We start from the raw sequence: 275625 nt of genomic DNA on the forward strand, positions 1-275625 counted from the left end.
TTTCACTGGATGATTTTCCTAACTCAGGAGTCTTTTGGTAGCCATATTAAAAGTTCAAAAGTAAAATAAGAAAACAATTCATTCTTAGAAAATAGTTTCAGGTCCTGAATTGTCTGATTTTAATATTTCAGCTGATTGGGTGGCAAGAAGAGATGAGCCTGGACCCTGAGGAGTTCAATGTGTACAGGGCGAGATGCCTTAACAGAAAGAAGTTGGCACCTGGAGGAGTGGTTTTAAAATGTCCACTTGGGGGCGCTGTGGTCTTCTGCAGGAGCAGAACCGAGGTCCATTTCTCTGGTTAGGTACGTTACTGAGTATGAAATTTCACAGACACTCAGGTTCCAATGAGCCACTGTGGTGATAAGATACCCTTAGAGACTGGCTGGCTTCCTCTTCATCCAGTCAGCCCTATTGTTCTGCTTTCTCCTGCCTCTGCTCATTACCTTCATAGTTCTTGCTGCATTATATTTCAACTGCCGACTCTTCCGACTCCTCCTCTTGGCTGTGTCTCTGTACCAGCCACATCAACACAGTGCCTGGCACACAGATGCATTGCTGTGTGTGTTGCTGAGCCTGTGTAGGGCTCAAAACGGTCCCTGTGAGCTAAGAAGGGAGAGCAATTGAATCTTTTCCGGAATGGGACTTAGATCAAGCATGTTGAAATCATTCTGGCTGCAGCCCAGGGGAGTCTGGGCAGGTATGACTTGAACAACTGCTAATTGTACCTGTTCCTATTTGCATATTAGCCACAAGAAGAAAAAGATAGAAAAGGATATTGTTCTTGGAACTCAATTAGATGTGCCTTATTTCATTTGTCAGTAACTCTTGTTCCTTTTGGAAAATTTCCAAACCAGAAGCATCTTGGGAGTCCTGGTAATGGACACAAAATTAGGACAATAGAAAAGCCACCCATTCTTACAGAAGAACATGATACCATGAATGACTGGGGTTTAAAATTTCAGCACATCTTGAGACAATATTTCATCAATATTTTAGAGTCCCAACAGAGCCTGCCAAGACTTGGTTGGTAGGTTGAGAAGCCAAGGGTAGGCTGCAAAGTCTGTGCTGGTGCCTTTCTCAAAGGTGGGTGACAGGGAGACAACCATAGGGTGAGTCCAAGCAGGCATAGCTGGACTTAATCACTCAGAGTTAAGCCTTGGTCCCGAGTGAGGAGCAGGAGTGAGAGAAGCAACATAAAAGGAAGCAGAGAGAGGTGGAGGGAGATCTAGGCAGAGACTCCACAAGGGGCAGAGCACAGTGGAAGAGGTTTCAGGCCAGAGTGCAGAGAAATTAACCTGGACTAGAGGCTGGGAAAGCAGGAAAGAGCTGGCAACATAAAGTTCTGATGAACTAAGAGGCAGATATGCAGCTGAGCCCAAGTGATACCCACCCAGCTTCCCTCTGGAAATATTAGTTTCAATCTCCCCTAAGATAAGGTGGCAAAATAACACAACATGTGAAGTTGCTCTGTGAGAGAGGGCATGCCAACCGTTGGCCTCCATACTGTTACCCTGCCGAAAAGCAGGCTCATCATTGTGAGATTTTGAGAAGAAGTTGGGATTTTGGGGGGGAAATTTCTATATTTTAAAAACATGAGCACTCTGGTTCCAGGAAAGATAAGAGTAAGCACAGTTCACACATCTTCCAGCTGATGATAGCTCCAGGAGAGACTACATAGACCAGCTATTTGAAGACAATGGAAGGAAAAGAGCAGCAAGCAGATTGGGGAAGAAGACCAGAAAAGGAGGGACATCAAGCCAGTAGTGAGTTTATATTTCGCCTGCTCTGGTGTCCTCCTGGTTTGAACATAGCAGAGCAGGAGACTGCAAGTGGGCTCCAGGGAGAAGTCCCTGAATTTTGGTTCAAGAAGTGAAATTTGGGACTACTAATGCCCAGAGAGAGAGCATGAATGCTCCTGATTTTCTTCCTTTCTTAGCTTTCTCTACTCTCTAGATAGAGCACATCTGTGGTGGCAGCAGTCAGTAATGGAACTGGCAGAACCAAAATTCTGAGGAAGGGCAAATCTGCTATTTGGTCAGAAGGATTGCCATCTTAAGAGGCAATGCTTTTTTTCCTCTATGTTCTCCTACCACTGAGACCTGAACATGGCCCCAAATATGGCAATATGAAGCAGACCAGAGTAACCAGAACCCCAAGTTCCTAAGGGAAGTACTCGAAAGGGAAAAAACACAAAGAACACAAAGCACTGGAGAGGTTAAAGAGGAGGAAAGGGACCTCCATGTGTTTATGAACTCCAAGGTTTCCTATTGTCGCTACTCCACTGCAGCCAGACATGTTTAGATCTGGTCCTAACTAGCATACCAAAGACTTTGAGAACTGAAGTAATGGAGAGATCACCATCCAGTTCCCAGCCTGGCCAATGAGTGATTGATGAAGCCTGAAATGGAGCCAACAGGGAGTATAAACTCTTTGAAAACAACTGACATTGTCATCAGAGCCCGTAAGGTTGGGTTGGTCCTTGATGCCAGGACCTGACCAGGTGCATAACCTGCTAAAATAAAAATAACATTTTTTTTTAACAAGATTTAAACAAGCTACAGTCTCAATATAATTTTCACATTGTCCAGAATATAAAATCAAAATTACTGAGCATACAAAAAAAAAACCATGAACATTTAAATTGTCCTTGGAAAAGACAGTCAACAGATGCCAGTGATGAAATTTCACAGATGTTAAAATTATCAAAGTCCTTAAAGCAGCTATGATAAAAGGGCTCAAATGAGCAATTGCAACCATTCTTGAAACAAAGTTTAAAATAGAAAATCTCAGCAAAGACATGAGAGATAAAAGTAGAAATCTGAGAATTTAGAAATACAAAGCCAAACAAAGGAAGTCACTGGATGGACTCATTAGCAGAATTGAAACGACAGAGGGAAGAGTCAGTGAATTTGAAGATAAATAGAAATTATCCAATATAAACCATAGAGAGGAAGAAAAGGATATAAAAAATGAACACAGCCTCTCTGACATATGGGAAGAAAAAAAAGGAGGGGATGTCTAACATTTGTGTCATCAGATCCCAGAGAAAGAGAAATAGACACACACACACACACACACACACACACACACACACACACACACACATATACTTGTATGTGCGTATATATACTTATATATGTACATATTTGCTTGTATATACATGTATGTATGTATATAAGTGTATGTGTTTAAGACCTAAACAGACCACAAACAGAGCAAAAGAAATCTATACCCAGACACACCACAATCAAACCACTGAACACTAAAGACAAAGGAAAATCTTGAAAATAGAGAAAAATGGCATTGTTTTTAGTGGGAAAATGGTTTGAGTGACTCTAGATTTCTCATTGGAAACCACGGAGGTCATAGAAAGCAATACAGTATTTTTAAAAGAGCTAAAGGGAAAAAAAAGTTAGTCTAGAATTCTAAATTTGGCAAAAATATCTTTCAGGAATGAAGGGAAAATAAAGACATTCTCTGGTGAAGGAAAACTAAGAAAATTCACAGGAGCCAACCTGTTCTAAAGGGATTAATCATATTCCTCAGACAGAAAGGTATGTCTGGGCTCCGTCCCACAGCTGAACTGGTGGCCCTCGGCATCAAGAATGGACCACTCATGTATCTCAGGCTACTATTTTAAATTTGCAAGGTAAATGCAGAGATTTGGGATGAGCAAAGTGACCTTCAGAAGCCAATTTTGGAAACATTCCAGCAGGAGTGAAGAGTGGCAGCTCAACTTCCTGACTGGGGAGACTAGTGTCTCTAAAACGAGTGCTTATTAGAAAACGTCCCGTGGTGTTCAGGCCCCATAGGTACTCTTAAAAACTGTGAAGACAAAATGGTAGTAGTGTGGCCCAGGCTCCCACCCTGAGGAAGGAGTCACCAGAAGCTCTAGACACTGGGCCAGAATCTGGGGATGGGCAGAGCAGATGGAATACTCTGCCGACAGAGGTGGTATTTTCAGGGGGCTTCCTGGCATTAATGAGACAGCCATGGAGGGAACATGGTGGACACTGAGTAGCCACGCAGGTGACAAAACTCAGTGATTATCATAATCATCAGGGGAAAACTGGGGTATTTCTTCAGTAAAGAATTTGGATGAAGAAGTAGTTTGGGGGCCATTCTTATGACTCAGTGTCTCTCTGTAAACTGTCACAATGAGGAGACTATGAGCCATAGTTGTTAGAAGTATGATCTACAAATATTGTAAGAAGTTTGGAGAAGAGGAAGAACCATACTTGCGACCCCAAACTCTGGACACGACCATCTTCATTCTCATATCGTCCCATGAATAGATAAATAATGTGAACAGAGGACTTTACACTTTACATGGGTGTTCTGGAACAATCCGGTTCCAGTGTATGGAAACCAGTCCCAAAATACAGTGAGACTAAAGAAAGAGGCAGATCCAGGACTGCACTGGTGCAATTTATTGGAGACCCACTGACAAAAGCATGATCATAGGCCACAGGAAGAAGAGTGGATCTCCATAGTTTGGGTCACAAGGAGGGGTATATATATATATATATCCTTCCCAGGAGGCTCTATCAGATCCCCTCAAAGGCTCCAGAAGTATCACTCATGCTGATTCAGCAGTTTCTGTGCAGGCGCAGTTTCCAAACAAGTCTCCAGCTCTCCTCCAAGGCTCCAGCTCTCCTCCAAGGCTCCAGCTCTCCTCCAAGGCTCCAGCTCTCCTCCAAGGCTCCGCATCTCCTCATTGAGGTCTGGAACCACAAGCTGCTTAAATCCTGGCACTGCCACTTGTGGGCAGTGTATGGATCCATCAGTCATTTAGCTTCTTGAAGTTCTGGTTTCCTCTTGGAGAAGCAGGATCATGATCACCTTGGAAGATTGGGACAGTTTCCTGAGCTGATGCCCATGAGTTTCTTTGTCCAGCGTCCAGTACCTAAGAGGAGGCCAGGGATTGTTCTCTCCTTCCCTTTTCCATATTAGGAAAATTTCCAAGGGACTTTGAAGAGGGCAGAGGTGATTACTGGGCATTCTATCAGTGCTCTTGACAGCTGTCTTTGAGCTACTTACACTAGGTAAGCCCTAGAAAATGGATAGTAATGCAAACAGAAACATAAAGAAAAACTGTCCCCTAAAGACATAAATAATGTCTGTTCTGGGTAACATTCCAAACATGGCATTTTATTGACCTATCGTCATGAACCCGTTTTTTTGTTTGTTTGTTTGTTTTTTGAAGGGCATTCCGTATGCACCTTTTCTTTCTTTTTAAAATATGGTTTTAGTTGTAGATTGTCACAATGTCTTTATTTTCATATGGTGCTGAGGATTGAACACAGGGCCTCACGCGTGTGAGGCCAGTGCTCTACCACTGAGCTACAACCCCAGCCCATCTGTTTTGAGTATATTAGCAAATCATTTCCCCATCCTGACTACCTGTGTGTGTCTGTCCTTGAGTTTTCCTTTTGAAATGGTGGTGACATCTTACTAGTTCCTTTATTAATGGAAGCTTTGACATGTGTGGATTTTAAATTTATATGAGCCATGACTTTACCTTTGAAAATGTAGCACCTACTTCCTTAATGATTCACAAATCAGTAATTCAGATAAGACCTTCTTCATCCCTTCTCCACTGATTTTATATTAAATTCCAAGTTCCTCATCATGCCCTCCATAAAACACGAACAATACACATCCACACTCGTGTGTGTACCCACACAGGGTCATGCTGCCATCCCCATACCTACCCAGTACCCTCTACATGCCCACAAAATAGTGATCTTTGCTGGAGAGGGTTGCTAAAAACACAGGCACATCTGAATATTTTCGACTGAATGGGAATTGGATACCTAACCTATGAGGTGATTGGAAACCAAATGGCAGGGACTAAATAAATGAAGTAGTAACCTTAGCAGGGAATGATATAGAGTGCTATCTATTTGGAGTCTACACTGAATCCTAACTTCAGTTCAAGTTTAAAAATTGCACTGCCTTGAGCTTTTAGGGTCCCTCTTTGAGGACTTGCTTGCCATTCTCTTTTCCACCCTTAAGGAAGGTGCACTGAGTATCCACAGTGATGGTGATCTGGGTTGAGTCCCTCTGGGACCTGTTCTATATTTGCCAATATTGTTTTCAATGTCTGTTCCTTTTTGTGCTGCCATGTTCTATGTCAGACCTAGAGCCATAGCTGGTTGACCATCTGAGATTGTTGGAGCCTCGGCTGGGAGGCATGGAAGGTCTGTCTGCACGGTGGGTGGTAGTTATTAGATCATCTCTGGTGTCCCTGTGTACTTACTTGTTCCCTTTACTGATCCCTATAGAGGACCAACAGACAGATTGACTTCTGCTCTGGATAACTACCAGAGTCCTCCCAATATGCTTACTAACTGAAAAACAGCAGAACTCTTGGGAAAGCAATCACAGGCTCTTCTCTACTCCAGCAAAAACGCTGGGTCCTGTGGCATTGACCACTTGGGAGCTTCCCAGGAACTGGCTCAGGCTTTCTAAATCAGAATATACAGTTTAACAAGAGTCCTCTGGTGAATCTTGTGTACTTTCAGAGTTTCAGAAATGCTAAGAGTGACAGAGGAATATTAATCCCTCAAGTCTGTGACTCTAGTTGGTAGGTGTACTGATCATGTTCACCTCTCAGAGCTAGCTTTCTCATCCATAAAGGAAGGACAGTAATCTCTGTGCCACAGGCCACGGAATGATCAAATACTTGTGCCGGCCAAAATCCATAACATATTTAAAGAGAGAACCCTAAAGAAAACTTATAAGGGGGGGGCAGTAGGATTGGCAATAGAGATCAGGAGTCAGGGTTTTCAGGGCTGGGCTCTAGACCAGAGAAGGATAACACCCAACAGAATAAGATGGGCTATGCAGAGAATACAGCACAGGGGTGTGAGGGAGGGGCAGCCACTTCTGATTGGGCAGTCAGGGAAAGCCTCTCCAGGGAGGGGCATTGAATCAGCCATTTGATATCTGGCCTGGGTGTGTTTGGGCAGAGAGAGGAGCTGGTGCAAAGACCCATGGATAGAAAAGTGAGGATCACAGAAAGAAGGCCCATGTGTCATTTGCTGGTAGGATAATGGAATGCTGTAGGATCAAAGAAACCATGATACTCACCAAAGAGTCCATCTGATCACAATATTTCCCAGCCACTACCATTGAGCAGGCCAGTGGGTCTGTGAACAGCAGGAAGCCCAGGCACGGTTCTGCATGCTCCTCTCTTTCTGTGTGTTAAAGCTGAAAGCCACACACTGGAATGGTGGAGTCTCCATCAGCCAGCATCTCCAAGTACTTAAAGGAGTGTTCCCCATGAACCTGTGTTAGACTGAAAGAGAACTAACTAAGCGTTTGTGTCAAACCAGTAAGATTTTTGGAGGGCGTCCCAGAATCCCCAGAGGAGAGAACAGGGAGCTGTTTTAAAAAGCCCTCCTGGTGATTCTAGGGCACACTGAAGTCTGAGAACTGCTGTGTAGGGTGGGAGTTCTGTGCAGGAGGGCTGTCCACCTCCTGAGCTAGACAAATCAACCTTGTACCTAACAGGGGAAGAGTGGAACTTTGTAAAGTGTGTACATAGAACTTGGAGAAGGTCAGACAACTGCATTCTAACTTGCTTGAAGGGTAGAGAAAGAATGGGTGGTTTATCTGCTCAGCAGGGGCAGGCAAGGCTTTGAGGCCTGATGACCTGGTGTTGGGTCTTCCCACTTTGCCAAGTGAGAATTTAGAAAGAGCTACCATATGCAGCTATAATTCTCATAGCTAATTCAGGCAGGAATGGATACTAAAACCATTGTGTGAGAATTTGTTAGGGAGCAGGAGAGTCATATCTTCCTACAGAATGTTAATTTACAAAAGGCGGGGGCTAGCATCTTTGCAGTGGAGAGAATTGTGAGCCCCCACTTTAAGTTCATCATGAAATATAAGGTTCACTACCTCAAAACGGGACAAAGTGATACTAGTGTCTCCTAATGTGTGACACATTGGAAGGCACACATATTATTTCTGTGCTGTTCCTGCCACAAATGCAAAACCTGAATCATGAAGGTGATAAAATATTGTGTTTTTGAAAATGGCAATGATGTGAAAGAAAGGTTGAAACATTCTGGATTAAAGGAGGATAAAGAAACAACTAACACAACTCAGATCTGAATTGGATACTGAGCTGGAAAAGATGCTTTAAAAGATAATGTTGGGACAGTCAGAGAAATTTGAATATAGAGCACATATTTTAAAATATTACATCAATATGAAATTTCAATAATTTATACTGTGGATATATGAGAGCCTGGCCTCTTTCCTAGGAGATGTGTGCTAATGAATTAACATAAAGGAACTTCATGTCCACAAGTCACTTTCAAGTGTTTTTGGGAAAAAGAAAAAAAATATCAAAAAGAAGTTGCAAAAAAAAATAAATGTTAATCTTCAAAAGTTGGAAGCACCCTAATAGAGGTTTCACAGTCTACAAAGTGCATTCTTTCTGTCGTGTGGGTGTGGCCGGAGGATGTCTCAGGTGGTTCTGTTTCTTTCCTGTTCTCTGCTGAATTTCTTTGTGTGGGTCCCAAGCAACCCCCCTGCCCAGAGAGTTCAATCAGGGGACGCTGTGGCTCCAGGGGGAAATTGTCAAAGAGACTGTTGCCAGGACCCAAAAATAAAGATGTCAAATTCTTGGTTTCTGGTTATGATGAAAGAAAAACCTAAGTGTATGTTTGGAGTAAGACCAAACAATCTGGAAGGGAAACTTGCTGAGCCAGTTCTTTTCTTTGCTTATTTGACCCTGCTAATCCCACTTGCCAATCACCTAGGACAAGAACTGGATAAATGTTCTTCAAGTAGACAAGGGAAGGAGGAGTTTGGAGAAGGATTCCACTTACATCAGATGTAAGAGCCCTTCACCTATCCCTGTCCATGAGCTGAGTCCAAGGTTATAGGAGAAGCCCCGGACGAGTCTGAGGATCCAAGGACAGATGAGCTAGTTTTGCAGGGAGCCTGGGAAAGTGAGGATGTTCTAGAACCCTTCCTCCATGGGTGACTCTCAACCATCACGGGGCAGCGACCACATTGGGCAATGAGAAAGTTAGAAATGGCAGCAGGTAGGCCTCAACAGGGAAGTACCAGAAGATCTCAAAGTACCTGGCCCCAGATCCGTGTGGGAGTCACTTAGATACATTGCCTAGGAGCAGGTAGGCAGGCAGGTATGTCCCAAGGGGCCTTGCAAACAGTACAAAGGAAATAACACAGCCTCCCCCACAGCTCTAGCAAGTGCCTCCACCCAGATATGATACTACCCGGGGAAAAGTTGGTGGAGAGGAAAAGTCTATCTGAATTATCTGAACTGATTGCAAGGCTCATATTAGGGATTGAATGAATTGAGGTGGTGTGTCTGGGGTGAGGGTTGTAATTTTAAAATCATGGGAGAATATATTTCCTGTAGCCAGTAGAGGGCACTTGGAGACAGCAGAAAACTTGAAGGAATTGGCTCTAATGATTGAAGCACAAGATCAGGTATGTGGGGTTTGCTTTCCTAAGAAGAGATCCAGGGCAGGAGCTGAACCTCCCAACCCCTCTACACCACCACCTGCAAGGAAACAGTTTGTCATGGGTGCATGGTGGAAGGAAATGCTAATGGTGGAGCCTCAGCCCCTCACATTCCGGATCCTTTCTAGAGTGTCAGTGGGTTCTGGAGGCTGCAGTTGCCTGGGGGTAGGTGGGCAATGCCAGACCCGCAGGGACTCCCTAGGTTGCAGGTCTTCCCACCTGATTCAGGGTTCTTCCCACTCTTCCCACTCAGTCATATCTCAGTTCCATGCTCCTCTGGGGATCCAGAGAGAGCCTCCCTGTGTGTGGGCAGTTGAAGTGGTCATGGGGACATTTGAATGAGTCCCTCTGCTTTGGGGGCAGGAAGTTGGGAGGCCTGGTTGATGTCCCCCAGGTGAAATGCATGTCTGGCCATGAAGACCACTTACCCACAGGTGTGGATGTAAGGGAAGAAACATCACAGATTGAGGAAACCCCTTGCACACCCTCCTGCCATACCCAGGATCAAAGGAAAGCATCTTAAAAAATAGTTTACAAAATGCTCTGTGTTATTAGGGGATTTCCCACCTTTTGAAATTAGCCCACCTAATTAATGCATCTTTCTTTTACACCCCCCCCCATACATTTGCAAGTAAGTTACAGGCTTTATGACCCTTTTCCTCCTTAACATTTAAATTTTTTTGTATTTGTAGATGGATAGAATGCCTTTATGTTATTTATTTTTATGTGATGCTGAGGATTGAACCCAGTGCCTCATGCATCCTAGGCAGGCAGTCTACCATGGAGCTACAGCCCCAGCCCTCGCCTTATCATTTAGCCTGTATTTTCCAAGCCCCATAAAGCCCAGCACAGTGATTAAATCCAAGACTAAAATGTTTGTTGAATAGTATTAAGCTTACACCATGCTAGGCTAATCTTGCCTTGAAGCCCCAAAGAACTTAAACCAGTGAGGGAAATCTGGACCTGTAGCTTAGATCAGCAACTTGGGGACCAGCAGCTCAGCAAAGCATAGCAGATGAGACAAATCCAGGAAAAGGAAGCAAGAGAAGAACCTGGGACATGAAAGGCAAGGCAGAATCTATCAAGGTTTCCATGGAAGCCATTGGAAGAGGAGATTTCTGAACTAAAGCCAAAGGTTTAGGGACCTCTTTTTAGAAGAGAAAGAACAGAAAAGAGATGTGTTGTTCTTCCACACCCCAAAATATATAAGCCCACAGTCCTCCTAGGGGCCTCTATTACCTGTGACACTAAAGCCTTGAATAGCTACAGCCATATCCAACCCCTGCCTCTCCTGGGTGCCTGACCCCCAACAGTGGTGTCTCCTGCCACCCTCAGGCCCCCGAAAAAGCAACTGTATTGTATTCTCAGCTGTTCTGGTGTTCTGCAGAAACTGGAACTGACCAGCCAAAGCAGGTAAAGTTGCAGGGCTTAGGAACCAGGTAAGTAGGCCTCCTAGCCCATCAGCTGTGGTCTAGCTCCTGGTCCCTGTCAGTGGCTGTGCTGTCAAGGATGGAATCCCCACCCACCATAATTGTCCCAGGGATGAAGAGGGAGGGCTCAGCCAGATATCAACAGCCAGCCAAGCCTCTGGGATTTTACAGACATATAGAGTGCCACTTCTCAACTCTCAGTGATAACTGGTTGGTCATATTTTGCATTTTTATCAATTCATCATGAGTCAATATTTTTATAAAATACCATAACACCAAAGTAAGAGAAAAAATAAAATGCAAAGCAAAGGAAACTAAAATATAATATCAAATTTTAATTGGATTCAACAGACATTAAATTGCATTTTAAAATATAGGAACAAACATAGGGAAAACTAAAAGCATTATGAAGACAGTACCCATTAATCATTGAAAATGTGCCTAGGGCATTTAGTATGGAGACTCATTGTTAAATTCAACTTTCATAGTTCTGCAGCTATAACTAACCAAATAGGAAAAAGATAGGTAAGTGGTGATTTTCTGTACTAAATACTTAGACCTGCTTTTGAATGAATACTGTTTTATCAATATTATGGTTTATAATATAATAAATGAGTATGTTTCTTTTAATTTTTTTTTCAGCTAGCTCAGGTTGATAACTGACCCATTTACAAGGGATAATGTATAAGCTTCTCAGCTCTCTTTAATTAACACTTCAGATTGAAGCTGATATATCTCATTTCTTGACAAAAAATTTCCAATGGGGTTTTTTTTCCAGCCTGTAATTCAGGCTGAAGAATACACAATGCAAATTTTTATGCCTCCAAGTTAGATGATAATGTTAAGCTTTAAATTTTGAAAGGCTTGAATAAAAAATAACTTCATGGTAAAAGAAATAAATTAGAAAATTAAATATACACTTTCAGTTGCTCAGATTTTTAGGCATTTTTGGCTAAAGATTGCCAAACAAACCTTAAAGCATCACTTGTTGTAATGTGGTCATTAGTTAGTGGCTCATGCCACCTGCAACTCAACCCAAGTGTTCCATGACACTTGAACGAACCCACAAGCTTGGTCATGTGCTTGGACTTCATGACAATGTTAATTGTCCAAAATGCATCTAACCATTTACTCTCAATTTTTATTCTTATCTCATTGTGGACAGTTTGCAGACTGACATGAGCCCTCAGACCATTCTTTAGGTAGTGCTGGTGTGGGGAGTTCTATGGTATAAAGCACCTTTTTGTTAAATATAATGAATTTCTGGTTAAATGATGAAGCTTTTGAACATAATTTGTTATTTTTGCTTCTAGAAAAATACCCTGATGGCACAGAGCAGTGGGGAGAAGTTGATGCCTTGGGATGGGCCCTTCTTCTCTTACTTAACCTCAAAACAAACATCATCAGTGAACATTTCCGCTTGATGATACAGCCACCCCTCATGCAAGGAAACATAAATGCATGGTTTTCTTCAAACAGAAGTGCAGGATCTATAGGAGATGTCCAGGCCATATCTTGTCCTTCTTGACCCTGACTTGATGAACTACAATGTGTTAACTGTGGAATTGTTTAAGTAGGGGATGGAAGATTGAAAAAGCAAAAGGGAAAATTGATAAAGCAATAGTACTCATAACCATGGGAATCAGAGCCCTCAATTCTGTAAATCTGGGGGAGCAAAGGAAATATGTGGCATTGTTTAGACAAAAAAATCAATCTAATTATTAAGTTACTGTCTCTTAGCTCTGAATTCACCATTATATACCCTGCTGAGGCTTCTGTGTCAGGTGCTGCAGATAGGGAGACCCCTGAGGGCAGGAGGAGAAGCAGGAGACCTGTTTCTTCCTGCCTGTGAGCTGTCTCCCTCAGCAGGGCTTCTCCACCCTGGCAACAACATTGCTCTCCCTCATCCTAGACCTGCCTCACCACAACACTCCTTCCTCCTACTCAGGGAGGGAAGTGGAGAAGCACCCTCCACTCAGAGCTCTGGGTTCACCTGCTCAGGACTCACTCCTCCAGCCTTCTCAGTTTATTTTATTCTAACCTGTTTCCTTTGCTCCCCAAGTCTTACAGAAGTGGGGGCTCTGATTCCTGTGGTTATCAGCACTATGTTTTCCCAACGTTCCCTTTTGCTTTTTCAATCTTCCATCCCCTGCTTAAGCAATTCCCCATATTCTCTCTGTTGAAAAAAAGCCAGTTCTTCCTACTGGTTGATGATTGTGACTCATTCCTCCATCACCTAGTTCAACTTTGTCCTCCGTTGGTCGGAATTCTTTGTAAGAGTAATGAAAATTTTCATTTTAGCAAGATCCCAACCATATGTGGCCAGGCCTATTAGATGGGCTCCTCAGGGACGCAAATACAGTGAAAAAAGGAAATCCTGATGATAAACCATGGCCCTGAGGCCTGTTTAGAAACAAGGACCCTAGCACATTGGTATAATTTCGCATATAAACTCTAGAGTAGAGGCAGTTATATCAATTGCGGGGCTAGCACAATAATCCAGGAGACGGATAGTTGGTGGCTCTGTTCCAGGTGGTGGTGGAGAAAGAGGTGAACAGAGGGTTAATTCTAAATGCATTTTGAAGCCAATCTGACAAAGAGGTTTGCTGAGGATTAGATGGAAGGTGAGAGGAGTCAAAGATCGTCCCAGGGCTTTTGACCTAAGCAGCTGGAAGGATGGAGTTGCCATCAGTTGAGTTGGGGAAGGTATTAGGTGGCTAAAGTTTCAGGAGAAATCCATGAGTTGAAGTATGCACAGTTGACTTTGAAATGTCAGTAGGTGTCCAAGTGCAAATGATTCCAAATCTTTGCTCTTTGACTTCATCACTTTCCACTAGAATGAGGAAGCCTGATGTCAGTCCCTTTCAGCTCTCATTTCAGCATCTCTGGTGCACAGCACAGTGCCTTGACCACAAACATCTCAGTAAATAGCATTTGAGTGATTGGATGAAAAAAAAATTGTATACTGCAGAGGTTCCAATTGAGGCCAAAGTTTGTCTTATTCAAGTTGCAACTCTACATCTTGTTTTCTAGTCAGGAAGAGAATAACCATTTGGTTCTGTAAACTGCAGCTTCTAGTGTTCACTGGAAACCCATCTTACTAGCTCATCAATTGTAAGTTGAGGTCCTTCTTTCCCGAAGTAGAGAGAAACCTCTCAGAGAGAGACACAGGAGTTTTCTGTCCTTCTTTTATAAGTGTGGCCCATCCTGGATTCTGTTGGAGAGTTATTCAGTCAGAAGAAAAGGCTTTGATAACATCTGGGCTCTAGGAGGGGCCAAGGAACTGAGATGGATCAGGAGATGCCTCCTCCTTGCTTCTTTTTTTGTGTGTGGCTATGCTGTTTGTGTTGTGCCCCCATCTCCTAGGCAACCTGAAGAACATTCTAGAACAAGTTCTCTGGGAGCTTTCCTCTCTGCTCAAGTTCAAATCCAAGTAATTAAAGACTTTCTGTTGGACACTTGTCAGGGGACCCCAGCCAGGTGCCTCCTTTGCCTGGTGTCCAGCACAGAATAGGAGGAGCCCTCCTGGACACTCTGTACTTTCACCTTGATTCAGCTAGCTCGGCCTTTTGCACCAGTGTGACTCAATAATGAGCTGCCTATCCAGGACCTGACCTCTGGTGTCACCTTCTTCATGGAGGTTTCCTTAACTAAAGATTGCCAAACAAACCTTAAAGCATCACTTGTTGTAATGTGATCTTTAGTTAGTGGCTCATGCCACCTGCAACTCAACCCAGGTGTTCCATGACACTTGAGCTGACCCACATGCTTGGACATGTGCTTGGACTTGATGATAATGTTAATTGTCCAAAATGCATCTGACCATTTACTCTCAATTTCCATTCTTATCTCGTTGTGGACAGTTTGTAGACTGATGTGAGCCATCAGACCATTCTTCAGGTAGTGCTGGTGTGGGGACTTCTATGGCATAAAGCACCTTTTTGTTAAATATAATGAATTTCTGGTTAAATGATGAAGCTTTTGAACATAATTTGTTATTTTTGCTTCTAGAAAAATCCCCCTGATGGCACAGAGCAGTGGGGAGAAGTTGATGCCTTGGGATGGGCCCTTCTTCTCTTACTTAACCTCAAAACAAACATCATCAGTGAACATTTCCGCTTGATAATACAGCCACCCCTCATGCAAGGAAACATAAATGCATGGTTTTCTTCAAACAGAAGTGCAGGATCTATAGGAGATGTCCAGGCCATATCTTGTCCTTCTTGACCCTGACTTGATGAACTACAATGTGTTAACTGTGGAATTGTTTAAGTAGGGGATGGAAGATTGAAAAAGCAAAAGGGAAAATTGATAAAGCAATAGTACTCATAACCATGGGAATCAGAGCCCTCAATTCTGTAAATCTGGGGGAGCAAAGGAAATATGTGGCATTGTTTAGACAAAAAAATCAATCTAATTATTAAGTTACTGTCTCTTAGCTCTGAATTCACCATTATATACCCTGCTGAGGCTCCTGTGTCAGGTGCTGCAGATAGGGAGACCCCTGAGGGCAGGAGGAGAAGCAGGAGACATGTTTCTTCCTGCCTGTGAGCTGTCTCCCTCAGCAGGGCTTCTCCACCCTGGCAACAACATTGCTCTCCCTCATCCTAGACCTGCCTCACCACAACACTCCTTCCTCCTGCTCAGGGAGGGAAGTGGAGAAGCACCCTCCCCTCAGAGCTCTGGGTTCACCTGCTCAGGACCCCCTTCTCTGGCCTTCTCAGTTTATTTTATTCTAACCTGTTTCCTTTGCTCCCCAAGTCTTACAGAAGTGGGGGCTCTGATTCCTGTGGTTATCAGCACTATGTTTTCCCAACGTTCCTTTTGCTTTTTCAATCTTCCATCCCCTTCTTAAGCAATTCCCCATATTCTCTCTGTTGAAAAAAAGTCAGTCCTTCCTAGTGGTTGATAATTGTGATTCAATCCTCCAGCACCTAGTTCAACTTTGTCCTCCATTGGTCGGAATTCTTTGTGAGAGAAATGAAAATTTTCATTTTAGCAAGATCCAAACCATATGTGGCCAGGCCTATTAGATGGGCTTTTGAGGGACGCAAATACAGTGAAGGAAGGAAATCTTGATGATAAACCATGGCCCCGAGGCCTGTTTGAAAACAAGGACCCTAGCACATTGCTATGATTATGCATGTAAACTCTAGAGTAGAGGCAGTCACATCAATACGGGGGCTAGCACAATAATCCAGGAGACGGATAGTTGGTGGCTCTGTTCCAGGTGGTGGTGGAGAAAGAGGTGAACAGAGGGTTAATTCTAAATGCATTTTGAAGCCAATCTGACAAAGAGGTTTGCTGAGGATTAGATGGAAGGTGAGAGGAGTCAAAGATCGTCCCAGGGCTTTTGACCTAAGCAGCTGGAAGGATGGAGTTGCCATCAGTTGAGTTGGGGAAGGTATTAGGTGGATAAAGTTTCAGGAGAAATCCATGAGTTGAAATATGCACAGTTGACTTTAAAATGTCACTAGGTGTCCAAGTGGAAATCATTCCAAGTCTTTGCTCTTTGTCTTGATTTATCACTTCCCCCTAGAATGAGGAAGCCTGATGTCAGTCCCTTTTAGCTCTCATTTCAGCATCTCTGGTGCGCATCACAGTGCCTGGACCACAATCATCTCAGTAAATAGCATTTGAGTGAATGGATGAAAAAAAAATTGTATACTGCAGAGGTTCCAATTGAGGCCAAAGTTTGTCTTATTCAAGCTCCAACTCCACACTTGTTTTCCAGTCAGGAAGAGAATAACCATTTGGTTCTGTAAACTGCAGCTTCTAGTGTTCACTGGAAACCCATCTTACTAGCTCATCACTTGTAAGTTGAGGTCCTTCTTTCCCGAAGTAGAGAGAAACCTCTGAGAGAGACACAGGAGTTTTCTGTCCTTCTTTTATAAATATGGCCCAGCCTGGATTCTGCTGGAGACTTATTCAGTCAGAAGACAGGGCTTTGACAACATCTCAGCTCTAGGAGGGGCCGAGGGAATGAGGTGGAGCAGGAGATGCCTCCTCCTTGCTTCTTACTTTGTGTGTGGATGTGCTGTTTGTGTTGTGCCCCCATCTCCTAGGCAACCTGAAGAACATTCTAGAACAAGTTCTCTGGGAGCTTCCCTCTCTGCTCAAGTTCAAATCCAAGTAATTACAGACTGTCTGTTGGACACTTGTCAGGGGACCACAGCCAGGTGCCTCCTTTGCCTGGTGTCCAGCACAGAATAGGAGGAGCCCTTCTGGACACTCTGTACTTTCACCTTAATTCAGCCAGCTCAGCCTTTTGCACCAGTGTGACTCTATAATGAGCTGCCTATCTAGCACCTGACCTCTGGTGTCACCTTCTTCATGGAGGTTTCCTTAACTCCCCATTTGAGTTTATGACCTGGGCAGTGCTAGGGGAATTGTGAGTTCTGGGTCATTCTGAAAGCAAATGACAGAATCTGTTACCTGTGGGTTGCACTGAGAGAGAGAGAAGCCCATAAAACTTTCAGGATTCCAGACAACACTTGATAGACCAGCCTTTTGACTTGAATTACTTCAATGAAGGCATATATGTCACTTTCTTTCTAGCTTACACATGTTCATAGTGGAATTTTTCAAAGTGATTAACCAAATAAACTCTAACAGAATGTCATTCAATTCTTCCAGAGGACTCTAGATGAATCTAGAAAAGACATTGAGCTGATCTTGCCTCCCCACTCCCCTACCCCAGTCTCTGAAGGTGAGCCTGAGTTTGTAGAATGACCCATCTCAGTTGCCCCTAGAATGGGAAGCTTTCTACTCAGGGCCCTGGGAACAAGGGTCTGTGGTCACCATATGCCCCAGATAGTTACCCTTTACTCTTCCTGGATCTCCCAGATCCACATGCTGCAAAGCTCTGTGTGATAAAGGGACAGACCCTGAAAAAGATGAATTGACCCAGTGCTGTCATCCTTGTTACATTTCTGAGTCACCACCTCTGAAGGAAGGACATTCATCTTTGTGATTCACGATTTTCATCTGCAGAGACTCCAACACTCCCCACAAAAACACAAGGCAGGAAGGAGCCAAGGTTCTTGGTGGTGTCTCCCATTTCTTGGCTAATTTCTGACAGCTGTGGTCAAGAGACTTGATTTGGCCTGACTTTTCTTTTTCATTTGTCAACTTCCAAGGAGTCATAGGTAAAGTTGACAATTGTTTAGCATTTAGATTTATTTATGGTTTGATTTTTTTAAGCAATTAAGTTACCGGATTAAGTTTGTGCAAAAATGAAGATGCTTATCTATGTAGTATCTAGTTAAATTCAAAGGCACAGAGACAAGAGTTTAAAGGACATCTATTTTGAATGCCTGGAAACTTGGCTTGAATGGTGACTCATGTAGGATTTTATGGGAAGCTTTTCAGCTGAGCTCTCAGGTTCTGAACCTCCACCCTCCACCTTGTGACAGGGCAGACAGTAAGTAGTAAGTTGCCTTCCCTGAGTGTCCAGGGCCACACAGAATGATACTTTTTCATCTTGAAAACTGCTGCTGCTGGTCATAGAGAGAGAGGGCCCTTCCACTGCCTTGTGGATTTTCATTTTTCTTTCTTTCTTTCTTTAGATACCAGGGATGGAACTCAGGGGCACTCAACCACTGAACCACACCCTCAGCTCTTTTTTGTGTTTTATTTAGAGACAGGGTCTCACTGAGTTGCTTAGTGCCTGGCTTTTGCTGAGGCTGGGCTTGAACTTGAGATTCTCCTGCCTCAGCCTCCTGAGCCACTGGGATTACAGGTGTGCGCTACTGTGCTTGGCGTACTCATTTTTCTGACACCTAATTACCAGTTCTGCCTTGACTGGGCATATCAGAAATCCTAGGGGCGTATATATTTTTAGAAAGTTTATTCAATATGCATGTGTTTTTTATAATTAAAAACTATAGAAAACTAAATTTTCTGAAATAATAAAATTAATAAATTGAAACAAATTCTAGGGTACAGATGATAAAAGGAAAAATTATTAGATAGTATTTGGATTCTAAAAAACAAATTGACAATCTTTTTTAATGAAAGTAATGACCCTATAAGCCAAACAGAATACAAACAACCCCAAATGTAAATATATGGACAGTCAAGAATATTTGTGGATATGGCTTCTGGGTCTTCTTAGAGTTAGGAGGAGGCAGGGTCAGAGGTTTTTTCATTTTTTTACACAAAGACACACAACATATACATTTATGTATGGTGAGTAAATTATTGACTTATTTATTCACTTCAAAAACATATAGATGTATCACACTGACATTAATGGGAGAAACTGAATTATCTGAATTAGCTTAAGAGATGAGAGGAGTATAACAAATTAGAACAATTAAAGAGAAAAAGAGGTGATGAGAGCTATTTGCTCCTTCTACCAAAATGAAGGAGGAGTGAGATTTTCTAATATTTCTTAAAGACCACAAATAGGGTTGGTGGAAGCATCAAGGGGGCTTATCAGGCCTGTTAATGTGACATGTGACATGGAGCTGAGGTCCCTTAGGAAAACATGTTGTTGGGGACGAAACCTGAAGTTCCCTGCTTGGGTCTCAGCTCTGGCTGCTGCAGACAGCCCTCCCACGGCTCCCACCCTGCACCTCAGTGTCTCCCCATCACTGTTGTTTTCTTCCCTTGTGGGTTTGCACCCGGGCCCTCACCCCCAGTTACTCCTGAGCTTCCTACTGGCCAGGGCTCCTTTGCCTGGGGCAGGGACTTGTTTCTACTCGGGGCCTGCCCACATAGATACTTGAGAATTTTTTTGACTATCATCTCATGCCAGTGAGTAGGAGGTGGAAAATAGGTGCCAGCATTTATTCTCCAATTTGTTTGGGGCATGGTTTAATTTTCATCCAAGTTGCACTACTGGATTTTGGACTAAAACACCTCTCAGAGTGGTGCCCCCGCAACCCAGTTAGCCGTGACAGCCCAAACACACATCTCCCTCCCTCTGATCAGCTAGCCCAGGCCTACTCATTCCACCTTGCCCTCGTGATACCTTCCTCTGTCTGCCTTCCCCAAAATGAGCACTTGATTCTCGCCTCATTTCAAAGTGGATTCTGCCCCAGTGGCACCCAGTTGTGATGCTGGCGGGAGGAAAGGAGGGGTCCTGCCACTATGGGTTGTGGTCAGCCCTGTGGGCCTGGCACATCATCCTGCAGTGATATGACTTTCACAAAGCCCTTGGTTTCACTGGGCAAGTTCCATGTTGTTACTGACTTGTCATGTGCCCATCTGAAAGGGGGACATCAAACCTAGGAGGTAGACTGCTCTTGTCCCCCTCGTCTGGCAAGAGGTGCAGATCCTGTGCTTTGTGATTCACCTCCTGCTTTATCTGAACTCACAGATATCTCAAGGAAAGACCCCGCTTCACTCTATTCCACTGCCAGCCAGGACCTTCCTGGATTAGTCCAGCAGTCAGGACTCTGGTCACTGTAAATTGCCTTGCATCCCCTCCCCCATGGCTCCCCAATGAGATCAAATTTTTTTTTCTGAAATACAGACCTCACACTTTCCCTTTGAAAAACCCTGCAGTGGCTTTACATTGTCCTGTGATAAAAATTCTGTAGAGAGGCTCCCCAGGCCTTGAACCCCCAGACACCTCTCCCTGGCTTTCCTGTTTCCCTTGCACCCCAGGAGGGCAGGTGACCTGACTCATTGGGCATAGAGCCTGGTGATGATAATGAATGCCGTTTAGGTGTGAGTTCATTAGTACTAGAGGCTACATAAGTGTGTCACGTGGCTACTTGATGACCTAGACAGGGTACGTTTAATTTCTTTTTCTAGGATTTAGACCATAATGTTAATGTATTAGTTATTATGGAGGTTTGGGGCTGTTCCTTTATCTTCTTTTTTTGTTTTGTTTGGGGGCATTGGAAGTGAGTTTACTTGGTAGTGCTCTCTGGGTCAGAAAAGGAGCTTCCATTTGAAACACTATTCCTACAGAGAGAAAAACTTGGCCACGGTTTGTTGTAGATTTAGTGTCTAGAAAGTTGGTGCTTGAAAAGCACAGCCTGTACTTATCTTACACTCTAATGGCTTGGTTTCTTATTTTCCTGGCCTCATTGGTCTCAGCCCTGCCCCCTTGCTTCTTGGAAGAGGAAACCCAAGACTCAGCCATTAAGAGACCTGCCCAGGCCTCCTGGCCTTTGTCTCCTGTAAAAATCTAAGCCTCAAAGTCAAGACTCTTCCTCCCCCAATACCATCAGGGCTTCTTACTCTGTTCACACACATCCTGAGCACTGTTGACTGGTTCCAGCCCTGGCCTCTCTCTTATGTCCTTTGTGGCTCTCTGTCAGACTGGCCTAGGCCTAGGATCAGTCCCTGCAGTGCAGCCCCATTCTCCCCATTCTCTGTGACATTGTGTTCTTGACATCTATGGAGTCACCGCTAGAACTCCACCTGCCTTGCAGGGTTGCTATGAAGGTTCAATCAGAAGGAATATCATGTCCTGAGACACATCATAGGGGCACCATGTTAGCCATGCTCCTGCTGGGGACAGTGTTCTTGTTTTGCATTTGCTCTTGCTAGCTGTATGGCATTGAGCGAGTTATTTCCTTTTTCTGGACCACAGTTCTCCATTTGTAAAATGGTGTTGGTGAAAGTGCCCACCCCATGATATTGCTCTGAGGATTACTAGAGAGAATCCACACAGAGGGTTATGAATGACCTGGCCATAGACGTATTCTCAGTGGGATCTGCTCAGATGGATAACCTGAGCACTCTGAGTTGACCCCTGCATGATGTAGAAAGGCACAAGACACCACAATGTACCCCCATGAAGGTGTACACTTATTATCTGTCAATTGTTAAAGAAAAGTTCTATTGCTGCTGGTATAAATTTCTCTTAAAAGTAAGCTTGGAGACTACCCTAGAACCTTATATTGTGGCTGTCTATATATTTTCCCTGAAAAGTATTTAAAGTAATCCCCCCAATGGTTATTGTAGAATAAAAAGAAAATTAAGATTTGTGAATGTATCCAAATATCAGCTTCTTTGTGGCAATCCTTAATTTTTTTTTACTGAATACTATAAATTTATACGTTTCTCTCTCCCTCCAAATTGGTATAATATGTACTTTTAAAACTATAACTGGAATAATAACACACTTCCTTGCAATAGAATAGGCAGTAGGTTTTCACTTATACCTCTGACTTGTCTAATTAGATTCAGTCAACGGTCCTTGCACTTATGGGGGTCTCTGAACCCTGTCCCTTCCCCCCAGCTACAGTTGTGCCATTTGGGGTGTGAAGGGACACCCCAGCCTCCTTTCACTATGTGCGTGGTGTCAGTGGGTGCCTGATAAAGTGATGCTAGCAAGATCATTGGCGTAGCTGTGCATTTTTGTTGGGTTCAATTGCTAAGGTATTTTAAAGCTTTTTGAAATTAGCTTTATAAAAGGGCAACACAAGGAATCCTTGTGGTGGTAGATATGTAAACATGCACAGGCTGAAGATTGTATAGAGCTTCATGTACACCTGGTCAGATACACACACACACACACACACACACACACACACACACACACTGTAGGTAAAACTGGGGAAATGTGAGGAAGATGCATGGATTGTGTCAATGTTGTATTCCTGTTGTAGTGTCATGTGATAATTTTGCAGAGTGTTACCATTGAGGGAACCTGACTCCAGGGTGTGCGGGAATCCTCTCTAATTTCTTACAACTACATGTGGTTACATGTGACTGACTGTATGAATAATTACAGTGATCTTGGTTCACAAATGGAGCTCTAAAGGTTTAAGTGTAATCTCTGATTAATGTAATGCTAGAGAAATAGCAGCTCTGAAACTTATTCTAAAAGAACATCACATCTATGCAGGAGGAAAATTATCTCCTGGTGGTGGCGTAGGAATCTTCACATAGGATTTCTTGTGCCCTGGAGCTGATGGACTATCTAGGGCAATTGGAGCTGGACTTCATCTACATCAAATTAGATTCTGGTTGAAGCCTACTCTTATAAATGTCCTTTGCCACTCCCTCCCTGGCAACTCTGTATGAGGCAAGGGAAAGGGAAATGGCTCAGGCCATGAGTATCCCTGCAGCAGGCAGGAGGTATCCTGCCATGGAAGTGCTGAATGGAGGGCAGGGGGCAGAGGGCCAGGCTCCTGGCTTGGAGGACTCAGTCTGGTCGGTTTCAGATTCAGGACCAGATTTCAAGGTTCCTCCTTAAGCTAGAAAATCATTCCAACAGCTCAGATTTCTCTGAGCTCATTTGCTAGGATGATCTCTACTTGCATTTAATAAAATATTTAAAGACCTATTGAATTCCAGTTACAGTTTGCCATTAGTAATGCCCCTGAATATGAGTTACTAATACACTTTAATTCCTAATGCCTTGCATGGGCTATTACTGAATGGGCTGGACCACTAAAAAAGCATCCACTCCTAACAGAGTTATTCTCCAGTGTTTTAGTTATGAAGCATTACTAAGAAGTTTTATTTAGCACCAAAGTGACAAGGTTTAAGAAATTTGCACTTTGGCCCTGAATCCATTTACATCCACTGTGTCCCCTGTAGAAGAAAACCTGTGCTACCTTCTCTGTGTTTGTTGAACTGCACATCAATTCTTTGCCACTGATTTAAAATAAAACAACTCTGAGTTTTTTGTTTTTTGTTTTGTTTTGTTTTTTGGCACACTTCTTTCCTTGCACAACCCTTTTCTTCATTAGAAGGAGAACAAAGACACATAGTCCTAAAGCAGCTTGTGAGCCACCTCTGTGACCGCAGTGAAGTTTATGTGTAATGAAACCACAGTGTGTGTGTGTGTGTGTGTGTGTGTGTGTGTGTGTGTGTGTAGCAGCAACAGCAACAATAGTAGTAGTGTTTTTAAAAATATATATATATATCACCTAGTTTCCTGGTATGAACGCTGGTTGCGTAGGCTTAGAATTGAGGCCATTTGGGAAGAAGGGGCCTGTGCTATTATGAAGTTACCAGTTTAAGGTTGTTGTTCAGTAATTAAACCAATTGCTGCTTCCTGAAAGCTCCCGTTCTCTCCATGTGAATCTGTACAGTCAATAGGCTCCGGATCCTATGGGAATTATGGAAATTGATTCATGGGAGCTGTGCTGCTGACCTCCTCCCCATTCACTTCAATTTGTTGAGTCTGTATGAGGCCAGACCCTCTTTCATTGCCACCACCAGACCTCACCTTGAAGTCAGGGCTTCATAGGAACTCCATGACAACTCTCCCTGTCACAAACCTGGGCTTCCTCACTGGAACTGGGACATGAGACCCCTGGGGTGATGAGTACAGTGTGGGTTGAACCCAGCAAAATCCATTATCCTTCATGCCTAATAAGCAGAGACAATTTCAGGACCAGTGTTTTACATGTACCATTTGTTGGGTGGGGTTGTGGCACCACAGTCTCACTGTGACTTCTGTTTCTTACAGTTTTATGTGCTGAAAGAGTTGGCCAGATGACTAAGACATACAATGACATAGATGCTGTTACTTGACTTCTTGAGGAGGTAAGTATTCAGGGGAAGGCAAAAGGGTTGCTCATAATTGATCAATCGTAATTTATATTGATTAGTGCAAACGTTACTATTTCAGCAGGAGTCCTAGAGATTGGCCCTCTTGGGGTATAATTTGATGGCTTTACTTTTTGAACTAGTAGTTATGTAGCTGACCTTGGAAGCTGCAGTTTTCTGCAAGTGTTTTAGGTTTTTAAAGGAACATATCATTGACACAAAATATGGTAGCATTCAGATACTTGCTAGAATACCCAGTTTAATATTTGAGAACCACTAAAATATATTTTAAATCCCAAATGTCAGAAAAATACATGATTATCCCTGTCGTTCTAACATATTTTAAGTTTTTGCTTATATCAGGCTGGTGTGATATTACAGTGTCAGTGTGGGAAGAAGTAAAATAAGCGTGGCAAGGAAAATCTAGAGAAGTTACTTGGGATTAGGCAACTACTTGAGGACTGGTTCTCAGTTTCTTCTGAGCATTCCATTGGCAGAGAATTGAGGACCGAAGGCCTCAGAAAAAGGAGCGTGACAAGTGCATCCATAGGCCTCTCCCAGGCTGGAGCAGGTAGGGTTTTAGCTAGTATTTGCTAAGTGCCCCAAATATCCCAGCACCACTGAATCTAGCCTTTAGTGAACAGGTGGTGGCTTTTGGATCTGTGTTTCTGCTCTAGACTCATGGGCTCATGACTGTTCATTCACATCTTTCCTGGAAAAAGAGTAGAAGGGATGGGAGACTGAAATCATTGCTACCATTTTTGGGGCACTGGGAAGACAAGGTTGAAACCTGGGTGGGACCTGGGCCAGTATGGCGGGGGGACCCAGAGCTTTTGCAGTGACTCTCTGTTCTCCCTGTTTCGTGTCTCTGTCTTCCTGTGTTTCTCCCTTCTGCACAACCAGCCTCCCCACACCTGCCCTACAACACACTCCTGTCTCGTTCTCTTGAAGGGGAAGTTGCAAACTCTTCAGGGCCATATAAATAATGTCAGGGTTTGTTTCTGTGTGACTGGGCATGGGGGAAAGCATTTTGGGGCCCTGACCTTGTGCCTTCTGGTGGCATCCAGAATTGCAGCCATCTTGGTGGTGGCATTGGCCATGTGGCAGGTTCACATGGTTGGGCCCAGGGGACTTTTTAAACCTTAGATATAATAGATCTTTGATGAAATATCTGTTTCTTACTATTTGGGATAAAACTGAACTGAGAGCTGAGTGTTTTCTACAGGCCATCTCATTAATTCTGTAGTAGCTTTCAGAAGTTGATATTGCTGTTTCCTCCATTTTACATGGAAGGAGCCGGAATCCAGTGGGACAGGCACCAAGATTACTTGGCAGATTCCCAGCCCTGCCCCTTAGCCCCCCTTGCCTGGTGGGACTGTCGCTCTTGACAGTTTTGTTTGCTGGCCCATTTAGTCTTTGTTAATACAGTTGTCCGTGGGACACTTACTTGGAAAATGTGACCAGGGCACTGCAGCCTCTGGGTGTGCACTGCCAAGGTCCTTGCTGAGGCTTGTCTGAGCTGGCAGTGCTGTGTAGGTAAATGCTCCACAGGGCATGACCCTGCTCTCTGCTGGGACATGCAAGGACCACTTTTATTTTTTATTTTTTATTTCTCTCTCTCTCTCTCTCTCTCTCTCTCTCTCTCTTCCCCTTCCCTCCCTCCCTCCCTCCCTCCCTCTCTCTCTTTTTTGTGTGTGTATATTGAGGAGGGCTCATGGTTTTGGAGGTCTCAGTCCCTAGATGGCTGACTGGGCCCCAGGTGAGGCAGACCATCATGGTGGAAAGGTATAGAGGAAGAAGCAGCTCCTTGGTCACAAGAAAGTAGAGAGAGCACAGGACCATTTCTAAGGAGCCAAGGACATAAGTTTTTTTTTTATGTAGATACTTAGTATCAAGAATTCATTTTCTAGAGGCTGGGCATATAGCTCAGTTGGTAGATTACTTGCCCTGCATGCACAAGGCCCTGGGTTCAATCCCCAGCACCACAAGAGGGAAAAACAAACAAATAAATAAGTAATTCACTTTCCCTCTAGTTTATTTCCTGACCGAATGTTGCTATATGAAGAATATAGTCTCATATTTTTTAAAAATTGAGTTGCTGTAAAGATTATTGGTAGGGTAATTTCTTCACATGAGTGTTTCATTGTGGCTTCTTTTATTTTTAAAGAGTTATCATGTTTTTAGTTTTTTTTTAATATGTTTTTTTTTCAGTTGTTGATGGACCTTTATTTTATTTGCTTATTTATATGTGGTGCTGGGAATCTAACGCAGTGCCTCATGTGTACAAGGCAAGTGCTCTACTGCTGAGCTACAACTCCAGCCCTGAGTTATCATGTTTTTATCTCTGTGTTTTATAAATAGCAACACCATTTTGTTCTTGCCCTGATAAAAATCCCAGATGAATTTACTACCTTTCTCTGGAAGCAGTTGGGTTAAAGTGTAGCTGCACAAGTCATGTGACAGCTGCACCCTGCTGTGCTTTTCACTGGCCTTTGCCTCTGTTTCCTCTGCTCATTTGTGTTGGTTTGCATGCTGGCCACATGCAGGCTGGTGCCAGGGAGTTGCACAGGATGCTGAAGCACAGCCCTTGAATGTGGACTGTGCTCCTGGTTTAAGGGGACCAGGCTGCTGCAGCTCACCCTGGCTCCCTGCTGTTGGGAATATACCTTTGGGTAGAGCTTGTCTTGTCCCCAGTTCTGAGAGAGAGAGAGAGAGAGAGAGAGAGAGAGAGAGAGAGAATGTGTTCCACTGTTTCCTTAGTCATGCTTTTATCCTAAAATTAGTGAATGGGATGAGTCAGCTGCTGCAAGAGGGAGGCAGGCTGTTCCTTCTCTAGTGGGTGCACTGTCAGTGCAGGGTTTTGTTGCAAGACCAAAGGCTGAGTCCAAGCAGCAGTCTTCAAAAGCAAAACAAAGCAAAGCATAGCCAAAGGGAGGGAGCAGGCAGTTAGAGCAAGCTCCACCTTGCCTCATTTCCCACATGGTAAGAGGATTAGGATTTCCTAATAATTTACTACTTCCAAGGGCCTAAATTATTTGTAGTCTCTTATTCTCTTATGGTTTAATCCACTAGTCATTTCCTAGCTGTTTCCTGAATTTAGAAGCAAACATTTGTCATATGATAATTGGTAGTAAGAAATGGGAGCTTCCCCCCCCTCCCATCTTGTGATTCCCTCCAAGGAAACTCAACCAGCCTGATGCATTAGTAAAACTAGAGCAAAAAAGACCAGAGATGCTATAATAATTTTGGAAGTGTTTTTCATTTCATCCATAAATATTTTTACTGTAACTTCCTGCTTTTTTTTTTTAACCAGCAGACAATGTTCTTTGTGATGACTGTAGAGATAAGGTTTCCTGTGTGCAGATGCCAGCCCTCCATGGGGCCAGGAGTGGCTGGAGGCCCCAGGGCTAGGGTTGGAGGTGTGAATGCAGGGCAAAAGCCTTTCTTGTTGAGCTACCACTTCACTTGTCCCCCCCCCCCCCCCCCCCGCCTGTTTCCATTGCTCTTGGGTGGTGGCCCTCAATGCCCTAGGAAGCCATCCCTCCTTCTTTGGGTTCCCTGGCAGTGCCTTGCCTAACCTGCCTTCAGCATTGTAATTTTTGCTCAATTTGTCTGCAGGGAAACGTGCAGACAAAATGTGGCTGAGGTGTGCAGAGGGTCTGTGCTTGCTGGGGCTCAGCAGCCTGGAAAGCAGTGCAGAGCAGGGAGCCAGAGAGTGAGCTTGATGGGCGTTAATTAAGCACCCTTGGGCACTCAGTCTAAGAGCTTGTTCTAGCAGAGAAATTTAATAGACTCAAGTTAGATTTATGGAGACTTTGCTTCACAGAGAAGTGTCCTTTGTACTGCAGTTTTAGCCAAATGCAAAAGAGCTGAAACCCACTTGGACTGGGTGCTGAGACATTGGAATTCTGCACCTATTCCCTTGCACACAGTTCTTTGAATTCTTTCCCTTAGATACCAAGTAAATACAACTGTTGAGTCTGAGAATTGACAAAGGGATGTGAGATAAGGAAGCTTCCTGGTAGATGCTGTGGCCAGCAGGAATAAATGCATAGAGATGAGCATCTAGATGGATTGGGCAGAGCCACTGTGTCCCCTTGGCTGCATGGGAGGGTCCTTTCCACATGTGCTGAGTCTCTAGGTGGTAAGGGAACAGTGGTAAGGGAACTATTTCTAATATGCTAGAAATAAAAACTGTATTTTCCTTTTGTCATACAACTTAGTCATAAAGCTAGATTTTTTTTTTCCAAGGCGCTCTCAGCTAGCCTGCCCCCTTCCTTACCCTCCATTTAACCGACAAGGGAATTGGGCTACTGGGATGTTCAAACTGTTGTACTCAACTTAGAGTAGGGTGGCTCACCTGGGAGCAGTTAAACTGGTGACCAGTGCCTGCTGTAAGAAACACAGCTTAGGGACCAGGATGTGGCTCCGAGGTAGAGTGAGTTCTTAGCATGCACCAGGCCCTGGGTTCCATCCCCAGCACCAAAGTAAAGAGAAAAGGAATGAGTCTTAGGTTTTTGTCCCGGTACTCATACAGGTAAACATGTGATAAACAAAAGTTTAAACATGAAATAGTGCCCTTATCATGTGCATGCACTCTGGTATTTTTCAGTTTTGTGCTATTGTTTTGAATTCAAAACAAAATGCTGGTAACTGAATGATGACTAAAATGATATTTTAACCCACCTAGGGGTCATAAGCTGTGTTTCAGAACAACTAACCCACAGTGTTCCTGATGCTGGTGAAGACAAAGCCATTTGCCTCAGGCCACATGGGTGGTTAATAAGTGGGTGTTGGAGCATAACCTGGGACTCCTCTCCAGCTTTGTTTCTTCTCCCCCAAACTACAATGTTTCCATGCTTTTAAAATACTGGCGAACAGAATAATTAGTGTAAGACTACTACAGAAATGTGTTTTCCCAGAGCCCCCTCTTCTCATCATCCCCTGTCCCCACCTAGCAGTGACAGGTGGAGTATGACCATAGAGGCAAGGATGGATGCTGTGGGGATCATGAGTGTGCACTCAGGGAAGCCATCTGTCCATCATCCAGGACATCTTTCTTCTCTCATAGACAGTCCTGTCTTTATGTGCCACACTGGATTTTCCAGCGTGTGCTGTTCTGTCTAATTGAGGTCATTGACCAAACCATTAGAAAATCCTGTGTCTGAGCACATTGCCTCTAAAGTAGGGCAAATGTGTGCATCATCTCTGCATTTTGAAAGACTGTTGTTTGTTTTTAATAGAGCCTACATAACCTCTCCTAAGCAAAACACAAAATAGCCAAACAAAACAGATGTAGTTGTGTCTCAGAGTGACTTTAAATGTTTTTGTTTCATAGGAGGCAAAAATAAGGAACTCAGTGCATTCCAGCCTGGTAAATGGTACAGAGGCTGCCCCCCTGTGCCAGATCTCAGCTGCATTGTGAGAGCATTTTAGAACTTCTTCATTCCTCTTACAAAGAGTTATTGGTGTTTCTATGTGCTGAGCCCTGGCATTACAGCAGCCCAGTGGCAGGTGGAGAGAAGCTTTATCAACGATTGCACAAACACCAAAAGCAGTTGTGCAGAAGTGTCTTTGGAAGCATTTTTCCCACTGTGGGAACAAAGATTTGTTTTCATCACATCTTCAGGCTTCCCTTTGGTTGCTTCATGTCTGCGTAGCTCTCGTACATACGTGGGCAGAGTTTGCTCCTCTTTAACAGGCATCAAATGCTGACACTGATGGTGAATTATCAAATCTTTTGTTATTGCTGGATGCCCTTGTTTTCCTCACTTGACATCAAGCCCTAATGGCTCCTTCAGGACATGGGGATATTTTTGAATCCTCCTCTCCCTCTTGCCTTTTGTAGAAAGAACGGGATTTGGAGTTGGCTGCGCGGATCGGCCAGTCGTTGTTGAAGAAGAACAAGACCTTAACTGAGAGGAATGAGCTGCTAGAGGAGCAAGTGGAACACATCAGGGAGGAGGTGAGGCACGATGGGCTTGGGAGCAAGGTGGAGGGAGATGGGTTGGAGAAGCCACCCTGAGGGAGCACCCAGACCTGAGCCAGGGCTCCTGTCAGAAGTGGCCTCCTGGAGGCCGGAAGCTGGTGTCCTGCAGCTTTTTCTTCACACATCTTGGACGGGTCTCTCAGGGTAGGCACAGTCCTTAGTTAGTAGGCCTACAGTACCCTGTCATGTAGGCAGGCTGGGCAGCAGGGACCGGTCACAGTCCTCACCTTCTCAAAGTGCAGACTCCAACCTCAGAGCTGCTCCATGCTCAGCAGAAGCACATACAGGCCAACACAACAGCAAGTGAGCAGAAGGTGGCTGGGCCAGAGAAGGCCACCTCCTGCTGCAGGGGAGGGTGGTGACTGGCATTCATCCTTGTAATGTAATATCATATGTATAGGGAAAAAAATTAGCCTATTGTTTTCATGGGAAAAAACCCTGTTATTTTCATGATGCCCATCTTGGCTGGTGACTGTCAATGGCTACAGGAAGGGCACAAAATGTTTTGACTTATCAGACTTATCCTAAGAGGATGAGAAGGATCCACACCTGTTTTCTGAAGCCATGTGGTGTGGCCAGGAGGAAGGAAGCAATGGTGTCAGCCAGAGCTTCTGGAACAGGAGTAGGAAGCTGAGAGTCAGGCCCTTGTTTCCTGTCACCCTATTTCCACAGTGAATTTTGACTGTGAAATTTTGACAGTTTTTTTTTTTGAAAGGAAGCTTCTCTCTTATTTTTCTATCAGGAACTTCCTTATTGGGAGTGTGCGTCCTTACCCATGTCCCTAAGATGTAATCAAATTTTCTTCTCACTGAAACGATTCCCAACCTGGGTTTAATGGCAATTTTAATAAGATGAAGTTGAGTTGTCATACTATATGAAAAGATTTAATCCCAGGCTATCTTTAAAGATGGTGAAGTAGAATACTGTTGTGTTCTAGGAGAAATAAAGTTGACCCCTGTCTTCCCTGCCCCTAGCATCGTGACCTGAAGTCGTCCTCCCTTCTCTTAGGTGACCATGAAGAAAGTGTGGGGGTTAGCCTGGGACCCTTCCTACAATTTTTCATTTTTTAATTGGTACACTATATTTATACTTAATGGTGGTATTTTTTGTTAACACATTCTTACATGCAAACAGTATAACACTATAATTTGGACAATATCATTTTCCAGTATTTCCCTTTCCCCTTTTCTCCTTCCTCCCCTTGGTCCCTTACCCTTTCCTCTACTGATCTTCCTTAGATTTATGTGAGATTTCTATCTACTTTCTTTTCTTTTTTCCTCTCTAGCTTCCACATATGAAAGAAATCATAAAGCCCTTGACCTTCTGAGTTTGGCTTATGTCACTTATCATGTTCTCTAGTTCCATTCATTTTTCTGCAAATGAAATATTTTCATTACTCTTCATAGCTGAATAAAACTCCACAGAATAAGTATACCACGTTTTAAAAAAATCATTCCTTGTCCATTTATTGATGGACATTTAGGCTGCTTCTATAGTTTTCAGACTGCAATTTTGTTGTTGTTGAAACGAGGGATTGAACCCAGGGGTACTCTAACACTGATCTATATCCCTAGACCTTTTTATTTATTTCTTAAATTTTGAGACAGAGTCTCATTAAGTTGCCCAGGCTGGGCTTGAACTTGTGATCCTTCTGCCCTCAGCCTCCCTAGTAGCCACCTCGCCCCTTCTGGGCAGAGGAACATGCCACTCAGGAACCAATAAATCACATTACCATTCTTTCATGAAATTCCTTACCACGTTTAAAGAATATCCTATTCTCTGTAATTGGAAATGTTTTGTCCCCCTGCCTTGGAAAAGCTTTGAATTTACAAAGTATAGCATGTTCCTCTTTGGCACATCATTGAATGATCAGTCTAGGTGTTGAAGACTTTGTGTATATAATAAATTGGCTTCTCCTCGGGAGAAACAGTTCACTCCCTGTGTTGGGTCGGAAATTGGACTTAACCGTAGACCTCACATCAAGTTCTAAATAAGAAAGAAAACAGAGTTGCACTACTCTTTTTAGTACTGATTTCATGTTCATCAGTGCTAAATATTGGAAGGGCAAATGAAGTTTTATAGCAAAAGTTTTTTACTTTAAAACCTGAAATAAATCTCCATGATTTGCCAAACCACCATAGCAGTAGTTGTGTGATCAGTTTTTGATAGTTGCTCTTTTTCTTCTGTATCTGAAATTTCTGTCTAGGGATTGTTGAGCACAGAGCAAGGACTGACCGAGAGTGGCCAGGAGCCCCATGAAAGTGTATCAGTCACCAGGTGGGGCTGTGTGGGCTTCCAGGTAGGGTGGACTAGCTGCTTATGGCAGCCCACCAGAGCTGGCACCTCCATGATCCTGTTCTGAGTTGGATTTGGTTCCAGCAGAAGTGAATGGCCTCTTCTTTCATTTGGTAGTGTGTCCAGCTGGTCATCTAACTACTTCCAAATCCCAGAAGTAATCTCATGTCCTCCATCATCATTCTAGAGCCTTCGTGTCCCTTTTCTATACCAAAATTAAAATTATTAATTTAGAAAAGGAGATTTCTGCCTTCAAGCAATGGATTCTGTTTTTCTTAAGTGGGCTCAGACTCAACTCTTAGAAACCCCTATTTTGTTGAGTAGCACAGAATCGATTAGTGCCTTCACTTTCAACGGGAAATTTGTCTCTAAGTAGTAAGTGTTTGAGTACAAGGAGGACATTACCACCTCTCAGAAAGCAAAAGGTGGGCCTGGCTCTTGTCTGTGCAGGTTTCTCAGCTCCGCCATGAGCTGTCCATGAAGGATGAGCTGCTCCAATTCTACACCAGTGCTGCGGAGGAGAGCGAGCCGGAGTCTGTCTGCTCAACCCCATAAGTCACCTGAGGGCTGTGTTTCTGGAGGCCAGGGCACAGGCTGCTGTTGATGTCATTGGAGTCATGTAGGCAGGGTCACCTCCACCAGCAGCACAGGTCAGCCTTCCCCAGAATAAGCATCTCTAAGTGCCTCAGATGGATTGATTTGTACTATTTTTGTGGGACATAGAAGGGCAGGTTTTAAATTTTCCTCTTACTGGGTCTTATTGCTTACTTATCAGGTCAGTTGATTTGCTCTGGCATGTTAAGATATTAAAAAAAAAAAAAGGTAGGGGGCTTTGCTGTTAAAGGAACACAGGGTTCTGAAGCCAGAGGTGCCATGGCAGGTCCTTGGGACAGAAGGTTTGGGGAATCAGCAGAGCCCCATGTGGAACTCTAGAACCTGATGGCCTGAATTCAATCTTAGCTCTGTGACTTAACCTGCATGCTCCTGGCCACGTTACTTAATTTTTGTGCTGTTTCCTCATTAGTAAAATGGAGCTACTAATAGCAGTTAAGTCATAGAGTTCTAGTATCGAGTTAATACATGCAAAATACTTAAAGCAGTTCTTAGAACATAGAAATGCATCCTAGATATCAAATAAACCTCCAGGCATCCCAGAATTGTGTTGGCTTTGTGTGGATTCCATCCCTCTGAATTCTGAGGTAATGTAGCAACTGCAAATTGTGGACAGAGGGGTGTGCACTGTACACTGGGGTGTTATTTTCCTGGGCGTTAGGGAACAGTCTAATTGCAAGCCTCACAAACTGTCTTTGAGGCAGCCCTTCTGGGTCTCCAGGTGGGGCTGGCTAGGTAGTGGCGGAGACATCACCTCCCCAGATGGTGAGTGCACTTTCTCTCCCAGGCTGAAGAGGAATGAGTCGTCCTCCTCAGTCCAGAATTACTTTCATTTGGATTCTCTTCAAAAGAAGCTGAAGGACCTAGAAGAGGAGAACGTGGTACTTCGATCCGAGGTAAAGTGCACTCCCTCCCTGTCCTTGTCACCCACTGGAAGGGTGGTGGCCCTGTTTGTTGTATCTGGCGAGAATAGCCACAGTTACAGTGCTGTCCTCAGAGGCCACCATCTCTGGCAGAACCACGGAGCCTGGGCTCGCTGGGCATACTCAGCAGACAGGCCTCACCCCTGCACTGGACACTGCCTTCCCAGTGGCTGAATCCTGCAGCATGTGGACTGAGAAGAGGTGCAAACCTCTCCTCCTTCACCATGGGGTCTTTCCACGGTGTTCTTCAGCTCTGGTCTCAATGTGTAGGAAACGACTGAGAGTGGGGGTGAAGCCGGTTTTCATGTTACTGTAGTCAGATTGGCTCCAAAGAAACAGTGCCTCCAGAGCCTGGAGACATGTTTCTTGAACAGTTAATTTAAAAAGGTTGAGCTGAGGCAACTTGGAAACTCTGCTTTAGAGAGTTCCCTTTATTGGCAAGGTACTACGCTGGCACTTTGTGTATGTCATTATTATAATTTTTAATCTTCTACAGCAAGGCTGCAAGTTGCTTACTTTGATTCTCATTTATAGTGAGAAAACCAGGCTCCAGGCTGCTAAGTGTTTTGATATCTCAGGGTCCCACAAGTCTGTAGTAAGTGACAAAGCCAAGATTTGGACATTTATGTGACTCTCAGCCCACACTTTTCCTCTTCACCTACTGCCCTTCTCTAAAAACATGGATGCATAAGAATTTAGTACTGTTTGTCTTAATTAGCAGTGGGTTTGTGTTCTCTAGCCAGAGGAATGATGTGAGGTTCAGGCTGTGTGCCCACCTAAGCTGGCCCCAGACTCCCTTGAGCCCCTTCAGTGGGGCAGACTGTCGGTCACCTTGAAATTGCTGCACATTGAAAAGAACCTAACAAGATGCTTTTCTGCAAAGCCTATTCTTGTAGACTTCACGTCTTCCAGCTCTTCACTTCCTAATGAAAACAACCCTGAGTGGCCAAGGTTGCCCCATTGTGCTCTGCCAGCCAGTGGCTTAGCCAATTACAGGAACAGTGTTTCCCATTCTGAGTCTAGCACTGCCTTTCCAGCCCTTGGGAGATGCCCCAGTTCTCAGTACCCAGCAATCCCACCCTCAGTGAGGGAATCTGATCCCATCTATAGATTCTCACTGTCCTGCCTTTGTTCTCAGAAATGTAGTATCTATCTCTCCACGGCCAGGATCAGAGGGCTCTGAGACACCTTTTCTCAAACTGCATCATTTTCATTGGGCCTTCAGATCTCTTGCTGGAGGAAGCTGACCAGGGTCCTGGGATGGCTCTTGGGTCTCTAAATTTTCTATATTGGACCATATTCTGAACACAGCAGGTTTAACTCCAGCTCAGAACCTCATAGTTCAGTGCCTGGCACAGAGTAGTGATAGAGTGTACGTTAGCTTCATATGATGTGTGCTTATCCTTATCCTTAGGATCTCCACACCTGGCTTTTTTTTTTTTTTTAATGGTACTGGAGATTGGACCCAGGGCCTTATTCATGTTAGGCAACCACTCTACTTCTGAGCTTCAGCCCCAGTCCTGTGGTTATCCTTAGAATGCATGCCATAGGCAGGTCAGGGTCTTAGGCACTGTGAGAGCCACAGCAGTGTCCACATCTATGAGCTGGACAGACAAATGAACAGGCAGACCCTCCTGTAGAATCTTACAGAGCTTGCTGTGTGGGCCCTTGGGTGCTGGCTTTGTGTGGCGCCATCTAGTGGTGTTTTTCAATTTTCTGCTTTGAGAGTGTCCCCTTAACTAAGTAGGAAATGTTTTGTACTTGAGGGCCTAACTAATGACAGGTGAAGAGATACTGACCAGCACTTCCCAGACTCAGGTTTGCCCCTGCTCCATGCCTCGCCCTCACGCGCATGGCAAGTCACAGTGCAGGGTGAGTGCTGGGCCCTGACCTGAGCCTTTTCTACAGGCCTGCCAGCTAAAGACAGAAACCATCACCTACGAAGAGAAGGAGCAGCAGCTGGTCAACGACTGTGTGAAGGAGCTGAGTATGTCCCCTGCCCACTCACTCCCAACCCCCATCCCAGCTTCTAGTTTCTTCTATCTCCCATTGCCATGACCCAGTGGCTTTGTATCGTCCTTGATGAAGAGCAGGCTCCCTGCCAGCCTGAAATCAGTGAAAGGAGACCTGACCTTGTATGGCACCCCCTCCCCATTTGTGAATCAGGTTCCAGGCCATTAACCATATATTATCTCAGTTTCTTCTGAGAGGGATATTTAATTTTGACTTTCTGCTGGAATATTAGAATTATTAAATGCCAAAGTTAGGCTCAGATACAGAAATCTGGCTTGAGAATGTGAAGAAAACTGCTTTTTAGTGATTTGATTTATGAAAATTGAGGCCCGAGTTCTCAGTTTTGCAAATAAGTACTCCCCTACCATTTTCTCCATTGTAAGTTTGCAAGGTAAGATAAAAGGGCAAATAGAATCTTTTGCATTTCATCAAAATACTAAGCAAATGAACCACACCCCATGTTTAAGTCTTATAAAATGGGTTATGTCTGAATAGGAATGAAAACCAAAGGGAATTGTAGTGTGCATCAGCAACTGAGATTTCTAGAATAAGGTACATGTAGCAGGGCTTCCTGTTGGTGACATGGATCCATTCATGTGTGGAATGTTGAGATTTGGCCAGATGCACCATGTTTGGGGTGTCTCCTCCTGGCTCACTCCCAGTGCCTGCCTGATTGGCTCTGAGGAGACAGACTTAATCAGTGGGGTTAGGCCCTTCTACCGAGCCCAGGATGACAGCCCATGGGAAGATCATGTCCCTTCTCATGACTGACTGAGTCCTGAGAAGCCACTTTGCTTCACCATGGAAGAACACAGTCACTATGCATCCCTTCATCATGTACCCTCTGCACTCCTCCCCATAAAGGTGGGTTTTCATGTGTGAACCACCAGGAAACCACTCTCTCTGGTCTGTGTGTGTAGTTTTCTCTCTTACTCTTTGTCATTTCTTTGTCAAAGGGGATGCCAATGTGCAGATTGCCAGCATCTCAGAGTAGTTGGCCAAGAAGACTGAAGATGCTGCCCGCCAGCAAGAGGAGATCACGCACCTGCTGTCACAGATCGTCGACTTGCAGAAAAAGGCCAAAGCTGTAAGGCTTCTGTCACTCTGGCTAACACCACAGTGGTTGTGCCAAGATGGGAAGGGGCCATTACTCTAGAAGAGTGTGTGTTGCCCCTTTGGAGAAAAAGCTTAGTGGATTCAGTAATAAAATGTCTTGTGGCCCTGAGTTGGCAAAGGGTCTTTTCATAACCTCTTACCTCCTGAGAATAATCTACAGATTAATAGAATTCATCAAAAAAGGTGCTGCAGGAATTCATTAGAAGCTAATACACTGGCCACAGTAATTATGCTTGACAATAGCCTGTGGTTGTTTAGTCTCTTAGTGCAATCCCAGCACCCAAATTTACATCAGCAGGAATTGGGTTACTAGAGAGGAGCAGCCTTCCATGAGTACATCCTCCTCTGAGTGTGACATTCCTAGAAGTGGCCATGCTAATTAATTAGAGAAGTAACATTCCTCCAGAGGCCAGAGGCCAGAGGCCAGGGTAATGAGAGTTACTGTACTTACAAAATAAGAAATTTTTCTCTTCCTGCCCAATTCTACTTTCTTCTACTTCTGCCACTTTATGTTTTCCTTCCTCCTCTTTTCTTAATTATTATGTCTCAACACTTCTATATGATGTGCTCAGGGCATGTATTTGAAAGTGTCTAAGTTACCAGTTCCCCAGAATCCAAATTGAGACCTGATGAAGCACAGTGCTCTTCATCCAGAGGTCTCCACTTTGAGGTAGATTCAGTACTTTGATGAGCTTTGGGGGTAAGGATTGGGGTTCACTCTGTGGTCATGAAGAGTTATATAGATGATGTTGGGTAGTCAAAGGGTGGACTATTGTAGATATTACTTGTTGTGTGTCCATTCCTCATTTATTGTAATTAAATGGATTTCAATTCTTATTTTTTAATGAGCTCAACTAAGATAATTTACAATGCAGTTATGACTGTCCTTGTGGTAGTTCTGGCCAATGAGAAATCCCATGGGAGGAAATTATTTCGAAAATAAAATAAAAAGTTGCTGTTGATGTGAAGTTCTGAACTTTAATTTAATCACCTGCCTAGTATTTGTTTGGACTCAGTGCACCAAGTATGTTGTGCAGTAGAAGTAGCCCCTTGAGGATTAAGTGAAATGGCAAAAAACAGTTTTATTTCCCATATGAAACCTTTGCTGTGAGAGGCTAAATAATTTTGGAAAAATGTAAAGAAAGAAGCAGAGAGAGAAAAAGAAGAAAGATGGAAGGAAGGAGAGAGACTAGCTTCTAGAAAGCAGCCTTTACATTGGAGGTAGGGAGTGGAAATTGGACTGTAAGGCCTTCAAAATTATATAAGACAAAATTTTACTCCAGTTTGAGATAACACATTTCATTGTAGAAAGGGGATGGGGTCCTAATGGATCAGGTAATGAGGGGAAGAGTTGGGCTTATCTGGTGTCTACTTACGTGTCTTTGCTGTGTTTTAGTGTGCAGTGGAAAATGAGGAACTCGTCCAACACCTGGGAGCTGCCAAGGATGCCCAGCAGCAGCTCACGGCCGAGGTGGGTGTGTCTCCCTTACCTCTTGAGGGCTTTTGGTTCCAGTGAAGGTAGAGCATATTCCCTTGACAGGCTTTGTTCATGTCCATGGTAACAACTGTTTTTATTGTTGGTGTTGTTGTTTGTACTAGGGGTCGAACCCAGAAGTGCTTAACCACTGAGCCACATCCCCAGCCCTTTTTCCTTTTCATTTTGAGACTGGATCTCACTAAGTTGCTGAGGAACAACTGTTTTTATATTGAATTTAATATAGCTTTCACCTCGGTTCTGCGCCTGCTGCCCCTGTTGCTGGTTGTGAACACAGGGAGGCCATGTTCCACACCAGCCCAGGGCCTGGCACCTGCTAAATCTTGGCTCTGTAAATGCTCATCAGTGTAAACCATGCAACATATGGCTTGAGAGGAGCCTGTTCAAGGATATGCCTTGAAGCAGGGTGTGCTGGTTTGCTTTTCTGTTCATTTAAGGTTGTTTTATCCACGTTGCTCATTGTTGGTATTTTAGGAGATTTTTGAGACTGTAGACTCACTCTAAGTAAAAGTTAAAGAAAAACCAATCTTGAGAGTTTTTGCCATTTGGCCAGCAGGGCAGCTGTTCCACACTGGAGGCCTGGTTAGATTGCATGTGTGTTTCTGGCTCTTGTGGGGGGCATGCGCCCGACTCCTCATGAGGTCCTGACCCTCTGCATCTTTCCTGGTCTTCTGTAGCTGCGTGAGCTGGAGGACAAGTACGCAGAGTGCATGGAGATGCTTCACGAAGCGCAGGAAGAGCTGAAGAACCTCAGGAACAAAACCATGCCCAACACCACGTCCCGGCGCTACCACTCGCTGGGCCTGTTTCCCATGGTGAGCTGGTGCTTTCTTCCCAGCACCCCTCTTCCCACCCACAAGGAGGCTTGTCGGGTAGGATGGCCATGGTGCCTGATATTGTGAGCACTGGAGTTGGGCGTTTATACTTAGCCTCTTATTTCACAGTCAAGGGCAAGTGAGGCCAGTAGATGTCTTCTTAACTGCATAAGACAGATTGTTGCTTTATTTTCCATCCCTCTAAATCTGTTGTCTTTCCTACTCCTGCCATTAAAACATAAATTTACTATGAACTTGATTTACTTAGATGTATTTTCTACATGACTTTTTTTCCTAACCTTATTAGAGTATGTGTTATTTCTTTTGGCTCCAAAAGTACATTCCAGAATTCTTAAAGTGCCATATAGTTCTGTTGGATCTCTGTATACTTATGACTCATTCTCTTGGTGACTTTGGGTGTCTGTGATCTCTAAACAACTTTTCTTTTCTTGTTTTGTTATTTTTTTTTCATACTATTTTCACACAACCTTATTTCTTTAGCCCCACTTAATTTGTTTCATGTTGGGGCTTTAGGGGGAATGTGTTAGAGAAGGGGATTTTTCAGGAGGTTAATCTCTCTGGACAGCATAAGGGTTAAGCTCCTTGTTTGGTCATTTCTACATTTCTACATATCTCAGTTCCATGCTTCTCTGGGGATCCAGAGAGGGCCTCCCTGTGCATGGGCAGTTGAACTGGTCATGGGGACTTTTGAATGAGTCCCTCTGCTTTGGGGGCAGGAAGTTGGGAGGCCTGGTTGATGTCCCCCAGGTGAAATGCATGTCTGGCCAAGAAGACCACTACCCACGGGTATGGATGTAAGAGAGGAAACATCACAGATTGAGAGGAAACCACTTGCACACCCTCCTGCCATACCCAGGATCAAAGGAAAGCATCTTAAAAAATAGTTTACAAAATGCTCTGTGTTATTAGGGGATTTCCCACCTTTTGAAATTAGCCCACCTAATTAATGCATCTTCCTTTTACACTCCCCCCAAACACTTGCAAATAAGTTACAGGCATTATGACTCTTTTCCTCCTTAACATTTAAATTTTTTTGTAGTTGTAGATGGATAGAATGCCTTTATTTTATTTATTTTTATGTGATGCTGAGGATGGAACCCAGTGCCTCATGCATGCCAGGCAGGCACTCTACCACGGAGCTACAGCCCCAGCCCTTGCCTTAACATTTAGCCTGTATTTTCCAAGCCCCATAAAGCCCAGCACAGTGATTATATCCAGGACTAAATTGTTTGTTGAATAGTATCTAGCATACACCATGCTAGGCTAATCTTGCTCTGAAACCCAAAGAAGTTAAACCAGTGAGGGAAATATGGACCTGTAGCTTAGATCAGCAACTTGGGGACCAGCAGCTCAGCAACGCATAGCAGATGAGACAAATCCAGGAAAAGGAAGCAAGAGAGGAACCTGAAACATGAAAGGCAAGGCGGAATCCATCAAGGTTTCCATGGAAGCCATTGGAAGAGGAGATTTCTGAACTACAGCCAAAGGTTTAAGGACCTCTTTTTAGAAGAGAAAGAACAGAAAAGAGATGTGTTGTTCTTCCACACCCGAAAATATATAAGCCCACAGTCCTCCTCAGGGCCTCTATTACCTATGACACTAAGGCCTTGAATAGCTGTAGCAATATTCAACCCCTGCCTCTCCTGCGTGCCTGAACCCCAACAGTGGTGTCTCCTGCCACCCTCAGGCCCCCGAAAAAGCAACTGTATTGTATTCTCAGCTGTTCTGATGTTCTGCAGAAACTGAAACCGACCAGCCAAAGCAGGTAAAGTTGCAGGGCTTAGGAACCAGGTAAGTAGGCCCTGTAGCCCATCAGCTGTGGTCTAGCCCCTGGTCCCTGTCAGTGGCTGTGCTGTCAAGGAAGGAATCCCGACACACCATAATTGTCCCAGGGATGAAGAGGGAGGGCTCAGCCAGATATCAAAACCAGCCAAACCTCTGGGGCTTTACAGACATATAGAGTGCCACTTCTGAACTCTCAGTGATAACTGGTTGGTCATATTTTGCATTTTTAATCAATTCATCATGAGTCAATATTTTTATAAAATACCATAACACTAATTTATGAGAAAAAATAAAATGCAAAGCAAACTATAATATAATATCAAATTTTAATTGGATTTAACAGACATTAAATTGCATTTTAAAATATAGGAACAAACATAGGGAAAACTAAAAGCATTATGAAGACAGTACCCATTAATCATTGAAAATGTGCCTAGGGCATTTAGTATGGAGACTCATTGTTAAATTCAACTTTCATAGATCTGCAGCTATAACTAACCAAATAGTAAAAAGATAGGTAAGTGGTGATTTTCTGTACTAAACACTGAGACCCGCTTTTGAATGAATACTGTTTTATCAGTATTAAGGTTTATAATATAATAAATGAGTATGTTTCTTTTAATTTATTTTTCAGCTAGCTCAGGTTGATAAGTGTCCCATTTACAAGGGATAATGTATAAGCTTCTGAGCTCTCTTTTACTAAGACTCCAGATTGAATCTCATATATCTAATTTCTTGACAAAAAATTTCCAGTGGGGTTTGTTTTCCAGTCTATAATTCAGGCTGAAGGCTACACAATGCAAATTTTTATGCCTCCAAGTTAGATAATAATGTTAAGCTTTAAATTTTGAAAGGCTTGATAACTATTAAATTCATGGTAAATAAAACAAATTAGAAAAATAAATATACACTTGCAGTTGCTCAGATTTTTAGGCATTTTTGGCTAAAGATTGCCAAACAAACCTTAAAGCATCACTTGTTGTAATGTGATCATTAGTTAGTGGCTCATGCCACCTGCAACTCAACCCAAGTGTTTCATGACACTTGAGCGGACCCACATGCTTGGTCATGTGCTTGGACTTCATGACAATGTTAATTGTTCAAAATGCATCTAACTATTTACTCTCGATTTCCATTCTTATCTCATTGTGGACAGTTTGCAGACTGACATGAGCCCTCAGACCATTCTTAAGGTAGTGCTGGTGTGGGAACATTTATGGTATAAAACACCTTTTTGTTAAATATAATGAATTTCTGGTGAAGTGATGAAGCTTTTAAACATAATTTGTTATTTTTGCTTCTAGAAATATCCCCCTCGTGGCACAGAGCAGTGGGGAGAAGTTGATGCCTTGGGATGGGCCCTTCTTCTCTTACTTAACCTCAAAACAAACATCATCAGTGAACATTTCCGCTTGATGATACTGCCACCCCTCATGCAAAGAAACATAAATGCATGGTTTTCATCAAACAGAGGTGCAGGATCTATAGGAGATGTCCAGGCCACATCTTGTCCTTCTTGATCCTGACTTGATGAACTAGAACCTATGGGTGCATTGTAGTGTTAACTGTGGAATTGTTTAAGTAGGGGATGGAAGATTGAAAAAGCAAAAGGGAAAATTGAAAAAGCAATAGTACTGAAAACCACGAGAATCAGAGCCATCAATTCTGTAGGACTGGGGGAGCAAAGGAAATATGTGGCATTGTTTAGACAAAAAAAAATCAATCTAATTATTAAGTTACTGTCTCTTAGCTCTGAATTCACCATTATATACCCTGCTGAGGCTTCTGTGTCAGGTGCTGCATTAGGGAGACCCCTGAGGGCAGGAGGAGAAGCAGGAGACCTGTTCCTTCCTGCCTGTGAGCTGTCTCCCTCAGCAGCGCTTCTCCACTCTGGCAACAACATGGCTCTCCCTCATCCTAGACCTGCCTCACCACAACACTCCTTCCTCCTGCTCAGGGAGGGAAGTGGAAACGCACCTTCCCCTCAGAGCTCTGGGTTCACCTGCTCAGGACCCCCTCCTACGGCCTTCTCAGTTTATTTTATTCTAACCTGTTTCCTTTGCTCCCCAAGTCTTACAGAAGTGGGGGCTCTGATTCCTGTGGTTATCAGCACTATGTTTTCCCAACGTTCCTTTTGCTTTTTCAATCTTCCATCCCCTTCTTAAGCAATTCCCCATATTCTCTGTTGAAAAAGAGCCAGTCCTTCCTACTGGTTGATAATTGTGACTCATTCCTCCAGCACCTAGTTCAACTTTTACCTCCGTTGGTCGGAATTCTTTGTGAGAGTAATGAAAATTTTCATTTTAGCAAGATCCAAACCATATGTGGCCAGGCCTATTAGATGGGCTTTCCAGGGTCGAAAATGCAGTGACGGAAGGAAACCGTGATGATAAACCATGGCCCTGAGGCCTGTTTAGTAACAAAGACCCTAGCACATTGCTATAATTATGCATATAAACTCTAGAGTAGAGGCAGTCATATCAATTGGGGGGCTAGCACAATAATCCAGGAGATGGATAGTTGGTGGCTCTGTTCCAGGTGGTGGTGGAGAAAGAGGTGAAGAGAGGGCAAATTCTAAATGCATTTTGAAGCCAATCTGACAAAGAGTTTTGCTGAGGATTAGATGGAAGGTGAGAGGAGCCAAAGATCGTCCCAGGGCTTTTGACCTAAGCAGCTGGAAGGATGGAGTTGCCATCAGTTGAGTTGGGGAAGGTATTAGGTGGATAAAGTTTCAAGAGAAATCCATGAGTTGAAGTATGCACAGTTGACTTTGAATGTCACTAGGTGTCCAAGTGCAAATGATTCCAAATCTTTGCGCTTTGACTTGATTTATCACTTCCCACTAGAATGAGGAAGCCTGAGGTCAGTCCCTTTCAGCTCTCATTTCAGCATCTCTGGTGCCCAGTACAGTGCCTGGACACAATCATCTCAGAAAATAGCATTTGAGTGAATGGATGGAAAAAAAATTGTATACTCTAGAGGTTCCAATTGAGGCCAAAGTTTGTCTTATTCACGCTCCAACTCCACACTTGTTTTCTAGTCAGGAAGAGAATAACCATTTGGTTCTGTAAACTGCAGCTTCTAGTGTTCATTGGAAACCCATCTTACTAGCTCATCACTTGTAAGTTAAAGTCCTTCTTCCCAGAATAGAGAGAAACCTCTCAGAGAGAGACACAGGAGTTTTCTGTCCTTCTTTTATAAGTGTGGCCCAGCCTGGATTCTGCTGGAGAGTTATTCAGTCAGAAGACAGGGCTTTGACAACATCTCAGCTCTAGGAGGCGCCAGGGGACTGAGGTGGATCAGGTTATGCCTCCTCCTTGCTTCTTTCTTTGTGTGTGGATATGCTGTTTGTGTTGTGCCCCCATCTCCTAGGAAACCTGAAGAACATTCTAGAACAAGTTCTCTGGGAGCTTCCCTCTCTGCTCAAGTTCAAATCCAAGTAATTACAGGCTGTCTGTTGGACACTTGTCAGGGGACCCCAGCCAGGTGCCTCCTTTGCCTGGTGTCCAGCACAGAATAGGAGGAGCCCTTCTGGACACTCTGTACTTTCACCTTAATTCAGCCAGCTCGGCCTTTTCCACCACTGTGACTCTATAATGAGCTGCCTATCCAGCACCTGACCTCTGGTGTCACCTTCTTCATGGAGGTTTTCTTAACTAAAGATTGCCAAACAAACCTTAAAGCATCACTTGTTGTGATGTGATCATTAGTTAGTGGCTCATGCCACCTGCAACTCAACCCAAGTGTTCCATGACACTTGAGCGCACTCACATGCTTGGTCATGTGCTTGGATTTCAGGACAATGTTAATTGTCCAAAATGCATCTAACCATTTATTCTCAATTTCCATTCTTATCTCATTGTGGACAGTTTGCAGACTGACGTAAGCCCTCAGACCATTCTTCAGGTAGTGCTGGTGTGGGGACTTCTATGGTATAAAGCACCTTTTTGTTAAATATAATGAATTTCTGGTGAAGTGATGAAGCTTTGAACCATAATTTGTTATTTTTGCTTCTAGAAATATCCCCCTCGTGGCACAGAGCAGTGGGGAGAAGTTGATGCCTTGGGATGGGCCCTTCTTCTCTTACTTAACCTCAAAAGAAACAACATCAGTGAACATTTCCGCTTGATGATACAGCCACCCCTCATGCAAAGAAACATAAATGCATGGTTTTCTTCAAACAGAAGTGCAGGATCTATAGGAGATGTCCAGGCCACATCTTGTCCTTCTTGACCCTGACTTGATGAACTGGAACCTGTGGGTGCATTCTAGTGTTAACTGTGGAATTGTTTAAGTAGGGGATGGAAGATTGAAAAAGCAAAAGGGAAAATTGAAAAAGCAATAGTACTGAAAACCATGGGAATCAGAGCCCTCAATTCTGTAGGACTGGGGGAGCAAAGGAAATATGTGGCATTGTTTAGACAAAAAAAATCAATCTAATTATTATGTTACTGTCTCTTAGCTCTGAATTCACCATTATATACCCTGCTGAGGCTTCTGTGTCAGGTCCTACAGATAGGGAGACTTCTGAGGGCAGAAGGAGAACTAGGAGACCTGTTTCTTCCTGCCTGTGAGCTGTCTCCCTCAGCAGCGCTTCTCCACCCTGGCAACAACATGGCTCTCCCTCATCCTAGACCTGCCTCACCACAACACTCCTTCCTCCTGCTCAGGGAGGGAAGTGGAGACGCACTCTCCCCTCAGAGCTCTGGGTTCAGCTGCTCAGGACCCCCTCCTACGGCCTTCTCAGTTTATTTTATTCTAACCTGTTTCCTTTGCTCCCCATGTCTTACAGAAGTGGGGGCTCTGATTCCTGTGGTTATCAGCACTATGTTTTCCCAACGTTCCCTTTTGCTTTTTCAATCTTCAATCCCCTGCTTAAGCAATTCCCCATGTTCTCTCTGTTGAAAAAAGAAGCCAGTCCTTCCTACTGGTTGATAATTGTGACTCAATCCTCCAGCACTTAGTTCAACTTTGTCCTCCATTGGTCGGAATTCTTTGTGAGAGTAATGAAAATTTTCATTTTAGCAAGATCCAAACCATATGTGGCCAGGCCTATTAGATGGGCTTTCCAGGGTGGAAAATGCAGTGACGGAAGGAAACCGTGATGATAAACCATGGCCCTGAGGCCTGTTTAGAAACAAAGACCCTAGCACATTGCTATGATTATGCATATAAACTCTAGAGTAGAGGCAGTCATATCAATTGGGGGGCTAGCACAATAATCCAGGAGAAGGATAGTTGGTGGCTCTGTTCCAGGTGGTGGTGGAGAAAGAGGTGAAGAGAGGGTTAATTCTAAATGCATTTTGAAGCCAATCTGACAAAGAGGTTTGCTGAGGATTAGATGGAAGATGAGAGGAGTCAAAGATCATCCCAGGGCTTTGACCTAAGCAGCTGGAAGGATGGAGTTGCCATCAGTTGAGTTGGGGAAGGTATTAGGTGGATAAAGTTTCAGGAGAAATCCATGAGTTGAAGTATGCACAGTTGAATTTGAAATGTCACTAGGTGTCTAAGTGCAAATGATTCCAAATCTTTGCGCTTTGACTTCATCACTTCCCACTAGAATGAGGAAGCCTGATGTCAGTCCCTTTCAGCTCTCATTTCAGCATCTCTGGTGCGCAGCACAGTGTCTGGACCACAATCATCTCAGAAAATAGCATTTGAGTGAATGGATGAAAAAAAAATTGTATACTGCAGAGGTTTCAATTGAGGCCAAAGTTTGTCTTATTCAAGTTGCAACTCCACACTTGTTTTCCAGTCAGGAAGAGAATAACCATTTGGTTCTGTAAACTGCAGCTTCTAGTGTTCACTGGAAACCCATCTTACTAGTTCATCACTTGTAAGTTGAAGTCCTTCTTCCCCGAAGTAGAGAGAAACCTCTCAGAGAGAGACACAGGAGTTTTCTGTCCTTCTTTTATAAGTGTGGCCCAGCCTGGATTCTGCTAGAGACTTATTCAGTCAGATGACAGGGCTTTGATAACATCTCAGCTCTAGGAGGGGCCAAGGGACTGAGGTGGATCAGGAGATGCCTCCTCCTGGCTTCTTTTTTGTGGGTGGATATGCTGTTTGTGTTGTGCCCCCATCTCCTAGAAACCTGAAGAACATTCTAGAACACGTTCTCTGGGAGCTTCCCTCTCTGCTCAAGTTCAAATCCAAGTAATTACAGACTGTCTGTTGGACACTTGTCAGGGGACCACAGCCAGGTGCCTCCTTTGCCTGGTGTCCAGCACAGAATAGGAGGAGCCCTTCTGGACACTCTGTACTTTCACCTTAATTCAGCCAGCTTGGCCTTTTGCACCAGTGTGACTCTATAATGAGCTGCCTATCCAGCACCTGACCTCTGGTGTCACCTTCTTTATGGAGGTTTCCTTAACTCCCCATTTCAGTTTATGAGTCCCTGTTGTGCAGAGAGAGACAGAGAAAGTGAAGGTGAAGATGGAGAAGGCTGATTTGATATTAGCCAACTTGATCTTGTTGTTATGTTCAGAATACAAGACTACATGCACTCGGTGGAGCTTAGCATTTTTACTTATTTGGTATTGTTTTTCCTTTCACTTTTCCTTCACCAAATCTAGAAAGCATAAGGTGCTCACTAATTAGAGGTAACCATAGTTACCAAGTTGTCTTCAAATTGTCTTGAAGAGGACTTTTTTTCCTCCCTCTTGGTTTTAATTCTTCAAAAGGCATTTTACATGTCAGTCATCCTTATTCTATATTCAGTTTCACTGGATGATTTTCCTAACTCAGGAGTCTTTTGGTAGCCATATTAAAAGTTCAAAAGTAAAATAAGAAAACAATTCATTCTTAGAAAATAGTTTCAGGTCCTGAATTGTCTGATTTTAATATTTCAGCTGATTGGGTGGCAAGAAGAGATGAGCCTGGACCCTGCTTAGTTCAATGTGTACAGGGCGAGATGCCTCAACAGAAAGAAGTTGGCACCTGGAGGAGTGGTTTTAAAATGTCCACTTGGGGGCGCTCTGGTTTTCTGCAGGAGCAGAACCAAGGTCCATTTCTCTGGTTAGGTAAGTTACTGAGTATGAAATTTCACAGACACTCAGGTTCCAATGAGCCACTGTGGTGATAAGATACCCTTAGAGACTGGCTGGCTTCCTCTTCATCCAGTCAGCCCTATTGTTCTGCTTTCTCCTGCCTCTGCTCATTACCTTCATAGTTCTTGCTGCATTATATTTCAATTGCCAACTCTTCCGACTCCTCCTTTTGGCTGTGTCTCTGTACGAGCCACATCAACACAGTGCCTGGCACACGGATGCATTGCTGTGTGTGTTGCTGAGCCTGTGTAGGGCTCAAAACGGTCCCTGTGAGCTAAGAAGGGAGAGCAATTGAATCTTTTCCGGAATGGGACTTAGATCAAGCATGTTGAAATTATTCTGGCTGCAGCCCAGGGGAGTCTGGGCAGGTATGACTTGAACAACTGCTAATTGTACCTGTTCCTATTTGCATATTAGCCACAAGAAGAAAAAGATAGAAAAGGATATTGTTCTTGGAACTCAATTAGATTTGCCTTATTTCATTTGTCAGTAACTCTTTTTCCTTCCGGAAAATTTCCAAATCAGAAGCATCTTCGGAGTCCTGGTAATGGACACAAAATTAAGACAATAGAAAAGCTACCCATTCTTACAGAAGAACATGATACCATGAATGACTGGGGTTTAAAATTTCAGCACATCTTGAGACAATATTTCATCAATATTTTAGAGTCCCAACAGAGCCTGCCAAGACTTGGTTGGTAGGTTGAGAAGCCAAGGGTAGGCCCCAACGTCTGTACTGGTGCCTTTCTCAAAGATGGGTGACAGGGAGACAACCATAGGATGAGTCCTAGCAGGCATAGCTGGACTTAATCACTCAGAGTTAAGCCTTGGTCCCGAGTGAGGAGCAGGAGTGAGAGAACCAACATAAAAGGAAGCAGAGAGAAGTGGAGGGAGATCTAGGCAGAGACTCCACAAGGGGCAGAGCACAGTGGAAGAGGTTTCAGGCCAGAGTGCAGAGAAATTAACCTGGACTAGAGGCTGGGAAAGCAGGAAAGAACTGGCAACATAAAGTTCTGATGAACTAAGAGGCAAATATGCAGCTGAGCCCAAGTGATACCCACCCAGCTTCCCTCTGGAAATATTAGTTTCAATCTCCCCTAACATAAGGTGGCAAAATAACACAACGTGTGAAGTTGCTCTGTGAGAGAGGGCATGCCAACGTTGGCCTCCATACTGTTACCCTGCCGAAAAGCAGGCTCATCATTGTGAGATTTTGAGAAGAAGTTGGGATTTTGGGGGGGAAATTTCTATATTTTAAAAACATGAGCACTCTGGTTCCAGGAAAGATAAGAGTAAGCACAGTTCACACATCTTCCAGCTGATGATAGCTCTAGGAGAGACTACATAGACCAGCTATTTGAAGACAATGGAAGGAAAAGAGCAGCAAGGAGATTGGGGAAGAAGACCAGAAAAAGAAGTACATCAAGCCAGTAGTGAGTTTATATTTCGCCTGCTCTGGTGTCCTCCTGGTTTGAACATAGCAGAGCAGGAGACTGCAAGTGGGCTCCAGGGAGAAGTCCCCGAATTTTGGTTCAAGAAGTGAAATTTGGGACTACTAATGCCCAGAGAGAGAGCATGAATGCTCCTGATTTTCTTCCTTTCTTAGCTTTCTCTACTCTCTAGATAGAGCACATCTGTGGTGGCAGCAGTCAGTAATGGAACTGGCAGAACCAAAATTCTGAGGAAGGGCAAATCTTCTATTTGATCAGAAGGATTGCCATCTCAAGAGAGTGAACTCATTGCTTTTTTTCCTCTATGTTCTCCTACCACTAGGACCTGAACATGGCCCCAAATATGGCAGTGTGAAGCAGACCAGAGTAACCAGAATCCCAAGTTCCTAAGGGAAGGACTTGAAAGGGAAAAAACACAAAGAACATAAAGCACTGGAGAGGTTAAAGAGGAGGAAAGGGACCTCCATGTGTTTATGAACTCCAAGGTTTCCTATTGTCGCTACTCCACTGCAGCCAGACATGTTTAGATCTGGTCCTAACTAGCATACCAAAGACTTTGAGAACTGAAGTAATGGAGAGATCACCATCCAGTTCCCAGCCTGGCCAATGAGTGATTGATGAAGCCTGAAATGGAGCCAACAAGGAGTATAAACTCTTTGAAAACAACTGACATTGTCATCAGAGCCCATAAGGTTGGGTTGGTCCTTGATACCAGGACCTGACCAGGTGGATAACCTGCTAAAATAAAAATAGCATTTTTTTAACAAGATTTAAACAAGCTACAGTCTCATAATATAATTTTCACATTGTCCAGAATATAAAATCAAAATTACTGAGCATACAAAAAAAAAAAAAAAACCATCAACATTTAAATTGTCCTTGGAAAAGACAGTCAACAGATGCCGGTGATGAAATTTCACAGATGTTAAAATTATCAAAGTCCTTAAAGCAGCTATGATAAAAGGGCTCAAATGAGCAATTGCAACCATTCTTGAAACAAAGTTTAAAATAGAAAATCTCAGCAAAGACATGAGAGATAAAAGTAGAAATCTGAGAATTTAGAAATACAAAGGCAAACAAAGGAAGTCACTGGATGGACTCATTAGCAGAATTGAAACGACAGAGGGAAGAGTCAGTGAATTTGAAGATAAATAGAAATTATCCAATATAAACCATAGAGAGGAAGAAAAGGATATAAAAAATGAACACAGCCTCTCTGACATATGGGAAGAAAAGAGTGGCTTCTGCACTCACCACTGATTTGACCATAGGTAAGGTCCCCTTGACCTTGGAGCTACAGCTGGTACTGTGACCTTTGATCCTCTGGCACACTCCAGAGGCTCCTTGGGGGGAGGGAATTCCCACCACTAAGACCTTTACTGGTCGCAGTGGACCCTCTGGTGATCCATTTCCCTTTGGGGCGTGAGGCTTCTGAGTTTGCAGGAGAGGTTCTGTGGTTTTTTTCCTCCTCTGCTGCTGCTGCCACAGCTGGGGGCTAGAGCTGCTATTTCCTGCTGGGCTACTGGGTCTGCCTGAAGCTGCCTTTCTGCTTGGGCGGGAAAACTGAACTCCCGGCCTGGAACTCCGTTCCGCTGGACCCAGAGTTCTGTTTTCATTACTGACTTTTTCCGCTGTGGTCAACAACTTTCCTGACGTCAGGTTGCCCATGGCTCAGACCCCATTGGGTCTCACAGATCGCACTTCACTGGTGACGACCAGGTAGTGCCCTCTGTAGTTCCTGGCGATGGCTGGTCATTTTGGGGACGCCCACCTGACTCCCGTTCGCCCTGGGCTTCCTGGAAGCTGTTCCAGCCCGGGTTTTCCCTTTGTCTTTCTTGCTTATGCTTATTCTCTCTTTCTCTCTTTCTCTTTTCCATCCCTCCCTGTGACTATGGGCGCCTCTTCGTCTATACCTGAAGCCTCACCTCTCAAATGTTTAATAAAAAATCTGGCCACACTCTCCCTCACACCAGACATCAAGCCAAAACTTTTAATCAAATTCTGTACCCAAGATTGGCCTACATATCCACTGGAGAATGGCAATCATTGGCCTCCAGAAGGCTCCTTAGATCCAAACCTCCTTGGAGACCTTTTTAACTACTGCCAGTGTCTGAAAAAGTGGAGGGAGATTCCTGCTTTGAAGGTTTTAGCCTTCTCCCACAACACCCTGCTCTCTGCTCCTCCTGCTCCCCCTCTGAAGTCCTCCTTGCTTGCAAACCCCTCTCTTCCCCTACTTCTACTCCTGACTTTGCAGATTCTTCCTCATTTGACCCAGCAGATGAACCCCCACCTTATCCCCCAGCCCCATCTGCTCCTTCTCTCCCTCTATACCCTCCTCTTCCTCTGCCTGATTCCAGGGATCCTCAGCCTTCCCTTTCATCCCCTTCCCCTCTGCCCTCTTCTGCCTGCTCCAACTCCTCCTCTGCCAAGACACCCCCTTCCCCTCCCTCTCCTTCCTGTCTGCCTCCTGCCTCTTTCAGTCCTCCTGTTACCAGGTCTAAGGGACTCCTTCCCACCCCCAAGACAATCGCACCCCTTCGTGAGGTAGCTGGTCCTCAGGGTGTCATCAGAGTCCACGTGCCGTTCTCCATGTGGGACATTACTCAGCTAGAGAGGAAGCTAGGCTCATTCACCACTGACCCCACCACTTACATTCAGGAGTTTCAATGGGTCCTGCAAGCATAGAGCCTCACTCATCATGACATCTACATGCTCTTGGCCAATACACGTCTCCCTGAGGAAAGGCAACAGGTCTGGGAGCTAGCCCAAGCCCATGCTGATGAAACTCATAGGACCAATCCCAACCACCCCACAGGCCCTCATGCTGTCCCAGAGCAGGATCCCCTATGGGATTATAACACCCCTGAAGGCTTACAGTCTTGTGACCTTTTGCATCCTGCCTCTTGGCAGGCCTGAAAAAGGCTACCCGCAAGGCTGTTAACTTTCAAAAGGTGCAGGAGGTCATTCAAAAAAAGGAAGAAACACCTTCAGAATTCTTGGATAGACTAACCAAGGCCCTTCAACAGTACACAAACCTCGACCAAGAAACCCCTGATGGCCGTCATGTCTTAATGACATATTTTCTGGCCCAGAACTCCCCTGACATTAAAGCCAAGCTTAAAAAGCTTGAACAGGGCCCTGCTACTCCTCAGACCGAAATCCTCGCTGTGGAGGAGAAGGATTCCACTTACATCAGATGTAAGAGCCCTTCACCTATCCCTGTCCATGAGCTGAGTCTAAGGTTATAGGAAAAGCCCCAGATGAGTCTGAGGATCCAAGGACAGATGAGCTAGTTTTGCAGGGAGCCTGGGAAAGTGAGAATGTTCTAGAAACCTTCCTCCATGGGAGACTCTCACCCATCACGGGGCAGCGACCACATTGGGCAATGAGAAAGTTAGAAATGGCAGGAGGTGGGCCTCAACAGGGAAGTACCAGAAGATCTCAAAGTACCTGGCCCCAGATCCCTGTGGGAGTCACTTCCATACATTGCCTAGGAGCAGGTAGGCAGGCAGGTATGTCCCAGGGGGCCTTGCAAACAGTACAAAGGAAATAACACAGCCTCCCCCACAGCTCTAGCAAGTGCCTCCACCCAGATAGGATACCACCCAGGGAAAAGTTGGTGGAGAGGAAAAGTCTATCTGAATTATCTGAACTGATTGCAAGGCTCATATTAGGGATTGAATTGAGGTGGTGTGTGTGTTGGGGGGGAGGGTTGTAATTATAAAATCATGGGGGAATATATTTCCTGTAGCCAGTAGAGGGCACTTGGAGACAGCAGAAAACTTGAAGGAATTGGCTCTAATGATGGAAGCACAAAATCAGGTAGGTGGGGTTTGCTTTCCTAAGAAGAAGAGATCCAGGGCAGGAGCTGAACCTCCCAACCCCTCTACACCACCACCTGTGCAAGGAAACAGTTTGTCATGGGTTCATGGTGGGAGGAAATGCTAATGGTGGAGACTCAGCCCCTCACATTCCGGATCCTTTCTAGAGTGTCACTGGGTTCTGGTGGCTGCAGTTGCCTGGGGGTAACTGGGCAATGCCAGACCCGCAGGGACTCCCTAGGTTGCAGGTCTTCCCACCTGATTCAGGGTTCTTCCCACTCTTCCCACTCAGTCATATCTCAGTTCCATGCTACTCTGGGGATCCAGAGAGAGCCTCCCTGTGCGTGGGCAGTTGAACTGGTCATGGGGACATTTGAATGAGTCCCTCTGCTTTGGGGGCAGGAAGTTGTGAGGCCTGGTTGATGTCCCCCAGGTGAAATGCATGTCTGGCCAAGAAGACCACTACCCACGGGTGTGGATGTAAGAGAGGAAACATCACAGATTGAGAGGAAACCCCTTGCACACCCTCCTGCCATACCCAGGATCAAAGGAAAGCATCTTAAAAATAGTTTACAAAATGCTCTGTGTTATTAGGGGATTTCCCACCTTTTGAAATTAGCCCACCTAATTAATGCATCTTCCTTTTGCACCATCCCCCCAAAAACTTTTCAAATAAGTTACAGGCATTATGACCCTTTTCCTCCTTAACTTTAAAATTTTTTTGTAGTTGTAGATGATTAGAATGCCTTTATTTTATTTATTCTTATGTGATGCTGAGAATTGAACCCAGTGCCTCATGCATGCTAGGCAGGCACTCTACCACGGAGCTACAGCCACAGCCCTTGCCTTAACATTTAGCCTGTATTATTCAAGCCCCATAAAGCCCAGCACAGTGATTAAATCCAGGACTAAATTGTTTGTTGAATAGTATCTAGCATACACCATGCTAGGCTAATCTTGCTCTAAAGCCCCAAAGAACTTAAACCAGTGAGGGAAATCTGGACCTGTAGCTTAGATCAGCAACTTGGGGACCAGCAGCTCAGCAACGCATAGCAGATGAGACAAATCCAGGAAAAGGAAGCAAGAGAGTAACCTGGAACATGAAAGGCAAGGCAGAATCCATCAAGGTTTCCATGAGTTTCCAGGGAAGCCATTGGAAGAAGAGATTTCTGAACTAAAGACAAAGGTTTAGGGACCTCTTTTTAGAAGAGAAAGAACAGAAAAGAGATGTGTTGTTCTTCCACACCCCAAAATATATAAGCCCACAGTCCTCCTCAGGGCCTCTATTACCTGTGACACTAAGGCCTTGAATAGCTGTAGCAATATCCAACCCCTGCCTCTCCTGGGTACCTGACCCCCAACAGTGGTGTCTCCTGCCACCCTCAGGCCCCTGAAAAAGCAACTGTATTGTATTCTCAGCTGTTCTGGTGTTCTGCAGAAACTGGAAGCGACCAGCCAAAGCAGGTAAAGTTGTAGGGCTTAGGAACCAGGTAAGTAGGCCCCATAGCCCATCAGCTGTGGTCTAGTCCCTGGTCCCTATCAGTGGCTGTGCTGTCAAGGATGGAATCCCGACCCACCATATTTGTCCCAGGGATGAAGAGGGAGGGCTCAGCCAGATATCAACAGCCAGCCAAGCCTCTGGGGCTTTACAGACATATAGAGTGCCACTTCTCAACTCTCAGTGATAACTGGTTGGTCATATTTTGCATTTTTATCAATTCATCATGAGTCAATATTTTTATAAAATACCATAACACCAAATTATGAGAAAAAATAAATTGCAAAGCAAACTAAAATATAATATCAAATTTTAATTAGATTCAACAGACATTAAATTGCATTTTAAAATATAGGAACAAACATAGGGAAAACTAAAAGCATTATGAAGACAGTACCCATTAATCATTGAAAATGTGCCTAGGGCATTTAGTATGGAGACTCATTGTTAAATTCAACTTTTATAGTTCTGCAGCTATAACTAACCAAATTGTAAAAAGATAGGTAAGTGGTGATTTTCTGTACTAAATACTTAGACCTGCTTTTGAATGAATACTGTTTTATCAGTATTAAGGTTTATAATATAATAAATGAGTATGATTCTTTTAACTTTTATTTTAGCTAGCTCAGGTTGATAACTGTCCCATTTACAAGGGATAATGTATAAGCTTCTCAGCTCTCTTATACTAACACTCCAGATTGAAGCTGATATATCTAATTTCTTGACAAAATATTTCCAGTGGGGATTGTTTTCAAGTCTATAAATCAGGCTTAAGGATACACAATGCAAATTTTTATTCCTCCAAGTTAGATAATAAGGTTAATCTTTAAATTTTGAAAGTATGATAACAATTAAAATCAAGGTAAATGAAACAAATTAGAAAAATAAATATACACTTTCAGTTTTCAGATTTTTACGCATTTTTGGCTAAAGACTGCCAAACAAACCTTAAAACATCACTTGTTGTAATGTGATCATTAGTTAGTGGCTCATGCCACCTGCAACTCAACTCAAGTGTTTCATGACACTTGAGCGGACTCACATGCTTTGTCATGTGCTTGGACTTCATGACAATGTTAATTGTCCAAAATGCATCTAACCATTTACTCTCATTTTCCATTCATATCTCATTGTAGACAGTTTGCAGACTGACATGAGCCCTCAGACCATTCTTCAGGTAGTGCTGGTGTGGGGACTTCTATGGTATAAAGCACCTTTTTGTTAAATATAATGAATTTCTGGTTAAGTGATGAAGCTTTTAAAATAATTTGTTATTTTTGCTTTTAGAAAAATCCCCCTCGTGGCACAGAGCAGTGGGGAGAAGTTGATGCCTTGGGATGGGCCCTTCTTTTCTTACTTAACCTCAAAACAAACATCATAAGTGAACATTTCCGCTTAATGATACAGCCACCCCTCATGCAAAGAAACATAAATTCATGGTTTTCTTCAAACAGAAGTGCAGGATCTATAGGAGATGTCCAGGCCATATCTTGTCCTTCTTGACACTGACTTGATGAACTACAATGTGTGGTTGCATTGTAGTGTTAACTGTGGAATTGTTTAAGTAGGGGATGGAAGATTGAAAAATCAAAAGGGAAAATTGATAAAGCAATAGTACTCATAACCACGGGAATCAGAGCCCTCAATTCTGTAGGACTGGGGGAGCAAAGGAAATATGTGGCATTGATTAGACAAAAAAAAAAATCAATCTAATTATTATGTTACTGTCTCTTAGCTCTGAATTCACTATTATATACCCTGCTGAGGCTTCTGTGTCAGGTGCTGCAGATAGGGAGACCCCTGAGGCCAGAAGGAGAAGCAAGAGACCTGTTTCTTCCTGCCTGTGAGCTGTCTCCCTCAGCAGCGCTTCTCCACCCTGGCAACAACATGGCTCTCCCTCATCCTAGACCTGCCTCACCACAACACTCCTTCCTCCTGCTCAGGGAGGGAAGTGGAGACGCACCCTCCCCTCAGAGCTCTGGGTTCACCTGCTCAGGACCCCCTCCTATGGCCTTCTCAGTTTATTTTATTCTAACCTGTTTCCTTTGCTCCCCAAGTCTTACAAAAGTGGGGGCTCTGATTCCTGTGGTTATCAGCACTATGTTTTCCCAACATTCCCTTTTGCTTTTTCAATCTTCCATCCCCTTCTTAAGCAATTCCCCATATTCTCTCTGTTGAAAACAAAGCCAGTCCTTCCTACTGGTTGATAATTGTTACTCATTCCTCCAGCACCTAGTTCAAATTTGTCCTCCGTTGGTCGGAATTCTTTGTGAGTTAATGAAAATTTTCATTTTAGCAAGATAAAAACCATATGTTGCCAGGCCTATTAGATGGGCTTTTTAGGGACTCAAATATAGTGAAGGAAGGAAATAGTGATTATAAACCATGGCCCTGAGGCCTGTTTAGAAACAAGGACCCTAGCACATTGTTATGATTATGCATGTAAACTCTAGAGTAGAGGCAGTCATATCAATTGGGGGGCTAGCACAATAATCCAGGAGAAGGATAGTTGGTGGCTCTGTTCCAGGTGGTGGTGGAGAAAGAGGTGAAGAGAGGGTTAATTCTAAATGAATTTTGAAGCCAATCTGACAAAGAGGTTTGCTGAGGATTAGATGGAAGGTGAGAGGAGTCAAAGATCGTCCCAGGGCTGTTGACCTAAGCAGCTGGAAGGATGGAGTTGCCATCAGTTGAGTTGGGGAAGGTATTAGGTGGATAAAGTTTCAGGATAAATCCATGAGTTGAAGTATGCACAGTTGACTTTGAAATGTCACTAGGTGTCCAAGTGCAAATGATTCCAAATCTTTGCTCTTTGACTTGATTTATCACTTCCCACTAGAATGAGGAAGCCTGATGTCAGTCCCTTTCAGCTCTCATTTCAGCATCTCTGGTGCGCAACACAGTGCCTGGACCACAATCATCTCAGTAAATAGCATTTGAGTGAATGGATGAAAAAAAATTTGTATACTGCAGAGGTTCCAATTGAGGCCAAAGTTTGTCTTATTCAAGTTTCAACTCTACATCTTGTTTTCTAGTCAGGAAGAGAATAACCATTTGGTTCTGTAAACTGCAGCTTCTATTGTTCACTGGAAACCCATCTTGCTAGCTCATCACTTGTAAGTTGAAGTCCTTCTTCCCTGAAGTAGAGAGAAACCTCTCAGAGAGAGACACAGGAGTTTTCTGTCCTTCTTTTATAAGTGTGGCCTAGCCTGGATTCTGCTGGAGACTTATTCAGTCAGAAGACAGGGCTTTGACAACATCTCGGCTCTAGAAGGCACCAGGGGACTGAGGTGGAGCAGGAGATGCCTCCTCCTGGCTTCTTTCTTTGTGTGTAGATGTGCTGTTTGTGTTGTGCCCCCATCTCCTAGGAAACCTGAAGAACATTCTAGAACAAGTTCTCTGGGAGCTTCCCTCTCTGCTCAAGTTCAAATCCAAGTAATTACAGACTATCTGTTGGACACTTGTCAGGGGACCACAGCCAGGTGCCTCCTTTGCCTGGTGTCCAGCACAGAATAGGAGGAGCCCTTCTGGACACTCTATACTTTCACCTTAATTCAGCCAGCTCGGCCTTTTGCACCAGTGTGACTCTATAATGAGCTGCCTATCCAGCACCTGACCTATGGTGTCACCTTCTTCATGGAGGCTTCCTTAACTCCCCATTTGAGTTTATGACCTGGGCAGTGCTAGGGGAATTGTGAGTTCTGGGTCATTGTGAAAGCAAGTGACAGAATCTGTTATCTGTGTGTTGCACTGAGAGAGAGAGAAGCCCAGAAAACTTTCAGGATCCAGACAACACTTGATGGACCAGCCTTTTGACTTGAATTACTTCAATGAAGGCATATATGTCACTTTCTTTCTAGCTTACACATGTTCAAAGTGGATTTTTTCAAAGGGATTAACCAAATAAACCCTAACAGAATGTCATTCAATTCTTCCAGAGGAGTCTAGATGAATCTAGAAAAGACATTGAGCTGATCTTGCCTCCCCACTCCCCTACCCCAGTCTCTGAAGGTGAGCCTGAGTTTGTAGAATGACCCATCTCAGTTGCCCCTAGAATGGGAAACTTTTTATTCAGGGCCCTGGGAGCAAGGGTCTGTGGTCACCATATGCCCCAGATCGTTACCCTTTACTCTTCCTGGATCTCCCAGATCCACATGCTGCAAAGCTCTGTGTGATAAGCGGACAGACCCTGAAAAAGATGAATTGACCCAGTGCTGTCATCCTTGTTACATTTCTGAGTCACCACCTTTGAAGGAAGGACATTCATCTTGTGATTCACAATTTTCATCTGCAGAGACTCCAACACTCCCCACAAAAACACAAGGCAGGAAGGAGCCAAGGTTCTTGGTGGTGTCTACCATTCCCTGGCTAATTTCTGCCAGCTGTGGTCAAGAGACTTGATTTGGCCTGAGTTTTGTTTTTCCTTTGTCAACTTCCAAGGAGTCATAGGTAAAGTTGACAATTGTTTAGCATTTAGATTTATTTATGGTTTGATTTTTTAAGCAATTATGTTACTGGATTAAGTTTGTGCAAAAATGAAGATGCTTATCTATGTAGTATCTACACAGTCAACAAAGGGCAACTGGCTGTGTTAGCCATCCTACCCCTGTCCTAGTGGCCATCTGGCAGGCAGGTGTCCTTGAAGAACAGTGTCTGTGTGACTTGTGCTGAAAGGGTAAACAGTGCCCTCCCCACAGCGTTACAGGTAGAAAGTGAATCCAGGAAGTTCAAGGACCACCACTGGGTGCATCTTTGAGAAGCTGAACAGAAGCTATCATGTTGACAAACAACTTCTCTTGGAGGACCAAGGGAGAGAAGGAACTGGTGATGGGACTAAAGTCCCAACCATAAGCACTGGTTTACGTAAAAAGGAAGGAAGCAGCTCCTGGTTGAAAGGAGCCAGGAAACTAGTCATGAGGACTAAAAAGTCACCATAAGCAGTGACCGTTCTTCCTAGGCCCTCCTTACTGAAACCTGAAGCAAATCCACCCCAGCAACGTTATTTGAGGTGAGGCATGCACAGTTACAGTTGAAACTGTAGAAGGGTCAGGCTCAAGATATGTGAATTCAAAAAGGAATTATCTAGGTTGCTGAAAGTAATTTAGGCATGGTCTCATTGTTTGAATGACTTTTTTTTTTTTTTTTTTCTTTTGAGCTTGTTTTCCTGATAAGACCCATCTCTAAAAGCTCATCAGAGGGGGAAGGATGTACTCTGACTTGGCTCTTTTTTTCTCTGTTGGGAATGACAGAGCCATTTTGATGTTTGGAATGTAGAAAGCTTTTTACTCTGTACATAAATCATCCTCGAGGCTCCAGGTGGCTCTCTGTATACAACCAGTGAGTCACAGGCAGACAGATGAGCCTCGGTGGGAAGACTTGGGGCATCCTCTGTTTGGGGATTTGTATCCAGCTGGTCTGGTCTCTGCTTTGGTCCATCATCCACACTTAGCCACAGTCCTGGGATTTGCCATTCTGTCCAGGAAGATTTCATAGGGAGAAATTCTGAAAACAAGTTGATTAACCTTTTTTCTTAACAACTGGTGTGATGGGCAAACTGGGAAGACTTGTATTTTAGGCACTTTTGTCTAGAGCCTGCTGTCCCATGTCAGGGGTGGGGAGAGTTTTGAGCACTGAAAAAATTTTATTAATATATTTTAATGTGTTATTTGAAGTATCACTTGGTGATCTCATTATATCAAAGAAGACATTTGGTATTTGTTTTTTAGGGATTGGCTAGCTTCACTAAGCATAATCTGCTCTAGTGCCTTCCATTTCCCTGCAAATTCCATGATTTTGTCGTTTTTAAGTGCTGTGTAATATTCCATGGTGTATAAATGCCACATTTTTTTTTTATCCATTCATCTATTGAAGGGCATCTGGGTTGGTTCCACAGTCTAGCTATTGTGAATTGTGCTGCTATGAACATCGATGTGGCAGTATCCCTGTAGCATGCTCTTTTAAGGTCTTCAGGGAATAGTCCAAGAAGGGCAATAACAGGGTCAAATGGTGGTTCCATTCCCAGCTTTCCCGGGAACCTCCATACTGCTTTCCAAATTGGCCGCACCAATTTGCAGTCCCACCAGCAATGTACAAGTGTACCCTTTTCTCCACATCCTCACCAGCACTTCTTGTTGTTTGACTTCATAGTGGCTGCCAATCTTACTGGAGTGAGATGGTATAACATTAGACTTTAAAAGGGATCATTTCAACTGTGCTTGGAAATCATCCTTCAAGGATACAATATCACTTTCATTTGCTAGTGGTAGTATTAGGCTAAAAGTCTTTTTATTGTTGTTGAGAAACAATGAGTCAGGCCAGTGCTTTGTAATTTTTTCATATCACATGCACGGAAAATGGTACTACTGTAAGGCACATGGGTATGAGTGGATGAAGCTGCTCTGGGCAGGAGATGGCACCCTGTATTTTGGCATACCTGTCACTTTGGTCTCAGACACTAGTGGGCTAAGGCACATTGGTTAGAAAGTTTGCTTTGGATTGTGTAATGTTAACAGGTGATTTCCCTGAGGAGACAGTTATTAGGCAATTGTTCAGAATTATCATCTCTCCCTGTCAGCTCGAAGATTTAACACTGAACAATCAAAAGGTGAAGTCATTATAGGTCCTTCCCTGCCACCATCCCTAGCTGCCATTTCTGGGAGAATGTCTTAAGAAATCTTCAGAACTCACTCCTGTGGAAGTGTCAGACTTCAGTAGTTCTGGAGCCTGGTACAGATCCTAAGAGAGCTAGTTAGGGGCACTGGGGACCTTTAAAACAAGAAAGGACCTTTATTTTTAACTGACATGCAACATACACATAGTAAAGTGCATTGATCTTATGTGTACAGTGGAATTATTACAAATAATTGTACAAATTATAGAACATTCCTGGCATCTCAGAGGTCTTCCCATGACCCTTCCTTCTCAGCCCTTCTCCTCCCAGCTCAGAAATACACATCATTTTGCTTTATCATCATCATCAATTGTGCCTGTTCTTGATCCTCACACAGTTGAATACTCTCTACAGAGTATATTCTTTTGAAACTAGCTTCTTTTATTCACCATAGTATCTCTGCAATTCATCCACGTAGTTGCATAACACTGAGTCTCTTTTGTAAATTTCCATTTAGTATTGTGTTGTATTTCATTCTTTCTTTAAAACCTAAAAAGTACAGAAATACTATGTATCACAATATTGAGAGTTACAACACCTGTGATTTTCATATTACATAATCCCAACGGAAATAAAAGGTAGATTGTAATGATCTACATAATATTGCAGTAAAAATTATTTTTAAAACTCATACCCCCAATTCCAAAAAAGGACTTAGGGCATATACCACTTTAAAAATTATCTGGATTTGATTCTGCTAGCTACTTTGCTCTAATGGTAGATAAGTAAATTTAAAGGAGGTGGTACATATACTGTATGTAGAGAACCAATTCCAACTAGTAAATTAACTGTTACTTTGTTCAGGCACAAATCTGAAAAATATAGATTCTTTGTGATATTCTACCCTAAATATGAGTGATGTTTAAAAAAAAAAAATAAGAATGTCTTACTTATCTAAAAGTTCAATAGCCTGTTAATGAAAATTAATACAGAAAATCATACTGAAATTACTTTTGCCCATGTTATCTTTAAGCTTAAAATGTCATTTGAAAATATTGAAGTCCTTTATTATTTAGAGAAGTGTCAACCAGGGAAACTTCATTGTGACATTGTGCTGCATAAAAACCATGTTTAACCCTCACATGGCTATGGGAAAAATGTCTTCCATTGCAAAACAAGAGACAAAAGAAAGTCTACAAAGTCAGTTTGGTTTAGGCCAGCTGGTTATTGTCAGCTACTCAAAAAAAAGTCAGAGAGGCCCTCCCCTAAAACTTCCTTCCCAGCAGGAATTCTTTTGACAATGACTTCTGTTTAGGGTCTTCCTGTCACTGTTTATTTTGGGGGCTTTGGGGTGTTCTTTTTTTAATGCATCACTGAGGTAAAGAATTGTTCTGTGTTTGTATTTCTTAAAGAATTTGCCTTGCACTGATTTTAATATCATACCTTCAATTTCAAGAATTAATGTTTATATTGTTTGTCATAGGGTATAACATAACATGTAGAGCAGAAACCAAAATTTGATTTCAAGCTAAAGATCATTTCCAGATGATTTTTAGGTTTATTTTCTACTCGTTTCTCATTGTATCACATTATTTAATCCTATTTCTGTTACCATAGTTTTAATGTGGATACTTTGATTTTAATTCAGTGAAGTACAAAATTGTCTTTGCCTTTAGGAGGAAAAGAAAATCTTCAAAAAGAAAATCTTCAAAATATGTTTTTAACTGAAATGTTTTTCTCCCAGCTTACTATAAGTATGACTTAAGGACTTAGACAGTCTTTAGAATCTTTTAATATTTATAACTCTTCTTAATTGTATGCTTTTCCTCACAGGGGACCATTTGCCTAAATCTTTGGAAGGATTTTTTATCTATGAAGAAGAAGGCTCTGGGTTTCCAGGTTTTAACAGGAAAGGAAATGATGCCATTGTAGTAGAACAATGGACTGTCATTGAGGTGAGCTGCAATCTCTAACATTTTACCCTTACCTTTATATTTATTTCACATGTTGGAGACCTTCATTGCTGAAACATGTAGAATCCTTAAACACAGATTTGACCATAGTTTGGAATTTTATCACAAATGCATAAAAAATTTCTTTCATACCCTTTACCCAATGTTGAAAGTAATGTGTTTTCTTCAATGCTAATTTTTTTGTAAGATAGCAAAATAAAATCTTTTCATAAATAGCAGGAGGTTCCAAAAACTTGGAATTCTCACCCTAAACACAGTCTCCTGGCACTGAGATTCTCTTTACACAATGCCATGACAACTGGTTGAAAGCAAAAAAAAAAAAAAAAAAAAAATCAGTCACTCAACTAAGCATTTTCTCTCCAAGCAACCAATGTGACTGACTTTTCTTAACTTTATGAATTGACTTTTGAAAGCAAAAATATCCGAAAGGTGTTCTCTTTCTTACCAGGCCAAATATGTACACACAGCATTGTCCTTCATAATCAGAGATGACATTGCTGCTGATGTTATGCACTCTGAATTCAGATGTCACTGAATGGACTGCCCTTGAGGTGGACAGACTGAATTCAGGTATACTCTGTTATGTGTATATGGCCCTCGCTGATGGGCTCCTACAGTGACACTTCTGTCTTCCTAGCCTTACAAAGGTTAGAGAGACATAGCCCATTTTCAAAGTGACTAGGAATTCCACTGGGCGTGGGGGAGGTTTGAGGGGAAGAAGTGAAGTTTTCAGTTTTAAAAAACAAATTCCAAATGAATAAAAAGCAGCAAAAAAAAAAAAAAATATATATATATATATATACAGCCAAGTTCCTCCCTCCCTCACTACTCAGTCCTCACTCCAGACTTTCATCTTTACTTTCATGGTTTTGTTCTAATGGGGGCTGCATATATAAATGTTCAATCAGTTGATACGGGTGTACAGAAATTTTTACCCGATTTCCTGTCTGGAAGCAGGGTGAAAACAACAAACTTATAAGGAAATTAGGGAGATTCAAGGTGGGCCCAATAAGATGCATGTGACAAGTGACACCAAGAAGAGAAAGCACTCAAAAGCAGATGGGTCCATCAGAATATGAGGCTCAGCCTTAGAACAGTGTAGAATAGGTGTTGACAGGGGTGGTTCCTAAGCCATTTGGAAGTTAATTTTTGGTTATCTTGATGTGTACGTTGAATTTACTGTAATAATTTTAGACTTTTTTATTTTGGTTCTTGATGTGTTTGCTTACAGAAGAAGTGTGAATGATATAGGGTCCTTTGTAACTAAGTGAGTGAATATCCTTTCTCAGCCTTGCAGTGTCCGGATCACAGATATATATATAAATACAGCTGCTAATATCTTCCTCTTTTATCCTACAGCAACAAAAGAGGTATCAGCAGATAAAGAGTTCTGCCTTGGTAATTCAGTCATATATCCTGGGTTGGAAGGTGAGTCTAAAAGAAGTATGCTTTGTTTATTTGGGGGTTTTGGGTTCTTCCCAGGATGATGTATTTAGGCTTACCCTGCAGGGGACAACTCCTCTGCCTCCTGCCTACCCAGTAAACAATCCAATGGGAAGAATAAATATTATGGGCCAAGTGGGGGGCCCTGATGGCCATGTCTTGGCTGCTTCCTTCTAACCAGCTTTCTTTTTGAGAGCTTTGTTCTCCAAGCAGGAAGTTCTTGAAACAATACTGGACATGATCTCAGTATTCCCTTACCCCAGGTTTTTGATGGAAGCTGTGGTCCAGAAAGGTCTTACAGCCATTGCTTCCATGCTTGTGATGAGTCCTGTGCGATTTCAGCACCCCCAGCCTAGCAATTTCCATATGACCATCTTGCAGATTGCCCCGTCATGACTAAAAGATCCTGCACTCTGGCCATGTCTAGTGGAGAGAGGGTGACAAGGAGTGGTCACTGTTGAGTAACCTGGTTCCAGTCCTTCCTCCATTGCTTAGTTCAGGGTTCAATGAACTGTGTCTCTCATGCCCCATATCTAACCTGTGGCCTGTTTTGATACAACTAGCAAGCCAAGAATGGCTTTCATATTTTAAACTGTTGTTAAGAAAAAGCAAAAGAGGTGATTTCATGACATGTAAAATTTAATAAAAAATATAGCTTTGAATGCCATGAAGATTTGTTGGGACATATCACATTCATTCATTGCACAGACCATCCAGCTTTTGTTTAGCACTACAGCGGCAGTCAGGTGGTTGTGTTAGAGGTCATCTGACCTATAAAACCAAAAATATTTACCATCTTGCCCAGTACAGAAAAAGTCTGTGAACTTCTTGCTCGGAGCCTGTGCTGTTGGGAGATTTTATGGAGTAGTCTGGATCTAGACAGGATACTTTGAGGCTCCGGGTGCGTCCAGGCTTAGGGCTTCTTCAGAGAGTATACCCTAGGCCAGGAGTCCAGCAGCATTGGTGGACATTTGTCTAAACTGACCACGGAGGCCCTGGTTGTCCCACAGAAAAAATGTCAAAATGCAGACCTGAGCACACAGAGTAAGTGACTGCTGCCTGCTGGGTCTTCCCTAACCTCATTACTGGACCTTCAGACTCAGTCTGCAGGCTAAAAACTGCAGAGGCAGGACCTGGAGTCCACCTCCAATCCAGATACTTCCCTGGCTTCCATAAAATCCATTCCCAGCCATTACTGAAAAGAAGCCATCAGTTTGGGATCCGTGTGGTCAATGTTATTAGCAAATTTTAAAAACTTCTTTTAAATAAAAAGAATAGCTACACCTATATTCAAGACAGGTCATGATCAAAGAGGTACTATCTCTAAAGTTCCCCTGACCACATTCTGAGAACTCTCCTCTCCTCTGATGTGTGTCAGCTGGCATCGCTGTGGTTAGATTTTTCCTGTTGCCTCTCAGGCCAGGAGGCTGCTGTTCTCATCCTGTGCTGGGGGTGGGGTGGAACTGCCCTGTCAGGCTCAATGCTGTCCTTCTTGACCATCTCAGACTGTTCTGGGCTTCCCTTTCTTTAAGATGTTGATGTTTCACTGGGTTATGGGTGTTAGGACTTTCATCTCTTCCAGACTTTTCTCTTGGTTACTATGAATATTTTTCTTTTTATTTTAACATTCCCTTATTTGAGTCATTCTGTATCCTAGGCTCGAAAAATCCTACGGGAACTGAAACATCAGAAACGCTGTAAAGAGGCGGCCACAACCATTGCCGCCTACTGGCATGGGACCCAGGTAGGCCAGAGGCCCAGAGGAAAGCGATGGGCCAGGAGTGACGTGCACGGAGCCATGGACCCTCAGCTTCAAGGGGCAGAACGTGTTTCAATGGCTTAAGCTACTGAGCACGCGTTTGCCTCTCACTCTTGCCAACATTTTGGTGTGGGGTGGTGGCACATGCTTCTGCATTTACCGTTGGTGGTGACTGGTGTGTCTCTCTTTTTCTTTCTCCATTGGGGAGCAGCAGTAACCTTTCCTGCCTTAAACTTTTCTGTAACTCCTTTTCAAATGCATCACAGGCGCGAAGGGAACTGAGATGGCTGAAGGAGGAGGCTAGGAATAAACATGCTATTGCAGTTATTTGGGCTTACTGGCTTGGATCTAAGGTACTTGGTGCTCAAGTTCCCATTACTCCATTCTGGAATTCTGCAGTAATCAATCTTTATCTCTAGCATAGAGGGGATGAATGATTATAATCAGTAGTGACTCAGCCTGGTGCATGTCCTAGCAGCCAGATTTAATAAACCTGGAGATGTATCAGTAGTGTGCATAGGAAGCTTAGGCATGTGTAGACCAAAACAACTAATTGCTTACTAATAAGGCATTAGTAAATAGTTGCTAATTTTGAAAAACTCTTCAGTAACCTGCATGCTTGGTTTCTCCCTCTTACCCCCCACCCCTCCACTGATGTATGCTGGCAGCGTTTGTAGAGGGTTTTTTTTTTTTTTGGTGGGGTGGGGGTAGGGGGCATGTTGGGAATGTTAAGATTTGGACTTGAATTAGTCTTCAATGTGTTGGCAATGAAAATGCCTTTAATGCATGCCTTAAAAATTAATCCATGAATGAAATTGTGATTTTTTGGCTCTATGTGGCAGCTATTGATTATTAGAAGCAAAATATTACATGTGAAAAGAGTTATCTTTGATTTCACAGAAAAGTATGCTCATGCAAAGCTAGCTATAATTGCCACCGAAGAATCCCAGGAATTTCACCATCAGCTGTTTGCTTTCAGAAACAAAGGCCTCCTGAAATGTTCTCCCTAATCCCCAGGCAGAGTCCTGGGCTCTGTGAACATTTCACATACCCCAAGGGACAAGGTTTTTAGATGTTTTTGTTACTTAGAAAACCAAAGGTCATCTTTGCTAAAAATGTGTATTCCAGTTAGAGACACAAATATCCACAGAGTCCTCTGTTTTTAAGTCTACCTTGTCAACATTAGGAGCCCATCTTGTGAGAAAAAATGAGAAAAGTCAACCTTTGCCTGCATAAAGAACTCAGTTTGCCAAAAACTAACCAAAATTGTTCATTGGTGTTTTTCCTAAAACATCTGTGAAAAAAAAACTAGTTCCTTTTGTCATCTAAGGGAAATGTCCTCGCAGGGGCAGAAGGACTTATAGATGTTCTTTTGCTGAGATCTCTCCACTAATGAAGATTATTTCCAGTCATGTGCTATGTGATGTCTTAAAAAATTAAGCCTATTTTTTTCCATTTAAGATAGCATGCATTAATTTTTCCCTAAGATTAATTTACAAACCTGAAAGGTATTTATTTCACTTTTTGCCTTGTTTCAATCTTCAGTATATTTCCCTGTTTGGGACCTTAGCTAACATTTAATTTTTACACATACTACTTCTAATTTTTTAACTGGAAAAAATTCTTTGAGTTTTTAAATTTTCTTTCTCTCTTTTTTTTTAATTTGCACTTCAGTGAAGCAACCTTTATTCTTCTCAGTTTTGCAAATGGTTGTTCATGAGAGTTGCCTTTTTATTCATTGAAATGAGGTTCACAGCTTCTGTGGCCCCATGTACTCTCAGCAAAAGGGAAAATCTAGTGGACACTGTGTCACTCACCATTCTAAGGCTTCAATAAGGAATAAGAGAGTAGAGAAAGAAACAAAGAAAGAGCCAGAACAGGAGGGGGGAAAAAAGGAGAAGAATGGGCAGGTGGGTGAGGGACAATGACCTTGTCCCTGCTACACAATTTGGGTGCTACACAAATTGCCTCCTCTGGAGCAGAATCACCAACAGCCTCACCAGCTTGACACCAATCCCTTGGGTTGAAGTGGTTTTGCTCTGTTCTTCTTTCATTCTGGAATCCTATTCATAAATTGGCTTTTCTGTTTGGTGGGGTATCTTTTTCTGGTCATTTGTGCTGTCTGCATTGGGCTGTCTCTTTTATTTACTATCTAAAACATTCTAGGCTCGAAGGGAATTGAAACGCTTGAAGGAGGAGGCTAGGCGTAAGCATGCGGTTGCTGTCATTTGGGCTTACTGGCTTGGACTGAAGGTACTTCCTCTACCACTTCTTTCTGCCCAGGGTGAACTCTGTAAAGCCTAGCACCTACTAACCCTGAAAGAACTACTGATAATGCTTGCTGATGGTCTGCACAGTCTATAAAATGTCATCTTGCCTGATTTTTCTTTTTGAGAAGAAACATGTATGCTAATATTTTTGTGATTGTAATTTAATAGGTGTCAAGTCGTACACAATGTGGCATATTTTATGAAAGATCCTTTGTCACCTGAGTTTAATTTTGTGTTAATCTTTTGAGCATATTTTTTTTTTTAAATCATGAGACAGAGCACAATGGTGGAGCTGAAACTGACCAGCCACCCACAATCACCAGCCTGGGCATAGCGGGTTTCCTTTGCCTGCATCTGCCTCTTCTGCTCCTCTAAAGGCTGCTTGGAGTCCAGCATTCTTCAAAGCAAGCATCATCTTAACTGTTCAGCGTAGACACGAAAGGGTTTTGTGTCAGTAAACTTATGGATTTTCATGAATGAGATGACAGAGATCAGTGGATCTTGCAGTTAATGAGAACTTTAAATTCAAATGCCTTGTGATTAGGGCAGGGTTTTATTCCAGAGAGATGCTTATTGCTGCAGTAGGACAAGGGTACACATAATTAAATATGTAAATACGACTGGGCTTTGAAACCTTCAAAATGGCTTTCAGACAGTGTGAAGATTTGGCCTTCTTAATATTCAACTACTAATCACCTTAAGGAATCATCCAAAATCATCTATCTATAGTGCCTACTGGGGATAATTAGACCCCCTCTTTTTTTATACTGTATTTCCTCTTCATTATTTTTACTTTAATCTGATAACACTGAATCTTATTCTAAACATTTAAATATTAACTGAGAAATCATTGACTCTGAATCTGAACAACCCTTAGAAATATCCCTGAATCTTTGAACTTTCTACAATTTCCCCTGAAAGTTCAGCCTATAAACTTTAAAATGTCCTTATTAATCCTGAATACTCATGAAGTAATTTTTGAAGTAATTAAGAAGTAACTTAAATGTGAATTTAACAGATGTTCTGTTTGAAGAATTCTGAAAAAGTTCGTTAACTGCTTTTTTTTAGATGCCAAACAAAACTAAACATTTTTCCATTTTAGTCACATCTTCTAATTTGCATTGTAATTTTCATAAAAAGAAGGGAAGTAAACAACATTGAGTCAGGATTCTTACTCTGTGATAATTTCTATCAGTAATAAATACGTTTATCTTCAGTTCTTGGTTTAATTGCATATTATTTCAAATGTTTTTGCATTCAAGGTGTGCATTTAGCAACCTGCTATACAAATTCAGCTTGTAGATATTAAATGTCATTTTAGCAGAAGTTAAATAGCTTTTCCCCCAGTTTCCAATGAGGCAAAAATATTTTAAGGTGTTACCACTATTATTGTTACAAAATAAGATTAAACTTCTTTGGAGTCCAAAAATGAAATTAATTTTACCTTTTTTTTCTTAAAAGCAGATTATATTGATATGAACAATAGCTTTGCCCTTTGAAATGATTTGATTTTTTTTTTTGGAAATGATTGTAAAGTACACTGAACCCGGACCTTTTAGGACTCCTGGTGCCCACGAGAGGTCTCCATTGTATATACCAGCATGTTATCACCAGCCTTTTACTGTTTATGTTTTGGGGAGAAATGACCTATTCTGTAGAATATCAAAAAGCATGTTGCAGTGAGCTCAGTTATTACAATGAGTTTCAACTAGATAGAACTAACCACAGCAGAACTTCTAATCCCTTGTTTAAAGATGTTCACATGCAACTTGTTCCACCTTAATTTGTGTGCTTTCCTGAACTATTATAATTTCAGGAAATTTTCAATTTCTTCATATCCCTTCTAGCATCATAAGTTGGAGATTCAAAATATTTGTGAATCTAACAATTCCATGGCTGAAAGGGAAATTATAAGTGGAATATAAATACAAGGAGGAACTGCCTTTATGGCATATGGCATAAATTTTAAACCTTAATAATCTTCAGTTGTGTATAGTGGGTCTGGGGCTCAGATGCCCAGAGGGACCAACCTAGTGACAGAGAAGCAGCAGGTGGAAGGTGGCATGGGACCGCAGGACTCAGGCAGTTTGGAACATGCCTGTCTCTTCAACAGTGACCACTCTGGCCCACCAGGTCCTTTACTTGTAGGAATGGGGCTCACTGTTGCTAAACCCAAGAAAATTATAAAAGAAATCTACAGTCTTAACGAGTAAGATATTTATGTACAAACTGAGTTTGGTTAGTATGTTGGTAGCTTTCTAATGTAGAAATATTTTGAACATGTGCATTTAAACCTAAGAAATTGGCAACAAAAGAAAAAGCTACTTAATTCCAGATTATTCAAATAGAGTAATATTTTGCTATATCCTGGCTCTCCCATTTATATTAGGATGATAATAAATTTAATATTTCTCAACTTCAAAGTTAGCTGTATCATTCATTCAGAAACTCCTCATTTAGTTATTGTTCTTCATTAGACAGTATACAGAATAAATTAAAACAATGTAGCAAGGGAGAGTGAATCAAAACCATAATATATGTTTTAAGTGCTATGATAACATTAAGTGTAAATTGAACGGAGGATAATGGTAGTTTAAAAGCTTCTTACTATTTTATTTTTTACTTAATAAAATACTAAAAAATAACTATTTTATTTTTAGCCACATTCAGTTTTCAGTGTACAACACTGAAGTTCTGTCTTCATATGCAAGGTTTTTGGAAATATCAATATAGTTCCTCAGATATTTCTTTCCCCCGCATTTGTTAAAAAAAAAAAAACTGAAGGGAGATTATCTTATGTAATATTTTCTGAAGTGTATTTTAATTTGTGGCAAATTTGCACAAATGTTTCTTGTCAAATCATCTATTTTAAAAACCTACTAATGGTATTTAAAACATCCATTCATTTTGATATTATCATTTTTCATCTCTCAATTTCTTTTTCTCTGACTTAAGATCTACCATTTGAGTGTGCTTTCATTAGTTTACTCAATCCAGAAAGGATACTTATAAATTGCTTGTTTCACAAGTTGTCTTTTTTTAAAAAAGAGGTGTATCCTTGTGATCACATGCTGGCCACGCTGTAACCACAGATCTGCTTTATCTTCTTAAAGGTACAGAGAGAATACAGGAAGTTTTTCAGAGCTAATGCTGGAAAGAAAATCTATGAGTTTATGCTTCAGAGAATTGTAAGTTGACATTTTATATGTATGGCTAATTAACCTTATTGGATTAAGAACTTGCTAATACCAACTCAGTAAACTCAGTAAATTGTGAATTTTTTAAGTGTCTTTTTTGGTAACGATTTTTTTTTTTTTTTTTAAAGAGAGAGTGAGAGGGGAGGAGAGAGAGAGAGAATTTTTAATATTTATTTGTTAGTTCTCGGCGGACACAACATCTTTGTTGGTATGTGGTGCTGAGGATCAAACCCGGGCCGCACGCATGCCGGGCGAGCGCGCTACCGCTTGAGCCACATCCCCAGCCCCTTTTGGTAACGATTTTAAATCATAACTGAACAGAGTTAATAATCTTTTGTATCATTCTCCATGTCCCAAATTCAGGAGAATTGTGTCAGAAAGATGGTAGGTGCCCATACCTGATTCATAAAATTGTCATCTTCTTTGACAGAAAAAACTTGGAGGAAAGTGATTCATCAGGAAAGTCAGACTCTTTCTCTGTTAAACCTCAAGAGCTGCAGCAGGGCAAACAAGTTAGGGGTAAAGGAAAGCAAGACTGGGTGAGGCTGGATCCTGCCCTTTGCTTCTAGAGAAGTGAATGCAGTGGGGAAAAGAGTGCAAACACTGGGATGGGCCTGCATTGCTGCTTAAGATTTGTTACTTTAGCAAGTTATTTAGCTTCTGCAAACCTTGTTTGGTCATCTGTAAAATGGGTGTAATAATAGCACTAACCTCCAAGCTGTTATGAGGATTGAAATGGGATAATGCTATGAAACTCTTACAGTGCCTGGCACGTTATATACAGATGCTCCTCCACTTAATGATGGAGGACTCCCATTAATTCATCATATATTGAAAATATGATATAGATAATACACTGAGTACGCCAAACCTACCAAACATAGCCTAGCAGCACACCCCACGGCAGGGTTTTAGTTGTGCACCCTCCTGATTGCATGGCTGACTGGATGCCATCCGTGCTCACTACTGTTGCCCAGCATCTCGAGAGCCTTGAGCCACATGTGACTAGTCCAGAAAAAGACCAGAATTCAAAGAACAGTTGCTACTGAATCTACATTGCTTTTGCATCATTGTAAAGTTAAAAAAAAAAAAAAAACACAAGCTGAACCTTTGCTAGGTTGGGGACCATGTGTTCTCTATAGCAGTGCAGTCCACCAGGACTTTCTGCAGTGATGAACATGTTCTATAACTTTGAGATACATAAAGTATCTGCTTGGCACATGAGGTTATGGAGCATTTGAAATGTGGTAGTGTGACTAGGAACCCAATTTTTTATCTTATTTTATTTGAATTTCCAAAAATTTTAATACAAATAGCCACACATACCTAGTGGCTACTTATTTGACAGTATAGCTACATAGTGTTGACTGATGTTAACACTAGTGTTCGTGTGACTGTTTGAGGTAGTTTTCTTTTCTATTAACCATTTGGTAGAGCTCAGATTTCTCTACTTGATATGAAAGAATGGACTAGAGACTTCCCAGAGGAGTTACAAAGTTCTATGAGCTAAAACTTGATAAATTCTACTGAAGACGGAGGTTCATTTGATCATAGAACATGTAAAACAGTGCCTTTTCTGATATATTTTCCTCATCTGGTATCTTCTCTCAAACCCAACACAGGTGCAAAAATACTTCTTGGAAATGAAAAATAAGATGCCTTCCTTATCGCCAATAGACAAGAATTGGCCATCCAGACCTTATCTATTCTTGGATTCAACTCACAAGGAACTAAAAAGAATTTTCCACTTGTGGAGGGTAAAAAATGTCATGATTGCATTTCTTCCAAGACTTATTATATATTTTGAGTGTTTGACATCTGTTATGTAAAATCAAATTTTTTAATGTTTATTTTTTAGTTTTTGGTGGACATAATATCTTTATTTTATATTTATATGGTGCTGAGGATCGAACCCAGTGCCTCATGCATACTAACTAGATGAGCACTCTACCACTGAGCCACAACCCTAGCCCCTAAAATCAAATTTTTAACACATTCTTCCTTTGCCTCAGAGGGACTTATTTGAGGACTTTGGTATTCTTGAGCTTGGCATTTGCTGTACTTGACTTTCTGGGGGCTCCCTCAGTAGCCGAGGCTAAGCCTGTGAGGTCTCCTCTCAGCAATGGTTAGAGGAGCAAAAGGTTGTACCAACTTTTTGTTCCAGATTCCAGTTGCTTTCAAGTGGTCCAGCTTTCCTCACTGCTCAAGTTCAAATCCAAGTAATTACAGACTGTCTGTTGGACACTTGTCAGGGGACCACAGCCAGGTGCCTCCTTTGCCTGGTGTTCAGCACAGAATAGGAGGAGCCCTTCTGGACACTCTGTACTTTCACCCTAATTCAGCCAGCTCGGCCTTTTGCACCAGTGTGACTCTATAATGAGCTGCCTATCCAGCACCTGACCTCTGGTGTCATCTTCTTCATGGAGGTTTCCTTAACTCCCCATTTGAGTTTATGACCTGGGCAGTGCTAGGGGAATTGTGAGTTCTGGGTCATTCTGAAAGCAAGTGACAGAATCTGTTACCTGTGGGTTGCACTGAGAGAGAGAGAAGCCCAGAAAACTTTCAGGATTCCAGACAACACTTGATAGACCAGCCTGTTGAGACTTGAATTACTTCAATGAAGGCATATATGTCACTTTCTTTCTAGCTTACACATGTTCAAAGTGGAATTTTTCAAAGTGATTAACCAAAGAAACCCTAGCAGAATGTCATTCAATTCTTCCAGAGGACTCTAGATGAATCTAGAAAAGACATTGAGCTGATCTTGCCTCCCCACTCCCCTACCCCAGTCTCTGAAGGTGAGCCTGAGTTTGTAGAATGACCCATCTCAGTTGGCCCTAGAATGGGAAGCTCTCTACTCAGGGCCCTGGGAGCAAGGGTCAGTGGTCACTATATGCCCCAGATAGTTACCCTTTACTCTTCCTGGATCTCCCAGATCCACATGCTGCAAAGCTCTGTGTGATAAGGGGACAGACCCTGAAAAAGATGAATTGACCCAGTGCTGTCATTCTTGTTACATTTCTGAGTCACCACCTCTGAAGGAAGGACATTCATCTTTGTGATTCACAATTTTCATCTGCAGAGACTCCAACACTCCCCACAAAAACACAAGGCAGGAAGGAGCCAAGGTTCTTGGTGGTGTCTCCCATCCCTTGGCTAATTTCTGACAGCTGTGGTCAAGAGACTTGATTTGGCCTGACTTTTCTTTTTCCTTTGTCAACTTCCAAGGAGTCATAGGTAAAGTTGACAATTGTTTAGCATTTAGATTTATTTATGGTTTGATTTTTTTTAAGCAATTAAGTTACCGGATTAAGTTTGTGCAAAAATGAAGATGCTTATCTATGTAGTATCTAGTTAAATTCAAAAGCACAGAGACAAGAGTTTAAAGGACATCTATTTTGTAATGCCTGGAAACTTGGCTTGAATGGTGACTCATGTAGGATTTTATGGGAAGCTTTTCAGCTGGGCTCTCAGGTTCTGAACCTCCACCCTCCACCTTGTGACAGGGCAGACAGTAAGTAGTAAGTTGCCTTCCCTGAGTGTCCAGGGCCACACAGAATGATACTTTTTCATCTTGAAAACTGCTGCTGCTGGTCATAGTGAGAGAGGGCCCTTCCACTGCCTTGTGGACTTTTCATTTTTCTTACTTTCTTTCTTTAGATACCAGGGATTGAACCCAGGGGCACTCAACCACTGAACCACACCCCCAGCTCTTTTTTGTGTTTTACTTAGAGACAGGTTCTCACTGAGTTGCTTAGTGCCTCGCTTTTGCTGAGGCTGGCCTTGAACTTGAGATTCTCCTGCCTCAGCCTCCTGAGCTTCTGGGATTACAGGTGTGGCCTACTGTGCTTGGCGTACTCATTTTTCTGACACCTAATTACCAGTTCTGCCTTGACTGGGCATATCAGAAATCCTAGGGGCGTATATATATTTTGAAAGTTTATTCAATATGCATGTGTTTTTTATAATTAAAAACTATAGAAAACAAAATTTTCTGTAATAATAAAATTAATAAATTGAAACAAATTCTACGATACAGATGATAGAAGGAAAAATTATTATATAGTATTTGGATTCTAAAACACAAATTGAATCTTTTTTAATGAAAGTAATGACCCTATAAGCCAAACAGAATACAAACAACCCCAAATGTAAATATATGGACAGTCAAGAATATTTGTGGATATGGCTTCTGGGTCTTCTTAGAGTTAGGAGGAGGCAGGATCAGAGGTGTTTTTATTTTTTTACACAAAGACACACAACATATACATTTATGTATGGTAAGTAAATTATTGACTTATTTATTCACTTCAAAAACATATAGATGTATCACACTGACATTAATGGGAGAAACTGAATTATCTGAAGTAGCTTAAGAGATGAGATGAGTATAACAAATTAGAACAATTAAAAAGAAAAAGAGGTGATGAGAGCTATTTGCTCCTTCTACCAAAATGAAGGAGGAGTGAGGTTTTCTAATATTTCTTAAAGACCACAAATAGGGTTGGTGGAAGCATCAAGGGGGCTTATCAGGCCTGTTAATGTGACATGTGACATGGAGCTGAGGTCCCTTAGGAAAACATGTTGCTGAGGACAAAACCTGAAGTTCCCTGCTTGGGTCTCAGCTCTGGCTGCTGCAGACAGCCCTCCCACGGCTCCCACCCTGCACCTCAGTGTCTCCCCATCACTGTTGTTTTCTTCCCTTGTGGGTTTGCACCCGGGCCCTCACCCCCAGTTACTCCTGAGCTTCCTACTGGCCAGGGCTCCTTTGCCTGGGGCAGGGACTTGTTCCTACTCGGGGCCTGCCCACATAGATACTTGAGAATTTTTTTGACTATCATCTCATGCCAGTGAGTAGGAGGTGGAAAATGGGTGCCAGCATTTATTCTCCAATTTGTTTGGGGCGTGGTTTAATTTTCATCCAAGTTGCACTACTGGATTTTGGACTAAAACACCTCTCAGAGTGGTGCCCCCGCAACCCAGTTAGCCGTGACAGCCCAAACACACATCTCCCTCCCTCTGATCAGCCAGCCCAGGCCTACTCATTCCACCTTGCCCTCGTGATACCTTCCTCTGTCTGCCTTCCCCAAAATGAGCACTTGATTCTCGCCTCATTTCAAAGTGGATTCTGCCCCAGTGGCACCCAGTTGTGATGCTGGCGGGAGGAAAGGAGGGGTCCTGCCACTATGGGTTGTGGTCAGCCCTGTGGGCCTGGCACATCATCCTGCAGTGATATGACTTTCACAAAGCCCTTGGTTTCACTGGGCAAGTTCCATGTTGCTTCTGACTTGTCATGTGCCCATCTGAAAGGGGGACATCAAACCTAGGAGGTAGACTGCTCTTGTCCCCCTCGTCTGGCAAGAGGTGCAGATCCTGTGCTTTGTGATTCACCTCCTGCTTTATCTGATCTCACAGATATCTCATGGAAAGACCCCGCTTCACTCTATTCCACTGCTAGCCAGGACCTTCCTGGATTAGTCCAGCAGTCAGGACTCTGGTCACTGTAAATTGCCTTGCATCCCCTCCCCCATGGCTCCCCAATGAGATCAAAATGTTTTCTGAAATACAGACCTCACACTTTCCCTTTGAAAAACCCTGCAGTGGCTTTTCATTGTCCTATGATAAAAGTTCTGTAGAGAGGCTCCCCAGGCCTTGAACCCCCAGACACCTCTCCCTGGCTTTCCTGTTTCCCTTGCACCCCAGGAGGGCAGGTGACCTGACTCATTGGGCATAGAGCCTGGTGATGATAATGAATGCTGTTTAGGTGTGAGTTCACTAGTACTAGAGGCTACATAAGTGTGTCACGTGGCTACTTGATGACCTAGACAGGGTACGTTTAATTTCTTTTTCTAGGATTTAGACCATAATGTTAATGTGTTAGTTATTATGGAGGTTTGGGGCTGTTCCTTTATCTTCTTTTTTTGTTTTGTTTGGGGGCATTGGAAGTGAGTTTACTTGGTAGTGCTCTCTGGGTCAGAAAAGGAGCTTCCATTTGAAACACCATTCCTACAGAGAGAAAAACTTGGCCACGGTTTGTTGTAGATTTAGTGTCTAGAAAGTTGGTGCTTGAAAAGCACAGCCTGTACTTATCTTAAACTCTAATGGCTTGGTTTCTTATTTTCCTGGCCTCATTGGTCTCAGCTCTGCCCCCTTGCTTCTTGGAAGAGGAAACCCAAGACTCAGCCATTAAGAGACCTGCCCAGGCCTCCTGGCCTTTGTCTCCTGTAAAAATCTAAGCCTCAAAGTCAAGACTCTTCCTCCCCCAATACCATCAGGGCTTCTTACTCTGTTCACACACATCCTGAGCACTGTTGACTGATTCTAGCCCCGGCCTCTCTCTTGTGTCCTTTGTGGCTCTCTGTCAGACTGGCCTAGGCCTAGGATCAGTCCCTGCAGTGCAGCCCCATTCTCCCCATTCTCTGTGACATTGTGTTCTTGACATCTATGGAGTCACCGCTAGAACTCCACCTGCCATGCAGGGTTGCTATGAAGGTTCAATCAGAAGGAATATCATGTCCTGAGAGACAGCATAGGGGCACCATAGGTGTTAGCCATGCTCCTGCTGGGGACACTGTTCTTGTTTTGCATTTGCTCTTGCTAGCTGTATGGCATTGAGCGAGTTATTTCCTTTTTCTGGACCACAGTTCTCCATTTGTAAAATGGTGTTGGTGAAAGTGCCCACCCCATGATATTGCTCTGAGGATTACTAGAGAGAATCCACACAGAGGGTTATGAATGACCTGGCCATAGACGTATTCTCAGTGGGATCTGCTCAGATGGATAACCTGAGCACTCTGAGTTGACCCCTACATGATGTAGAAAGGCACAAGACACCACACTGTACCCCCATGAAGGTGTACACTTATTATCTGTCAATTGTTAAAAAAAAGTTCTATTGTTGCTGGTATAAATTTCTCTTAAAAGTAAGCTTGGAGACTACCCTAGAACCTTATATTGTGGCTGTCTATATATTTTCCCTGAAAAGTATTTAAAGTAATCCCCCCAATGGTTATTGTAGAATAAAAAGAAAATTAAGATTTGTGAATGTATCCAAATATCAGCTTCTTTGTGGCTATCCTTAATTTTTTTTTACTGAATACTATAAATTTACACGTTTCTCTCTCCCTCCAAATTGGTATAATATGTACTTTTAAAACTATAACTGGAATAATAACACACTTCCTTGCAATAGAATAGGCAGTAGGTTTTCACTTACACCTCTGACTTGTCTAATTAGATTCAGTCAAAGGTCCTTGTACTTATGGGGGTCTCTGAACCCTGTCCCTTCCCCCCAGCTACAGTTGTGCCATTTGGGGTGTGAAGGGGCACCCCAGCCTCCTTTCACTATGTGTGTGGTGTCAGTGGGTGCCTGATAAAGTGATGCTAGCAAGATCATTGGCGTAGCTGTGTATTTTTGTTGGGTTCAATTGCTGAGGTATTTTAAAGCTTTTTGAAATTAGCTTTATAATAGGGCAACACAAGGAATCCTTGTGGTGGTAGATATGTAAACATGCACAGGCTGAAGATTGTACAGAGCTTCATGTACACCTGGTCGGATACACAAACACACACACACACACACACACACACTGTAGGTAAAACTGGGGAAATCTGAGGAAGATGCATGGATTGTGTCAATGTTGTATTCCTGTTGTAGTGACATGTGATAATTTTGCAGAATGTTACCATTGAGGGAACCTGACTCCAGGGTGTGCGGGATCCCTCTCTAATTTCTTACAACTACATGTGGTTACATGTGACTGGCTGTATGAATAATTACAGTGATCTTGGTTCACAAATGGAGCTCTAAAGGTTTAAGTGTAATCTCTGATTAATGTAATGCTAGAGAAATAGCAGCTCTGAAACTTATTCTAGAAGAACATCACATCTATGCAGGAGAAAAATTAACTCCTGGTGGTGGCGTAGGAATCTTCACATAGGATTTCTTGTGCCCTGGAGCTGATGGACTATCTAGGGCAATTAGAGCTGGACTTCATCTACATCAAATTAGATTCTGATTGAAGCCTACTCTTATAAATGTCCTTTGCCACTCCCTCCCTGGCAACTCTGTATGAGGCAAGGGAAAGGGAAATGGCTCAGGCCATGAGTATCCCTGCAGCAGGCAGGAGGTATCCTGCCATGGAAGTGCTGAATGGAGGGCAGGGGGCAGAGGGCCAGGCTCCTGGCTTGGAGGACTCAGTCTGGTCGGTTTCAGATTCAGGACCAGATTTCAAGGTTCCTCCTTAAGCTAGAAAATCATTCCAACAGCTCAGATTTCTCTGAGCTCATTTGCTAGGATGATCTCTACTTGCATTTAATAAAATATTTAAAGACCTATTGAATTCCAGTTACAGTTTGCCATTAGTAATGCCCCTGAATATGAGTTACTAATACACTTTAATTCCTAATGCCTTGCATGGGCTATTACTGAATGGGCTGGACCACTAAGAAAGCATCCACTCCTAACAGAGTTATTCTCCAGTGTTTTAGTTATGAAGCATTACTAAGAAGTTTTATTTAGCACCAAAGTGACAAGGTTTAAGAAATTTGCACTTTGGCCCTGAATCCATTTACATTCACTCTGTCCCCTGTAGAAGAAAACCTGTGCTACCTTCTCTGTGTTTGTTGAACTGCAAATCAATTCTTTGCCACTGATTTAAAATAAAAAACTCTGAGTTTTTTGTTTTTTGTTTTGTTTTGTTTTTTGGCACACTTCTTTCCTTGCACAACCCTTTTCTTCATTAGAAGGAGAACAAAGACACATAGTCCTAAAGCAGCTTGTGAGCCCCCTCTGTGACCACAGTGAAGAGTATGTGTAATGAAACCACAGTGTGTGTGTGTGTGTGTGTGTGTGTGTGTGTAGCAGCAACAGCAACAATAGTAGTAGTGTTTTTTAAAAAAAAAAAATATATATATATATATCACCCTAGTTTCCTGGTATGAACGCTGGTTGTGTAGGCTTAGAATTGAGGCCATTTGGGAAGAAGGGGCCTGTGCTATTATGAAATTACCAGTTTAAGGTTGTTGTTCAGTAATTAAACCAATTGCTGCTTCCTGAAAGCTCCCGTTCTCTCAATGTGAATCTGTACAGTCAATAGGCTCTGGATCCTATGGGAATTATGGAAATTGATTCATGGGAGCTGTGCTGCTGACCTCCTCCCCATTCACTTCAATTTGCTGAGTCTGTATGAGGCCAGACCCTCTTTCATTGCCACCACCAGACCTCACCTTGAAGTCAGGGCTTCATAGGAACTCCATGACAACTCTCCCTGTCACAAACCTGGGCTTCCTCACTGGAACTGGGACATGAGACCCCTGGGGTGATGAGTACAGTGTGGGTTGAACCCAGCAAAATCCATTATCCTTCATGCCTAATAAGCAGAGACAATTTCAGGGCCAGTGTTTTACATGTACCATTTGTTGGGTGGGGTTGTGGCACCACAGTCTCACTGTGACTTCTGTTTCTTACAGTTTTATGTGCTGAAAGAGTTGGCCAGATGACTAAGACATACAATGACATAGATGCTGTTACTCGACTTCTTGAGGAGGTGAGTATTCAGGGGAAGACAAAAAAGGTTGCTTATAATTGATCGATCGTAATTTATATTGATTAGTGCAAACGTTACTATTTCAGCAGGAGTCCTAGAGATTGGGCCTCCTTGGGGTATAATTTAATGGCTTTACTTTTTGAACTAGTAGTTATGTAGCTGACCTTGGTAGCTGCAGATTTCTGCAAGTGTTTTAGGTTTTTAAAGGAACATATCATTGACACAAAATATGGTAGCATTCAGATACTTGCTAGAATACCCAGTTTAATATTTGAGAACCACTAAAATATATTTTAAATCCCAAATGTCAGAAAAATACATGATTATCCCTGTCTTTCTAACCTATTTTAAGTTTTTGCTTATATCAGGCTAGTGTGATATTACAGTGTCAGTGTGGGAAGAAGTAAAATAAGCGTGGCAAGGAAAATCTAGAGAAGTGGCTTAGGATTAGGCAACTACTTGAGGACTGGTTCTCAGTTTCTTCTGAGCATTCCATTGGCAGAGAATTGAGGACCGAAGGCCTCAGAAAAAGGAGTGTGACACGCATCCATAGGCCACTCCCAGGCTGGAGCAGGTAGGGTTTTAGCTGGTATTTGCTAAGTGCCCCACATATCCCAGCACCACTGAATCCAGCCTTTAGTGAACAGATGCCAGCTTTTAGATCTGTGTTTTTGCTCTAGACTCCAGAATGACTTTGGGCTCATGACTGTTCATTCACATCTTCCCTGGAAAAAGAGTAGAAGGGATGGGAGACTGAAATCATTGCTACCATTTTTGGGGCACTGGGAAGACAAGGTTGAAACCTGGGTGGGACCTGGGCCAGTATGGGGGGGGACCCAAAGCTTTGCAGTGACTCTCTGTTCTCCCTGTTTCGTGTCTCTGTCTTCCTGTGTTTCTCCCTTCTGCACAACCAGCCTCCCCACACCTGCCCTGCAACACACTCCTGTCTCATTCTCTTGAAGGGGAAGTTGCAAACTCTTCAGGGCCATATAAATAATGTCAGGGTTTGTTTCTGTGTGACTGAGCATGGGGGAAAAAGCATTTTGGGGCCCTGACCTTGTGCCTTCTGGTGGCATCTAGAATTGCAGCCATCTTGGTGGTGGCATTGGCCATGTGGCAGGTTCACATGGTTGGGCCCAGGGGACTTTTTAAACCTTAGATATAATAGATCTTTGCTGAAATATCTGTTTCTTACTATTTGGGATAAAACTGAACTGAGAGCTGAGTGTTTTCTACAGGCCATCTCATTAATTCTGTAGTAGCTTTCAGAAGTTGATATTGCTGTTTCCTCCATTTTACATGGAAGGAGCCGGAATCCAGTGGGACAGGCACCAAGATTACTTGGCAGATTCCCAGCCCTGCCCCTTAGCCCCCCTTGCCTGGTGGGACTGTCGCTCTTGACAGTTTTGTTTGCTGGCCCATTTAGTCTTTGTTAATACAGTTGTCCGTGGGATACTTACTTGGAAAATGTGACCAGGGCACTGCAGCCTCTGGGTGTGCACTGCCAAGGTCCTTGCTGAGGCTTGTCTGAGCTGGCAGTGCTGTGTAGGTAAATGCTCCACAGGGCATGACCCTGCTCTCTGCTAGGACATGCAAGGACCACTTTTATTTTTTATTTTTACTTTCTCTCTCTCTCTCTCTCTCTCTCTCTCTCTCTCTCTCTCTCTCTCTTCCCCTTCCCTCCCTCCCTCCCTCTCTCTCTTTTGTGTGTGTGTATATTGAGGAGGGCTCATGGTTTCTGAGGTCTCAGTCCCTAGATGGCTGACTGGGCCCCAGGTGAGGCAGACCATCATGGTGGAAAGGTATAGAGGAAGAAGCAGCTCCTTGGTCACAAGAAAGTAGAGAGAGCACAGGGCCATTTCTAAGGAGCCAAGGACATAAGTTTTTTTTATGTAGATACTTAGTATCAAGTCATTTTCCAGAGGCTGGGCATATAGCTCAGTTGGTATATTACTTGCCCTGCATGCATAAGGCCCTGGGTTCAATCCCCAGCACCACAAGAGGGAAAAACAAACAAATAAATAAGTAATTCACTTTCCCTCTAGTTTATTTCCTGACCGAATGTTGCTATATGAAGAATATAGTCTCATATTTTTTAAAAATTGAGTTGCTGGTAAGAATATTGGTAGGGTAATTTCTTCACATGAGTGTTTCATTGTGGCTTCTTTTACTTTTAAAGAGTTATCATGTTTTTAGTTTTTTGTTAATTTTTTTTTTTTTTTAGTTGTTGATGGACCTTTATTTTATTTGCTTATTTATATGTGGTGCTGGAAATCCAACGCAGTGCCTCATGTGTACAAGGCAAGGGCTCTACTGCTGAGCTACAACTCCAGCCCCAGGTTATCATGTTTTTATCTCTGTGTTTTATAAATAGCAACACCATTTTGTTCTTGCCCTGATAAAATCCCAGATGAATTTACTACCTTTCTCTGGAAGCAGTTGGGTTAAAGTCTAGCTGCACAAGTCATTTGACAGCTGCACCCTGGTGTGCTTTTCACTGGCCTTTGCCTCTGTTTCCTCTGCTCATTTGTGTTGGTTTGCATGCTGGCCACATGCAGGCTGGTGCCAGGGAGTTGCACAGGATGCTGAAGCACAGCCCTTGAATGTGGACTGTGCTCCTGGTTTAAGGGGAGGAGGCTGCTGCAGCTCACCCTGGCTCCCTGCTGTTGGGAATATACCTTTGGGTAGACCTTGTCTTGTCCCCAGTTCTGAGAGAGAGAGAGAGAGAGAGAGAGAGAGAGAGAGAGAGAGAGAGAGAGAGAGAGAATGTGTTCCACTGTTTCCTTAGTCATGCTTTTATCCTAAAATTAGTGAATGGGATGAGTCAGCTGCTGCAAGAGGGAGGCAGGCTGTTCCTTCTCTAGTGGGTGCACTATCAGTGCAGGGTTTTGTTGCAAGACCAAAGGCTGAGTCCAAGCAGCAGTCTTCAAAAGCAAAACAAAGCAAAGCATAGCCAAAGGGAGGGAGCAGGCAGTTAGAGCAAGCTCCACCTTGCCTCTTTTCCCACATGGTAAGAGGATTAGGTTTTCCTAATAATTTACTACTTCCAAGGGCCTAAATTATTTGTAGTCTCTTATTCTCTTATGGTTTAATCCACTAGTCATTTCCTAGCTGTTTCCTGAATTTAGAAGCAAACATTTGTCATATGATAATTGGTAGTAAGAAATGGAAGCTTTTTTTTCCCCCCATCTTGTGATTCCCTCCAAGGAAACTCAACCAGCCTGATGCATTAGTAAAACTAGAGCAAAAAAGACCAGAGATGCTATAATAATTTTGGAAGTGTTTTTCATTTCATTCATAAATATTTTTACTGTAACTTCCTGCTTTTTTTTTTTTAACCAGCCAAGAATGTTCTTTGTGATGACTGTAGAGATAAGGTTTCCTGTGTGCAGATGCCAGCCCTCCATGGGGCCAGGAGAGGCTGGAGGCCCCAGGGCTGGGGTTGGAGGTGTGAATGCAGGGCAAAAGCCTTCCTTGTTGAGCTACCACTTCACTTGTCCCCCCCCCCACCTGTTTCCATTGCTCTTGGGTGGTGGCCCTCAATGCCCTAGGAAGCCATCCCTCCTTCTTTGGGTTCCCTGGCAGTGCCTTGCCTAACCTGCCTTCAGCCTTGTAATTTTTGCTCAATTTGTCTGCAGGGAAACGTGCAGACAAAATGTGGCTGAGGTGTGCAAAGGGTCTGTGCTTGCTGGGGCTCAGCAGCCTGGAAAGCAGTGCAGAGCAGGGAGCCAGAGAGTGAGCTGATGGGCGTTAATTAAGCACCTTTGGGTACTCAGTCTAAGAGCTTGTTCTAGCAGAGAAATTTAATAGACTCAAGTTAGATTTATGGAGACTTTGCTTCACAGAGAAGTGTCCTTTTTAGTGCAGTTTTAGCCAAATGCAAAAGAGCTGAAACCCACTTGGACTGGGTGCTGAGACACTGGAATTCTGCACCTATTCCCTTGCACACAGTTCTTTGAATTCTTTCCCTTAGATACCAAGTAAACACAACTGTTGAGTCTGAGAATTGACAAAGGGATGTGAGATAAGGAAGCTTCCTGGTAGATGCTGTGGCCAGCAGGAATAAATGCACAGAGATGAGCATCTAGATGGATTGGGCAGAGCCACTGTGTCCCCTTGGCTGCATGGGAGGGTCCTTTCCACATGTGCTGAGTCTCTAGGTGGTAAGGGAACAGTGGTAAGGGAACTATTTCTAAGATGCTAGAAATAAAAACTGTATTTTCCTTTTGTCATACAACTTAGTCATAAAGCTAGATTTTTTTTTCCCAAGGCGCTCTCAGCTAGCCTGCCCCCTTCCTTACCCTCCATTTAACAGACAAGGGAATTGGGCCTCTGGGATGTTCAAACTGTTGTACTCAACTTAGAGTAGGATGGCTCACCTGGGAGCAGTTAAACTGGTGACCAGTGCCTGCTGTAAGAAACACAGCTTAGGGACCAGGATGTGGCTCAGAGGTAGAGTGAGTTCTTAGCATGCACCAGGCCCTGGGTTCCATCCCCAGCACCAAAGAAAAGAGAAAAGGAATGAGTCTTAGGTTTTTGTCCCAGTACTCATACAGGTAAACATGTGATAAACAAAAGTTTAAACATGAAATAGTGCCCTTATCATGTGCATGCACTCTGGTATTTTTCAGTTTTGTGCTATTGTTTTGAATTCAAAACAAAATGCTGGTAACTGAATGATGACTAAAATGATATTTCAACCCACCTAGGGGTCATAAGATGTGTTTCGAAACAACTAACCCACAGTGTTCCTGATGCTGGTGAAGCCAAAGCCATTTGCCTCAGGCCACATGGGTGGTTAATAAGTGGGTGTTGGAGCATAACCTGGGACTCCTCTCCAGCTTTGTTTCTTCTCCCCCAAACTACAATGTTTCCATGCTTTTAAAATACTGGCGAACAGAACAATTAATGTAAGACTGCTACAGAAATGTGGTTTCCCAGAGCCCCCTCTTCTCATCATCCCCTGTCCCCACCTAGCAGTGACAGGTGGAGTATGACCATAGAGGCAAGGATGGATGCTGTGGGGATCATGAGTGTGCACTCAGGGAAGCCATCTGTTCATCATCCAGGACATCTTTCTTCTCTCATAGACAGTCCTGTCTTTATGTGCCACACTGGATTTTCCAGCGTGTGCTGCTCTGTCTAATTGAGGTCATTGACCAAACCATTAGAAAATCCTGTGTCTGAGCACATTGCCTCTAAAGTAGGGCAAATGTGTGCATCATCTCTGCATTTTGAAAGACTGTTGTTTGTTTTTAATAGAGCCTACATAACCTCTCCTAAGCAAAACACAAAATAGCCAAACAAAACAGATGTAGTTGTGTCTCAGAGTGACTTTAAATGTTTTTGTTTCATAGGAGGCAAAAATAAGAAACTCAGTGCATTCCAGCCTGGTAAATTGTACAGAGGCTGCCCCCCTGTGCCAGATCTCAGCTGCATTGTGAGAGCATTTTAGAACTTCTTCATTCCTCTTACAAAGAGTTATTGGTGTTTCCATGTGCTGAGCCCTGGCATTACAGCAGCCCAGTGGCAGGTGGAGAGAAGCTTTATCAACGATTGCACAAACACCAAAAGCAGTTGTGCAGAAGTGTCTTTGGAAGCATTTTTCCCACTGTGGGAACCAAGATTTGTTTTCATCACATCTTCAGGCTTCCCTTTGGTTGCTTCATGTCTGCGTAGCTCTTGTACATACGTGGGCAGAGTTTCTCCTCTTTAACAGGCGTCAAATGGTGACACTGATGGTGAATTATCAATTCTTTTGTTATTGCTGGATGCCCTTGTTTTCCTCACTTGACATCAAGCCCTAATGGCTCCTTCAGGACATGGGGGTATTTTTGAATCCTCCTTCTCCCTCTTGCCTTTTGTAGAAAGAACGGGATTTGGAGTTGGCTGCGCGGATCGGCCAGTCGTTGTTGAAGAAGAACAAGACTTTAACTGAGAGGAATGAGCTGCTGGAGGAGCAAGTGGAACACATCAGGGAGGAGGTGAGGCACGATGGGCTTGGGAGCAAGGTGGAGGGAGATGGGTTGGAGAAGCCACCCTGAGGGAGCACTCAGACCTGAGCCAGGGCTCCTGTCAGAAGTGGCCTCCTGGAGGCCGGAAGCTGGTGTCCTGCAGCTCTTTTCTCACACATCATGGACGGGTCTCTCAGGGTAGTCACAGTCCTTAGTTAGTAGGCCTACAGTACCCTGTCATGTAGGCAGGCTGGGCAGCAGGGACCGGTCACAGTCCTCCCCTTCTCAAAGTGCAGACTCCAACCTCAGAGCTGCTCCATGCTCAGCAGAAGCACATACAGGCCAACACAACAGCAAGTGAGCAGAAGGTGGCTGGGCCAGAGAAGGCCACCTCCTGCTGCAGGGGAGGGTGGTGACTGGCATTCATCCTTGTAATGTAATATCATATGTATAGGGAAAAAAATTAGCCTATTGTTTTCATGGGAAAAAAACCCTGTTATTTTCATGATGCCCATCTTGGCTGGTGACTGTCAATGGCTACAGGAAGGGCACAAAATGTTTTGACTTATCAGACTTATCCTAAGAGGATGAGAAGGATCCACACCTGTTTTCTGAAGCCATGTGGTGTGACCAGGAGGAAGGAAGCAATGGTGTCAGCCAGAACAGGAGTAGGAAGCTGAGAGTCAGGCCCTGTCACCCTATTTCCACAGTGAATTTTGACTGTGAAATTTTGACAGTTTTTTTTTTGGAAAGGAAGCTTCTCTCTTATTTTTCTATCAGGAACTTCCTTATTGGGAGTGTGCGTCCTTACCTGTGTCCCTAAGATGTAATCAAATTTTCTTCTCACTGAAACGATTCCCAACCTGGGTTTAATGGCAATTTTAATAAGATGAAGTTGAGTTGTCATACTATATGAAAAGATTTAATCCCAGGCTATCTTTAAAGATGGTGAAGTAGAATACTGTTGTGTTCTAGGAGAAATAAAGTTGACCCCTGTCTTCCCTGCCCCTAGCATCGTGACCTGAAGTCATCCTCCCTTCTCTTAGGTGACCATGAAGAAAGTGTGGGGGTTAGCCTGGGACCCTTCTTACAATTTTTCATTTTTTAATTGGTACACTATATTTATACTTAATGGTGGTATTTTTTGTTAACACATTCTTACATGCAAACAGTATAACACTATAATTTGGACAATATCATTTTCCAGTATTTCCCTTTCCCCTTTTCTCCTTCCTCCCCTTGGTCCCTTACCCTTTCCTCTACTGATCTTCCTTAGATTTATGTGAGATTTCTATCTACTTTCTTTTCTTTTTTCCTCTCTAGCTTCCACATATGAAAGAAATCATAAAGCCCTTGACCTTCTAAGGTTGGCTTATTTCACTTATCATGTTCTCTAGTTCCATTCATTTTTCTGCAAATGAAATATTTTCATTACTCTTCATAGCTGAATAAAACTCCACAGAATAAGTATACCACGTTTTAAAAAAATCATTCCTTGTCCATTTATTGATGGACATTTAGGCTGCTTCTATAGTTTTCAGACTGCAATTTTGTTGTTGTTGAAACGAGGGATTGAACCCAGGGGTACTCTAACACTGATCTATATCCCTAGACCTTTTTATTTATTTCTTAAATTTTGAGACAGAGTCTCATTAAGTTGCCCAGGCTGGGCTTGAACTTGTGATCCTTCTGCCCTCAGCCTCCCTAGTAGCCACCTCGCCCCTTCTGGGCAGAGGAACATGCCACTCAGGAACCAATAAATCACATTACCATTCTTTCATGGAATTCCTTACCACGTATAAAGAATATCCTATTCTCTGGGATTGGAAATGTTTTGTCCCCCTGCCTTGGAAAAGCTTTGAATTTACAAAGTATAGCATATTCCTCTTTGGCACATCATTGAATGATCAGTCTAGGTGTTGAAGACTTTGTGTATATAATAAATTGGCTTCTCCTCGGGAAAAACAGTTCACTCCCTGTGTTGGGTGGGAAATTGGACTTAACCGTAGACCTCACATCAAGTTCTAAATAAGAAAGAAAACAGAGTTGCACTACTCTTTTTAGTACTGATTTCATGTTCATCAGTACTAAATATTGGAAGGGCAAATGAAGAGTTTTATAGCAAAAGTTTTTTACTTCAAAACCTGAAATAAATCTCCATGATTTGCCAAACCACCATAGCAGTAGTTGTGTGATCAGTTTTTGATAGTTGCTCTTTTCCTCCTGTATCTGAAATTTCTGTCTAGGGATTGTTGAGCACAGAGCAAGGACTGACCGAGAGTGTCCAGGAGCCCCATGAAAGTGTATCAGTCACCAGGTGGGGCTGTGTGGGCTTCCAGGTAGGGTGGACTAGCTGCTTATGGCAGCCGACCAGAGCTGGCACCTCCATGATCCTGTTCTGAGTTGGATTTGGTTCCAGTAGAAGTGAATGGCCTCTTCTTTCATTTGGTAGTGTGTCCAGCTGGTCATCTAACTACTTCCAAAGCCCAGAAGTAATCTCATGTCCTCCATCATCATTCTAGAGCCTTCGTGTCCCTTTTCTATACCAAAATTAAAATTATTAATTTAGAAAAGGAGATTTCTGCCTTCAAGCAATGGATTCTGTTTTTCTTAAGTGAGGTCAGACTCAATTCTTAGAAACCCCTATTTTGTTGAGTAGCACATAATCGATTAGTGCCTTCACTTTCAACGGGAAATTTGTCTCTAAGTAGTAAGTGTTTGAGTACAAGGAGGACATTATCGCCTCTTAGAAAGCAAAAGGTGGGCCTGGCTCTTGTCTGTGCAGGTTTCTCAGCTCCGCCATGAGCTGTCCATGAAGGATGAGCTGCTCCAATTCTACACCAGTGCTGCGGAGGAGAGCGAGCCGGAGTCTGTCTGCTCAACCCCGTAAGTCACCTGGGGGCTGTGTTTCTGGAGGCCAGGGCACAGGCTGCTGTTGATGTCATTGGAGTCACGTAGGCAGGGTCACCTCCACCAGCAGCACAGGTCAGCCTTCCCCAGAATAAGCATCTCTAAGTGCCTCAGATGGATTGATTTGTACTATTTTTGTGGGACATAGAAGGGCAGGTTTTAAATTTTCCTCTTACTGGGTCTTATTGCTTACTTATCAGGTCAGTTGATTTGCTCTGGCATGTTAAGATATTAAAAAAAAAAAAAAAGGTAGTGGGCTTTGCTGTTAAAGGAACACAGGGTTCTGAAGCCAGAGGTGCCATGGCAGGTCCTTGGGACAGAAGGTGTAGGGGCTGTTCTGAGAGTCAGCAGAGCCCCGTGTGGAACTCTAGAACCTGATGGCCTGAATTCAATCTTAGCTCTGTGACTTAACCTGCATGCTCCTGGCCACGTTACTTAATTTTTGTGCTGTTTCCTCATTAGTAAAATGGAGCTACTAATAGCAGTTAAGTCATAGAGTTCTAGTATCGAGTTAATACATGCAAAATACTTAAAGCAGTTCTTAGAACATAGAAATGCATCCTAGATATCAAATAAACCTCCAGGCATCCCAGAATTGTGTTGGCTTTGTGTAGATTCCATCCCTCTGAATTCTGAGGTAATGTAGCAACTGCAAATTGTGGAAAGAGGGGTGTGCACTGTACACTGGGGTGTTATTTTCCTGGGCATTAGGGAGCAGTCTAATTGCAAGCCTCACAAACTTTCTTTGAGGCAGCCCTTCTGGGTCTTCAGGTGGGGCTGGCTCGGTAGTGGCGGAGACATCACCTCCCCAGATGGTGAGTGCACTTTGTCTCCCAGGCTGAAGAGGAATGAGTCGTCCTCCTCAGTCCAGAATTACTTTCATTTGGATTCTCTTCAAAAGAAGCTGAAGGACCTAGAAGAGGAGAACGTGGTACTTCGATCCGAGGTAAAGTGCACTCCCTCCCTGTCCTTGTCACCCACTGGAAGGGTGGTGGCCCTGTTTGTTGTATCTGGCGAGAATAGCCACAGTTACAGTGCTGTCCTCAGAGGCCACCATCTCTGGCAGAACCACGGAGCCTGGGCTCGCTGGGCATACTCAGCAGACAGGCCTCACCCCTGCACTGGACACTGCCTTCCCAGTTGCTGAATCCTGCAGCATGTGGACTGAGAAGAGGTGCAAACCTCTCCTCCTTCACGATGGGGTCTTTCCACGGTGTTCTTCAGCTCTGGTCTCAATGTGTAGGAAACGACTGAGAGTGGGGATGAAGCCGGTTTTCATGTTACTGTAGTCAGATTGGCTCCAAAGAAACAGTGCCTCCGGAGCCTGGAGACATGTTTCTTGAACAGTTAATTTAAAAAGGTTGAGCTGAGGCAACTTGGAAACTCTGCTTTAGAGAGTTCCCTTTATTGGCAAGGTACTACGCTGGCACTTTGTGTATGTCATTATTATAATTTTTAATCTTCTACAACAAGGCTGCAAGTTGCTTACTTTGATTCTCATTTATAGTGAGAAAACCAGGCTCCAGGCTGCTAAGTGTTTTGATATCTCAGGGTCCCACAAGTCTGTAGTAAGTGACAAAGCCAAGATTTGGACATTTATGTGACTCTCAGCCCACACTTTTCCTCTTCACCTACTGCCCTTCTCTAAAAACATGGATGCATAAAAATTTAGTACTGTTTGTCTTAATTAGCAGTGGGTTTGTGTTCTATAGCCAGAGGAATGATGTCAGGTTCAGGCTGTGTGCCCACCTAAGCTGGCCCCAGACTCCCTTGAGCCCCTTCAGTGGGGCAGACTGTCGGTCACCTTGAAATTGCTGCACATTGGAAAGAACCCAACAAGATGCGTTTCTGCAAAGCCTATTCTTGTAGACTTCACCTCTTCCAACTCTTCACTTCCTAATGAAAACAACCCTGAGTGGCCAAGGTTGCCCCATTGTGCTCTGCCAGCCAGTGGCTTAGCCAATTACAGGAACAGTGTTTCCCATTCTGAGTCTAGCACTGCCTTTCCAGCCCTTGGGAGATGCCCCAGTTCTCAGTACCCAGCAATCCCACCCTCTGTCAGAATCTTACCTAAAGTCAGTGAGGGAATCTGATCCCATCTATAGATTCTCACTGTCCTGCCTTTGTTCTCAGAAATGTAGTATCTATCTCTCCACGGCCAGGATCAGAGGGCTCTGAGACACCTTTTCTCAAACTGCATCATTTTCATTGGGCCTTCAGATCTCTTGCTGGAGGAAGCTGACCAGGGTCCTGGGATGGCTCTTAGGTCTCTAAATTTTCTATATTGGACCATATTCTGAACACAGCAGGTTTATCTCCAGCTCAGAATCTCATAGTTCAGGCCTGGCACAGAGTAGTGATAGAGTGTACGTTAGCTTCATATGATGTGTGCTTATCCTTATCCTTAGGATCTCCACACCTGGCTTTCTTTTTTTTTTTTTAATGGTACTGGAGATTGGACCCAGGGCCTTATTCATGTTAGGCAACCACTCTACTTCTGAGCTTCAACCGCAGTCCTGTGGGTGTCCTTAGAATGCGTGCCATAGGCAGGGCAGGGTCTTAGGCACTGTGAGAGCCACAGCAGTGTCCACATCTATGAGCTGGACAGACAAATGAACAGGCAGACCCTCCTGTAGAATCTTACAGAGCTTGCTGTGTGTGGCCCTTGGGTGCTGACTTTGTGTGGCGCCATCTAGTGGTGTCTGTTTTTCAATTTTCTGCTTTGAGAGTGTCCCCTTAACTAAGGAAATGTTTTGTACTTGAGGACCTAACTAATGACAGGTGAAGAGATACTGACCAGCACTTCCCAGACTCGTGTTTGCCCCTGCTCCATGCCTCGCCCTCACACGCATGGCAAGTCACAGTGCAGGGTGAGTGCTGGGCCCTGACCTGAGCCTTTTCTACAGGCCTGCCAGCTAAAGACAGAAACCATCACCTACGAAGAGAAGGAACAGCAGCTGGTCAACGACTGTGTGAAGGAGCTGAGTATGTCCCCTGCCCACTCACTCCCAACCCCCATCCCAGCTTCTACTTCCTTATATCTCCCATTGTCATGACCCAGTGGCTTTGTATCGTCCTTGATGAAGAGCAGGCTCCCTGCCAGCCTGAAATCAGTGAAAGGAGACCTGACCTTGTATGGCACCCCCTCCCCATTTGTGAATCCGGTTCCAGGCCATTAACTATATATTATCTCAGTTTCTTCTGAGAGGGATATTTAATTTTGGCTTTCTGCTGGAATATTAGAATTATTAAATGCCAAAGTTAGGCTCAGATACAGAAATCTGGCTTGAGAATGTGAAGAAAACTGCTTTTTATTGATTTGATTTGTGAAAATTGAGGCCTGAGTTCTCAGTTTTGCAAATAAGTACCCCCCTACCATTTTCTCCATTGCAAGTTTGCAGGGCAAGATAAAAGGGCAAATAGAATCTTTTGCATTTCATCAAAATACTAAGCAAATGAACCACACCCCATGTTTAAGTCTTATAAAATGGGTTATGTCTGAATAGGAATGAAAACCAAAGGGAATTGTAGTGTGCATCAGCAACTGGGATTTCTAAAACAAGGTACATGTAGCAGGGCTTCATGTTGGTGACATGGATCCATTCATGTGTGGAATGTTGAGATTTGGCCAGATGCACCATGTTTGGAGTGTCTCCTTCTGGTGTCTCCAGTGCCTGCCTTATTGGCTCTGAGGAGACAGAATGATCAGTGGGGTTAGGCCCAGGATGACAGCCCATGGGAAGATCATGTCCCTTCTCATGACTGACTGAGTCCCAAGAAGCCACTTTGCTTCACCATGGAAGAACACAGTCACTATGCATCCCTTCATCATGTACCCTCTGTACTCCTCCCCATAAAGATGGGTTTTCATGTGTGAATCACCAGGAAACCACTCTCTCTGGTCTGTGTGTGTAGTTTTCTCTCCTACTCTTTGTCATTTCTTTGTCAAAGGGGATGCCAACGTGCAGATTGCCAGCATCTCAGAGGAGTTGGCCAAGAAGACTGAAGATGCTGCCCGCCAGCAAGAGGAGATCACGCACCTGCTGTCACAGATCGTCGACTTGCAGAAAAAGGCAAAAGCTGTAAGGCTTCTGTCACTCTGGCTAACACCACAGTGGTTGTGCCAAGATGGGAAGGGGCCATTACTCTAGAAGAGTGTGTGTTGCCCCTTTGGAGAAAAAGCTTAGTGGATTCAGTAATAAAATGTCTTGTGGCCCTGAGTTGGCAAAGGGTCTTTTCATAACCTCTTACCTCCTGAGTATAATCTACAGATTAATAGAATTCATCAAAAAAGGTGCTGCAGGAATTCATTAGAAGCTAATATACTGGCCACAGTAATTATGCTTGACAATAGCCTGTGGTTGTTCAGTCCTCAATGCAATCCCAGCACCCAAATTTACATCAGCAGGAATTGGGTTACTAGAGTGGAGCAGCCTTCCATGAGTACATCCTCCTCTGAGTGTGACATTCCTAGATGTGGCCATGCTAATTAATTAGAGAAGGAACATTCCTCCAGAGGCCAGAGGCCAGGGTAATGAGAGTTTCTGTACTTACAAAATAAGAAATTTTTCTCTTCCTGCCCAATTCTACTTTCTTCTGCTTCTGCCACTCTATGTTTTCCTTCCTCCTCTTTTCTTAATGGGAGGTGGTATTATTATGTCTCAACACTTCTATATGATGTGCTCAGGGCATGTATTTGAAAGTGTCTAAGTTACCAGTTCCCCAGAATCCAAATTGAGACCTGATGATGCACAGTGCTCTTCATCCAGAGGTCTCCACTTTGAGGTAGATTCAGTACTTTGATGAGCTTTTGGGGTAAGGATTGGGGTTCACTCTGTGGTCATGAAGAGTTATATAGATGATGTTGGGTAGTCAAAGGGTGGACTATTGTAGATATTACTTGTTGTGTGTCCATTCCTCATTTATTGTAATTAAATGGATTTCAATTCTTATATTTTGATGAGCTCAACTAAGATAATTTACAATGCAGTTATGACTGTCCTTGTGGTAGTTCTGGCCAATGAGAAATCCCATGGGAGGAAATTATTTAGAAAATAAAATAAAAAGTTGCTGTTGATGTGAAGTTCTGAACTTTAATTTAATCACCTGCCTAGTATTTGTTTGGACTCAGTGCACCAAGTATGTTGTGCAGTAGAAGTAGCCCCTTGAAGATTAAGTGAAATGGCAAAAAACAGTTTTATTTCCCATATGAAACCTTTGCTGTGAGAGGCTAAATAATTTTGGAAAAATGTAAAGAAAGAAGCAGAGAGAGAAAAAGAAGAAAGATGGAAGGAAGGAGAGAGACTAGCTTCTAGAAAGCAGCCTTAACATTGGAGGTAAGGGGGCTGGGGATGTGGCTCAAGCGGTAGCGCGCTCGCCTAGCATGCGTGCGGCCCGGGTTCGATCCTCAGCAGCACCACATACCAACAAAGATGTTGTGTCCGCCAAGAACTAAGAAAAAATAAATAAATGTTAAAAAATTCTAAAAAAAAAAAAAAAAAAAAAAAGAAGGAAAAACAAAAGGCCCACTGGGAGCAGTTAAAAAAAAAAAAAAAAAAAAAAAAAAAAACATTGGAGGTAGGGAGTGGACATTGGACTGTAAGGCCTTCAAAATAATATAAGACAAAATTTTACTCCAGTTTGAGATAACACATTTCATTGTAGAAAGGGGATGGGGTCCTAATGGATCAGGTAATGAGGGGAAGAGTTGGGCTTCTCTGGTGTCTACTAACGTGTCTTTGCTGTGTTTTAGTGTGCAGTGGAAAATGAGGAACTCGTCCAACACCTGGGAGCTGCCAAGGATGCCCAGCAGCAGCTCACGGCCGAGGTGGGTGTGTCTCCCTTACCTCTTGAGGGCTTTTGGTTCCAGTGAAGGTAGAGCATATTCCCTTGACAGGCTTTGGTCATGTCCATGGTAACAACTGTTTTTATTGTTGGTGTTGTTGTTTGTACTAGGGGTCAAACCCAGAAGTGCTTAACCACTGAGCCACATCCCCAGCCCTTTTTCCTTTTCATTTTGAGACTGGATCTCACTAAGTTGCTGAGGAACAACTGTTTTTATATTGAATTTAATATAGCTTTCACCTCGGTTCTGCGCCTGCTGCCCCTGTTGCTGGTTGTGAAAGCAGGGAGGCCATGTTCCACACCAGCCCAGGGCCTGACACCTGCTAAATCTTGGCTCTGTAAATGCTCATCAGTGTAAACCATGCAACATATGGCTTGAGAGGAGCCTGTTCAAGGATATGCCTTGAAGCAGGGTGTGCTGGTTTGCTTTTCTGTTCATTTAAGGTTGTTTTATCCACGTTGCTCATTGTTGGTATTTTAGGAGATTTTTGAGACTGTAGACTCACTCTAAGTAAAAGTTAAAGAAAAACCAATCTTGAGAGTTTTTGCCATTTGGCCAGCAGGGCAGCTGTTCCACACTGGAGGCCTGGTTAGATTGCATGTGTGTTTCTGGCTCTTGTGGGGGGCATGCGCCCGACTCCTCATGAGGTCCTGACCCTCTGCATCTTTCCTGGTCTTCTGTAGCTGCGTGAGCTGGAGGACAAGTACGCAGAGTGCATGGAGATGCTTCACGAAGCGCAGGAAGAGCTGAAGAACCTCAGGAACAAAACCATGCCCAACACCACGTCCCGGCGCTACCACTCGCTGGGCCTGTTTCCCATGGTGAGCTGGTGCTTTCTTCCCAGCACCCCTCTTCCCACCCACAAGGAGGCTTGTCGGGTAGGATGGCCATGGTGCCTGATATTGTGAGCACTGGAGTTGGGCGTTTATACTTAGCCTCTTATTTCACAGTCAAGGGCAAGTGAGGCCAGTAGATGTCTTCTTAACTGCATAAGACAGATTGTTGCTTTATTTTCCATCCCTCTAAATCTGTTGTCTTTCCTACTCCTGCCATTAAAACATAAATTTACTATGAACTTGATTTACTTAGATGTATTTTCTACATGACTTTTTTTCCTAACCTTATTAGAGTATGTGTTATTTCTTTTGGCTCCAAAAGTACATTCCAGAATTCTTAAAGTGCCATACAGTTCTGTTGGATCTCTGTATACTTATGACTCATTCCCGTGGTGACTTTGGGTGTCTGTGATCTCTAAACAACTTTTCTTTTCTTGTTTTGTTATTTTTTTTTCATACTATTTTCACACAACCTTATTTCTTTAGCCCCACTTAATTTGTTTCATGTTGGGGCTTTAGGGGGAATGTGTTAGAGAAGGGGATTTTTCAGGAGGTTAATCTCTCTGGACAGCATAAGGGTTAAGCTCCTTGTTTGGTCATTTCTACATTTCTACATATCTCAGTTCCATGCTTCTCTGGGGATCCAGAGAGGGCCTCCCTGTGCATGGGCAGTTGAACTGGTCATGGGGACTTTTGAATGAGTCCCTCTGCTTTGGGGGCAGGAAGTTGGGAGGCCTGGTTGATGTCCCCCAGGTGAAATGCATGTCTGGCCAAGAAGACCACTACCCACGGGTATGGATGTAAGAGAGGAAACATCACAGATTGAGAGGAAACCACTTGCACACCCTCCTGCCATAACCAGGATCAAAGGAAAGCATCTTAAAAAATAGTTTACACAATGCTCTGTGTTATTAGGGGATTTCCCACCTTTTGAAATTAGCCCACCTAATTAATGCATCTTCCTTTTACACTCCCCCCAAACACTTGCAAATAAGTTACAGGCATTATGACTCTTTTCCTCCTTAACATTTAAATTTTTTTTGTAGTTGTAGATGGATAGAATGCCTTTATTTTATTTATTTTTATGTGATGCTGAGGATGGAACCCAGTGCCTCATGCATGCCAGGCAGGCACTCTACCACGGAGCTACAGCCCCAGCCCTTGCCTTAACATTTAGCCTGTATTTTCCAAGCCCCATAAAGCCCAGCACAGTGATTATATCCAGGACTAAATTGTTTGTTGAATAGTATCTAGCATACACCATGCTAGGCTAATCTTGCTCTGAAACCCAAAGAAGTTAAACCAGTGAGGGAAATATGGACCTGTAGCTTAGATCAGCAACTTGGGGACCAGCAGCTCAGCAACGCATAGCAGATGAGACAAATCCAGGAAAAGGAAGCAAGAGAGGAACCTGAAACATGAAAGGCAAGGCGGAATCCATCAAGGTTTCCATGGAAGCCATTGGAAGAGGAGATTTCTGAACTACAGCCAAAGGTTTAAGGACCTCTTTTTAGAAGAGAAAGAACAGAAAAGAGATGTGTTGTTCTTCCACACCCCAAAATATATAAGCCCACAGTCCTCCTCAGGGCCTCTATTACCTATGACACTAAGGCCTTGAATAGCTGTAGCAATATTCAACCCCTGCCTCTCCTGGGTACCTGACCCCCAACAGTGGTGTCTCCTGCCACCCTCAGGCCCCAGAAAAAGCAACTGTATTGTATTCTCAGCTGTTCTGATGTTCTGCAGAAACTGAAACCGACCAGCCAAAGCAGGTAAAGTTGCAGGGCTTAGGAACCAGGTAAGTAGGCCCTGTAGCCCATCAGCTGTGGTCTAGCCCCTGGTCCCTGTCAGTGGCTGTGCTGTCAAGGAAGGAATCCCGACACACCATAATTGTCCCAGGGATGAAGAGGGAGGGCTCAGCCAGATATCAAAACCAGCCAAACCTCTGGGGCTTTACAGACATATAGAGTGCCACTTCTGAACTCTCAGTGATAACTGGTTGGTCATATTTTGCATTTTTATCAATTCATCATGAGTCAATATTTTTATAAAATACCATAACACCAATTTATGAGAAAAAATAAAATGCAAAGCAAACTATAATATAATATCAAATTTTAATTGGATTTAACAGACATTAAATTGCATTTTAAAATATAGGAACAAACATAGGGAAAACTAAAAGCATTATGAAGACAGTACCCATTAATCATTGAAAATGTGCCTAGGGCATTTAGTATGGAGACTCATTGTTAAATTCAACTTTCATAGATCTGCAGCTATAACTAACCAAATAGTAAAAAGATAGGTAAGTGGTGATTTTCTGTACTAAACACTGAGACCCGCTTTTGAATGAATACTGTTTTACCGGTATTAAGGTTTATAATATAATAAATGAGTATGTTTCTTTTAATTTATTTTTCAGCTAGCTCAGGTTGATAAGTGTCCCATTTACAAGGGATAATGTATAAGCTTCTGAGCTCTCTTTTACTAAGACTCCAGATTGAATCTCATATATCTAATTTCTTGACAAAAAATTTCCAGTGGGGTTTGTTTTCCAGTCTATAATTCAGGCTGAAGGCTACACAATGCAAATTTTTATGCCTCCAAGTTAGATAATAATGTTAAGCTTTAAATTTTGAAAGGCTTGATAACTATTAAATTCATGGTAAATAAAACAAATTAGAAAAATAAATATACACTTGCAGTTGCTCAGATTTTTAGGCATTTTTGGCTAAAGATTGCCAAACAAACCTTAAAGCATCACTTGTTGTAATGTGATCATTAGTTAGTGGCTCATGCCACCTGCAACTCAACCCAAGTGTTTCATGACACTTGAGCGGACCCACATGCTTGGTCATGTGCTTGAACTTCATGACAATGTTAATTGTTCAAAATGCATCTAACTATTTACTCTCGATTTCCATTCTTATCTCATTGTGGACAGTTTGCAGACTGACATGAGCCCTCAGACCATTCTTAAGGTAGTGCTGGTGTGGGAACATTTATGGTATAAAACACCTTTTTGTTAAATATAATGAATTTCTGGTGAAGTGATGAAGCTTTGAACCATAATTTGTTATTTTTGCTTCTAGAAATATCCCCCTCGTGGCACAGAGCAGTGGGGAGAAGTTGATGCCTTGGGATGGGCCCTTCTTCTCTTACTTAACCTCAAAACAAACATCATCAGTGAACATTTCCGCTTGATGATACTGCCACCCCTCATGCAAAGAAACATAAATGCATGGTTTTCATCAAACAGAGGTGCAGGATCTATAGGAGATGTCCAGGCCACATCTTGTCCTTCTTGATCCTGACTTGATGAACTAGAACCTATGGGTGCATTGTAGTGTTAACTGTGGAATTGTTTAAGTAGGGGATGGAAGATTGAAAAAGCAAAAGGGAAAATTGAAAAAGCAATAGTACTGAAAACCACGAGAATCAGAGCCATCAATTCTGTAGGACTGGGGGAGCAAAGGAAATATGTGGCATTGTTTAGACAAAAAAAAATCAATCTAATTATTATGTTACTGTCTCTTAGCTCTGAATTCACCATTATATACCCTGCTGAGGCTTCTGTGTCAGGTGCTGCATTAGGGAGACCCCTGAGGGCAGGAGGAGAAGCAGGAGACCTGTTCCTTCCTGCCTGTGAGCTGTCTCCCTCAGCAGCGCTTCTCCACTCTGGCAACAACATGGCTCTCCCTCATCCTAGACCTGCCTCACCACAACACTCCTTCCTCCTGCTCAGGGAGGGAAGTGGAAACGCACCTTCCCCTCAGAGCTCTGGGTTCACCTGCTCAGGACCCCCTCCTCTGGCCTTCTCAGTTTATTTTATTCTAACCTGTTTCCTTTGCTCCCCAAGTCTTACAGAAGTGGGGGCTCTGATTCCTGTGGTTATCAGCACTATGTTTTCCCAACGTTCCTTTTGCTTTTTCAATCTTCCATCCCCTTCTTAAGCAATTCCCCATATTCTCTGTTGAAAAAGAGCCAGTCCTTCCTACTGGTTGATAATTGTGACTCATTCCTCCAGCACCTAGTTCAACTTTTACCTCCGTTGGTCGGAATTCTTTGTGAGAGTAATGAAAATTTTCATTTTAGCAAGATCCAAACCATATGTGGCCAGGCCTATTAGATGGGCTTTCCAGGGTCGAAAATGCAGTGACGGAAGGAAACCGTGATGATAAACCATGGCCCTGAGGCCTGTTTAGTAACAAAGACCCTAGCACATTGCTATAATTATGCATATAAACTCTAGAGTAGAGGCAGTCATATCAATTGGGGGGCTAGCACAATAATCCAGGAGATGGATAGTTGGTGGCTCTGTTCCAGGTGGTGGTGGAGAAAGAGGTGAAGAGAGGGCAAATTCTAAATGCATTTTGAAGCCAATCTGACAAAGAGTTTTGCTGAGGATTAGATGGAAGGTGAGAGGAGTCAAAGATCGTCCCAGGGCTTTTGACCTAAGCAGCTGGAAGGATGGAGTTGCCATCAGTTGAGTTGGGGAAGGTATTAGGTGGATAAAGTTTCAAGAGAAATCCATGAGTTGAAGTATGCACAGTTGACTTTGAATGTCACTAGGTGTCCAAGTGCAAATGATTCCAAATCTTTGCGCTTTGACTTGATTTATCACTTCCCACTAGAATGAGGAAGCCTGAGGTCAGTCCCTTTCAGCTCTCATTTCAGCATCTCTGGTGCCCAGTACAGTGCCTGGACACAATCATCTCAGAAAATAGCATTTGAGTGAATGGATGGAAAAAAAATTGTATACTCTAGAGGTTCCAATTGAGGCCAAAGTTTGTCTTATTCACGCTCCAACTCCACACTTGTTTTCTAGTCAGGAAGAGAATAACCATTTGGTTCTGTAAACTGCAGCTTCTAGTGTTCATTGGAAACCCATCTTACTAGCTCATCACTTGTAAGTTAAAGTCCTTCTTCCCAGAATAGAGAGAAACCTCTCAGAGAGAGACACAGGAGTTTTCTGTCCTTCTTTTATAAATATGGCCCAGCCTGGATTCTGCTGGAGACTTATTCAGTCAGAAGACAGGGCTTTGACAACATCTCAGCTCTAGGAGGGGCCGAGGGAATGAGGTGGAGCAGGAGATGCCTCCTCCTTGCTTCTTACTTTGTGTGTGGATGTGCTGTTTGTGTTGTGCCCCCATCTCCTAGGCAACCTGAAGAACATTCTAGAACAAGTTCTCTGGGAGCTTCCCTCTCTGCTCAAGTTCAAATCCAAGTAATTACAGACTGTCTGTTGGACACTTGTCAGGGGACCCCAGCCAGGTGCCTCCTTTGCCTGGTGTCCAGCACAGAATAGGAGGAGCCCTTCTGGACACTCTGTACTTTCACCTTAATTCAGCCAGCTCGGCCTTTTCCACCACTGTGACTCTATAATGAGCTGCCTATCCAGCACCTGACCTCTGGTGTCACCTTCTTCATGGAGGTTTTCTTAACTAAAGATTGCCAAACAAACCTTAAAGCATCACTTGTTGTGATGTGATCATTAGTTAGTGGCTCATGCCACCTGCAACTCAACCCAAGTGTTCCATGACACTTGAGCGCACTCACATGCTTGGTCATGTGCTTGGATTTCAGGACAATGTTAATTGTCCAAAATGCATCTAACCATTTATTCTCAATTTCCATTCTTATCTCATTGTGGACAGTTTGCAGACTGACGTAAGCCCTCAGACCATTCTTCAGGTAGTGCTGGTGTGGGGACTTCTATGGTATAAAGCACCTTTTTGTTAAATATAATGAATTTCTGGTGAAGTGATGAAGCTTTGAACCATAATTTGTTATTTTTGCTTCTAGAAATATCCCCCTCGTGGCACAGAGCAGTGGGGAGAAGTTGATGCCTTGGGATGGGCCCTTCTTCTCTTACTTAACCTCAAAAGAAACAACATCAGTGAACATTTCCGCTTGATGATACAGCCACCCCTCATGCAAAGAAACATAAATGCATGGTTTTCTTCAAACAGAAGTGCAGGATCTATAGGAGATGTCCAGGCCACATCTTGTCCTTCTTGACCCTGACTTGATGAACTGGAACCTGTGGGTGCATTCTAGTGTTAACTGTGGAATTGTTTAAGTAGGGGATGGAAGATTGAAAAAGCAAAAGGGAAAATTGAAAAAGCAATAGTACTGAAAACCATGGGAATCAGAGCCCTCAATTCTGTAGGACTGGGGGAGCAAAGGAAATATGTGGCATTGTTTAGACAAAAAAAATCAATCTAATTATTATGTTACTGTCTCTTAGCTCTGAATTCACCATTATATACCCTGCTGAGGCTTCTGTGTCAGGTCCTACAGATAGGGAGACTTCTGAGGGCAGAAGGAGAACTAGGAGACCTGTTTCTTCCTGCCTGTGAGCTGTCTCCCTCAGCAGCGCTTCTCCACCCTGGCAACAACATGGCTCTCCCTCATCCTAGACCTGCCTCACCACAACACTCCTTCCTCCTGCTCAGGGAGGGAAGTGGAGACGCACTCTCCCCTCAGAGCTCTGGGTTCAGCTGCTCAGGACCCCCTCCTACGGCCTTCTCAGTTTATTTTATTCTAACCTGTTTCCTTTGCTCCCCATGTCTTACAGAAGTGGGGGCTCTGATTCCTGTGGTTATCAGCACTATGTTTTCCCAACGTTCCCTTTTGCTTTTTCAATCTTCAATCCCCTGCTTAAGCAATTCCCCATGTTCTCTCTGTTGAAAAAAGAAGCCAGTCCTTCCTACTGGTTGATAATTGTGACTCAATCCTCCAGCACTTAGTTCAACTTTGTCCTCCATTGGTCGGAATTCTTTGTGAGAGTAATGAAAATTTTCATTTTAGCAAGATCCAAACCATATGTGGCCAGGCCTATTAGATGGGCTTTCCAGGGTGGAAAATGCAGTGACGGAAGGAAACCGTGATGATAAACCATGGCCCTGAGGCCTGTTTAGAAACAAAGACCCTAGCACATTGCTATGATTATGCATATAAACTCTAGAGTAGAGGCAGTCATATCAATTGGGGGGCTAGCACAATAATCCAGGAGAAGGATAGTTGGTGGCTCTGTTCCAGGTGGTGGTGGAGAAAGAGGTGAAGAGAGGGTTAATTCTAAATGCATTTTGAAGCCAATCTGACAAAGAGGTTTGCTGAGGATTAGATGGAAGATGAGAGGAGTCAAAGATCATCCCAGGGCTTTGACCTAAGCAGCTGGAAGGATGGAGTTGCCATCAGTTGAGTTGGGGAAGGTATTAGGTGGATAAAGTTTCAGGAGAAATCCATGAGTTGAAGTATGCACAGTTGAATTTGAAATGTCACTAGGTGTCTAAGTGCAAATGATTCCAAATCTTTGCGCTTTGACTTCATCACTTCCCACTAGAATGAGGAAGCCTGATGTCAGTCCCTTTCAGCTCTCATTTCAGCATCTCTGGTGCGCAGCACAGTGTCTGGACCACAATCATCTCAGAAAATAGCATTTGAGTGAATGGATGAAAAAAAAATTGTATACTGCAGAGGTTTCAATTGAGGCCAAAGTTTGTCTTATTCAAGTTGCAACTCCACACTTGTTTTCCAGTCAGGAAGAGAATAACCATTTGGTTCTGTAAACTGCAGCTTCTAGTGTTCACTGGAAACCCATCTTACTAGTTCATCACTTGTAAGTTGAAGTCCTTCTTCCCCGAAGTAGAGAGAAACCTCTCAGAGAGAGACACAGGAGTTTTCTGTCCTTCTTTTATAAGTGTGGCCCAGCCTGGATTCTGCTAGAGACTTATTCAGTCAGATGACAGGGCTTTGATAACATCTCAGCTCTAGGAGGGGCCAAGGGACTGAGGTGGATCAGGAGATGCCTCCTCCTGGCTTCTTTTTTGTGGGTGGATATGCTGTTTGTGTTGTGCCCCCATCTCCTAGAAACCTGAAGAACATTCTAGAACACGTTCTCTGGGAGCTTCCCTCTCTGCTCAAGTTCAAATCCAAGTAATTACAGACTGTCTGTTGGACACTTGTCAGGGGACCACAGCCAGGTGCCTCCTTTGCCTGGTGTCCAGCACAGAATAGGAGGAGCCCTTCTGGACACTCTGTACTTTCACCTTAATTCAGCCAGCTTGGCCTTTTGCACCAGTGTGACTCTATAATGAGCTGCCTATCCAGCACCTGACCTCTGGTGTCACCTTCTTTATGGAGGTTTCCTTAACTCCCCATTTCAGTTTATGAGTCCCTGTTGTGCAGAGAGAGACAGAGAAAGTGAAGGTGAAGATGGAGAAGGCTGATTTGATATTAGCCAACTTGATCTTGTTGTTATGTTCAGAATACAAGACTACATGCACTCGGTGGAGCTTAGCATTTTTACTTATTTGGTATTGTTTTTCCTTTCACTTTTCCTTCACCAAATCTAGAAAGCATAAGGTGCTCACTAATTAGAGGTAACCATAGTTACCAAGTTGTCTTCAAATTGTCTTGAAGAGGACTTTTTTTCCTCCCTCTTGGTTTTAATTCTTCAAAAGGCATTTTACATGTCAGTCATCCTTATTCTATATTCAGTTTCACTGGATGATTTTCCTAACTCAGGAGTCTTTTGGTAGCCATATTAAAAGTTCAAAAGTAAAATAAGAAAACAATTCATTCTTAGAAAATAGTTTCAGGTCCTGAATTGTCTGATTTTAATATTTCAGCTGATTGGGTGGCAAGAAGAGATGAGCCTGGACCCTGCTTAGTTCAATGTGTACAGGGCGAGATGCCTCAACAGAAAGAAGTTGGCACCTGGAGGAGTGGTTTTAAAATGTCCACTTGGGGGCGCTCTGGTTTTCTGCAGGAGCAGAACCAAGGTCCATTTCTCTGGTTAGGTAAGTTACTGAGTATGAAATTTCACAGACACTCAGGTTCCAATGAGCCACTGTGGTGATAAGATACCCTTAGAGACTGACTGGCTTCCTCTTCATCCAGTCAGCCCTATTGTTCTGCTTTCTCCTGCCTCTGCTCATTACCTTCATAGTTCTTGCTGCATTATATTTCAATTGCCAACTCTTCCGACTCCTCCTTTTGGCTGTGTCTCTGTACGAGCCACATCAACACAGTGCCTGGCACACGGATGCATTGCTGTGTGTGTTGCTGAGCCTGTGTAGGGCTCAAAACGGTCCCTGTGAGCTAAGAAGGGAGAGCAATTGAATCTTTTCCGGAATGGGACTTAGATCAAGCATGTTGAAATTATTCTGGCTGCAGCCCAGGGGAGTCTGGGCAGGTATGACTTGAACAACTGCTAATTGTACCTGTTCCTATTTGCATATTAGCCACAAGAAGAAAAAGATAGAAAAGGATATTGTTCTTGGAACTCAATTAGATTTGCCTTATTTCATTTGTCAGTAACTCTTTTTCCTTCCGGAAAATTTCCAAATCAGAAGCATCTTCGGAGTCCTGGTAATGGACACAAAATTAAGACAATAGAAAAGCTACCCATTCTTACAGAAGAACATGATACCATGAATGACTGGGGTTTAAAATTTCAGCACATCTTGAGACAATATTTCATCAATATTTTAGAGTCCCAACAGAGCCTGCCAAGACTTGGTTGGTAGGTTGAGAAGCCAAGGGTAGGCCCCAACGTCTGTACTGGTGCCTTTCTCAAAGATGGGTGACAGGGAGACAACCATAGGATGAGTCCTAGCAGGCATAGCTGGACTTAATCACTCAGAGTTAAGCCTTGGTCCCGAGTGAGGAGCAGGAGTGAGAGAACCAACATAAAAGGAAGCAGAGAGAAGTGGAGGGAGATCTAGGCAGAGACTCCACAAGGGGCAGAGCACAGTGGAAGAGGTTTCAGGCCAGAGTGCAGAGAAATTAACCTGGACTAGAGGCTGGGAAAGCAGGAAAGAACTGGCAACATAAAGTTCTGATGAACTAAGAGGCAAATATGCAGCTGAGCCCAAGTGATACCCACCCAGCTTCCCTCTGGAAATATTAGTTTCAATCTCCCCTAACATAAGGTGGCAAAATAACACAACGTGTGAAGTTGCTCTGTGAGAGAGGGCATGCCAACGTTGGCCTCCATACTGTTACCCTGCCGAAAAGCAGGCTCATCATTGTGAGATTTTGAGAAGAAGTTGGGATTTTGGGGGGGAAATTTCTATATTTTAAAAACATGAGCACTCTGGTTCCAGGAAAGATAAGAGTAAGCACAGTTCACACATCTTCCAGCTGATGATAGCTCTAGGAGAGACTACATAGACCAGCTATTTGAAGACAATGGAAGGAAAAGAGCAGCAAGGAGATTGGGGAAGAAGACCAGAAAAAGAAGTACATCAAGCCAGTAGTGAGTTTATATTTCGCCTGCTCTGGTGTCCTCCTGGTTTGAACATAGCAGAGCAGGAGACTGCAAGTGGGCTCCAGGGAGAAGTCCCCGAATTTTGGTTCAAGAAGTGAAATTTGGGACTACTAATGCCCAGAGAGAGAGCATGAATGCTCCTGATTTTCTTCCTTTCTTAGCTTTCTCTACTCTCTAGATAGAGCACATCTGTGGTGGCAGCAGTCAGTAATGGAACTGGCAGAACCAAAATTCTGAGGAAGGGCAAATCTTCTATTTGATCAGAAGGATTGCCATCTCAAGAGAGTGAACTCATTGCTTTTTTTCCTCTATGTTCTCCTACCACTAGGACCTGAACATGGCCCCAAATATGGCAGTGTGAAGCAGACCAGAGTAACCAGAATCCCAAGTTCCTAAGGGAAGGACTTGAAAGGGAAAAAACACAAAGAACATAAAGCACTGGAGAGGTTAAAGAGGAGGAAAGGGACCTCCATGTGTTTATGAACTCCAAGGTTTCCTATTGTCGCTACTCCACTGCAGCCAGACATGTTTAGATCTGGTCCTAACTAGCATACCAAAGACTTTGAGAACTGAAGTAATGGAGAGATCACCATCCAGTTCCCAGCCTGGCCAATGAGTGATTGATGAAGCCTGAAATGGAGCCAACAAGGAGTATAAACTCTTTGAAAACAACTGACATTGTCATCAGAGCCCATAAGGTTGGGTTGGTCCTTGATACCAGGACCTGACCAGGTGGATAACCTGCTAAAATAAAAATAGCATTTTTTTAACAAGATTTAAACAAGCTACAGTCTCATAATATAATTTTCACATTGTCCAGAATATAAAATCAAAATTACTGAGCATACAAAAAAAAAAAAAAAACCATCAACATTTAAATTGTCCTTGGAAAAGACAGTCAACAGATGCCGGTGATGAAATTTCACAGATGTTAAAATTATCAAAGTCCTTAAAGCAGCTATGATAAAAGGGCTCAAATGAGCAATTGCAACCATTCTTGAAACAAAGTTTAAAATAGAAAATCTCAGCAAAGACATGAGAGATAAAAGTAGAAATCTGAGAATTTAGAAATACAAAGGCAAACAAAGGAAGTCACTGGATGGACTCATTAGCAGAATTGAAACGACAGAGGGAAGAGTCAGTGAATTTGAAGATAAATAGAAATTATCCAATATAAACCATAGAGAGGAAGAAAAGGATATAAAAAATGAACACAGCCTCTCTGACATATGGGAAGAAAAGAGTGGCTTCTGCACTCACCACTGATTTGACCATAGGTAAGGTCCCCTTGACCTTGGAGCTACAGCTGGTACTGTGACCTTTGATCCTCTGGCACACTCCAGAGGCTCCTTGGGGGGAGGGAATTCCCACCACTAAGACCTTTACTGGTCGCAGTGGACCCTCTGGTGATCCATTTCCCTTTGGGGCGTGAGGCTTCTGAGTTTGCAGGAGAGGTTCTGTGGTTTTTTCCTCCTCTGCTGCTGCTGCCACAGCTGGGGGCTAGAGCTGCTATTTCCTGCTGGGCTACTGGGTCTGCCTGAAGCTGCCTTTCTGCTTGGGCGGGAAAACTGAACTCCCGGCCTGGAACTCCGTTCCGCTGGACCCGGAGTTCTGTTTTCATTACTGACTTTTTCCGCTGTGGTCAACAACTTTCCTGACGTCAGGTTGCCCATGGCTCAGACCCCATTGGGTCTCACAGATCGCACTTCACTGGTGACGACCAGGTAGTGCCCTCTGTAGTTCCTGGCGATGGCTGGTCATTTTGGGGACGCCCACCTGACTCCCGTTCGCCCTGGGCTTCCTGGAAGCTGTTCCAGCCCGGGTTTTCCCTTTGTCTTTCTTGCTTATGCTTATTCTCTCTTTCTCTCTTTCTCTTTTCCATCCCTCCCTGTGACTATGGGCGCCTCTTCGTCTATACCTGAAGCCTCACCTCTCAAATGTTTAATAAAAAATCTGGCCACACTCTCCCTCACACCAGACATCAAGCCAAAACTTTTAATCAAATTCTGTACCCAAGATTGGCCTACATATCCACTGGAGAATGGCAATCATTGGCCTCCAGAAGGCTCCTTAGATCCAAACCTCCTTGGAGACCTTTTTAACTACTGCCAGTGTCTGAAAAAGTGGAGGGAGATTCCTGCTTTGAAGGTTTTAGCCTTCTCCCACAACACCCTGCTCTCTGCTCCTCCTGCTCCCCCTCTGAAGTCCTCCTTGCTTGCAAACCCCTCTCTTCCCCTACTTCTACTCCTGACTTTGCAGATTCTTCCTCATTTGACCCAGCAGATGAACCCCCACCTTATCCCCCAGCCCCATCTGCTCCTTCTCTCCCGCTATACCCTCCTCTTCCTCTGCCTGATTCCAGGGATCCTCAGCCTTCCCTTTCATCCCCTTCCCCTCTGCCCTCTTCTGCCTGCTCCAACTCCTCCTCTGCCAAGACACCCCCTTCCCCTCCCTCTCCTTCCTGTCTGCCTCCTGCCTCTTTCAGTCCTCCTGTTACCAGGTCTAAGGGACTCCTTCCCACCCCCAAGACAATCGCACCCCTTCGTGAGGTAGCTGGTCCTCAGGGTGTCATCAGAGTCCACGTGCCGTTCTCCATGTGGGACATTACTCAGCTAGAGAGGAAGCTAGGCTCATTCACCACTGACCCCACCACTTACATTCAGGAGTTTCAATGGGTCCTGCAAGCATAGAGCCTCACTCATCATGACATCTACATGCTCTTGGCCAATACACGTCTCCCTGAGGAAAGGCGACAGGTCTGGGAGCTAGCCCAAGCCCATGCTGATGAAACTCATAGGACCAATCCCAACCACCCCACAGGCCCTCATGCTGTCCCAGAGCAGGATCCCCTATGGGATTATAACACCCCTGAAGGCTTACAGTCTTGTGACCTTTTGCATCCTGCCTCTTGGCAGGCCTGAAAAAGGCTACCCGCAAGGCTGTTAACTTTCAAAAGGTGCAGGAGGTCATTCAAAAAAAGGAAGAAACACCTTCAGAATTCTTGGATAGACTAACCAAGGCCCTTCAACAGTACACAAACCTCGACCAAGAAACCCCTGATGGCCGTCATGTCTTAATGACATATTTTCTGGCCCAGAACTCCCCTGACATTAAAGCCAAGCTTAAAAAGCTTGAACAGGGCCCTGCTACTCCTCAGACCGAAATCCTCGCTGTGGAGGAGAAGGATTCCACTTACATCAGATGTAAGAGCCCTTCACCTATCCCTGTCCATGAGCTGAGTCTAAGGTTATAGGAAAAGCCCCAGATGAGTCTGAGGATCCAAGGACAGATGAGCTAGTTTTGCAGGGAGCCTGGGAAAGTGAGAATGTTCTAGAAACCTTCCTCCATGGGAGACTCTCACCCATCACGGGGCAGCGACCACATTGGGCAATGAGAAAGTTAGAAATGGCAGGAGGTGGGCCTCAACAGGGAAGTACCAGAAGATCTCAAAGTACCTGGCCCCAGATCCCTGTGGGAGTCACTTCCATACATTGCCTAGGAGCAGGTAGGCAGGCAGGTATGTCCCAGGGGGCCTTGCAAACAGTACAAAGGAAATAACACAGCCTCCCCCACAGCTCTAGCAAGTGCCTCCACCCAGATAGGATACCACCCAGGGAAAAGTTGGTGGAGAGGAAAAGTCTATCTGAATTATCTGAACTGATTGCAAGGCTCATATTAGGGATTGAATTGAGGTGGTGTGTGTGTTGGGGGGGAGGGTTGTAATTATAAAATCATGGGGGAATATATTTCCTGTAGCCAGTAGAGGGCACTTGGAGACAGCAGAAAACTTGAAGGAATTGGCTCTAATGATGGAAGCACAAAATCAGGTAGGTGGGGTTTGCTTTCCTAAGAAGAAGAGATCCAGGGCAGGAGCTGAACCTCCCAACCCCTCTACACCACCACCTGTGCAAGGAAACAGTTTGTCATGGGTTCATGGTGGGAGGAAATGCTAATGGTGGAGACTCAGCCCCTCACATTCCGGATCCTTTCTAGAGTGTCACTGGGTTCTGGTGGCTGCAGTTGCCTGGGGGTAACTGGGCAATGCCAGACCCGCAGGGACTCCCTAGGTTGCAGGTCTTCCCACCTGATTCAGGGTTCTTCCCACTCTTCCCACTCAGTCATATCTCAGTTCCATGCTACTCTGGGGATCCAGAGAGAGCCTCCCTGTGCGTGGGCAGTTGAACTGGTCATGGGGACATTTGAATGAGTCCCTCTGCTTTGGGGGCAGGAAGTTGGGAGGCCTGGTTGATGTCCCCCAGGTGAAATGCATGTCTGGCCAAGAAGACCACTACCCACGGGTGTGGATGTAAGAGAGGAAACATCACAGATTGAGAGGAAACCCCTTGCACACCCTCCTGCCATACCCAGGATCAAAGGAAAGCATCTTAAAAATAGTTTACAAAATGCTCTGTGTTATTAGGGGATTTCCCACCTTTTGAAATTAGCCCACCTAATTAATGCATCTTCCTTTTGCACCATCCCCCCAAAAACTTTTCAAATAAGTTACAGGCATTATGACCCTTTTCCTCCTTAACTTTAAAATTTTTTTGTAGTTGTAGATGATTAGAATGCCTTTATTTTATTTATTCTTATGTGATGCTGAGAATTGAACCCAGTGCCTCATGCATGCTAGGCAGGCACTCTACCACGGAGCTACAGCCACAGCCCTTGCCTTAACATTTAGCCTGTATTATTCAAGCCCCATAAAGCCCAGCACAGTGATTAAATCCAGGACTAAATTGTTTGTTGAATAGTATCTAGCATACACCATGCTAGGCTAATCTTGCTCTAAAGCCCCAAAGAACTTAAACCAGTGAGGGAAATCTGGACCTGTAGCTTAGATCAGCAACTTGGGGACCAGCAGCTCAGCAATGCATAGCAGATGAGACAAATCCAGGAAAAGGAAGCAAGAGAGTAACCTGGAACATGAAAGGCAAGGCAGAATCCATCAAGGTTTCCATGAGTTTCCAGGGAAGCCATTGGAAGAAGAGATTTCTGAACTAAAGACAAAGGTTTAGGGACCTCTTTTTAGAAGAGAAAGAACAGAAAAGAGATGTGTTGTTCTTCCACACCCCAAAATATATAAGCCCACAGTCCTCCTCAGGGCCTCTATTACCTGTGACACTAAGGCCTTGAATAGCTGTAGCAATATCCAACCCCTGCCTCTCCTGGGTACCTGACCCCCAACAGTGGTGTCTCCTGCCACCCTCAGGCCCCTGAAAAAGCAACTGTATTGTATTCTCAGCTGTTCTGGTGTTCTGCAGAAACTGGAAGCGACCAGCCAAAGCAGGTAAAGTTGTAGGGCTTAGGAACCAGGTAAGTAGGCCCCATAGCCCATCAGCTGTGGTCTAGTCCCTGGTCCCTATCAGTGGCTGTGCTGTCAAGGATGGAATCCCGACCCACCATATTTGTCCCAGGGATGAAGAGGGAGGGCTCAGCCAGATATCAACAGCCAGCCAAGCCTCTGGGGCTTTACAGACATATAGAGTGCCACTTCTCAACTCTCAGTGATAACTGGTTGGTCATATTTTGCATTTTTATCAATTCATCATGAGTCAATATTTTTATAAAATACCATAACACCAAATTATGAGAAAAAATAAATTGCAAAGCAAACTAAAATATAATATCAAATTTTAATTAGATTCAACAGACATTAAATTGCATTTTAAAATATAGGAACAAACATAGGGAAAACTAAAAGCATTATGAAGACAGTACCCATTAATCATTGAAAATGTGCCTAGGGCATTTAGTATGGAGACTCATTGTTAAATTCAACTTTTATAGTTCTGCAGCTATAACTAACCAAATTGTAAAAAGATAGGTAAGTGGTGATTTTCTGTACTAAATACTTAGACCTGCTTTTGAATGAATACTGTTTTATCAGTATTAAGGTTTATAATATAATAAATGAGTATGATTCTTTTAACTTTTATTTTAGCTAGCTCAGGTTGATAACTGTCCCATTTACAAGGGATAATGTATAAGCTTCTCAGCTCTCTTATACTAACACTCCAGATTGAAGCTGATATATCTAATTTCTTGACAAAATATTTCCAGTGGGGATTGTTTTCAAGTCTATAAATCAGGCTTAAGGATACACAATGCAAATTTTTATTCCTCCAAGTTAGATAATAAGGTTAATCTTTAAATTTTGAAAGTATGATAACAATTAAAATCAAGGTAAATGAAACAAATTAGAAAAATAAATATACACTTTCAGTTTTCAGATTTTTACGCATTTTTGGCTAAAGACTGCCAAACAAACCTTAAAACATCACTTGTTGTAATGTGATCATTAGTTAGTGGCTCATGCCACCTGCAACTCAACTCAAGTGTTTCATGACACTTGAGCGGACTCACATGCTTTGTCATGTGCTTGGACTTCATGACAATGTTAATTGTCCAAAATGCATCTAACCATTTACTCTCATTTTCCATTCATATCTCATTGTAGACAGTTTGCAGACTGACATGAGCCCTCAGACCATTCTTCAGGTAGTGCTGGTGTGGGGACTTCTATGGTATAAAGCACCTTTTTGTTAAATATAATGAATTTCTGGTTAAGTGATGAAGCTTTTAAAATAATTTGTTATTTTTGCTTTTAGAAAAATCCCCCTCGTGGCACAGAGCAGTGGGGAGAAGTTGATGCCTTGGGATGGGCCCTTCTTTTCTTACTTAACCTCAAAACAAACATCATAAGTGAACATTTCCGCTTGATGATACAGCCACCCCTCATGCAAAGAAACATAAATTCATGGTTTTCTTCAAACAGAAGTGCAGGATCTATAGGAGATGTCCAGGCCATATCTTGTCCTTCTTGACACTGACTTGATGAACTACAATGTGTGGTTGCATTGTAGTGTTAACTGTGGAATTGTTTAAGTAGGGGATGGAAGATTGAAAAATCAAAAGGGAAAATTGATAAAGCAATAGTACTCATAACCACGGGAATCAGAGCCCTCAATTCTGTAGGACTGGGGGAGCAAAGGAAATATGTGGCATTGATTAGACAAAAAAAAAAATCAATCTAATTATTATGTTACTGTCTCTTAGCTCTGAATTCACTATTATATACCCTGCTGAGGCTTCTGTGTCAGGTGCTGCAGATAGGGAGACCCCTGAGGCCAGAAGGAGAAGCAAGAGACCTGTTTCTTCCTGCCTGTGAGCTGTCTCCCTCAGCAGCGCTTCTCCACCCTGGCAACAACATGGCTCTCCCTCATCCTAGACCTGCCTCACCACAACACTCCTTCCTCCTGCTCAGGGAGGGAAGTGGAGACGCACCCTCCCCTCAGAGCTCTGGGTTCACCTGCTCAGGACCCCCTCCTATGGCCTTCTCAGTTTATCTTATTCTAACCTGTTTCCTTTGCTCCCCAAGTCTTACAAAAGTGGGGGCTCTGATTCCTGTGGTTATCAGCACTATGTTTTCCCAACATTCCCTTTTGCTTTTTCAATCTTCCATCCCCTTCTTAAGCAATTCCCCATATTCTCTCTGTTGAAAACAAAGCCAGTCCTTCCTACTGGTTGATAATTGTTACTCATTCCTCCAGCACCTAGTTCAAATTTGTCCTCCGTTGGTCGGAATTCTTTGTGAGTTAATGAAAATTTTCATTTTAGCAAGATAAAAACCATATGTTGCCAGGCCTATTAGATGGGCTTTTTAGGGACTCAAATATAGTGAAGGAAGGAAATAGTGATTATAAACCATGGCCCTGAGGCCTGTTTAGAAACAAGGACCCTAGCACATTGTTATGATTATGCATGTAAACTCTAGAGTAGAGGCAGTCATATCAATTGGGGGGCTAGCACAATAATCCAGGAGAAGGATAGTTGGTGGCTCTGTTCCAGGTGGTGGTGGAGAAAGAGGTGAAGAGAGGGTTAATTCTAAATGAATTTTGAAGCCAATCTGACAAAGAGGTTTGCTGAGGATTAGATGGAAGGTGAGAGGAGTCAAAGATCGTCCCAGGGCTGTTGACCTAAGCAGCTGGAAGGATGGAGTTGCCATCAGTTGAGTTGGGGAAGGTATTAGGTGGATAAAGTTTCAGGATAAATCCATGAGTTGAAGTATGCACAGTTGACTTTGAAATGTCACTAGGTGTCCAAGTGCAAATGATTCCAAATCTTTGCTCTTTGACTTGATTTATCACTTCCCACTAGAATGAGGAAGCCTGATGTCAGTCCCTTTCAGCTCTCATTTCAGCATCTCTGGTGCGCAACACAGTGCCTGGACCACAATCATCTCAGTAAATAGCATTTGAGTGAATGGATGAAAAAAAATTTGTATACTGCAGAGGTTCCAATTGAGGCCAAAGTTTGTCTTATTCAAGTTTCAACTCTACATCTTGTTTTCTAGTCAGGAAGAGAATAACCATTTGGTTCTGTAAACTGCAGCTTCTATTGTTCACTGGAAACCCATCTTGCTAGCTCATCACTTGTAAGTTGAAGTCCTTCTTCCCTGAAGTAGAGAGAAACCTCTCAGAGAGAGACACAGGAGTTTTCTGTCCTTCTTTTATAAGTGTGGCCTAGCCTGGATTCTGCTGGAGACTTATTCAGTCAGAAGACAGGGCTTTGACAACATCTCGGCTCTAGAAGGCACCAGGGGACTGAGGTGGAGCAGGAGATGCCTCCTCCTGGCTTCTTTCTTTGTGTGTAGATGTGCTGTTTGTGTTGTGCCCCCATCTCCTAGGAAACCTGAAGAACATTCTAGAACAAGTTCTCTGGGAGCTTCCCTCTCTGCTCAAGTTCAAATCCAAGTAATTACAGACTATCTGTTGGACACTTGTCAGGGGACCACAGCCAGGTGCCTCCTTTGCCTGGTGTCCAGCACAGAATAGGAGGAGCCCTTCTGGACACTCTATACTTTCACCTTAATTCAGCCAGCTCGGCCTTTTGCACCAGTGTGACTCTATAATGAGCTGCCTATCCAGCACCTGACCTATGGTGTCACCTTCTTCATGGAGGCTTCCTTAACTCCCCATTTGAGTTTATGACCTGGGCAGTGCTAGGGGAATTGTGAGTTCTGGGTCATTGTGAAAGCAAGTGACAGAATCTGTTATCTGTGTGTTGCACTGAGAGAGAGAGAAGCCCAGAAAACTTTCAGGATCCAGACAACACTTGATGGACCAGCCTTTTGACTTGAATTACTTCAATGAAGGCATATATGTCACTTTCTTTCTAGCTTACACATGTTCAAAGTGGATTTTTTCAAAGGGATTAACCAAATAAACCCTAACAGAATGTCATTCAATTCTTCCAGAGGAGTCTAGATGAATCTAGAAAAGACATTGAGCTGATCTTGCCTCCCCACTCCCCTACCCCAGTCTCTGAAGGTGAGCCTGAGTTTGTAGAATGACCCATCTCAGTTGCCCCTAGAATGGGAAACTTTTTATTCAGGGCCCTGGGAGCAAGGGTCTGTGGTCACCATATGCCCCAGATCGTTACCCTTTACTCTTCCTGGATCTCCCAGATCCACATGCTGCAAAGCTCTGTGTGATAAGCGGACAGACCCTGAAAAAGATGAATTGACCCAGTGCTGTCATCCTTGTTACATTTCTGAGTCACCACCTTTGAAGGAAGGACATTCATCTTGTGATTCACAATTTTCATCTGCAGAGACTCCAACACTCCCCACAAAAACACAAGGCAGGAAGGAGCCAAGGTTCTTGGTGGTGTCTACCATTCCCTGGCTAATTTCTGCCAGCTGTGGTCAAGAGACTTGATTTGGCCTGAGTTTTGTTTTTCCTTTGTCAACTTCCAAGGAGTCATAGGTAAAGTTGACAATTGTTTAGCATTTAGATTTATTTATGGTTTGATTTTTTAAGCAATTATGTTACTGGATTAAGTTTGTGCAAAAATGAAGATGCTTATCTATGTAGTATCTACACAGTCAACAAAGGGCAACTGGCTGTGTTAGCCATCCTACCCCTGTCCTAGTGGCCATCTGGCAGGCAGGTGTCCTTGAAGAACAGTGTCTGTGTGACTTGTGCTGAAAGGGTAAACAGTGCCCTCCCCACAGCGTTACAGGTAGAAGGTGAATCCAGGAAGTTCAAGGACCACCACTGGGTGCATCTTTGAGAAGCTGAACAGAAGCTATCATGTTGACAAACAACTTCTCTTGGAGGACCAAGGGAGAGAAGGAACTGGTGATGGGACTAAAGTCCCAACCATAAGCACTGGTTTACGTAAAAAGGAAGGAAGCAGCTCCTGGTTGAAAGGAGCCAGGAAACTAGTCATGAGGACTAAAAAGTCACCATAAGCAGTGACCGTTCTTCCTAGGCCCTCCTTACTGAAACCTGAAGCAAATCCACCCCAGCAACGTTATTTGAGGTGAGGCATGCACAGTTACAGTTGAAACTGTAGAAGGGTCAGGCTCAAGATATGTGAATTCAAAAAGGAATTATCTAGGTTGCTGAAAGTAATTTAGGCATGGTCTCATTGTTTGAATGACTTTTTTTTTTTTTTTTTTCTTTTGAGCTTGTTTTCCTGATAAGACCCATCTCTAAAAGCTCATCAGAGGGGGAAGGATGTACTCTGACTTGGCTCTTTTTTTCTCTGTTGGGAATGACAGAGCCATTTTGATGTTTGGAATGTAGAAAGCTTTTTACTCTGTACATAAATCATCCTCGAGGCTCCAGGTGGCTCTCTGTATACAACCAGTGAGTCACAGGCAGACAGATGAGCCTCGGTGGGAAGACTTGGGGCATCCTCTGTTTGGGGATTTGTATCCAGCTGGTCTGGTCTCTGCTTTGGTCCATCATCCACACTTAGCCACAGTCCTGGGATTTGCCATTCTGTCCAGGAAGATTTCATAGGGAGAAATTCTGAAAACAAGTTGATTAACCTTTTTTCTTAACAACTGGTGTGATGGGCAAACTGGGAAGACTTGTATTTTAGGCACTTTTGTCTAGAGCCTGCTGTCCCATGTCAGGGGTGGGGAGAGTTTTGAGCACTGAAAAAATTTTATTAATATATTTTAATGTGTTATTTGAAGTATCACTTGGTGATCTCATTATATCAAAGAAGACATTTGGTATTTGTTTTTTAGGGATTGGCTAGCTTCACTAAGCATAATCTGCTCTAGTGCCTTCCATTTCCCTGCAAATTCCATGATTTTGTCGTTTTTAAGTGCTGTGTAATATTCCATGGTGTATAAATGCCACATTTTTTTTTTATCCATTCATCTATTGAAGGGCATCTGGGTTGGTTCCACAGTCTAGCTATTGTGAATTGTGCTGCTATGAACATCGATGTGGCAGTATCCCTGTAGCATGCTCTTTTAAGGTCTTCAGGGAATAGTCCAAGAAGGGCAATAACAGGGTCAAATGGTGGTTCCATTCCCAGCTTTCCCGGGAACCTCCATACTGCTTTCCAAATTGGCCGCACCAATTTGCAGTCCCACCAGCAATGTACAAGTGTACCCTTTTCTCCACATCCTCACCAGCACTTCTTGTTGTTTGACTTCATAGTGGCTGCCAATCTTACTGGAGTGAGATGGTATAACATTAGACTTTAAAAGGGATCATTTCAACTGTGCTTGGAAATCATCCTTCAAGGATACAATATCACTTTCATTTGCTAGTGGTAGTATTAGGCTAAAAGTCTTTTTATTGTTGTTGAGAAACAATGAGTCAGGCCAGTGCTTTGTAATTTTTTCATATCACATGCACGGAAAATGGTACTACTGTAAGGCACATGGGTATGAGTGGATGAAGCTGCTCTGGGCAGGAGATGGCACCCTGTATTTTGGCATACCTGTCACTTTGGTCTCAGACACTAGTGGGCTAAGGCACATTGGTTAGAAAGTTTGCTTTGGATTGTGTAATGTTAACAGGTGATTTCCCTGAGGAGACAGTTATTAGGCAATTGTTCAGAATTATCATCTCTCCCTGTCAGCTCGAAGATTTAACACTGAACAATCAAAAGGTGAAGTCATTATAGGTCCTTCCCTGCCACCATCCCTAGCTGCCATTTCTGGGAGAATGTCTTAAGAAATCTTCAGAACTCACTCCTGTGGAAGTGTCAGACTTCAGTAGTTCTGGAGCCTGGTACAGATCCTAAGAGAGCTAGTTAGGGGCACTGGGGACCTTTAAAACAAGAAAGGACCTTTATTTTTAACTGACATGCAACATACACATAGTAAAGTGCATTGATCTTATGTGTACAGTGGAATTATTACAAATAATTGTACAAATTATAGAACATTCCTGGCATCTCAGAGGTCTTCCCATGACCCTTCCTTCTCAGCCCTTCTCCTCCCAGCTCAGAAATACACATCATTTTGCTTTATCATCATCATCAATTGTGCCTGTTCTTGATCCTCACACAGTTGAATACTCTCTACAGAGTATATTCTTTTGAAACTAGCTTCTTTTATTCACCATAGTATCTCTGCAATTCATCCACGTAGTTGCATAACACTGAGTCTCTTTTGTAAATTTCCATTTAGTATTGTGTTGTATTTCATTCTTTCTTTAAAACCTAAAAAGTACAGAAATACTATGTATCACAATATTGAGAGTTACAACACCTGTGATTTTCATATTACATAATCCCAACGGAAATAAAAGGTAGATTGTAATGATCTACATAATATTGCAGTAAAAATTATTTTTAAAACTCATACCCCCAATTCCAAAAAAGGACTTAGGGCATATACCACTTTAAAAATTATCTGGATTTGATTCTGCTAGCTACTTTGCTCTAATGGTAGATAAGTAAATTTAAAGGAGGTGGTACATATACTGTATGTAGAGAACCAATTCCAACTAGTAAATTAACTGTTACTTTGTTCAGGCACAAATCTGAAAAATATAGATTCTTTGTGATATTCTACCCTAAATATGAGTGATGTTTAAAAAAAAAAAAATAAGAATGTCTTACTTATCTAAAAGTTCAATAGCCTGTTAATGAAAATTAATACAGAAAATCATACTGAAATTACTTTTGCCCATGTTATCTTTAAGCTTAAAATGTCATTTGAAAATATTGAAGTCCTTTATTATTTAGAGAAGTGTCAACCAGGGAAACTTCATTGTGACATTGTGCTGCATAAAAACCATGTTTAACCCTCACATGGCTATGGGAAAAATGTCTTCCATTGCAAAACAAGAGACAAAAGAAAGTCTACAAAGTCAGTTTGGTTTAGGCCAGCTGGTTATTGTCAGCTACTCAAAAAAAAGTCAGAGAGGCCCTCCCCTAAAACTTCCTTCCCAGCAGGAATTCTTTTGACAATGACTTCTGTTTAGGGTCTTCCTGTCACTGTTTATTTTGGGGGCTTTGGGGTGTTCTTTTTTTAATGCATCACTGAGGTAAAGAATTGTTCTGTGTTTGTATTTCTTAAAGAATTTGCCTTGCACTGATTTTAATATCATACCTTCAATTTCAAGAATTAATGTTTATATTGTTTGTCATAGGGTATAACATAACATGTAGAGCAGAAACCAAAATTTGATTTCAAGCTAAAGATCATTTCCAGATGATTTTTAGGTTTATTTTCTACTCGTTTCTCATTGTATCACATTATTTAATCCTATTTCTGTTACCATAGTTTTAATGTGGATACTTTGATTTTAATTCAGTGAAGTACAAAATTGTCTTTGCCTTTAGGAGGAAAAGAAAATCTTCAAAAAGAAAATCTTCAAAATATGTTTTTAACTGAAATGTTTTTCTCCCAGCTTACTATAAGTATGACTTAAGGACTTAGACAGTCTTTAGAATCTTTTAATATTTATAACTCTTCTTAATTGTATGCTTTTCCTCACAGGGGACCATTTGCCTAAATCTTTGGAAGGATTTTTTATCTATGAAGAAGAAGGCTCTGGGTTTCCAGGTTTTAACAGGAAAGGAAATGATGCCATTGTAGTAGAACAATGGACTGTCATTGAGGTGAGCTGCAATCTCTAACATTTTACCCTTACCTTTATATTTATTTCACATGTTGGAGACCTTCATTGCTGAAACATGTAGAATCCTTAAACACAGATTTGACCATAGTTTGGAATTTTATCACAAATGCATAAAAAATTTCTTTCATACCCTTTACCCAATGTTGAAAGTAATGTGTTTTCTTCAATGCTAATTTTTTTGTAAGATAGCAAAATAAAATCTTTTCATAAATAGCAGGAGGTTCCAAAAACTTGGAATTCTCACCCTAAACACAGTCTCCTGGCACTGAGATTCTCTTTACACAATGCCATGACAACTGGTTGAAAGCAAAAAAAAAAAAAAAAAAAAAAAAAAAAAAAAAAAATCAGTCACTCAACTAAGCATTTTCTCTCCAAGCAACCAATGTGACTGACTTTTCTTAACTTTATGAATTGACTTTTGAAAGCAAAAATATCCGAAAGGTGTTCTCTTTCTTACCAGGCCAAATATGTACACACAGCATTGTCCTTCATAATCAGAGATGACATTGCTGCTGATGTTATGCACTCTGAATTCAGATGTCACTGAATGGACTGCCCTTGAGGTGGACAGACTGAATTCAGGTATACTCTGTTATGTGTATATGGCCCTCGCTGATGGGCTCCTACAGTGACACTTCTGTCTTCCTAGCCTTACAAAGGTTAGAGAGACATAGCCCATTTTCAAAGTGACTAGGAATTCCACTGGGCGTGGGGGAGGTTTGAGGGGAAGAAGTGAAGTTTTCAGTTTTAAAAAACAAATTCCAAATGAATAAAAAGCAGCAAAAAAAAAAATATATATATATATATATATATACAGCCAAGTTCCTCCCTCCCTCACTACTCAGTCCTCACTCCAGACTTTCATCTTTACTTTCATGGTTTTGTTCTAATGGGGGCTGCATATATAAATGTTCAATCAGTTGATACGGGTGTACAGAAATTTTTACCCGATTTCCTGTCTGGAAGCAGGGTGAAAACAACAAACTTATAAGGAAATTAGGGAGATTCAAGGTGGGCCCAATAAGATGCATGTGACAAGTGACACCAAGAAGAGAAAGCACTCAAAAGCAGATGGGTCCATCAGAATATGAGGCTCAGCCTTAGAACAGTGTAGAATAGGTGTTGACAGGGGTGGTTCCTAAGCCATTTGGAAGTTAATTTTTGGTTATCTTGATGTGTACGTTGAATTTACTGTAATAATTTTAGACTTTTTTATTTTGGTTCTTGATGTGTTTGCTTACAGAAGAAGTGTGAATGATATAGGGTCCTTTGTAACTAAGTGAGTGAATATCCTTTCTCAGCCTTGCAGTGTCCGGATCACAGATATATATATAAATACAGCTGCTAATATCTTCCTCTTTTATCCTACAGCAACAAAAGAGGTATCAGCAGATAAAGAGTTCTGCCTTGGTAATTCAGTCATATATCCTGGGTTGGAAGGTGAGTCTAAAAGAAGTATGCTTTGTTTATTTGGGGGTTTTGGGTTCTTCCCAGGATGATGTATTTAGGCTTACCCTGCAGGGGACAACTCCTCTGCCTCCTGCCTACCCAGTAAACAATCCAATGGGAAGAATAAATATTATGGGCCAAGTGGGGGGCCCTGATGGCCATGTCTTGGCTGCTTCCTTCTAACCAGCTTTCTTTTTGAGAGCTTTGTTCTCCAAGCAGGAAGTTCTTGAAACAATACTGGACATGATCTCAGTATTCCCTTACCCCAGGTTTTTGATGGAAGCTGTGGTCCAGAAAGGTCTTACAGCCATTGCTTCCATGCTTGTGACGAGTCCTGTGCGATTTCAGCACCCCCAGCCTAGCAATTTCCATATGACCATCTTGCAGATTGCCCCGTCATGACTAAAAGATCCTGCACTCTGGCCATGTCTAGTGGAGAGAGGGTGACAAGGAGTGGTCACTGTTGAGTAACCTGGTTCCAGTCCTTCCTCCATTGCTTAGTTCAGGGTTCAATGAACTGTGTCTCTCATGCCCCATATCTAACCTGTGGCCTGTTTTGATACAACTAGCAAGCCAAGAATGGCTTTCATATTTTAAACTGTTGTTAAGAAAAAGCAAAAGAGGTGATTTCATGACATGTAAAATTTAATAAAAAATATAGCTTTGAATGCCATGAAGATTTGTTGGGACATATCACATTCATTCATTGCACAGACCATCCAGCTTTTGTTTAGCACTACAGCGGCAGTCAGGTGGTTGTGTTAGAGGTCATCTGACCTATAAAACCAAAAATATTTACCATCTTGCCCAGTACAGAAAAAGTCTGTGAACTTCTTGCTCGGAGCCTGTGCTGTTGGGAGATTTTATGGAGTAGTCTGGATCTAGACAGGATACTTTGAGGCTCCGGGTGCGTCCAGGCTTAGGGCTTCTTCAGAGAGTATACCCTAGGCCAGGAGTCCAGCAGCATTGGTGGACATTTGTCTAAACTGACCACGGAGGCCCTGGTTGTCCCACAGAAAAAATGTCAAAATGCAGACCTGAGCACACAGAGTAAGTGACTGCTGCCTGCTGGGTCTTCCCTAACCTCATTACTGGACCTTCAGACTCAGTCTGCAGGCTAAAAACTGCAGAGGCAGGACCTGGAGTCCACCTCCAATCCAGATACTTCCCTGGCTTCCATAAAATCCATTCCCAGCCATTACTGAAAAGAAGCCATCAGTTTGGGATCCGTGTGGTCAATGTTATTAGCAAATTTTAAAAACTTCTTTTAAATAAAAAGAATAGCTACACCTATATTCAAGACAGGTCATGATCAAAGAGGTACTATCTCTAAAGTTCCCCTGACCACATTCTGAGAACTCTCCTCTCCTCTGATGTGTGTCAGCTGGCATCGCTGTGGTTAGATTTTTCCTGTTGCCTCTCAGGCCAGGAGGCTGCTGTTCTCATCCTGTGCTGGGGGTGGGGTGGAACTGCCCTGTCAGGCTCAATGCTGTCGTTCTTGACCATCTCAGACTGTTCTGGGCTTCCCTTTCTTTAAGATGTTGATGTTTCACTGGGTTATGGGTGTTAGGACTTTCATCTCTTCCAGACTTTTCTCTTGGTTACTATGAATATTTTTCTTTTTATTTTAACATTCCCTTATTTGAGTCATTCTGTATCCTAGGCTCGAAAAATCCTACGGGAACTGAAACATCAGAAACGCTGTAAAGAGGCGGCCACAACCATTGCCGCCTACTGGCATGGGACCCAGGTAGGCCAGAGGCCCAGAGGAAAGCGATGGGCCAGGAGTGACGTGCACGGAGCCATGGACCCTCAGCTTCAAGGGGCAGAACGTGTTTCAATGGCTTAAGCTACTGAGCACGCGTTTGCCTCTCACTCTTGCCAACATTTTGGTGTGGGGTGGTGGCACATGCTTCTGCATTTACCGTTGGTGGTGACTGGTGTGTCTCTCTTTTTCTTTCTCCATTGGGGAGCAGCAGTAACCTTTCCTGCCTTAAACTTTTCTGTAACTCCTTTTCAAATGCATCACAGGCGCGAAGGGAACTGAGATGGCTGAAGGAGGAGGCTAGGAATAAACATGCTATTGCAGTTATTTGGGCTTACTGGCTTGGATCTAAGGTACTTGGTGCTCAAGTTCCCATTACTCCATTCTGGAATTCTGCAGTAATCAATCTTTATCTCTAGCATAGAGGGGATGAATGATTATAATCAGTAGTGACTCAGCCTGGTGCATGTCCTAGCAGCCAGATTTAATAAACCTGGAGATGTATCAGTAGTGTGCATAGGAAGCTTAGGCATGTGTAGACCAAAACAACTAATTGCTTACTAATAAGGCATTAGTAAATAGTTGCTAATTTTGAAAAACTCTTCAGTAACCTGCATGCTTGGTTTCTCCCTCTTACCCCCCACCCCTCCACTGATGTATGCTGGCAGCGTTTGTAGAGGGTTTTTTTTTTTTTTGGTGGGGTGGGGGTAGGGGGCATGTTGGGAATGTTAAGATTTGGACTTGAATTAGTCTTCAATGTGTTGGCAATGAAAATGCCTTTAATGCATGCCTTAAAAATTAATCCATGAATGAAATTGTGATTTTTTGGCTCTATGTGGCAGCTATTGATTATTAGAAGCAAAATATTACATGTGAAAAGAGTTATCTTTGATTTCACAGAAAAGTATGCTCATGCAAAGCTAGCTATAATTGCCACCGAAGAATCCCAGGAATTTCACCATCAGCTGTTTGCTTTCAGAAACAAAGGCCTCCTGAAATGTTCTCCCTAATCCCCAGGCAGAGTCCTGGGCTCTGTGAACATTTCACATACCCCAAGGGACAAGGTTTTTAGATGTTTTTGTTACTTAGAAAACCAAAGGTCATCTTTGCTAAAAATGTGTATTCCAGTTAGAGACACAAATATCCACAGAGTCCTCTGTTTTTAAGTCTACCTTGTCAACATTAGGAGCCCATCTTGTGAGAAAAAATGAGAAAAGTCAACCTTTGCCTGCATAAAGAACTCAGTTTGCCAAAAACTAACCAAAATTGTTCATTGGTGTTTTTCCTAAAACATCTGTGAAAAAAAAACTAGTTCCTTTTGTCATCTAAGGGAAATGTCCTCGCAGGGGCAGAAGGACTTATAGATGTTCTTTTGCTGAGATCTCTCCACTAATGAAGATTATTTCCAGTCATGTGCTATGTGATGTCTTAAAAAATTAAGCCTATTTTTTTCCATTTAAGATAGCATGCATTAATTTTTCCCTAAGATTAATTTACAAACCTGAAAGGTATTTATTTCACTTTTTGCCTTGTTTCAATCTTCAGTATATTTCCCTGTTTGGGACCTTAGCTAACATTTAATTTTTACACATACTACTTCTAATTTTTTAACTGGAAAAAATTCTTTGAGTTTTTAAATTTTCTTTCTCTCTTTTTTTTTAATTTGCACTTCAGTGAAGCAACCTTTATTCTTCTCAGTTTTGCAAATGGTTGTTCATGAGAGTTGCCTTTTTATTCATTGAAATGAGGTTCACAGCTTCTGTGGCCCCATGTACTCTCAGCAAAAGGGAAAATCTAGTGGACACTGTGTCACTCACCATTCTAAGGCTTCAATAAGGAATAAGAGAGTAGAGAAAGAAACAAAGAAAGAGCCAGAACAGGAGGGGGGAAAAAAGGAGAAGAATGGGCAGGTGGGTGAGGGACAATGACCTTGTCCCTGCTACACAATTTGGGTGCTACACAAATTGCCTCCTCTGGAGCAGAATCACCAACAGCCTCACCAGCTTGACACCAATCCCTTGGGTTGAAGTGGTTTTGCTCTGTTCTTCTTTCATTCTGGAATCCTATTCATAAATTGGCTTTTCTGTTTGGTGGGGTATCTTTTTCTGGTCATTTGTGCTGTCTGCATTGGGCTGTCTCTTTTATTTACTATCTAAAACATTCTAGGCTCGAAGGGAATTGAAACGCTTGAAGGAGGAGGCTAGGCGTAAGCATGCGGTTGCTGTCATTTGGGCTTACTGGCTTGGACTGAAGGTACTTCCTCTACCACTTCTTTCTGCCCAGGGTGAACTCTGTAAAGCCTAGCACCTACTAACCCTGAAAGAACTACTGATAATGCTTGCTGATGGTCTGCACAGTCTATAAAATGTCATCTTGCCTGATTTTTCTTTTTGAGAAGAAACATGTATGCTAATATTTTTGTGATTGTAATTTAATAGGTGTCAAGTCGTACACAATGTGGCATATTTTATGAAAGATCCTTTGTCACCTGAGTTTAATTTTGTGTTAATCTTTTGAGCATATTTTTTTTTTTTAAATCATGAGACAGAGCACAATGGTGGAGCTGAAACTGACCAGCCACCCACAATCACCAGCCTGGGCATAGCGGGTTTCCTTTGCCTGCATCTGCCTCTTCTGCTCCTCTAAAGGCTGCTTGGAGTCCAGCATTCTTCAAAGCAAGCATCATCTTAACTGTTCAGCGTAGACACGAAAGGGTTTTGTGTCAGTAAACTTATGGATTTTCATGAATGAGATGACAGAGATCAGTGGATCTTGCAGTTAATGAGAACTTTAAATTCAAATGCCTTGTGATTAGGGCAGGGTTTTATTCCAGAGAGATGCTTATTGCTGCAGTAGGACAAGGGTACACATAATTAAATATGTAAATACGACTGGGCTTTGAAACCTTCAAAATGGCTTTCAGACAGTGTGAAGATTTGGCCTTCTTAATATTCAACTAATAATCACCTTAAGGAATCATCCAAAATCATCTATCTATAGTGCCTACTGGGGATAATTAGACCCCCTCTTTTTTTATACTGTATTTCCTCTTCATTATTTTTACTTTAATCTGATAACACTGAATCTTATTCTAAACATTTAAATATTAACTGAGAAATCATTGACTCTGAATCTGAACAACCCTTAGAAATATCCCTGAATCTTTGAACTTTCTACAATTTCCCCTGAAAGTTCAGCCTATAAACTTTAAAATGTCCTTATTAATCCTGAATACTCATGAAGTAATTTTTGAAGTAATTAAGAAGTAACTTAAATGTGAATTTAACAGATGTTCTGTTTGAAGAATTCTGAAAAAGTTCGTTAACTGCTTTTTTTTAGATGCCAAACAAAACTAAACATTTTTCCATTTTAGTCACATCTTCTAATTTGCATTGTAATTTTCATAAAAAGAAGGGAAGTAAACAACATTGAGTCAGGATTCTTACTCTGTGATAATTTCTATCAGTAATAAATACGTTTATCTTCAGTTCTTGGTTTAATTGCATATTATTTCAAATGTTTTTGCATTCAAGGTGTGCATTTAGCAACCTGCTATACAAATTCAGCTTGTAGATATTAAATGTCATTTTAGCAGAAGTTAAATAGCTTTTCCCCCAGTTTCCAATGAGGCAAAAATATTTTAAGGTGTTACCACTATTATTGTTACAAAATAAGATTAAACTTCTTTGGAGTCCAAAAATGAAATTAATTTTACCTTTTTTTTCTTAAAAGCAGATTATATTGATATGAACAATAGCTTTGCCCTTTGAAATGATTTGATTTTTTTTTTTGGAAATGATTGTAAAGTACACTGAACCCGGACCTTTTAGGACTCCTGGTGCCCACGAGAGGTCTCCATTGTATATACCAGCATGTTATCACCAGCCTTTTACTGTTTATGTTTTGGGGAGAAATGACCTATTCTGTAGAATATCAAAAAGCATGTTGCAGTGAGCTCAGTTATTACAATGAGTTTCAACTAGATAGAACTAACCACAGCAGAACTTCTAATCCCTTGTTTAAAGATGTTCACATGCAACTTGTTCCACCTTAATTTGTGTGCTTTCCTGAACTATTATAATTTCAGGAAATTTTCAATTTCTTCATATCCCTTCTAGCATCATAAGTTGGAGATTCAAAATATTTGTGAATCTAACAATTCCATGGCTGAAAGGGAAATTATAAGTGGAATATAAATACAAGGAGGAACTGCCTTTATGGCATATGGCATAAATTTTAAACCTTAATAATCTTCAGTTGTGTATAGTGGGTCTGGGGCTCAGATGCCCAGAGGGACCAACCTAGTGACAGAGAAGCAGCAGGTGGAAGGTGGCATGGGACCGCAGGACTCAGGCAGTTTGGAACATGCCTGTCTCTTCAACAGTGACCACTCTGGCCCACCAGGTCCTTTACTTGTAGGAATGGGGCTCACTGTTGCTAAACCCAAGAAAATTATAAAAGAAATCTACAGTCTTAACGAGTAAGATATTTATGTACAAACTGAGTTTGGTTAGTATGTTGGTAGCTTTCTAATGTAGAAATATTTTGAACATGTGCATTTAAACCTAAGAAATTGGCAACAAAAGAAAAAGCTACTTAATTCCAGATTATTCAAATAGAGTAATATTTTGCTATATCCTGGCTCTCCCATTTATATTAGGATGATAATAAATTTAATATTTCTCAACTTCAAAGTTAGCTGTATCATTCATTCAGAAACTCCTCATTTAGTTATTGTTCTTCATTAGACAGTATACAGAATAAATTAAAACAATGTAGCAAGGGAGAGTGAATCAAAACCATAATATATGTTTTAAGTGCTATGATAACATTAAGTGTAAATTGAACGGAGGATAATGGTAGTTTAAAAGCTTCTTACTATTTTATTTTTTACTTAATAAAATACTAAAAAATAACTATTTTATTTTTAGCCACATTCAGTTTTCAGTGTACAACACTGAAGTTCTGTCTTCATATGCAAGGTTTTTGGAAATATCAATATAGTTCCTCAGATATTTCTTTCCCCCGCATTTGTTAAAAAAAAAAAAACTGAAGGGAGATTATCTTATGTAATATTTTCTGAAGTGTATTTTAATTTGTGGCAAATTTGCACAAATGTTTCTTGTCAAATCATCTATTTTAAAAACCTACTAATGGTATTTAAAACATCCATTCATTTTGATATTATCATTTTTCATCTCTCAATTTCTTTTTCTCTGACTTAAGATCTACCATTTGAGTGTGCTTTCATTAGTTTACTCAATCCAGAAAGGACACTTATAAATTGCTTGTTTCACAAGTTGTCTTTTTTTAAAAAAGAGGTGTATCCTTGTGATCACATGCTGGCCACGCTGTAACCACAGATCTGCTTTATCTTCTTAAAGGGACGTAGAGAATACAGGAAGTTCTTCAGAGCTAATGCTGGAAAGAAAATCTATGAGTTTACGCTTCAGAGAATTGTAAGTTGACATTTTATATGTATGGCTAATTAACCTTATTGGATTAAGAACTTGCTAATACCAACTCAGTAAACTCAGTAAATTGTGAATTTTTTTAAGTGTCTTTTTTGGTAACGATTTTAAATCATAACTGAACAGAGTTAATAATCTTTTGTATCATTCTCCACGTCCCAAATTCAGGAGAATTGTGTCAGAAAGATGGTAGGTGCCCATACCTGATTCATAAAATTGTCATCTTCTTTGACAGAAAAAACTTGGAGGAAAGTGATTCATCAGGAAAGTCAGACTCTTTCTCTGTTAAACCTCAAGAGCTGCAGCAGGGCAAACAAGTTAGGGGTAAAGGAAAGCAAGACTGAGTGAGGCTGGATCCTGCCCTTTGCTTCTAGAGAAGTGAATGCAGTGGGGAAAAGAGTGCAAACACTGGGACGGGCCTGCATTGCTGCTTAAGATTTGTTACTTTAGCAAGTTATTTAGCTTCTGCAAACCTTGTTTGGTCATCTGTAAAATGGGTGTAATAATAGCACTAACCTCCAAGCTGTTATGAGGATTGAAATGGGATAATGCTATGAAACTCTTACAGTGCCTGGCACGTTATATACAGATGCTCCTCCACTTAATGATGGAGGACTCCCATTAATTCATCATATATTGAAAATATGATATAGATAATACACTGAGTACGCCAAACCTACCAAACATAGCCTAGCAGCACACCCCACGGCGGGGTTTTAGTTGTGCACCCTCCTGATTGCATGGCTGACTGGATGCCATCCGTGCTCACTACTGTTGCCCAGCATCTCGAGAGCCTTGAGCCACATGTGACTAGTCCAGAAAAAGACCAGAATTCAAAGAACAGTTGCTACTGAATCTACATTGCTTTTGCATCATTGTAAAGTTAAACAAAAAAAAAAAAAAAAAAAACACAAGCTGAACCTTTGCTAGGTTGGGGACCATGTGTTCTCTATAGAAGTGCGGTCCACCGGGACTTTCTGCAGTGATGAACATGTTCTATAACTTTGAGATACATAAAGTATCTGCTTGCCACATGAGGTTTTGGAGCATTTGAAATGTGATAGTGTGACTAGGAACCCAATTTTTTATCTTATTTTATTTGAATTTCCAAAAATTTTAATACAAATAGCCACACATACCTAGTGGCTACTTATTTGACAGTATAGCTACATAGTGTTGACTGATGTTAACACTAGTGTTCGTGTGACTGTTTGGGTTAGTTTTCTTTTCTATTAACCATTTGGTAGAGCTCAGATTTCTCTACTTGATATGAAAGAATGGACTAGAGATTTCCCAGAGAAGTTACAAAGTCCTGTGAGCTAAAACTTGATAAATTCTACTGAAGACGGAGGTTCATTTGATCATAGAACATGTAAAACAGTGCCTTTTCTGATATATTTTCCTCATCTGGTATCTTCTCTCAAACCCAACACAGGTGCAAAAATACTTCTTGGAAATGAAAATAAGATGCCTTCCTTATCGCCAATAGACAAGAATTGGCCATCCAGACCTTATCTATTCTTGGATTCCACTCACAAGGAACTAAAAAGAATTTTCCACTTGTGGAGGGTAAAAAATGTCATGATTGCATTTCTTCCGAGACTTATTATATATTTTGAGTGTTTGACAGCTGTTATGTAAAATCAAATTTTTTTAATGTTTATTTTTTAGTTTTTGGTGGACATAATATCTTTATTTTATATTTATATGGTGCTGAGGATCGAACCCAGTGCCTCATGCATACTAACTAGATGAGCACTCTACCACTGAGCCACAACCCTAGCCCCTAAAATCAAATTTTTAACACATTCTTCCTTTGCCTCGGAGGGACTTATTTGAGGACTTTGGTATTCTTGAGATTGGCATTCACTGTACTTGACTTTCTGGGGGCTCCCTCAGCAGCCGAGGCTAAGCCTATGAGGTCTCCTCTCAGCCATGGTTAGAGGAGCAAAAGGTTGTACCAACTTTTTATTCCAGTTTCCAGTTGCTTTCAAGTGGTCCAGCTTTCCTCTCTGCTCAAGTTCAAATCCAAGTAATTACAGATTGTCTGTTGGACACTTGTCAGGGGACCACAGCCAGGTGCCTCCTTTGCCTGGTGTCCAGCACAGAATAGAAGGAGCCCTTCTGGACACTCTGTACTTTCACCTTAATTCAGCCAGCTCGGCCTTTTGCACCAGTGCGACTCTATAATGAGCTGCCTATCCAGCACCTGACCTCTGGTGTCACCTTCTTCATGGAGGTTTTCTTAATTCCCCAATTGAGTTTATGACCTGGGCAGTCTAGGGGAATTGTGAGTTCTGGGTCATTCTGAAAGCAAATGACAGAATCTGTTACCTGTGGGTTGCACTGAGAGAGAGAGAAGCCCAGAAAACTTTCAGGATTCCAGACAACACTTGATAGACCAGCCTTTTGACTTGAATTACTTCATGAAGGCATATATGTCACTTTCTTTCTAGCTTACACATGTTCAAAGTGGAATTTTTCAAAGTGATTAACCAAATAAACCCTAACAGAATGTCATTAAATTCTTCCAGAGGACTCTAGATGAATCTAGAAAAGACATTGAGCTGATCTTGCCTCCCCACTCCCCTACCCCAGTCTCTGAAGGTGAGCCTGAGTTTGTAGAATGACCCATCTCAGTTGGCCTTAGAATGGGAAGCTTTCTACTCAGGGCCCTGGGAGCAAGGGTCTGTGGTCACCATATGCCCCAGATAGTTACCCTTTACTCTTCCTGGATCTCCCAGATCCACATGCTGCAAAGCTCTGTGTGATAAGGGGACAGACCCTGAAAAAGATGAATTGACCCAGTGCTGTATTCCTTGTAACATCTGAGTCACCACCTTTGAAGGAAGGACATTCATCTTTGTGATTCACAATTTTCATCTGCAGAGACTCCAACACTCCCCACAAAAACACAAGGCAGGAAGGAGCCAAGGTTCTTGGTGGTGTCTCCCATCCCTTGGCTAATTTCTGACAGCTGTGGTCAAGAGACATGATTTGGCCTGACTTTTCTTTTTCCTTTCTTCTCAACTTCCAAGGAGTCATAGGTAAAGTTGACAATTGTTTAGCCTTTAGATTTATTTATGGTTTGATTTTTTTTAAGCAATTAAGTTACCGGATTAAGTTTGTGCAAAAATGAAGATGCTTATCTATGTATTATCTACACAGTCAACAAAGGGCAACTGGCTGTGTTAGCCATCCTACCCCTGTCCTAGTGGCCATCTGGCAGGCAGGTGTCCTTGAAGAACAGTGTCTGAGTGACTTGTGCTAAAAGGGTAGACAGTGCCTTCCCCACAGCTTTACAGGTAGAAGGTGAATCCAGGAAGTTCAAGGACTACAACTAGGTGCATCTTCGAGAAGTTGAACAGAAGCTATCATGTTGACAAACAATTTCTCTTGGAGGACTGAGGGAGAGAAGGAACTGGTGGTGGCACAGAAGTCCCAACCATAAGCACTGGTTTACTTAAAAAGGAAGGGAGCAGCTCCTGGTGGAAAGGAGCCAGGAAACTAGTCATGAGGACAAAAAAGTCACCATAAGCAGTGATCGTTCTTCCTAGGCCCTCCTTACTGAAACCTGCAGCAAATCCACCCCAGCAACGATATTTGAGGTGAGGCATGCACAGTTACAGTTGAAACTGTAGAAGGGTCAGGCTCAAGATATGTGAATTCAAAAAGTAATTATCTAGGTTGTTAAAAGTAATTTAGGATGGTCTCATTGTTTGAATGACCTAGAGTTCTTTTGAACTTGTTTTCCTGATAAGACCCATCTCTAAAAGCTCATCAGAGGGGGAAGGATGTACTCTGACTTGGCTCTTTTTTTCTCTGTTGGGAATGACAGAACCATTTTGATGTTTGGAATGTGGAAAGCATTTTACTCTGTACATAAATCATCCTCGAGGCTCCAGGTGGCTCTCTGTATACAACCAGTGAGTCACAGGCAGACAGATGAGCCTCGGTGGGAAGACTTGGGGCATCCTCTGTTTGGGGATTTGTATCCAGCTGGTCTGATCTCTGCTTTGGTCCATCATCCACACTTAGCCACAGTCCTGGGATTCGCCATTCTGTCCAGGAAGATTTCATAGGGAAAAATTCTGAAAACAAGTTGATTAACCTTTTTTCTTAACAACTGGTGTGATGGGCAAACTGGGAAGACTTGTATTTTAGGCACTTTGGTCTAGATCCTGCTGTCCCATGTCAGGGGTGGGGGGAGTTTTGAGCACTGAAAAAATTTTATTAATATATTTTAATGTGTTCTTTGAAGTATCACTTGGTGATTTTTTAAAATCCAATGTCTTTAAAAGGATCCATGTTATTGTATTGTAAATCATTTAGATGATTAAAATGGATTATTTTAAACAATATTTAGATTATAGTTTTACTTTATTTCAGTGACATGTTTTTTTGTTCTGATTCACGTAGGAAATGCACTTGATTAGAAACAGTCCATATCTTGTCCTGACAGTGTTCTGTATTTTAGATTTTTATGTGTAGGGAAGAGCCTCTATGTGGCAGACGATTAAGAGTTAAGTTCACACAGTTAAGTCAGTAGTTGGCTGGCCGGCTGGACCATTCAGGTGAATTATCTTGGATGCCTTGATCCTTAAAGGTGAAGAAAGTGTGAGATTAAAGCTGTGCCCACAGAAGATGTTGCAGGTCAGTCTATTGAGCATTTATACACATGGAGCCCATTTTACCTGGGGAAATATCTGGAATCATGCAGACAGTGGCATCTGATCTGGTAGTGAGTGACCCTGCAGTAGAGATATGTCATAACTGGGGCTGAGATCCTGAAGTTGGTATTGGAAGGCGGTCACACTTGGTCAAACAGGCCTTGAAAATTTCCCTAAGTCTCCAACACCTGGCCACCAGAGGTGAGAGCCAAGAATCAGCTTTCGTCACATCTTTGTTTTATGCATAGGTCCAAATTCCATTCAGGAGCAGTTACAGAGTGTGGGGAAAGGGAACGGAATAGGTCCTGTTGGAAAGGAGCCAGACAGAAAGTTCTGGCAGCCATGTGTTCCTATGGCTTTATCACAGGGCAGGGGCCAGTTGCAGTACACCTTCATCAGCTTGTATCCTGTCTTGCTTTCAGTCAGTCACACTCATGCCCACAGAAGTGGGTCCAGATAAGCTCGTGAAGGAAAGGTGGCCCAGGGACCCAGCAGAACCAGACAGAAAAGGCTGGTACACTGATTGACAGGCCTTCAGATGTCTTTGGTGTAGGGAAGTTCCTTCCCAGTGTCTTGTGTGAGGAAGCACATTTTGATCCAGCCTGGCTCTACTGTAGTCTGCCCACACCCACCCACATCAGGACCTGCCGAGGAAACCCCTGTGCTCTTGCATCAGCATGTATGTGAAGCCAGAGCAGAGCAAGCCAACTGCAGCTTGGACGTCGAATAATGAAGAATGAGAATCGAAAACCAACAGCATAGAGCCAGCCCTGCTTAGAACTTCCAGAGCAGAGAGCACTTGCTGAAAGCAGTTTCTTTATGGTGTCCTTACCTGGGAGAACCACAGGAGGTCCCTCCAGAGTCCAGAGGCTCCCACATGGGTGCTGACTGGTGGGCATCAGCTCTTGACTCTTCTTACATGGAGGGGCCTTTGTGGAAGTACTCGCCTGTCAGGGTTCAGTGCGAGGGAGGAGTGCCCTCTTGGACTGGCTTTGAAGACGCTAGCAGGAAAGGTCTCCAGACAGCTCAGCCAGGCAAGCTCCCCTGCTTATTGTTGTCAGCCACAGAGAGAAGGACAGAAAGACAGAGGGCATGCAGGTGAGCTTGTTGACATCCAAATGATCCATGGAGATTTTTGTACTTGCCCTTTTAACAGCATTCTAAAAAAATCTCTTCTCTAGATGATACCCCAGGGGCACTTGAGAGATTTTCTGGCCCTCTGCACAGTGCTGTGAAATTGTTCACCTCTTAAATCACATACTTTTTAGATGAAAGACAGTAGATAGCTTGCTGTAGTAGGATGACTAGACTTTTAATTTTGCAGGAACCAAGAATAAGTTGTACAGAAACTGGAAAAAGATTCTATGCTGATGAGGTTTAAAATCTCCATGTGCCTGACCAGCAGGGGCCCTGGAGTTTCCTCTGAGTTACAGGACCAGATCAGGGCTGTGTCCAAGAAATGTTGGAGAAGCAGAGAAGAGTTACCTGGCCCATGTGAGGCCTGGTACGCAAGGGCTTAAAAAGTATCATTATATAGTTGTATAGTACTTTTTAGTTTAAAGTCACTTTTTATCTTATTTTTTTTAAAGTGATGGGCCACTTTATCTAAACCTACTCTTCATAATATCCCCCACTCCAAGGGAAATGCAGTTGAAACCACATTGATCGCTCTTACCATATTGGTGTTAATGATGGATTGTTGGGCACGTGAGAGTTTATGGAGCTTTTTGTGTATGAATTCATCATGGAACTTTTTTTCCCCCAGAAAAATTCATAGGCAGAGTTATATAATGAAGTGACAGGAAAATCTTTAAAGCATTTTTCTATGCCCCTGTATTTTAGTCTTTTAGGCAGAAATTCTAAGGCATTGCTTTGCCTTTTTTGTGTGTGTGGGGGGGAGAGGTTAATGGAAAGGGAACTATTTCTCATGTAGGTGACAGGCAGGGAGATATTCTCCTTCTCCCCTCCTCTTCCCCTTAAACAAAATTCAAAGTCATTACAAGCCAAGCATTTTCAAAAGATGTACTGATATTCTTAGGGCTTAGTTCAAGTCGTGCCTTTAAGTTGGGTTGACAGTGGCTTTTACTGACAGTAGCTTTGTTTTTGCTTAGATAGAAAAGCCTGGCCCCTGGGTGCCACCCTTAATGTGGCAGCTATTGGAATAGGCGGTGCAGGGAGGAGTGTATGCGTATGTTGGTTATGAATTTATAGAAATTACAAAGACCCAAGTCCTGACAGAAGCTTCAACACTACATGGTCAGGTTAAGAAAAGGAAAAAAGGTTCAAGATCATTTCCTTCACTTCACACAAGTTGGTCCTTTCCATGAAGAGTGGGGAAGAGAAAATAGAAGGCCTCTGTGCACCACAAAGACAGGGTCCCTGTTTCCAAGATTTTGAGATGCATTTGAAAAGAAATTTGCACCACAGGTATTTTTAGAAATTATTTATGTGCCTTTAAAATAAAATGGTTTGGGTGCATGGCATATCCAGTATTTCTCCATCTCAAAGACCTCTCTTGAAGCAGCTGGGTGTGTGCTGCATCTCCCTAGAGACACACTCAGTGAATGTTGCTCTCTTCCATAGCTCTGTGTCTCATGCAGGGCTCTTTGAAGGACTAGATTCTGTGATGGCTTTTAGAGAGCAAAAAACTTTTGTTGAACCTAGCACGTTTCAAATTTGCCCTTCCCAGAGGATGGGAGGGGAGTACCACTGGGACTGATTAAAATGTATGAGTTAATGTGTTTTGTGGGCAAGCAGATGGAGTCGTCCTTCAGCCTTTGTGAAGATTCTGGGCCCACCAGAGCATCCCCAGCCTTGTGTGTGTTCCTCTCCTATGTTTTGGGTTGTAGAGAGGCAGTGGTCTCTCTAGCCTGAGTCTTCAGGAGGCCTGATTGCTCCACAAGGCAGCAGCCATCCAGATTTATATGGCAACTCTACTGCTGTGTTACTACCACTGGTGGCAGCCAAAGAATCCCAGTTACTCAGTTCTCCAGTCAGGACCAGGCATCATGGAGCATGGGCAGTCAGCGCCACTTACCAAGTGGACCACTCCAGGCAGAAAACGCACCAGGGTTGCATCAGAGAACAGGAGAGAAGGGTGACTGTCAGCCATAGAAAGCCCTCAGTGTGTGAACCTGCTGCTCACCAAAGACGGGTGCTTATGTGTGATGTGTTTTCAGAAGAAAAAACCTGCAAGCTAACTACCTACAGTTTGCCAGCGTACAAGATTTTGAATAATCGAGGATTAACTGAGTTTAAAACTTACCAAATTCTATATCAGGATCAGAATTCAGAGAGAGGAATAGCAATTGAATATAAGAAAAGTCTGGGGCTCTTTATTGGTAAATGTAAATTAATACATTTTAATCCCTGCACATCAATCGCTTCTCAGCCTTTTGACTGAGATCAAGTGTAATACCTCCCCCATCCACTGTAGTACCCAGGAACCTTCTTGTCAGGTTGAGAGAGAGGAAGAATTTAAGTAGAGAAAGCATTAATTCTAAGAAGTCCTCTCCTTCGTGTCCCCAAAGTGAGCAGCATGAGATGAACCCACATTACCATTTTCTGAAAAGAACTTTAGAGGGGCAGTGACTTCCGGAGTGAACCCTCACCCTGAGCCCCTGCTGCCTGCCAAGAAGAAGGTTTTACATGTCTCTTGGTTTGGGAATCTCCTCTCTTCCTGCACCCAGGGCTGTCGCAAGCATCCCTTTGCTTCTCTGTGGCAAGCACAAGGAGCTCTGGCAAGCCCATCCCCAGGTGACTCACTGTCTCTGTGTTGTGTCATCCCAAGGAAGGGAGGTGCAGCAGAGACTGGGCAATCCATGGTGACACTGGAGAGCTCCCGCATCCAGGCATCCCAGTGGTATTTTGGAGGGGCGAATCTCCCGCTTTTGCACTTTTGACCCTCGTTGATCTTCCTTGGTCTTCTAAAGCTATCCATTGCTCTGGGGAGTGGTGACTTCTGAATTTTTAGCAGCCTTTTCTTATCCCCCAAACCCATTTGTTTAAGATGGGTTTTGCTTCTGTTGATGCAACTGTATCTCTAAAACATCCTTCTTACCCTACCTGTTGTGATCAAAGATCTAATACTTAATGGGGTGGAGGAGAAAGTGTGCATTTGTGACCTTTTCATTTGATCTTCTGGCCATGTGTTTCGATGGGGGTATATTTCTAATGTTAAATTCAGCCTTGCCTTATTTGATTTTTTTTTTATGTTCTCTCTCTTTCAACTGTTTTGTCTTGATTCTACCTGTTGACTGCTTTTTCCCCCTCTCCTTCCTGAATAACCCATCATCCCTGAAATTTGGGATGGCTTTTCCAGGCCTTCTGTTGCTTCTGTTTCTAGACCTTATTGCAGCAAGAGAATCGTGATTGTTCGGTTGCCTTCTCTTCATAGCTTCATCCATTTTGGTTGGCTTGCAGCAATTTCTCGGTTATCTGAGTTCGTGAACCATTTCATTTATTGTTTGAGGGACAAAGATTCATAAAGGCTATTTTAAATGTTTTTTTTTTCCCCTTCTCCCTCCCATTTGCCTGGAGCTCCCAGTGGCTGTGAGGCTGCTTGCCATGCCAGGGGCCACGGGAGCCTCCTTTGACACACAGAGCCCCACCAGACCACAGTTGGGGAATAGCAGTCTTGCCTTGCTCCTCTGGCCCCGCTCACCATTTTGGAACTTTGGCTTTGTCCTCACTTCCTTCAATGTATGTGCCTCCCATTTTCTTTTTTGTTTTTTTTTTTTGGTTATCATTTGTTGTTTGTTTCATCTGGTTCCTGGTTTTCTTTTACGACACAGTCAGCTGTGTGTGGATCTGTAGTGTTTGGGGCACCAATCAGTTATGTTTTGTTTGCCTTTTTCTTTTCTTTCTTTTTTTGGTCAAACCCGAGAGAAAACGTCCCATAAGGAGCTAAAAGTTTCTAGTTCACAGACTTTGGAATCTTCCTGGCCTTTGACTCCTCATGGCCTCTGAGATCCTAATCCGTTTTCTCCCAGGAGGTCTCTGGGGGGCTGAGCTGCTGCAGGGGCACAGGTGGGTGCGGAGGGTCGGGGGGATCATCCAAGGACATCATTGTGCATGCTTTTTGGTGCAGCCTGTTTTTTTTTTCTTTTTTTTTTTTCCCCCTAATGCTTGAGTTATGAATGAGGATGACCTCTACAATCATGATGTCTCATGACTACTTGTTCCTTCGCCAGCTTTCTGATGCATGGTCTTAATACCTGTGATTTTACTTTGCTCCAGACCACAATGTTCAGCCGCCTCAACAACCACCTATAGAAACATTAAAAGGAAATAAATTGAGGATCCCTTGTTGCTCTCTCGACTTCACTTGAAATCAGACATCCTAGAAATGGCAAGAAAGGAGCCAGGGGGAGGTGTCAAGGAGGGAGCAGTGATGCCACTTGCAACACTGTGTGACAGACACTGTCCTGGAGCTGGGGCACCCCAGAGGGCCCTGATCTCTGGAACTCTTGCCAGGTTGCTGTTGAGACTGCTGAGATCGCCACCTACCACCATGTCAATCACAGGTGGACAGTAGTGGAGCCAGCTTCCCGAGCCCCTTTTTGTGTGAGCAGAAAAGGGAGCAGCACAAGCCTTGCCTAACTGCCAGGTGCCAAGTGCCTCTCCCCGCCCCCTCCATCCCCTCCCCTGGGCCGAGTTTTGGCACCTGTTTGCCCATGTAAAGCAACAAAAGAAGAAAGCAGATCCTGACCTCTGTGGAGGAAAACCAAATTTACCCCCAAGGCCCATTAGTACCTCCCCCTGGAACTGGATCCACTACTGGCCCAGGAATGTGATGAGGAACCCTGTCTGGATTGGGCCGGAAGCTGGGATCCAATGTTCTGCAGACCAGTGCTCAAAAATGTGGTCGTTTTTTGAGCGACCACCTTCCTCACCCAGATCCAGTTCACAAGGTAGCTCATCACTTCTTGCATCTGCTCAGGGCTGTTGCTGGAGTTTTGTTTTTACCATGGTATACTTGGATGCAAGGAATATGTTTTGTTCCCCGATTTAGCGCACCACCCTGGGAAGTGCATGTCACAGACCAACTCCACCTTCACCTTCACCACCTGTCGCATCCTGCATCCTTCAGACGAGCTCACGCGGGTCACACCAAGGTAAGGGTCCCTGGCCCCTGGTGGGCAGAGGTGGGGTGAACCCGGGCACTCCCTTTCCTGCAAGGCTTCCTATGGAGCAAAGTGAGGTCAAGGAGCTCATTCAAAAGCCAACTCTAGCCAGCTTGAGCATTTTAGGAGTATTTATAGTCACCTGTGCTGAGTCAGAACTTTGCTTTTGAATTGAAGCTCCTGTTGATTCAGATGCAGGGGAGATGGAGAAACCTCAACCCACCTTTCATTACCCTTTTCTTGGCCCTAGAATTACTCTCAGGCCCTTCCCAAACAGGTGAACAATTGAAATCCAACAGACCTGCAGCCAAATCTGCTGGATGTTTGCCCCAGTAGAGCATGGCGTTCTTTCATGGTGGAGTTACGGAGCTCTGTGGAAGCCCTTGTACCTCTGGAACAGGCCCCAGGAATTATGCACCACAGCCAGACTATAATGACCCAAATGATAAAACTCCAAGACCAAGCCAGAGCCCAGCATGGTCAATTCCTTCTAGTGCAGCATCTGGCAAGAGGCCTTGTATGTCGTGGGTTGGTCTGTTTGGCTTGATCAGCTGCACAACTTCCCTCCACACCTTCCAGTGAAAGGGAAAGTGGTCTCCCCAACCTAACAGAATGCCCCCCTCAGCCATTCCCTCTGTGGTGCAGTCAAGCAAGATTCTGAGGTTTATGGAAAGTAAGGCTGAAAGGGCGGGAGGTGAGAAGGGCCAGCTTAGAGGGAGCAGCCATCCCCAGGAGCACCTTAAACTCTGAATAATTCTCCGCAGGTCATGTGAGGAGGACCACGAAGCAGCCCTGTGCCCCGCTGAGCTGAGAGGAGATGTAGGGCAGAGAGTCTGAGCCCACGGGCGAGGCAGGGGGTGAGCACACGGCCAGTAGTGCCTGCCCTGGCAGGTCACATGGAAAGAGCTGTGTGTGCACGCGTGGCCGCCACTAACCCGGGGACTGAGGCTTGGATGTGTCTCTGTGGTTGTGCCTGGCTAACAGAGCCTTGACCGTCCACACCCCTAACTCTCTAAACTGCCCCAGCAAGTCGAGTGCCAGCGCTATTACAGGTCTAACCCGAAGGTCTCATCCTGTGGATCTCTAAATTTTAGTTCTGTTTGGCTCAGAAGAACCTGGTTTTTCCATCCTGTGGCTCTGTGTTTGGAAGAGGCTGTCTTTAAAGCCACAGAACTCAGCTGCCCAATGAAGGCTGGTGCAGGGCAACTAGATGCCCTTTCTACCTATAGCCTCAGAATGCAGACTGCACCCAAGTGGATCTTCATCTGGAAGACCACCCAGCTGTGTCCCGGACCAGGAAAACCATAGGAAGTCAGGAGTATGGGAGGGCTTTCTTACCAGAGTTGGAAAGAAAGGTAGCCAGAAACACAATGAAATTTCCCTGAGGATGGTCACACAAGGTTTTAAGTCTAGAATTTTTTTTTTAACCCTGTCTTAATGATACATCAACATTAGTAAAATTCTCCCTGTGCCTTTACAAAATCCACATTTTTAACCACAGGAATATGCTGTGGTTTCTAATCTCACATTTCTCAGAGTACTCCTGATCGGCCAGCTTACTCCCACCTTAGCTTGTGGGAGATGGCCCTGTTCTGTGGTCACTGTTCTTGCTGATTGGCCAGTGGGGAGGTCACCTGAGTGTGGAGCCACATGGTGTTTCCAGCCTGTATTTCTGGTTGAACTGTTTCCCAGGAAGGGCCCCTTTGGTCACTCCAGGGACCTGCTCCAGAAGGGGTCCCCTACCTTCCCTTTATGTGCTCTGCCCATGGTATTTCGGCCTCCCCTGGCCAGGCTGGAGACACTCACCTGACCTGCCCCTGCCAAATCGGAGGGCAGGTCCCAGGAGACCTTTGGAAGGAGGTACTCCTTTGCCCTTGGCTGCTCATTCAGAAGCAGGGCAGGGCTCCTGCCTATTTGCCCCCCTCCCCATCCCTGGAGCAGCTGTTAAAAATCAATCTTCCTTGTTTTCATAAGCAGACCCAGAAGCCTTTCCCCCTACTTCCCCTCCTGTAAACTTCTTTGTCTGCTGGGCCCCTAGGGGTCCTTAGCATGACACTGAGTGAAGGAAGGATCTTTCAGCTTTCCTTTAGTCACTTGGGAGCCTGAAGCTGGGAAACTCTGTAAATGAAGGTCCCATAATACAGGGCATGGCTCCCTTCCCCTGACCCCATAACTCCGCTCATCAAAATGGGTTTGGACAGCATGTGAAGGTGGTGAGGGGCAACAAGGTGCAGAGGAGAGAGCTCTGTCCTATGGTCAGGAGGCTGAGGTGCTCGCCACCTGGCCTTGGCCCACCCATAGTTCTGGTTAGTTCTTCCCTGAGGGAGAAGTAGGGATTAGGAGGGAACAGTGGAATTTGAGTGGATTTGGTGGGGGAGGAAGGCCTCTTTGCCAATGAACTTCTTTCCCCATCTGAGAGCAATGGGGTCACTCAGACTTTAAATCTGGGTTATCCACTTAATACCCAGGTGTGACTAAGAAGCCACCTAAACTTGTAGCTGTTTCTTGGTCTGCAAAGGGAACAGTTACACCATGCAGCAGAGGAGAGCAAAGAGAATCACATGCATCTTCCATCAACTCACACCAGGGCCCTACTTAAGGGATTCCCAAGCCTCCATGGGTGAGGGGAAGAAACAGATGTGGACAGAGGTGTCTGGGGCTCCCATTGCAGGGAGTCCTCCTATTATGTCCCAGGTCCAACCCTATGGAATGACCACTGACCCTTCCCCAGGTGCTCACGGGCATTTCTGATGGGTAACCTGTCATCTTTTCCTTTCAGCCTTAACTCGGCCCCGACTCCAGCTTGTGGCAGCACTAGCCACTTGAAGTCCACACCAGTGGCCACACCGTGCACTCCACGGAGACTGAGCCTGGCCGAGTCCTTCACTAACATCCGGGAGTCCACGACCACCATGAGCACATCCCTGGGGCTGGTGTGGCTGCTCAAGGAGCGGGGTATTTCTGCGGCTGTGTATGACCCACAGAGCTGGGACAGGGCTGCCCAGGGCTCCCTCCTGCACTCCTACACTCCCAAGATGGCTGTGATCCCCTCTACCCCTCCGAACTCGCCTATGCAGACGCCCACATCCTCCCTGCCTTCCTTTGAGTTCAAGTGCACGAGCCCTCCCTATGACAACTTCCTGGCTTCCAAGCCAGCCAGCTCCATCCTGAGGGAGGTGAGAGAAAAGAAGAATGTCAGGAGCAGCGAGAGCCAGACGGACGTGTCCGTCTCCAACCTCAACCTCGTGGACAAAGTCAGGAGGTTTGGGGTGGCCAAAGTGGTGAACTCAGGGCGAGCCCATGTCCCCACCTTGACTGAAGATCAGGGACCTCTCCTCTGTGGGCCCCCAGGGCCAGCACAAGCCCTTGTTCCTGGAGGCCTGGTACCCGAGGGCCTGCCTCTCGGATGTCCCACCGTCACCAGTGCCATGGGTGGACTGCAGCTCAACAGTGGCATCCGACGGAATCGCAGCTTCCCCACCATGGTGGGATCCAGCATGCAGATGAAAGCCCCTGTGACTCTCACCTCGGGCATCTTGATGGGTGCTAAGCTCCCCAAACAAACTAGCTTGCGGTGAGGTTGGGGGGCCTGTGCCCCGGAGGAGATGGGCATTCTCCACCCTGTTCCCTGCCTCCCCTGCCCCCTGCAGCGCACTCTCCCCCTCTTCCCGTCCCTGTCCACCTCCTGAGCTAGACAAATCAACCTTGTGCCTAATGGGGGAAGAGTGGAACTTTGTAAAGTGTGTACATAGGACTTGGAGACCCTGTGTCTGCCCCGCCCTTTCTTCCAGTCCCACAGGAAGTGCCCCCGCGCTGTCCTCTGGTGAGGACTTCACCTGTGGAGTCTGGGAATGATGGTGTCCTTTCTTCTTTCCTTTTGAGAAGCCCTGAAACTCCCAAGTGTGTTCTTATCCCATGGATAGGAACCAGTGAATCCCATGTCTGACAGCTCCCCACCGCACCCCAGGGGCTGTAGTGGCCCAGGTCATACTGCATCTGGTGCCCCGGGGTGTCCTTGGATGCCTCGCCCACCCTAAGAGCCTAAGGGGCCTCCATCCTGGCCACAGGCACCTGGCATAGCTTTTCACAATCGAGAGCTTTTCTTTCTTTTACGGGTGGCCCAGCTTCTTCAAGACCGTCACTACTCTGCCTCAGTGGACAGTTGTTTCCCTTTTCTAGGTGTGATCTTTTCTTTTCATGCCTACAACTTGAAGTCATCCTGTGTTTTGTAATCAGCTGTCAGGCCACACGGCTGACCCGGAAGAGAATGTATTCACACTCCCACAGCTTTGTTCAGCAGTCCCTCTGTGTTCTGTGTGACGTTTTGTTTTATTTTTTCCATTTTTTTTTATACACACACGCAGGGAAGCCATGGTACTGGCAGTGTGTGTTGTCTGTTTGGTTCCATGACACCAAAATGCAAATTTCAAACACACCGAGTTGCTAATGAGAGAGCAGCTTATTTCTGGGACCCAGTGTCACAAGCAGGTTAATTGAAGGCCAGACCCAAGACAACTCTAATAGCAGGAAAAGGGATAGGAAAAAGACTCCTTCAAGAAGTTTGTCAACCGTAAAGGTAAAGGAGAAGAAACCCAGCTAAACCGTACCCACCTGGTCAGGGCAGGAATGGGGCATGGGTCTTCTGCTGGCTCAAGCTCTTGCTCTGAAATGGGCAACCCACTCTTACTCATGGGGTCGCCATTCAGTGCCCACACATTTGCCCTCTTGTTTCAAAACAGGATGGTCACAGTGAGATAGTTTCTTCCCCCCAAAGCCCTTAGTCTCCTTGTGCCTCCTTTTGTGCTTAGGGAGAGATTAGAGGTGCTTATGAAAAGAACCACACGCCCACAAGAGAGCCTGGTCTTGTTGCTGTAGCCGATTAAGTTGTGAACTTTTATTTATTCCCCGTGTGTGCCCTATTTCAAGCAAATACCCTTCCATCTCCAGTCTGTGTGTCTGTGGCATTGCAATCCAAGCAGATAACTTATTTATTCTAATCTGGGAACACTGCCCACCAAGGTGTTCCATGACCACCTGTTCCGGATATTTGTGGAAGGATAACATCCTCTATACATGAAATTGTCATTCTGTGCCCTCCCTCCCAGCTAAAGATGTGAGCTTCAGTTGAGTGAGTTTAACGTTACATCCACCAAGGCTTCTTTGAGGAAGTCCCTGAGGAGCCAGCTTCGGTCCCATGATTTCAAAACCATTTGTCCTCTGACTGTGAGAGCGCTGGTTATGTTCTCAATTTCCCCTCACCCTAGTGTTTCCGGACTCTCTGCAAGTAACTTACACCTTTTTTATTTGAATGTATTTTAAAGCAGTAGGTTGAATAACAAAGGAATATGAAAAACCATGGACTGATCGGACCACTTTATGTACTCAGAGAGAGAGGACCCACCCATCAGGAACACCAGTGTAAAAATGGGCAATTCAGAGGTTGCAGTATTTAGTATAGTAAATAAATTAAATGATCAACATTATGCAACCACTACCAAAAAGTGAGTTGTAACGCATCAAAAAAATCAATAAAATTTTATTCGCTAACAAGTATCAATAAAATAAATTCAAATGATGGAAACCACCTTAGTTTCCTGACTAGTGTCTTCTCATCATCCAGGAGATGGGATTCTCAGACTTGAGGGTGTTCATTTCTTTTGGGGAAAGTAAGTGAAAGGCATACACCCCCCGTGCTGCTATAGCCTCCCTTTCTTCCTACAGGAGACCATATCTTATGGTGAGACACTTTCCCAGTCAAAATCTTTTTCCCCTCTCAGGGCTACACCCTGTTCCTCTGTGCACACCTACCACAGTGAAAGCAGTACAGATGGTCATGGAGTCAGTTCTGATCTTTTGCTATCACAGCACTGAAGTGAAAAAAGCTTGCATCTATGTGTTTTCCCACATATGTGAGCACGTCTATGAAACCAGTTCGCAGACAAACATTACCAACTGCCGTCTGGGGAGTCATGTTAAGAGACTTAAGAACCAAGAACAGTGGAGGCCCACCCGAGGGGCAGTTGACAGAAGAAGGAAAGGATCGGATGCAACTTACTCGGCCACCTTGGAAGGTGAGGGCCGTGAAACCCTGCCAGCGCTAGTGGGACATGGCACATAGATTAAAACCAGGTACCATCATTCGGTATTGGTGCCACCTCAGGCAAACCACTTGTCCTCTTTGGGCCCTCCCTTTTGAATCTGTGAAATGGGGATAGTAATCCACCTTGGGGTTAATCAGTTGAGAAAGTATGTTTTGAGCACTTACCATGTGCCAGATGGTTTATGTACTAGAGGGACAGTGATGAACAAGAGGAGTCCTGCTGTCATGGAGTATGCAATCTACCGAACGGAAGAGGACAACACCCCACAGAATAAGAAGGGCTATGCAGAGAATTACAGCAGAGGGGTGTGAGGGAGGGGCAGCCTCTTCTGATTGGGCAGTCAGGGAAAGCCTCTCCAGGGAGGGGCATTGAATCAGCCATTTGATATCTGGCCTGGGTGTGTTTGGGCAGAGAGAGGAGCTGGTGCAAAGACCCATGGATAGAAAAGTGAGGATCACAGAAAGAAGGCCCATGTGTCATTTGCTGGTAGGATAATGGAATGCTGTAGGATCAAAGAAACCATGATACTCACCAAAGAGTCCATCTGATCACCATATTTTCCAGCCACTACCATTGAGCAGGCCAGTGGGGCAGTGAGCAGCAGGAAGCCCAGGCATGGTTCTGCATGCTCCTCTCTTTCTGTGTGTTAAAGCTGAAAGCCACACACTGGAATGGTGGAGTCTCCATCATCCAGCATCTCCAAGTACGTAAACGAGTACTCCCCATGAACCTGTGTTAGACCTGTCATCTGAAAGAGAACTAACTAAGCGTTTGTGTCAAACCAGTAAGATTTTTGGAGGGCGTCCCAGAATCCCCAGAGGAGGGAACAGAGAGCTGTCTCAAAAAGCCCTCCTGGTGATTCTAGGGCACACTGAAGTCTGAGAACTGCTGTGTAGGGTGGGAGTTCTGTGCAGGAGGGCTGTCCACCTCCTGAGCTAGACAAATCAACCTTGTACCTAACAGGGGAAGAGTGGAACTTTGTAAAGTGTGTACATAGAACTTGGAGAAGGTCAGACAACTGCATTCTAACTTGCTTGAAGTGTAGAGAAAGAATGGGTGGTTTATCTCCTCAGCAGGGGCAGGCAAGGCTTTGAGGCCTGATGACCTGGTATTGGGTCTTCCCACTTTGCCAAGTGAGAATTTAGAAAGAGCTACCATATGCAGCTATAATTCTCATAGCTAATTCAGGCAGGAATGGATACTCAAACCATTGTGTGAGAATTTGTTAGGGAGCAGGAGAGTCATATCTTCCTACAGAATGTTAATTTACAAAAGGCGGGGGCTAGCATCTTTGCAGTGGAGAGAATTGTGAGCCCCCACTTTAAGTTCATCATGAAATGTAAGGTTCACTACCTCAAAATGGGACAAAGTGATACTAGTGTCCCCGGATGTGTGACACATTGGAAGGCACACACATTATTTCTGTGCTGTTCCTGCCACAAATGCAAAACCTGAATCATGAAGGTGATAAAATATTGTGTTTTTGAAAACGGCAATGACGTGAAAGGAAGGTCGAAACGTTCTGGATTAAAGGAGGATAAAGAAACAAATAACACAACTCAGATCTGAATTGGATACTGACCTGGAAAAGATGCTTTAAAAGATAATGTTGGGGCAGTCAGAGAAATTTGAATATAGAGCACATATTTTAAAATATTACATCCATATGAAATTTCAATAATTTATACTGTGGATATATGAGAGCCTGGCCTCTTTCCTAGGAGATGTGTGCTAATGAATTAAGATAAAGGAACTTCATGTCCACAAGTCACTTTCAAGTGTTTTTGGAAAAAAGAAAAAAAATTTCAAAAACAAGATGCAAAAAAAATAAATGTTAATCTTCAAAAGTTGGAAGCACCCTAATAGAGGTTTCACAGTCTACAAAGTGCATTCTTCTGTCGTGTGGGTGTGGCAGGAGGATGTCTGAGGTGGTTCTGTTTCTTTCCTGTTCTCTGCTGAATTTCTTTGTGTGGGTCCCAAGCAACCCCCCTGCCCAGAGAGTTCAATCAGGGGACGCTGTGGCTCCAGGGGGAAATTGTCAAAGAGACTGTTGCCAGGACCCAAAAATAAAGATGTCAAATTCTTGGTTTCTGATTATGATGAAAGAAAAACCTAAGTGTATGTTTGGAGTAAGACCAAACAATCTAGAAGGGAAACTTGCTGAGCCAGTTCTTTTCTTTGCTTATTTGACCCTGCTAATCCCACTTGCCAATCACCTAGGACAAGAACTGGATAAATGTTCTTCAAGTAGACAAGGGAAGGAGGAGTTTGGAGAAGGATTCCACTTACATCAGATGTAAGAGCCCTTCACCTATCCCTGTCCATGAGCAGAGTCCAAGGTTATAGGAGAAGCCCCGGATGAGTCTGAGGATCCAAGGACAGATGAGCTAGTTTTGCAGGGAGCCTGGGAAAGTGAGGATGTTCTAGAACCCTTCCTCCACGGGTGACTCTCACCCATCACGGAGCAGCGACTACATTGGGCAATGAGAAAGTTAGAAATGGCAGCAGGTGGGCCTCAACAGGGAAGTACCAGAAGGTCTCAAAGTACCTGGCCCCAGATCCATGTGGGAGTCACTTGGATACATTGCCTAGGAGCAGGTAGGCAGGCAGGTATGTCCCAGGAGGCCTTGCAAACAGTATAAAGGAAATAACACAGCCTCCCCCACAGCTCTAGCAAGTGCCTCCACCCAGATATGATACCCCCCGGGGAAAAGTTGGTGGAGAGGAAAAGTCTATCTGAATTATCTGAACTGATTGCAAGGCTCATAATAGGGATTGAATTGAGGTGGTGTGTGTGGGGGTGAGGGTTGTAATTTTAAAATCATGGGAGAATATATTTCCTGTAGCCAGTAGAGGGCACTTGGAGACAGCAGAAAACTTGAAGGAATTGGCTCTAATGATTGAAGCACAAGATCAGGTATGGGGTGTTTGCTTTCCTAAGAAGAGATCCAGGGCAGGAGCTGAACCTCCCAACCTCTCTACACCACCACCTGCAAGGAAACAGTTTGTCATGGGTGCACGGTGGGAGGAAATGCTAATGGTGGAGCCTTAGCCCCTCACATTCTGGATCCTTTCTAGAGCATCAGTGGGTTCTGGAGGCTGCAGTTGCCTGGGGGTAGGTGGGCAATCCCAGACCGGCAAGGACTCCCTAGGTTGCAGGTCTTCCCACCGGATTCAGGGTTCTTCCCACTCTTCCCACTCAGTCATATCTCAGTTCCATGCTACTCTGGGGATCCAGAGAGTGCCTCCCTGTGTGTGGGCAGTTGAACTGGTCATGGGGACATTTGAATGAGTCCCTCTGCTTTAAGGGCAGGAAGTTGGGAGGCCTGGTTGAAGTCCCCCAGGTGAAATGCATGTCTGGCCATGAAGACCACTTACCCACAGGTGTGGATGTAAGGGAAGAAACATCACAGATTGAGGAAACCCCTTGCACACCCTCCTGCCATAACCAGGATCAAAGGAAAACATCTTAAAAAATAGTTTACAAAATGCTCTGTGTTATTAGGGGATTTCCCACCTTTTGAAATTAGCCCACCTAATTAATGCATCTTTCTTTTACACCCCCCCCCCATACATTTGCAAGTAAGTTACAGGCTTTATGACCCTTTTCCTCCTTAACATTTAAATTTTTTTGTATTTGTAGATGGATAGAATGCCTTTATGTTATTTATTTTTATGTGATGCTGAGGATTGAACCCAGTGCCTCATGCATGCTAGGCAGGCACTCTACCATGGAGCTACAGCCCCCGCCCTCGCCTTAACATTTAGCCTGTATTTTCCAAGCCCCATAAAGCCCAGCACAGTGATTAAATCCAAGACTAAAATGTTTGTTGAATAGTATCAAGCTTACACCATGCTAGGCTAATCTTGCTCTGAAGCCCCAAAGAACTTAAACCAGTGAGGGAAATCTGGACCTGTAGCTTAGATCAGCAACTTGGGGACCAGCAGCTCAGCAAAGCATAGCAGATGAGACAAATCCAGGAAAAGGAAGCAAGAGAGGAACCTGGGACATGAAAGGCAAGGCAGAATCCATCAAGGTTTCCATGGAAGCCATTGGAAGAGGAGATTTCTGAACTAAAGCCAAAGGTTTAGGGACCTATTTTTAGAAGAAAAAGAACAGAAAAGAGATGTGTTGTTCTTCCACACCCCAAAATATATAAGCCCACAGTCCTCCTAGGGGCCTCTATTACCTGTGACACTAAGGCCTTGAATAGCTATAGCCATATTTAACCCCTGCCTCTCCTGGGTGCCTGACCCCCAACAGTGGTGTCTCCTGCCACCCTCAGGCGCCCCAGAAAAAGCAACTGTATTGTATTCTCAGCTGTTCTGGTGTTCTGCAGAAACTGGAACCGACGAGCCAAAGCAGGTAAAGTTGCAGGGCTTAGGAACCATGTAAGTAAGCCCCATAGCCCATCAGCTGTGGTCTAGCCCCTGGTCCCTGTCAGTGGCTGTGCTGTCAAGGATGGAATCCCGACCCACCATAATTGTCCCAGGGATGAAGAGGGAGGGCTCAGCCAGATATCAATAGCCAGCCAAGCCTCTGGGGTTTTACAGACATATAGAGTGCCACTTCTCAACTCTCAGTGATAACTGGTTGGTCATATTTTGCATTTTTATCAATTCATCATGAGTCAATATTTTTATAAAATACCATAACACCAAAGTATGAGAAAAAATAAAATGCAAAGCAAAGGAAACTAAAATATAATATCAAATTTTAATTGGATTTAACAGACATTAAATTGCATTTTAAAATATAGGAACAAACATAGGGAAAACTAAAAGCATTATGAAGACAGTACCCATTATTCATTGAAAATGTGCCTAGGGCATTTAGTATGGAGACTCATTGTTAAATTCAACTTTCATAGTTCTGCAGCTATAAATAACCAAATAGGAAAAAGATAGGTAAGTGGTGATTTTCTGTACTAAATACTTAGACCTGCTTTTGAATGAATACTGTTTTATCAATATTAAGGTTTATAATGTAATAAATGAGTATGTTTCTTTTAATTTTTTTTTTCAGCTAGCTCAGGTTGATAACTGTCCCATTTACAAGGGATAATGTATAAGCTTCTCAGCTCTCTTTAATTAACACTTCAGATTGAAGCTGATATATCTCATTTCTTGACAAAAAATTTCCAATGGGGTTTTTTTTCCAGCCTGTAATTCAGGCTGAAGAATACACAATGCAAATTTTTATGCCTCCAAGTTAGATGATTATGTTAAGCTTTAAATTTTGAAAGGCTTGAATAAAAAATAACTTCATGGTAAAAGAAATAAATTAGAAAATTAAATATACACTTTCAGTTGCTCAGATTTTTAGGCATTTTTGGCTAAAAATTGCCAAACAAACCTTAAAGCATCACTTGTTGTAATGTGATCTTTAGTTAGTGGCTCATGCCACCTGCAACTCAACCCAGGAGTTCCATGACACTTGAACGGACCCACAAGCTTGGTCATGTGCTTGGACTTCATGACAATGTTAATTGTCCAAAATGCATCTAACCATTTACTCTCAATTTCCATTCTTATCTCATTGTGGACAGTTTGCAGACTGACATGAGCCCTCAGACCATTCTTCAGGTAGTGTTGGTGTGGGGACTTCTATCGTATAAAGCACCTTTTTGTTAAATATAATGAATTTCTGGTTAAATGATGAAGCTTTTGAACATAATTTGTTATTTTTGCTTCTAGAAAAATCCCCCTGATGGCACAGAGCAGTGGGGAGAAGTTGATGCCTTGGGATGGGCCCTTCTTCTCTTACTTAACCTCAAAACAAACATCATCAGTGAACATTTCCGCTTGATGATACAGCCACCCCTCATGCAAATAAACATAAATGCATGGTTTTCTTCAAACAGAAGTGCAGGATCTATAGGAGATGTCCAGGCCATATCTTGTCCTTCGTGACCCTGACTTGATGAACTACAATGTGTGGTTCCATTGTAGTGTTAACTGTGGCATTGTTTAAGTAGGGGATGGAAGATTGAAAAAGCAAAAGGGAAAATTGATAAAGCAATAGTACTCATAACCATGGGAATCAGAGCCCTCAATTTTGTAGGACTGGGGGAGCAAAGGAAATATGTGGCATTGTTTAGACAAAAAAAATCAATCGAATTATTAAGTTACTGTCTCTTAGCTCTGAATTCACCATTATATAACCTGCTGAGGCTTCTGTGTCAGGTGCTGCAGATAGGGAGACCCCTGAGGGCAGGAGAAGAAGCAGGAGACATGTTTCTTCCTGCCTGTGAGCTGTCTCCCTCAGCAGGGCTTCTCCACCCTGGCAACAACATGGCTCTCCCTCATCCTAGACCTGCCTCACCACAACACTCCTTCCTCCTGCTCAGGGAGGGAAGTGGAGAAGCACCCTCCCCTCAGAGCTCTGGGTTCACCTGCTCAGGACTCACTCCTCCAGCCTTCTCAGTTTATTTTAGACTAACCTGTTTCCTTTGCTCCCCAAGTCTTACAGAAGTGGGGGCTCTGATTCCTGTGGTTATCAGCACTATGTTTTCCCAATGTTCCCTTTTGCTTTTTCAATCTTCCATCCCCTGCTTAAGCAATTCCCCATATTCTCTCTGTTGAAAAAAAGCCAGTCCTTCCTACTGGTTGATAATTGTGACTCCTTCCTCCAGCACCTAGTTCAACTTTGTCCTCCATTGGTCAGAATTCTTTGTGAGAGTAATGAAAATGTTCATTTTAGCAAGATCCCAACCATATGTGGACAGGCCTATCAGATGGGCTCCTCAGGGACGCAAATACAGTGAAGGAAGGAAATCCTGATGATAAACCATGGCCCTGAGGCCTGTTTAGAAACAAGGACCGTAGCACATTGGTATAATTTCGCATATAAACTCTAGAGTAGAGGCAGTCATATCAACTGGGGGGCTAGCACAATAATCCAGGAGACGGATAGTTGGTGGCTCTGTTCCAGGTGGTGGTGGAGAAAGAGGTGAACAGAGGGTTAATTCTAAATGCATTTTGAAGCCAATCTGACAAAGAGGTTTGCTGAGGATTAGATGGAAGGTGAGAGGAGTCAAAGATCGTCCCAGGGCTTTTGACCTAAGCAGCTGGAATCATGGAGTTGCCATCAGTTGAGTTGGGGAAGGTATTAGGTGGCTAAAGTTTCAGGAGAAATCCATGAGTTGAAATATGCACAGTTGACTTTGAAATGTCACTAGGTGTCCAAGTGCAAATCATTCCAAGTCTTTGCTCTTTGTCTTGATTTATCACTTCCCCCTAGAATGAGGAAGCCTGATGTCAGTCCCTTTCAGCTCTCATTTCAGCATCTCTGGTGTGCAGCACAGTTCCTGGACCACAATCATCTCAGTAAATAGCATTTGAGTGAATGGATGAAAAAAATTGTATACTGCAGAGGTTCCAATTGAGGCCAAAGTTTGTCTTATTCAAGCTCCAACTCCACACTTGTTTTCCGGTCAGGAAGAGAATAACCATTTGGTTCTGTAAACTGCAGCTTCTAGTGTTCACTGGAAACCCATCTTACTAGCTCATCAATTGTAAGTTGAAGTCCTTCTTTCCCGAAGTAGAGAGAAACCTCTCAGAGAGAGACACAGGAGTTTTTGGTCCTTCTTTTATAAGTGTGGCCCAGCCTGGATTCTGCTGGAGACTTATTCAGTCAGAAGACAAGGCTTTGATAACATCTGGGCTCTAGGAGGGGCCAAGGGACTGAGATGGAGCAGGAGATGCCTCCTCCTGGCTTCTTTCTTTGTGTGTGGATATGCTGTTTGTGTTGTGCCCCCGTCTCCTAGGAAACCTGAAGAACATTCTAGAACAAGTTCTCTGGGAGCTTTCCTCTCTGCTCAAGTTCAAATCCAAGTAATTACAGGCTGTCTGTTGGACACTTGTCAGGGGACCACAGCCAGGTGCCTCCTTTGCCTGGTGTTCAGCACAGAATAGGAGGAGCCCTTCTGAACACTCTGTACTTTCACCTTAATTCAGCCAGCTTGGCCTTTTGCACCAGTGTGACTCTATAATGAGCTGCCTATCCAGCACCTGACCTCTGGTGTCACCTTCTTCATGGAGGTTTCCTTAACTCCCCATTTGAGTTTATGACCTGGGCAGTGCTAGGAGAATTGTGAGTTCTAAGTCATTCTGAAACAAATGACAGAATCTGTTACCTGTGGGTTGCACTGAGAGAGAGAGAAGCCCAGAAAACTTTCAGGATCCAGACAGCCCTTGATAGGCCAGCCTTTTGACTTGAATTACTTCAATGAAGGCATATATGTCACTTTCTTTCCAGCTTACACATGTTCAAAGTGGAATTTTTCAAAGTGATTAACCAAATAAACCCTAACAGAATGTCATTAAATTCTTCCAGAGGACTCTAGATGAATCTAGAAAAGACATTGAGCTGATCTTGGTCCCCACTCCCCTACCCCAGTCTCTGAAGGTGAGCCTGAGTTTGTAGAATGACCCATCTCAGTTGGCCTTAGAATGGGAAGCTTTTTACTCAGGGCCCTGAAAGCAAGGGTCTGTGGTCACCATATGCCCCAGATAGTTACCCTTCACTCTTCCTGGATCTCCCAGATCCACATGCTGGAAAGCTCTGTGTGATAAGGGGACAGACCTAAAAAAGATGAATTGACCCAGTGCTGTCATCCTTGTTACATTCCTGAGTCACCACCTTTGAAGGAAGGACATTCATCTTTGTGATTCACAATTTTCATCTGCAGAGACTCCAACATTCCCCACAAAAACACAAGGCAGGAAAAAGCCAAGGTTCTTGATGGTGTCTCCCATCTCTTGGCTAATTTCTGACAGCTGTGGTCAAGAGACTTGATTTGCCCTGACTTTTCTTTTTCCTTTGTCAACTTCCAAGGAGTCATAGGTAACGTTGACAATTGTTTAGCATTTAGATTTATTTATGGTTTGATTTTTTTTAAGCAATTAAGTAACCGGATTAAGTTTGTGCAAAAATGAAGATGCTTATCTATGTAGTATCTACACAGTCAACAAAGGGCAACTGGCTGTGTCAGCCATCCTACCCCTGTCCTAGTGGCCATCTGGCAGGCAGGTGTTTTTGAAGAACAGTGTCTGAGTGACTTGTGCTGAAAGGGTAGACAGTGCTCTCCCCACAGCTTTACAAGTAGAAGGTGAATCCAGGAAGTTCAAGGACCACCACTGGGTGCATCTTTGAAAAGTTGAACAGAAGCTATCATGTTGACAAACAACTTTTCTTGGAGGACCCAGTGAGAGAGGGAATTGGTGATGGGACTAAAGTCCCAACCATAAGCACTAGCTTACATAAAAAGGAAGGGAGCAGCTCCTGGTGGAAAGGAGCCAGGAAACTAGTCATGAGGAATAAAAAGTCACCATAGGCAGTGACCGTTCTTCCTAGGCCCTCCTTACTGAAACCTGTAGCAAATCCACCCCAGCAACGTTATTTGAGGTGAGGCATGCACAGTTACAGTGGAAACTATAGAAGGGTCAGGCTCAAGATATGTGAATTCAAAAAGGAATTATCTGGGTTGCTGAAAGTAATTTAGGGATGGTCTCATTGTTTGAATGACCTAGAGTTCTTTTGAACTTGTTTTCCTGATAAGACTCATCTCTAAAAGCTCATCAGAGGGGGAAGGATGTACTCTGACTTGGCTCTTTTTTTCTCTGTTGGGAATGACAAAACCATTTTGATGTTTGGAATGTGGAAAGCATTTTACTCTGTACATAAATCATCCTGGAGGCTCCAGGTGGCTCTCTGTATACAACCAGTGAGTCACAGGCAGACAGATGAGCCTCGGTGGGAAGACTTGGGGCATCCTCTGAATTTGGGGATTTGTATCCAGCTGGTCTGGTCTCTGTTTTTGTCCATCATCCACACTTAGCCACAGTCCTGGGATTCGCCATTCTGTCCAGGAATATTTCATAGCTAGAAATTCTGAAAACAAGTTGATTAACCTTTTTTCTTAACAACTGGTGTGATGGGCAAACTGGGAAGACTTGTATTTTAGGCACTTTTGACTAGAGCCTGCTGTCCCATGTCAGGGTGGGGGGAGTTTTGAGCACTGAAAATATTTTATTAATATATTTTAATGTGTTCTTTGAAGTATCACTTGGTGATTTTTTAAAATCCAATGTCTTTAAAAGGATCCATGTTATTGTATTGTAAATAATTTAGATGATTAAAATGGATTGTTTTAAACAGTATTTAGATTATAGTTTTACTTTATTTCAGTGACCTTTTTTTGTTCTGATTCACGTAGGAAATGCACTTGATTAGAAACAGTCCATATCTTGTCCTGACAGTGTTCTGTATTTTAGATTTTTATGTGTAGGGAAGAGCCTCTATGTGGCAGACGATTAAGAGTTAAGTTCACACAGTTAAGTCAGTAGTTGGCTGGCCGGCTGGACCATTCAGGTGAATTATCTTGGATGCCTTGATCCTTAAAGGTGAAGAAAGTGTGAGATTAAAGCTATGCCCACAGAAGATGTTGCAGGTCAGTCTATTCAGCATTTATACCCATGGAGCCCATTTTACCTGGGGAAATATCTGGAATCATGCAGACAGTGGCATCTGATCTGGTAGTGAGTGACCCTGCAGTAGAGATCTGTCATAACTGGGGCTGAGATCCTGAAGTTGGTATTGGAAGGCGGTCACACTTGGTCTAAACAGGCCTTGAAAATTTCCCTAAGTCTCCAACACCTGGCCACCAGAGGTGAGAGCCAAGAATCAGCTTTCGTCACATCTTTGTTTTATGCATAGGTCCAAATTCCATTCAGGAGCAGTTACAGAGTGTGGGGAAAGGGAACGGAATAGGTCCTGTTGGAAAGGAGCCAGACAGAAAGTTCTGGCAGCCATGTGTTCCTATGGCTTTATCACAGGGCAGGGGCCAGTTGCAGTACACCTTCATCAGCTTGTATCCTGTCTTGCTTTCAGTCAGTCTCACTCATGTCCACAGAAGTGGGTCTAGATAAGCTCGTGAAGGAAAGGTGGCCCAGGGACCCAGCAGAACCAGACAGAAAAGGATGGTACATTGATTGACAGGCCTTCAGATGTCTTTGGTGTAGGGAAGTTCCTTCCTAGTGTCTTGTGGGAGGAAGTGCTTTTTGATGCTGCCTGGCTCTACTGTAGTCTGCCCACACCCACCCACATCAGGACCTGCCGAGGAAGCCCCTGTGCTCTTGCATCAGCATGTATGTGAAGCCAGAGCAGAGCAAGCCAACTGCAGCTTGGAAGTCGAATAATGAAGAATGAGAATCGAAAACCAACAGCATAGAGCCAGCCCTCCTTAAAACTTCCAGAGCACAGCACACTTACTGAAAGCAGTTTCTTTATGGTGTCCTTACCTGGGAGAACCACAGGAGGTCCCTCCAGAGTCTAGAAACTCCCACATGGATGCTGACTGGTGGGCATCAGCTCTTGACACTTCTTACATGGAGGGGCCTTTGTGGAAGCACTTGCCTGTCAGGGTTCAGTGCGAGGGGGGAGTGCCCTCTTGGACTGGCTTTGAAGACGCTAGCAGGAAAGGTCTCCAGACAGCTCAGCCAGGCAAGCTCCCCTGCTTATTGGTGTCAGCCACAGAGAGAAGGACAAAAAGACAGAGGCCATGCAGGTCAGCTTGTTGACATCCAAAGGATCCATGGAGATTTTTGTACTTGCCCTTTTAACAGCATTCTAAAAAAATCTCTTCTCTAGATGATACCCCAGGGGCACTTGAGAGATTTTCTGGCCCTCTGCACAGGGCTGTGAAATTGTTCACCTCTTACATCACATACTTTTTAGATGAAAGACAGTAATAGCTTGGTGTAGTAGGATGACTAGACTTTTAATTTTGCAGGAACCAAGAATAAGTTGTACAGAAACTGGAAAAAGATTCTATGCTGATGAGGTTTAAAATCTCCATGTGCCTGACCAGCAGGGGCCCTGGAGTTTCCTCTGAGTTACAGGACCAGATCAGGGCTGTGTCCAAGAAATGTTTGATAAGCAGAGAAGAGTTACCTGGGCCATGTGAGGCCTGGTACGCAAGGGCTTAAAAAGTATCATTATAGAGTTGTATAGTACTTTTTAGTTTAAAGTCACTTTTTATCTTATTTTTTTTTAAAGTGATGAGCCACTTTATCTGAACCTATTCTTCATAATATCCCCCACTCCAAGGGAAATGCAGTTGAAACCACATTGATCGCTCTTACCATACTGGTGTTAATGATAGATTGTTGGGCGCGTGAGAGTTTATGGAGCTTTTTGTGTATGAATTCATCAAAGAACTTTTTTTCCCCCAGAAAAATTCATAGGCAGAGTTATATAATGAAGTGCCTTCTCTTCATAGCTTCCTCCATTTTTGTTTGGCTTGCAGCAATTTCTCGGTTATCTCAGTTCGTGAACCATTTCATTTATTGCTTGAGGAACAAAGATTCATAAAGCCTATTTAAATGGGTTTTTCCCCCCCTCCCTCTCATTTGCCTAAAGCTCCCAGTGGCTGAGAGGCTACTTGCCGTGCTAGGGGCCACGGGACCCTTCTTTGACACACAGAGCCCCACCAGACCACAGTTGGGGCATAGCATTCTTGCCTTGCTCCTCTGGCCCCGCTCACCATTTTTGTGCTTTGGCTTTGTCCTCACTTCCTTCAATATATGTGCCTACCATTTATTTATTTATTTATTTATTTTGGTTATCATTTGTTGTTTGTTTCATCTGGTTCCTGGTTTTCTTTTAAGGCACAGTCAGCTGTGTGTGGATCTGTAGGGTTTGGGGCACCAATCAGTTATGTTTTGTTTGCATTTTAGTTTTCTTTCTTTCTTTTTTTTTTTTTTTTTTTTTTTGTCAAACCTGAGAGAAAACATCCCATAAGGAGCTAGAAGTTTCTAGTTCACAGCCTTTGGAATCTTCCTGGCCTTTGATTCCTCAAGGCCTCTGAGATCCTAATCCATTTTCACCCAGGAGGTCTCTGGGGGCTGAGCTGCTGCAGGGGCACAGGTGGGTGGGGAGGGTCGGGGGGAATCATCCCAGGACATCATTGTGCATGCTTTTTGGTGCAGCCTCTTTTTTTTTTTTTCTTTTTTTTCCCCTGATGCTTGAGTTATGAATGAGGATGACCTCTACAATCATGATGTCTCGTGACTACTTGTTCCTTCCCCAGCTTTCTGATGCATGGTCTTAATACCTGTGATTTTACTTTGCTCCAGACCATAATCTTCAGCCGCCTCAACAACCACCTGTAGGAACATTAAAAGGAAATAAATTGAGGATCCCCTGTTGCTCTCTCGACTTCACTTGAAATCAGACATCCTAGAAATGGCAAGAAAGGAGCCAGGGGGAGGTGTCAAGGAGGGAGCAGTGATGCCACTTGCACCACTGTGTGTCAGACACTGTCCTGGAGATGGGGCACCCCAGAGGGCCCTGATCTCTGAACTCTTGCCAGGTTTCTGTTGAGGCTGCTGAGATCGCCACCTCCCACCATGTCAATCACAGGTGGACAGTAGTGGAGCAAGCTTCCCGCGCCCCTTTTTGTATGAGCAGAAAAGGGAGCAGCACAAGCCTTGCCTAACTGCCAGGTGCCAAGTGCCTCTCCCCAACCGCTCCATCCCCTCCCCTGGGCCGAGTTTTGGCACCTGTTTGCCCATGTAAAGCAACAAAAGAAGAAAGCAGATCCTGACCTCTGTGGAGGAAAACCAAATTTACCCCCAAGGCCCATTAGTACCTCCCCCTGGAACTGGATCCACTACTGGCCCAGGAATATGATGAGGAACCCTGTCTGGATTGGGCCGGAAGCTGGGATCCAATGTTCTGCAGACCAGTGCTCAAAAATGTGGTCGTTTTTTGAGCGACCACCTTCCTCACCCAGATCCAGTTAACAAGGTAGCTCATCACTTCTTGCATCTGCTCAGGGCTGTGCTGGAGTTTTGTTTTTACCGTGGTATACTTGGATGCAAGGAATATGTTTTGTTCCCCGATTTAGCGTACCACCCTGGGAAGTGCATGTCACAGACCAACTCCACCTTCACCTTCGCCACCTGTCACATCCTGCATCCTTCAGACGAGCTCACGCGGGTCACACCAAGGTAAGGGTCCCTGGCCCCTGGTGGGCAGAAGCGGGGTGAACCCGGGCACTCCCTTTCCTGCAAGGCTTCCTATGGAGCAAAGTGAGGTCAAGGAGATCATTCAAAAGCCAACTCTAGCCAGCTTGAGCATTTTAGGAGTATTTATAGTCACCTGTGCTGAGTCAGATCTTTGCTTTTGAATTGAAGCTCCTGTTGATTCAGATGCAGCGCAGATGGAGAAACCTCAACCCACCTTTCATTGCCCTTTTCTTGGCCCTGGAATTACTCTCAGGCCCTTCCTGAACAGGCGAACAATTGAAATCCAACAGACCTGCAGCCAAATCTGCTGGATGTTTGCCCCAGAGCTTGCCAGTAGAGCATGGCGTTCTTTCATGGTGGAGTTACGGAGCTCTGTGGAAGCCCTTGTACCTCTGTAACAGGCCCCGGGAACCATGCACCACAGCCAGACTATAATGACCCAAATGATAAATCTCCAAGACCAAGCCAGAGCCCAGCATGTTCAATTCCTTCTAGTGCAGCATCTGGAAAGAGGCCTTGTATGTCGTGGGTTGGTCTGTTTGGCTTGATCAGCTGCACAACTTCCCTCCACACCTTCCAGTGAAAGGGAAAGTGGTCTCCCCAACATAACAGAATGCCCCCCTCAGCCATTCCCTCTGTGGTGCAGTCAAGTAAGATTCTGAGGATTATGGAAGGTAAGGCTGAAAGGGAGGGAGGTGAGAAGGGCCAGCTTAGAGGGAGCAACCATCCCCAGGAGCACCTTAAACTCTGAATAATTCTCCGCAGGTCATGTGAGGAGGACCACGAAGCAGCCCTGTGCCCCGCTGAGCTGAGAGGAGATGTAGGGCAGAGAGTCTGAGCCCACGGGCGAGGCAGGGGTTGAGCACACGGCCAGTAGTGCCTGCCCTGGCAGGTCACATGGAAAGAGCTGTGTGTGCACGCAGGGCCGCCACTAACCCGGGGACTGAGGCTTGGATGTGTCTCTGTGGTTGTGCCTGGCTAACAGAGCCTTGACCGTCCACACCCCTAACTCTCTAAACTGCCCCAGCAAGTCGAGTGCCAGCGCTAATACATGCCTAACCCGAAGGTCTCATCCTGTGGATCTCTAAATTTTAGTTCTGTCTTCTCCATCTCCCCTGTGGCCCAGAAGAACCTGGTTTTCCCATCCTGTGGCTCTGTGTTTGGAAGAGGCTGTCTTTAAAGCAACAGAACTCAGCTCCCCAATGAAGGCTGGTGCAGGGCAACTAGATGCCCCTTTCTAACTACTGCCTCAGAATGCAGACTGCACCCAAGTGGATCTTCATCTGGAAGACCACCCAGCTGTGTCCCGGACCAGGAAAACCATAGGAAGTCAGGAGTATGGAAGGGCTTTCTTACCAGAGTTGGAAAGAAAGGTAGCCAGAAACACAATGAAATTTCCCTGAGGATGGTCACACAAGGTTTTAAGTCTAGAATTTTTTTTTTAACCCTGTCTTAATGATACATCAACATTTGTAAAATTCTCCCTGTGCCTTTACAAAATGCACATTTTCAACCACAGGAATATGCTGTGGTTTCTAATGTCACATTTCTCAGAGTACTCCTGATTGGCCAGCTTACTCCCACCTTAGCTTATGGGAGATGGCTCTGTTCTGTGGTCACTGCCCTTGCTGATTGGCCAGTGGGGAGGTCACCTGAGTGTGGTGCCACATGGTGTTTCCAGCCTGTATTTTTGGTTGAACTGTTTCCCAGGAAGGGCCCCTTTGGTCACTCCAGGGATCTGCTCCAGAAGGGGTCCCCTACCTTCCCTTTATGTGGTTGGTGCTCTGCCCATGGTATTTGGGCCTCCCCTGGCCAGGCTGGGGACACTCACCTGACCTGCCCCTGCCAAATCGGAGGGCAGGTCCCAGGAGACCTTTGGAAGGAGGTACTCCTTTGCCCTTGGCTGCTCATTCAGAAGCAGGGCAGGGCTCCTGCCTATTCCCCCCCCCCCCATCCCTGGAGCAGCTATTAAAAATCAGTCTTCCTTGTTTTCATAAGCAGACACAGAAGCCTTTCCTCCTATTCCCCTCCTGTAGACTTGTCTGCTGGGCCCCTAGGGGTCCTCAGCAGGACACTGAGTGAAGGAAGGAGCTTTCAGCTTTCCTTTAGTCACTTGGGAGCCTGAAGCTGGGAAACTCTGTAAATGAAGGTCCCATAATACAGGGCATGGCTTCCTTCCCCTGACCCCATAACTCCGCTCATCAAAATGGGTTTGGACAGCATGTGAAGGTGGTGAGGGGCAACAAGGTGCCCTACCATCTCCCCTTTAGTTCTATATAAACACACAGCTTTTTGCAATAAAATTGGAATTCTCCCGGGAAGTGTCTTTGTCTGGGGAATTCTTTCATTCTGGTGCCCCCTGTGAGGAGAAGGGTGAGCTCTTTCCAACAAGAGCCCCGTCCCCTGCCCCGCTGAGGACTCTCCGCCCAGGTCTGCTGTTTTCAGACGTGGCTTCTGCACTCACCACTGATTAGACTGTAGGTAAGGTCCCCTTGACCCCGGCTCGCCAACTCCCTTGGAGCTACAGCTGGTACTGTGACCCTTGATCCTCAGGCACACTCCAGAAGCTCGTTGGGGGAAGGGGATTCCCACCACTAAGACCTTTACTGGTCGCAGTGGACCCTCTGGTGAAGCGTTTCCCTTTGGGGCGTGAGGCTTCTGAGTTTGCAGGAGAGGTTCTGTGGTTTTTTCCTCCTCTGCTGCTGCTGCCACTGCTGCCGGCTAGAGCTGCTATTTCCTGCTGGGCTACTGTGTCTGCCTGAAGCTGCCTTTCTGCTCCGGCGGGAAAACTGAACTCCCGGCCTGGAACTCCGTTCCGCTGGACCCGGAGTTCTGTTTTCATTACTGACTTTTTCCGCTGTGGTCGAAAACTTTCCTGACGTCAGGTTGCCCGTGGCTCAGACCCCATTGGGTCTCACAGATCGCACTTCACTGTTGACGACCAGGTAGTGCCCTCTGTAGTTCCTGGCGACGGCTGGTCATTTTGGGGACGCCCACCTGACCCCCATTGGCCCTGGGATTCCTGGAAGCAGTTCCAGCCCGGGTTTTCCCTTTGTCTTTCTCCATTATGCTTATTCTCTCTTTCTCTCTTCCATCCCTCCCTGTGACTATGGGCACCTCTTCCTCTATACCTGAAGCCTCACCTCTCAAATGTTTAATAAAAAATCTGGCCACACTCTCCCTCACACCAGACATCAAGCCAAAACTTTTAATCAAATTCTGTACCCAAGGTTGGCCTACATATCCACTGGAGAATGGCAATCATTGGCCTCCAGAAGGCTCCTTAGATCCAAACCTCCTTGGAGACCTTTTTAACTACTGCCAGCATCTGAAAAAGTGGAGGGAGATTCCTGCATTGAAGGTTTTAGCCTTCTCGCACAACACCCTGCTCTCTGCTCCTCCTGCTCCCCCTCTGAAGTCCTCCTTGCTTGCAAACCCCTCTCTTCCCCTACTTCTACTCCTGACTTTGCAGATTCTTCCTCATTTGACCCAGCAGATGAACCCCCACCTTATCCCCCAGCCCCATCTGCTTCTCTCCTGCTGTACCCTCCTCTTCCTCTGCCTGATTCCAGGGATCCTCAGCCTTCCCTTTCATCCCCTTCCCCTCTGCCCTCTTCTGCCTGCTCCACCTCCTCCTCCATGGAGACACCCCCTTCCCCTCCCTCTCCTTCCTGTCTGCCTCCTGCCTCTTTTAGTCCTCCTGTTACCAGGTCTAAGGGACTCCTTCCCACCCCCAAGACAATCGCACCCCTTTGTGAGGTAGCTGGTCCCGAGGGTGTCATCAGAGTCCACGTGCCCTTCTCCATGTGGGACATTACTCAGCTAGAGAGGAAGCTAGGCTCATTCACCACTGACCCCACCACTTACATTCGGGAGTTTCAATGGGTCCTGCAAGCATATAGCCTCACTCATCATGACATCTACATGCTCTTGGCCAATACACTTCTTCCTGAGGAAAGGCGATGGGTCTGGGAGCTAGCCCAAGCCCATGCTGATGAAACTCATAGGACCAATCCCAACCACCCCACAGGCCCTCATGCTGTCCCAGAGCAGGATCCCCTATGGGATTAGAACACCCCTGAAGGCTTACAGTCTCCTGACCTTTTTGCATCCTGCCTCTTGGCAGGCCTGAAAAAGGCTACCCGCAAGGCTGTTAACTTTCAAAAGGTGCAGGAGGTCATTCAAAAAAAGGAAGAAACACCTTTAGAATTCTTGGATAGACTAACCAAGGCCCTTCAACAGTACACAAACCTCGACACAGAAACCCCTGATGGCCGTCATGTCTGAATGACATATTTTCTGGCCCAGAACACCCCTGACATTAAAGCCAAGCTTAAAAAGCTTGAACAAGGCCCTGCTACTCCTCAGACCAAAATCCTCGCTGTGGAGGAGAAGGATTCCACTTACATCAGATGTAAGAGCCCTTCACCTATCCCTGTCCATGAGCTGAGTCTAAGGTTATAGGAAAAGCCCCGGATGAGTCTGAGGATCCAAGGACAGATGAGCTAGTTTTGCAGGGAGCCTGGGAAAGTGAGGATGTTCTAGAACCCTTCCTTCATGGGTGACTCTCACCCATCACGGGGCAGCAACCACATTGGGCAATGAGAAAGTTAGAAATGGCAGCAGGTGGGCCTCAACAGGGAAGTACCAGAAGATCTCAAAGTACCTGGCCCCAGATCCGTGTGGGAGTCACTTGGATACATTGCCTAGGAGCAGGTAGGCAGGCAGGTATGTCCCAGGGGGCCTTGCAAACAGTACAAAGGAAATAACACAGCCTCCCCCACAGCTCTAGCAAGTGCCTCCACCCAGATATGATACCACCCGGGGAAAAGTTGGTGGAGAGGAAAAGTCTATCTGAATTATCTGAACTGATTGCAAGGCTCATATTAGGGATTGAATTGAGGTGGTGTGTGCGTGGGGGGGGGGGAGGGTTGTAATTATAAAATCATGGGGGAATATATTTCCTGTAGCCAGTAGAGGGCACTTGGAGACAGCAGAAAACTTGAAGGAATTGGCTCTAATGATTGAAGCACAAGATCAGGTATGTGGGGTTTGCTTTCCTAAGAAGAAGAGATCCAGGGCAGGAGCTGAACCTCCCAACCCCTCTACACCACCACCTGTGCAAGGAAACAGTTTGTCATGGGTGCACAGTGAGAAGAAATGCCAATGGAGGAGACTTGGCCCCTCACATTCCGGATCCTTTCTAGAGCATCAGTGGGTTCTGGTGGCTGCAGTTGCCTGGGGGTAGGTGGGCAATGCCAGACCCGCAGGGACTCCCTAGGTTGCAGGTCTTCACACCTGATTCAGGGTTCTTCCCACTCTTCCCACTCAGTCATATCTCAGTTCCATGCTACTCTGGGGATCCAGAGAGAGCCTCCCTGTGCGTGGGCAATTGACCTGGTCATGGGGACATTTGAATGAGTCCCTCTGCTTTGGGGGCAGGAAGTTGGGAGGCCTGGTTGATGTCCCCAGGTGAAATGCATGTCTGGCCAAGAAGACCACTACCCACGGGTGTGGATGTAAGAGAGGAAACATCACAGATTGAGAGGAAACCACTTGCACACCCTCCTGCCATACCCAGGATCAAAGGAAAGCATCTTAAAAAATAGTTTCCAAAATGCTCTGTGTTATTAGGGGATTTCCCACCTTTTGAAATTAGCCCACCTAATTAATGAATCTTCCTTTTACACTCCCCCCAAACCTTTGCAAATAAGTTACAGGCAATATGACCCTTTTCCTCCTTAACATTTAAATTTTTTTTGTAGTTGTAGATGGATAGAATGCCTTTATTTTATTTATTTTTATGTGATGCTGAGGATGGAACCCAGTGCCTCATGCATGCTAGGCAGGCACTCTACCATGGAGCTACATCCCCAGCCCTTGCTTAACATTTAGCCTGTATTTTCCAAGCCCCATAAAGCCCAGCACAGCGATTAAATCCAGGACTAAAATGTTTGTTGAATAGTATCTAGCATACACCATGCTAGGCTAATCTTGCTCTTAAGCCCCAAAGAACTTAAACCAGTGAGGGAAATCTGGACCTGTAGCTTAGATCAGCAACTTGGGGACCAGCAGCTCAGCAACGCATAGCAGATGAGACAAATCCAGGAGAAGGAAGCAAGAGAGGAACCTGGGATATGAAAGGCAAGGCAGAATCTATCAAGGTTTCCATGGAAGCCATTTGAACTACAGCCAAAGGTTTAGGGACCTCTTTTTAGAAGAGAAAGAACAGAAAAGAGATGTGTTGTTCTTCCACACCCCAAAATATATAAGCCCACAGTCTCCCTCGGAGCCTCTATTACCTGTGACACTAAGGCCTTGAATAGCTGTAGCAATATCCAACCCCTGCCTCTCCTGGGTGCCTGACCCCCAACAGTGGTGTCTCCTGCCACCCTCAGGCCCCTGAAAAAGCAACTGTATTGTATTCTCAGCTGTTCTGATGTTCTGCAGAAACTGAAACCGACCAGCCAAAGCAGGTAAAGTTGCAGGGCTTAGGAACCAGGTAAGTAGGCCCTGTAGCCCATCAGCTGTGGTCTAGCCCCTGGTCCCTGTCAGTGGTTGTGCTGTCAAGGATGGAATCCCGACCCACCATAATTGTCCCAGGGATGAAGAGGGAGGGCTCAGCCAGATACCAACAGCCAGCCAAGCTTCTGGGGCTTTACAGACATATAGAGTGCCACTTCTGAACTCTCAGTGATAACTGGTTGGTCATATTTTGCATTTTTATCAATTCATCATGAGTCAATATTTTTATAAAATACCATAACACCAAATTATGAGAAAGAATAAAATGCAAAGCAAACTAAAATATAATATCAAATTTTAATTGGATTTAACAGACATTAAATTGCATTTTAAAATATAGGAACAAACATAGGGAAAACTAAAAGCATTATGAAGACAGTACCCATTAATCATTGAAAATGTGCCTAGGGCATTTAGTATGGAGACTCATTGTTAAATTCAACTTTCATAGTTCTGCAGCTATAACTAACCAAATAGTAAAAAGATAGGTAAGTGGTGATTTTCTGTACTAAACACTTAGACCCGCTTTTGAATGAATACTGTTTTATCAGTATTAAGGTTTATAATATAATAAATGAGTATGATTGTTTTAATTTTTTTTTTTCATCTAGCTCAGGTTGATAACTGTCCCATTTACAAGGGATAATGTATAAGCTTCTCAGCTCTCCTTTACTAACACTCCCGATTGAAGCTGATATATCTCATTTCTTGACAAAAAATTTCCAGTGGGGTTTGTTTTCTGGTCTATAATTCAGGCTGAAGGCTACACAATGAAAATTTTTATGCCTCCAAGTTAGATAATAATGTTAACCTTTAAATTTTGAAAGACTTGATGACAATTAACTTCATGGTAAAAGAAACAAATTAGAAAAATAAATATACACTTACAGTTGCTCAGATTTTTAGGCATTTTTGGCTAAAGATTGCCAAACAAACCTTAAAGCATCACTTGTTGTAAAGTAATCATTAGTTAGTGGCTCATGCCACCTACAACTCAACCCAAGTGTTTCATGACACTTGAGCGGACCCACATACTTGGTCATGTGCTTGGACTTCATGACAATGTTAATTGTTCAAAATGCATCTAACTATTTACTCTCGATTTCCATTCTTATCTCATTGTGGACAGTTTGCAGACTGACATGAGCCCTGAGACCATTCTTAAGGTAGTGCTGGTGTGGGAACTTTTATGGTATAAAACACCTTTTTGTTAAATATAATGAATTTCTGGTGAAATGATGAAGCTTTTAAACATAATTTGTTATTATTTTTGCTTCTAGAAAAATCCCCCTCGTGGCACAGAGCAGTGGGGAGAAGTTGATGCCTTGGGATGGGCCCTTCTTCTCTTACTTAACCTCAAAACAAACATCATCAGTGAACATTTCCGCTTGATGATACTGCCACCCCCCATGCAAAGAAACATAAATGCATGGTTTTCATCAAACAGAGGTGCAGGATCTATAGGAGATGTCCAGGCCACATCTTGTCCTTCTTGACCCTGACTTGATGAACTAGAACCTGTGGGTGCATTGTAGTGTTAACTGTGGAATTGTTTAAGTAGGGGATGGAAGATTGAAAAAGCAAAAGGGAAAATTGAAAAAGCAATAGTACTGAAAACCACGGGAATCAGAGCCCTCAATTCTGTAGGACTGGGGGAGCAAAGGAAATATGTGGCATTGTTTAGACAAAAAAAAAAAATCAATCTAATTATTATGTTACTGTCTCTTAGCTCTGAATTCACCATTATATACCCTGCTGAGGCTTCTGTGTCAGGTGCTGCAGATAGGGAGACCCCTGAGGCCAGAAGGAGAAGCAAGATACCTGTTTCTTCCTGCCTGTGAGCTGTCTCCCTCAGCAGGGCTTCTCCACCCTGGCAACAACATGGCTCTCCCTCATCCTAGACCTGCCTCACCACAACACTCCTTCCTCCTGCTCAGGGAGGGAAGTGGAGACGCACCCTCCCCTCAGAGCTCTGGGTTCACCTGCTCAGGACCCCTTCCTCTGACCTTCTCAGTTTATTTTATTCTAACCTGTTTCCTTTGCTCCCCAAGTCTTACAGAAGTGGGGGCTCTGATTCCTGTGGTTATCACCACTATGTTTTCCCAACGTTCCCTTTGGCTTTTTCAATCTTCCATCCCCTGCTTAAGCAATTCCCCATGTTCTCTGTTGAAAAAGAGCCAGTCCTTCCTACTGGTTTATAATTGTGACTCATCCCTCAAGCACCTAGTTCAACTTTGTCCTCCGTTGGTCGGAATTCTTTGTGAGAGTAATGAAAATTTTCATTTTAGCAAGATCCAAACCATATGTGGCCAGGCCTATTAGATGGGCTTTCCAGGGTCGAAAATGCAGTGAAGGAAGGAAACCGTGATGATAAACCATGGCCCTGAGGCCTGTTTAGAAACAAAGACCCTAGCACATTGCTATAATTATGCATATAAACTCTAGAGTAGAGGCAGTCATATCAATTGGGGGGCTAGCACAATAATCCAGGAGATGGATAGTTGGTGGCTCTGTTCCAGGTGGTGGTGGAGAAAGAGGTGAAGAGAGGGCAAATTCTAAATGCATTTTGAAGCCAATGTGACAAAGAGGTTTGCTGAGGATTAGATGGAAGTTGAGAGGAGTCAAAGATCGTCCCAGGGCTTTTGACCTAAGCAGCTGGAAGGATGGAGTTGCCATCAGTTGAGTTGGAGAAGGTATTAGGTGGATAAAGTTTCAAGAGAAATCCATGAGTTGAAGTATGCACAGTTGTCTTTGAATGTCACTAGGTGTCCAAGTGCAAATGATTCCAAATCTTTGCTCTTTGACTTGATTTATCACTTCCCCCTAGAATGAGGAAGCCTGATGTCAGTCCCTTTCAACTCTCATTTCAGCATCTCTGGTGTGCAGTAGAGTGCCTGGACCACAATCATCTCAGTAAATAGCATTTGAGTGAATGGATGAAAAAAAATTGTATACTGTAGAGGTTCCAATTGAGGCCAAAGTTTGTCTTATTCAAGCTCCATCTCCACGCTTGTTTTCTAGTCAGGAAGAGAATAACCATTTGGTTCTGTAAACTGCAGCTTCTAGTGTTCATTGGAAACCCATCTTACTAGCTCATCACTTGTAAGTTGAAGTCCTTCTTCCCCGAAGTAGAGAGAAACCTCTCAGAGAGAGACACAGGAGTTTTCTGTCCTTCTTTTATAAGTGTGGCCCAGCCTGGATTCTGCTGGAGACTTATTCAGTCAGAAGACAGGGCTTTGATGACATCTCAGCTCTAGGAGGGGCCAGGGGACTGAGGTGGAGCAGGAGATGCCCCTTCCTGGCTTCTTTCTTTGTGTGTGGATATGCTGTTTGTGTTGTGCCCCCATCTCCTAGGAAACCTGAAGAACATTCTAGAACAAGTTCTCTGGGAGCTTCCCTCTCTGTTCAAGTTCAAATCCAAGTAATTATAGGCTGTCTGTTGGACACTTGTCAGGGGACCACAGCCAGGTGCCTCCTTTGCCTGGTGTCCAGCACAGAATAGGAGGAGCCCTTCTGGACACTCTGTACTTTCACCTTAATTCAGCCAGCTCGGACTTTTGCACCAGTGTGACTCTATGATGAGCTGCCTATCCAGCACCTGACCTCTGGTATCACCTTCTTCATGGAGGTTTTCTTAACTAAAGATTGCCAAACAAACCTTAAAGCATCACTTGTTGTAATGTGATCATTAGTTAGTGGCTCATGCCACCTGCAACTCAACCCAAGTGTTCCATGACACTTGAGCGGACCCACATGCTTGGTCATGTGCTTGAACTTCATGACAATGTTAATTGTCCAAAATGCATCTAACCATTTACTCTCAATTTCCATTCTTATCTCATTTTGGACAGTTTGCAGACTGACGTGAGCCCTGAGACCATTCTTCAGGTAGTGCTGGCGTGGGGACTTCTATGGTATAAAGAACATTTTTGTTAAATATAATGAATTTCTGGTGAAGTGATGAAACTTTTAAACATAATTTGTTATTTTTGCTTCTAGAAATATCCCCCTCGTGGCACACAGCAGTGGGGAGAAGTTGATGCCTTGGAATGGGCCCTTCTTCTCTTACTTAACCTCAAAACAAACATCATCAGTGAACATTTCCGCTTGATGATACAGCCACCCCTCATGCAAAGAAACATAAATGCATGGTTTTCTTCAAACAGAAGTGCAGGATCTATAGGAGATGTCCAGGCCACATCTTGTCCTTCTTGAGCCTGACTTGATGAACTGGAACCTGTGGGTGCATTGTAGTGTTAATGTGGAATTGTTTAAGTAGGGGATGGAAGATTGAAAAAGCAAAAGGGAAAATTGAAAAAGCAATAGTACTGATAACCACGGGAATCAGAGCCCTCAATTCTGTAGGACTGGGGGAGCAAAGGAAATATGTGGCATTGTTTAGACAAAAAAAAATCAATCTAATTATTATGTTACTGTCTCTTAGCTCTGAATTCACCATTATATACCCTGCTGAGGCTTCTGTGTCAGGTGCTGCAGATAGGGAGACCCCTGAGGGCAGAAGGAGAAGCAGGAGACCTGTTTCTTCCTGCCTGTGAGCTGTCTCCCTCAGCAGGGTTTCTCCACCCTGGCAACAACATGGCTCTCCCTCATCTTAGACCTGCCTCACCACAACACTCCTTCCTCCTGCTCAGGGAGGGAAGTGGAGACGCACCCTCCCCTCAGAGCTCTGGGTTCACCTGCTCAGGACCCCCTCCTATGGCCTTCTCAGTTTATTTTATTCTAACCTGTTTCTTTTGCTCCCCAAGTCTTACAGAAGTGGGGGCTCTGATTCCTGTGGTTCTCAGCACTATGTTTTCCCAATGTTCCCTTTTGCTTTTTCAATCTTCCATCCCCTGCTTAAGCAATTCCCCATGTTCTCTCTGTTGAAAAAAAAGCCAGTCCTTCCTACTGGTTGATAATTGTGACTCATTCCTCAAGCACCTAGTTCAACTTTGTCCTCCGTTGGTAGGAATTCTTTGTGAGAGTAATGAAAATTTTCATTTTAGCAAGATCCAAACCATATGTGACCAGGCCTATTAGATGGGCTTTCCAGGGTCGAAAATACAGTGAAAAAAGGAAACCGTGATGATAAACCATGGCCCTGAGGACCCTAGCACATTGCTATGATTATGCATATAAACTCTAGAGTAGAGGCAGTCATATCAACTGAGGGGCTAGCACAATAATCCAGGAGACGGATAGTTGGTGGCTCTGTCCAGGTGGTGGTGGAGAAAGATGTGAAGAGAGGTTAATTCTAAATGCATTTTGAAGCCAATCTGACAAAGAGGTTTGCTGAGGATTAGATGGAAGGTGAGAGGAGTCAAAGATCACCCCAGGGCTTTTGACCTAAGCAGCTGGAAGGATGGAGTGTCCATTGGTTGAGTTGGGGAAGGTATTAGGTGGATAAAGTTTCGGGAGAAATCCATGAGTTAAAGTATGCACAGTTGACTTTGAAATGTCACTAGGTGTCCAAGTGCAAATGATTCCAAATCTTTGCTCTTTGACTTGATTTATCACTTCCCCCTAGAATGAGGAAGCCTGATGTCAGTCCCTTTCAGCTCTCATTTCAGCATCTCTGGTGAGCAGCACACTGCCTGGACCACAATCATCTCAGTAAATAGCATTTGAGTGAATGGATGAAAAAAAAAATTGTATACTGCAGAGGTTCCAATTGAGGCCAAAGTTTGTCTTATTCAAGCTCCAACTCCACACTTGTTTTCTAGTCAGGAAGAGAATAACCATTTGGTTCTGTAAACTGCAGCTTCTAGTGTTCACTGGAAACACATCTTACTAGCTCATCACTTGTAAGTTGAAGTCCTTCTTCCCCGAAGTAGAGAGAAACCTCTCAGAGAGAGACACAGAAGTTTTCTGTCCTTCTTTTATAAGTGTGGCCCAGCCTGGATTCTGCTGGAGACTTATTCAGTCAGAAGACAGGGCTTTGATGACATCTCAGCTCTAGGAGGGGCCAAGGGACTGAGGTGGATCAGGAGATGCCTCCTCCTTGCTTCTTTCTTTGTGTGTGGATATGCTGTTTGTGTTGTGCCCCCATCTCCTAGGAAACCTGAAGAACATTCTAGAACAAGTTCTCTGGGAGCTTCCCTCTCTGCTCAAGTTCAAATCCAAGTAATTACAGGCTGTCTGTTGGACACTTGTCAGGGGACCACAGCCAGGTGCCTCCTTTGCCTGGTGTCCAGCACAGAATAGGAGGAGCCCTTCTGGACACTCTGTACTTTCACCTTAATTCAGCCAGCTCGGACTTTTGCACCAGTGTGACTCTATGATGAGCTGCCTATCCAGCACCTGACCTCTGGTGTCACCTTCTTCATGGAGGTTTCCTTAACTCCCCATTTGAGTTTATGTGTCCCTGTTGTATAGAGAGAGACAGAGAAAGTGAAGGTGAAGATGGAGAAGGCTGATTTGATATTAGCCAACTTGATCTTGTTGTTATGTTCAGAATACAAGACTACATGCACTCGGTGGAGCTTAGCATTTTTACTTATTTGGTATTGTTTTTCCTTTCACTTTTCCTTCACCAAATCTGGAAAGCATAAGGTGCTCACTAATTAGAGGTAACCATAGTTACCAAGTTGTCTTCAAATTGTCTTGAAGAGGACTTTTTTTTCCCCCTCTTGGTTTTAATTCTACAAAAGGCATTTTACATGTCAGTCATCCTTATTCTATATTCAGTTTCACTGGATGATTTTCCAAACCAGAAGCATCTTGGGAGTCCTGGTAATGGACACAAAATTAAGACAATAGAAAAGCCACCCATTCTTACAGAAGAACATGATACCATGAATGACTGGGGTTTAAAATTTCAGCACATCTTGAGAAAATATTTCATCAATATTTTAGAGTCCCAACAGAGCCTGCCAAGACTTGGTTGGTAGGTTGAGAAGCCAAGGGTAGGCCCCAACGTCTGAACTGGTGCCTTTCTCAAAGGTAGGTGACAGGGAGTCAACCATAGGGTGAGTCCAAGCAGGCATAGCTGGACTTAATCACTCAGAGTTAAGCCTTGGTCCCGAGTGAGGAGCAGGAGTGAGAGAACCAACATAAAAGGAAGCAGAGAGAGGTGGAGGCAGATCTAGGCAGAGACTTCACAAGGGGCAGAGCACAGTGGAAGAGGTTTCAGGCCAGAGTGCAGAGAAATTAACCTGGACTAGAGGCTGGGAAAGCAGGAAAGAGCTGGCAACATAAAGTTCTGATGAACTAAGAGGCAGATATGCAGCTGAGCCCAAGTGATACCCACCCAGCTTCCCTCTGGAAATATTAGTTTCAATCTCCCCTAAGATAAGGTGGCAAAATAACACAACGTGTGAAGTTGCTCTGTGAGAGAGGGCATGCCAACCGTTGGCCTCCATACTGTTACCCTGCTGAAAAGCAGGCTCATCATTGTGAGATTTTGAGAAGAAGTTGGGATTTTTGGGGGGGAAATTTCTATATTTTAAAAACATGAGCACTCTGGTTCCAGGAAAGATAAGAGGAAGCACAGTTCACACATCTTCCAGCTGATGATAGCTCCAGGAGAGACTACATAGACCAGCTATTTGAAGACAATGGAAGGAAAAGAGCAGCAAGCAGATTGGGGAAGAAGACCAGAAAAAGAAGTACATCAAGCCACTAGTGAGTTTATATTTCACATGCTCTGGTGTCCTCCTGGTTTGAACATAGCAGAGCAGGAGACTGCAAGTGGGCTCCAGGGAGAAGTCCCCGAATTTTGGTTCAAGAAGTGAAATTTAGGACTACTAATGCCCAGAGAGAGAGCATGAATGCTCCTGATTTTCTTCCTTTCTTAGCTTTCTCAACTCTCTAGATAGAGCACATCTGTGGTGGCAGCAGTTAGTAATGGAACTGGCAGAACCAAAATTCTGAGGAAGGGCAAACCTGCTATTTGATCAGAAGGATTGCCATCTCAAGAGGGTGAACTCATTGCTTTTTTTCCTCTATGTTCTCCTACCACTAGGACCTGAACATGGCCCCAAATATGGCAATATGAAGCAGACCAGAGTAACCAGAATCCCAAGTTCCTAAGTGAAGGACCCGAAAGGGAAGCCTCCAAGAACACAAAGCACTGGAGAGGTTAAAGAGGAGGAAAGGGACCTCCATGTGTTTATGAACTCCAAGGTTTCCTATTGTCGCTACTCCACTGCAGCCAGACATGTTTAGATCTGGTCCTAACTAGCACACCAAAGACTTTGAGAACTGAAGTAATGGAGAGATCACCATCCAGTTCCCAGCCTGGCCAATGAGTGATTGATGAAGCCTGAAATGGAGCCAACAAGGAGTATAAACTCTTTGAAAACAACTGACATTGTCTTCAGAGCCCGTAAGGTTGGGTTGGTCCTTGATGCCAGGACCTGACCAGGTGGATAACCTGCTAAAATAAAAATAGCATTTTTTTTTAACAAGATTTAAACAAGCTACAGTCTCATAATATAATTTTCACATTGTCCATAATATAAAATCAAAATTACTTAGCATACAAAAAAAAAACATGAACATTTAAATTGTCCTTGGAAAAGACAGTCAACAGATGCCGGTGATGAAATTTCACAGATGTTAAAATTATCAAAGTCCTTAAAGCAGCTATGATAAAAGTGCTCAAATGAGCAATTGCAACCATTCTTGAAACAAAGTTTAAAATAGAAAATCTCAGCAAAGACATGAGAGATAAAAGTAGAAATCTGAGAATTTAGAAATACAAAGCCAAACAAAGGAAGTCACTGGATGGACTCATTAGCAGAATTGAAACGACAGAGGGAAGAGTCAGTGAATTTGAAGATAAATAGAAATTATCCAATATAAACCATAGAGAGGAAGCAAAGGATATAAAAAATGAACACAGCCTCTCTGACATATGGGAAGAAAAAAAAAGGAGGGGATGTCTAACATTTGTGTCATCAGATCCCAGAGAAAGAGAAATACACACACACACACACACACATATATACTTTTATGTGCATATATATACTTATATATGTACATATAGGCTTGTTTATATATATATATAAAGTATGTGTTTACGACCTAAACAGACCACAAACAGAACAAAAGAAATCTACACCCAGACACACTACAATCAAACCACTGAACACTAAAGATAAAGGAAAATCTTGAAAATAGAGAAAAATGGCATTGTTTTTAGTGGGAAAATGGTTTGAGTGACTCTAGATTTCTCATTGGAAACCATAGAGGTCATAGAAAGGAATACAGGATTTTTAAAAGAGCTAAAGGGGAAAAAAAGTTAGTCTAGAATTCTAAATTTGGCAAAAATATCTTTCAGGAATAAAGGTAAAATAAAGACATTCTCTGGTGAAAGAAAACTAAGAAAATTCACAGGAGCCAACCGTTCTAAAGGGATTAATCATATTCCTCAGACAGAAAGGTATGTCTGGGCTCCGTCCCACAGCTGAACTGGTGGCCCCTAGGCATCAAGAATGGACCACTCATGTATCTCAGGCTACTATTTTCAATTTGCAAGGTAAATGCAGAGATTTGGGATGAGCAAAGTGACCTTCAGAAGCCAATTTTGGAAACATTCCAGCAGGAGTGAAGAGTGGCAGCTCAACTTCCTGACTGGGGAGACTAGTGTCTCTAAAAGGAGTGCTTATTGGAAAACGTCCCATGGTGTTCAGACCCCATAGGTACTCTTAAAAACTGTGAAGACAAAATGGTAGTAGTGTGGTCCAGGCTCCCACTCTGAGGAAGGAATCACCAGAAGCTCTAGACACTGGGCCAGAACCTGGGGATGCGCAGAGCAGATGGAATACTCTGCCGACAGAGGTGGTATTTTCAGGGGGCTTCCTGGCATTAATGAGACAGCCATGGAGGGAACATGGTGGACACTGGGTAGCCACCCAGGTGACAAAACTCAGTGATTATCATAATCATCAGGGGAGAACTGGGGTATTTCTTCAGTAAAGAATTTGGATGAAGAAGTAGTTTGGGGGCCATTCTTATGACTCTGTGTCTCTCTGTAAACTGTCACAACGAGGAGACTATGAGCCATAGTTCTTAGAAGGATGATCTACAAATATTGTAAGAAGTTTGGAGAAGAGGAAGAACAATACTTGCGACCCCAAACTCTGGACACGACCATCTTCATTCTCATATCGTCCCATAAATAGATAAATAATGTGAACAGAGGACTTTACACTTTACATGGGTGTTCTGGAACAATCCGGTTCCAGTATATGGAAACCAGTCCCAAAATACAGTGAGACTAAAGAAAGAGGCAGATCCAGGACTGCACTGGTGCAATTTATTGGAGACCCACTGACAAAAGCATGATCATAGGCCACAGGAAGAAGAGTGGATCTCCATAGTTTGGGTCACAAGGAGGAGTATATATCAGAGGGGAATATTACAGTATTACAGGGTGGAGAGGAGTAAGTGAAGGAAATTGGGGAAGGGATTGAGGAAAGGAAGTGGAAGAGAAGGAAGAAGGAAGGGAGGGGAAGAGGGCAGGGCTTTCTGGTGGGCGTGGGTTCCTCAGATCCTTCTCAAATGGGGCTTGAAGAGCTGTTGGCTTCTGTGAGAGCTGCTCAGCTCAACTGTAGGAGCTCCATGTGATCCCCCTGCCCAGGGCTGAGGAAGATCCGGGATATGCCAGTTCCTGGGTCCCTGTAACAGCATGTGGCTTGGAGGTGAGAGCAGGGACACTGCAGTTAGAAGGTGGCCAGAGGGGGTGCTGTAAGCATTGGGAAGCAGGTCTTTAGGCTCCCTCCCACCCCTTCCCAGGAGGCTCTATCAGATCCCTCAAAGGCTCCAGAAGTATCACTCATGCTGATTCAGCACTTTCTGTGCAGGCACAGTTTCCAAACAAGTCTCCAGCTCTCCTCCAAGTCTCCAGCTCTCCTCCAAGTCGCCAGCTCTCCTCCAAGGCTCTGCATCTCCTCATTGAGGTCTGGAACCACAAGCTGCTTAAATCCTGGCACTGCCACTTGTGGGCAGTGTATGGATCCATCAGTCATTTAGCTTCTTGAAGTTCTGGTTTCCTCTTGGAGAAGCAGGATCATGATCACCTTGGAAGATTGGGACAGTTTCCTGAGCTGATGCCCATGAGTTTCTTTGTTCAGTGTCCAGTACCTAAGAGGAGGCCAGGGATTGTTCTCTCCTTCCCTTTTCCATATTAGGAAAATTTCCAAGGGACTTTGAAGAGGGCAGAGGTGATTACTGGGCATTCTTTCAGTGCTCTTGACAGCTGTCTTTGAGCTACTTACACTAGGTAAGCCCTAGAAAATGGATAGTAATGCAAACAGAAACATAAGGAAAAACTGTCCCCTAAAGACATAAATAATGTCTGTTCTGGGTAACATTCCAAACATGGCATTTTATTGACCTATCGTCATGAACCCGTTTTTTTGTTTGTTTGTTTGTTTTTTGAAGGGCATTCCGTATGCACCTTTTCTTTCTTTTTAAAATATGGTTTTAGTTGTAGATTGTCACAATGTCTTTATTTTCATGTGGTGCTGAGGATTGAACACAGGGCCTCTCGTGTGCGAGGCCAGTGCTCTACCACTGAGCTACAACCCCAGCCCATCCGTTTTGAGTATATTAGCAAATCATTTCCCCATCCTGACTACCTGTGTGTGTCTGTCCTTGAGTTCTCCTTTTGAAATGGTGGTGACATCTTACTAGTTCCTTTATTAATGGAAGCTTTGACATGTGTGGATTTTAAATTTATATGAGCCATGACTTTACCTTTGAAAATGTAACGCCTACTTCCTTAATGATTCACAAATCAGTAATTCAGATAAGACCTTCTTCATCCCTTCTCCACTGATTTTATAATAAATTCCAAGTTCCTCATCATGCCCTCCATAAAACACAAACAATACACATCCACACTCGTGTGTGTACCCACACAGGGTCATGCTGCCATCCCCATACCTACCCAGTACCCTCTACATGCCCACAAAATAGTGATCTTTGCTGGAGAGGGTTGCTAAAAACACAGGCACATCTGAATATTTTCGACTGAATGGGAATTGGATACCTAACCTATGAGGTGATTGGAAACCAAATGGCAGGGACTAAATAAATGAAGTAGTAACCTTAGCAGGGAATGATATAGAGTGCTATCTATTTGGAGTCTACACTGAATCCTAACTTCAGTTCAAGTTTAAAAATTGCACTGCCTTGAGCTTTTGGGGTCCCTCTTTGAGGACTTGCTTGCCATTCTCTTTTCCACCCTTAAGGAAGGTGCACTGAGTATCCACAGTGATGGTGATCTGGGTTGAGTCCCTCTGGGACCTGTTCTATATTTGCCAATATTGTTTTCAATGTCTGTTCCTTTTTGTGCTGCCATGTTCTATGTCAGACCTAGAGCCATAGCTGGTTGACGATCTGAGATTGTTGGAGCCTCGGCTGGGAGGCATGGAAGGTCTGTCTGCACGGTGGGTGGTAGTTATTAGATCATCTCTGGTGTCCCTGTGTACTCACTTGTTCCCTTTACTGATCGCTATAGAGGACCAACAGACAGATTGACTTCTGCTCTGGATAACTACCAGAGTCCTCCCAATATGCTTACTAACTGAAAAACAGCAGAACTCTTGGGAAAGCAGTCACAGGCTCTTCAGTACTCCAGCACAAACGCTGGGTCCTGTGGCATTGACCACTTGGGAGCTTCCCAGGAACTGGCTCAGGCTTTCTAAATCAGAATATACAGTTTAACGAGAGTCCTCTGGTGAATCTTGTGTACTTTCAGAGTTTGAGAAATGCTAAGAGTGACAGAGGAATATTAATCCCTCAAGTCTGTGACTCTAGTTGTTAGGTGTACTGATCATGTTCACCTCTCAGAGCTAGCTTTCTCATCCATAAAGGAAGGACACTAATCTCTGTGCCACAGGCCACGGAATGATCAAATACTTGTGCCGGCCAAAATCCATAACTTATTTAAAGAGAGAACCCTAAAGAAAACTTATGGGGGGCGCAGTAGGATTGGCAATAGAGATCAGGAGTCAGGGTTTTCAGGGCTGGGCTCTAGACCAGAGAAGGACAACACCCAACAGAATAAGATGGGCTATGCAGAGAATACAGCACAGGGGTGTGAGGGAGGGGCAGCCACTTCTGATTGGGCAGTCAGGGAAAGCCTCTCCAGGGAGGGGCATTGAATCAGCCATTTGATATCTGGCCTGGGTGTGTTTGGGCAGAGAGAGGAGCTGGTGCAAAGACCCATGGATAGAAAAGTGAGGATCACAGAAAGAAGGCCCATGTGTCATTTGCTGGTAGGATAATGGAATGCTGTAGGATCAAAGAAACCATGATACTCACCAAAGAGTCCATCTGATCACAATATTTCCCAGCCACTACCATTGAGCAGGCCAGTGGGTCTGTGAACAGCAGGAATCCCAGGCACGGTTCTGCATGCTCCTCTCTTTCTGTGTGTTAAAGCTGAAAGCCACACACTGGAATGGTGGAGTCTCCATCAGCCAGCATCTCCAAGTACTTAAACGAGTATTCCCCATGAACCGGTGTTAGACTGAAAGAGAACTAACTAAGCGTTTGTGTCAAACCAGTAAGATTTTTGGAGGGTGTCCCAGAATCCCCAGAGGAGGGAACAGGGAGCTGTTTGAAAAAGCCCTCCTGGTGATTCTAGGGCACACTGAAGTCTGAGAACTGCTGTGTAGGGTGGGAGTTCTGTGCAGGAGGGCTGTCCACCTCCAGAGCTAGACAAATCAACCTTGTACCTAACAGAGGAAGAGTGGAACTTTGTAAAGTGTGTACATAGAACTTGGAGAAGGTCAGACAACTGCATTCTAACTTGCTTGAAGGGTAGAGAAAGAATGGGTGGTTTATCTGCTCAGCAGGGGCAGGCAAGGCTTTGAGGCCTGATGACCTGGTGTTGGGTCTTCCCACTTTGCCAAGTGAGAATTTAGAAAGAGCTACCATATGGAGCTATACTTCTCATAGCTAATTCAGGCAGGAATGGATACTAAAACCATTGTGTGAGAATTTGTTAGGGAGCAGGAGAGTCATATCTTCCTACAGAATGTTAATTTACAAAAGGCGGGGGCTAGCATCTTTGCAGTGGAGAGAATTGTGAGCCCCCACTTTAAGTTCATCATGAAATATAAGGTTTACTACCTCAAAACGGGACAAAGTGATACTAGTGTCTCCTAATGTGTGACACATTGGAAGGCACACATATTATTTCTGTGCTGTTCCTGCCACAAATGCAAAACCTGAATCATGAAGGTGATAAAATATTGTGTTTTTGAAAATGGCAATGATGTGAAAGAAAGGTTGAAACATTCTGGATTAAAGGAGGATAAAGAAACAACTAACACAACTCAGATCTGAATTGGATACTGACCTGGAAAAGATGCTTTAAAAGATAATGTTGGGACAGTCAGAGAAATTTGAATATAGAGCACATATTTTAAAATATTACATCAATATGAAATTTCAATAATTTATACTGTGGATATATGAGAGCCTGGCCTCTTTCCTAGGAGATGTGTGCTAATGAATTAACATAAAGGAACTTCATGTCCACAAGTCACTTTCAAGTGTTTTTGGGAAAAAGAAAAAAAATATCAAAAAGAAGATGCAAAAAAAATAAATGTTAATCTTCAAAAGTTGGAAGCACCCTAATAGAGGTTTCACAGTCTACAAAGTGCATTCTTTCTGTCGTGTGGGTGTGGCCGGAGGATGTCTCAGGTGGTTCTGTTTCTTTCCTGTTCTCTGCTGAATTTCTTTGTGTGGGTCCCAAGCAACCCCCCTGCCCAGAGAGTTCAATCAGGGGACGCTGTGGCTCCAGGGGGAAATTGTCAAAGAGACTGTTGCCAGGACCCAAAAATAAAGATGTCAAATTCTTGGTGGTTATGATGAAAGAAAAACCTAAGTGTATGTTTAGAGTAAGACCAAACAATCTGGAAGGGAAACTTGCTGAGCCAGTTCTTTTCTTTGCTTATTTGGCCCTGCTAATCCCACTTGCCAATCACCTAGGACAAGAACTGGATAAATGTTCTTCAAGTAGACAAGGGAAGGAGGAGTTTGGAGAAGGATTCCACTTACATCAGATGTAAGAGCCCTTCACCTATCCCTGTCCATGAGCGGAGTCCAAGGTTATAGGAGAAGCCCCAGATGAGTCTGAGGATCCAAGGACAGATGAGCTAGTTTTGCAGGGAGCCTGGGAAAGTGAGGATGTTCTAGAACCCTTCCTCCATGGGTGACTCTCACCCATCACGGGGCAGCAACCACATTGGGCAATGAGAAAGTTAGAAATGGCAGCAGGTGGGCCTCAACAGGGAAGTACCAGAAGATCTCAAAGTACCTGGCCCCAGATCCGTGTGGGAGTCACTTGGATACATTGCCTAGGAGCAGGTAGGCAGGCAGGTATGTCCCAGGGGGCCTTGCAAACAGTACAAAGGAAATAACACAGCCTCCCCCACAGCTCTAGCAAGTGCCTCCACCCAGATATGATACCACCCGGGGAAAAGTTGGTGGAGAGGAAAAGTCTATCTGAATTATCTGAACTGATTGCAAGGCTCATATTAGGGATTGAATTGAGGTGGTGTGTCTGGGGTGAGGGTTGTAATTTTAAAATCATGGGAGAATATATTTCCTGTAGCCAGTAGAGGGCACTTGGAGACAGCAGAAAACTTGAAGGAATTGGCTCTAATGATTGAAGCACAAGATCAGGTATGTGGGGTTTGCTTTCCTAAGAAGAGATCCAGGGCAGGAGCTGAACCTCCCAACCCCTCTACACCACCACCTGTGCAAGGAAACAGTTTGTCATGGGTGCACGGTGGAAGGAAATGCTAATGGTAGAGCCTCAGCCCCTCACATTCCGGATCCTTTCTAGAGCGTCAGTGGTTTCTGGAGGCTGCAGTTGCCTGGGGGTAGGTGGGCAATGCCAAATCCGCAGGGACTCCCTAGGTTGCAGGTCTTCACACCTGATTCAGGGTTCTTCCCACTCTTCCCACTCAGTCATATCTCAGTTCCATGCTCCTCTGGGGATCCAGAGAGAGCCTCCCTGTGTGTGGACAGTTGAAGTGGTCATGGGGACATTTGAATGAGTCCCTCTGCTTTGGGGGCAGGAAGTTGGGAGGCCTGGTTGATGTCCCCCAGGTGAAATGCATGTCTGGCCATGAAGACCACTTACCCACAGGTGTGGATGTAAGGGAAGAAACATCACAGATTGAGGAAACTCCTTGCACACCCTCCTGCCATACCCAGGATCAAAGGAAAGCATCTTAAAAAATAGTTTACAAAATGCTCTGTGTTATTAGGGGATTTCCCACCTTTTGAAATTAGCCCACCTAATTAATGCATCTTTCTTTTACACCCCCCCCCCATACATTTGCAAGTAAGTTACAGGCTTTATGACCCTTTTCCTCCTTAACATTTAAATTTTTTTGTATTTGTAGATGGATAGAATGCCTTTATGTTATTTATTTTTATGTGATGCTGAGGATTGAACCCAGTGCCTCATGCATGCTAGGCAGGCACTCTACCATGGAGCTACAGCCCCAGCCCTCGCCTTATCATTTAGCCTGTATTTTCCAAGCCCCATAAAGCCCAGCACAGTGATTAAATCCAAGACTAAAATGTTTGTTGAATAGTATCAAGCTTACACCATGCTAGGCTAATCTTGCCTTGAAGCCCCAAAGAACTTAAACCAGTGAGGGAAATCTGGACCTGTAGCTTAGATCAGCAACTTGGGGACCAGCAGCTCAGCAAAGCATATCAGATGAGACAAATCCAGGAAAAGGGAGCAAGAGAAGAACCTGGGACATGAAAGGCAAGGCAGAATCTATCAAGGTTTCCATGGAAGCCATTGGAAGAGGAGATTTCTGAACTAAAGCCAAAGGTTTAGGGACCTCTTTTTAGAAGAGAAAGAACAGAAAAGAGATGTGTTGTTCTTCCACACCCCAAAATATATAAGCCCACAGTCCTCCTAGGAGCCTCTATTACCTGTGACACTAAAGCCTTGAATAGCTACAGCCATATCCAACCCCTGCCTCTCCTGGGTGCCTGACCCCCAACAGTGGTGTCTCCTGCCACCCTCAGGACCCTGGAAAAAGCAACTGTATTGTATTCTCAGCTGTTCTGGTGTTCTGCAGAAACTGGAACCGACCAGCCAAAGCAGGTAAAGTTGCAGGGCTTAGGAACCAGGTAAGTAGGCCTCCTAGCCCATCAGCTGTGGTCTAGCTCCTGGTCCCTGTCAGTGGCTGTGCTGTCAAGGATAAAATCCCGACCCACCATAATTGTCCCAGGGATGAAGAGGGAGGGCTCAGCCAGATATCAACAGCCAGCCAAGCCTCTGGGGCTTTACAGACATATAGAGTGCCACTTCTCAACTCTCAGTGATAACTGGTTGGTCATATTTTGCATTTTTATCAATTCATCATGAGTCAATATTTTTATAAAATACCATAACACCAAAGTAAGAGAAAAAATAAAATGCAAAGCAAAGCAAACTAAAATATAATATCAAATTTTAATTGGATTCAACAGACATTAAATTGCATTTTAAAATATAGGAACAAACATAGGGAAAACTAAAAGCATTATGAAGACAGTCCCCATTATTCATTGAAAATGTGCCTAGGGCATTTAGTATGGAGACTCATTGTTAAATTCAACTTTCATAGTTCTGCAGCTATAACTAACCAAATAGTAAAAAGATAGGTAAGTGGTGATTTTCTGTACTAAATACTTAGACCTGCTTTTGAATGAATACTGTTTTATCAATATTAAGGTTTATAATATAATAAATGAGTATGTTTCTTTTAATTTTTTTTTCATCTAGCTCAGGTTGATAACTGTCCCATTTACAAGGGATAATGTATAAGCTTCTCAGCTCTCTTTTACTAACACTCCAGATTGAAGCTGATATATCTCATTTCTTGACAAAAAATTTCCAATGGGGTTTTTTTCCAGCCTGTAATTCAGGCTGAAGAATACACAATGCAAATTTTTATGCCTCCAAGTTAGATGATAATGTTAAGCTTTAAATTTTGAAAGGCTTGAATAAAAAATAACTTCATGGTAAAAGAAATAAATTAGAAAATTAAATATACACTTTCAGTTGCTCAAATTTTTAGGCATTTTTGGCTAAAGATTGCCAAACAAACCTTAAAGCATCACTTGTTGTAATGTGGTCATTAGTTAGTGGCTCATGCCACCTGCAACTCAACCCAAGTGTTCCATGACACTTGAACGGACCCACAAGCTTGGTCATGTGCTTGGACTTCATGACAATGTTAATTGTCCAAAATGCATCTAACCATTTACTCTCGATTTCCATTCTTATCTCATTGTGGACAGTTTGCAGACTGACATGAGCCCTCAGACCATTCTTCAGGTAGTGCTGGTGTGGAGACTTCTATGGTATAAAGCACCTTTTTCTTAAATATAATGAATTTCTGGTTAAATGATGAAGCTTTTGAACATAATTTGTTATTTTTGCTTCTAGAAAAATCCCCCTGATGGCACAGAGCAGTGGGGAGAAGTTGATGCCTTGGGATGGGCCCTTCTTTTCTTACTTAACCTCAAAACAAACATCATCAGTGAACATTTCCGCTTGATGATACAGCCACCCCTCATGCAAGGAAACATAAATGCATGGTTTTCTTCAAACAGAAGTGCAGGATCTATAGGAGATGTCCAGGCAATATCTTGTCCTTCGTGACCCTGACTTGATGAACTACAATGTTTGGTTGCATTGTAGTGTTAACTGTGGAATTGTTTAAGTAGGGGATGGAAGATTGAAAAAGCAAAAGGGAAAATTGATAAAGCAATAGTACTGATAACCACGGGAATCAGAGCCCTCAATTCTGTAGGACTGGGGGAGCAAAGGAAATATGTGGCATTGTTTAGACAAAAAAAATCAATCGAATTATTAAGTTACTGTCTCTTAGCTCTGAATTCACCATTATATAACCTGCTGAGGCTTCTGTGTCAGGTGCTGCAGATAGGGAGACCCCTGAGGGCAGGAGGAGAAGCAGGAGACCTGTTTCTTCCTGCCTGTGAGCTGTCTCCCTCAGCAGCGCTTCTCCATCCTGGCAACAACATGGCTCTCCCTCATCCTAGACCTGCCTCACCACAACACTCCTTCCTCCTGCTCAGGGAGGGAAGTGGAGACGCACCCTCCCCTCAGAGCTCTGGGTTCACCTGCTCAGGACCCCCTTCTACGGCCTTCTCAGTTTATTTTATTCTAACCTGTTTCCTTTGCTCCCCAAGTCTTACAGAAGTGGGGGCTCTGATTCCTGTGGTCATCAGCACTATGTTTTCCCAACATTCCCTTTGGCTTTTCCAATCTTCCATTTTCTTCTTAAGCAATTTCCCATATTCTCTCTGTTGAAAAAAAAGCCAGTTCTTTCTACTGGTTGATAATTGTGACTCATTCCTGCAACACCTAGTTCAACTTTGTCCTCCGTTGTTAGAATTCTTTGTGAGAGTAATGAAAATGTTCATTTTAGCAAGATCCAAACCATATGTGGCCAGGCCTATTAGATGGGCTTTTCAGGGTTGAAAATGCAGTGAAAAAAGGAAATAGTGATGATAAACCATGGCCCTGAGGCCTGTTTAGAAACAAGGACCTTAGCACATTGCTATGATTATTCATATAAACTCTAGAGTAGAGGCAGTCATATCAATTGGGGGGCTAGCACAATAATCCAGGAGACGGATAGTTGGTGGCTCTGTTCCAGGTGGTGGTGGAGAAAGAGGTGAAGAGAGGGTTAATTCTAAATGCATTTTGAAGCCAATCTGACAAAGAAGTTTGCTGAGGATTAGATGGAAGGTGAGAGGAGTCAAAGATCGTCCCAGGGCTTTTGACCTAAGCAGCTGGAAGAATGGAGTTGCCATCAGTTGAGTTGGGGAAGGTATTAGGTGGATAAAGTTTCAGGAGAAATCCATGAGTTGAAGTATGCACAGTTGACTTTGAAATGTCACTGTGAAAACCACACAGCCGGATTTCTTTGCTAACCCAGCTGTTCCTCTGGAGGCTTAGCAGCCACATGGCCTGTGGGTTAGAATGAGGTCAACTGAGACACGAGGTCTGTGCTACATCTGAGGTGGGATCCGGGGACCCCAGGTCAGAGCCCCCCATTCCCTCTTCACCCTAAGATGGCCTCACATCCAACTCCAGGTAATGTCAGCCCAAGTCAATGTCCAGAGACTCCCTGGCACAGAGAGGTCACCACCTCTCCCAGCCACAGCCGCCCACAGGTGCTGGGACCCGAAGACCCCAGTGACTCAGAAAGGCCCCGGTGGCGAGGTCAGCCCTTTCGGTTTGAAGATGCGTGGGAAAAATCTCCTCTGGCAACCCACACACATCTGAAATGCAAATAGACAAAACCTGCCACCCAAGTGAAGAAAATGGATATGTTTTTTAAAGGCACCGTTGAAGCTGAAGCCATTTTAAAAGCCAGAGGAAGCATAGCTAGTACGAAAGGTGTTCGAAGTGGGTTAGGGTTGAGAGAAAGGGCAGCCTTTGGCTTTCCCCACACTCCCCGGCTTCTGACGAAAGGTGGCGAAGTCAGCAGAAGCATGATCACCAGCCCCAGGCTTTGATGTGGGCCCCCTTCCCATCCCCTGAGCTCTGCGGGAGGACAGACTGGTGTGTTGTCCTCACACTTTCTGGGCCCTCTGCACTCTGGTGACCTCAGCGCTTACCTGAGGCCTGCGGTGTGTGATGCCTTCTTAGTGAAAAAAACCACAGATGAGACAGGCCCGGCCTAAGACGCAAATAGGAAGGCCTCATCCCCAGACTCATTCAGCTTCAGGCCTGTGGGTCCGTAGAATCAAGGGTGATGGATTCCACGGGGCCTCCCCAGCTTTCTGCTCCCCAGGCTGACTCCAGCTGAGCTGTGGGAGAGAAGGAAATCGTCCCTTAAAGGCCAGAACACCTTCCAGGTCAGTGGATCATGTGTGTCTTCTGCCAGGCATGAGAAAGGACAGCTGGTAAGGAGGGAGAGGCATAAAGTGATAGGAGAACCAAGAATTGATGAGAAAAGGGAACACAGAAAAGGCCTTCCCCAGAGGCTAGAAAGCAGGACCCACAAGGCTAGGTTAGCCGAAGCCATCTTTCCTCCCAGAGGAAGGGAACAGAGAGAAAATTAGCAGTGTCCGTGTGGCTGAAGCCCACCACCACATCCAGAGGAGGCAGTGTTTTAACATAAGCAAGGCCTGGACCATTGGCTGAGAACCAGAGGCACTGACTGCAGAGAATTCAGGTTGTTCCTCTGCCTCTGGAGCCGGCTGCAAGGCCTCACGTGCTTTCACAGAAAGGCAACAGGGAGGGGCAGCAGCCTCAGTCCTTCCAGGAGGACTTTGCACAAGAGATGGGGTCAGTCGGATGCGGTGGCGCACACCTGTAATTCCAACGACTTGGGAGGCTGAGGCAGGAGGATCACTGGTTTGAGGCCAGCCAGCTACTTATCAAGGCCCTAAGCAATTTGGACCCTGTCTCAAGATAAACAACAAAAATGACTGGGGATGTTGCTCGCTGGTAAATCTAATAACAAGCTCCCTGGTATGAAATCATTCTTTTTGAGTTACCAAAAAAAAAAAAAAAAAAAAGAGATGGAATCCATGAGTGGAACCAAACGTCTTCATAAAGACAGCTCATCCCACCAGCAGAGACCCCCACCCCCAGATCGGTTTGGTGTTCTCAGAGCATCACCTGTCAAGCCCTGGAGGTGACAGGGAAATGAGAATCAGTCCTGGGTGAGGCCTCCAGCCTTTATGGCTACCCCAAGTTCAAGTGTCAAGCCATGGGGGAAAGCCCAAGACCTGTCCAGGCTTCATTCTGTCTCCAGAGTCTACGGTTCACTTATTAAGTATCGGTAGATATGAAACAAGCAGTGGCATTTCTTGTAAGAGGGTTCTCCTGTTTTGGTTACCTGGTGACCTATGAAGTGCAGATCCATGGGCACCACCCACATCAACTTGGTTCATCAGATCTGGTCATTCACAAGTCTCCCAGGGGATGTTGGGCGAGGTAGTCCAGGACCACCCACCCCACACCCCCCCACCCACCGCCAGAAAAGTTCCTCCGTGAGTGTTGCTGTGACGCCACTGATTTGGTTAAAAAATGAAAAAAGGGATAAAATGAATTAATGGTCTGTTCCCTAATTAACCCTACCAAGGATCACGAATATTGGAACCATCCAGCCTTTTCCAGAGTATCCATGGCCCAGCACTAGAATGCGGTGATGGAAAGAGGAACATCTTTCTAAATGTATTTCCTGGTATGAAATCATTCTTCAGGTATAATCTTATCACAGCCACAAATTTTTTTTTTTTTTAAAGAGAGAGTGAGAGAGAGAGGGGGACAGAGAGAGAGAATTTTAACATTTATTTATTTTTTCTTAGTTCTCGGCGGACACAACATCTTCGTTTGTATGTGGTGCTGAGGATCGAACCCGGGCCGCACGCATGCCAGGCGAGCGCGCTACCGCTTGAGCCACATCCCCAGCCCACAGCCACAAATTTTTTATGGATTATATTTTTATTCAAGGGCCTGTTGCTAACTGGCACATCACTTATAAATGAAAAAAATCCCCCCCTTTCAAAAAAGAAAATCCCCTTCCCCAAATCCAAGGCAGTTCCATCCATGCCCATATTTTATGAATTAAAGAAAGAAGAGTTTGGCCCCTGTGGGTACATATTGGGAGAGCAGGTGAAACAGGAGTTCCTGAGCTGGTTCACACAAAATTTAGAGGCTCTGTGAACTTGGATGGGTGCAGGGTTTGGAATCTTTCCCCTAACCTCAAACTAAATGTGTGTCTTCCTTCAATTATGAATATAGACAACCTGCCGTTGGTATATAGACCTGTGACTTTGCCACCAATGGAAATAAGATATTTTAATTTTACATGACAGTTGTCACAGACTCTCAAAAACATCATTTATGCTCATCTCCATTCTTAAATGAAGCTTGTTATTAGATCTGCTGGAAGATTCTATGTAAAGCACATGGACTACCTGATTATAAATTTGTTTTAATATTTGGAGAATTTTATGCTACTGGTTTCCTTTGTAATCCTATTCATTTTACAATAGGCATTTTTAAATATTCTGAGAAAGGAACTCTAGGCTTTGTAAGATTGCCAAGGGGTGTTTGAGGTAAAAATAAATAAAATAATATACAACGTTTAAGGACCTTTGGGTTCTGGCAGGTCATCATGCAAATAAAGACAAGAGAAGGGCCAGCTCAACACAGTGCTGCATTATTCATAATAACAATGGTGGTGTGTACAATTCTGTAGGCGCTTCCCATCGGCTGTTACAGATGAGGGGGCCAAGACTTCGGGAAGTCTAAAGTCCAGACCATTCACAGAACTTGTGACCGCTGAAGCACCAGGCTGAGACAGCTCGGAGAGGTGGTCTCTTTGAACCATCCTCATTTCACTTGAATATTGATTATCTGGTGATTAAAAAAACATACACGAAAAACTCTGAACATCAACCAAGGCTTGCTGTGGCAGCCGTTGACCTTCAGCCCCTTACTGTGTATGATCTATTATCAGAATAACACTGATAATAGTGATAAATATTATAAATATAGTATATTTATTATAAAACTATTATAAATGTACTATTATAAAAATAGTTATCATTATAAATATTATCAGTGTTATGTCAATATGATCTATTAATATAACACCCATAACTTCATATGATTTGTTAATATGATCTATTTTGAGAGTAATACTGCATTTTTTGAAGTTATTACAGTTGATTTTTAAATTTTTTTATTTTTATTTTAAATCGACAATGCTAATTGTGCATATTTATGGGGTGTGTTTTGATATATGTATATAATGTGTAATGATCATCTTTGGATATATCCATCACCTCAAACATGTATCATTTTTTTTCTTCCAGCTATTTTGAAATACATAGTGTTATTGTTCACTCATCATCCTGCTTGCTGTACAATGGAACACTAGAATTTTTATTCCTCCTATCGAACTGTGACTTTGGATGGTTGACCAACTTCTCTCCACCCCAGCCCCATCTTTCTAGTCTCTAGAAACCATCATTCTTCTCTATTTCCTTAAGATCAGTGATTTTTAGATCACATTTGTGCCTCATTCATGTTGCCACAAATGACAGGACTCTGCTCTTTTTTATAACTGAATAACATTTCATTTGCTTTATTCATTCATCCACTGATAGACACTTGATTCTTGGAACTGTGAATATTGCAAATATCTCTTCACATATGAACTTCAATATATCCAGTTAGACATCAGAACTAATAAATGAATTCATAAATGAATAATAAATGAATGAACTAATAAATGAATTAAAGTTGCAGGATACAAAATCAACTTGAAAAAGTACACCAATAATAAACTATCTGAAAAAGAAATCAAGATAGCAATCCCATTTACAATATCTACCCCCAAAAAAGAAAAGATGCCTAGGAATAAATTTACCCAAAGAGACGAAAGATCTCACAATGAAAACTATAAAATATTGATGAAAGAAATTGAAGAGCACACAAAAACTGGAAAGACACCACATGTTCACGGATTTTTAAAAATTGCTATTGTTGAAATGTGCATGCTACCCAGAGCAGTCTGAAGCCAACAGAACAAAACCGGAGGCATCACACTACCTGACTTTGAAATAGACTGCAAGCAGAACATGGTAGCTCACTGCCGTAGTCCCAGCTATCCAGGAGGCTGAGTCAGGAGGATCACTTGAGCCTAGGAGTTTGGGACCAGTTTGGGCAACATAGCAAAACCTCCTTTTCTAACAAAAAGTCCAAACAAACAAAAACAAAGCAATAAGCCAGGTGTGGTGGAGCATGCCTATATTCTCAGCGACTTGAGAGGATGAAGCAGGAGGATCACAAGTTTAAGGCCATGCTCTGCAATCTGTCTCAAAAATAAATAAATAAATAAAAAGGACTGGGAATGTAACTCAGGGGTAAAACACTCTGGTTCAATCCCCAGGATCAAAAACAAAAAAAAGCAATAGTAACCAAAAAAGCATGATACTTGTATAAAACAGACACAATGGTACAGAATAGAGAACCAAGAAATAAATTAATGCATTTATAACCAATTGGTTTTGGACATGGGTACCAAGAATACATATTGGGGAAAGGAAGTGTCTCCTATAAATTGTGCTGAGAAAACCGGATATCCAGCTTGGAAGAGTGAAACAACAGCCTTTTTTCTCACCATCTACAAAAATCAACTCAAAATGGACAAGGACTTAATATCTGGTACAGTGGGGGGGGGGGCTTCCTACATTCACCAAGGGGGTTACCTACTTAGCAGAAGCAGAAGTCTCTACAGCATGAAACCATGAAGGGAGAGCCTGGCAGGAAGCCACAGTGGGCCAGGGTTCCTCTTCCCCTGCTGAGGGGCAGGCCACATGGGGCCACTTGTCCTCCCGCCACAGGGCCTGTGTGACAGGAGAACTAAGCCCAGATTCCATGGTCTGAATTGACCATTGGAAGTAAGTGCTTGGGCTCCAGGTGGGGAGAAAGTGTAACAGAACATCCAGCCCTGGTACCAGAACAACATGAATTCAACTCCTGGTTTCACTACCTACTCACTGTGGTTTGGAGCAAGTGAATTAGCCACTCTGTGCCTCAGCATGGGGAAGCCATTAATGTTAAGAAAGATGTCCACCTTGTCCAATCTCTGCTCTCCTTGTCTCTTTTCCTTCTCTTTCCAAACTTGTCAGCTAGGCAGCAACTCATCTTTGGAGCAGGCTGTGGTGGTGTTATAACTACCCCCGTATCATTTGACCTCTTCCCACAAGAGGTGGAGTTCACAGCCCCACACCACCACCACCACTGGCTTGTGACTGGTCTGACCAATAAAGAAGAGCAGAAGTGACACTTTGTGGCTCCTGGGACATGCAACTTCCCCCCTGGTTCCCTTGAGACCCTTACTCTGGGGATGCCGGCTGCCATATAAGAACTGTGAATTCCATCAGAACTCCATGCAGAGGAGGCCAAGGGCCAGGCCCGATTTAGCAGCCAGTGTCAACTGCTGGTCCCACAGCCTGACCCTCCCAAGCAAGCCCTCAGGAGACCACAGCAGCATGACAATGCCTCACTGAGAACATTTTGCTTTGGTGAGCAAAATAAAATGGGTACTGTTTTATAGCAGTTTTTTTTAGAAACAGTAACTAAGACACAACAAATTGAGTACAAACAAGTTCTTACAATTATGTCCTTCATTTGTGAATGAAAGACAGTCCAAAAAAAGGATGTCAACCCTCCCACCAAAAAATGGTGCTTTGTGTTTTGTTGGATTTCTCCAAATACTTCATCCTGGCAAACCCAACACAAGTTTTATCTGCACATTCTCATCTCACATCCTCTCTTTCCATTTATTTGCACCTCAACCAGACAACTCTGTCTTGATTATGCCCCAGAATGTTCTAGCAAGGTCACTGCCAGCCTCCGCTCTCTCCTGACCTCAGCACCTCCCGTGTTGGCTGACCACCGTCTCCAGGAGGACGTTTCTCAGATGTGCATCACGAGCCAGGACCTGATCAAGAAGCCTGCAGTGGCCCTGCAGGGGATCTGACCAGCTGCAGGGGCACAGCAGTGGGTGGTGTCCCAACCCCTCAGCATGCCAGAGGATCTAATCCAAAGCTGTATCTTGGGTGGAACTGTGTGGTGGCCCACTCTCACATTTGTGAGAGGGGAGCTGGGGAAGGTAGAGGCAGGGGACAGGGCAGGGCAAGGCGAAGAGCCAACATTAGGAATTCCACAGCCCAGGGGTCTGCCGAGGGCCAGGGCCATGTTCTTGGGCCTCTGCACGTGCACACACACACACCCTCAGTGGGACCTGTGGCTCCTTCACAGAGCAAGTGAAGCTCCACAGCTGTGTGCATCTGCAGAGGAGCCTGGGAGAGGGAGCAGGCAGGAGGAGCCTTCTTGATTCTGCAAGGATGGTGACCTTGTTTTTTGCTGGTTGATGCACAGGGTGCACTCAGCAGGGCCTTGGCCATCCCACACCACAGTTCAGAGTTTGCATGAAGTGGTGTGTGAGGGGAGCGGGCCAAGCACAAAGCGTGGCTTGCAAAGGGTGGACCCTCCAAGGCAGGCCTGGTTTGTCTGACCACAGGAGGCAGCAGAATGCACAAAACCAAAGCCCAAGGGCCAGACACCTCCAGGTCCATGTCCTAGCCTTGCCCATTACTAACTGCGTGGCCTCTGGCTAGTTGCCTGGCACTGCCAAGACTCAACTGCTCCATCTGTGAGGCAGGGCACCTCTCATGGGCAGCACTCTCCACCTGGCATAGCTCAAAGCTGCAGCAGCTGATGACTGTGATTCCCCACGGGGGACGGAGACCATGCCTGTGGCATGCACTGTGCAGTTGGTGGCTAAGGACAATATCTGCATGACTGGCTCATGAGAAGTGGGGACATGTTTGGCCTCTACAGAGGAATCCTGGGACAAGTATCCACCCTCACTACTTGTCTCTGGACACCCAATGTTCTTCCCCACTGGACCTGAAGCGAGTTCTTTCACTGGACGCCCCAGTTGCAGGCTGACTTCTCCAGAAGCAGGTGCCAAGGTGAAGTGGGGTGGGGACGCACATAAGATGTGAGGAATCAATGCCAAGGGGCTGAGCGGAGCAGGAGTTCAAACTGCAATGAAGGCTCCAAAGCAGGACAAAGCCTCTGTCAGCTGGCAGGAAGCCCTGGAGCAGATTTTGCCTGTCACAGTGCCCTATCAGCTGAGATGGTTTCACTATCCTGCCTCGCAGGCATGGGAAGCAGGTGGCTCAGAGAGGAGCTGGCTTTAGGCAGGACAGCTCTATGGGGGAGACAGACCCTACAGGAACTGGAGGCTGAAAATTGTGCAGGCAAAGCTCCCTACACAGGCCCTCCTGAAGCACATTCATCTCATCAGAGGGGTTTTTACTTAGCTTCATTGCAAATGGTGGACCCTCCAAGGTAGGGCTGGCTTGTCTGACCACATGAAGCAGCAGAATGCACAAAACCAAGGCCCAAGGGCCAGACACCTCCAGGTCCACATCCTAGCCTAGCCATGAGCAGTGAAATGCATAGCAAGGTCACAAGTGTTCTTTAAATTACTTTAGGGTCTTCTTTGAACTATTTTCAAAGTGGCTGAGAAAGCAAAGGGTGGTAGTTAATTTGTAGAAAATAATTAGAAGCAAAGAAGATAACGGGAAAGAATATGTCAAAAGAAAAGGATGCATGGGACCAACTCTTGACAGGCTCAGTGAGGTTTGTGTGAAGCTAGGAATTATGACCATAGGTGTCTCTGTGTACCTAGAAAGAAAGATTCCTTTAGTAGCACAGGCGTGTGCACTAAGGTCACTTCTGACCAGCTACTGACCCCAGTGCCCCCATTAACATGGGATTGACTTATAGATGAAGCCCCCTAAATAGGATGACCACCATGACAGTTCTGGAGAGGACCAACTAGGTCAAAAACTCCCCCACCCGAGATGAAGAACAAAGAGTACAGACGGTGGTCCCCAGGTCTCCTGGTAAACATCAAAGAGTCATAAATTTGGGGACAGCATTGTGTCCTTTGTCGTCCTCTACTGGGAGATGGAGAGATTTTAGCTCCCTGCTTTCCTGGGACAGTGGTACCAAAATTGACTATGTACAAATAATTGTATCTGGAGTGGAGAGGAGCTCAGAGCACTCAAGAGTCACAGTGACCCACCTTTTTTAGACTTTATAATATAAAACTGAAAGACCTCAAATGGGCCAAACTGTTCCTACCACTTACAAATACCTTGTGGGGGGGGTGGGGCGGGCAGTGTTTAACACAGGGACCAAAGCAGGGCCACCCACAAAGCACTTGTCCAAGAGTCGATATGGAGCGGTTCCCTGGCTGTTCTAGCAAGGCAGCCCTGTTGAGGCTTACCCTGGGAACAGTCTAGAAACCAGCTGATAAGTCATACCTGACGTCAGCACCGATGTCACCAGGGGGTGTCGCCTGCCAGAGCCTTCAATACCATCCCACAAGACGCAGGTCCATAGGGCATTAGGCTTTTCCCTATTGCTGGAATGTAAATGTCTTGTGGGGAGGACAATCATAAGTCCCCCATCACCCTGATGAGCTTTATATAAATGTTGCTAATGATGGATGGATGTGTATTCTGAAGGCCTAATGGTCCAAAAAGGTCAGATCTCTAATCATCCAAGCTGCCTCCTTCAAAGCAATGTTCCCTATTTATAAATGTATAGACTTAAAATTACTTTTATTCAAATTATGTTTTTCATTAAAAAGCTAACCTCTCTTTTTATTTTATTTTATTTTATTTTTTATTGGTTGTTCAAAACATTACAAAGCTCATGACATATCATCTTTCATACATTAGATTCAAGTGGGTTATGAACTCCCATTTTTACCCCAAATACAAATTGCATAATCACATTGGTTACACATCCACATTTTTACATAATGCCATAGTAGTAACTGTTGTATTCTGCTACCTTTCCTATCCCCTACTATCCCCCCTCCCCTCCCCTCCCATCTTCCCTCTCTACCCCATCTGCTGTTGTTCAATTCTCTCCCTTGTTTCCCCCCCCCTTTCCCCTCACAACCTCTTATATGTAATTTTGTGTAACAATGAGGGTCTCCTTCCATTTCCATACAATTTCCCTTCTCTCTCCCTTTCCCTCCCACCACTCGTCTCTGTTTAATGAAGCTAACCTCTCTTAAAAGATGAAAACATGTCGTATTTCATTCAGTCAAAACTAGTAAGTTTTCTCTAATTTATAGAGTTGCAATAAAACATAGTTATATACTAAATGCCTCCTTTGTCTTCATTTTAAAAAATATTCATGCAGTTCCAAGAAGTGTTGAATTCAGCTTCCTCGTGGATTTCCTCCTGTTGACTCTCCCAATATTTTTATTTCATCATTAACCTGCTACAAAATCAAGTTTAATTAGAATATAAAATCCAAATGTATGATGTCGTTTTTATCAATCCTATTTATGCAACCATTTTAAAAGGAGGGCACTTTTCCACAAAGAATAGTTAAAATCTTTAAAACATGTCACAGTCGCAGCAGCATATCTTTAATCCTACACTGAAGCCAGGTTAGGACTGAGACAGTCTAATAGTGACATCCGGGTCCTAGAAGAAGTTCTTGGAGCTAGGCATGGTTTCTGTGCCTGAGGGGCAAGACCGGGCTCCTACTTCTTATTTGTTGCCATGTTTCTGATCTTACAAACCCCAGGGGGAATCGTGGCACCCCTGACATTTTTTCCCAACTAATGCATTAACCAAATTCTTATTTATCTTAAAACCACCACTATGTTTTCATCATAGTGACCTGTAGAGATCCACAAGTGTGGATTCAATAAAATGGTCATGGGTCCCTTTTCCTATTTCCATCTCTCCCCCACCCTCAGCACCCCAGGCCCCATGACAGGGTGTTAGATAGAACCTCAGTGCTGAAGAGGCACAGAAGGGCCAAGCCAACCTTCTCTGCGTTCTGCCCACTTTACCATGCAGTGTTATCCAGGTATGGCTTGTGCTTCTTAATTATTCTTCCAAGTTCCTGGAAAGGGCACACCTGGGTCTTCTCCTGGGAAAGATGGTGGGTTGCATGGATGGCTGCAACCTTAATTTGACCTTGGAAAAGCCATCCTCCCTTTGGAAGTGGTGCCTGTTGTCCTGGGGCTCATGTGGATGTGCTGGTCCCAGGCCAACGCTTCCTTACCACTAACTGCCCAGGCACAGGCAGCCGGTGGATGGGTGAGTGTGGCCATCGTACCCCGCTCATCCTTCCAAACTCTGCTCTCCTTATTTCACATGCTTTGGACATAGGCAGGCGGAAGAAGGATAACATGGCAAATTCCATTGATTTTGTGTCCCCTTCTGGGAAGGAATGGTGTCAGAACTGACACCACAGCTGTCTACAGTGCACTGGGGAGGTCAGAAACTTCCCCTGGAGAAAGTGGCAACGTCGGGGTGGTTTGTGGTGCTATTTATTCCAATAGTCCTCCTTGGAAACCACATCTGACTCACTGGGGAAAATTCGGGAAGTGAGTTTGGCCAGAGGGGAGAGAAAAACTGTTCAGTCAAGATGGTTTTAAGGTACTTGGAGATTTTATTTCCTCACCCAATCCCTCCTCTTGACGACCATTGTACGCCTATTTGCTCTTTGATTATACACAATATATTTAGATATGCTAAAGCAAGTGGCAAGTAATTCATATTTTAAAGACATTAAAAAACACTCTTTCAATATGTACAATGTTTTCAAAGGTGATAAATTTGTCAAACAGTGAAAAGAAAGACACAAAAGAAAAGTGAGTTAGCCGGGCGCTGTGGCGCACGCCTGTATTCCAGAAGCTCCAGAGGCGGAGGCAGTATTGAGAGTTCAAAGCCAGCCTCCGCAATAACGAGGTGCCAACAGCTCAGTGAGACCCTGTCTCTAAATAAAATACAAAATAGGGCTGGGGATGTGGCTCAGTGGTGAGTGCCCCTGAGTTCAATCCTCAGTACACACCCCCCAAAAGTGAGTTATATTACACATCTTTCAGCCTAATATCCAAAGTTGAGAGCTTTTTAAACATTGGCTCTATGGAAGGAGAAAAGGAGAAGCATCCCAGAGGCAGAATCCCTTCCAGTAGCCTCAAGGAAGAGGACCAAAAGACCAAAGAGCCAGCCCATCTGACAGGGAGCAGACAGAGTGGACCAACCGCAAGTGCCACTCAGCTGAGAGAGGCTGCCACCACGCCAGGGCTGGTGCCCGCTAATCCAGACTGTCAATATCCCTGTCAGGCTGTCAGTGGACCAGCTGAATCCTCACCCAGATCAACCCAGAGGTGAGTCACAGAACCTCCATCAGGTCAAATAAATGAATTAGAAGCCAACAGACTCCTGGTGGTGTGGCCAGTTGTCCAGGAGGCTCACTGCTCATCCTGCAGACAAATTTCAAAACAGAAAAAAAGGGCCCCTACACACACCCCACCATCCCTGGCCCAGAAGGGATCAAGGAGACCAAGGGAGAATTAGGACAGAGATTGTTTGGAAATAGTCAAGATCAAAAATCTGTAAGATGTGACACAGGTGTTCGGCCCAAAACCAGGGAGGAATCTTCCCAAAGATGAGAGCTTTCATGAAACCTTCTGCCTTTGTGGACTATGGTAGTGGCCAGGGCTCCTGTGTCCCTTTTTGGAAGTCATGGCAATTCACAGAGCCCTAGAAGATCTAGCACCTGCTCCAGAGGCCAACGACATGGAATGCCCAGTCAAGTGCAAAGCCAGAGTGGGCCTCACTGGTGGTCACTAATCTTCCCCTGAAAACTGCAATGATCCCAGATGAGGATCAGTCGGTGGTCTTCTAGAATGGTCCGTTTTGAAAACTATGTTTTGGCAAACATCTTCAGATCGAATTCCTTTCTGAGATTTTTTTTTTTCTCGTTTCCATTTTACTCTTTGGTTTCCTCCTGGCCCCCTCGGTGGGTAAACTGTGTCTCCTTACTTCCAAGAGGACCATCTGCTTCAGAGAGAGGCGCCCTCATAGGGAGCTGGTGGTGTCCAGCAAATTCGATAACAGTTTCAAGCTGCCCTCTCTCCTCGTGAACGAGACCCACTGGGCCTGGCTAATGCAACCCAAGTTCTTCAGGGTTTTCACCAGATCCCGGCGGAATCTCTCCCCCACGAAAACGTAGAGAACGGGGTTCAGGCAGCTGTGGAAGAAGGCCATGACCTGGGTGACCTGGAAGCAGATGTCGATGTTGGTGGAGATGGCACAGTTGGAAATGAACCTGGTGTAGGCATCTACGGTCTGCACCAACAGAATGCAGTTGTAGGGGAACTGAGATAAGACAAAGACCGTAAGGACAGTGATGGTCACCCTGAGGGCCTTGTGCTTGGACGACTTCTTGGCTTGCATCAGGGTGTGGATGATAATGGTGTAGCAGCAAACCATGACCATAAAGGGCAAGAAGAACCCCAGGATGACCTTCAGGGTCAAGACGGTTAACTTCAGTCTGATACTGTCGTCCCTAGGGTAGACCATGGTGCAGATGGTGAGGTCAGATTCCCTCTGGACCTGGCTGTACAGGATTTCCGGGATGCAGAGCGCTACTGCCACCACCCAGATGCTCAAGCAAACCATCTTGCTGTACAGAAGCCTTGTCCGCCGCCAGGTCTGGGCTTTAGTGGCCTGGGTAACGGCGAGGTATCTGTCCACGCTGATGCACATGATCAGCAACACGCAGCTGTAGAAGTTCATCTTGTACATGCCGTTGACGACCTTGCACATGACGGTCTGGAATTTCCACTGGTCCACAGCGGCGATGGCCCAGAAGGGAAGAGTCATGAGAAAGAGAAGGTCAGCAATCGCCAGATTCAAAAGGAACGTGTCGGTCATGGTCTTCACCCTGGTGCAGTACCAGTAGACGAGGACCACCAGGCTGTTGCCCAAGGTGCCCACGATGAACACAAGCCAGTACAGGGGAGGGAGGAAGTGGCTTGCAAACTGCCTGACGTTGTTCTTCTTACAGAAGAGTTCGGTGAAGTTGAAGTTCATGTAGTCGTCCACGGACGATGTGGACTCGTAGCTGTAGTCGTCAGACATATTAGGAATAAGGATCTGCAGGAGGACACAGATGGCATTAGGTTAAGCACCATCTTTTGGACGTCCCGTCTGATGGCAGAGGTGAGGACCACTTGGCCTTTCCAATGCCAAAACAAAAATCTCTGATAAGGCAAAAACATAAGAAAGCAGAAACACTATGGTTTGGATATGATGGGTGTCCCCCAAGGGTTCATATGTGGGAATAGGGGACCCCAATATGGTGGTGCTGGTGTGCTGGAACCTTTAAGAGGTGGAGTCTAGTGAAAGGTGATTAGATCATGGGACTGTCGCCTTCAGAACAGATTATTGTAGTTAGTTCCTGCTGGTTAATAGCAGCAAATTGTTAGGAAAAGAGTAAGCCTTGTCCCTGAATCCCTCTTGCTTCCTGTCTTGCGGTGTGACCATTCATTCCCTCTGCCATGTGCCCCCACCATGAGGCCATCTGCCATGATGTGAGGTAGTCAGAAGGCCTTCATCTGGAGCTGAACCAATGGGGCTGCCCAGTTTGGACATACAGCCTCCAAAACTGTAAACCAAATAAATTCCTTTTCTTTACATATTACCCAGCACCCAGTATTTTGTTATAGCAACAGAAAACTGACCAATACAGGTTGTGACATTGCTTCATCAAATGTTTATTGAGCACCCACAGTGGGGTACTGTGCCAGGTGCTGAAAATACGGTGGTAGGTAAGTCAGGCATGGTCCTCACTCTCATGGAACTTGCCTTATTCATGAAAGATAAGCAAAGCTTTATAGGGTGCATGACAAATGCCCTGATTGGGTAGGAAAGAGTGAGTCAAGACCACTGACAGGGCATCATCCAACTGTGTGAATGACTGTGATAGTGTAATTGTCCCTTCTCCCAACTCCTCCACTTCACCCCCACCACACACACAAAAGAGAGGTCAGCAGGGGGTCTTAAATGTATGTGGGTCACAGCACTCTGAGTTTCCTCAAAGTTCCAGAAGCACCAACACACACACCTTCAACACCCGCATGTATGCAGATATACACAGTCATTTTCTCTCAACTGCACGCACACACAAGCATCATGACCAGCTATATAATTTTCAGGGCCCCTCATTTAAAAATTATTTAAGAATTTCTAGGCAGCAAGCATTAAATCAAGTAAACAATACGTCTAAGCACATGGCCCCTGTGTGACCACATGGGTCACATGCCCAGAAAGCTGGCTCTCACACGCACACACATGTACACACATGATACATACGTGTTTCTGCACATGTCTATGTGTATAAACAAACCTACCCTCATGCTCACACCCATGTGTATGCACCTAAGCACGTGTCAATATATACATAAAAATGCCCAAGTCTGGACATATTTGCACTTTACACTTTCTCATTACACTTTCTGTGTGTTCCTGGCCCAGATGCCATTCTGGGGAAAAGGAAATAAGGGTTGGAATGGAGATTGGCAGATGTCTGCCACCAAAGCACTCCATTCCCACACCTGAGACAGTGATAAATCCAGTGAGACCTGGATTTCCGTGCCTCTGACATCTGCCCATGGGGTGCAACACAGTGCAGCCTCAAAGGCTCCTCCAGTTTGCTGAAGGCCTTGAACCTTCACTCAACTCTCCCAGCCTTGGTTTCCTCATCTGTAAACAGGGCTCTGCCTTTCCTGTGAGGTTGAAGGCTTGTGGGGCACTGGGTGGTGACGGGCACAAGATGAACCCAGAAAGGTGGCCACAGTGTGTCATGGCTACTTTTGATCCAATGCAGGAGCCAGGGCCACAGAGGTGCCCCTGCCCTCCCTTTATCTGCTGCTGGACTCCTCTGACCATGGATGGTCATCAGTGGGGTACATTCTTCTTGAATGAGGTCAACTTTCAGAGTTTGGCAATTTTCCAAGATTCCAAATGAGAAAACTGAGTGATTGACGGTCCAAGGAGCAGTCTTGGCTCTGCTGTCTCAACCTAGCTGTTTCCTGAGCCTCACCTTCCTCATGCAAGAAATACTACTAATGTGCCCACCACAGAACTTTCTAGAACAAATGCAGCAGATTCTCCCTTGCTCTCCTTTGGTCTGAGTTTCCGAATAGATACATGGAACTCAACCCATCCTACTTCAAGATCAGAAAAATCCTTAGCTATTAATAAAAGCTAACATCAACTTTTCCCCTGTCTTCACAACATACCCACCAAACTTGATTCTCTGTGTGTGCAAAAACCCTCCATGCTGGACAACCACCTGCAGGATGGTGGGCATTGCTGGGCAGAGAACTTACTGTAGGAAACCCCACAAGGAAACCTTTTACCCACTGCAGACTCCTTCCCACATCCTCAGAAAAGAAAGACCAGGGTGCAATTTGAGGCTCCTTTTGGCCTGGCTGTACTCACTGTGAATTCCGTGGGAGTCATGATGGGTCACGACAAGTCTCCTTCTGGAAAGAGAGGACAAAAATCAAAAAGAGGACTGGCTTGTAAATGTGCAATAGTCATCAAACACCAGTCATGGAGACTGGATACTGAATCTGTTCGTGCTCATAAACCAAAGATTCCAAGTAAGAGAGTTTATGTTACCCTAATACTAGGTCAAAAATATTCTAGATTTCAGGACCACCTCAGTTGAAAAGAGAAATGAAAGAAACCTCTTTGGAAGCTGTCGTTTACATCTTTGATCCTGACAGTCGCCTGATACTGGTATTTGCTTTCTTTTACTGTTTAAGTGTAAACAGTAACGAACACATCTGCTATCCATGAATAGATGGCTCACATTTTCCAACCCGTTCTTTTTACATGACTTCCTTTTCTCGATTCAACTTCTCTGTTAGGTTCTGTTTTGCTCAATGGCTCCCCCACCCCAGCACACCCTATTCTGTCAATTGGGAGACTCACTAAAGACATCAGAGAATCAACAGCTTCGTTTTCATCAAGGAAGGGATCTACCCCTGCACCAGGTCTTGTCTTTTACACTCCTGATGAGTATACTTAAAAAAAAAAAAAAAAAGTGTCCCATGCCACACTCCAAAGTTCTTGAAGAAAATTTTCTTCTGCATAAAAACCCAACCCTAAACTGTGGCTTCTTTTCCACAGCAAAGCCACAGCCCATTCTGCTTTTCTGAAAGTAGAGTGGGTTTCCATATATACAGATGGCACAACCACTTTGGAAAACAGTCTGTTTCTTTAAAATGTTAAATGTGCACTTACCATGTGATCCAGCCACCCCACTCCCAAGTCTTTACCTAAGAAAAATGCAAGTGTATGTCCCCAAAACATCATGGCAGTTTTATTTGTAATAACCAGGAACTAGGAACAGCCCGTATTTCCGTGGAGTAGTCAACCGTGGGCTATCCACCACCAGAATAAGGAATTGAGTCACACAGCAAATGTGGATGAATCTCAAAATAATTATGCTAAGGAGGCCAGACCCACAAAGGTACATGCTCTATGATTCTACTTCTGTAAAGCTCTAGAGATGCAAACTAATCCACAGTGATAGAAAGGAGCTCAGCGATTCCCTGGCTAGAGAAGGGAAGGGGGAGGGACAGCAAGAGGACAGACAGGTCCTGAGGTGCATGAGGGACCCTCCAGGGGGATGGTGAACATGGTCTCCGGGTGCAGCCACCCAGCGGGACACATTCTCCACTTTAAATATGTGCAGTCCACTGTGTCGCACCTCCGTAAAGCTGTTAAAAGTGAAAAGGAAAATAATTCTCTTTCTGGTTCACCGCACTAATCAGTCGCCTCTGACTGTCAGCAGCAGCTGGGGAGGCAGCCAGGACTTCCTCCCCAGCAGCACCCTGCGCTTGATCACAGAATTGAGGGAGCCCCATGAATTTGAGCTGGTTTTTTTATAAGTAGATTAGATTAGATAGTAGGATAGGTAGAGTGATTAGATGATAGACCAATAAAATGATGATAGAATGATAGACAATAAATAAGTAGAATAGAGAATTAAAAGGGTTGATGGATGGGCCAATAGATACACAGAATGACGAATGACTAATAAATAGAATAGATGATAGATGGTGGCTACAAACATACCTAGATTATAAGTAGATACACGGAATAGAAGGTAGAGAGATGTAATGATAGGCAGGCTTGAAGGATGGATGGATAGATGATAGATAAATAGATAGATGATGGATAGACAGATAGTCTGTTTCCCATATGTATTTCCTGGCTCTTTCTGCCTACAGGACCTAAAAACAAGGGCACTCAGTAAAATGAGCACCTAGTATACTCCGATCTTGGTTTCTAAATATCTTTATCCAACAAAAATGATCAAGGCTCCTTGGAGAAACATCTGTTCAAAAGCTGGGACAGGAAAGCCCCCAGGTGAGCCTGGAGCAGCTTTTTGCCCCAGAAATCAAGGTCATGCTCAAAGGACCATGAGGACTTGTCAAAGGACATAGCTGCCAACATGGTGGGGCTCTGACTTGCCAAATCTGAGGCAACTGGAGCATCAAATTAAATAAGGACAGTAATGATTACAGCACATTCAATAAGATGAGAATCAAAAAGAGTCAAAATAAGTGAGTGAGTAAATAAAAAGAGAAAGCTCTTCTTAGGATGCCGACTAACAAATACAGAAGGAAAAGGGAGTTAGAAAATCATCAGTGGGAGCTAAAATAAATGAGGGAGCATTTGATGAGCAATAGGATATTGACCTCTCCAAGACTCTCCTCTAAAGTGACGTATTAAATATAAATGGAAGATTAGTAAGTACAGCAGAGAAACCCAGAGGATACGGATCTAAGCCAGTCTTAGGGGCAACACCACCAGCCTTGGGGCAAACCGACGTCACACTCATCCTAAAAGGTGCAGTGACTAAATGTCAACCTAGCCAGGTGCAGTGGCGCACTCCTGTCATCCCAGCAGCTCAGGAGGCTGAGGCAGGAGGATCTCAGGTTCAAAGCCAGTCACAGCAACTTAGGGAGGCCCTAAGCAACTCAGCAAGAGCCTGTCTCAAAATAGAAAAATAAGAAGGACTGGGGATGTGGCTCAGTGGTTAAGCGCCCCTGGGTTCAATCCCTGGTTAAAAAAAAAAAATCCACCTAAATCTAGTAGAGGAAACACTAGACAAACTCAAAATGGGAGACTTTCTGAAAGTAACTGAATGATACTATCCAAAAATATGAAGATCAAGCAACACACACACAAGAAGCTGGATTTGATCCCACAGTGGGGAAAACACAATTCCAACGGACATCTTTGGGACATGGAGGACGTTTTAATACACACTGTGAATTGGATGATAGTGCTGTGTCCACGTTAAATTTCCTGATTTTGCTAACTACACTGAGGTTCTATAGAATGTCCTTGTCCTTAAGAGAGAGAATAATAGTCAATGGGACAAAATGAAAACAATAGTTTGGGTAAAGGGTTCCTGGACATTTCTGACACAATTTGTGACTTTTCAATAAACTTAACAGTAGATTCAAATAAGAGTTAAAAAAAATGATTTTTAAAGAAAAGAAAAATAAATGCCTTGGAAATTGGTCTCAAGATACAAGAAAGCCTGCAGCAGGGACTTCCTCTGAAATCAACACGGTAGCCTCACCCACAGCCTCACACCAGGCACCTGAGCAGAAATGAAATCTCACTGTAGCCCTTGGGGTGCCGGAAAATTCCTAGCACTTCTCTTAAGAAATGTTTCTGTTTTACAACTTATTATTATTATTATTTATTATTATTATTATTATTGAAGCAATACATATTTTTATAGGAAAGTTGACAAATACACAAAAGTTGAGAAAAAGAAAATCAAAATCATCTGTGATCTTACCACCCCCAAATAACTGCTTTTAACTTTTTACCATTTTTCCTCGAAGCCTTGTTTCTATTCATAGACACACTTTTAATTTTTTCTCTTTTTTTCACTTTACAGATCATGACCATTTTCCCCATCATTAAATATTCTTCAGACGCCTGAATGCATAGGCGAAACCGTGCTGCCCCACAATTCATTCATGTAAGCAAGTCCCCTCCATGAGGCACCCAGCTTGTTTCCAACTTCTTTCTATAAATATTTTGAAATATTTCCAGGTAATGAGAAATGCATCTTCTAAAAAGAAAGAAAGAGAGAGAGAGAGAGAGAGAGAGAGAGAAAGAAAGAAAGAAAGAAAGAAAGAAAGAAAGAAAGAAAGAAAGAAAGAAAGAAAGAAAGAAAGAAAGAAAGAAAGAAAGAAATCCCCTGCCCCTTTCCTCCTGGAACCACAAATTTCCCTAAAGAGTGTTTGTGCATTGTTCTAGGGTCTTCAGCTCTCTAGGGTGATAAATTCCTGCTCAGTATTCCTCCAGGAGCACTCAAGAGGTGTCCTTCAACAGATGAATGGATAAAGAAAATGTGGTATGTGTGTGTGTGTGTGTGTGTGTGTGTGTGTACACACACACACACATTAGATTATTACTCAGCCATAAAAAATGACTTTTGCTAGTAAATGGATAGATCTGGAGACTATCGTTCTAAGTGAAATAAGACAATCCTAAAAAAAAAAAACCAAAGATTGAGTGTTCTCTCTGATATGCAGGGAAGAATAGAAGTTCATTGGATCAGAAAAAAGGGTAATGAAGGGAAAGGAGGTGGGATGGGAATAGGAAAGACCATAGAATGAATGGGATATAACCTTCCTGTGTTCATATATGAATATATGACCAGTGAAATTCCACATCATGTATAACCACAAGAATGGGATCCTAATTAGAATAAGTTATACTCCATGTATGTATAATATGTCAAAGTACACTCTACTGTCAAGTATATCTAAAAAGAACAAATTTTTTAAAAAGAAGAAGGAGTCCTGTAAGAAGAAAGGCAGCCACTTTGGAGCTGAGAAGTACTACTTTTTAAAAAAAAAAAAACCCTAAGATAAAAAGTGCCCAGTTGAGTTTGGAAGACTCCCAACTCAGCAAACTTAACTTCATTGGAACTCGAGAACAGGGATATTGGTGTTTGAGGCATGAATTAGAAAACACTTCATGTATTTCTAGAACCTACGGCTCACTTCACCTCCTTTTTCCTTGCTTGAGGAGAGCACATATTGATTGGACAACATCTGAGAAAAATTCCCTAAGAGGCACCCCACAAGAGGAAAAGAGACTGTGGTTATAGTTAGTTTTAGATTGAAAATTGCTTCCGTGAGGAGTGTAAATTTGCGTGACAGTTTGGAGAGGTCAGCCGTACCTGTCATAATGTACAAAGCCCAACACCTCTGACTCAGCAGATCATTCTGCTGGGAATTTTCTGTTCTCACAAAAGAACATAAACACACAAGTACCCAATTGGAGGCTGCAGCATTTTCTTGCAGAACAAAAAAAAACCCCCGAGGGCGGGGTTGTGGCTCAGTGCTAGGACACTTGCCTAGCACATGTGAGGCCCTGGGTTCGATCCTCAGCACCACATAAAAATAAATAAATAAAGTTATGTCCACCTACAACTGAGAAAGTCTTAAAAAACCTGAAACAACCTAAAAATCCAGAAATTGATAATATTAAGACACATCCATTCAATAAACCACACGGGGGCCAATAAAAAGAGAAAGATAGACCTCACGCTTTTGGAAAAGAAGTCACCAAAAACATTAGACTAAAATGCAAAGTGTAAAAGACAGTATGGGGTGATCTTTGAGAAAACATCTGTGGAAGAACACACACTTGGCTGCGGATCAGTACAGAAGCTTTTCTGGAAGGATCCTGAACCACACACCGACAGAGGCAAAGTGAGACGTCTTTTGCTTTGAGATTTGACGCGTATTGAAGTGTTCTACCGAGTGTATGAAATTTTATTTTAAGAGCTATCATAAAAATAACTTGTCAGTTTTCATAAAAAAAAAATGCGGGCAGTCCTCTTCCGTTCAGTACACCTGTTTACAAAATTCATACAAAGAGGAACTGTGGGCTGCTCCCTGCCATGGGAAGCAACAGTCCCCAAACAGTCAGACCTGTCATTAAAAATTGAGGAAATTGGAAATCCTACACTCACTTTTGATAAAGGTCTACCTTCCTTCCACGATAGAGGTGCTTCTGGATCATGGAAATTTTGGAGTAAGCCAAAGAGTCAATTAAAAAAAAAAAAAAGTATTTCTTCCTCGACCTTCCATCTAAAGACACCCCACACCGCCTCCATGGTTTCAACGGATCACCCTGAACTCTTCATCAGAATACTTTTCAGATATTTTAATTCCACCAACGGCAAAGTCTCAGAGTTTGCTTTCACTTTCTTCTTGTGCCTGAGGAGGAGAAAAATAACAAAGGGGGAAAATCCCACATTTGACAAAACAGACTGAGGGCGAGGAACCTGTCAACGGTTGACCGGGAGCAAATCGGTGTTAGACTCCGCGCTGCCGGGTCTCTGCCCTGGCTGCTCACCGAGGCCTGGTGGTGGGGCACAGTCTGGAAAGCCTGTCTTTCACAGCAGAGTGGAGTGGAGCTGGGTGAAAGGGACCAGAAAACCCCCCTGTATTTCTTGGCCCATCCCTTTTGTGTCCTTGGGACCTTGGCAAGAAGTGACATGCCCTGCCGAGCCTTGGTTTCCTCATCTGTACCATGGGGGTGGTGAGGGCCAGGCCGACCGACTCCCAGGGCTTTGGCTGGGCCAAGTGCAGTAGCCAGGTGTGGTAGGGAGAGCGCACAAACATTCTGCACCCACGCCTGTCCCTTGGTCAATGAGCCTTGAGCACCTGATGCTCTCACCGGCCTGAAAACCTGGTATAAGATACGACCCACGTCCTCAAGAAGTTGCATCCCAGTACAGCTCGTAAGTCAGGGCTGCAGATAGCAAAGTAGTAAGTGATCTGAGATCCTGTAGGAACACCATGGCTCCAGCACTGAGGAACATCTGTGAGGGCTTTGTGGGAGAGGTGACATATTTGCTGACCCTTGAAGGCTGAAGAGCATGGGGGCCTGCAATAAGGGGCAGGGGGAACGTGGCTGCTGGGCAGGAAGACGTATCAACAAAGGTATGAAATTTGGGAAGTTGGTGGGGTTGGGGTGGGGTGTGGGTCTGGGCAGGGACCTGGGAGAGCCCTGTTAAATTTCCAAATGTGAAAAGAGGCTATTAGGAAAGGAAGTCTGGAATCCATTCTTATCCAGCCATTATTTTCATCTGCTCCACGGTCCTTAAGTAACCCACATGGAAATCGCATGGAATTGCTGTATACAGCACCCCAGGCCAAAGCCTCAGCCACCCACAATAGCCATTAGATGCTCCGCTATGAGTCAGGATGCAGATTCAAACTCCAACTTTTGTCCAATTCACTACACAAAAGTTTCACATTTTGCCTTGAGTGTGTGTGTGTGTGTGTGTGTGTGTGTGTGTGTGTGTGTGTGTTTCTGCTTCCCCCCACCCCTCTTCCTAAACTGGGGTGGGGACTCCAAGCCATCTATCAGGGTGTCACTCACCAAGCCTAGGCCAGGCACCCACCACCCACTCAGCATGTATGTCCCTGGGCCCAGGGACTTGTGGTGCAAGCCCATGGGCACGGTGCAGGTGAGGGGCCTTCAGGACAGGTGGACAAACATCGGAAGAAAAGGGCTCTGAATCTCCAGGTGCTGTGATGGCGAGTTAACTTGGGTCCATTTGGCAAAGGGATTGGGGAGACGGGTTCCCTCAGACCCGTGCACTCCCAGGTCAGCGTCGGAGACAGCCACCTGGCACGGGGCTATCCAGACAACAGGCCAATTAAGAACTACCGTGGAGCAGGCGCTGGAAGCCACAAGCCAGGACCCACTGAAAAGTCATTTAAAATAACTGCTTTGGGGCTGGGGTTGTGGCTCAGCGGTAGAGCGCTCGCCTAGCGCTTGAGAGGCCCTGGGTTTGATCCTCAGCACCACATGAAAATAGATGAATGAAGCAAAGGTCTTGTGTCTAACTACAACTAAAAAGTACACATTTAAAAAAATAAAATAACTGCTTTTTTTCCTCATCATAAAAGAGTATTTTCATAATGCACCAAAAAAAAAAAATCCCCAAAACGCAAAGTATAACATGAAAAAAAATAAAAACCCTTTTCCAAGTTGACACATCCTTCCAGGCGGTTTCTCTGTACACAACCTCATACATACACACACACACTCAGTAGAAAGGAGATCAGACATGCTTACAAATGTTCTATCTTGCTTTTTAATGAACTCTCTATGCTAATTCAACACAGAGTGTCACGGGCTGAATGACTGTCAGCGCTGTCTCCTTCTACCCTGGGTCACAAGCGGCTTGTTTCCAGTTTCTCAAAGCTACCAGGAATCCTTTCCATGGAGCAGTGTCTCAGACTCAAGGTCTTCATAGGTGGTTTATTGTCCCAGTCCCCGGTCACCCTCTTGTCACCTACCCCCGGCACCCACTTCTCCTTCAAGGTCCACCTCACAAACCACCTTGAACCGACACTCCACGTGTGTGGGTGAGGAGGGATCTCATTACTCACCCTACAAGCAGCCTGGGCCAGGCAACACCGACTCACCTTGGCCACCCTGGAAGTTTCTCGAAAAGTGCATGGCACCCAGGGCCACTGAACAGACGAGGGCAAGCCTGGGATTTGGAAGCCTCCGTGGCAATGCACCACCGAGGACACAGGTGACGGTGGGTCAGGGGAGGAGGGAGAAGGGTGCTACTCACCGAGAGGGGAAGTGCAGAGGCTCTGCGGGGGGGAAAGGGCTGGCGTCTGGGGAAAGGGCTGGGCGGCTCTCTGCCTGGGATGTAGGGCAGGCCTTCTGTGAGTGCTGAGCAGACAGCTATCGGGTAAAAACACCAGAAAGGAAGCCAAGCCACCCCTGCCTGTGTTGTCACTGGTGGGGTAGCCCAGGAGGGAGGGAGTCACCTGCTGTAGCTTCTAGCAATCAGCCCAGTCAATCATTTGCAACCAGAAATGAAGAGCTGAGAACCACTGAGAAAGGAGAAACCATCTCTGAAGACACACACACACAGATCAGTGGTCTAAGAGCAAGTCGTCTCCCTGGACACAGCTCTGCCACTTGCAGGGAGAGGGAAATGGGGAGACCCTGGAGAAGCCAGTCTGGGAAGGCTTGCAGAGGGCATGTCTATAGTATTTCTTTGGGTATGGTCACCTGAAAGGGCCCATAGGAGATGCCACCCCTCCCAGCACTATCCATCAAAGTGTATCCCTTTGAGCCTGAAAGATGTATCAGAAGCTCAGAGAACTGTGCTGTCCAACCCAGCGGCTGCTAGCCACATGGGCTTTTAAAGTTGAAGTTCATTAAAACGTGCACTAGTTTCTGGGTGACAGCAGCCGATGTGCTTGGTAGCTACCCCAAGGGGCAGTGCAGATAGCAGACATTTCCCTCATCACTGAGCGCTCTGTTGAATGATGCTACTTTAGAAAAACGGACAGGGGCTGGGTGCAGCGGCCCGTGCCTGAAATCCCACCAACTTGGGAGGCTGAGGCAGGAGGATTGAAAGTTCAAGGCCAGCCTGGGCAACTTCGCAAGACCCTTTCTCAAAATAAAATAAAGAGGGCTGGGGATGTAGCTCAGTGGTGAAGCGACTCTGGGTTCAATCCCCAGTATCAAAAAAAAAAAAAAAAAAGAATGAAAGAAAAAGAAAAAGAGATCAAGAAAGGTGCTTCTGTGATGCTTGGCTAGGAACACAGAATGCTGGGTAGCCACAGCACCTTGAAATTGGGGACAAATGCAGGGAGATTTCATGCGTCATAGCCACTAACACTGATAATACCTTTATTAATCATGGGTGTTGGTGAAATTTTGGAAGAGGTTGCCTACACAGATGTCACATTTTTGCTGAGGCTCACACGGGAAGTCTTCAAATCCATGGCCCTTGTGGGGCCTGAGACCTGGCTACAATTGGAGATTCCCTAACATCGTTATAACAAAAACCTCTTTTTAACATTTGTTCTGGGGATGGCAGGGGTCACAGCTCTATTTCCTCTTTTCGGGGTATTTATCATCTTATGGACTCAGCCATGCTCTCCAACACAGTGGTCCTCCCAGACACGGCGGAGCCCATTAATCACCACCAGTGTGCGGAACAAGGGAGTGCAAACCATGCCTTGGGTTTATTTCTAAATGGAAAAAGGCCACCAAATAGCCCAGACGAAAGGCAGAGTCCTCAACAGTAAGAATGAAAGAAATGATTGATTCATCAGCCGTCAGGGGACGATGGTATGAGTGAGCCGTGAAGTTCCCTTACCTCACTACATATTCCCTGAGCATCAACAGTGTTGAAAATGGTACATAAGCCAGCTACAGCGGCACTCACCTCTAATCCCAGCAACTCGGGAGGCTGGGGCAGAAGGATAGAGCATTAAGCCAGCCTCAGCAACTTAGCGAGGCCCTAGTAACTCAGTGAGACCCTGTCTCTAAATAAAATATAGGAAAGGACTGGGGATGTAGCTCAGTGGTGAAGTACCCCTGGGTTCAAGCCCCGGTACCAAAACAACGATATACACACAAAAATCATTGGGTTGCTCTGCTTAGCCCTAATGACAGAAAAAAAAAAAGGGGGGGGGGGTAACAGAGGTACGAGTTTTCCTTATCTGACTTCTCAACTGCCCATGGGCAGAGACAGCAGTGGATTTGCCTCTCCTGTCTGACTGTGTGCCTGGGCAGCATCCAGAAGGTGAGACAGGCACCACCGCACCTGCCTCGGGCCAGGAAGATTCTGTGCATCCCTATGCAGGCTACCTCTTCACCAGGTAAGAGCATCCCAGGCAGACTCTGCTGGCCTTCCTGACAGCTGGAGAGGGGTGGCCGGGAGGAAGAAAGCAGTCAGGGAAGAGGAGAAGGGGGTCAATGCTCAGGTGGGCTCCTGTGGCCCAGCAAGGTCAGGAGGCTTAGGTGATCTCAAGTTCTGAAAGAGCCCTTGTTCCAACATCCCAGTGTCCCCTCCTGGGATATGGAGAGGAGTCGTGAGGCTGGGAAGAGGCAAGAACTTCCTTAAGAGAACTTCTGGATTCTCAGAGGAGCCCAGGGCAAATGAGATGCCCTTGGTTGGTTCATTCCTTGCAGGGAAAGCCTGGTCCTTCGGTTGCCTTTGCTGAGTTTCTTCCTTGGCATCTGGAAATCAGAGCTGGGTTGACTGTAAGCGGTTGCTTGTCTCTCTTTTCCTTCTCTACCTGACCAAGGAAGGCTCCTGAGGGCAGAGTGATGTGTGCGTGTTCCCTCTGGGTGCCAGGCGAGCTGTTGTGCCTGCCATTTATGAGGGGCGGCCAGGGGATGGCTGTGGAAGAGAAGCTGCAGCCCACAACCTGTGAGGTCTCTAAGGGAGAAGGGCCCCATGTTGCCCTGGCTGCAGAGACCAGGAGGGGGCCAAGTCTAGGCTTCCTCTTGTTTGTTCTCACATATTGAGTGTCTAACAGTCTCTGGCATGAAAGAAATTAATTTTGCTTTAGTTCTTTCTACTTTCTCTTTAGTTCTCTACACTTATTTTCCCACTAACTCATTGGACAGATACCAAGTGGACCTGGGCTATGGTTGTAGCTCAGCAACACATTCTAGAAGCGGATTAAAGATGTCTCAGATAAATTAATGGAAAAATTAAAGGAACCTGATGTAAGTCCTAGGAATTCGGGAGTTGAGTTGCCCAATAGAGCTCTGGGCAATGGCACAGATGTTCTGTATCCGTGCTGTCCAACGAGCAGCCACGTGGAGTTAACAAGCAGCTAATCTGCAGTTAGAGTGATTGACAGCTGCTCTTTTAAGAATTGCATTTAGGGCTTGGGGTTGTGACTCAGCAGTAGAGTGTTGGCCTCACATGTGCAAGGTGCTGGGTTTGATCCTCAGCATCTCATAAAAATAAATGAATAAAATAAAGCTATTGTGCCCAACTACAACTAAAATAAATAAATTAAAAAAAGAATTGCACTTATTGCAGTTGGTTTACATTTACATTTACATGTAAGCGGCCAGTACGGCTAGTGGCCAGGACGGCTCGTGGCCATCCCAGCAGATCCTGCAGGTCTGGACGGGCGCACCTTTCAACCACTAATGTTTCTACCTTAGCAATGGCCTTGATGGCTCACTTGATGACCTAAGCCAGAGCAGCTAGCCTGGGACCCAGCTTCTCTTCTCTGCAAAGGTCATAGGGGGCTGAAGGTGAGCAAGCCACCTTCCTGGGAGCATCAAAGCAGGGCAATGACACGGGCTTTTCTAAACTTTCAAATTCCTTAAATTCCTCCTGCTTTCAGGGTATCCGTGAAAGTCCCTGAAAAGAAACGAGCGAGGAGAAATGAATGGTTTTTGCTAGATTCGATTCGGTTCCCCTGAATCACTACTGAAGGTTGGGATGCCGGATAGAAGGCAGTTGTGGGGCAGAAGAGCTGCAGTAGGAACAGAAGGGAGCAGAGACACAGGGCCAAGTGACCCCCCCCCCCGGGGGGGTGGCATGTGGTGGATGTTTCCAAAAGATGCAGTTCTTTCCCAGGTGTGCATGAGAGGACGCCGTGACGCCTTAGCACATTGCACGTGTGTGGTCGAAGGGCCAAAGTAAAGGAGTTTGAAAGTTGTTTGATCGGTGAAGGTGAAGAGTTCAGCTGCTGCGGCTGCCGAGGTTACAGCAGAATGCAGGCTAAAAGGGAAATAAATGTCATTCTCACCTCCCGGGGTTTTGTGTTTGCAGCCTGTGAATCATGAGACCAGTTGCAGGATTTGTGATTTTATCTGCCTCTTCTAGTGACGATAAACATGATCAAGCCTTGGGCTTTCAAGCATTTTATCTCACTGGGAGACCTCATCTGAGTTCATCGTTCAATATCTATTTGTCCAGTCCCCACCATCTGCCAGCCCTGTTCTGAGAAGCAGGACATAGCAGGAAATACAGCAGATAATACTCAACAGTGGTGAGCGCTCTGCAGAGAATCTAGCCAGTGGCTGGGGGCTCAGAAGAGGGCTCACTAACGAGGGGCGTTATTTAAGACCTCAATTACAAGAAGCTCCCATAAATGTGAAGTTGGAGTGACTTCCCAACAGAGGGTGGCATTGACATATCCCAGGCTACAAAAGACCAACTTGGGGGTCAGAGAGGTGTGAGGGGCAGCCAGAGAAGCAGGAGGAGCCTGGCCTTGCTGGGATTCAAGGCCAGGCCAGTGGTTTTTATCCAATGCCAGGGATGTGGAAAGCCACTGAAGAGCTTTAGGCGACAGTATGATCTAATTTCCATTTTTAATAAATCCCTGGATGCCGCGCCTATAGCAACAGAAAACAGCAAAACCCTGAGGTTTCTCTGTAGACACCAGAACAAACTGCGTAGATTAGCACTTCCCCTTAGCCAGGCTGCCCAAAGACAAGGTCGCATCCTGTGGAGAGGCACCAGGGTGAATTCAAAGCGTTGGTATCCCTCTTTCCTGGAAGGAGGCTTATGATGTGCTAACTGCAGGAAACGTCCAGTCCCGGTGAAGATGACTAGTACACAGAGAGATGTGCTGACAGGCGGTTGTATTTTTTAAAAACTTTTTTTTTTTTTAAAGCAGTTGTAGATTCACAGCAAAAATTGTGCAGAAGGTTCAGAGCTCTCATACATTTTCCAACATACAGGCTCAGCGCAGCCCTCTCACCACACCCTGCTCCAGAGTGGTGCTTGGTACAGTCCATGAATCCCATCCCCACAGTCTGAAGTCCACACTAGGATCCATGCTTGGTACTGAGCACTTAATGGGTTCAGACAAATATATAACCACATACATCCACCATTATGATATCACCCAGAGCAGTTTCCCTGCCCCCAAAGTCCCCTGTTCTCCACCTGTCATCCCTCCCTCTTTTCCCCCTAACCCTTGGCCACCATCGACCCTCTTACCATCTCCATACTTTATTTTCCAGAATGTCATAGAGTTGGAAAGAGAGTTGGCATCATAGTGTACCTAGCCTTTCCAGATGGGCTTCTTCCACTGAGTCATGTGCAGTTAGGTTTCTCCATGGCTCTTCATGGCTTGAGAGCTCATTTATTTTTTTGTATGTTGAGTGACATTCTGTCATCTGTATGACCCACAGTTTATCCATTCACCTGCTGAAGGGCATCCTGGTTGCTTCCAAGTTTGGCAACTGTGACTTAAGTTGCTAGAGACATCCCCGTGCAGGTTTTTTGCCTGGACATGAATTTTCTGCTCCTTTGGGTTAAATACCAAGGAGCAAAACTGCCGGATCACCTGGTAAGAGTTTTTTAAAAAGCCGTTTCAAACTGTCTTCCAAAGTGTCTCTGTGCTCCCACGTTCCCATCAGCAACAAACGAGAGCTCCTGTCTCTCCACATCCTCGCCAGCATTTGGTGTTGTGTGTGTGGATTTGGGCCTTTCTAGCAGGGGTGCAGTACTATTTTTGTTTTAATCTGCAATTCTCTAATGACATACGTTGCCGAATGTCTTCTCCATGTGTCTATTTGCCATGTGTGTATTTTTTCCTGGGAGGCACGTGACAAGGTCTTTTACCCATTTTTTTTTTTCAAGCAAGTTGTTTATTTTTTTATTGCTAGGTTTTAAGAGTTCTTGGTCTGTGTTGGATAACAATCTGTTACCAGATGTGTTTTTGCAAATATTTTTTCTCACACTCTGTGTTTCTCTCCTCGTTCTCTTGACAGTGTTTTTCACAGAGCAGGACTTTCGATTCTAATAAGTCCAGCTGGTCGATTATTTTCTTTTATGGATGGTCTCTCTGGTGTCCCATCTAAAAAGTCATTACCTAACGTAAAATTATTTACACTTTCTCCTGTATTCTCTTCTGGGAAGTTGTAGAGTTTTGCATTTTTTACACTGTGATCTGTGATCCATTCTGAGTTGATTTTGTGAAGAGTGAAAGGTCTGTTTTTAATTCATTTTTTTCTTTTTTTTTTTGCATGAGGATGTCCTGTTGTTCTAGCTCCGCTTGTTGAAGAAACGCTTTCCTCATGGTATTGCTGCTGCCCTCTGTCAAAGATCAGCTGGCTGATTCTGTATGGGTCTCTTTCTGGGCTTTGTATTTTATTCCATTCATCTATCTTTCTATTATTTCATCAACGCCATGCCATCTCATGACTCCTGACACCTCATGAATTTCAGGTTTTTTTGTAAACCCCCAAATCGGATCATCCAATGTTTAACTCTTTCTTTTCCTCCAAGAAATGTAAATTAAAAAATAGACTCCACTTCACAGCCTCACCCTGCGCCTTTCTCCAGGGCACAACCCTCAGCCTCCCCCGGCCTCTGTGGTGCAATTGATACTTGATCATTTTTTTTTCAAGAGCTGGTGTTTTTTTTAAAAAGTCATAAATTTTCCACAAGCCTCAAAATAGCTGTGTCAAAAATGTCCTCAGTTTCTAAATGGCCACATCAAAACCACCACATCAAGAGGCTGGGTCCCTACAGCGGAGGCCCAGAGTAGAGCTTCTCGGTGGGGACAGTTGACCTGAGGATGGGCCCACTGCCTCTTCTTCACAGTCACACGCCTGCTCAAGCCCACGGTGGCTAAGTGAGCCTCTCACCCACAGGATGATAGAACCAGGGATTAAGACCCCTCGGATTGTAAACCACTTTTCCTGGGAGTCTAACTGCTCCTTTGAAGTGTAACCGCCCCCATGGAGGCTCAGGCCTAAGACTAGCAATTTATCTAAGGCCTTGTAAGAGGAACCAGTCCTTCCCCTTAACACACTCTGCTTCGGTAAACAGGCTTCCCGCTAGAAACCCAGGCACAGCCATGGATCCTTTAGACTAGAAATTTTATGACACTAGAGAGCCCATAAAGATTGTGAAAAACTGGTGATGGGCGCTCAGAATTTGGAGTCTGACCTCCTCTGGGGCCACTGGCTTAAAGTTTGGTGTTGTCCTCCTCTCCGCGTGCTGCTTGATGCTTCTCGACCAGTTCGTTTCCCACAAGAGTGCCTAATAGAGTTTGAGTTCTTCTTTTCCCATTTGTAGCCCTTTAATTTCTTTCGTCTGATTGCTCTGGCTAGAGTTTCAAGGACTATGTTGGATAGAAGTGGTGACAGAGGGCATCCCTGTCTTGTTCCGGTTTTTAGAGGAAATACTTCCAGTTTTTCTCCATTTAGGATGATGTTGGCCTGGGGTTTAGCACAGAGAGCTTTTACAATGTTGAGGTATGTTCCTACTATCCCTAGTTTTTCTAGTGTTTTGAACATGAACGGGTGCTGTGTTTTGTCAAATGCTTTCTCTGCATCAATTGATATAATCATATGATTCTTATCTCTAAGTCTGTTGATGTGATGAATAGTATTTATTGATTTCCGTCTGTTGAACCAATCTTGCATCCCTGGAACGAACCCCACTTGATCGTGGTGCACTATTTTTCTAAGTTCGTTTTTGTATGCAATTTGCCAGAATTTTATTGAGAATTTTTGCATCAATGTTCATCAGGGATATTGGTCTGAAATTTTCTGTCCTTGATGTGTCTCCGCCTGGTTTTGGTATCAGGATGCTACTAGCTTCGTAGAATGAGTTTGGAAGGCTTCCCTCCTTTTCTATTTCATGGAATAATTCAAGGAGTATTGGTATTATTTTTTCTTGGTGAGTCTTGTAGAACTTGGCTGTGAGTCCCTGGGCTTTTCTTGGTTGGCAGGCTTTTGATGGTGTCTTCTGTTTCCTTGCTTGAAGTTGATCTGTTTAAATTGTGGATGTCCTCTTAACTCAGTTTGGGTTGATCGCATGCCTCTAGAAATCTGCTGGTGTCTTCGAGGTTTTCTATTTTACTGGAGTATGCATTTTCAAAACCTTGTCATGTGGTGCGACGCTACACCGTGTACAACCACAGAAATGAAAAGTTGTGCTGCAATTGTGTACAATGGATCAAAAGGCCTTCTGCTGTCATCTATAGCTAATTAAAATAAGTTAATTAATTAATTTTAAAATAAAGTCAGTGATCACTGGGGCAGGGGGTGGGGGTGGGGGAGAGGAAGAATACCCAAGAGAAAGAGAGGACTCTGCCTTGGCTTCCACCTTTGCTGTCTTGGGCCCAGGGGGCTTTGCAGAGAGCCTGGGGGATGAGTGATCTGACTTCTATTCCTTCGTCCTGCCACTACCCCAGCACCATCCATCCTTCCTTTCCGTTGGCCGCAAAGACTGAGCTCTATTCTCTTTCTGTTTTAAGGTTCCCACCATCTACCCAAGTTCTTGAACTTTTTCCCGCTGCCACCCCCAGGAATGGCCAAGGAAGAGCAGCCGGGATCACAGGCTTGGGGGCTTGGGGGCTTTGGAGTTGAAGCACCCCTTTCTCGGTGACCCTGGGAGAGACACTTTCCTTATCAGTCAAGTGAGTTAATGGGACCTGCTTCAAAGGTAGCTGTGAGAGGGGAAGAGCTAATGCAGGAAAGAGCCAAGCCAGCTCCTAGCAGGGGACAAATGCAGTGTCCTCACGGTGTCATGGGTATAGGTTGGTTCTGTTCAGCTCTACATTTACTTACAGGGTGGCCTTTGTCTCAGAGCGTCGATGTCCTGTTTTGTGAAATGGGGACACTGATATCTATTCCCTAGGGCGGCTGATACAGAGTCGCTATCTGAGATTCCAAAACAACAGAACTGGTCCTTTCTTGTTGTTAAAAGATTCCATTTCTAGGCGCGACAGAGAAACCAGTGATGACCACTGCAGGACTGTCATCCAATTCAACCCGATTCAAGGCTCTTCTCACTCTCTTACCCTGTGCTATGGTTTGGATCCGGAATGTCCCCTGAAGGCCCATGTCCCCAGCCTGTAGTGCTATTGGGAGGTGGGGCCTCGTGGGAGGAAGTGAGGTCATTGGAGTGTACCCCTGAAGGGATGTGGGGATCGGAGCCCTGCTTCCCTCTCTGCTTCCTGGCTGCCATGGAAACCCCTGACACCCTCTCCCACCATGATGGACTAGGCTGTCACAGCCCCCAAAGCCACAAGGCCAAGCAACCATGAATTGAAACCTCTGAAACTATGAGCTAAAACATGCCTTTTTCTCCTTTGAAGTTGATTCTCTCAGGTATTTTGTCACAGGGACAGAAAAGCTGACTAGCCTGCCTGGGTTTGCCTTTCTAACAACCCTTCTTCTTTTAAAAGTTCCCAGTCTTCTAAGGGCTCCAGGCCTGTGTCCCTCAACCTGGGGACATGGGCCTTCATTTGTTCTACAAATTTAAAATTTTACATTAGGGTATTTCTTTACCCAGAGAACCAAAAAGTATAGGTCAAACTAAAAACAAGGAATAACATTGATACAGTATTTCACAATTTGCAGAATAATTTTCACACATGTTTAATGTTCAGAATAATCATGGAAGACAGATATTTACATAATAATGTTATGTGACAATAAAATCGAAGCTCAAAGAGGTCAAGGGATTTACCCAAGATCACAAAGCTAGTAGGTGGGGGAGCCAGAATTTGAATCCATACTGAATTCAAAGTTCTGCTCCTCTTCTATTACCTCCATTGTGGATTCCACCTCCCAAATAAGAGCAACACATGAGCATTTGCAATTGGCAGGTTCATTTGTTCATTCGTTCATTTACCCAAAGCTGATTTAGCACCTACAATATCCAGACACTATTCTAAATCAAGGTAACACGGTTATGAAGAAAATACATAAGAGCATACCCCAGTAGAGCTGACATTCAAAAGAGTGGAGGGAAAGGAGAAATGAGAGAAAGAGAAGAGAAAGACAGTATAAGATAATATTAGATAATGATATGGGCTGTAAAGGAAATAAGCAAGGTGTATCAGTCAGCACTTGCTGCATAACAAAGTACTCCAAAATTCAATAATTATTTATTTAGCTCATAATCCTATAAATTACTATTTAAACTGGCTCAACTGGTCAGTTCTTCTGGTCTTGCTAGTCCAGGTGTCTGTGATTGAGTAACTAGCTGATTAGGGGCCAGCTGTCCAGAATGACCTTAGCTCTGGTCCATGTCTAATGAAAATGAGAACCCCTGAAAAAAAAACCTTCATACTTTCAGTGGCCTTTGGGGGCAAGAGAGAGGAAAGGGAATAAACATTTTCACATTGAACTATGTTGCTCTTCTTCTACCTGCTAGGAAGTCTTTTACTTAATATACGCCTGTCCTGCAGGTGTGTGCACAGGATGTGGAGCCCAAATGCCCCTCCCCCAGCTGGCTATCCTGAGTGTGAATACATGGTGGTGTCGAGGTCCTGGAGACAGTAAAAATAGACAAGGAATCCCAGTGTCTGGGTTCAGAACTGGCACACCTCCACTTCTGTCATCTACAAGCAAGTTACAAATCAGTCCAGGTCAAGGGGTAGGGAAATGGACTGTACTTCTCAATGGAAAACCCAAGTCCATCCAAAAGGGTACAGGTAAAGGGAGAGTATTAATTAGAGCATCAGTGAAATGAATCTACCATCCAGGGCAATGTCATGGAGGGTGGCTGTGGGATGGGGAAGAGAAGGGTGGAGCTACGTCACGAGGAACAAGAGGTCTTTCTGAGGAGGTGGCATGTGTGTGGGAGCGTGTGTATGTGTGTGTGTGTGTGTGTGTGTGTGTAAGCACATGTATGCAATGAAGGAATAAGGGAGGGGAAGAATAGATATTCAGTAGATTGAACAAAGGGGAATGAAAGGAAGGGAGGGGGAATCGGAGGAGGAAAGACAGTGGAATGAATTTCAAATAATTTTCCTCTGTATACCTATGAATACCCCATAGTGAATTCTACCATCATGTACGTCCACAAGAATGGGGTCCTGATTAGAATAAGGTCTATTCCATGCTTGTATATTTATATCAAAATGGATTCTACTGTCATGTATAACTATAAAGAACCAATTTTTAAAAAGGAATAAGGGAGATAAAAGAAAGCAGAGGGAGACATCTCTACTGATGGAGGTAAGGAAGCTACAAGGCTTCGAGAAGTTGCTTACAATGACAGTAGTGAGCAATACTTCAACAGGTGGCACGAAAGCCTGTGGAGAGGAGATTATAGGAGAAAGGAGACAATATCCTAGGAAGAGTAAACAACCCGAGGAGGAGGTAGGAAGTGGTTTTCATCTTCTTTAATTTGGAGAAGAGGTAAAATGAATAGGGGGAGGAAGGTCTTCCAGAGAAAAGAGCACTTCATAGAATATCTGTTACAGTGAACTTTGGAGGGATCGGGAATCCTTATGAGCAAGACATTGTAAGAAGAAAAGAAAGACAATTAAAAACTCCAGGTAAAAACAAAGGGCCATATAAGATGGTCACCATAACACTGTTTATTAATATTGATCAAAATACTAAGTAAAATCATATTATGGCAGAATGTAAATTAACAATGGCTGAAACTGATTGCCAAAATACACATCTAAAAGAATTGTTTAAACCTTTAATATAAAGTGTGACCCATAGACCAACACCATATCAGCTGGGAGTTTGTAGAAGTACAGAATTTCAGGCCTCCACCCCTTCAACCCACTGAGTCCAACCTACATTTAACAAAATCCCCAGAGGATTCATGAACTCAATAAAGTTGGAGAAACATGAAAAATTGGTTTAGGGAATAGGACTGGGAGTAGGGAACGTCGTCAAGGGACAGGAGTGGATCTTGCCTTAAGCCTTTTAACTATGACTTGACCATTGTTTCAAATGGTTTAAAAAATACCTGGGTGGGATTGTGGCCCTTTTCTCATGAATACTTATTACACTGACCCTGTACAGCTGATCTTACCTGACCCTGGCCCTTGGTCTTCTAAGACTTCACAACCTCCCTTCAGCGTCACCCTCAGAAGCTCCTCAGACACACTTTGTTCCTCTTCCACCATGTGCAGACCTAATCACAGAAGCATTCTCTGAACGTCGGAAACCCCCTCTCCCAGCCTCCTGACGTAACATGTAGGACAAGACCCCAGGTCATGATCAACCAGACCCCACTGTGACCCAGACTGCTCCTTTAAAATTGGAAATTTGGGGCCTGGGGCTGTAGTTCAGTGGCAGATTTTGCTGGCCTAGCACATGTGAGGCACTGGGTTTGATCCTCAGTAGCACATAAAAATAAACAAATAAAATAAAGGCATTTTGTCCATCAACAACTACAAAAAAAAAAATCTTTTTTAATCGGGAATTTGTTGGGGCTGGGGTTGTGGCTCAGCGGTAGAGCATTTGCCTAGCATGGGTGAGGCACGGGGTTTGGTTCTCAGCCGCGCATATAAACAAATGAATAAAAATAAAGGTCTATTAACAACTGAAAAAAATATTTTTTTAAAAAAATTGGGAATTTGTTACCCTAGGTACCTGTAGGACTGCGCATATGGTGTGACATTACATCATGCACGCCTAGAGAAATGAAAAGTTGTGCTGGTGATTGTGTACAATAGATCAAAGTGCCTTCTGCTGCCATAGATACCTGATTAGAATAAATAAATAAATAATTCATTTTCAAAAGTTGGTGAGTTGAAGGAGGCGCCCGCCATTGTCCTAACCTGAGTCACTTCCCCTCCCCAGCTTATCTCAAGTTCCAAGAACAGTGGGCCTTGCAGGCAGATCACCTCAAGGCAGGAACTGCAATTTGCCCCCAAAGCAAAACTGATTTCCCTGGCGCCCCTGTAGGAGGACCAGACCCGAGGTCATGATCCACCAGACCCCAGTGTGACCGAGGCGGCCTGACTCTGGATATTTCTCACCTCTCTTATCCCTCTATAATCCTGAAGCTATTGTCAGTACCTTAAGGGCCATTTTCTTAGGAGGTCGCTAGGCCCTCTGTCTTCGCCGAGTGGCCACAGTGAATAAATCCCCCTCCTGTTTCCCCAACACTCATCTCTCCCCGCTGTTTGGAATCGTGGCAAGTGGACAGTCTCTTATGCTGGGATCTAGGGCCAGCCCTCTCTGGCTCAGGCCTCTGACCTAGGATATTGGTAAAACAGAGAAAAGATCACAGCTGCAAACCATCCAGAAAAGCTCCTAGCATCTGTTTACTTCCAAATTAAAGATCTCTCCAATGAGCTCTCGCTAGCCCAGGGGCGCTCAGAGTGTGTTTCCCGAGAGGCAGGACCAATATCACCTGGAAGCCCATCAGGCCTGCGGGGTGCCTCAGACCTCCTGCATCAGGCTCTGGGGATGGGGCCCGGGAATCTGTGCTTTAACGAGCCCCCCAAAGTCTTGATGTGTGCCAAGCCACCCCTGCTCTATGGCAGGTCTCCCCTGGGCTCACCAACTCGCATCTCCTCCGAGGCAGGTTGAGCCTCTTAGTCCCTTTCATGAAGGATGGACACATAACCTCCCTCGAAGCTGTTTTCTAGAACTGGTTAGAGACTTTTTAAGTGCCCTTTTAAAAACAGACACTTGAGGGGCTCTGTCACATACATCCAGCTCCTCTATCCAGGCCTCACCCCACCTTGGCCTGTTGTCCTGGTATGTGCTCCAGGGCCCATCCACCTGTGTCAGAACCAACTCCAGAGAAGATGGATCTCCTTCCCCTCCCCTCTTGGCCCCTCTGCACCCCACAAGCGCCCCCATTCTCTCGAGCCCCCAGCCTTCAGCATCCTCGAGGGGGGGGGAGATGCGCTGTAGAGATAAGGGGTGCTGCGGTTGAGGGTGACTCTGAGCAGGGCCCTTGCTGCCACCTGGTTGCTTCTCTGCCTCTGTCGGTACCAGAGAGCGATGTGCCCCTCAGATAACCCCCGGCGGGGACGCAGGCCTACGACGTCGCAGGCTTATGTCGCTTAGATGCGCCAGTGATAAGCACCAGCCCGAATCCCAAAGTCCTGCTACAGCAAAGATTTCTACAGGAAGGGTCATCCCTGGGATGGCAGGTGAAGTTCTTCTGCAGGACCCGGAAGCCAGATTTCAGCTGTTGGTGGGTTGGAAATCACCCTTCTTGCTGCTGAGGCTGCGGCAGGCCGACCTTTGTCTTTCATCTTTGCCGTTGCAGACTTGGGGGGCTTCGCTTGGCTTGCCGAAGCCGTGTGGGTGTTCAAGGCATGTTACGGGGAGGAAAAACGCACGTGCACAACACCGCAGCTTGCTCTCTTCATTTCTGGGCAAGCAGAGGCTTTCATGACTTTCTGCAATAAAGAAAAACAGTTCTGGTACTGTATGCTGCTGCTTGCTTTTTTTGCGATTTCTCTCAGAAAAGGCGTTCCGCTCCTAATAACCAAAAAGAAAAGGACGGCCAAAGTCTTAAAATGTGCAGAAGTAAGAAGACGTAGCTCCAAAATGAAGAAAAAGAGCCAGAAAGTAGTTAATCCAGGAAATGCATGTTAAATGAGAATAATATTTCCACCCTTCAAGTAAGCAAATCATTACGAGTGTAATATCAAGCATTGGGGTGGGGAATTGAGTACTCTCACCCACTCCTGAGACTGTGGAAATTGGTTCTGCCACATAGAGAAGGATGATGGCTGTATTCATTAAAATATAAAACCTATATCCCTTGGATCATAGCAATTCCATTCTGACTTCTCCTTTAGACAAATATACATGTGTTTCTTCAAGGAAGCATCAAGACAAAAATCATGGAAGCCTTTGCTCATGTTGGTGAAGATAGAAAACCACCTGCATGTCCATGGGGAAGTCAACAGTTACATAAAAGGTGGTGTGATCATTCTGTGGACTACTATGCTGCAGTTAAAAAGAATGAAATGGATTGACTTGTCCCAACATGGAAAGATCACCAGGGTATGATTCTAAAAGAACAAAGCAACCTGTAGATGATTTGTTCAATATAATGACATTTCTAACATCAACAAAACATCAAAATTATGTCATTGATTTGGGACCATACACATGTTTATAATTATAGGGAAAAAACTTCAGAAGTCTTCATGCCCAATGGTCGCAGTGCTTATCTGCAGGAAGAAGAAGGGGAGGTAGACCAAGAGGAGTTTAACTTTGTAATTATTGAATATTTACCGTGAGAGTGTATTTGAGAATAAATTGCATAATTGTTTAATAACATGAAACAGTTTAGGATTCTAAGAGGCATTTCTGTTGAATAAGGTCACAAAATCTGCAGTTTATCCTGAATGTTAAGTAGACTTTGCATTTGCACAAACATACGGGTACTTCTCTTTAGAATGTTATGATAAAACCATCCTGTCTTGTCAAGCTCTCTCCTTGTTCATCTGATAGTTAAGAACAAAGACGGGTTTTCTGTGTTCAACCACAAACACACCAGCATACACACACACACACACACACACACTCACACACACACACAGGCACCATAATTCATCCAGGGGATGGCAATTTCCACCCTGTGCCACACTGTGCTGCCTTTCAGGATGTCTAAACCACATCCAACAGGCCTCTCTGATTAGCTGATAACAGGCTCCAGGCTTCCGTGCCATCTGACTGACAACTCATAATTTCAGAGCCGCTGAAACCCAGAGACACCCGACGCAGCCGTGGTGCCCGCGTCTGTGGGTGTAACCTGACAGCGAGGCACCTGGTTTCCTGACCCAAACCACATGGCTTCCCGTGTGACCTTGTGAGCATCCTTATCACGTGCCGCCCTGTTCCTCTTGGCACTCTGAGCTCCAGAGCTGGCACCAGGGAGACAGCAGGGCACCCAGAAGGTAGGAGTCCTTCAGGTGTCATCTCCACGAACCTCTTTGCCACAGCTTGGTAACTCCTCATCACAGGAGGCAAGACTGTGCAGCGGAAAGACATGGAGACTCAGAGGAAGAGGAGAAACCAGATGTCATGAGACTGGGGGGGGGGGTGTGCCTATGGCAGAGCCGCTCTCTCCCCCCGCAGGCAGGTCACCGGAGAAGCCAAGTTGTGATCCTGGAGGAACGCCTTCAGCCAGATTCTAGACAATGACCCCAGATTCTCCTACACTTTGAGGTGACCCCCTTTCTCTGGAGCAGACAGAGCCAAACTCCCTTTTTATTTCAATAAAATGGGGATCTTGGGGCTTCAAAAAGCCAGAGATCAACCATTCCCTACCAGGGCTGTGCCGACCCATCTCTAGACACCCCCCCCCTTGCGGCTTCCAGCACCTTCCACCAAGGATGGCTCATGGGTGACGTGAGCCATTGTAGGCTCAGGCAGCTGCATTCCCATAAAAATTAGGGATGGACCAGGGGAGATACGCTCCTACTTAAGGATGTGATCCACTCTAGGTGGGGAAGGCAGAACCTGTGGGCCTGGGACGACCTCCGATCACTTACTTCATTGAGACATTGACCCTGTTTCCCTAGAGAAACTTGAAAGAGCACACAAACGTGATTTGTAGACCAGAGGAACTGCACGCGGGTGTGTGGCAGAATGGCGTCTTCCTTTTCCCACCCTCTAGGAGGGTCCTCATGAAGCTTCCAGAAGGCAAGTGGATTATAATCTTCCTAGGCCCTCGTCCTAAGGGCTGCCCACGGCGGCAAGTGTGCAGTGACCGCGGCTTGGAAGCCTGATGTCTCTCTCCCTCACGCCGCAGGACTGTCCTTGACGGTAGCCTTTACCCGAGGGGCTCCATCCCTCGGCCATGCTGAGGTTGCCAGCCGGGGTGGCCCTGTGCCTCTCTGTCCTCTAGTCCTCCCTGTCTCCCCATCCTCCCTCTTCCCACACACATGCGCTTCCTTTCAGTCTTGGGTCAATGCACACAAGACCTGCTCGCCCGAGGGACTTTCTGGCTCTTCTCAGTGACTCTGCGCCTCTCTGCTGTGGCCATCGTGTGTGCATTTGACAGCAGATCTGGGGGGAGTGCCTTGCAGTTTTAACGTGGGGATCTTGTTAAAGTATAGATTCTGAGTTGGGTGGCCCGAGTCTGCCTTTCTAACAACCATCCAAGCAGTGTCCATGATGCTGGGCCAGGACAACACCGAGCCAGGCAGTAGGGGACAGTCTGATTTCCACTCTGGGGAGGTGTGTGGAGAGGCAGCCCCTGAACAGAGAAGGTCATACGGACCTCATGAGACGATGCACCAGATGCCTAGTGGACTGGGGAATGCTGGCCATTGATATAATTCCTCTATATCATATAAATTATATAAAATCAAATAGAACTGGGTCTGTTCCTCTTGCTACTTATGTTACTGGAGTTTTGGGCAAGACCCTCAATTTGGTTAGCCCCCAGTTCCCTTAGCCACAAACTAGCAGGTTATCATTTAAGTAAAGCTGCATTTGGAGATGTTCTGGGTCAATACATATAATTTCATATTAATCTTTGTCTTTGTTGATCTAGTAAACAAAAGCTGTGCGTGTGCATGTGTGTGTGTGTATGGGTGTGTGTGTGTAAAACCCACTAAGCATTTCTGCAAATGCTAAGAATCTGGAACCTGAACTTGGCTAAAAATTCTCTCTCAAACTATTGAATCCAACAGTCCTGTAGAGAGCCATCTGGTTTTCTAAGGTGTTCAACACTTGCTAAGGAACCAGAATGATTTATGGTTGGCCACCACTGCTCTACGGAGCTGGTGGTTTCAATCAAGTTTCACTTGTGCAACCCTGAAAATCAGCAGAGAACGGGGGGGAAATCCACTTGAAAGACAATTGTTCCCTGGACCCCTCTTTGCCACCAGAGTCACCAGGGCCAGAATGTGGAGTCCCTTCATGGGGTTGGCATTGATCTTTGGCTAAGATGAGTTTTTCAAAGTGGTGCTAGGTAAGAACAGCAACATACGCTTCAGGTCTTATCATTTCAACCATCCCAAAGATTCTTCCAGCAAAGCTGATAGATGTATTCAGACGGGCAGTTCCTAAGGGGCAGGTGAGATGAGGGGATTTAGAGGGAATCATGGACAATTCTGGCATAAGAATGGCCATAAGCACCCGTCATTACCAGATTGCTTTTTTTTTTTGGTACTGTGGATTGAACCCAGAGGCACTTAACCACACAGCCACATCCCTAGCACTTTTTATTTTTTATTTAGAGACAGGATCTCACTGAGTTGCATAGGATCTCACTAAGTTGCTGAGGCTGGCCTTGAACTTGCAATCCTCCTGCCTCAGCCTCCTGAGCTGCTGGGATTACAGGCAAGCATCACTGTGCCTGGCACAAGCTTCCTCTCTGCTGGGCTTAACCCCAGCCCCTGTTCCCACACTGTCTCCTTTGATCCCAACAGCCACACCGAGAGGCTGATGCTATTATTACTACCATTTGACAAGAGAGAAAACTGAAGGAACAAGAATTTAATTAGCAAATGAGTTTAAAAGATGGAAAATTTACCTATTTTTATCTGTACAATGTAAAACTAAGTTACTAGCCTACTCAGTTGGATCCATTAAGTACTTTGAAGTGGACCCGTGGTGTATGCAAGTTTGCCGTGTACACACAAAGATTTATATACAACACTGCCTATCACAGTACTTATTGAGTATATGGAAAAATTGTAAGCAACCCCAGCCTATAAACAATTTTAGAGAGAAGGATGGTGTGTAGCATTTACACGTTTTCAAAGAATTCTTGGTGACATGAAAGGGCTCTAATGATGTGATATGAAACCGAGCAGGTAGGCCGTGTACATGTGCATTGATTTATTTAAACATAGACCCCTCGCTTATTTTAACTGTGGTTGTCACAATGCGCAGTGGCTTATGCCTATAATCCCAGTAGCCCAGGAGGATCATGAGTTCAAAGCCAGCCTTGGCAATTCAGTGAAGCCCTAAGCAACTTAGTGAGACCCTGTCTCAATATAAGAAATAAAAAAAGGCCTGGGGATGTTGCTCATTGGTTAAATGCTTCTGGGTTCACTCCCTGGTATCAAAAAATAATAAAACAAACTGTGATTGTCCAGCACGGTTCTGGGAATAGAGCTGATAAATTAGGTAGGTTTGCGTTTGTCAGACTTAGAGTCTGGGGGACTCGAAAATTTTCTGAAAGAAAAAGTCTCAAAATGTTAAAAGTGGTCTTTTCAAGGGAGTAAAAAAGTTCTTTTTTACTTTTATTCTCCTATCATTTCAAAAATTTCAGTATTAAACATGTGACATTTTAAATAGAGTCTTGGAGGTATAATTGACACCCAATAAGCCACAGATATTGAAAACATACAGTTGGATAAAGTTTGCTATATAGCACACAGCAGTGAACCCATCACCACAAGGCAGATAGTGAGCATCTCTGCCCTCTGCAAGAGTGTCCTTGGATTTATTATCTGTCCCGCTCACCCCTCCCCATCCTACCTCCCATTCAACCACTGATCAGCTTTCTGTCACTGTAGTCTGGTTTGTAGTTATAGAATTTAATACAAATTGAAATACACAGTATGCACTCTTTAGGGGCTGGCTTCTTTTACTTGATATCATTGTTTTGAGAGTCATGCGGGTTGTGGTGCGTCTCAACAGTTGTTCCTTATTGTTGAACGGTGTTCGATGGTATGGCTTATATCACAATATGTTACCCCTGCACTGGTTGGTAGACATTTTGGATGCTTCCAGTTTGGGGTTATTACAGAAGAGGCTGCTGCTGTAAGATGCATGTTCAAGCCTTCGTGTGGATCATATTTCTGTCTTGGGTAAACACCTAGTAGTGGAATGGCTAGGTCGTGTGGTAACTCTGTGTCTAACGTTTTGAGGAACTGCTGAACTGTTTTCAAATGACTGTATCATTTTTACATTTCTACCAGAAGTGGGTGAGATTATCTTTTTCAAAATTATATAATACTTGATGCATGCTATTGTAAAAAGACAACTTTAAAATTTTGGAAATATAAAGAGTAAGAAAAATGTAAATCCCATTGATTTCACCCCGTTCCCAGCTCCTCATAGATATTGACTACCCCAGAGTCTGCTGTGCGTCCATCCTTTTCTTTGCATAGGTGTATGTCCGAGTGTGTGTGCCTGCATGTGTGCGTGTGTGCGTGTGAACGGGACTCCATGAGATCTGTTGCTCTGACTCTGGCTCCACTCCCTAAACGATGGAGCTTCAGGAACATTCCCTGCCAGTGCATGTCGTTCGATCTCAATCTCTCCCATTGTTTTTTCACACGATCAGGGTTTTATTTAGCCATCCCGCGAGAGCCACGGGTCTCTCTTCACCACTTTAAGTTCATGTGGTGGTTGGTGGAGCTCCTTTCTCTTCTGGTAACTGAAGAACCCTGCCCCCCGGACCCCCCCCCCCTCCCCAGGGGAAGGATTGTATCTGGATCTCCCAGGAGCCCTCGGGGCTTGGCCAGCCTCCTGGAGAGTGTGGGGCTGTCCCTGCAAAGCCGAGTGGGTGACCGCTAGCTGCTCGGCAGGGTTCATGCTCAGCTCCTGTCCCTCAAAGCAGAGCTGCCTTGGCAGGCCCAGAGTCTGCTCCTGTGAGGAGGAGGGGTGGCTTGCCTTTAGTCATTGTGAAAAGGGCAAAAGGGCTTCAACTCTTCAACTTTCAGCTTTGGAGATGAGTAAAACTAGGAGTTTCTTATCATCGTGTCAGAAAATTTACCACATCTGCCGACTGTGCCGAGACGACTGACGCCCTTGGATGAAACAGGCAGCAGTGTCGCCTGCGCTCCGTCGGCCCCGCGACCCTGGACTGTCTCCCCTTGTGAATTTTTTTCTCTCTTTTATTTCCTCTTGACAATCACTGTGGCTGGGGCCACACTGGTTCTTCTCTCTTCCTCTCTCACCTAAGTCATATCCCCTTGCACACAACTGGGACCGTATGATGAAAGGGTCACATGCCCTGCCCTGAGCATTATCGTAAACAAGACTTCATGCTACTAAATATTAATCCAAGTGATATACAAACACTTTTGCCTTTTTGAACTTCTGAGAAGGGGACATGCTAGGGCTCTGTAGGTGCTAGGCAAGTGCTCCACCACCGAGGTAGCCCCCCAGCCCTAAACCCACATCTTAACTGGGTGACTTCACAACAGTTCAGATATGGACATATCATATTTTTTCTCACTACTCCCCTACAGTTGGGAAAAAAAAGAAAACCAAAAATAAAGAACTACTTTAGGCCATTTTTTTTTTCACTCTTGACTCTCAGACTTCAATCCTTAGAAAATACACTGAATGTACACTCAATGCTTATAGCAATTATAACTATGCATTACCTGCTAGTCTCTGACAAGTGTGGTTGCTTAGGCGTCTACTTATGTGCAGCCTTTCCTAAGGGAGCCGGACATCACATTGCACACACAATATGCAGTTGAGGGTCCTATGTGAAAAATAAGTTAGAGACCTCATGATATTATTCCCCTAACTTCTTCAAAGCGCGTTTCCTTTTTTTAAACTTTCCTACTTAGCAAAAATTAGTCACACCTAAAAATAAATCACCATCACACCTGAAATTTATAGTCATATTTAAACATCATCTGATAGTCAGTATATTATCCAGATTCACCAGATGTTCCCCCCAAATGTTCTTCCTAGCTTCTTTGTCCAAGCCAGGAGCCAGCCTCTGACCACATGTTACCCTTGTTTATGTCCCTTTCTTTTAACCCAGAGTTGGGTGTCTTTCTGCATAGACATCTTATTGCAGCCACAGGGCCAGTGGCCTAGGGAGGCCTGATTTTGCTGGATAATGGTGTCGGTTAGCTTGTTCCTTTCTCCTCGGTGTGTTCTGGAAGTTACACTCACAGGTCAGTGCATGTCGTTCGATCTCACTTAAACATCTTCAGTTAGACTGCTTCACCGTTGATGCTTGGCATCAGAATGCAGGACCCCAGGAGACCAGGCCATCTGGATGACCCACTATCCCCCATGCATGCTGAGATTGACCACCAGTTTAGGGTGATGGAAGTATAATGCCGTTTTTCTCTGGATGACCATAGCCTTATCACTGTAGTGTCACTATGGCACTCCACACATCTCCACATTCCATCAACCACTCACCTCGGGTCTTCAGCACAAGTTGAGAATCCTTGCCTGGGTCTACCTTCTCAATAAGAGGAGCAAGATCATGATTTTGTAAATCTGTTGTTCTACATATTTAGCACGCATTCTATGAAATAGAGCTTTATTTTGTCAACGGGTGATTTTTTGGTTACCTTGAAATACAGTTCCTACCTGAGAGGCATTGAAAAGGCCTTCACTTAGAGTGCACAGTATCGAAAACTGGGTACTGCATGCCTCAAATGAGCTCCTCCTAGCTCTCTCCTTTTGGAGTACCATTGAGGATACATGGATTTTCCTCCATTAAATGGTGTGGTTTTCATGAGTTGTTCTGGAGTCTTATGATAATACTCTTCTCACCAGAAGCCAGTGCAGCCAAAACTGAGTTTAATTTAAAACAGTTTCAAAACAAGAGTGGTTCCAAATATAACATTAAGATGTTCTGGAAAGAGGAAGCATGACTTTCTCAGAGAACAGCAGCAAGACAATCTAATCAATCATCATTGCTGTGCTCTTTCTGCGCCTTCAAGGTGTGGAAGAATTCCAGATGTGCATTTGAAAGGCAGCTGCGGGGCCTTGCTCTCAGTCCTCCCAGAGGTTCAACACGGTGAGTCATACAGCATGAAGAGACTCAGACCCAAGGGCAGCAGCTGCTTGATCCACCCGTACTTTAAGAGGCTTCCAAGCCACAGAAACCATTCATTTTGTTCTTACTTGCAGCAGGAACCCAGCCTTGTGTTTCCCCCCACACCTAACAGATTGTAGAAACCAAAGGAGCAGAGTCCACTTCATATGGTGCCGTCAGTCAATTATTGCTTCCCCTACTGTGTTTTGTGGGAGAAACACTGAAGAGGACAAATGCTGTGGTTGTTAAAATAATGGTGTCCTGTCTCCTCCACGCTCTGCGCGGCCTGCGGGTTGTGCTCTGATTTTGTCCTGTGTCATTCCTGGACCTTTTTCTGGGGAGCAGATCTATTGGAAGAGAGGGGACAACAACCCAGTGCCTTGCCTTGTACGTGGCCTGGGTTTGTTCTCCTCCGGCAGGGACTGAAGCATTCTGCCTGGCTGGTCCATGTGGCCTTGCCGCAAAATGAATTTGTAAGTTTCTCCTAAGGAAGAGCAAAATATGGATAACCAACCTGCATAGCTTTAAGACTCTACCTTACTTCCCGAGTGCAGAGGCCATGTCTGTTTTGCCTTGCCATTGTGGTGCCATAGCCTCCAAGGGTGCCTGGCACGTGTATCGGGTGCTCGGTAGACAATCGGTGAACAAATTAATGAACTTGGTTACCAAAAGTCCATAGCTGGCCATATATGATTTTTATTTTCTCGGGGAACAATGATAATGGATTTCGTAATGTGATGGTAATGCTAATAACTACCAGATGGGGAACAGAGTACTTGGACAGTAGCATGGGGCCTTAAGCAGGCCACGGGGCTTTTTGGACCTTGGTTTTCCACAGAACAAGTTTATAGTAAGTGATATACTTCCCTCACAGCTTTCAGTTTCTAAAAGCAGGTATCTTTTTTAGGTAAGGGATGAGCAAATTCTTGCAGTTGGTTACTCTGAGATATGAAATCATGAAGCCTAAGAAAGTTGTAGACCTCAAATCAGTTGTATGTTTGAGTTTGTAATAAAACACCAACGGTGTTAGGATATGGTCTCACCTACAGTCCTACTAATCTGTGGATTCCCCCACTGTACTGTCTGCAAATAAGTATGATGAGAACACACACACATATATCTTTGCAAATATAATACGCTCACACATAGACTCGAATGTGCTTGTAACAGGCAAAGCCAACCTACTCACTGGTGTTTTTAAGACTCCTACTCCTCACCCCTCCTCTGCACGCATTAAAGCTGTAGTAGATTTTTTTTTTTTTAATCTTAGGCAAGCATTAGAAAACCTTTTAGGAATGAGGCAGATGTATTTGGCTGATTTCTGGCTCAGAAAACACAAACATGCAGCAAACCAAGCAGCACTTTTGGGCTTCCTGGGCTTTTGCACTTTATTCTCGATCTGACTCACAATCCGTCCTTTCTTTAAACATTAAAAATAAATCCTTGCTTGAACTTTTGCCCTCTGAAGTTTTGATCCCTGAAGGGTTTCTTCCCTTTCGTTTTGCTTCTTTGCATTCTTTCAAAATATCTACAGCACCCACAAGTAGTCTCTGTACTGATATTAGACGGGCTTGTAATAAATGCCCCTCCCAAGACCTCTCTGGTTTCCTGGAAGCCACCCCTGCCTCCCTGACCCAAGCCCATTAATATAGGCCATTGTATTGGACCCTGTGTTGAATAAGGGCACGTTTTCATATCTTCTCTCTAAAACTAATCCTACGAAAAAAGACCCAGAAGAAATATGTCCCAATGAGAGTCAAGTAGAAAGATGTTGGCAATGGACTGGACCAGAAGTCAGTGGCAGATCTCTCCTAGCAGCAGAGGAAAGAAGTGATTTTAAAAAAAATGAGGTGGGAAAAGGAGACACTGGTTCCCATAGGGTAAGGAGAAAAGTAGAATTTTCCTATTTACTGATATTATTATTTCCACACCTACCAAAAAAAAAAGCATTTATTAAGACAGACTGGGGGGAAATGCCTAGCCATCATCTGAATAGCCACAGGATTCTGAAGTCTTTAGATGGACAGCAGCATGCCTCTATGGTGCTAAGGATCGAACCCAGTGCCTCACACGTGCTAGGCAAGCACCCTGTCACTGAGCTACAGCCCCAGCCCACTAGTATGCCCCCCCACACACACACACACCATATACACACACTCATTTATGTATACACATATATAGTCATCTCTTGGTGTTTGTGGGGAATTGGTTCCAGAGTCCCCCTTGATACCAAAATTCTCAGGTTCTCAAGTCCCTTATATAAAATAGTGCATTTGCATATAACCTATATACATCCTCCTGTGTATTTTAAATCCTCTCCAAATTCCTTATGATACCTAATACAATGTAAATGCTACGTAAGTAGTTGTTACACTGTGCTGTTCAAGGAATAATGTCAAGGGAAACAGCCTGTAGACATTCACTACAATTTTTAAAAAATATTTATGATCCAAGGGTGGGGAAATCCACACCCAGAGGATGTACGTGAACACACATGTGTACCCCCCACACATACATGCACACACAAACACACTCATGGACCCACATATTGTCTCCTTCTCTTGGCATTCTTTCTCAAATAAGTTGTTACTTTTAGGTACAAATTTCACACTCTAGGTTAAAGCTTTTTTTCTCTCCCTTAAAAATAACAGAGGCATGGGGCTAAGCAGGGAGTGCAATCCCCAGCACCCCTCCCCACTCCAAATAAAATGAAACAACAGTGGCTGTTCATCATTCTGTGATCACTAAAGAATATTAGTACCATGTTTCACAATTAAAATATATGAAATGCCATTCCATTCCAGATTCCCCAAATTCTTATTTTTCAAAAACGAAGTAATTTTTTTTTCGATTCTTTACACTAACTAAATATTCCACATAATGTTCTCTGTGGAAAATCTACAGTCATTCATGTATCGCTTTTGTCATTTGGAAATGAAGAAACTAATCCAGTGGTGCTGTCAGGCAAACAGCACCACAGAGAGGAGTCTCCACGCCAAGGATTTTGCTGGGGTAATAAGCAAGACTAGGATGACTGACGACAGGGACACACATGCACAGGCTGGATGGCTTCGAGTATGACCAAGGAACAAAGGTCAAGGTTTTATTGCAGGGAGAGAAGAGGTAGTCAGATGTTTTGAAAGGAAGCTCACTGTGCTTGTGGCGTCAGGCGAGGGCTGCAGTTACGTGGTGTACACTCATGCTGTTTTGCTAGACTGGGCTCATGACTCACTGTCAGGCAAGGGCTCCTGGATACGCAGTCAGCTGCCCTTGAGCTGCTAGCCAGCCTTGTGACGGCTCTTGTTAGCAGGAAAATCATGCCTGGGAGCCTCCAATTCACAGCCTTCCCAAATCTGGCAGGGTTGACACGGGGGGCTCCATTTTGAATCCGACACACTTTTCACAATGATGGTTGTTGGTGAAAAGATAAAAAAATACCTGCATACTCAAGAGGCCTAGGAAGAGAGTCAGACATCCCTTCTGATAGGTATGATTGATTAGGAGGAGAAAAGTTTGACCAGACTTTTAGTTTCAATATAACATGAAAATTTATCTCTTCATAGCAAAAAGAAAAAAGAAAAAGAAAGAAAGAAAAAAGGACAACTGCAATGGATTAGTCCCCATTTCTGCCCCACAAGCATCCTGAACAAGCACTGTGCAGGGATAATTGAGATCCCACATCTTGTTTTTAAAGTTCAACTATTAGAGTCATGTTTTTACTTTTACCTACAAGATAATTTTTATAAGGAGCAATACCTCCAACTAAGTCTGTGCTTCTGGGAGAATGTTCTAGAGGCCATGGAGTCCACAGTCAGTGGGTTCATCACAAGATCGGTGAATTAAATTACCCTCCTCTGAAAACCACAGTTTACAAATTGCAGTGAACAAACACCGATTTCTGCGGTAAACAGAGAAAACATTTGCAACCTCAAAGTTCAAGTCAACAATTCTTAGAATTATTTTTTTTTTAAATGATGACATTACGGGAACCCTCTTTGTTCTTTTGGTGATGAGATGACCCATGTGAGGCCAGATTTCAGAAAGCCCACTGCCCCTTCTTTGGGGTCTAAACAAAGGCACTTCCAAAACAATCATGCCTACAGCATCTCATTTTCTTAAGATTTCCATTTTTTTTTAAATTGAGGTAGCTCGGTTTTAGTTTTTAATGGTCTGTGTAGCTTATGAACACAGTTTATAAAATATGGCATGTGATTTTAACTTTAAAAAAGGATGACCATATGGCAGGGGTGTTGATAAATTATTTCTATGACACACACACAAAAATCCATAAGCACGAGTATTATTTAGTTCAATCCCTGTGACTTTGCTTCTGTCACCTGTTTACCCCAGTGATCCTGTATACTAGAGTCCTCCAAATCTTCTCTTGGCCTTGAGGAAATGTTGAAGGGTTATTTCCCACTTTGGCTAAAGTACTTACAAAGTACAAGGCTCACAGAATCTTTTAAAATAAAGAGCAACCACAAAAATAATGGTAGAGTGAAATATATGCTTTTTCTTGATAATATATTCTGATAGTTGTTAAAGCGGTGGGCGGGCATGTATGATAGCACTGATTTTTGATCTACTATTCATGTACTTGTTTTCTAGTCTTGGAATTAGATACAGGCTAGCCAGTATTTTCTTCCAAAAAAATGAACATGTAATAAAAGTGTGAGATCTCAAGAACAATCAAAATTAGCAGGCTTAACACTAGAACTTCCTTTATAAAATAATCTTATGATTAACTAATTTGAAAAAAAAATCACAAAGTACTTTTTTTTTTAACAGAGTAGAATGAAAACGAAATGCACACAGTTAATCAGTTAATGTGAATGGTGGTCGCTGGGTGACAGTGATATGTCAGGAAAGTCTCATCAGTTGTAATTAAGGCACCACTCTGGTACTGGGCCTGGGTAACAGGGGAGGCTGTGGGTATGTGGAGAATAGGCTTGAAGGGGCAATCTCTGTACCTTCCTCTCAATTTTCTTGTGAATTTAAATCTGTTCTAGAAAATAAACTTATTTTTAATAAAAATCGTCTCCTAGCCTATTTATCTAATAAGATCTCCAGCAGTTCTTGTTGGACAAAATACCTTTATTTATTTATCTTTATGTGGTGCTGAGGATAGAACTCAGGGCCTCACACATGCTAGGTCGATGCTCTACCACTGAGCCTCAATCCCAGTCCTTTTTTTTTCTTTTTACTTTTTAATTCATTTACTAAATAAATTTAGCTCATTGAACAATTTTGTCAATGTGATTAATTTCTAGACTGGTTAGTGTAAGAATCCACAAAGTTAGGTGTGAAAGAAACATTACTTTGAGTTTCCAAGATGCAACTTAATTTTTATTTAGGAACTCTAGTTTCATATGCAAGATGAATAGCCATCAATTTGTGCATCACCCCAGTGGTCTTTAGCAACGTTTCCATGAAGCTGGTCTAAGTTCCACTAGGGAAAATCTCTGTAAACTGACAAGTGCTTTAGTCATATCAGACTTGCCTTTCGGTTGCTGGTAGTTTATTGTTGAGGTTGGTACCAGTTAAGAAGGGTGGGATGGGGGAGGAATTCTTAGAATGAGAAAGGGCTGCGATGATTTTGAATTATTTCAGGAAATAATTCAAATAATTCAAATCCCCAGGTTTGCTAAAAGCAGCAGGAGAGAAAGAATGCAGAGAAATCCAGATTATCTCTGTGGGGGTGGTGAGAAGAGATGGTTGGGGTCGAAAGAGACCAACACACTGGAGGGTTATAAGCTCTCTATGGATATGTTAAATTTGTCATTTTTGAGATACCCAGTTGGGAAAATGTGTGAGCTCTGCAAATACAAATTAGGTATGCAAGTGAGAAGCACAAATTGAGGTACAGATTGGATGGTCGCCCATAATATGAGAGATGAACCCCTGGAAAGCAGTGAAAGTCCGTAGACAAGGACACAGTGGTAAAACAAAGCAATTGAGGGGAAGCTTCAAAGGGACACCAATTTTCAGGGGCAAGCAACAGAGGAGCCAACCACAGACAGCAAGGAAGAATGGAAAGGGAGAACAGAATAGCAGAAACCAAGGAAAGTATAAAAAAAGTGTGAAGTGTACAAAACCAACTGGGAGGAGGTGTTAGACTTGGCAATGAGATCATATGATTGCTTCTGAGAAGTCTATTTGGGTAGGAAGAAGAGAACCAGAATGCAGAAATGAATGAGAGGTGCAATGCACAGTCAACAGAGGCTACTCCCAGAAAATGGCCGGCAGTAAAGAACAGGGACAAGCCAGGGCACCTGGCCATAGGAAAGGTTTGGGCAAAGGAAGGGTTAATTTGGAGTTTATGATTGTCATTGCTTTGTTTCTTTTTTTAATGGAGAGGAGACTTAAGCATGACTTTAAACTACCAAAGGATCAAAGAGAGAGGAAGAAAATGAAGCTAATAAGAGAAAAAAATCTTTTTTTAAATATATATATATATATATATTATATATATATAGTTGTAGGTGGACACAATGTCTTTATTTTATTTTTCTGTGGTTTGAGGATCGAACCCAGTGCCTCATACCTGCTAGGCGAGTGCTCTACCTCTGAGCCACAACCTCAGCCCAAGGGAAAAAAATATCTTAAAGGATCATTGATGGAGTTGGGTCTTGGCAGAGATAGAAGAGGTTATGCGAGAACTGGGTCATGTTAACCTGAGATAAGAGTTCTTCTGGAGAATCAGTAGGACAAGACAGAAGAAGGTACATGGGTGTCCTAGAGTGCAAGATGTGCGCTTAGATTCTCTTTGTAGCTCATGATATTCATTTCACTTTTAATCATTTTGCCATCTGTATCCAGAAAAAGAATGAATAGACCATGATTGATAAGAATTGTTCTCAAAGTCAGTCACAAAGGTGCCCAACAGGTATATGGACCTTTTCCAAGAAGATACTTCTATAAAGCTGCAAAGAAAATGAGCCTGGTGCTTATAATATTCCTGTATGAAGTATCTTTGTGTCCTTGGGGAGAATAAAAGGAGGCATCCAGTTTAATTTTGCCATTAATTATCTGAATGGGGCCAGTAAACCTAATCCAAATCAGACAAAGAAATGTTCACAGGACCTCACCAAGACCAACCATTCTTGCTCAAAGAGAGGTCATGGAAGGGTTATGGAAAACTAACCAACCACAAGTACAGTCCTTCTTATGTTCCACCTACTCCACCTCCCCATGTGGAAGGCCTGGCCCTGCTCAGCCATCTGAAGAAAAAAGGAAGAAAAAGCTAAAGATAGTGAGTTGCAACTAAAGTGAGAATATCTAAATGTTGGTAGGAGTGTTTGAGATGAAGAGGAAAGAGCATGTGCCTTCGTACAGTCTCCATCTAGGTCTCTTGGCGACCTGAAATTTCTGCCTCATTTCTGACTTAAGGAAAGAGAAATGAGTTCTGAGTCTTGAAAGGAAGCCACCTTGATTGTGATGCGAACATAAAATAATGGCAAATGTAACAAATGGCCATTTGAAATGGCTTTTTTTAAACTTTATGTCGCTAAACTATATGTGTAATTCCTGCTTAATAAAAAAATTCAAATTACAGACATGTATAAAGTAGAGACATATCCCTACCCTATTACCCCTTCGCATATTTTGGCATAAAGAATTTACTGTTATTGTTGCACCTTTTTCACGATGAGATGTCTGTGTATTTATAAAAGTGGGATCTTACTACAATTACCATATTCCAACTTTATTTTTTCATTTCACTCTGTTTTGTGGATATATTTTTGTGTCAGTGCACATGGATCACTCCCCATTCTTTTGGACGGCTGTAAAAAAATCACACTTGTATTTATTTCACCATTCCCCATAGGAAGAACATTTAAACTATCTCAGGACAGTTCACCACATCAAGAGAGCTGCAGTAAACATCTCTGTACACACATCTTGACCCTCTTGTTTTTTCTTAAACATATTCTTAGAAATGAAGCCAAATTGCTGGGTCAAAGGGTGTGTGCATTTTCGGTTTTGATAGCAATTTCCAGATTGCCCTCCCAAAAGGGTCATGCTCTTTCATCGTCCTTATCAGAGTTTTTCAAAGTGCCCTTGTCCTTGCCAATACTAAGTGTTTAAGTAGCTCCTCACTTAAGGAACTTGCTTTGAGCGGAAGTTCAGGAGCATTTAGGGAGCTTATCCTTCTACAAAAGTAGAAGAGGGACCACATGTTGGGACTAAAAAGCAAGAAGAAGGGGAATGCCTGAGGACTAGGAAAGCTTTAGGAGACAGTCGCTTGGGCGATGTGGAACAGGGCTGACCCCAATGTCGAAGCAGCCCAGAGGGAATTAGGAAATAAATGTCAAAAAGTTTTCATGAAACAAATAGGTGACTTTTCTAATTTTTAGAACAACAACAGAAGATGGGTGACTGGAAGGCTAGAATCACTCAAACTGGTGTTATAACAGTCATCTGGTGAGAAACAGAAGCTTCTTGTGGTCGAATGACTGCATGAAGGTCCTGGCTTGAGACCCAGGGAAGTGGGTCAGGAGGAAAGTCAATGTACTAGAAGAAAACAGAAGGTTCAAAGATCACAGCTAGGTCACAACCAAGTCAGATGCAAGGTTGAAAGGGAATGAGGGAGTATGTGTGGTGTCAGAGAGTTGGTGGTGACCAGAGAAGGGCATTTCTGGGTTGGAGACCTCAGCAATGCCATGGAGCAGCTCCTGGCCATGATGGGGTGTGGGGAGCAGAGCGGATCCTGATGTGTAGTGGGGCTAAAGGTTGATGGAGAAGAGCAGATAGAGCCATGATAAAGGGTGCTCCATGGGCCATCCACAGAGTTGGCAAGACTGGGTGGAGCCAGGTCACCTGAGGAGGTCACCAGGCCTCAGTGAGTATAGGTGAACGAGTGAATGACCCGGATGTGAAATGTCTGATGAAGAAAAGGCAGCAGCAGGGTGAGAAACTCGAGCTTCACTGGTGGAGGGCTGGCTGAGAGGAGCGTGGCTCAAGGGTCAGCAACTGGCCCTTCCGTGGGTATGTGTGTGGAAGAAAAAGGAGAGAGAAAGAAGCTTACACTTGGGTGAGGAGTGTTCAAGGAAAAAGGATCTCAGGAAATTAAGCAATAGAATTTGAATTGCACAAGGCACAGAGGAGGCTGGAGGGGAAAATCGTTATGATTCTATCTAGCAATTCTAGGATGCTAGAATGGGCAACCGTGAATCAAGGGGCTTGGGGATCAGGGCCTCAGAGAATGGCTACAGGGATGGAATGATTCAGATGGAACTTCCAGGTGAAGGTGTGCTGGCATCCCCTGGCTGTGCTACCAGAAGGTGTGAGACTGTCCATTGTGCAGGGACCAGGGAGACTGTGTCTGGCTGCTGGCCTCCACGTACCCATGCGTGTCCCAGCCCTTCAATCCACCTTGCAAAAGTTAGCTACATTCACTAAGGCTCCACCCTATCCCTCCAAAACTAAGATTAATCATAGTATTTATCTCATGAGGTTGTTTGAGGATTAAATTAAACATGGCACGTTAAACACAAAGCTGTTACTAGAACACAGAGTGTGTGATAAACGACAGCTATCATCACTCATTTTGAAGAAGAACATCTTCACGCTACTATAAATTCTAAGTTAAAAAAAATACAATGAGTATATGGACAATGTCTCAGCACAGAAATAGAATCTTTTTCTGTGGATTCAAGCAGTGATCTTAGTAAAACAAAGCAAAGCCATAAAAAGCTAGCTTCACGCTTCTAGTGGTTTCTTTCACACAAATCAAATATAGAAATTCATACTTAAGTCTCTTAAAATGCAAAACTGTTTCCATCATCTACATACAGCTATTAAAGTTCATGTCATCTTCTGGTTGATGTGCAGGTTTCACTATTTTTAAGTAAGAACAAATTATATCAGATGAAAATAGTAGGGAACCATTTATCTTCAACTGTAAACACTTAAAAGGACTGAGCCTGTGATGTCAATGTGCCAACTTTTCCCCCAAGTCTTGTTTGTGGGTGATTTAATAAAGACATACCTGTCATGTTTCTGCTATCACTGACACAGAACTAGTTACTAGATACGTAACTTTTTAAAACATCACCTTGGTTTTTAGTGTGTTCTGTCAGGGTAATTTGGTTTTCTATTCATGATTTATTTGCCAATATTTTTATCAAAACAATGACATTTTTCACATTAAGTCCTAAAAGTAGATGCCAACCTAATACTTAAATTCTTGGGTTGGTTAGGAATTCATACACCAGGCTCTTTCAGGTATCAGTGCCTGGCTTGCTGCTCCCTCTGGACTTTCTGCCTTGCTTTCCCAAGGTAACTCTTGATAATCCCTCCAGGTTCAATTCAGGAACAATCCTCAAAGCTTTCCTGAAGCCCTGGAGTGAGCTAAGTACCACGTCTGGCTTCCCAAAGGTGACATCATGTGGACATGACTTTCTAAGGAGCCCTTGAGAACAGGACACCTTTGTTCTTCCAACATCCACTAGCACTTTGGACACAAGGCAAAAGACCTGTGAAAATGAGAGATGAAATAGAAATGTCTTGGGTTCAAAATATTTAAAAAGCACCCTTCAATGGGATGTCTTCAAATGTAGCACTAAGCCAACTGGTCAACTAGAATTCAATTTGTAGTAATATAAACAAAAAAAGAATTAAATCACAAGGACCAAATCACTCCTTCTCAAACTTATAAATTAAAAAGTTATATAAATCATAGGATAGACTTTCCAAGAGAGGGCAGAAACCTAGAACCCAAAGCTGCCCACAGACACAGTGACTGCAACCCAGTGGAAGCTCACAAGTGTTTCTTGAGAAGTTCCTGCTTATCTTCCATTCAATTCTGGAGCACGGCTTAGAGCTGATTATGGCCCAGCCCTTACTGGAGGCTTGGGTCAATCATATAAGAAAAATGCATCCCTTCAAGGAGTTGAATTGTGGTAGTGGAGAGGATGAACATGTATCCCGGAGTTAAGAATGCCTTTTGCCTTCAACTCTCTTTTCCAGGTATTATTTACCTATTCCATTGAGCAAATTTCCATTTGTGAACATAGCTTGTGCCAGGCTATTCAGAATGGCTAAAGGGACTACACAGCCCCACCTTTGTAGGCAAAACTTCCTTTGCAGATGTGAGGCTTTTGGCCCGTTTTCTAAGATGAAATGCAGCTGCTGAACACCTGTACATTGCCAGTGGTCCAACTACACATTTAGGGAGGATCACAGATCTAGGAAGGCCCGCACTCCTGAGTGAGACACTATTACACCAGTACGGACTACTGGCATACCTCTTCTTTGCAATTTTCCCCTTGAAATAATAAATCTCGGTGTGTATCTCCAGACACTTCTATTGCAACACCTGGGAAAATTCCAGTTCCTTGTTCTCCACAGTCACCACACTCACCCACAACTCTTCTGTACAGTTTTCAAGACAATTCTACTGCCCTCTGGCAGATTTTCCTGAACCCTTTCTTTCCTTTTTTTTTAATGTTTACTTTTTAATTGTGGTTGGACACAATACCTTTATTATATTTACTTATTTTCATGTGGTGCTGAAGAACACGTGCTAGGCGAGTGCTCTACTGCTGAGCCACAACCCCAGCCCTTCAACCTCTTCTTTCTATCTTAATAGAGGTGGCAATTCAACCCTTCCTCAAACTCCCTTACCACTTACTGCCTGCTTTGAACTTGTTTTTGCAAGTTCATGTTGTTCCTTTGGCTTGATTATAAGGTCATTTTTAAAGGGACTTGTCCTGCTCCTTATCCTGTTAGAGACCTATCATTATCATTGTTCCCAGTGTTCCCACATTGTCTCTCATGGATTTAGCATCCCATAAACAGCAGCTGAACACAAGGACCGAACTTGTGGGTTAACACAAATGTGTAGGTGAATGTGGGGGTGTGGAAAGTATTTGTACACATCATCGTCTTCTTCACAATCAATTTTTCTTGTACTGCATAAGAAGGTAATCCCTACAACCAATTTTTCACATTTTTAATAGATTTTTTTTAACCTTTATAATTTATTTAATTATTTTATGTGGTGCTGAGGATTGAACCCAGTGCCTCACACATGCTAGGCAAGCGCTCTACCACTGAGCCACTACCCCAGGCCCTTTTCACACTTTTTTTGAGCTAGGCTTCACTTTCTGATAAATTGTGTATTTATTTGTTTAGGGTGTTGTTAACGTATGAAGATTTATCAGTGAAACTGATCTATGACTTGGACTAAGTAATTGCCACCATCCACACAATTTTAAAAGGGAGTTGTATTTCATGGTGAACCACTTCCTTGCCTGACCTCCTTTACTGCATGTGATGGTGATTCCATTAGTCGAATTTGTCAGCATCCTCCCATACTCTGCCTGTCCCTAATGAATTTTGAAACCAACAGAAAATAGCCTCTAAATGACTGGACTACTCGAATGCCATAGCCCCTAGAGAGCCCTTTAAACCTGGACCCTTTTCTTCTTTAAAGTCTTGGTTACTTTCTCAGTAAAACTTCTTGGGAAATACAGGAAGTTAGAGAGGATTTCTAACTTAGCCTTTCCCTATATTCCAAAGATTCTGCCTTCTTTAAGTAAATCTCTCCAAATAATTTTTCCTTCACTATTTTCCACTTACTACCAGTTCAGTGTTTCTCATACTTTTCCTCTTTCCTACAGAACCTTCAAGATTATTACTTTTTTGGCTTATCATCTATAATGTTTTTTATTTAATCATCTTATTACTTCCTCTTTTTTACTTAGGTAGAGCCTCACCTTGGTTTCCCTACCTCACCCAAAGCTATGTAGAGTGGGGACAGTGTGGGATTTCTGAGCCCTTCTGATTCTTTCCTCAGATTCACCATCTGTAAATAGTAGTAGACCCAGAGAATCTGCCAACGTCCCTAAGCAGACCATGATATCTTCCCATTTTTCCTTTCACCAAGTCTAACTAGAAAGCATCCTGAAATCGTGATCTTAGTATGTGGAGGTAACATAATCTCATAAAAATCTCATTTCTCAATATAAGGAGAATTGATCTTCATTTTATTTATGTTGAACTATGCTAAAAAGTACAAAATGCCTTCCTTCCAATCTCTCCAAATTTATACACACACACACACACACACACACCCACTCACTCTCCCTAAAAATTGTCAGTTATTTAAAAAAAATACAACTCATGATTAAAGTAGGGTGGAGCCATTCTCCTTCACAGCTCCAACTGTTTGCTTTGGTGATGAACTCAGGCTAGTAAACAACCTGAAGCAAAAGCTCAGCCTTTTCCTGAGCCAAATTCATCCACTTGGGACTGAGAATGCATGTTAATGTTTGCTGACACTGTTAGACAGCTTATGTAACAACGCTTCTGGGTAGTTTCTGACTATCAGGGATTTAATAACCTCCTTAGGACAGATTTAAATAAAATAGAATATTAAATTAAAATAATGAGCCGCAGTTTTGCAGAACTTCAAAAATCCCCAAGCCACAAACATCTCCACAAATGAGATATTTTAATTATACACTCACTCCTTTGGTTTCCCTGCATCGACAACATTTAGCATGCACGGTCTGGGAAAACACACAAAGTTTTCTCAGCAATGCAAAGTGATGAACAAGTCTGTTTAGTTACATGTCACAGAAGTCTTTCTGAAATTTCTTCTTTATCTTTCATCCACAATACCTAGTAAAGTGATCGTCTTATTATGTGAACACAATGTTCACTGAAATAAGAATAAAATGTCATGAGGACTTACTGTTGAAATGGAATGTATCCAGTCCAGAGTGGGCACTAAATGACGGCAACCACTGTTATCAGATTCAACAAACACTCACTGAACAGAAATATGATAGGTGGCATGGTAAATAAGGTAGACATTAACTGAGTTTGGAGGAGGGTGTCCTGGTGGGGATTGAGAGAATCTACGCTCATGAAACTTTCAAGTAGAAAAGAGATTCCAGATACCACTGGAAGGGCCAAGGGCAGGGAGCCTGGCCAAAGACAAAATTGGGCATAGCCACACCAATGCCTCCAAACCATCATCCAGTGAGTGCATCAGAGTGCTACAGCTTACGTGGGAGAACACTGTCTGGTGTTTTTCTTGACTCTGAGGCTTGTAATCCTCAGAGACTGCAAGCATATCATCTCTGGATCATCTCAGTGAAGCACTTCTGAATGTCACAAGACTTTGCAAAGCCCCATCCAAATAAGAAAACTGCTCCTTTTCCTCCTGTCTTTCAACAATCTTGTACTTAAATACTGGCTCCCTATACCCAGAAGGGGAAGACTGACTTTCAGAGGGGTGGTGCAGAGTGAGGATAAGAGAGCCTGTCACCTGAATCTGGGTGGTACTAAATGATCAAGAAACTCTTGGCAATAATCTTGAGGTATGTATTCCAGATCTGCCTTTGCTGCATCAAATCCTGGGCAAGATATTTGACTTTTCTGAACTGCCTTTCCTTGTCTGAAAAGTTTCCTTCTAGCTCTTATCTAAACTGAAAATCATCCATTTAAATGATTTCCATTTCACTGTATAAACTGTTTAACAAATAAACATGGTTTTCATCTTTGTACTTCTTTTCCTACCAATATTAATACCAAAAGCTAACATGCATAACTTAGTCTTATTCTAAAGAATTTATCTGGGGCCACTTTGCCTCTGCTACCAATAAAAGTCTCAAGTTTATTTTTAGAAGTTTTAAACATGGTTCCTGGGGATAACTACTAAGCTTTGTACATAATTTGGTATTAGTCATGTTGAATAAAATGACTGTGGCAAGAAATGAAAAGAAAAATGAAATTCTTGAAACCAGTATCTGTTTTAACACTCACTACCAGAATAGTTCACACCTGCCTTCTAGTTTTGCTCTTGAAAAACATATTGTATTGGCTTCTTCACAGACTCATGCTTCAGATGCCTCCACCTAGACTCTATGAGGTTTTGGACATGTGCCATTGTCTCTCAGTCTCCTCATCCATAAATAGGTAGAATTGGGTCTCTAAAATCCTTTTTAGAGCTACATAGCACCCTATTGTGATCCACTTTTTCTAGGGGCTAAAATCAACACAAACCCAGAATGTATTCCCTAAAAAATTAGCTTTTCTATTCATGATTCAGGACTAATGCCAAATGTCTTCTCTGTCTTTCAGACTCTCAAAAGGCTGGTAGTTCTCATCCCTAAGCGTCTCATTGTAGTCTATGGAAGCGAGCTCACCTTTTAGCTTATTCATTGCCTCCTCAGGGTCATCTCTGCCTCGTGTTCACTTTCTGAGCCTCATTAACCCACTCAGTGGTGGATGCTCACTCTCTGGACTTCACCTACCCAAGGCCCCAGTATTTGCAATAACCCATCCCGTCCTACACTTTTTGTCTTTTCGGCGGCAGTGTTCTTCCAAGAGTGGTCCGTGACCACTTCTGGGTCGATGGTAAAAACTGCGGACTATCTAAGGACCCAAGCTAGATTTCGTGCCTGGGAACTTTTGGTGGTGTAGCGCGCGCAGGCCGTGGGGGGGGGGGGGCGGTTGTTCAACTAATGTTTTTAGTCATGCTAAGCATGAAACTTTGGAATTCACTGCTCTTTGGGGCAAATCTATTTTTAAAAAATTTTTTTTGCAATTTTTTAAAAAGGAAAAGGTGATAAATTAGAGACCTTTACCAGCAACATAAGAGAAAATCATAATAGAAGGAAGAGCGAGTGTGGGGTTGTTGAGACTCTGTTCTGGAACCTGGAAGTGCTGTGCTGGTGTCTTCCGCCTGTCTCAACCACCTTGACCAAGCCCAGGTAGAAACTACTGCAGAGTAAATAAGAAATTAAATTCTTAAAAATAAATTTAAAAAGTGCGCTTCGCCCAATCTGCATGCTGTGAGGCTGTTAGAAGTCTGGATTCGCCCTAAAGGCCACCGCACCAGGGGGCGTCAGGACCGGGAGAAGCGTGGACCATCCCTCTCTTGCAGCCCAGACTCAAGGCTCCCAGAGACACCAGCTATGGTGACCCTGGCGGCCCCGCCCCCCCGTTACCATTGGCAACGGCGGTCCGCGCCAAAAGGCAGCGTGGCATTAAAAGGTGGGACTTCCGGACCAAGAAGCTAATGCGCATGCGGATATCTGCCAGTCATAGGCACTTCCTGTCTCGTGATCTTGAGGACCAATGAACATGCGTAACTGCAGACCACGTGCCTGCGTTCCTATTAGCAACCACAGGCTTCTAAACAACCCGTTTTATCTCCATCCTTTTGCGGTCCTGCGGATCTTGGTGATTTGGGATTTAGCAAATCACCGCCTCACCTCTCTCGCTCCTTTAGGCTCCTGACCCCGCCTAGCGCCATGGTGAGTAGCGGACCGGCTGGCGCGGAGGAAAGTGCCGCGGCCGGGCTCGAGACGCTAAGCGGGTGGGTCCGGAATGACGGCGTGTCCTCAGCTTGTTTGAGCCCAACTCCTGAGCCCGAGGAAGGGAGACTGCGCTGAGCGCGAGAGTCTCGGTTAACCTCAGCCCAAGCCCCTCCGGCGTAACCCTGAGTGAATCTCTATCCTAGCAGCCGCTCTCCGTCACGTCGTCTCTCGCTCCTGCCTGGGGAGATGCCAGGGCCAAGTCACAACTCAGTAGGTGAAGAGCCGCTCGGCGCCGGGTTTCCACACTCTTCTAAGAAACTCCAGTTTACGCACACACACAAACACGTTTGCCAACATGATAATTGAAGGAATCCAACTTCCTGATGTGGAATCTTCATCTTTAATAATTCTAGCACTCTATTTTACAACTAAAGAAATTTGGGGTGACATTTCCTTTGTATTACCCTGTTCAAAAAAAACCTTAGGCTGGGACTGGAGCTTAGTGGTAGAATGCAGGCTTCACATGAGTGAAGCTTTGGATTCAGTCCCCAGTATCAAAAAATAAAAAGAAGAAAATACCACTTAGTCCCTCCAGTAGGTATAACATGCCAATGAAATGGTATTTGTACTTAGAGCCGTGTACAGTACGGAAGTTGATGTGTTCAGGCAAAAAAAAAAAAAGGAGTGAAACCAGATTTGGGATTGCTGCTTAAATGGGCTACTGAAACACCTCAGCAGTCAGACTTCCTAAGTCGCCAAAAGCAAAAAATAGATCATTCCTAATCATTCCTTACCCTTCTTGAGCTTACTCCTTCTCTTGATTTCCCTAAAGTATTATGAAAGTGATTTGAAAAAATGTTGATGGTGATATCACAAAAAATTTGATTCCAGTTCATGTTCTATCTTCTTTCATTTCTATCAATTCAGTTAACAACCTAAGCTTTGAAGTCAGACTTAGGTTATATATTGTAGATAATTCTAGGGTTGTTAACGTAATTGAAATAATGCATATAAAATAGTACAGTACATGCAAAAAATATTAAGCATTATTTGACCTATCCTTGGCTGCTAGCCCAGCCTTCCTTACCTCTTAAGTATCTGTAAAGCTCTCATCTGTTTTAAAATAAAAACCAACTAATGCCTGTTTCCAAACTAAATTACACTTTTTAAAGCTGTATGCAGTGGATAAGGTTAAGTTGCTAAAACAGACCAAAAAACAATGTCTGAAAGAATTCAGAAGTTTTTTTCTTTCTCACTTAGCATCATATTTCACTGCTCATTTCAGTGAGATGACTAGGTCAGTGGTGTTCCATGAGATGAGAATACACATCTCTTTCATCTTGCTGCCCTTCCAGCCCATGAGGTATTCATGTTGTCTGTAAGACTCTGAGGCACGTGGGAAGCACTGGGTTTGATCCTTAGCACCACATAAAAAACAGGCTTCACAGAAATAGGATGTTACAAAGATGTACCCCTGTCTTAAGGTCCATGCATTGGAGATAGCCCATACCTCTTCTGTTCACATCTATTCCTAAAAAGTAGTCCCATGGCTGCACTTGACTATAGGAAGGCTGAAGAAACATCATCTAGCTGGAGCAATACTGCAGCCAGGAAGAAAGGAACAGCAGAATTTGAAGGACATATAGCAGTCTCTATGACAGGATCCTGTATATTTTCACTGTTGGGTTTTTTTTTTATCAAATCTTCAAAACTAACAATTCAGTTACTTCTCTCTTTTTCAGGCAGAGTTGGGCCTAAATGAGCACCACCAAAATGAAGTTATTAATTATATGCGTTTTGCTCGTTCAAAAAGAGGCTTGAGACTCAAAACTGTGGATTCCTGCTTCCAGGACCTCAAGGAGAGCAGGTATCAGGGAACTCTAAGGAAACCAAATAGGAATGTAGATCCTTTCTGGTAGCCATTATGGGGATTGTCATGATTAATTATTCAGATGAGAGCAGCTATGCTGAAACTCCTGGATATACAAAGAATAGAAATTGTAGTGTGATGTAAACAGTCAATCTATCAAACATGCACATTCTGATGATTATGAGATGGCAAAGTTTCTAACAGGTAGGCATGAAACTGTGATGGGCTTGTGAATTAACAATAAGATTCTGTAACTTTATTTATGAGGTTGGGGTAGTAGCTCTTGGTCTTGCTGAGAGACAGGGTAAGAGACTTTGGAGTGGGGAGGACTGTGTTACTGTGAAACTGTCATTGGCACTAGAAAGCATACACAGCTTTTCAAAGACACAGTGTCAGTCATTTGCTGAGATTTCTGAGAATTGTTGTGGTTTTAGTCACCCCCAGTGGGATCATAGGCAGGTCTTCCCACTCTCCCAGCCTTGTGCTCCTCTCTGTGTAATTAGGGGTTTGGAGAAGATGATTCCCTTCCAGACCAAATATCTCTTGAGTGAAAGTAGATTTTTAGTGCTATTGTCAATGGTGATGTTCATTGCTAAGAGAGGGCTGGGGTGGTGGCTCAGCAGTAGAGCGCTTGCCTAGACATGTGGTGAGGCACTGGGTTCAATCCTCAGCATCACATTAAAATAAATAAATAACAACCAATAAAAAAATTTATAATAATAGAATTAAAGGATTAAAATTATCTAGTATCAAGGAATAAATGAAATTTGCTATGAAAACCAACATTTCTCTCATTACATTAAGGATAAAAGTTGAAGAAAATCTAGATGAATTAAATGATATACTATTTTTCTCTGGAAAAAAAACAAAATAAATAAAATAGGGGTATTGAGTCCATCTATGACTAAAAAATATTTTTTTAAAAAGAATGCTAATGGAAGCAATATAAAATACCATTTATTTCTTGAAGGCACTTACCAACATGTGACTAGTTCATATGTTTATTAAAATGCTAGAGAAATATTAGGAAAAAAAGGAGAAACTAAACCTTCCGAGTAATTTTTGAGATTATTAAATGTAAGTAGACTAATTGTAGTGGAGATTGAAATAGAAAACATTTAGATATGTCAAGAGCGTTGTAAAGTTTTGAGCAACCAATTTAAAAAAAGATGAAAAAAAAGAAGTAGAAAATATTTAATATTAAAAAATTAAAGAAAAAAATATATGATTTTGGAAGTGTTTCTCAGACTGTATTAACAGATGTGAACATTTGAAGAATTAAGCCAATTTAATCATTTAAGTAAATATCAAAATTTGAGTTTAAATTATTTTTAATCTGTTGCATTAACAAAGAAAAGAGTTTCTAGAAACATTTTCATTATAGTCTTTAATTCTTTAGGTAACATTGATGTGGCTTTCTTAATTTTGTTGCATTTTGTAAATTGTTTTGTTTATACAGAAGTTTCAGATCCTTGTTGTTTTTCAGGCTTGTGGAGGAGACCTTCACTGTGGATGAAGTGTCGGAAGTCCTGAGTGGGTTGCAGGCTGTGGTGCATAGCGAGGTGGAGTCTGAGCTCATCAACACTGCCTACACCAATGTGCTACTTCTGCGGCAGCTGTTTTCACAAGCTGAGAAGTGGTATCTTAAGCTACAGACAGACATCTCTGAGCTTGAAAACAGGTGATAAAATTTGTATCTGCAATTGAGATGGTAGAGTCCCAAGCATAATCTTAAAAGCTAGTAAATATCTATGCTGCTTATTTTCTTTGGGCTAGAGTGTGAGAAAATTTGGGTAGGGTAGCAACAAAGCATCTGGACACTGGGTAATTTTCTTAAATACCACTCAGTGTTCTTTCAAAATTCTGTTTGTACTAGGTACTACAAAGGCTTTTGAGATTTATGAAATTGCTTCCCAAGCTATCATTATTTATTTTTTGTGGAATCCTTGTTAGCTTGCTCAGTATTACAGTTGGTCATTATCGCTAGGTCAACAAAGAAAAAGAGATTATGAAGCAGTTCAAAAATTAATTCTAATATGATAGATACCATTGATTCTTTTGGGGGGGGGGGGGTTCAGGGGATTGAATTGACCACTGAGCCACATCCCCAGCCCTATTTCATATTTTATTTAGAGACAAGTTCTATCTAGCCCATCGCTTTTGCTGAGGCTGGCTTTGAACTCAAATCCTCCTGCCACAGCCTCCCAAGTCACTGAGATTATAGACATGTGCCACCTCGCCCAGCACCATTGATTCTTACTAGCAGCATTACAAGTTAACCTTAAATAGGAAATATAAAACAGTTTATAATCCTAACAATATTGAAGAGCTCATTAATTTCAAAAAACTGTAGAAAAAATCAATGAAGTTGATACTTTTTCTAAGAAAAGACATCCTAGAAATGAGGAGGGACTGACCACCCTGAAGCCTGCTCTCTAGGCAGAGTGGCATCATGTTTGCTCATATGGAGTGTGTCCAGCAATGCTAAGAACAGCTTGTGGCAGAGAGGGAAAGTCATTTAGCTTCTGCAACTACAGAGGGTGTCTGATGAGAAAACTCTTTAAGAAGTTGCTATTTTATGACGCTTAGAAGTGTGAGCTGTGTGTTACAGTCAGCTCTTCCTCATCTTGTAGCTCAGTAGGTGGCTCACCCCACGTCCCCTATCTTTCCTAGGATATACATAGTTCTCAGCTTCAGTAGATACTGCAGACTAATTTCATTTTCTGAGGCTGCTTTGTTAAAATATCAGTTTGCCTTTCTTAGCTAACAATGTATACTATGTAATAGAGCAACCTCCTCATAGAACCTCAGAAATAGAGACAGGGAGAAAAACAAATTTCACTGATGTTTACATTAATATTCAATTTACTTCTAGCAACATATATTGTATCCCTAGCAGGTACAAAATTTGAGTGCGTGTTGTTTGGATTCTCAACCATTTATAACTAAATCTCATTTCTGGTGTTGTAAAATTTTGTCCTTCTTGTGCTCTTTCCTTTAGCATATGATAGCTTGGTACCAGTGATTTTATTCTTTTCTCTGATATAAATTTATTCTAAATGGATATTCTTCTACTTTTGCTTTTATCCTCAAGAGGATTATTAGAACAAGTTGCAGAATTTGAAAAAGCAGAATTTACATCTTCAAATAAAAAGGTAATTTTTGGTCATCCTGAGTCCATATCTTAATAGCTGGTATTCAAAACTCTCAAGGCACTCAAAGCATTCAAAGGTCAAAGTGAAAACTCTCAAGGGCATAACTGGAAAAACTGCTTTTGTCTCTTCTGCCCCCCATCTACACACACTCCCTGCTCAGTCCAGCTGTGTAAACTCTTCACTCAGCTGATGCACAGTGCAGGGTTGGGGATGAGTCAGACCTGAGCTCATATTCCTGGCTCTGCCACTCCTAGCTGTGTGACCTTGAACAGGTTTCCTGAGATGACTGAGTCCCATCTGTCACATGGAGACAATACTAGTAGTTACTAACTTGTCTTTTTAACATTCTCAACATGTGCGATGATCATTCACCATTCCCTTTCATAGACATACCAAAAATGCTCTCTGTTGTCAGATTGTTAACACAGCTGAGATGAGTCAATGGACATACCCTCAGAAAACATTTTTCAGTGTTTTCTTTGGAACATATTTATAGCTAAGAAATTTCTGGGTCAGAGGACATGGATGCTTGTTTTTAATACATAATACTAAACTACCTTAATATTCATTTCCAGTTATTGTTCATCTATAGTATGATGCCTAAATTCTTGGCAATATTACTGTTTTTATTTAAATATTTTTTAGTTGTAGATGGGCACAATACCTTTATTTTATTTATCTTTTTTTAAAATGTGGTGCTTAGAATTGAACCCAGGGCCTCACATGTGCTAGGCAAGTACTTTACCACTGAGCCCCAGCCCCACCCCAATATTACCGTTTTTCACAGTCTGAGGTTCATGCAGAAATCAATTTTAGCTCCCACAGATAAAAATTCTAGTCCCTAGATGCTAGGACCTAAATCAGGTCTGGCTTTTGTCTCTTTCCCTCCTTTTTTTATTTTTAAAATTGGTTTGTGGTGGCTTAGGCCCTGAGATATAACAGGTGAACCCAGTGAGAATCCCCATACCTATGGTACTGGCATCCCTGTGCATATGTTCATACACAGTGCTCACTGAATAGATGTGGTTTATTCTGTGCTGAGTTTGTTTGGTTTCTTTATTTTGTTTCAGCCCATCATAGATATTACAAAACCAAAACTTGTTCCAATTAACGAAGTTGGGACAACAGAACTCCTAAACAAGGTATGTTGTCAACATTTTGAACAATGGAAAAGCTCTAATTCTGTTCTCCCTTTTCCTGAACAACTCTAGGGAGAGAACAAAGGGCAGGAGATTGTCTCAGAGTCTGGTCCATTGAGGGTAACTAGCCCTTCCGCCTTTCTTCATGGTACCCAGTGGGCCAGAAGAGGGCACATCCACCTTCCAGAGCATGTGTCACAGCTCTTGAGCACACCTTTCTGTGGCAGCATGGAGAGTGTGGGACTGTGGACAATGTTTACTGACAGACATTTAGACTTTTTGATCCATGATAACAATGAAGGATTTTTTAAATGTTTTATAAAATTTGTCAGTATACAAATAGATATTTTTCATTTCTCCTGTATTCTCAACATTATGCTAGATGTTAAAGATTTTTTTTAATATTTACTTTTTAGTTTTAGATGAACACAATATCTTTATTTTTATGTGGAGCTGAGAATCAAACCCAGTGCCTCACGCGTGCTAGGCGAGTGTGCTACCACTTGAGCCACACCCTCAGCCCCTAGATGTTGTTAAAGATTTTAAAAAGCAGTATAATATTCATCCCTCACTCTCAAAATGCCATAGTTCCTTGGGAGGGTAGAATTTATATTCCAGAAGGAGAAACCAAAGGATTCTCCTGTGTGCTGTGGGCATCATCGGGTGGCGGAGAAGCCATAGTTCCCCGTGGGTGAAAGCAGGCACTTGGGTAGGATGGTGCCTGAGCTGGACCTTGAAGGTAAAGACAGATTAAATTGTCAGAGGAAGAGAAACAGGACTGTTGATAAGGGGAACATAATGGTCAGTGATGAGAGGCAGACAGAGGCTGGCAAGACTTGGAACAGAGTGCCCTTGGATGGATCACACAGGTCGGGTATAGGGGAAAGACAGGTGGCTGTTCATGTTGGAGCTGCATAAGAGCAAAGGTGCTCAGCCTCAGGTTGGTCAGAAGCATTTGAAGACAAGGCTCTGAAATGATGAAGATGGTGTTTTCAGGGTAAGTATATAGTGTAGGCCAAGAATAGACCCTTGAAGGATTGGCCAGCTGAGAGGGGAGGGGCTCTGGAAAATGGCTGTGGATAGAGGCTGGAAGAAGGAAAGGTGTGCTTGAGGTCTGAGAGAAAAGGAACTCTTAAGTCTTTGAGTCAAAGCTAACTCATAGGTATCGAGGTTGGCGAGCTGGGTGAAATTGGGGTTCTGCTGCTAACCAGTGCATGTGGATTTTTGAGCTATTATGTAATTTCAATTTAATTTAGAAATTAAAAATTTAAGTGAAACAAATAATAATTCCAAATGTTAAAAATATTTTGATTAAAATAATAACTGTCAAATTTACTCATAAAGGAGATTTTGAGACTTCAAGAAGAGAATGAGAAATTGAAGTTAAGGCTGAAGAACATTGAAATGCAGGTAAGTGAGAAATCCTTTAAAAAAATAATTGAGTTCCTTACACATTAAATACTGATGAGTTCTACTTAAATTTGATTATAGGCTACAAATGCATTGGATGAGAAGTCAAAACTAGAACAAGCACTACAAGATTTACAGCTTGACCAAGGAAATCAAAAGGTGAAACAGTTTTAGCTTTCTTTTTCACATTTTCTAGATAGAATAAAGTTATAAATTTAAAATTAAGTCTAGTCCTTATTCATTATCTTACCCCTATCCTGCCACTAAGAAAAATGCCACCGTTGTCCTGTAAGGGAACAGCCTTGCCCAAGAAACACCAAATGAGAACAAGCACTCTTCCCTCTGTCCATCCTTGGACTAGTGTGACAAAATCAAATCAAATTAATTAGTGGTTGAGTCTTGCAGGAATTGAGGCTGGTGGGCTGGGCGAAATTGAGGTTCCATTGCTAACCAGCACATGTGAATTTTTGAGCTATTATGTAATTTCAATTTAATTTAAAAATTTAAGTGAAACAAATAATTCCAAATGCTAAAAAAAATTTGATTAAGTTAATAACTGTCGAATTTACTCACAAGGAGATTCATCAAATCAAATTAATTAGTGGTTATGAATCTTCAAACCCATATATTCAGCTGCATTGTATAGTGCAGTGAAATTCAGGTTGAGCCTGCAGGCTTGGCTGGGACTGATGACTGAATGTTGCTCCCCCTGCTGGAAGTCAGGTGTGCTTTCTGTTTCCCGTGTGAATGCTGTAATATGATTTCATTTGAGTGAGACCTTTTGGGTGAATGCTCAGTGCAGTATTGGCTTTTCTGGTGGTCATATTGTTATTATGAACGTCTGCTACATTTACCATCTCAAATTCTACTTTACTGAGAAAGAGTAGTTCAGGGAACCCCTATGTGCCCACCACTCAGCCTTCCCAATCGTCATTCATGGCCAGTCTGGCTTCATTTCTATTTCTACTTTCTTTTTCCTCCCTCTCTGTCTCTTTGATGCAGATCTCATACATTTTTGTATTTGTATGAGTGTATATTTTATAAATGGGAGGGTATTTTGTATATGGTTTTATAAAAGGAAAATATGTATGATTTCAACCATGCCAAGAACCATAGATTTATAAAATAGAGCTGAGTGTTCCAGAACAGCTTCATAATTTCTCAAAAGTAAAAACAGTTTCAAACATTCTTGGATGATGAATTTGTTTAAAAACCATTTGGGGCTTTGCTTCACTTTGTTTTAAGATTTTGGACACAACAAATAAAATTTTGGACCCGAGCAAAATGGATATATGCATTTACAAGTCACAATGAAATAAAACATTTTTAAAGATTAGGTTTCAAAAGTGAGCAAAGACTTTTTTTTGCTGAAAAGACTGCTCCAGATCTATATATTTAGCTATCATAGACCATTATCCTATTGTATCAATACAGATCATTTTTCTGTCATGAATTTTGTCTAGTCAAAAACAAGCTCCAAATAAAAGCCATATTTCTGTTGTCAGATTATGCAAAAATGTACATAGCTCATTAATATAAAAAACTCAAAATCTTGTAAATTAAAAAACCCATGTATTTTATCAGTACTCATTTTGTTCTCATATTTTTGTAAATAATGACTAAAGCATATCTATTTAATTTTTTATCTTGAGTTTTTAAATATTTTTTCCACGTATACCCTTTCGAAGACTCAAAAATCTTCAGGATTTTGGCTTTTCATAATGAAAACTATTTGCCATCTCAACTCTGGTACGCACCGCACTGCAACTTTGAAATCTCATTCTCCCATTTCTTTTGGACTGGAATGCCAGCAATTCATAAAGCATATTTTCTGTATTTGGAATTCAGGGACTTTGGAGTGTCTGCTATGTGCAAGAGGTCACACCCTTGAGCTGTGGTGGATGGACTGGGCCTGCTGGCAGCCCAGGCTGCATCCGCATGCACACACATCACACACGGTCTCTTCTTTCCTCTCCCTTGACATTGAATCACCATTCTAAAGCGGTTATTATTTAGGATGCCAACATGAAGCTACATTCATGTATTTCATTTTTGTAGGATTTTATAAAGGCCCAAGACTTGAGTGACTTGCAAAACACAGTTGCTGCTTTAAAGAGTGAGTTTCAGAAGACACTTAATGACAAGACAGAAAACCAGAAGTCCCTGGAGGAGAATCTTGCAACAGCCAAGCACGACCTACTCAGGGTTCAGGAGCAGCTGAGCATGGCTGAAAAGGTCAGAAGACTGTGTTTAAGGGATTGTCTGTTCATGTCATATTAGCTGATAAACAGTGTAGAGGACATATTCAAATTATTTTTACTCAAGGTATTAGCAAACACATGGGCCAAAGGATTATCACTTCTGGGTATTGATATTCTTCCATCTGTGGTGCTAAACTATCTGTGATAATGAGCAATCTCCTCTCCTTCTATGGGCTGGGAAAATGGTTGTCCTTGTGGCTGCATCTCCCCTTGCCCCCTACCTCATTTGGCTTGGTCCTCCTATAACCTGACAGAAGGACCAGGGATTTTTTTTAAGGTTTCTGTACCTTTTTAATAATTTATGTGAATATGTAGAGCGTTAAATTCTTCACTTTAGAGATTAGACTCTTAAGAATATGGAACTGGGGCTGGGGTTGTGGCACTTGCCTAGCATGCATGAGGCACTAGGTTCGATCCTCAGCACCACGTAAAAAAAATAAAATAAAGGTATTGTGTCCATCCACAACTAAAAAATAAAAGTTAAAAAAAAAAAGAATATGGAACTAAAGTTTAATTAAATTAAATCCTCTTTCTAAAATACTGATATTACTTTGGGATTTGAAAAAGATTGTTTTATTTTTTAAAAAAGATTCATTTTACCTGAAAATTGTTTAATATTTCACATAGATTTCTCATGCCTCGGTGAAGAATACTTGAGTTATTTGCTAACATTTTACTTGGGAAAATAGTACTTTCTTGGCTTCTTATTTGAAATAATGTTTTTAAAGTTTGGATAGTCTTCATTTTACCTAAGTTTCTTTTGTTAAGGAAATTATATAGTAAGTAAATTTGAAGCAAAAAACAAGCATTTTCATCCCATTTGCTATGCTTTCCTTAACTATTTCTTAGTAATGGGCTGATGTTTTTCACTAAGCAGGAATTAGAGAAGAAATTTCAACAAACAGCTGCTTATCGAAACATGAAGGAGATTCTCACCAAGAAGAATGACCAAATCAAAGACCTGAGGAAAAGACTGGCAAAGTAAGCCAGGCCAGTCCCACCTTCATCTCTCTCCCCTGGGTTGATATTTGTCTTCTGTTAAAATTGAGCTGTGTCCAGAAGGCTCAGGTGAGAGGGTAGATGTTCAGTCCTTTAGTCCAGAGGCCTTCTTCTGTGGAGCTGGGTCCGACCTTGTCCCTAAGGCCACCAGTACTGCTGCTTAGGTTTAGCCAGACCTTTACACACACATGAAGCTACATCGAGATGCTCTTGGCACTGCAGCCACTTAGCAGGACATGGGCAGAAGCACAGCAGCTACAAGGCAGTGGGCCTCTCTACTGTGTGTCCTCCTGTCCACGTGTAGCCTCCCAGCTGGGGTCAGTTCTGTCATCAGCAGTTTTGCCTAGAAACTCAGTTAGCATTTTGCCTTTTTCCAAGTTCCAGGGAAGAGAACTAGAAACTCAATTTAAGACCAGGTTGGTCCTTTAGAAAAGGAAATTTATTAACCCTTCACTCACATAGTCACATCAGCTCTTGGTATTGATCTGAGGATTGGATAATTGTATCAAAATATTGTAGAGACCTGGAGTCTAAAGGGACCTTAGGTTTTCTGTGGCATAAATCCCTAGTGACTGTCATAATGCCTTGAAAAGCACATGACCACCACAGTGCTGATGGCAAATGAGGAATGACTTTCATCCCTGGAGATGCATCAAGTGACCTCATTTGGTAATGACAGCATCACAACAAAAAATATCTTTACCCACTCTTAATTTATATCTCCAGGTATGAGTCAGAAGATTAAAAACTGAAGATTTCCAGATACTGCCACAACATGAACAAACCAACTGCCTTCCACCTCAGGCATGGATTCTGAAGCATTTCATCATATCCCCTCTCCCTATTTTTGTAATATTATACTTTGCTTATGATATTTTGAACTAGAATCCCTATTTTCAGTTGTCCAGTGGAGAAGAGAAGAAATGTAATGGCTCTGGCCGATTACCCCTGCCCAGTGAGCACTCTGCCAAGCTCCAGAGGCATAGTTCAAATACAGTGGGAAACATTGACAGGAGGAAGATTTTTAGAGTGGGAGAAAGAGTCTTAGCCTTTTACATTAGCATAAAAACTATATCTTTTTAATGAATTTAAGAAGCTAATAATATGAATAGTTGTACATTCCCCAAAGGTAAACAATAGTTATTAAAGTTAGTTATTACAAATAAACCTTATTTTTATTATTAGTGATGAAATCTTACTTCATTTACTCTATTTGATCAAGAAATGTATGAATTCATTGAAAATGTGAATAGTAACTGAGGCAGCATTTTCACCCATTGTAAGAAAAATTATCAGCAGTGGACATGAGGGTTTGGTTAACTTTTCCCATCTTCCTGCCTTAAATATTGTTTAAGAGGAGATGCCAGCGTGTTTTGGCATCTTGACATCTTGATGCTACTGATGGAGAAGTCAGATCTATCCCATACTACATTTAGAAAGCATTTGGACTTGGTGTCAACGTAATTGTTACTTGTATTTCCAGAATATTATTTTAATTACATGTAAAATAAGAACTCTTTTTAAAATTGATATTTAGCATAAATTCAATCACCAGATTGCAGATTGGATTTTGGGTTATAATTTGCGCTTACAGCAATAGCTTTTCAAGAGGTTTTAATGCCTTTCTGTTATGGTTTAGATATGAGGTGTCTCCCGAAAGTGTGTGTATGAGACAGTGCAAGAGAGTTTAGAGGTGAAATGATTGGGTTATGAGAGCCTTCACCCAGTCAGTGTGTTAATCCACTTGAATGGATTAACTGGGCAGTGACTGTAGGCAGCATGACTTGAGGAGGGGATAACGGGGGTATGCCTTTAGTGTATATATTTTGTCCCTGGTGAGTAGAGTTCCCTCTGTCTCCTTGTTGCCATGTCTTCTGTCACACCCTTCCTCTGTGATGTTCTGCCTCACCTCAGGCCTGGGCAATGGAGTTGGCAATTTGCAGACTGAGACTTCTGAAACCATGAGCCCCAAATAAACTTTTCCTCCTTTATGTTGTTCTTCCACAATGGCAAAAAAAAAAAAAAAACTAAAACAATGTTCACTGGTCCTGCTTTTTTTCAGGTGTTTTTGGATAAGTCACTGGAAATGGGCATCCCCCCTGCAGTTGTGTAATGCAGAAGTACACTCTAAAAATAAATAAAATGAAGCTCACAAAACACTAATGCTTCAGAAGAAAGCACTTAGTAACTTAGTAATTTTTCCCACTTCCAAAGACAAAAAGTGTCACATCTTCCATTAGTACAGCTGCTAGAGAAGCCATTCCTCTTCCACAGGTGAAGATCTTATTCCCAGAGAAGAGCTACTGGTCAAAGGATAATTCTCCCTGTTTTTATTCAAACTTTAAATATCAGCCTTGAATTCATTATTTTTCTTGTAGGTTTTGTGTTAAGATATGAAAGGAACAAATGATAAAGTATAAGATAACTGCCCTCCCCCCTCCCAAGAAGGGGGAAGGAGTCTTAAGAAGATGGATGAAGCAGAGCAGGGAGAGGGGGGGAAAATAACAGTCATAAGGCAGCTGTTACCACCAGTTCTTTGCCTGTCTCTCCATGGTGAAATTCCTCCTCAATATCGCCTATAGGGTGTTCACTGAGGACTTCCATCTCACCCTTACTGACTTAGCTCAAATTGGTATCCCTCCAAAAGTCCATTCCATTATTTGTGGACCAGTATCTTCTGTATAATTCAGAAGCAGAACTTCCAACTAATGGCTAGTGTGGCCTTCAGAAGCCATTTAATTTTTTTCTCTCTACTCCTTTCTCAGTCTGATGCCAAGAGAGAAAGAAGGTATGTTGAGAAACCTACCTTGCTAAGTAGAATGTCACCCTGAGTTTGTTTTTTTTTTTTTAATATTCTGTATATTGTGTTCCACTTGTTCAATAATAAATTCAAAATATTTCTGAAACCTTAAAATCTAACTTATGCCAGAACATAGCTAAACCAGTGTGCACTTTGGTGTCACTCAACTTTATCCTTGCACTTGACAAGCACGTTTTAGTGCTTCTGGTTTTGTTTTTATAACTCCTATCCCTCAGCAAAATGTAGTTCAAAATTCTTGTTTCTTTTAGTAGTTCCCAGCGTTAAGATTTATCTCATCTAACTGGGAAAGAAAGCCTTTTTATTCTATAAATGTTGGATCTCTAAGAATGTTGGTTCAAACCTCAAGCAAACTTTCAATGTAGAAAGGGCACAGACAGTCTGTGAGCTGGTGGCCGTCAAATGCAACTTTAATTTAAAATTTCAAGGCTTCTGCTAAATTGTGACTCAGACTTTTTGTTGACAGTAATGAAATGTTCAACATAATTTTCATTATTACGTTTTCAGTATTAAATGTCTTTTTTAAAAGAGAGAGAGAATTTTTTAATATTTATTTTTTAGTTTTCGGCGGATACAACATCTTTGTTGCTATGTGGTGCTGAGTATCGAACCTGGGCCACACACATGCCATGCCAGGTGAGCGCTCTACCACTTGAGCCACATACCCAGCCCAGTATTAAATGTTTAAATGATCATTTGCTTATATCATAAATTCATAGGGAAAATATTACTGCACATTAAATATGCAATCTTATTTGATGCAGCCTTTGCAATTTTTTATTTTCATTCTGATCAACTGAAAAGAATTTTATAAAGATGTTTAAATTTCAAATCCTTGGGTTACAAAAACTTGGCATTAATGATTTCCCTCTGCTGATGTGTAAATGCCTGTGATCAAAATTTTGCTATTAGAAATTCAATTACATGATTTATCTCACATAAGTCTTAGAGAGAAAAGCTATCTCAGCTTTTGGTATTTCATATTTAAATAAAATCTTATTTAGACAAAACATTTTTCAACACCTTTTAGAAAATAGTTTCATTGTTTTCTGAAGGGAAATATTATATTTATGAAAAGGTAATAGCTTCTGCCTTGGAGAATAAAGATAGTGGAGTGGGGACAACTGGCTGGGTCATTGGGGGGAACCATAGCATTGTTTGACACTGTTATCTGTTCTACCAAGAGAGCATCCTGCTGCAGTACCACCTACTTGAGAATGTGACTTAATGAAAGAGTAGTCAATACCTTGCATTATATAAAGTGTCATTTCCTCCTTTTGAACCTATAAGACATTTAACTTTTACAGATTTAAAACAACAACAACACTGCCATTAGATGAAGCAAAATCGATTAGGGCCTACTTTTTCTTCTAACAGACCCAGAGTCTCAGGTTTAATTCCTAAGTCTTTGATCCACTTTGAGTTGAGTTTTGTGCATGTGAGAGATAGGGGTTTAATTTCATTTTGTTGCATATGGATTTCCAGTTTTCCCAGCACCATTTGTAAAAGAGGCTGTTTTTTCTCCCATGCATGTTTTTGGCACCTTTGTTTAATATAAGATAATTGTAATTTTGTGGGTTAGTCTCTGTGACCTCTATTCTGTACCATTGGTCTACCAATCTGTTTTGGTGCCAATACCATGCTGGTTTTGTTACTATTGCTCTGTAGTATAGTTTAAGGTCTGATATAGACATGCCACCTGCTTCACTCTTCCTGCTAAGAATTGCTTTAGCTACTCTGGGTCTCTTATTTTTCTAGATGAATTTCATGATTGCTTTTTCTATTTCTGTGAGGAATGTCATTGGGATTTTGATCAGAATTGCATTAAATCTGTATAGTGCTTTTGGTAGTATGGTCATTTTGATAATATTAATTCTGCCTATCCAAGAACAAGGTAGATCTTTACATCTTCTAAGATCTTCTTTAATTTCTTTCTTTAGGGTTCTGTAGTTTTCATTATATAGATCTTTCACCTCTTTCATTGATTCCCAAGTATTTTCTGTTTCCTGAGGCTATTGTAAATGGGGTAGTTTTCCTCATTTCCCTCTCAGAGGATTTGTCACTGATATACAGAAATGCCTTTGATTTATGGGTGTTGATTTTATATCCTGCTACTTTGCTGAATTCATTTACTATATAAATTTTCTGGTGGAGCTTTTTGGGTCTTCTAGGTATAAAATCTTATCAGCAAATAGTGCTAATTTAAGTTCTTCTTTTCCTATATGTGTCCCTTTAACTTCTTTCGTCTAATTGCTCTGGCCAGTGTTTCAAGAACTATGTTAAATAGAAGTGGTGAAAGAGGGCATCCCTGTCTTGTTACAGTTTTTAGAGGAAATTCCTTCAGTTTTAAAAGTAGCAGTGGACCTTCTGTCAGATTAACATTTTATTAGTTGAATTTTCATGTACACTTGGAAAAGAAATGTAATCACCAGGACCCAGCATGGATCTCTTTCTAAGAAGAAATCATAGCAAGCTAAATTCACTTGTCGTGTGTGTATATATGTGTGTGCATGCACACACACAGTGCAGATAGAACCCAAAGCATCACAGATACTAGGCAAGCACCCTACCACTGAGCTACATCCCCAGCCCCTCTTTTAAAAGCATGAAAAATGGTATATCAGGATTTCAGCAAAGAGCATGACAAAAACCTCATGATAAAATCATTGAAAAAAAAAGTCTTAGTTGGGTTCTCCAAATTTCAAACATTCGGATAAAGATGTAGGTGCAGGTGGTTTATTTGGGAAGTAATTCCAGGAAATCCTATAGAGACAGGAATTAAGACAGATTGAGGGTCACCATTGTGGACTACCAGCACTCAGTCCTACTGGGGATCCTTCAAGACACTGAATGGAAACATCTCCATTCTTCCACTGAGGGTGATGGAAGCTGGGATCATCACCCAACACTGTCTTTCCCTCTCCCGTTGGAGGTCAAACCTAAGGTATCACCATTACCCCCTGAGAGTCCTTTCTACCCTTAAAGGTACCCCAGCTCTGCATTAGAAGACTCAGTTACTCTCTGGTGACAGGTAACTCCTTCCCTGACCTGTGGTCTGCTGACCTGAAGAGCCCCAGACCAGCAGGCAGAACCCTGGAGACAGGAGCACTGACCCCTGATTGGTGTAGAACTAGTGAGTGGAAGTGGGCAGACCTTGGACAAGACGGCCCCTGCCAGTTTTCTTCCAAGAGGTGAGGGGAGGTCACTCTTCTCTAGCAAGGGGGAGGGAGCCACTTGTAAAAGACCCAAGAGTTCAGGGGAACATGGGTTTCAAGATCTTTGGGCCCAGTGGGCTCATCTCGTGTTTCAGAGTCCCCTTCTTTACCAATTAGGGAACTGACTTAAGAAAAAGAGACCTAGACGTGAATTTTGTCCCCTTGGTAACAACATCACCCTTATAATACAATCTTAGGCCTGAGTCTCAGCACATTCCGACTCTGCAAGTAGGAGGTCTCTGAATACTACCATGGGGTCTTGCAGGTGTCAGGGCATCTCCTGGGGTGCTATTTGGCTAACCACAACCTGTCCTCTTCATCCTGACCCATGTCGGGTGAGGGTTTTGGCAACTGACCTGGCAGCATGGCGGGGTTCATCACCACCACCCTTAGTATCAGCAGGGGTATCCTGTGGTCATCTGTCCAGCTTCCAAGTCCAGAACCTCTTCATGGAGACTGCTTTCTAGGGTCACCGCTGGCACTGTGTGAGTTGGGCTTCTCCCCGATCCCTGAGACAGGGATTGGTGGAAGTCAATTACTTGGGAGGTGAGCCCAGGAAGTAGAGTGAGGGGGTGGGATTGGGGAGGCGGGAAAGGGGATAAAAAGAATGTGGAAATGAGCAGGTCACCCCTGAGGACCACCACGCCCAAACCCACGGAGGAGTGAGGAAGCTTGTTTGTCAGGATGAGGGTTGTCACCAGGTTTGTCAATCCCTAGCTCTATTTGGGCCTGGGCTAAACAGGTTCCTATGGCCAAGAAAGATCTCCAGGTGAAGAGACACAGAACCTCCCTCAGGCCACCCCCCAGGAGAGGATGAGGGTGTGTGGGTGGTACACCATGAACTGAGCCAAGAGAAGAGCAAGTGCACGGGTGGATATCTGCCTGCTTTCAATACTCACTCATTAGAAGAGACCACAGAACCCACCCTCTCTGCATTTTCAGGCCAATGTGCTCACATGGTGGAGCCAAAGCTGCCTGTACATATTCACAGCTCTGAAAAAATAACCTTGGACTTAGTTCCTAGACAAGATCCCCATATTTCAATCTCAAATGTCAGGCCCATTGCACAAGTTTAATCCAAAGGTTTATGATATTGAGTTTCTGTCTCCTAGGCAGGTACCATCTAAAACATGAAAGACCTTGGGTAGACTGTTAAAAGGTCAGATACTATCTATAAATTAATTACCTGATACTGAATTTCTCCATACAAATGACCAAAACTTGTTTAAAATCAGTCATTAAAAAACATTTAATACATCTTTTATTTTATTTTTTTATTGGTTGTTCACAACATTACAAAGCTCTTGACATATCATATTTCATACATTAGAATCAAGTGGGTTATGAACTCCCATTTTTACCCCAAATACAGATTGCAGAATCACGTCGGTTACACATCCACATTTTTACATAATGCCATATTAGTGACTGTTGTATTCTGCTACCTTTCCTATCCCCTACTATCCCCCCTCCCCTCCCCTCCCATCTTCTCTCTCTACCCCATCTACTGTAATTCATTTCCCTCTATGTTTGTTATCCCATTCCCCTCACAACCTCTTATATGTAATTTTGTATAACAATGAGGGTCTCCCTCCATTTCCATGCAATTTCCCTTTTTTTCTCCCTTTCCCTCCCACCTCATGTCTCTGTTTAATGTTAATCTTTTCTTCCTGCTCTTCCTCCCTGCTCTGTTCTTAGTTGCTCTCATTATATCAAAGAAGACATTTGGTATTTATTTTTTAGGGATTGGCTAGCTTCACTAAGCATAATCTGCTCTAGTGCCATCATTTCCCTGCAAATTCCGTGATTTTGTCATTTTTTAGTGCTGCGTAATACTCCATGGTGTATAAATGCCACATTTTTTTTATCCATTCATCTATTGAAGGGCATCTGGGTTGATTCCACAGTCTTGCTATTGTGAATTGTGCTGCTATGAACATCAATGTGGCAGTATCCCTGTAGTGGGCTCCTTTAAGGTCTTCAGGGAATAGTCCGAGAAGGGCAATAGCTGGGTCAAATGGTTGTTCCATTCCCAGCTTTCCCAGGAATCTCCATACTGCTTTTCAAATTGGCCGCACCCATTTGCAGTCCCACCAGCAGTGTACAAGAGTGCCCTTTTCCCCACATCCTTGCCAGCACTCGTTGTTGTTTGACTTCATAATGGCTGCCAATCTTACTGGGGTGAGATGGTTTCTTAGGGTGGTTTTGATTTGCATTTCTCTGACTGCTAGAGATGGTGAGCATTTTTTCATGTACTTGTTGATTGATTGTATGTCCTCCTCTGAGAAGTGTTTGTTCATGTCCTTGGCCCATTTGTTGATTGGGTTATTTGTTTTCTTATTGTCTAATTTTTTGAGTTCTTTGTATACTCTGGATATTAGGGCTCTATCTGAAGTGTGAGGAGTAAAAATTTGTTCCCAGGATGTAGGCTCCCTATTTACCTCTCTTATTGTTTCTCTTGCTGAGAAAAAACTTTTCAGTTTAAGAAAGTCCCATTTGTTGATTCTTGTTATTAACTCTTGTGCTATGGGTGTCCTATTAAGGAATTTGGAGCCCGACCCCACAATATGTAGATCGGAGCCAACTTTTTCTTCTATCAGACAGAGAGTCTCTGATTTGATATCTAGCTCCTTGATTCACTTTGAGTTGACTTTTGTGCATGGCGAGAGGAGGGGATCCAGTTTCATTTTGTTGCATATGGATTTCCAGTTTTCCCAGCACCATTTGTTGAAGATGCTATCCTTCCTCCATTGCATGCTTTTAGTTCCTTTATCAAATATAAGATAATTGTAGTTTTGTGGATTGGTTACTGTGTCCTCTATTCTGTACCATTGGTCCACCCGCCTGTTTTGGTACCAGTACCATGCTGTTTTTGTCACTATTGCTGTGTTAAAAAAAAATATTTAATACAGAACATAATTTCCTTATCTGTTAAGCAGTGAGTCATGAACAATTTATCTTTTCCTGATGATTCGAGGTCATGATTACAGGTATCAGTGCTTGTTCTGTACTCCAGGGCTCTTGAGGGCTGCTGAAGTGCAAAGAGCTATTTCCCCCTTTAACAAGTGGTCCGTAGGCACAAACGCAGGGTTTTTTGTTTTGTTTTGTATTTTAATCTGATTTGATCATGTCTTATCCTATTAGGCTGGAAACCAACACCCCGGTTTTGCCCACTGTACTCATCTCTGTTGTTATCTCTATGAGGTGAGGGCTTGAGAAATAGAGGCACTGATTGGGATTATCTGTAGACTTGGAATGAGGGCTTGAGGGATTCTTCTATGAGTAAAGTGTGTGGGCTTTGTGGTATCTTGGCTGCTCTGAGACCTCTTAGATTGTTTTACAAGAGAATGCTAATCACTCAGGTTATCAGTTTTGTTTCAGATACTTGAGGTGTCCAGGTAATTAATTCTGGATAATTGAGATGTTATGCCTTTTATTTCTTTTTCTTGCCATATTGCACTGGCCAGGACTTCAAGTACAGTGTTGAATGGAAGTGTTGGCAGAGAACATTTTTGCCTTGTTCTCAATCTCAGGGAATATTTTAAATATCTTACCAATAAGGGTGATGCTTTCAAATATTCTGTATCAAAATAAGGAAGTTCTTTTCTATTCCTAGTTGGCTGAAAGCTTTAATAAAAATTATAAATGAGTGTTGAATTTTGACAAATGCCTTTTCTGCATCTATTGAGATAAGGATTCTCTCTCTCTCTCTCTCTCTCTCTCTCTCTCTCTCTCTCTCTCTCTCTCTCTCCCTCCCTCCCCCCTCAACTGATGTGAATTGCAGTATTTAAATTTAATTTTTGAAGTTAAACTATTCTCAGGGTCCTGAACTACACTCCATTTTGTCACCGTGATGGATGCTGTCAGAGATTGGCCCAGGATGGCTGCCCTGTCAACCTTCCATACAGGCCCGACAGGAAAGAGTTGGACCGCAGCTGATCTACAGTTGGCCAGATGCCTTCTGATTCTCCCAGAACACAAGAGATGGGAGATGATGGGGAGTTCTCCCAAGCCATCTCCACTCACCTCCCTGGGAAGCTTCTAATGAGGTTCTGAAGAGCTCAGGATAGACCTGCAAAATACAGACTCACTTAGCTACAGTCTGCAGTTGGCTCCTCAGCAACAAGATATCCCACAATTTGTTATTGTCTTTCCATCCTGCCTAGTGTGTGTGTGTGTGTGTGTGGTGCCGGGGATGGATCCCAGGGTCTTGTGCATGCAAAACAAGCACTCCACCAACTGAGCTAGATCCCCAGCCCTATTCTGCCTATTTTAGTTAGCTGGCGCCCTTTTTGGTGTGTGGGAGGAGGATCCTGGGCAGGAGCTAGAACCTTCCTCTTACTGTGTTCCTTCTGTTTTGTCTATGCCTGAATCTCATCATTATCTTCACCATCTGACTCAGTTCAGCCGTGGTCTCACCTTAGCTGTGAGGTGTTTGGTTTCTCCATTCAAAATAGAGGATAATGACCCCAGTGGCTAGCAGTCAGCCCCTGGCTATGTGCCCTACTGCACTGAACTGCCTGCTCAGATTCCTGTTCGCCTCCATGGGGGCTGCATCCCACAACAGATACAAATTTAAGGGCCAGCTCTCTCATGCCAACATGGGACAGTGCTGAACTGCGTCTCATCTGCAGAACTCCTCACCAGGTCATGAGCCGTTCTGCTTGGCAATTATCAAGAATACAAGCAACAATAAGTACTGGTGTGGATGTGGAGGGAAGGGTACTCTCATACATTGCTGGTGGGTCTGCAAATTGGTGCAACCACTATGGAAAGCAGTATGGAATTTCTTCAGAAAACATTTGACCCAGTCCTCCCACTCCTAGGTTTATACCCAAGGACTTTAAAGCAGCATACTACAGTGATGCAGCCACATCAATATTTAAAGCAGCTCAACTCACAATAGCCAAGCTATGGAACCAACCTAGGTGCCCTTCAACCGATGAATGGATAAAGAAAATGTGGTATAGGTACACAATGGAATATTACTCAGCCTTAAAGAAGAATGAGATCATAGCATTTGCCAGTAAATGGATGGAACTGGAGAATATTATGCTAAGTGAGATAAGCCAGTCCCCCAAAAAACAAAGGTCAAATGTTTCCTCTTATATGCAGATGCTAATTTACAACAAATGGGCAGGACAGGGGGAAGAATAGAGGTACTTTGGATTAGACAGAAGGGAGTGAAGGGAGGAGAGGGAGTTTGGGGGTAGGAAAGATAGTGGAATGAATCAGACAAATTATCACTCTTTGTGCCTATATGATTACAGACCAGTGAAACTCCACATCATGTACAACCAGAAGAATGGGAACTTATCCTTCACTTGTGTACGATGAGTCAAAATGCATTCTACTGTCATGTGTAACTAATTAAAACCAATCTTAAAAATTTTAAAAAAGAGCCATTCTACTGAGCATGTCCAACCTGCTGACCTCCCTTTCTCTACCACACCTTCCCTTCCCAAGGCCGCTGCCTGGCTGACCACCTACCCACAATCTCTGCCGCAGCATCTGCTTCCCAAGGCACCTGCCTAAGCCGGTGTGATGCGCTCTCCTCTTATATCTGGCTGGTGTCTGTCAGCTAATGTATTATCAAAGGTTTTTGCCTCAATATTTACAAGAGAAAGGGGTCTGGAACGTTCCTGCCTGGTCAGGCATCTGTTATTTGAAAACCACCATCCGTGTTTCTGAATCCATAAAAGATTAACTTTTTTAAAAAATGTTTGATCCCTGATCACATTATATGAAACCTTTGAATGCTTCCACCGGTGTTTACGATACCTTGCAGGTAAGACCAACCACCTGTCATCAGAAGGAAGCCCCTCTTGAAGGAAAGGGCCCCCAACCAGAGCAGAATGAACCCTCAGGTCTTGCAAGATTGAAGCTGCTGGTCTGTGTCCCAGGGGCTTGAGGGAGAAGATAGCGCTGCGTGGTCTACAGGGTGGGCTCGGTTACCAGTGTCCTCTTGCCTGTGCATCCTTGGAAAAGCAACCGTCGGTTTTCTATTGTTTTAGTTGTAAATCTTCTGCTTCCTTGTGCTGGGTATTCTTGCCACATCTTGTTTGGCTAGAAAATAACATCTTAGTCCTGTTCCAGGATCTGTAGTGGGTATTCGCTTTAAATAATCATCACATAATTCTAACTAAATGAACGACTTCCTATAGTGAGGTGGTCTATTATAGCATTTATACAATTTATCTTTTGGAGATATAATCTACACACCTATTTTTAAGGGTAGGGTTTGAAACGTTTGGAAGAACGTTGACACCCGTGTGACCACCACCGTGGTTAAGACACAGGACATTTACATCATTCAAGAAGGTTTCTCTATTGGCTCTTTGCAATTGATTGCAATCAATCTTCCCCAACCCTGGTTCCTGAGTGACCACTGATCTCTTTTTTTAAAATATTTTTTTAGTTGTAAGTGGACATGATGCCTTTATCTTTATTTATTTATTTTTATGTGGTGCTGAGGTTCTAACCCAGTGCCTCACCAGCGCTAGGCGAGCGCTCTACCACTGAGCCACAGCCCCACCCCAATCACTTATCTCTTGGTGGCTTTGATTTGCCTTTTTTACAATTCATATGATGGAATCACACAATCAATCTTTAAGTCTGACCTCCTCTACTCAGCAGAACATAGTTAAGATTCCTGCATATTGGTACATAGATCTATAGTTAATTTTTTTTATTGTTAAGGTACTCCAATGTCTGGCTATATCATAATTTTTTATATTCGACTAAATTTTTGGATACTTTAGCTAGTATTTATTAAACTTTGTAAATAAAATCAATTGCTTCTCAGGGTTGAGTGTTTTTGTGTGTGTCTGGCACATGTATTTGAGATACCTCATGAAAAAAATGATAAAATTTGTGTCCTGGTAGAGATTATAGAGGACAAAAAGTAAACAATAAATATCAGTAAATAGATACGGGTGTATTAGTATCCTAGGGCTGCTATAACAAGTTATCATAGCCGGTGGCTTAAAACACCAGAAGTTGAGCCTCTCATTGTTACGGCGGCCGGAAGTCCTGGATCAAGGTGTTGGTGGAGCTGTTTCCTGCTGGAGGCTCTGAGGGAGATCCACTTTGTGCTATTCTCGTAGCTTCTGCTGGCTGCAGGCCGCCTTCCCTTCCTGGTCACCTCACTTCCGTCTCTGCCTGCATCTTCACATCACCGCCATTTTTATCCAGTGTGTCTCCTCTTCTCAGGACACTTGTCATTAGATTTAGTGCCCACCCTAATCCAGAACGATCTCACCCTGAGACGGGACGGATGTAAAGAGTCAGGATTTTGCACTAAAGGAAGTAAGAAGCCATTGCTGAGTCTGAGTCTTAGGATGGTCAAACATGCCACCATAAAAAGGACCGCTCTGTGACAGTTCTTGGGCGAGGACGGGGTGCAGAGTGACACAGGAGACATCCAGGTGAGAAGGGACGGCTCAGGCCAAGTGGGAGTGTGGAGGTGGTGAGGGTGTGGACATTCCCCGCCACACACACACACACACACACCTTTTTCCAGTTTAAGTAAAACTTACCAACAGCAAAGTGCACAAACCATAAATGTACAGCTCAGAGGATCTGCCCAAAGCACACCGTGCTCAGCACCCAGAGGAAGAAGCACCTGTCATCTGAACCCACAGAGGCCTCCTGTGCTCCCTCCAGGTACCATCTCCTACCAAAGCCACCGCTCTCAGGACTTTTGATTTTCATTTTGTATATGTCCTTTTTAGATAGACATGACAGTGGAATGTATTCGGAGACATCATACACGCATGGAGTGTGACTTCCCATCCTGGTGGTTGTACCTGATG

General features: G+C 43.5%; 4 protein-coding genes and 4 long non-coding RNA genes across 17 annotated transcripts; 4 read left to right on the forward strand and 4 right to left on the reverse strand.

Moving 5' to 3' along the window:
- The first annotated feature begins 23910 nt into the window (after positions 1-23910).
- LOC144375016 (trafficking kinesin-binding protein 1-like) lies at positions 23911-39919 on the forward strand. 2 transcript variants are annotated; one of them, XM_078037986.1, is made up of 8 exons: positions 23911-24404; positions 30256-30372; positions 33142-33341; positions 34091-34199; positions 36135-36213; positions 37196-37326; positions 38752-38826; positions 39528-39919. In XM_078037986.1, exons 3-6 carry the CDS (start codon positions 33295-33297, stop codon positions 37231-37233), a joined length of 273 nt encoding a protein of 90 aa, XP_077894112.1. In that variant the 5' UTR covers positions 23911-24404; positions 30256-30372; positions 33142-33294; the 3' UTR covers positions 37234-37326; positions 38752-38826; positions 39528-39919. The 2 variants fall into 2 exon arrangements, with proteins under 2 accessions (XP_077894112.1, XP_077894113.1); XM_078037987.1 differs by lacking the exon at positions 23911-24404 and adding an exon at positions 29688-30130.
- Positions 39920-46317: 6398 nt separating this feature from the next.
- Positions 46318-51545, reverse strand: LOC144375018 (uncharacterized). The gene is made up of 2 exons (XR_013434281.1): positions 51223-51545; positions 46318-49058 (listed from the first exon to the last, which is right to left on the reverse strand). It is a non-coding gene; the product is annotated as an uncharacterized LOC144375018 (long non-coding RNA).
- On the forward strand, positions 47734-149487 carry LOC144364815 (trafficking kinesin-binding protein 1-like). 9 transcript variants are annotated; one of them, XR_013434275.1, is made up of 14 exons: positions 81939-82084; positions 87952-88068; positions 90824-90924; positions 91786-91894; positions 93855-93933; positions 94900-95030; positions 96701-96775; positions 97477-97614; positions 121677-121798; positions 123190-123258; positions 124931-125017; positions 125299-125385; positions 127199-127285; positions 130417-130493. XR_013434275.1 is itself a non-coding variant. In XM_078037981.1 (11 exons), the coding sequence occupies exons 2-11, from the start codon at positions 82034-82036 to the stop codon at positions 144122-144124; spliced, it is 951 nt and encodes a 316-aa protein (XP_077894107.1). In that variant the 5' UTR covers positions 74159-74293; positions 82008-82033; the 3' UTR covers positions 144125-144252. The 9 variants fall into 9 exon arrangements, 6 of the variants coding, with proteins under 6 accessions (XP_077894109.1, XP_077894110.1, XP_077894111.1 ...); XM_078037981.1 differs by lacking the exons at positions 121677-121798; positions 123190-123258; positions 124931-125017; ... (1 more) ...; positions 127199-127285; positions 130417-130493 and adding exons at positions 74159-74293; positions 141187-141289; positions 144078-144252 and having other exon boundaries at positions 82008-82084; XM_078037984.1 differs by lacking the exons at positions 87952-88068; positions 90824-90924; positions 91786-91894; ... (8 more) ...; positions 127199-127285; positions 130417-130493 and adding exons at positions 48355-48490; positions 50291-51239; positions 63728-63849; ... (4 more) ...; positions 72453-72527; positions 74159-74293 and having other exon boundaries at positions 82008-82084.
- On the reverse strand, positions 104267-109690 carry LOC120891459 (uncharacterized). The gene is made up of 2 exons (XR_005735867.2): positions 109172-109690; positions 104267-107007 (listed from the first exon to the last, which is right to left on the reverse strand). It is a non-coding gene; the product is annotated as an uncharacterized LOC120891459 (long non-coding RNA).
- A 6762-nt stretch (positions 149488-156249) lies between the features above and the next one.
- On the reverse strand, positions 156250-164497 carry LOC144375017 (uncharacterized). The gene is made up of 2 exons (XR_013434279.1): positions 163898-164497; positions 156250-160569 (listed from the first exon to the last, which is right to left on the reverse strand). It is a non-coding gene; the product is annotated as an uncharacterized LOC144375017 (long non-coding RNA).
- A 9241-nt stretch (positions 164498-173738) lies between these two features.
- On the forward strand, positions 173739-179397 carry LOC144375020 (uncharacterized). Its single transcript, XR_013434283.1, has 2 exons — positions 173739-175581; positions 175922-179397. It is a non-coding gene; the product is annotated as an uncharacterized LOC144375020 (long non-coding RNA).
- Positions 179398-198815: 19418 nt separating this feature from the next.
- Ccr9 (C-C motif chemokine receptor 9) lies at positions 198816-201492 on the reverse strand. Its single transcript, XM_005337891.4, has one exon. The coding sequence runs from the start codon at positions 201481-201483 to the stop codon at positions 200419-200421; it is 1065 nt and encodes a 354-aa protein (XP_005337948.3). The 5' UTR covers positions 201484-201492; the 3' UTR covers positions 198816-200418.
- Positions 201493-250769: 49277 nt separating this feature from the next.
- Positions 250770-263769, forward strand: Lztfl1 (leucine zipper transcription factor like 1). Its single transcript, XM_005337892.5, has 10 exons — positions 250770-250941; positions 252687-252811; positions 254301-254495; positions 255909-255969; positions 257040-257111; positions 258453-258518; positions 258600-258677; positions 260577-260753; positions 261657-261760; positions 262505-263769. Exons 1-10 carry the CDS (start codon positions 250939-250941, stop codon positions 262521-262523), a joined length of 900 nt encoding a protein of 299 aa, XP_005337949.1. The 5' UTR covers positions 250770-250938; the 3' UTR covers positions 262524-263769.
- The last annotated feature ends 11856 nt before the right edge of the window (positions 263770-275625 follow it).

Source organism: Ictidomys tridecemlineatus, chromosome 2 (assembly GCF_052094955.1).
Source record: "Ictidomys tridecemlineatus isolate mIctTri1 chromosome 2, mIctTri1.hap1, whole genome shotgun sequence".
Classification (NCBI taxonomy): Eukaryota; Metazoa; Chordata; class Mammalia; order Rodentia; family Sciuridae; genus Ictidomys; species Ictidomys tridecemlineatus.

Bases quoted from the DNA above. Each gene is read 5' to 3' on its own strand.
- LOC144375016 (XM_078037986.1), top strand. From the start codon at position 33,295: ATGTCATTGGAGTCATGTAGGCAGGGTCACCTCCACCAGCAGCACAG. The intron at 34,200-36,134 runs GTAAAGTGCACT...CCTTTTCTACAG, and splicing joins ACGTGGTACTTCGATCCGAG to GCCTGCCAGCTAAAGACAGA. The intron at 36,214-37,195 runs GTATGTCCCCTG...TCTTTGTCAAAG, and splicing joins CGACTGTGTGAAGGAGCTGA to GGGATGCCAATGTGCAGATT.
- LOC144364815 (XM_078037980.1), top strand. From the start codon at position 140,968: ATGAGGAACCCTGTCTGGATTGGGCCGGAAGCTGGGATCCAATGTTCT. The intron at 141,086-141,186 runs GTAGCTCATCAC...TCCCCGATTTAG, and splicing joins ACCCAGATCCAGTTCACAAG to CGCACCACCCTGGGAAGTGC. The intron at 141,290-144,077 runs GTAAGGGTCCCT...TTTTCCTTTCAG, and splicing joins CTCACGCGGGTCACACCAAG to CCTTAACTCGGCCCCGACTC.
- Ccr9 (XM_005337891.4), bottom strand. From the start codon at position 201,483: ATGTCTGACGACTACAGCTACGAGTCCACATCGTCCGTGGACGACTAC.
- Lztfl1 (XM_005337892.5), top strand. The intron at 254,496-255,908 runs GTGATAAAATTT...TTTATCCTCAAG, and splicing joins ATCTCTGAGCTTGAAAACAG to AGGATTATTAGAACAAGTTG. The intron at 260,754-261,656 runs GTCAGAAGACTG...TTCACTAAGCAG, and splicing joins AGCTGAGCATGGCTGAAAAG to GAATTAGAGAAGAAATTTCA.